This window comes from Eleutherodactylus coqui, chromosome 5 (assembly GCF_035609145.1).
Source record: "Eleutherodactylus coqui strain aEleCoq1 chromosome 5, aEleCoq1.hap1, whole genome shotgun sequence".
NCBI lineage: Eukaryota > Metazoa > Chordata > Amphibia > Anura > Eleutherodactylidae > Eleutherodactylus > Eleutherodactylus coqui.
Window position 1 is genome coordinate 179,734,348 of NC_089841.1, and position 288,358 is coordinate 180,022,705.

Here is a 288,358-nt window from a genome sequence, read left to right on the forward strand (position 1 = left end):
TTACTGCAACAAGATCGCAGGCTGCCATTCAGTTACGATGGCAGACTAGAGCCTTGTGAAGATTCCCAAGCCTACCATGGATGGCTTCCCATCAAGTCCTGCCTGTGGCAGGGCTTAATAGAATGCTTGTAAAAGCACAGTATACTGCAATATTGAAGTATATTGTACATGTAATCAGACAATCGGCAGTTCAAATCCCATATGGAGACTAAGAGAAAAGTTAAAATAAGCTAAAATGTACACCTTTGCACTCCGTTTTTTCTTGAATCAATGTGACTTTGGAAATGAAGACTTTATGTAATTGGTTTTCATTAAAATGTGTAATATTTAGTACTGCTTTTTCTAACTGTCTAAGCACCTAGTTCTAATCCAGTCTAGTCTACCCAGTTATTGTGTGTTGCTCCTTGGTTTTCTACTTTAGTCTGTGTTTCAAGTTTGTGGCTTGTCTAATTTTTCCTTCTTTGTTTCTATCTGCATTGGGTTGTTCCAGTACTTGCTTTTTAGCCCCCTAATGGGGTCCCCCTGTTCTTAGGGGTACTGTTTTAGTCAGAGTCATCCATATGAACAACTTAAAGCTGTTTAGGGACAAGGGGTTTGGTGTTGAGGGACCGTGTCAAGGAGAATATGAACAGATGTAAGGAGAGCCATTGTTAGGGTCAGCCCTTTTCTGGTTGTTATATTGGTCCCATACCATCTGTTCCAGTCTCCACTGACCGTTTCACTATATTCATAATCATCATCATCTGATTACCATCACCCTCTGCCCTTATCATGTAATGGTGAGTCTTTAGTTACATTTGTCTTTTCATTATCTTGATATGTTCTTCATATTGATATTTGTTGTTACACTACTCAGCTCCACTGTATGTCCTTGGGGCATCTGAATGCTGGGAGATATTGTTAGTACCCAGGAAAGGTGACTCCTAAAGGTGAGGCCGAATTCTGCCGTTTAGCATCCAGAAGGCTTCATTACACTTATGACATTCACAGGTGTTTCCCGAAGTTACTATTGTGTTGGCTGTCTTGTTGCAAGTTGAACTTTTGCCAAATCTGAGACCCGGGGGACTCTATAATTAGTTCTGTCCCCTTGATCCTGACTAGTCTCCATGATGCAACCACCACACATCATGGAAGGGCTGATATTGACCAGGTGATGAGCGATGCATGATTACTTCCAGACATAACACAATGCATTTAGACCAGTCAAGTTCAACCTTGATTTAATCAAATGAGGAAATCTCGTTTCTTACATTCAGGGTCATTTAGGTTCCTTTTGGGAAACACCAAATGGGTTTTTATGTGGCTCTTACTAAGAAGTTTTGTTTGGCCGTTCTACCACAAAGGCCTAATGGATGCTACTGAACTGGTTTGGTTATCTCCACAGCAGATGTCTGAGGTTTGTCTTCACCAGCCTGAATACAGCCCTTCTTCCCTGATTATCCAGATTGGTCATAGATCCAGCTCTAGAAAGAGTCCTACTGGTTCTACCATTCAAGAATAATGGAGATCACTATGTTCCTCAGACCATCAATTTTCAAGAAACTATTGTCCCCTTTCCCAGATGTGTCTCAGCAGAGTCCTGTCAGACTATTCCTCCATCTTCATGGCTTGGCTTTTTCTCCGACATATACTGTCAGTTGTAAGAACTTATAAAAACGTGGTGTGCGCTTTACCAAATTATCCCCAACAATTGAATTTAACAAGAATGGATTCCAATCAATGTCTAGAAACATTTGAGGGTGTTTTCACATGGTCACGGTGAATTTAAAACCAACATTTGAAGAAATGCATGCATTTTTTTGAGCAGTTTTCAATGTGATTCTAGTTTTTGCAGGGGAAATGGTAAAATTAATGTTTCACTTCTTACAACTGCAAGCACATGAAAAACAATGGCAAAAATATACGTGTTTTTTTATGTGGTTTTACCACAACCCCACTTTGTGAATGCAACTTTAAAGGACCTTTCACACCGGACGGATAGGCCGCATGACGCACCGCAAGACACGGTAAATTCCACACCAAAATCCACAGGCTACTTGTGGATTTTGATACGGAATTGAAAATGGCTCAAAACCCGCCTGCAATTCTGCATCAAAATCCACAGCTAGACCTGCAAATTTTGCGGTGGTGCCCAAGCTGCAGATTTTGCTGCGCCCAGTGCTCCCGTTCTATGCTTCATCAGGAATGACGCTCAAAATGACAGACACCTTGTCAGAACCCAACAGACCCAGGAAGTTTTAAAACTAGTTCCCTGCTATGTAACATCTCTCTATTGCTATAAAAATACAACACATGCATAAGATCACATTTACACTAGGGCTACAAGGCATCTTTTGGCCGTGCGACATTAAAGTTACAATGTCAAGTAGCTAAATCACATCTAATCTAGTGAATGTGGTCACATTGAAATCACATTTTTGACATGTCATGTTCTTGTTTACCTGTGCGCTGCAACATGCCTACATTCACTATCATTATTTGTCATTTAGTAGTGCGACATCTTAAAGAAACACAGCTATCACCCTTGAGCTCCATATACTAAGCTGTGGGGCTCAAGGGTGATGGAACAGGGAGTCCAGCTTTCACACTCACGGGGTGTCAGTGCATGCCAGTAGTTTGACTTTTTCAGAAGAGATGAGCGAGTATACTCGCTAAGGCACATTACTCGAGCGAGTAGTGCCTTAGCCGAGTATCTCCCCGCTCGTCTCTAAAGATTCGGGGGCCGGCGGGGGGCGGGGAGCGGCGGGGGAGAGCGGGGAGGAACGGAGGGGAGATCTCTCTCTCCCTCCCACTCACCCCTCTCTCCGCTGCAACTCACCTGTCACCCGCACCGGCTGCCGAATCTTTAGAGACGAGCGGGGAGATACTCGACTAAGGCACTACTCGCTCGAGTAATGTGCCTTAGCAAGTATACTCGCTCATCTCTATTTTTCAGTGTAAGCATCTTTCATTCATGTCTATGGGAGGTTGTGCATAGAAAGAGTCAAGTTGTTGGACACAGCGATGGGACAGGGTTCCTGGTGAGCATGAAAGATACCTGCTCGGACTCCCTGTTCCATCACCTTTGAGCCCCATAACTTATTTTATGGGGTTCAAAGGTGATGAAAGTGTCCCTTTAATGTTGGGTGACAAACATGTGGCCCTAGCCCAAGGTCCCCTTCATACATGTTTTTCTGTTTTACAATGCATTTAGCAGCCATGCTAGTGCCCATTGTGTGATGGATCCAACACAGCGTTGTGATTTTAACACTACTCACAACGCAGATCTGCACGGAGCCTAAAGACGACCAATGGAAACAAGATGCACTTTAACACTTTTAAACAAACTTGATTTTAGCTTGTCATTATAGGGTAAAAACATTTAGAACAAGGACAAAATGTGAAAGCAGGGAAGAAAGCTAAACATGTCAAACCGGATCAAACAGCAAAAAACCTTGAGCGCTAAATGCAATGTTACGTTACAGCTTCTTTTCTGATTGTTTTCAAATAGATAAGCGCCATCTAGTGGGTATGTGACAAATGTGTTATCGGCACTTTATTTCTGGTGGTCAGTGACAAGTATTTTTATTGGCTAATGCTATAGCAACCACATTCTTTGTCATTACTGTTGCTGACCTAGTTTTCATATGACAGTAACAAAGTAGAAAAAACACCCCAAAACAAATGTTACGTATTCAGTTATTTATTTTTAAACTACAGTTCCGTTTTTCATATCTGGTTTTCCATGGCTGCATTTCTACCTATGGGATTCAAGGGTGAATGACACCACATAGATGCCTGGTAGAGAATGTATAGGAGCTAGAGATGAGCGTCTTACTCATTTAGGGCGATTTCGCAATCGAGCACCGCTTTCTTCGAGTAACTGACTAGCCGGGCGAAAAGATTCGGGGGGCGAGGGCGGCGTGGTGGAGCGGGGGTAGCAATGGGGAACAGGGGGGAACTCTCGTGCCCCCCGAATCTTTTCGCCCGAGTAGTCAGTTACTCGAAAAAAGCGGTGCTCGATTGTGAAATCGCCCTAAACGAGTAGTTCGCTCATCTGTAATACGGGCTTATTTTGAAAAATGCTGAGTGCTTTAGACACCACGAAAACTGTCTGCTTACCTTAAAACGCTGTGGATTTCTCCATAGATTTTGTTGCAGATTTTCCACAGGTCTTCACCCTTCTATTTCAAGAGTTGAAAGCTTCAGCACATATATAATACTGCATAAATAGACACGCTGCAGAATTAGAATCCACAGCATTTGTTAAAATCGCTGCAGGTTCTGCACAGACATTTTCTGCTCTGTATGGAGATTTTTGAAATCTCCTCCACATGCCGTGTGTTGTAAATGCTGTGAAATTGCATCAGAAACATCCGCTGTGGATATTCCACAGATTGTGCACTGTGTGAAGGCACCTTAAGGCTGGACTCACATATCCGTAAGTGTTTTTTTACGTGAGCCCACCGGCGCCTTATAAGCGCGTGAACGGGCGCACAAATTGCCTGTTCAGACGGCCCGAGCTCAGCGAATATATGCCAAGGCCGCAATGCCTTACCTTCCCCTTGCCGTCTCTCTGCCTCTCTCCTCCCCTCCGGCTATTTGCAATGGGATGGGGGGAGCTAAGCTCCTGCCCCCTCCCTGCCCCTTGTCCTCAGCCAGCAATGGGAGGTGGCTTGGTAAAGCTTAGCTCCTCCCCCTCCCATCGCAAACAGCCAGAGGGGTGGAGAGAGGAGGAGAGAAGGGGAAGGGAGTTTAGCAGTCACGCTACTAAAGTCCCTCCCACCTTCCTTCTACGGCCACTGTCATTGGCTCCCATAGTAGCCCATGCATCGGCCAACGTATTCCAGGACTATCTTTCCTGTCCGGCGTAAAAGTGCCCGACGCTATATTTGCTGGCTGGGCACTTTTACGCTGCCAGAATACGCCTGTGTGATCTGATGGATTGGAATCCAATGCATCAGATGGTAGCGTATATCGCGCAGCTGTGAAAATGGCGGCCGATATACGCTCGTGTGAATAAGGCCTAAGGCTGCTTTCACGCAGCTGAGAAAATTGTGCAAAATTTGTGCGTTGCAAGATGCACAAATCTCGCAATGAATATGAACCCTATTCCTTTGAATAGAGGCATATGCATGAATCCAGGTATACGAAGCATATTTTCCGCTATAGACTTGTGTGCTCTGCATTTAGCGTATCCCTGCTCGGGCAGATGTGCATGTTTGAGCACCTCCCATAGAACTCTATGAAGTTCTTTGGTGTGCAAACAGGCACAAGATAGGGCAGGTCCTATTTTTTATGCGCTTGTGAAAACAACGGGCACAAAAAAAAAGTAAGAATGAACCCATGAAATCAATGGGTTCTATTCTGCACGTTATTCACGTGGGAAAAACGTGCGCAAAATTGCGCCGTCTCATGCTTATCTGTTTAAGCCCTAAAATGCATGTAAAATACCAAAGCATGTGTTTCAAGCGTACTTAATGGAGTTGGGGTTTTTTCTACCATTTTGAGCATGCCTTTTTAAAAAGCTATAATGATTCCCCTCTAGAGCACGCAGTGCTTTCATGTCACTGACCTCCAAAATGTTAGCAAAACACTAGAGATGAGCGAACATACTCGGTAAGGCCGATTTCGCAATCGAGCACCGCGATTTTAGAGTACTTCAGTACTCGGGTGAAAAGATTCAGGGGGCGCCGTGGGTGAGCGGGGGGTTGCAGAGGGGAGTGGGGGGGGAGAAGGAGAGAGAGAGAGCTCCCACCTGTTCCGCGCTGCTATGCCCCGCTCCACCACGCCACGCCCGCCCCCCGGCGCCCCCCGAACCTTTTCACCCGAGTAGTGAAGTACTCGAAAATCGCGGTGCTCCATTGCGAAATCGGCCTTACCGAGTACGTTCGCTCATCTCTACAAAACACCAAAAAGCAAAGCGCTGTGCATGTAGAAGTTTCAGTAACATTTGGATGCAGCATTTTTAAGCAAAAAACTGTAAAAGCTGCCCCCAAAAATGCATCAAAACATAGGGGCACATTTACTTAGACCAGCGTTTTTATATAAGTAAAGTGTGTGCTGACATTTCTGCACGTATGTATTGTGTACATTTTAGAGATGAGCGAACGTACTCAGTAAGGCCGATTTCGCAATCGAGCACCTCGATTTTCGAGTACTTCACTACTCGGGTGAAAAGTTTCGGGGGGCGCCGTGGGTGAGTGGGGGGTTGCAGAGGGGAGTGGGGAGGAGAGGGAGAGAGAGCTCCCACCTGTTCCGCGCTGCTACCCCCCACTCCACCACGCCACGCCCCGCCCCCCGGCGCCCCCCGAATCTTTTCACCCGAGTAGTGAAGTACTCGAAAATCGCGGTGCTCGATTGCGAAATCGGCCTTACCGAGTACGTTCGCTCATCTCTAGTACATTTGTCACACAGGGTGCTGGAAACCTAAGTCAGCTATTAGCTGGAATAGGTGTCTGCTATAAGTTTCGCCAGATTCTGATGGGACGCTTGTGGACACGCCTGTAATGCTAGGCCCTAACCATTTTTTTCTTAATTTTTATTTAAGAACAGAGGCAATACAACAAAGATCGGGAGAGGACACACCCTCAAACATGTCAATAGTCCCCAGATAGAGGAAAGAAATGAGCACATGTAGGCACAAAATAGAGCCATCATGCATATACAGAACCAGACAAAAGTTATAGAACACCTCTATTTTTCCAGTTATTTTTTACATTAACACAGTTTGAGTCCAGCAAATAATGTGAAATGGTGCAAGGGTTCAAAAGTAAATTAAAAACATAATGTTATGAAATTTTAACCTAAAACACAACTATAATCCAAGTTTGTGATTTTTTTTTTTAACCAAAGGCCTTTTTTAAGGGAACACATCAAGGACATCAGCTCTACAGCACAAAAAGCTAATTATGGTTTTAAATTGGACGCAAACTATTCCTACAGGTGTCTCAATGTTTGTAGATTACTTTCAAACGCTCTGATTCTGTGTAACCAGTGTTGTTACAGGCCGCATTACAACACTCAGGACAGGATTTGGACAGTTTTGCTCTTCAGGACAGAACACATTGCTATTATAATGGCAAGATAATAGCAAGACAAAAAGAAAAAAACTCCTCAGCGCTCACATCAATATAATGCATATGAGTGTAGATGAAAAAGGGTGGGACTTACTCTGTGGAGGCGCCTATAGCCCAGGCGCCTCCCAATCCAGGATTCGCTTATACCACGAAGATGTAAACCAGCGGCAGCAGAGGTATTATCACAACTTTTATTCTGTGCAATCAGGGTATACACAACGCGTTTCGGCCTGAAGGCCTTTTTCAAGTGTACAAACCACATAAAAACATGCAATTATATAAGGATTACCTGAGAGTTGATGTGTGCTGTGACGAATCCCGTTTGTGTAAGGGGGAGGGTCGGGGGAGTGAACGAGGGAGGGGAAAGCGCCAAATTTGGTGCGGTACTACTTCCGGGAAATCCCTGGTGACGTCAGCATCACGTGTGTATCCGCATCACTGCAGGCGCCCCGTTTGCTGGATTAGAGCGACCTCAAGGGGAGTGGCCACCTGCTAGTGACCACCCACCAGTCGATGTGTATAATGGCAAGATATTCTTTATGTACACACCATAAAAATGTCAGTTCTTTATGTAGGCACCATATGGTAGCATGTGAAGTGCCTCTGGGTGCTGCCATATAGGGTCTGAGTATATGTTCTTTGGTTTTGTTATATGTCTTTCGTTCATGTTCTTTTAACTTTTGTTAATTACACAATTTTAATTTTTTTAGGTGGCAAATTGTAAAGAAAATGATGAAGATATGCACATAGAGGGTTCTCTTATTGCCCGGGAGAAGGTTGGAGTTCAAGATTTTGTGCTGCTAGATTCCCACACCAGTGAGACTGCTTTCCTTGACAATCTTCGCAAACGGTTCCAGGAGAATCTTATCTATGTAATTTTTCTTATTCCTTAGTAAAAGTACTAGTATCATGCAGCAATATACTCCTGTGGGATTAGCATTAGTTAATGAATAAGGCATAGAAGATGGTGTAATAACAAAAGCATATAAGTGCATAGTTTCACAGTGTCTGTCATACTTGCACAGTCTCTTAAACCACAGAAAAGCAGAAACCTTGCACTGCCTCTCGCTGAGGCCTTGTTAGGTTGTGTTTAAGATGCCCAAACTTGCTGTGGCACTATGGGTCTAAGGGAGGCTACCCCCTACTACAACATGCACCATTCACTTGAGAATAATTCGCAGGGTTGCACCAGCCACTTGTATATGATGCCCTGCCATAAGTCTTTTCAAGCAAACAGCATTTACTCATCAAAGTAAGACAAGACAGGCACAGCAAGACAAGGCTCGGGTTCTTGAAAGGACAGAGGTCAAACACAAAGTTGTTATATCACATAGATGACACACATCTTATGTTCTCTTCTCTACATGGAAACCAGTCTTCTCTGAGACACCAGGTGCGTGTAGGTGCCTCAAGACAAACAATGAACATCCTAACCTCTGTCTAGTTCTTCCTCTGCTGGTCTGGTGGAAAGCTATACATCTGTCACAGTAGGTTAAATATTGTGTGATCAAAATTAAAGTGTAATTGAACCAAACATGGTAATAATACTATCCAGGATATACAGCAGCCATCCATGTGAAAATAAAAGTTCAAAGTGGCCGGTGACAACCATCTTTGATTCAGCCCAAGAAACTTCAATAGAAAAGGGGTCATGAGATGCATGCTTTAAGGGTAGAATTTCATCAGAAACTCATTGGTTCAGTCACTTTTTGAGTTATAATAAATTATGTCATGTTTGGTAGTAATAAAGTTGTTACGTTGAATTATGTGGTATGGAAAAATACTAATCAGATGTCTTTTTAGATACCAGAAGATGCTGTTAACAATCCAAGATAGAACTGAGATCATCCTCATGGTCGATAACAGAAGTTCACCTGAGGTGAACGAAGCTTTCAATCAAGAACACCCAGGAAGACAGACAGTTAGTGCACAAACTAATTCAGAAGTTCAGAGGAACTAGTTGCGTCCAGGAATAACTGAGAACTGGTCCTCCAAGCATCCTCTGGTGTCGAAAGCTGTGCTGTTTTCACGAAGAGTCCACATAAAAGCACCAGGAGACTGGCACTAGAGCATGGTGTCTGTCAACCAACTGTTGTAAGGATCCTCAAGACACACAAGTGGCACCTATACAAACTGCAGCAGCAAGAGAAGTTATGTGAGGATGACCCTGACAGGCGCTTGGAATTCTGTCAGTGGGTGCTACAAATGTGTGAACAAGATGCACAATTTGCAAGTTCTGTCTTGTTTAGTGATGATGCACTCAATTCTATCCTGGAACGTTAACAGCACATTCTGGTACCTGAAAACACTTGCAATTGGTGATTTCCATAACACAAAATTCAATATAACAACTATATTAATACTCAACATGACATCAGCCATAACGTGAAAATGGTTTTAGGTACTGAAAAAATGACCGCACTTTTCAATTACTGATGAAATTCTACCCTTAAATCATGTATCCTATGACTAGCTTTCCACTAAAATTTCTTGGGCCGAATCCAAGATGTCTGTCACCAGCCATTTTGAACTTTTTTTTTCACATGAATTCCTTTTGCATGTACTGAATAGTATTATTAACAACTATGCACACTTTTGCAATCAATGTTTTTATTGTCCAAATAAATCTAAAATGGGAAATGAAGCGACTTTGCACTGGGCATTAGTTACAAAATTTCCTATCATTTTGTTTTCACAGCTCCCATGCACACTTACCGTCTCCATGGTAACAAATGGCAAACAAATTCATTTGTAGTGTAATTTTGAAGTTTTATACTTTCCTCCATTTGTCCAGTACTTTAGCAGGTTACATTTCATCAATTAGTCAGAAGTGGAGGACAATAGGAGGGAATATGACTGCAGTTTGTTTGCTGTCTGTTAGGGACTATAGATGAGCAAGTATACTCGCTAAGGCAAACTACTCGAGCGAGTAGTGCCTTATTCGAGTACCTGCCCGCTCGTCTCTAAAGATTCGGGGGCCGGCGGGGGAGAGCGATGAGCTGTGGTGGTGAGCGGGGGGGAGAGAGTGAGAGAGAGATCTCCCCGCCGCCCCCTGCCGACACACAAATCTTTAGAGACGAGTGAGCAGGTACTCGGATAAGGCACTACTCGCTCGAGTAGTTTGCCTTAGCGAGTATGCTCACTCATCTCTATTAGGGACCTTTCACACAGGACGGAATATTCCGCAACAGTCCTCCCAAGGATTATTCTGCACCAAAATCCGCACTGTTAATGTGTCAAACTGAAAAAAGCTAAATCCTGCTGGCAATCCCGCATCAAAATCCGCAGTATGCAATGCAGATTTTGTTGTGGAGTTCAGGGTCAGCATGTTCCACAATGCGGGAGCGGAATATTCCGTCCTGTTTGAAAGGTCCCTGACCACTGCATAGGATCTACTAGGAAATTTCTAATCTACACCTTTTGCAAAACTTCTGCATTTTATATGCATTGAGAGATTTAAAGAAAAAATGGTTTGTGAGGGTGAACATAGCTCTCGATTTTCTCTAAATCCATAAATTGTTTCGTTTTTTTTTTCAGACCTATATCGGGACATTGCTGGTTTCTATGAATCCATATACAGATCTTGAACTGTATAATCAAAAGCAGATGAACTTGTACCAAGGTGTAAATTTCATTGAGCTGCCACCACACATGTAGGTCTGTGCTTAATACCATGCATACTTATAAGTTGTCTAGTACTAGTTTTATTTGCAGCATCACTTTCTTTTCTACTCCACAATTAAGCACAGGTCTTGCTAGGTTTACAGAAACCCAACTAAACTCAGTCAGTGAGGCACAAAGTTGCAAATTTACTAAGCCCAGCATTCCCTATGCTGGGCTTAGTAGATTTGCCCCTAACACATGGTGCGCTGAATACATGCAGAGGTGCACGCCTCCTCATGCAGTCAGCTCATCCCCGACACTTCCATGGGCCTTCACAGACAAGTGTAGTGGCCAGAAGTCTATGTTGCTGGCCCCTCTATAAGTTTCATACGTGTCCTGTCTTTTTCAGATGCGCCGTACAAAGTTGTCTAGTCATTTTGTTATGTGTATTGCACAGCTGCAGCAAATGAGAGGTTAATGTTTGCACAAGACTGGGAGATGCCTGCAATGTATCAATATTTGTCTAGTCACGTGATCTATGTTGTCTATAAAAATGAGTGATTTGGGTGTGGTAGTGAGTCTTCAGAGCCCATCACAGTGAGTTAGTGAGTTGGAGAGCCACATGGGGGTACCTTCAACCCTCACATGGTGAAGAATGGAAGAGAAGGAGAAGTTTCTGAGGATCTATATGTCAGTAACCGCGGAGGAGTGAGAGCCGGAAGAGAGAGAGTGGGAGCGGAGAGACAAGGTTGAGATCATCGTGTAGAGGTACTATAACCAAGAGTGTCTGTGGAGTGTCCCTACCCTTATCCTCCTCTGGAGATTTCCTTCATCCAGGAGCAGTGCCTGTCAGATAACTTGGCCTGCAAGACCGGTGTTATCCTGTGTTTTCCTCCTGGACCTTAAGTCTACTGTTTTGCCTGCATGGCCGTCTTCTATAATTGTGCATTGTACTGAGCTCATGTCAAGTAAGGTTTTGCCATGCCCTGATTGTTCCCTGGGTCTTGAGGTATGTTACATAAGTCTGCGGGTCATTTATTTACCGCTGAGGGTCATTCTAGTGCGTAATGGAACGGTGGCGTCACCCATGACAACTTTAAAGCCCGTTCGCATGGTTATTGGCCATCTCTCTCCTAGGGGTGTCTGGAAGAGACCCAGCGCTGCTCTAGGCCGAGGCTAAGTGTGTCCCTCCGGGAGGGAGCCTTGTTAGTGCCGCTATGACAAACGTCCACCTTACCCTCCCAGCTCTCCTGAGTCTGGGATCACCCTACAGGGCGCTGCACAAGTACGCCTATAACAATTTCTGGGCAGTGCTGAAGACTTTCTTACTGCTGTATAGAAAAAAGGAAATAAATAAGTTCCTGTTCACATTGTGTTAAGCCTACTGATAGAGCTGTACTCCAATGGAAGGCTATGATGTATACTACTGTATTGACATATCTTGCACATAAGACCTCATAGGAGAAAAAACAATTCCACTATATAACTGAAGGCTTATTTACACGCAACGATTATCGCTCAAAATTCGTCCAAACGACAGCTTTTGAGTGATAGCTGTGTAAATGTGCGCCCATTGTGCACTTACCATGCACTCTTCGTCCATTGCTGACTTCAGGTCAGCATGAAATCGTCGTCCCTGATAAGAGGCATGGCATGCTATATTCTCCGTGGGCAGCGCTGATAGCATTGTATGCATCCTGCTGTCCTGCGGCAGAACAATAAAGATATATTTAGAGAACAGACCACTCGCTGTTCTCTAAATACATGCAAATAAAGCTAGTTACTTACTAATGGGCTGATTAGCCCATTAGTTGCTAATGCAAAATGATCGCTCAAAGCTGAGCGATAATCTTTTTGTGTGTAAATGGATCCTAGATCCAGAGGTGGCGGATATTCTCGTTTACAGATTTTACCTTAAATTTACATCCAATCAATGGCAATATCCACACGAGAATTAGCATATTGTGGATCTTCTCTTGTGTGCATTTTTAAAAACCTTTTCTACATGTACTATACTGTAAATTGCTGGGGACTTATGGTGCACAATCCGAATCGCATATCTGTCATGCCTGAACATGAAGCCTCTTCATGGAGAAGACAAATGCATTAGGGCTTCTTCAGATGGCGTATGTGCAAATACACTCGCCTAAGCGCAACAGGTTTGTGCACGAACAAATCATTTTTGAGCGCATATCGACGCATAAGTACTTTTGTTTTGTGTGCTTGCATAGCATGTTCACATGCCCGCACAAAACACTACCACCCTGATTTAAAAGGCTACTTATCCTAATGAGGTCCACATGTGTTCTTTTCCCCCTCGGTTTTGTGCAGCATATTGCGCATTTGCGTTGGTATTGACTGCGTATTTGAGCACTTCCATAAATTTGTATGGGGCCCTTGGTGGACAAATACACAGACAGAATAGAGCAGGTCGTACTTTTTTGCATGTGTGGAGAATGTGCTCACAAAAAGCGTTCATGAAACGAACCCATTGAAATCAATGGGTTCTATTCTCTGTGCTATGCGCATAAATATTTTACACACGCGAAAATACGGTAATCTGAAGAAGCCCTTATACTATTCCATGCAGCAAATAAAAGCATAAGGATACATTTTGGCCTGCCCTATTTTCCTGCGTTTTGCGTAACGAAACTCCCATAGAAGTCTATGGTAGGTTCAAAAATACTCAAGGGAAAGAATGTGATCCAACCCTGTGCACTCAAAAATTACATTAGGAGTGGCCATATGCAATTTTATGTGCGTGTAATATGCAGTAAATAGAACCCATTGTTTTCAATGCTTTCATTCTCACGGTTCTTTTTTGTGCACGTATTTCATTCGCGCAAAAAAAACGCAACATGCCCTACTCGGGGCTTGCGCAAAAAACTGAACAAAACCGTGAGCACCGGTACCTCGTTAGGCTAATTACCCTTTTAAATCAGGGCCAAGGTTATTCTACCGTCCGTGTATACAAGCAGTGTCTGTGCAAATACGCTCAGTATTTGCGCAGGGAGGGGAGCAAAAAACACTACTTCACTGCACTTACGCTCGCTGGCAGCCACCTTATTATGCGCAGACACGAGCGCAACACTTTGATTTATAGTCCTCTCCAAAAGTCATTCATGTGCAAATACTGCAGGAAGCATATTTGCGCATACGCTCGTGAAGCTCCCATAAGTGCTTAAACAGGCATACATGTTTGCACACATTTTTGTGCTCATGAAACTCACTACCATAATTGATTTCAATGGGTTCATTCTCATGAGTGTTTCTCATGCGCAATTCCTGCACACAAGTAAAAATAGGAGCTGCGTTTTACGCAGAAAGCTTCCATAGAAGTCTATGGCAGGTTAAAAAAAATCCAGTGGAAGTGGGTGCAACTGTCATACAACACAGGGAAAATAAAACCCTAATTAAGATGTGTTACCGAAAATTCTGTGACTGCTTAATTCAACTGAATGGAGCTTGCAGAAATCCATGCATGTGCTACCGGACCAACCTATTCCTATTCTTCTGTGTCTTCCTTGAGATATGCGGTTGCAGATAACGCCTATAGGGTGATGTGCACGGAGCGCAACAATCACTTCATCCTCATATCTGGAGAAAGTGGATCTGGAAAAACAGAGACATCCAAGAAAATCCTTCAGTACTTGGCTCTGGCTTGTCCGACCACAGAGAAGCTTCACACCATCAGAGACCGACTGCTCCTTTCGAACCCTGTTCTGGAGGTAACTAGTACTTGTAGATGTTAGATAGCTCTTACTGATTAGATTGCTTCTCACAAATGCTTTGCTTGATTTTTGTCAGGCTTTTGGAAATGCCAAAACTCTCCGTAACGACAACTCAAGCAGATTTGGAAAATATATGGATGTGCAATTCGACTACAAGGTACATACAACATCTTTCTTCTTATCAAGTCTGTAGAATATCATAAGAGCAGTCTTTCAGAATACAAGTGAGACTATGAAATGCGATTAAAAAGGTGGTACCAAAATTACACATTATCCCTTATCCATAACAAGATAGGAGATAACTTGCTGATTAGTGGGGATCTCACCACTGAGACCTCCATGGATCTCCAGAATGGGACTCTCAATGTGACTGTAACGGTGTAGGTCACTTCTTCCCCAGTAGTGACATCACTGTGAAAGGAACGCTGTCTGAGCATGTGCAGTCAGCTCTCCATTCATTTCAATGGGGCTGACAGAAATACTCGAACGGGTATCTCGGCAGTCCCATTGACAGTGAATGGAGGACCAGTGTGCTTGTGCCACCAGCGCTCCATTCAGTCTCCTCCTCACTGTGGGTGGTGCAGTAACCTCACAGGGAGGAGGATGGGGGACATGGAACTCCCGCTCTTAAGATTGGTGGGGGTCTCAGCGGTGATCAGCAAATTATCCCTTATTGTGTGGATAGGGGATAACATGCAATTTTGGTCCAACCCCTTTAAGGCCTGTTTGGGGCATCTTCACATATATCATTTGTCCCTTTCACTTCTGTTTGTGGTTCTGCAGGGTGCCCCGGCCGGAGGACATATCCTTAGCTATTTAATAGAGAAGTCACGGGTGGTGCATCAGAATCCCGGGGAGAGGAACTTCCATATATTCTATCAATTATTGGAGGGCGGAGAAGATTATTTGATACGTTGGTTGGGCTTAGAGCGTAAACCTGAGCTTTATAGTTACCTCATGCAGGTAAAAACACAATCTGTAGACTTTTTTTTGGATGTTTTAGGATAAACATGAACAAGATATGACTGTTGTATTTTTCATAAGGGTGAATGTGCCAAAGTAAGTACCATCTGCGACAAGTCCAACTGGAAGCTTGTGCGTAGGGCTTTTACTATAATTGAGTTCACTGAAACGGACATTGAGGTAAGAAATATGTAAAATTATGTCTGTTACCATATAGTTTCAATTAATATATATGGTAAACTTGCAGATACTGCTTGGCAATTAGCTCTAAATCAATAGCGGCATGCATAGCAGCATCCAAGAGTAGTGTATACAAGCATGATGACTATTAGGTCTTTAGGTTGTGAACTTTATGACATTCACAACACTAACACAATGTAATGAAAATTTGTATATTTAACTCTCATTCAATTTCTTGTTCAATTATTCAGAATCTTTTTGGATTAATAGCCAGTGTCTTGCACTTGGGGAACATAAAGTATGAGGAAGACAGCCATGGCCATGCCATAATTAGTGATGGCACACAAATCCAGCGAGTATCAAAGGTATGTTCACTACAATAATCTTTGTGGTGAGCCATTTTTCCTTTTAAGGGGATTGGCCACCTTATATATGTATTTTTACATGATTTCTGGACAATTTTTAATGAGGCATTTCGAAGCCTTCAGAGCAGCGCTGATGCGCCTGTGAGGAGTCCTGCCCTTTGTCTTCTGCACTGTTGCACAAGCAGGACTCTCCCAACCATCCCTGATTTGGTAGGGACAGTCACAGGTATTTGGGCCTGTCCTGTCATCCCTAGAGGTTTGCCACATGTCCATGACCCCATCCACCTCCCACCGCTGGGCCCAAGTAATGTAACTCTGTACAGGTTCATCAGTGAAATTTTCTTCCCTCACACACTAGACCCAGATAACACAGCTCTACGTGCACTATAACCTGTCCCTGCTTTTTGCTCTCTGGCGCACACTATACTCAGAGCAGGAGATCTGAGAAGATGACTCAGGTTATGCTGCGTATAGAGCCGCACTGTCTGGCTCTAGTGTGTGAGGGAGGAAGATTTCCCTGCTGCACCTGTATGAAGTTAAGTTGTGGGGAGCTAGCAGTGGGACACTATTAAGTGGGGTTACACAAAGGGGGCACTATTAATTGGGGACAGTATAACTAAGTGGGGACATTATAATTAAGTAGGACCACAGATGGGGCACTATTAGTAAGTGAAGCCATAGAAGGGGCATTATTATTTCATGGAGCCACAGAGAGCACATTATTACTTTGTGGTGCCACACAGGACTATTACTATGGGGTCTACTGAGAGACTCATTGAGGCGGGATGGGAAGAATGTGCACAGATGAGTCGGGGCTGGAAGAAGTCATCATGGTGGTCTAGGCCCAGACAATGAAGAAAGATGAAAATCAATGTCACAAATTAGAGGAAAAGTCACATGTGATCATTGGAGGTAACTGCACTGCGATCACTATCACCGTGTAGAACTGGTATTATATGGTGATCACATAATTTAGATGTATACTAAGCCTATATTAGTTGTCTTACTTTAAAGAGATCACTGACTGGCACTATTACTGAGAGGAGACACAAAGAGTGTGGCTTAAAATAACAGGGGCCAGAATTTGGTCACAATACACAGCTGGATCTTCCACTTCACACCAAAAACCGCATGTCTAAATGCAAATTTTGATAATAAATTGTTGGCAGAATTAAGCAATTTTTATCAAAATCCACATGGATGCATGCAGACTTTAGTGCAAAATCTTCTGTGTGTTGCAGCAAAATTCCACCTGTCTGAAGGGTCCCTTGTTATTCCTCCTAGAAATGTATGAAACCGACCACTAAATATTATAAGTTACCCTCTGGTCCCAGACAAACAAAGATGGCCACACCGCTTGTCTGCTGCCATCTTGGTTTGTCTGGGACTGGAGGATCGCTTTAATATTACCCTACTCAGCAGGGTGTGTCTTGGAGTTGGGAAGGAATTTTTTTCGCTTAAATGAGGAAATTGGCTTCTGTTTTACTGACTTCCTCCAAATCAGCTTTTTTATTTTGGAGGGTGGGGGAGGTTAATAGGCTGAATTAGATGGACACGTGTCTTTTTTTTCAGCCTAACATACTATGTTAGATCTAATTGTAGATACTCTAATAGCAATGAGTCCACCCACCCTTGACCTATTGAGATCATTACATAATTATCATTTGTAATCACAATCTGACCAGTTCAAGTTAAGATACATTTTATTTACCTTCACATTTCAACTGTTTTGAAATTGTTCCAATTTAAATAATGCAAATTGAAATGTTATTTTCTCGTATGCATACTTCGAAATTTTTATTCGTTTTTTTTGTACTAAACTATTGTTAAAACAATAAAAAAACAAAAATAAAAAATAATAATATTTGTAAACTATTGGCTTTAGTACAAAAAATGTGACCGGGAATACAGGTCTGCTTTTTTTTTTATTGCAGCTGCTTGGCGTTCCTGTGTGCATTTTGCAAGAAGCTTTAACACACAAGAAGATTGAAGCTAGATCTGAGCAGGTATGTTTAAAAAAAACTTACAGGTTTGATGATTCTTTTATAGTTCATTTTTAAGATGCATATTTCTTGCCTCACTATCTGAATAATGGGTGACACTGTCTGACTCTGTACCCAAAAAAGGTAACTGTTAAAGGTGAAGCCGAGTTCTGCCATTCAGTGGCCAGCCAGCGTTTTTACACTATGGTACAATTAACCCTTTCCAATCCACTGTCTGACGTCTGAAGACATTATGATTTATGGCTGTACAGCTCCGATGTTGGAAGGCGTCCGTCGGGGTTCTCTTACTGTAAATTGCCAGCCTCTCTGCTGTCGGAGCCTATCCAAGGTGTCACCTCATGCAGTACTGGCTTTAGCCAGCAGATAGCGCTGTTGTATAACAGCAGAAAAAGAGTAAGCCCCCTAGGAAAACGAGGATACAAATTGGATTGGAATGGGTTAACAGTAATTATTAGAGATGAGCGAACCTACTCGGCCACGCCCCTTTTTCGCCCGAGCGCCGCGATTTTCGAGTACTTCCGTACTCGGGTGAGAAGATTCGGGGGGCGCCGTGGGTGAGTGGGGGGTTGCAGCGGGGAGTGGGGGGAGAGGGAGAGAGAGAGGGCTCCCCCCTGTTCCCCGCTGCTACTCCCTGCTCCGCCACGCCTCCCCCCGCCCCCTGGTGCCCCCCGAATCTTTTCACCCGAGTACGGAAGTACTCAAAAATCGCGGTGCTCGATCGAGTAATTACTCGAAACGAGTACGTTCGCTCATCTCTAGTAATTATCTCAGCTATTTATTGTTACTTGCAGGTACTCAGCCCATTGAATATAGAGTTGGCCTACTATGCTCGTGATGCCCTTGCCAAAGCAATGTACGGGAGATCCTTCAGCTGGCTTGTTAACAAAATAAATGAATCTCTATCTAATAAGGTAAACATTTAGCATGAATAGTTTTGTTTATACTTTCCATTTCATATTCCATGAATGGTCTTTGTTACTTTGCTATACTCTAGGGTGATGCAATAATTTACTTGTAGGGGGTAAAATAAAGAGCGAACTTATGAGACAGTGAATGTTAGGATGTATAGTTGGTCTACTGTCTGGAGCATGTCAGTGTATAAAGTATCTAGTGATATAGGGGTATAGTTTCAGCCATTGAGAATGGTAAAACACTCAGGTCCTGAGTGGTGAAGTATTTATTACCTTGGGACACAATGGTGCATACAGAATGTTCAGTCCCAAAGGCATTACTTGAAGCTGCTGGGCCCCAGTGCAAAGTCTGGAACTTGTCCCCCAACTATAAAGCTTCATTGATAGTATTGGTTAGCAATATGGGGAAGAGAGACTTTATGGGCCCTCTAGGGCCCCTGGGCCCAGGTGCAATCGCATCCTCTGCACCCCCTATAGTTACGCCAGTGTAATCAGTTCCATTAGTTATCCTGTTTCTGAAAAAAAGATGCAGCAAATGTTACAAAATAGAAGAAAACTTTACACATCTTTTCAGGTCTTTGTTTACAATGTCTTAGCAGTGACATGCTATATTGGCAACTGATGGCTATAGCCAATTGGTGGTCAGTGGTCATGTCTTATACTTACTGGCATCATGGCCCAGTAGTACAGCATGTGCCCGCTGTGGCCACTGCTTGGCTGCAATGGTCACTAGCAGGCAGCTTGTAAAGAAGACCGTTAGGGGCCACTGGAGCATCTGCTCTGGATCAGCAGAGGAATGAAGAGGCGAGTAGTGTTTGTTTGTTTTGTTAAGAAACTTTGAGGAGTCAACACAAATGGTGAGCAGCGATGCGGCCATTATCAGCATAACCATCCCACTGCTTTGCATGCTGAGAAGGTCGCTGCTAAGCATTAAGGCCGATGCTTTGTGGATAGAACAGGAAATGGGGGATGACAATACATCACTTGTTAGCCAGACCACCCTCACGTCTGTTTCTCAGCGCGTATTGGAGGAGGAGGAGGGGAAATAGACTGCTGCCCACACTGCAGAGGGTACGCAGGCTACTTCCTTCACATCTGTTCAGCATGTATGGACTCAAGAGGAGGAGAAGGAGGAGACTGAGAGTCATCCTCCTAGTGAGGACAGCGATGTGTTTCGTACTGGGACTCTGGCACACCTGGCTGACTTCATATTAGGCTGCCTTTCCCATGACCCTTGCGTTAGATGCATTCTGGCCAACATGGATTACTGGGTGTTCACCCTTCTCGACCCACGGTATAGGGAGAATCTTTCCACTCTCATTCCTGAAGAGGAAAGGAGTACGAGAGTGATGCAATACCACAAGGCCCTGGTGGAAAAGCTGATACTAAACTTCCCATCTGACAACGCTAGTGGTACAGGATGTAGTTCAGTGGGCCAACTAGCAGGGGAGACTAGGGGAACAGGCAGCATGTACAGCACAGGCAGGGGAACACTCTCCAAGGCCTTTGCCAGTTTTATGTCACCCCAGCCAGACTGTGTCACCACTCCCCAGACTAGGCTGAGTAGAAGGGAACAGTGTAAAAAGATAGTGAGGGAGTACATAGCCGACCGTACCAGTGTCATCCGTGATCCCTCTGCTCCATACAACTATTGGGTGTCAAAACTGGACACGTGGCACGAACTTGCGCTGTACAAGGTGCTGGCCTGCCCTGCCGCTAGCGTTTTATCAGAGGGTGTTTAGTGCTGCTGGGGGATTATCACAGATAAGTGTACCCGCCTGTCAACTGACAGCGCTGACAGGCTTACACTTATTAAGATGAACAAAGCCTGGATTTCCCCAGACTTCTCTTCTCCACCAGTGGAAGGGAGCTTAACATAAAGTATCTTTAAGCTGAAACTGGAGAACCATGCACCCTCTATCACCCCAAAAAAGGGTAGAAGTAGCTTGGTCTATCCTTCTCTGATCTTCCTCTTTCTCCTCCTAAACCAGCATGTTAGCATGCTGAACAGCCAATTCTTCAGAGGGCCAAAAGGCTCTGTAAAAACAATTTTTTTTTCGGAGGGCTGCCTCCAGGCTCTGTCAAAACAATTTCTAATGAGGGCCACCTCCAGGTTCTCGCCCCCAATTTTGAAGAGGTTCACCACTAGAATTCAGCAAACGAGCTGGTTCCAACTTCATACGCCCACAGAGTCCACAAATGTATCCCATCGCAGTGTCCATCTTTGGCCACTAATTTCTTTACAGTTTATGCTGTCTTTCCTTGGGACACTGGTTAACAAGCCCTTCGTGATTTTTAAAATTTTTTTTTTCTCTTTGCATGCTTCCTCAACCGGCAGAGGCGTCGTGTGCCCAGCCGCTCGGAGGGGGTGCCCAGGATGGACAGCCGCCCACCAGCTACTGCAGCCGGACAGGCAGAGTGGGGACTCGGGGACTCTGTCCCAAAGGGAGGCGGTAGAGGGGCGGCTGCGGTGCGTTGAATTGAGTGTGCTTGTTCCCACTCCTTTTCAGCACTTTGAGAAAATAAGTCAAAGATCGCCAGCTCTCGCTCAGTACTCCCGGACAAAGGCGGGTTGACCCGAACCCCCGGGATGAGAGGAGAGGGACGCTCCTCTTTTGTGTGCCGCTCCGCATAGGTATGTCGGACGTCAGGAGCCGGATGGACCAGCCTACGGTGTCGCTGAACTCCCATCGGCGAAGTAGGCAAAGGGGTGCGCCTTACCCCATCTAGGATGGGGACAGCTGGACGCTGTGCTGTGAAAAATTTCAGTATGCTAGTGCCTGCGTCCTGGGGGGGGGGGGGGGGATTGGACAGCAATGCCAGCATGTAACACAGGAGAAGAGGCAGTCACCCGCAGGTGGTGATTGGCCTTCATTGCACCTAGTGTGGTGCTTAGCTAAGATGTGCCAGCGCGTGTGCCTTGCTGATTATGGTCTGTCCCAACTAAATTGTTAGGGGGGTGACCATCAGGCTCTTACCCACAATTTGGCTTAATAATGCGACCTGGGAGCCTCGGATGTATCCATGCATGCTGCCCCTGCTGTTCCCTATCCATTTCTGTGGTGTTTCCATCACTTTCTGATGTTTTCAGGTGAATCACACACCCTTCCCTATGCAGAGCATGGGTCACCTTGAAAAATACTCGAGTCTCCCATTGACCTCAATGGGGTTCGTTACTCGAAACGAGCTTTCGAGCATTACGAAAAGCTCAGCTCAAGTAACGAGCACCCGAGCATTTTGGTGTCACTCATCTCTAATCCCTATGTATTTCCTCCTCCAAATATACAGTACAACCACAATTAACCAATCACAATGTCATCATATTTAACATCCGCTCTTTAAGTGACCTCTGCAGCCTGTAGTCCAGGAGAGGGAGGAACAGAGTTTCTGTAACATGAGTGATCTTTCCAAACATCCTGTCATGTTCTTGTACATATTAACAGCTCCGTCCTTTGTCATAAAATATTCAGCTTCTAAACACTGAGTATGTTTGTGTGACCTTCTGGAGCCATGAAACGGAATAAAATATTCATATCATTATCGCTTCCATTCGCACTGAACTCTACTCTATAGATGACACATATTCTGAGACATAAGAAATATACAAATTCATTAGTCATGGCCAGGATAGCTATTGCGATGATTTTTCTTTTTCCTTCAAGTTAGTTGCATATTTATTTTATAGATTTGTGGTATTTATTGCATGTACACAACACAAACTCTTATGTTGAACATGTTCTATCTTGATTATTATTAATTTTACCATGGAATTGGAATTAACAGGAGCCACCAAAGAAGACGGTAATTGGACTTTTGGACATTTATGGCTTTGAAGTCTTTGAAACAAACAGGTAAATTGCTCAACTCGCTTCAAAAATATTGTGACACTCATTTCTATGCATCCTCCAGTAGGAAGAAGACTGCCTCTCTAGTGCCACCTGTAGGTAGTGTAAGGTAGAGGTGAACTAGTTGGTATCCTTAACCCCTTAGTGACCACCCCATTGCCTTTTTACGTCCAGGTTTGCTGGGCTTTAATCCCCAGGGACATAAAAACATGCTTCCTCTGGGGATTAAAGCCAAGTGGGCTGTGGACATGACAGCTCCATGCTGTCAGTCCCTAGAGGTAGTGGACAACCTGCAGCTGTCATGGGGGGCCACGGGAAACCCCCCTGGTCACACAATTAGCACTATCCAATGGATAGCAACGATCGAATTAAAGTGTAAAAAAGGTTTTTTTTTAAAAGTTAAAGATTCAGCTGCTCTCATGGATTGGATCTATGAGGGGAGCTGAGTACTCACCCCTGTCCTCCATGATGTCCTGCAGCGATCTGGTCCTCCAGGACCTGACGCCGGTTTTCTGCGCATGCGTGCCAGACATCATTACGTCAGCTGCATGCACAGAAGGCCTGGGAAATTTGAAATCTCCTGACTCCCGGCGACTGAAGGTAGCCGAGAGGCTGGAGATGTCACCGAAGATCATGGTGACCGGTCCTCAGACACATGATCACCGCTATCCAATGGATAACGGTGATCATGGAAAAGGGAAAAAACGTTTAAAACAGTTAAAGTTTCAGCTAAAAATACTCACCCTCGTCCTCCGTGATGTCCCGCAGCGTCCTCCCTGAAGTCTGCACCTGCCACATCGGCCTCCGTAATTACCCCTGTCTTCAGACATACTACACAGTTTACATTATTATTTTTATCTAAAATTTGGGGAACGCTAAAAAGGGCGTGGGGGGGGGATAATTTTTAGGGAGTGAATTTTTTTTCTGCACAAGTGAGCAAGGGGGCCTGGATTGTATTCGGTTGTGCCCTGAAATCCAACAGGTGTTCCATCCATTATAGGCCTAGCCATGTGTCCTGTAAATAGATTAGGGTCACAATGGGTATGTTTCAGAACATGGAACAAACAGGGCTATCTATTTTGGGGTGCATGTCTTCATTCCTATGTTTTCTGTACAAAAAAACTGTGTTTAAAATGACACAATTGCCCAAAAAATGAAAATCGTAATCATTTCCTTCTGCTTTGCTTAGATTCATTCAAAAACTGTGGGGTAAATATACGCAGTACACCCCTACATGAATTTGTCAAGGGGTCTAGTTTTCAAAATCAGGTCATTTGTGGGGGTTCTCCATTGTTTTGGCCGCTTAAAGGGGTTGTCCCGCGCCGAAACGTTTTTGTTTTTTTTTTAAACCCCCCCCCCCCCCCGTTCGGCGCGAGACAACCCCGATGCAGGGGTTAAAAAAACAACCCGCACAGCGCTTACCTGAATCCCGGCGGTCCGGCGTCTTCATACTTACCTGCTGAAGATGGCCGCCGGGATCCTCTGTCTCCGTGGACCGCAGGGCTTCTGTGCGGTCCATTGCCGATTCCAGCCTCCTGATTGGCTGGAATCGGCACGTGATGGGGCGGAGCTACACGGAGCCGGCATTCTACACGAGCGGCCCCATAGAAGACTGCAGAAGACCCGGACTGCGCAAGCGCGGCTAATTTGGCCATCGGAGGGCGAAAATTAGTCGGCTCCATGGGAACGAGGACGCTAGCAACGGAGCAGGTAAGTATAAAACTTTTTATAACTTCTGTATGGCTCATAATTAATGCACAATGTACATTACAAAGTGCATTAATATGGCCATACAGAAGTGTATAGACCCACTTGCTGCCGCGGGACAACCCCTTTAAGGGCTCTACAAGTGGGCAATAGGGCCTAAATAACCTTCAAGCAAAATTTTTGTTCTGAAAGCCACCGGCTGCTCCTTTCATTTTGGGCCCCGTTGTGCATACAGATAGAAGATTAGGGCCACAATGGGTATGTTTCTGAACACAGGACAACACAGGTGTATCCATTTTGAAGTGTAAATTCTCATTTTAATGTGCACTATAGAAAAAAAACCTGTCTTTAAAATGACATATTTGCAAAAATATGAAATTTTATTTTTTTTCTCCTCTAAATTGCATTAACTTCTGAAAAAAACTGTGGTGTAAAAATACTCATGACAAGCCTCAGTGAATATATTAAGGGGCGTAGTTTTTAAATGGGGTCATTTTTTGGGAGTATCTATCTTTTTAACACCTATGAACCTTTGCAATCTTGGCTTGGTGTAGGAAAACAAAGTGTTCCCCAAAATGTTAATAATTAATGTTAAATTTGTACGTCTCCTAAATGGTTAAAAAAAAGTTTTTGAAATGTGCTTCCAGAAGTAAACAGATGGTAATATATATCTTAGCAAAAATTTGCACAATATGTTTGCACATATTTGAGATATTGCCATTAAAAATTTGAACAAAATGACAATTTTTTTTAATTTTCCCAATTCTGGCACTTTTAATAAATATACACATTCTATTGGACTATTTTTACCACCTAAATGAAGTACAATATGTGGCGAAAAACAATGTCAGAATCACTTGGTTATGCAAAACCTTAACAGAGTTATTCTATGTTAAAGTGACACATGTCAGATCTCTAAAATTGGCTTGGTCAGTAAGGCACAAGCAGGCTTGGTCACTAAGGGATTAAAATTATATATTTTTTGAAATTTAATATTATTGCTCCAGATTGTAATATTACATAAATGGTAGGTGAACTTATTTATCATACTGGAAAGTGTATAGTAATGAGTCTGTATTTTTAGATGCGTTATGTTATACTAGGTTTCCATGGCAGCTTTATAGCACCCATAAATCACAGAAAACGCATGACTCTGCTGCATCTTTAACTGCTTCGTATGGGAGAAAAAGTCATAGCCAACCTCATAATAATCCCAAAAGCTCCTATAAGGTCAACATGGGCGTTTTCCTATTGGGAACCACTGAAATTGCAATATTGCTACAATTTCATTGTGATTTACAGGCAATGGCCGTGGAGTTCTAGATTGTCCACTTTCAGGCTCCTTTTAGAAAGGGACCATTTTCGGTCCAATGTAACAAGTGCCAATCAACAAACATGTATTAGTTTAGCACTCATTCACGTTTAATCTCTAATCTCTGCTATGGGGATGAATGATCGCTAGTATATTCGCTTGTTCCCATAGACCAGCTGTCTCCTCATTCACAGCTGACCCGGGAGCATTTTTATGCTTGATGGAAATCAGTGATAAGCCGAAAAACTAGCACTCCCATGTTCATCGGCTGAATGTTGTAAGGGGCTAAGAGAAGTTGGGGAGCTCCATGATAAACTTTTGCACCCGGGCCCATAAGCCTTTAGCTACGCCCCTAACGTTGTCCCTTCAAACGTTTGTGCCCGATAATCAGGTCTAAAGTCTAATTTGTATGGACACTTCTACTGTTAATAATAGTATCATACAATATTTTAGGATTATTTCTATTAATAAACAACTATTCTTTTCTACTTACCGTATATACTCGAGTATAAGCTGAGTTTTTCAGCACAAAAAAATGTGCTGATAAAGCCCCCCTCGGCTTATACTCGAGTGAGGTAAAAAAAACAAAAACCCTGAATACTCAGCTCTCAGCCGCTGCCTGTGTCCCCGGCACGATGCTGTCCCCGGCGCAATGCTCTCCCGACAGTGCAGCAAGCTGCTTCAGTCTTCTCCCCGCTGTAATCTCTCTGCTCAGCTTCGAATTCCCCTACTGTCATCTCTGAGTAAATAAGCGCTGTGATTGGATCGAGCGCCAGCCAATCACAGCCCGTGCTCGATAAACCAATCACAGCCATTCAGTGATGTCATTCTGAATGGCTGTGATTGGTTTATTGAGCACCGGCTGTGATTGGCCGGTGCTTGATCCAATCACAGCACTTCCTCACACAGAGCTGACGGCGGGGATTTCAAAACCAAGCCAGGGAGAAAACTGAAGCAGCTTGCCGCACTGCTGGGGACACAGATGCCAGCTGAGAGGTGAGTATTGCTTTTTTTTTTACTCAGCATTTACTCGAGTATAGCTTGGCTTATAGTCGAGTCAATAAGTTTTACCAATTTTTTGTGGTAAAACTTATTGACTCGGCTTATACTCGGGTCAGGTAATACTCAAGTATATACGGTAAGTACAAATGTTTGAAACAAACATGCACAAAATATGTATAACTTTGTCCATTTCCTTGTAACACTTTTAATTTCCCCAGTTTTGAGCAGTTCTGCATTAATTACTGTAATGAAAAACTGCAGCAGCTCTTCATCGCTATAACTCTAAAGGCAGAACAAGAGGAATATGAAACAGAAGGAATTGAGGTAAGTACAAAATTTAGATATTTTTTTAGAATATTTCTTTTAGCAATAATCAATATTTGCTTATTTAGGTTTCCAAATTTGCATAATAGTCTTCTGGGAATGTATATAACTTCCTGTTTGTGTATTTTCAATCTGGATGCCTTCGTTGCATTTTAGGCCTCTGCCACACGGGTGACACGGCATCGCCGCGAGAAAATCGCAGCAATATCGCATCGTTGGTTCGTGCGATATCTCTGCGTCTTCTCGCAGCAATACTGTGATTTTGTAGGGCTGCAAAGTCGCACAACTTTGTAGCATCACATCCAAAGATTGTTTTCTTGGGGGGGTGGGGGGGCTTGAAAGATAATCCCCAAAATAATCTGTAGATGAAGAAAACGAAAAAAAAAAGTATACTTCACCTCTCCCGAGCTTTCGGGGGCACCGCCGCAGCCTCTCCCCGGGTCCTGGCACTATTTCTCTTCTTCATCTTCTGGCCGAGGATTGAAAAATCCCCGCCTCCTGAAAGCGCTGGTTGTGATTGGCTGACGTTTAGCCAATCACAGCCAGTGCTTAAAGGGGTTGTCCCGCGGCAGCAAGTGGGTCTATACACTTCTGTATGGCCATAATAATGCACTTTGTAATGTACATTGTGCATTAATTATGAGCCATACAGAAGTTATAAAAAGTTTTTCACTTACCTGCTCCGCTGCTGGCGTCCTTGTCTCCATGGTTGCCGTCTAATTTTCGCCGTCTAAAATGGCCTAATGGCCAAATTAGACGCGCTTGCGCAGTCCAGGTCTTCTCCTGTTCTCTATGGGGCTCCGTGTAGCTCCGCCCCGTCACGTGCCGATTCCAGCCAATCAGGAGGCTGGAATCAGCAATGGACCGCACAGAAGAGCTGCGGTCCACGGAGGTAGAGGATCCCGGCGGCCATCTTCACCGGTAAGTATAGAAGTCACCGGAGCGCGGGGATTCAGGTAAGCGCTGTGCTGTTCTTTTTTTCATACCCTGCATCAGGGTTGTCTCGCGCCGAACGGGGGGGGGGGGGGGGGTTGAAAAAACAAAAAAACCCGTTTCGGCGCGGGACAACCCCTTTAATGAATGGCTCTGATTGGCGTCGGACAGTACTTCTAAGGTGATGTATGTGTTTTTTTGTTTTTTTTTTTACTGCAGCTTGGGCTTAGATTTGGATTTGACAGTAGGATTTCCTACTGTCAAAGTTGCATTGCACCACACGAAAATCGTTTTTTTCATGCAATGCAACAGAGAGAAAGGTTGCATAGAGAAACATGGGCTACAAGACCTCATGAGTCGCGGGCATAGCACCGGATCCGCAGGCTTTTTGTGTCGGGTTGTTGCATGCTACAACACATCGCATGTGTGAAGGAACCCATAGGAAAGTATGTGTTTCACATACATGCAATTTGTAGCATTGTAGCAACGTGACTTTGTCGCCCATGTGAAGGAGGCCTTGATCACATAAATACATCATTTTTGGTCTGCTTATGCTCCTCTTCTAGATTGAGGGATCTGAGAAAAAAATAGGCCTCCTTCACATGGGCGACACAGCATTGCTGCGAGAAGATCACAGCGATATCGCATCGCTGCACCGTGCGATATCACTGTGTCCTTTCGCGGCAATACCGTGATTTTGTAGCGCTACAAAATCGCACGACTTTATAGCACCACATGCAAGGATTTTCGGGGGTGGGCAGCTTGAAATATAAGCCCTACCTCAAAATATACCCTAACTGCAGTAAAGAATTTGAAAAAAAGCATACATCACCTAGACGCGCTGTCCGTGGCTCTGCTGCAGCTTCTCCCCAGTCTGCAACACTGGTCTTCTTTATCTCTTCTGGCCGGGGATTGAAAATCCCCACCGCCTGGAAGTGCTAGCTGTGATTGGCTGATGCTTAGCCAATCACAGCCAGCACTTGATGAATGGCTGTGATTGGTTCATCGAGCACTGGCTGTGATTGGCTAAGCATCAGCCAATCACAGCCAGCACTTCCAGGAGGTGGGGATTTTCATTTCCCGGCCAGAAGATGATGAAGAAGAATAGTGCCGGGAACAAGATGCAGCCTGGCTGACAGTGCCGGAGAGGTGATGTATGTGTTTTTTCTTGCAACCAGGGCTCAGATTAGGTCTTTGAGAGTAGGATTTCCTACTGTCAAAGTTGCATCACATCGCACAAAAATCGCGTTTTCGTGCGATGCAACAGAGAGGAAGGCTCTATAGGAAAACATGGGCTACACAAGCTTGCGTGTGGCGGACATATCGCAGGACCCACAAGGTCTTTGTGTCGGGTTGTTGCATGCTACAAAACATTGCATGTGTGAAGTAACCCATAGGAAAGCATGGGCTTCACATACATGCGATTTGTAGCATTGTAGCAACTTTGTCACTCGTGTGAAGGAGGCCTAAAGGGATTTTGTTGCCAGTGTTATGCGTTTTCAAACTGACCCCATAGTGCTCATTGGCATATTACATATAAACTGCAAATATGTTTGTTAGTGCAAGCATGCATGATATTTTTTTCTGCAGCTAGACTTTAGTACAGACGGCTGCTAAAGAGCCACACAGCCCAAGTGCCGGATTTTACTGCTGCTTGCGCTGATGTCCGCACTAAGGGGCAGCGCCGAAACACCGGAGGGGCGTGCTGAAAGCTGGAACAAAGCATGACTCAAAACTTGGGCAGCACACCTCCGTGGCTCAAGCCGGGTCAAGTTGCATATGTCGTGGGAGATATTAAAAGTGAGTTTTTACAAAAGTAACATGGATGCTTGCTCTAACAAACATACACTACCGTTCAAAAGTTTGGGGTCACCCAAACAATTTTGTGTTTTCCATGAAAAGTCACACTTATTCACCACCATGCATTGTGAAATGAATAGAAAATAGAGTCAAGACATTGACAAGGTTAGAAATAATGATTTGTATTTGAAATAACATTGTTTTTACATCAAACTTTGCTTTCATCAAAGAATCCTCCTTTTGCAGCAATTACAGCATTGCACACCTTTGACATTCTAGCTGTTAATTTGTTGAGGTAAGCTTGTGAAATTGCACCCCACGCTTCTAGAAGCATCTCCCATAAGTTGGATTGGTTGGATGGGCACTTCTGGCGTACCATACGGTCAAGGTGCTCCCACAACAGCTCAATGGGGTTCAGATCTGGTGACTGCGCTGGCCACTCCATTACCGATAGAATACCAGCTGCCTGCTTCTGCTGTAAATAGTTCTTGCACAATTTGGAGGTGTGTTTAGGGTCATTGTCCTGTTGTAGGATGAAATTGGTTCCAATCAAGCGCTGTCCACTGGGTATGGCATGGCGTTGCAAAATGGAGTGATAGCCTTCCTTATTCAGAATCCCTTTTACCCTGTACAAATCTCCCACCTTACCAGCACCAAAGCAACCCCAGACCATCACATTACCTCCACCATGCTTAACAGATGGCGTCAGGCATTCTTCCAGCATCTTTTCATTTGTTCTGCGTCTCACAAACGTTCTTCTTTGTGATCCAAACACCTCAAACTTGGATTCATCCATCCACAACACTTTTTTCCAGTCTTCCTCTGTCCAATGTCTGTGTTCTTTTGCCCATCTTAATCTTTTTCTTTTATTGGCCAGTCTCAGATATGGCTTTTTCTTTGCCACTCTGCCCTGAAGCCCAAAATCCCGCAGCCGCCTCTTCACTGTAGATGTTGACACTGGTGTTTTGCGGGTACTATTTAATGAAGATGCCAGTTGGGTACCTGTGAGGCGTCTGTTTCTCAAACTAGAGACTCTAATGTGCTTATCTTCTTGCTTAGTTGTGCAACGCGGCCTCCCACTTCTTTTTCTACTCTGGTTAGAGCCTGTTTGTGCTGTCCTCTGAAGGGAGTAGTACACACCGTTGTAGGAAATCTTCAATTTCTTAGCAATTTCTCGCATGGAATAGCCTTCATTTCTAAGAACAAGAATAGACTGTCGAGTTTCAGATGAAAGTTCTCTTTTTCTGGCCATTTTGAGCGTTTAATTGACCCCACAAATGTGATGCTCCAGAAACTCCATCTGCTCACAGGAAGGTCAGTTTTGTAGCTTCTGTAACGAGCTAGACTGTTTTCAGATGTGTGAACATGATTGCACAAGGGTTTTCTAATCATCAATTAGCCTTCTGAGCCAATGAGCAAACACATTGTACCATTAGAACACTGGAGTGATAGTTGCTGGAAATGGGCCTCTATTCACCTTTGTAGATTTTGCACAAAAAACCAGGCATTTGCAGCTAGAATAGTCATTTACCACATTAGCAATGTATAGAGTGCATTTGTTTAAAGTTAGGACTAGTTTAAAGTTATCTTCATTGAAAAGTACAGTGCTTTTCCTTCAAAAATAAGGACATTTCAATGTGACCCCAAACTTTTGAACGGTAGTGTATGTGCAGTTTATATGTATTTTGCCAATGAGCGCTATGGGCCAGTTTAAAACTCATAATGCTGAGGACAGAATCCTTTAAAGACCAGCATAGAAATTTTTGTGGTATATATTTCTTTGTTTAACCCCTTGAGTGGCGGGTTTCCTACCACCCTGTCAGACCCACCAGGGCAGGTTTTTTAAAATGGTCTAATCATTGAATTTCAACTAATTTTGCAGTTGCATCTCAAGAGCCATAACTTTTTCATTTTTCCATTGACATGGCCATATAAGGGCTTGTTTTTTGCGGGACAAGTTGTGATTTTTTAAACAGGTGGGAGGGGAAAAAAAAATGGGGGAAAAAAGAAAAAAAGGGGCCATGTCATTAAGGGGTTAAATAATGCATTAACTTCCTTCTCTGGGTTATTACGACGCACACAGATACCACATGTGTGATTTTATTTTTGATTTTTTACCAAGTAAAGGGAGACAAGTGTTTTTATTATTTTTTTTTTATTATTTTTTTACTTTTGTTTTTTTTAAACTTTTTTTTTTTGTCCCTTTAGGGGACTTCCACGGGGACCCATTAGGACCCCCTGGTCACATTCCAGGGGTCCGATGGTGACAGCCCTTTACATGCTGCAGTGACAGCCCTTTACATGCTGCAGTCACATAGACTGCAGCATGTGAAGGGTTAACACAGCAGAGATCGGAGGTTTTCTCTCATCTCTGCTGTAAGAGCTGGTACCTAGCTGTCCTCTGACAGCCAAGCACTAGCTCTCCCTGCCACAGAGACCATCGGCTTGCTTCTGACAAGCCGATGGTCTCTATGGCAACCTATAAACAAAGCAGGAGACTTAGAAGCAGGAGATTGCCGGCATATTGGCAATATCTTCTGCTGGTTTTTCAAAGCCCTTGCTTTGTTCTCTGTGGGACTGTGCAGGCAGAGCACAATGCCACAGCTTGTGGCATTGTGCTCTGTAGCTCCCATAGTGATACATAGCCCAGAAATCTTCCGGGCTATATCGCTATGGGCAGTGGAGCTCGTCCCGGAAAATTTCCGGGTGTGCCACTCAAGGGGTTAATAGTAATATCGGACAAAGTAGAATAAAAGGAAAGGAACTTTATGTGTGAAGAATTACTGGGATTGTTTGTTTTCATTTCATGTGTACTTTCTATATTTAGTATTCCTTTAGCCCCTTAAGGACCAAGCACCGTAAATTTACAGCTCTTGGTTCTGGGCTTTAATCCCAGCCAATGGTAAAAATACGGCGTAGGATTAAAGCTCCTGTTTCTGAAATCTAACAGGAGCAGGCCGGGTCCTTGGCTGTTAGTCACAGTGTAGGACCTGGAGGAGAAGGCCAAAGCAGTTTTTACCGCTTCTGCCTTCTCTCTTGCAGGCTACAAAGCACTCAATGAGCACTATGCAGTGAATAGAGATAGCGGAAATGTCACTTCTGCTATTTGACCCAGTGATCATGTGACCACCGGGTGCTCCCTGCCACATCAGAGCTGCAGGGTCCTAGCAGACCCAGATCAGCTATATTAGTGACTATTGATGCTACAAGGGGATGTTTTCCCCTGTAACTGTAACTCCTATGGATACCTCAGCTACAGTGGAAAAGTGTAAAATAAAAAGATAATGTGACCAAGAGGTCTCATATGACATCATGGAGAACATAGATGTTAAAAAAAAATAATTACAAAAATAAGTTAAAAAAAATTACAGAATAAAATGTAAAAAAAAAATTATATATATATATATATAAACACAAACGACCCATCACCAACACAAACCTAAACTGTCACCATATGCGCACTTCAATGCAAGACTATACAAATTATATATAAAAACGTCTGAAACAAAATGTAGAACCCATTCCTGTCCTTTTTTGCGTAAAATAAACAACTAGAAATTTTAAAAAATCTTTTTCTTTTTTTTAGTTTTTTTACCCCCAATAAAATAAATAACCATCACTGCCACATGGGTAAAATCCCTAAAAGATGTCTGGAACTTAACTACCAAAACACCCTGGTCCTTAAGGGGTTAATTGATCAGACTCAGTGAGTAACAGCTAGGCTGGAGAGGGGGAGAAAAGGTCAGACCCTACCTGGAGCTACAGTATTTCCTCTGCTTTGATGACCTTTGATTAGATTATGTAGAATTATATTAAAAATTGCAAAACAAAATAAGAAGAGACTCTGAAAGGTAACCAGTTAAGTGATATTTGATGTGAACAGAAGCTAACGTGTTTCTTCCTAACAGTGGGAACCTATCCAGTATCTTGACAACAAAGTTATTTGTGACTTAATTGAAGAGAAGCACAAGGGAATCATCTCTATAATGGTAATATATAGAACATTGTAATCTCTTCATTCGTACTCTAATCCTATTGACCCTCCAGCCATTCCCACAATGCATCGTCTTGTAATCAAGCTCTTCAGCCCCAGTCACTATGATCCATTGCCTTGAAACTGGAATCAGACGTTCTTGTACGACTTCATTGAAATAAAGAGCAACATTGTCATCCACATTGTTACTAAACAACAGCCAAAATGTGCTTGAAGATGCTTTCCAAGCATCATGGCTGATGATATACTACCTCAAAAGTCCTTTGGGGCTACTTAACATAAAATTATAGCTTTTAGAATAAAAATGATGCTTGCTGATATTTTATAAAATACTGTTAGTTATAATATTTGTATATTCGGTATTAGAGATGAGCGAGTGTACTCGGTAAGGACAGATACTCGAGCGAGTATCGTCCTTACTGAGTACCTGCTTGCCTGCAAAGATTCGGGTGCCGGCGGGGAGCTGCGGGGGAGAGCTGGGGGGAGGAACGGGGGGAAGATCTCTCCCTCTCCTGCTCATTCCCACAACACAGCGCTCACCCTCGCCAGCACCCGAATCTTTGCGGGCGAGCAGGCAGGTACTCGGTAAGGATGAGTATCTGTCCTTACCGAGTATGCTCGCTCATCTCTATTCAGTATCTATCTCCTTTAAATATGTTTTCTTGCATTAGTTCAATTAGCTATGTAAAAATAAAGTTGACAAAAAGTAATCTAAACTCACATGCCACAAAACTGTTCCATATGATCTTATCATGTTTAAGGGGAAAAAACTGTATTCCCATATTAGCCAATATGTCTGCAACAGCTCCAACTTGTAAAAGATGTTGACGGATGTTGGGAGTTACATGTTCATAGCAAAGACATTGAGTACCGCTGCTGTAGGGGTTATATAACTACTTATAACAAGTATGGTCCTGTAGATACCAGTACGTTGCATAGTTGTGGTCTGTCAGATCATCATCGGAAGGTTTACAAGACAATGGTATATCAGTTGTAGTAGAATTGTTTAGATGTCACATATTAGACCTTATTCTTGTTGTATTACACACTTATAACATACATACTTATGACAAGGCACAGATATGGATGTGATTGGTTCGCACTGCAACAGCAAACAAACTTTCACTCCCTTATCAGTGTTTAGCTAAAAATGTTTGTGTATATCTTGTAGCAATTCAAGCCTGCTGACTTTCCCCCCTCCAACAGTAATTTAGGGACCATAAAACTTTCACTCCGCTATCAGTGCCTAGACAAAAAAAGTTTGTTTGCTGTTGCAGAATTCCTTTTAAGTGCGAACCAATCACATCCATATCTGTGCCTTGTCATAAGTATGTATGTTATAAGTGTGTATAAATATGCATGCCTCTTCAGATCCAATCCATAAGCCTGAAGAAGAACCCTGCGTTGGTTCGGAAGCTCGCTATTATTACATCATGTATTTTTGTTAGCCATTAAAAGGTATCATATCTACAAGATTACGTCGTTTCTCTTGCTGAGAACAATCACATATTAGACCCTAGAAACTATATACGTAGTTTATGCGCTTTGTGTTATGATTATGAATCAAAGACATACAATATTTGCAGCCATCATCTTTGAGTATGCCGCTTCTCCTTCTGTTGTAGGATGAAGAATGTTTGCGTCCTGGAGAAGCCACGGATCTCAGCTTTTTAGCAAAACTGGAAGAAAAGGTTGGAGATCACCCTCACTTCCTAACGTAAGCACAAGAGCCTTAGTCTAGAGAATTATATTTCTATGCAGTCTTTATAAAGTAGCAAGAACCTATAGTATAAGCACATAAACCAGGAGTGGCAACATATAAGACCAAAATGGACAGGGAGGGAAGGAGAATTACAACTAGGACAGATACTGCAGTGCAGTTATACAAATTGTTGGTTACTTACAGTTGGCTCTGACCTAGGCTTTGTTTCTCATTTACTTGTACATGGACAACTGGATTAGTAGAAGTAGCAAACATAGGCATTGCAATAGACAAGAAACGGCATGATACATAGCTTGAGTCTACTGTATGTTATAGTGAAGTGTCATGTCCAATCTATCGCAGTACAAATGTAGTTTCTTTTATTGACAGACACATTTGTTGAAGACAGAAATAACTTTTATTGCTGATAAGTTTTATTCTGATGTATACTTCACAGCCGCAAACTTGCGGGCCCTGGAGCCAGAAAGTCAATAGACTGGGTGGACTTCCAGCTTATCCACTATGCAGGGGAAGTCACATACTGTGCTGTAGGTAAGAGAGGAACTGTAATTGGAACAGTAAAAATCTCAGTAAGGTGTAGAAAATAATCATGATTTAAAATATTTAAAGGATATGAACACCTTTAAAGGGGTTATGCCAAAATCTAAGGTTTTTCCCTATCCACAGGAAAGAGGATAACTTTATGATTTGAGGTGGGGTGGGTGTGGGAGGGGTCTTACCTATGAAACCCCACCCATCCTGCGAATGGGTGTCCCATGTCCCCCTATTCTGTTACTGCAAACTTGCTGCCCCCACCTGCAGTGATGTCAGACTGACTGTAACAACAGTCGAGCATGCATGGCTGTCACTCTATTCATTTCAATGGGACTTACAGAAATGACCGATTACAGGGGCTTCAGCAGTCGCCTTTGTGGACTGTCGCTCCATTCAATCTCCTCCTCACTGTGGGGGGTGCAGGAGGACAGGGGTACATTAGACCTTGTTCATGGGATCAGTGGGGGTCTCAGCAATGAAATAAGGATAACTTTAGATTTTGGGATAACCCCTTTAATAGTGTTTTTTTTAATAGTTAATTTGCTTCCTGATTGCAAAATTAAGCAACTTTCTAAACAGTCTTCATTAAAAATTTCCCACTATTTTGCTTCTGCAGAATGTGCATAACTCCTTCACCTAGCTGGCTGTCCTGCTGCTTTTGACACTCCTGGTTGTGTTGGCTCATTCTAATCTACTCCTTTCTTGTCTCAGTATTAGAGCTGGTAGCAAGGAAGGGGAGCATCATGTACAAAGCTGATCAGAGTAAAGGGAGGGGAATAGTGTCCAGTTTTTGAGGGAAGGCTGATTCTTCAGGCTGTAGATAGAGAGAAAAGCACACATAAGGTGGTCTGGAGGGGAAGGGGAAGGGGAAGGGGAGAATTGCATAGGCTGAGTATGAATATAGCGAAAGGAAAAAATGACTATAGACTCTGCAGGATGAGGGAGGAGGAATAACACACTGCTCAGCATCAGTGTCTGTTATCACAAGGGAGACTAGGTCCTTCACGACTGTAGAAGGAGAAATCAGTATAGGAATGCTATATAAGAGCTCATAAAACAACATCCTGGACACACAAACACACAGCATGTATTAGTGGCAGGGACATATCCACTTGAGAAAATCTAAAACTTGTAGCAGGTTGCAAACTACATATCATATCACATACAAACTACTTATCACATACATATTGTTCCATCTGAGAAAGCTAGGACATGAAACACGTGTTGAGTCATAGTAGAATGTTGTCAGTGGACCCTGGGTAACTATGTTAACTTGATTTGACAATTAGCCTATGTATTTATGTGAGCGTGGTATACTAAATAGTTACATTTTGTATTGGAGTTCCCTATAGCGTGGTCTTATGACTTGGAATTGTTTTGGAATCCTTTTTGTAAGAAACCTTATGATTCAAAAATGTTTTTATCTTAATGTCGATACTTTACTATTACTCTGGATTGTACATGACTCCATTATCTTTGTAGAAATAGAGTTTAATTGTGGAGTTTCTACCTATCATTGTTTGATTATGGAAGGGCTTGGAAGATTTATTCAGAATGCGCCAAGCCCAACTTTGGATTATATATCCTAAAAGTTACATTGCACTACATATCAGAGGCTCTGAAAATGAATGAAAGAATGGACATTACAACCTGAAACTTAGTGCAGATTCTTTAAGTCAAAGTAAACATTTATGTAAAAATAATTTTTCAATGCCAACGCTAACCATAGCCTTTCACCCTTGGAGAATACTAATTCTAAGTGTACCATAGATCCGGGGCTGTTCACAAATCTTCCCTTCCTCTCCTCCCAAGTATTTGTTGTATAGTCAGTAAGAGAAATAGTAGTGGCAAAAAACGAAGTGGAGCTACCCAAGTAAGGATCCAGTGGTGAAGTGCCGAGGTGGTTTTTTCAAGTTAATTGTTCTATATACAGTAAAAAAGGAGGTGTGCATCAATCTTTGGGTGCTGCCAGGCCAATGACTGTACAATAGAGATGAGCGAGCATACTCGCTAAGGCAAACTACTTGAGCGAGTAGTGCCTTATGCGAGTACCTGCCCGCTCGTCTCTAAAGATTCGGATGTCGGCGGGGAGCGGCAGGGGAGAGCGGGAAGGAACGGGGGAGAGCGGGGAGGAACGGGGGGGAAGACCTCTCTCTCACTCTCCCCCCCCCCCGCTCCCCACTGCTGACTCCCGCAACTCACCGCTCTCCCCCGCCGGCACCCGAATCTTTAGAGACGAGCGGGCAGGTACTCGAGTAAGGCACTTCTCGCTCGAGTAGTTTGCCTTAGCGAGTATGCTCACTCATCTCTACTGTACAACCTATGTGGGTGATCATTAATGGTTGTGGAACAAGAAAGTTGCTAGTTTTTATTCCATAATGAATAACACTTTCTTTTTATATTCGAATAAGTGCACAATTTTCCAAAAAGGGTTGCGCCACGCTGCGAGCCACTTTTAGACTTTCTCGTTCGACTGCATAGTCAGTAGTAAGTGCAATTGTGGCAGCTAATTTCTGCCCTGGAATTTTTGTCTTCGGCAGTCAGACGGCAGGCTTCTTAGGCTTAATTCCCCAATATTTACTGTATTATCGCTGAACAGTTGTCACATAGAGTGACTCCATATGTATAAAGATCAAAGCTAAAAAAATGTAATGCCCCTCATTTACTTTTGTTTTCTCATTTTATTTGTTAAGGATTTTTGGAGAAAAATAATGACTTGCTTTACAGGAATCTGAAAGAGGTAAGCACCCTTATGCTGAGATTGTGTGTATTATTTAAGCATGAACATGACTGCCATAAAACATACAGCATGGAAAACATGAATATTTCTATTACAGCTTACAATATTCTTTATTAAAATTTTCAAGAAAAATATATACCAAAATGACCCCAACACCAAGACTTATTCAACAGAGAGGGCAGATAAGATCCCAATATATGAGGAGACCAAAGTGCAATTATACTGTAAAAGCACACTGTTGTAATATATTTATAATGTTTGACGTAAAAACACAACCAGGTCTAGTAGTCTTAAAGGGGTTGTCCATGATTATAAAAACATGGCCGCTTTCTTCTAAAAAAGGCATCACACCTGTCCATGGGTTGGGTTTGGTCTTGCAGCTCAGTTCCATTCCATTCAATAGAGCTGAGCTACAATACAAGACACAACCCATGGACAGGCATGGTGCTGTATTGGGAAGAAAACAGCCATGTTTTTGTAATCCTGGACAACCGCTGTAGTCCTATTTGTGTGGCAGGGAAAACCTAAGTGTTAGAGAACTGAAAAATCTCATAGAAATCAAACAGTAATAAAATATCGAGGCAGAGTCTAAGTATGAGGATAAAGAAGAAGTCGCTTAATGCTTTGTAGATATCATTATAGCCATCCTGTGACCATCAGGTGTTTCAGCGTATTAAGAATGGTGGTATGGGGGTGTCATCAAGAAATTATTTAATCTTGGTTATTTCATTGATTTTTAAAATTCACCCTAAAACAATGAAGGTTGTTCACAAAGGCTTAGTGTGACTAACATAGTAACCATCCACATATGCCAAGTGAGGCCTTTCTTGATGTATGGGGCCATGGACATCAGAGGTCATTCCGTTTTAAAAGACGGTGATATAAATACAATAATAAAGGCCATTACAATATTCAGAAATATACTAAGTAAATTACATGGAATAGTTGTATGTCATTGAGTCATGGGATGGAAAGGAGCAGTAGCATTAATCAGAGGTAGAGAAGAGCGAGTATACTCGCTAAGGCACATTACTCGAGCGAGTAGTGCCTTAGCCGAGTATCTCCCCGCTCGTCTCTAAAGATTCGGGGGCCGGCGGGGAGCCGCGGGGGAGAGCGGGGGAGGAACAGAGGGGAGATCTCTCTCTCCCTCTCTCCCCGCCGCTACTCACCTGTCACCCGCGCTGGTCCCCGAATTTTTAGAGACGAGCGGGGAGATACTCGGCTAAGGCACTACTCGCTCGAGTAATGTGCCTTAGCGAGTATACTCGCTCATCTCTAGTTATTATATATCAAATTCATGGAAACCAAAAATGTTTCCTTCAAGCAGAGTTGTACTGTTAGATCAATTACTGGCCTACAAATATGTTGTCCTCTGAATCATGCTCACACTATATTAAATGTATTACATCATTTACTGGAGAACTGATTTACTGAGCATTTGCCATATTTTGTTAGGCAATCGGAAGACTGTAAGGAAATCTATAATTTACATTATCTGCACCATATTTTTTCCTGTATATTAACGGCAATTCCTGTTGTCTAGGTGCTTACAAAATCTAAAAATTATATATTAGGGGATTGTTTTCACCCTTCAGAACTGGACAACAGAAAACGACCTGAGACTGTAAGTTTCCTTTTCTGCTGTGTGTATTAGCACCCTTTATGCACGTCATAATGATCATACAATGAATGGCAGGAATGAGTAGGCAAAGATAATGTTTCTTTCTAAATAGGTCCAAAGTTCTGGGCTAATTAATTTCATATGTTTTAAAGCTATGTTTAAGCTAAGCTCAGTTACAGAGCTCCATATCTCCTAAAAATAAAATAACTATTGAGTTCCCCGGATCTGTCTTCAGTAAGTCCCCCTGATGGATGCACACAGACAGAATTGTATATTTTAAGTGTTCTGACCGTAGTAAACGACAGCTTATTGCTAAGTATGAATCATCACTGGATGATTCTGGAGGTCCAACTGAGGAACTCACATCATTATGGACCCGTTTACCTAAATTGAGGAGGGCCTCAGATCGGGTTCCCAATGCTGTAAAATAACAAAGCAGCGGATACCCCCCCACTCGTCCCCTGCCACCGGTCCGGTCACACTGCTGACATCATCTTTACAGGCTATAAGCAGCCTGAGTCATCTACAAACAAGCTGCTGCAGCCAGTGATCGCTTAGTGCTGTTATTGGCTGCAGCAGCAAGTTTGAAGGATGTCACATGTAGCTTGTAAACAAACACAATGGACACTGGAGCCGACAGCGGGGATGAGCAGGAAGCTGGTAGAGGGAGTATCTACTGCTTTATGTTACAGCATGGGGAACCCAGTGAGAGGCACTTTATATAACTCGGAAAACCCCTTTAATCAGAGCTGTAGGGGCCAGGGCCATTTAAGGAGGTAAGTATGGCTAATATATTTCTATTTTATTACATTCTTTACATGTATAATTTTTTGGGTCACAGAAAACCCTTTTAAAACAATATTTTTAGAATTGCCTGTTAAGTATAATGTAAAGGTTAATTAAATTAAAAATATTAACCAAGCTAATGGTAGGTACCTAAATGAAAAAAGTAAAGAAAATCTGGAGTACCTACCCACCTCACCCTATTTACTGTACCTGACCTTTTAGGTGACCACTCAATTCAAGAATAGTTTGACAAGTCTAATAGAAATCCTGATGTCCAAGGAACCAGCATACATTAGATGCATCAAACCAAACAATGACAAGCTGCCAGGTAAGACCCAGAAGCCTGTACAGAACATACCTATGATCATAGGTCAACCAACCAAAGCCAAGGATGCCTAATAGTGCATAGGAAATAAAATGATTGATTTTCAATTTGCGGTCGTAATTTAACAGCACACATGAGATGTGGGGCCACCATAAGAGATGTCTGTGTCCCATATATATCTCCTATCCTATTTCGCCAAGAGAATATATGTACAGAAATGTCATTGTAAAATGTGGACAGCTCACCCATAAATCATACTCTCTGAACAGCCCTTATACATTGTTCTCTGCCTAATTATATAGAGTTCACTTATATTTGCTCATTATAGAAGAAAAGCTGTATTGGTGACTGTCCTATAAACATACTTTACCTATACAGGTAACTTGAATTCTATTGAAGGTGTTAAACCTGCTGCAGATCCACGACAAAATCCACGACAAAACCGCCAGCAAATCAGCTACGTGTGAACACACCTTTATGATGAGCCTGCCGTGTACAGTATATGTTACAAGATTAAAGAGAATGTGTCACAGGATAAAATCAGAGGGGCTGGCTGCATGTCTCTGCCGCCACAGCCCTGTAGACTCTATCCCTCATATTCTGCCATACTCCCCTCCCTTTGCCTGGGCCGGCTCTTCTTTGGCCGGCTCCTGGTGCTGTCAAAGTGTCAAGTAGGAGGTCCCCATTGCTTACACTCAATGCATGACATCGGACTGTCAATAAAGTGTGACATCACCCTCTAAGTGTGAGCAATGGGTAACACCCACTTGACACATTGATAGCGCCAGGAGACAGACTTGAGAAGAGCATGAAAAAAAGAGTCAGCATGGCCTCGGCTGCAGCCAGCCCCACTGATTTTATCCTGTAACAAGTCCTCTTTAAAAGGGCACATTTACTAATGCTTATGTAGAGCTCTACTGTATGCCAGTGTGTAATTGTAGTGCGGTTTGTGCTGTAGGGCGCAGCTAATAAAATAATCACCATACAATGCTACTGAATGGGAAAGCGGCAGCTATAGAGTGAGAATGCTAATAGGATTTCTTATACTTTTATTCAAAGATTTGTTAGCTGAATGTCGCACAATCATTTCTCTATCTGAAAACTTCGTGTTGATCTGTTCATACAGGAAAATTTGATGATATATTGGTCCGCCACCAGGTGAAATACCTCGGTTTAATGGAGCATCTAAGAGTCAGAAGAGCAGGATTTGCGTACCGTAGGAAATATGAGACATTCCTACAGAGGTAATTTGTTTGCTCATTGAAAAATGTTATTTATTTCTGTTTGTGTTTTTTTCTTAAGTGGGAAACAACAGTGTATGAACATTTCACAAAACCAAAATCTGCCTAAGGGCTTATTCACACGCATATATCAGCTGCCGTTTTTCATGGCCGAAATACGCTACCATCTGATGCATTGGATTCCAATGCATCAGATCACACAGGCATATTCCCGCGGCATAAAAACACCCAGCGCTTTTACACCGGGCAGGAAAGATAGTCCTGGAACTATCTTCCTGGCTGGGCTACGGCTGCTGTCATAGACTCCTATGGGAGCCAATGACAGCGCCGGAGAAGGGAGGTGGGAGGGAGTTTAGCACCGTGACTGCTAAACTCTCCCCCCCCCCTTCTCTCCTCCTCTCCGCCCCTTGCCACTGTTTGCAATGGGAGGGGTTGTGGTGGGGGTGGAGCTAAGCTCTGCCCCGCCCCTCCCATTGCAAACAACAGCAAGGGGCAGAGAGGGGGTGGGAGCTCAGCACACTAGCTCCTGTCCTGTCCCGCCTCCTCCCCTTGCAGAGAACCAGCGAGGGGGAGGAAAGAAGGAGAGAGTTTAGCTGTCTCCCCCGCCCGACGGCATATATGCCAAGCCCGTGCATCAGATGGTAGCGTATATTGGCTGCCGTGAAAACCCCGGCCGATATACACTCGTGTGAATAAGCCCCCATGCTGGGCTCACACCGGTGTATGATTTGAATGTTTTATGCAGGCGCTGTATGCCCATGTGATACACGGTAACTCACAGTTAATCAGTTACATTGATTTATGCAGTTCTGATCACATTAGCATGTCGGAATTGCATAATAAGTTACAATTGCTGCTCGTCTTGATCAACCGTATGATAAAATCGACCCGATTTTTGCATAAGCAAATCTGGTTAGTCCAAACCGATTTTTGATCAAAATCAAGGGAAAATCGAATTTCCCATAATACTTATTGAAGAGGTCAGCGGGCAACCAGTCAGCAGCAAATGTGTCCTTTATCTTGCATATGGGCAGCAGTTTCATTGGACGCCTGCATCACATGACTTAGCCATATATAACATAGGCACAGTGTAACCAGCAGCCATTTTACAGTTAAACATAGGACAGAGAAGCTGCATCAGGTTTATATGCCTACATAACATGTGGTCTGTTGTTAATAGGTACAGATATTCTATAGAGGATATATTGCTGCTGGCGTAAAAGAGAACTTAAAAGGGGTCTTATTGGAGGGAGCAGAGAAAGTTGCTGCATCATGTTTATATGCCTATATGAAACATGGTCTATACATTGAAGAGGGCTGTGGCTATAAAACAAGTCCAAATCATCACCCCTCCACCACCTTGGTATGAGGTGTTTGTGTATCAATGATATGCTGTGTTTAGCGCTCACCAAATATGGTGCTGAGCATTATGGCCAAACATCTCCACTTGGTCTCATCTGTCCAAAGTGCATTGTTCTAGAATCTTGTAGTGTGTTCAGATGCAACTTTGTAAACTTTAGTTGTGCTGCCATGTTTTTAGAAAGAAGAGATTTTCTCTTGGCAACCATTACAAACAAGCAACACTTGTCTAGTGTTTTTCTAGTTCTTCTGTCTTCGACTTGAACATTTAACATGTTTAACCAAGGCCTTTAGAATATGAGATGTAGCCATAGGGTTTTCTGCAATTTCTCAGAGCATTGCATTGTCTTATCTTAGTAACATCTTGAAATGTTTTTACTTGGTAATAATCTTTCTCACTGTAAAATGATGGACTCCAAATAGTTTGGAAATGGCCGTATAACCCTTTCCAGATTGATGGACAGCAGCAATTGCTTCTCTAAGATCATTGCTGATGTCTTTCCTTATTGGTATTGTGTTAATAGACTCCTGAATGCTCCAAACCAGCAAACAGCCTCAACCTTTGCTTTTATAGAGGTAGTCACACTTGCTAATGATCAGTTATCAAGGGCATTTGATTAGTAGCAGTGGGCGCTACTTACCTTCCTAATTTTTATGGAAGCAGTAAGGGTGTACTTTATTTTTTTTACACACTGCTTCTGCTTTTTGGCCTAGTTTTTGGTAAATAAATAATGACACAGTGTAATTTGTCACTTGACGCAGTTCATCAGAGGGTAAATTTACATAACTTTAAGACTTTCTAAGGACCATGTGTTCTTTTTATTATGCCCTAATAAATAAAACCATAGCATTTAAAGAGGGTGTATTTAGTTTTTCTCATGTGTGATTGTTCTCAGTGAGAGAAACCAAGTTAGCTTGTAGATATGATACCTTTTAATAGCTAACAAAAATGCATGATGTTACAGCAAGCTTTCGGGGATATCTCGCCCCCTTCATCAGGCTATTAAATGAGACCAGTTTGGATGGCACATAATTATAACATACAGATGCAGAGGGGAGGGAACACATTCCTCTTGATCCAAATAAATGTTCACACACACAAATTTGAGAGTGTTTTGGACCAAAAACCTAAAACAACAGACAAACTGAGCCGAGGCATAAATCGTAAATCAGTCCACTGAGCACAGGACAGTTTTATGATGTGTCTTATCTCTCCTTCAACATGCACCTGTAAGGAGATGCAGCACCACCTATTGGATGGCAACATTATTACAAGTCAAGTTCTGAATTGTTATGACGTTTTAAAGAAAGGGAAAAAAAAATATGTTTGGGAAGAGGACAACCGTCTTGACCTCCTTCAGACCTTTCATATTTTCCACTTATGCAAGAATCCCAGGCTGAGGTTCATTCCATTCTTGAGGGTATCAAACATGGCCATAAATTTGTACTCCCAAATTCTTCTGTGATGCTGCGAATTGAAATTGCCCTTTTCCTCATGACTGTAGCTGAATTAGTCTGTTGGGAACTACTGCAGATCTAATTTGATAAGTGGATTGTATTATGTGAAGCTTTCTCTAGGGCTTTTATCAACCTATACTACTGTTGCAGATCCAGGGAGACCTCTAAATCTTGTTTCTAAGCCACTATATAGGGTAATTTAGAAGAGGGAGCAGCGTGTGCACATACTGTGATCCTGGAAAAGTTGAAATGTGCATTCAATATCATAATAATTGCAAAAAATCTGAAGTATGGCATTTTTTTTTAGAGATATACAAAAAGATTTAGGTGTTTTAATTTTACGCATTCAGACAACAAAGCAAAAATTCCACTCTGTGCGTGAATGCCTCTTACCAGTGTGCTAAGGCTGTATCACAAAACACTTCATAGAATAAAATAACTCTAATTTTTATTTCTTATATAGATATAAATCATTGTGTCCACAAACATGGCCAAACTGGGCTGGTCCTGCACGAGAAGGAGTCGAGATATTGGTGAAGTATATTGGTTACCAACCGAATGAATACAAGCTCGGAAGGTAATTTTAATGCATATAGAACACAAAAGGAAGCAACTTTTCAACATACTCTTGATTTAATATATGATACTGTTTTGTGTACACAGCTTCTATGGTATGTATACCCACAATATGTGTCTTCATGGTTAACCCTTTCCAATCCAATTTGTATCCTGGTTTTCCTAGGGGGCTTACTCTTTTTCTGCCGTTATACAACAGCGCTATATGCTGGCTAAAGCCAGTACTGCATGAGGTGACACGTTGGATAGGCTTCGAGAGCAGAGAGGCTGGCAATATACAGTAAGAGAACCCTGACGGATGTCTTTCAACGTCAGAGCTGTACAGCCTTAAATCATAATGTCTTTAGACGTCAGACAGTGGATTGGAAAGGGTTAAAGCATACAGTATATACAAGTCCTGCGTAGTCTAATCCTGCAGTCATGTATTATGTCACTTCCTCTGTCCCCTCTTCTACTGTTTGCAGGTTGATTGATAAAGAGGGTAAAGGAAAATGTCCCTTTTCTATACACCATTCCTAAATACTGAAATGTTAATTTGGTCCTTGTGCTGTAATCTTTTCCAGGACAAAGTTATTCATCCGTTTTCCTCGCACTTTATTTTCCACTGTGGATGCCTTTGAAGTAAAAAAGAATCAGTTGGGTAATAATCATTATTACGAATCTGTCACACACATCAGTCTAATCAGCTACAGTATATCAAATTTACATATGAAATTAGTTTGTACTAAATGTACTTTTTTTCCCTTTAATCTTTAGTTTCTAAAATCCAAGCCAAATACAGAGCGTGTTTAGGAAAAAGAGCCTTTTTGAAAAAGAAGGAAGCAGGTACAGCGACCCATGGATTCTGCAGTAACATGTTCATTTTAAAGATGTCTATATTGGGCCGGCTGTCCACGCCTGGAGCGATATCCGCCGCGGGAGCTGCCGCAGGGGAGCATTGTGTCACCACGATTTTCCACTATGAATCTATCATTATGATTAGAGATGAGCGAGCACCAAAATGCTCGAGTGCTCGTTACTCGAGTCAAACTTTCAGTGATGCTCGAGAGTTCGTTTCGAGTAACGAACCCCATTGAAGTCAATGGGCGACTCGAGCATTTTTGTATATCGCCGATGCTCGCTAAGGTTTTCATTTGTGAAAACCTGGGACATTCAAGAAAGTGATGGGAACGACACAGAAACGGATAGGGCAGGCGAGGGGCTACATGTTGGGCTGCATCTCAAGTTCCCAGGTCCCACTATTAAGCCACAATAGTGGCAAGAGTGAGACCCCCCCCCCCCACACACACACTGTCAGCATAAAGATCGTTCTCCTCTGCCACAGCTGTAACAGCTGTGGCAGAGAAGAACGATGTTAGCCCATTGAATTCAATGGAGCCGGCAATGCAGCTGGCTCAATTGAAAGCAATGGGCTGCCGGCGATCGCAGGATGAATTGTTGGGAAGGGCTTAAATATATAAACCCTTCCCTGCAATTCATCCAGAAATGTGTAAAAATTAAAAAAAAATATACTCAACTTGTCCCAGCAGAACGATGTTAGCCCATTGAATTCAATGGAGCCGGCAATACAGCCGGCTCCATTGAAAGCAATGGCCTGCCGGCGAGCGCGGGATGAATTGTCGGGAAGGGCTTAAATATATAAGCCCTTCCCTGCAATTCATCCAGAAATGTGTAAAAAAAAATATATATATACTCACCTTGTCCCGGCAGAACGATGTTAGCCCATTGAATTCAATGGAGCCGGCAATACAGCCGGCTCCATTGAAAGCAATGGGCTGCCCGCGATCGCGGGATGAATTGTCGGGAAGGGGTTAAATATATAAGCCCTTCCCTGCAATTCATCCAGAAATGTGTAAAAATAAAAAATATATATATACTCACCTGGTCCCGGCAGACGGAGTTCAGCGCGGCCAGCGGCAGTCCTCCTGATCTGCTCTGAACAGCTGTGAGTAGTATTCAGCAGCCGGGGATTTAAAATCCCCGCCTGCTGAATGAGCTGCCTCCAATTGGTCACAGCCTGACCAATCAGAGGCAGATTCCAGTCACACACCCATTCATGAATTTATGAATGGGTGTGTGACTGCTGCCTCTGATTGGCTCAGCGGGACCAATCAGATGAGAGGCAGCAGTCACTCACCCATTCATAAATTCATGAATGGGTGTGTGAGTGGAATCTGCCTCTGATTGGTCAGGCTGTGACCAATTAGAGGCAGCTCATTCAGCAGGCGGGGATTTTAAATCCCCGGCTGCTGAATACTACTCACAGCTGTTCAGAGCAGTTCAGGAGGACTGCCGCTGGCCGCGCTGAACTCCGTCTGCTGGGACCAGGTGAGTATATATATATTTTTTATTTTTACACATTTCTGGATGAATTGCAGGGAAGGGCTTATATATTTAACCCCTTCCCGACAATTCATCCCGCGATCGCGGGCAGCCCATTGCTTTCAATGGAGCCGGCTGTATTGCCGGCTCCATTGAATTCAATGGGCTAACATCGTTCTGCCGGGACAAGGTGAGTATATATATTTTTTTTTTTACACATTTCTGGATGAATTGCAGGGAAGGGCTTATATATTTAAGCCCTTCCCGACAATTCATCCCGCGCTCGCCGGCAGGCCATTGCTTTCAATGGAGCCGGCTGTATTGCCGGCTCCATTGAATTCAATGGTCAGTGCTCATTTAATCGAGACGAGTACCGCGTGGTGCTCGTCACGAGTAACGAGCATCTCGAGCACCCTAATACTCGAACGAGCATCAAGCTCGGACGAGTATGCTCGCTCATCTCTAATTATGATAGGTTCATCACGGAAAATCGCGCCATGCCACGATTTTTATACATAAGTGTACATCGGCCTGCGCTTTCCTTAGTTATCCTATGGAAAGCGCTCATTGCGTTACCCTGTGCAGATTATCGGCATGGGTAACGCAGTGAAATATCGCCCATGGACAGGAGGCCTTACTGTGCTGGTAAGAGGCTCTCTAGTTTTGACATAAGGTCAAGGATATAAGTAGACTTCATTATTTGCAGTGAAGCAGGTAGTGTTACGACTACTTTATCATGCAGATGTGGTACTCCAAGCTAAAAGCCTTTGTCACATGTAAATTGCCTCTTTTAATGGTTGATTTACTTCTCGTGGTCATGACCATTGTAGAATAAGAACTATTTTCAATCCGAGGCTATCAATAATACAGCAGTTAGCAGAATTTTTTGATCTGTAGTTTTACAACAAAAGTATCCTTACTTTGGTGGTTTTTTACCTTTGTATAAAATACACAGTATTAGGACTTACTGATATACGGCGTCCCTTTCTGCAGGGGGGGGGGGACAGCTGGAAGAGCTGGGAGCAGTGCTCTGAGCTCCCGCCCCCTCTCTGCCTCCTCTCTGCCCCTCTACACTATTTGCAATGAGGGGAGGCGGGACGGGGACAGAGCCAATTCCCAGAACTTAGCCCTGCCCCCGCCCCGCCTCCTCTAATTGCAAATAGTGTAGAGGGGGGAGGGGGCAGAGAGGGGGCGGGAGCTCAGAGCACTGCTCCCGGCTCTTCCAGCCTCCTCCCCCTGCAGAGAGAGACGCCGTATATCGGCCGGCGTGAGCCCTTAGACTTATTTAATAGTGGTCCCAATTATAAAAACATAATGTTACTTTAGACTTTTTGCATGTGGTTCTCTTTTATTTCATAAGACTTCTGACCTATCAGAAATTGTGATTGGTAGGGATAGAATTTACTGAAATGACAACTAAACATACTGCCCTTTTGGCTTCCGTCAGTATTGATTGGCTTCCCCCAAAAAGCTGTGTACAAGAATTAAGAACTGAAGGGGCACAATAAACAGTAAAGTAGTTGATGCTAGTCTCGGGCAAAGGCAGCTGGAACCTCCTGTGCCTCAATGCAAAATTTGCAACATGGCCCCCATCTACCATAAGCCTTTTAAAATACTGGAGAGGCAAAGGGGCATTTGGGCCAACTCAAACATTTGGGACCCGTGTGCAGCAGCTGTATCTACCCCTTACAGCTACCTGCTGGTCTCAGGGCTTGGACTGTCACTGATCAAAACTTCTACGATCTCTCTATGAGCTATTAGGTTTTATGGCATGACACTGGCCCTTTAAATACACTAAATAAAAATTTGTATTGACAATTTCATGGTGTTCTTCGGCTATTGATTATAAGAAAAATAAATCTATGGATAAGTAATTTCACAATACGTAAGAGTTTTCATTCTTTATTGATTCTGGATATGTTTAAATATCATTATCTCACTCCCTCACCATGTGTTACTCATAGCTATTATGCTGGAATCATTGTGGAGAGGAATTATGGCCCGCAAAGCTGCCAAGAAGCGGGCATGGGCTGCACAAACCATAAGGAAGTAAGATTTGCATACATTAATTAATTTTATTTAACCCCTTAAGGAGCAGGCTGTTTTGTACCTAAGGGTTCCTTCACAAGAGCCATATCATATAAGACCTCTGGAGGACATTCACATGGTCTTTTTTTTATTTGATACTTTCCCACTGTAGCTGGGGCATCCATAGGAGCCTCAGTTACAGAAGAAAACATCCCCTGTAGTGACAATAGCTGATCTGGGTCTGCTAGGACCCTGTAGCTCTGCTATGCCAGGGGATCCCAGCAGTTACGTGACCGCTAGCTCTCATAAGTGGAAGAAACACTTCCACTGTACTCTTTAGTACATAGCGCTCATTGAGCGCTATGTACCTGGAAAAGGAGAAGGTAGAAGGGGTTAAAAACCCCTTCTCCCTCCTGCTCCAGGTTATCAGCTGTGACTAACAGCTGACAACCTGTCCTTCTTGTGATTGCAGAAGCAGAAGCTTTAATTGCACGCTGTATTTGTACTATCAGCTGGGATTAAAGCCCAGGACCAAGCGCCATAAATTTACTGTGCCTGGTCCCTAATGGATTGATTACATAAACTTGCTGGGGATAAATAGAAAAGACTAAAAAAAAAACTTTGCAGTGTTATCTAAAAGTTGAGAAGCAACAATGCAGTATATTTAAAGCTCTTTCACACTGCAAGATAAATTAGAAGGAGCATGCAACCAGCAGTGAATTAGCGTTCGCATAACATTGCTTGGCATTAGAGATGAGCGAGCACCCAAATGCTGGAATCCGCATTATTCGAGTCAAGCTTTTCGTAAAATTCGAGAGCTCTACTCGAGTAACGAACCCCATTGACTACAATGGGAGACTCAAGCATTTTTGTATGTGGGACGTCGGGTGTCAAGCTTTTTTTCTTTTTTCTCTCTCTCTCTCTCCTGCCAGACAAAAAATTTGCCAATGACGCTGATGCTCGTTCGAGTAACGAGCACCATCGAGTACGCTAATACTCAAACGAACATCAAGCTCAGCAGAGTATGTTCGCTCAACTCTACTTGGCATGCATTTACATTGAACAGTAATTGGGTAGTTTTGATTGTTCATTGGATTGTAACCATGCCGTTAGTCAACCGGTCTGCCACTGCTTTCTATTCAGCAAATCATTACGATGCTTGTTTATACCGAAGGATTTGCAGTAGACAAATGATATTTTTTAGGTCTGCGTGAAAGATGTAACCAGCAATAATCTAACGATTTATTGCTAATTGTTTGGTCACTGCACGCATTTACACCTAAGAGTTATCGTGCAAACCACTTGATCTAACAATGATTCGTAAGACAATCATACGATGTAAAAGGGCCCTTAGAGCAACTGTTTACTAAAAAATGAACAAAGCCGAGGCCAATTTACTGCTATTCTTTTTAGCATGATCTATTAATTCATCTGAAGTTTATGTTGCATAATCCACATTGTACACATTTATGTTGCATGTAATGAAGTCAGCAGTACATTTACAGTATCACACTAGGGCTCCTATTAGAAAGCCAAATGCTAACTTTGTGACTAAGTTACAAGCAAATTTTTGATTGAACCTCTTAAACACGCACTCTCTCAATTTTTAGATTCATTAGTGGTTTCATAAACCGAAATAAAAAGTCCAATGCTGATAACAAAAATTTTATTAGCATGATGCAATACAACTACCTCGCAAAGCTGAAGAATCATGTGCCTAAAAGTGTCGTTGACAAGACTTGGCTGCAGCCACCAATAGCTATGACAAAGGTAAGCAAAATCTGAGTCCTGTCTTTGAAACATCCCTACAAAGGGGGGGGGGGGGAGAGTAAGACTAACTATATTTACTATATAAAGAATGTAGTACATTTATATTCTTCATATTTCCATTAATATTTCCAACATCATTCTTACTGCAGGCATATAATAATGCCTACAGTAAGAATACACAGAACTTGCACACATATGTTAAAAAGAAAAAAAAATGTTTATCAAATGGAAAGAGGGGGGAATATCTAAAGAAGAATATAATGCGGACTGCAGAAACTGTAGGGCAAGTGTCAGAAAAGCTAAAGCTAATAATAAATTGAGACTTGCAAGAGAGGCCAAAAGCAAAAAAAAGGATTTTGGGGGGTATGTCAAAAGTAAAAGAAAAGTCAAAGATGCTATAGGATGTTTAAAAGGATGAAAATTATCAATTCGTTAAAAATGATGTAGAGAAGGTCCAACTTTTAAATTCCTATTTTGTACTGTTTACTCTCAGAAAGTAGATGTAATATCAGTTGATCTTCACTGTGCTGTTGAAGGAATAAAAGAATGCAGCCTAACTATAAACAGAGAGATGGTGAGGGAACACTTTACTAACTTACATTAATTCAAGTCTCAAGGTCATGATGAATTCCATCCTAAGATATTGAAGAAGATAGCAGAGGTAATTGCTGAACCACTCGCCTAATCTTTAAAAATTCTTGGAGAACAGAAGTCCCAGAAGATTGGAAAAGGGCAAATATTGTCCTTATCTTCAAAAAAGGGAAGAAGGTGGATCCAGGAAACTACAGGCCTGTGAGCCTGACTTCTATACCTGGAAAGATCTTTGAACAAATTATATTAAACGGCATATATGCAAATACTTGGATGAGAATGAAATAATTAACCAGAGCCAGGATGGGTTTGTAACAAACAAGTCATGCCAGACAAATCTAATTTCCTTCTATGACAGAATCATCGACTGGGTTGATCTGGGAAAGACGGTAGATATAGTATATCTTGACTTTAGTAAAGCATTTGTCAAAGTATCTCATACCATCCTTATTGAAAAAAATCACCAAATATAGCATTGACATGGCAACTGTTAGGTGGATTCACAACTGGCTGACTGATCGTACTCAAAGAGTGGTCATAATGGCTGCATGTCCAATTGGAAGAATGTGGAAAATGGGGTAGTGGACCCAGTGTTGTTCAACATTTTTATAAATGATCTGGAGGAGGGAAATGATGGGAAACTGATCAAATTTTCCAACGGCACAAAACTAGAAGGGATAGCTAACACTAGAAAAGAGAAAGAGGATTCAAAAAGCTCTAGAAAAGCTTGAACAGTGGGCGGCGAATAACAGAATGGTATTTAACAAGGAGAAATGCAAAGTCCTACATCTGGGCAAGAAAAATGAAAAAAGCACATACAGAATGGGAGGAATTGGGCTAAACAGCAGCACATGTGAAAAGACTATTGTATACTAATAGATCATAGACTAAACAGGAGTCAGCAATGTGATGCAGCAGCCAAAAAGGCAAACACAATTCTGGGATGTATTAGGAGAAGCATAGAGTCTAGATCATGACAGATAATTTTCCCTTTCTACTCTTCCTTAGTCAGACCTCATCGGGAATGCTATGTCCAGTTCTGGACACCTCATTTTAAAAAAGACATCAACAAACTAGAGCAAGTTCAGAGAAGAGCTACCAGGATGGTGAGCTGTCTGCAAATCATGTCCTATGAGGAATGGGTACACGATCTGGGAATGTTTAGCTTGCAATAAAGAAGACTGAGAGGAAACTTAATAGCTGTCTACAAATATCTGAAGGGCTGTCACGGTGCAGAGGGATCAGCCCTATTCTCACTTGCACAAGGAAAGCCTAGAAGCAATAGCATGAAACTGAAAGGGAGGAGACACAGATTAGACATTAGACAGAGCGGGTGATCAATGACTGGAACAGGTTGCTACGGGAGGTGGGAAGTTCTCCTTCAATGGAAGTCTTCAAACAGAGGCTGGACAGACATCTGTCTGGGATGATTTAGTGAACTAAGCAGGAGGTTGGACCTGGTGACCCTGGAGGTTCCTTCCATTTTATGATATCATTTAGATTGACTTCTCTAATGCCTTTTGGGTTTGAAGTTGATATGTAGAGTTTACTCTCCTTGTTTCAGACCTCAGAATTGCTGCATAAATTATGTATGAAAAACTTGGTGAGGAAATACTGTAGATCAATAACTCCTCAAAAAACTGAACAGGTATGTAACAGATCATGCATTATTCTGTGATTTACGATGGACTTTTAATATAGAGTGCCTTGTGAAAGTAGTCACATGCCCCCTTGATATTTTTCCCATTTTGTTGCATTACCATTTGGAATTAAAATGTATTTTAATTTAGATTGTATGCAATGGACCTGACAGAATGTCCAAACTGCTACTTTCCAAATTGGAAACATAAAAATAAGTTATGGGGGTCAAAATATGGTGACAGAAAGTAATATTATTTTTAAGATTTGGGGGGAAATTTACTAAGCCCAGCATTTTCTACGCCTAGATTAGTAAAAATTCCCCCAGGGCACACCTCTTTATGTATTAAGCCCATGCTTAGCACCCCTGTCTGCCTTCACAAAATCATACCTAATTTTTGCCAGTTTGTGTCATAAATTATGCATAAATTCTGTCGGTCCTCACAAGCCCCATCCACCTGCTGCAGAGGGAAGAAAAGTTTCAAAATTTTTAAACAAGTAGTGCTTCAGCAAAATTTTGTGACTTTTTTACACCAGAATTCTGGTGTAAACCATTAATACAGGTACAACAAAAAATATATAAATTCGGCAATAATACTGACCCATAGAGTGTTCACATGTCATTTTTACCATACCAAGTACACTGTAAAAACACCCCTCCACTCCCCTCCCCCCCAAAAAATGGTGTAATTGGGTTTTTTCCCATTTCACTGCACTACAATTTTTCAAAGCTGTTAAACATATTATATGGTTCTTTAAATGGTGCAATTGAAAAGTGCTACTTTTCGCACAAAACAACAAGCCCTTGTATGGCTATTTTGACTGAAAAATAAAAAAATTATGATTTTTTGAAAGCGGAGAGGAAAAGGCAAAAAAAAGGAAGCCTGGTTATTAAGGGGTTAAAGTTCTCTGCTTTTTTTGCCTTTATTGTTTGTGCCATAGTGAAATTATTTAACATCATCAAAGTGGTAGGCTGTTGTGTAAATTACAAACAAAATCACAGAGGTGAGAGAAAATATGTACGAAGACATAACTCACTGAAAAAGAAGCCAAGTATGCATCACCTGATACTGCAGGGCAGATTCAATCACCATATACCCCTAGTAGCATGCAGAAAGCCAGATTGAATATGAGAGAGCTAAATGTTCATGTGCCAACTAATGAGCAGACACTCAATTTAACCCAAATTAGGGGAGACTGCAGACAACATAGTTTGCACATATGAAGTGATACCAAGGATGTCATCCATAGATAGGTGTGCCACACCATACAGGAGTACAACCACTACTGGCAAAGCAGTGGATTGCCCTGTATCACCACCGTGCGCCACACTGGCATGACATCCTTTTTTCTGTGAGTCACATTGGTACAAACCTCCAAAATCCATTTTAACTCCAGGTTGTAACACAACTAAACAAGAAAAATACAAGAGGGTCAATACTTTCGCAAGGTTGTATTGTCACTCAGCTTTTATGCACACTCTTTTGAGCTGTATAATTTAGTTTTTAATGGTTATTTATGATAAAATGTAATTTAATCATTAATTTGAGTATTTATTGTGAAAACCTAAATTTATGGTATTCAATCACTGCATGAAGCATCAAAAAGTTCAACAAAAATAAACCTAAGCATTGTTAAGCGGTTTGTTCTAAACTAAAAATGTTTCAGCCCGGTGGCACTTTCCATTCCACTTGCTCGTAAGTTCTCCTTGTCCAGAGAGGAGACATACCCAGAGAGGAGACATACTCAGGCTTGAAGCATGCGTTGCAAAATGATTGTGATGCCGGATGTTTTCTCTGTTATGTGTGTACATGGAAGTTACTATTTTTTTTTTAAATTAAGGGCTCCCACACACTTGCGTTTGTGTTTTTTGTTAACGCGATTGTCAATGGGACTTTCTAATGTTAAAAACGCAACGCGCCAAAAACGCAAGTCCTAAAAGTTATGTTTTTATGTTTTATTGCCATTTTAATTAGATTTATTTTCTCTGTATGCAGATGCGGCAGAAAGTTGTGGCTAATGAGCTTTTCAAAGGGAAGAAGGAAGGCTATGAGCAAAGTATTAGTCAGCCATTTGAAGACTCTCGATTAAGTAAGTGAGAGTGGAGTACACATTGTAGATAATAGGGGAGATTTATCTTTTTTTATATTAAAAAAAGTCTCAAAATTTGGCGCAAGCAACACTTGTGCAAAAAATGTTTAACTTTTTGAGAGGTACACCACAAAAAAGAGTCGTAGCTAGAGATGAGCGAACGTACTCGGTAAGGCCGATTTCGCAATCGAGCACCGCGATTTTCGAGTACTTCACTACTCGGGTGAAAAGTACTCGGGGGCGCTGTGGGTGAGCGGGGGGTTGCAGAGGGGAGTGGGGGGGAGAGGGAGAGAGCGCTCCCACCTGTTCCGCGCTGCTACCCCCCGCTCCACCACGCCACGCCCCGCCCCCCGGCGACCCCCAACTCTTTTCACCCGAGTATTGAAGTACTCGAAAATCACGGTGCTCGATTGCGAAATCGGCCTTACTGAGTACGTTCGCTCATCTCTTGTCGTGGAATGTCAGAACGGGGCGTAGCCATCCAAGACCAACACATTTATGTATAATTTACTCGAGAAACAAGCTTAAACTACACCAGAGATACCAGCTGGTATAGATTTCTGTGTAGGTGCATGAAGCAGCTGAGATGTGCCTAATATAAGAAGATAAGGGAGATGGAACAATACGTCTTCAGCGCCACCTATTGGAAGTCAGCATTCGTGCAAATCCATGTTAGACTCTTTATACAAGCCTTGTAACAATGACGAGGCATGCACCTCTTTATGTATTAGGCACATCATGCACCGATGGGGATAATATTATGAAACTACGGTCTTAATAAATCTCCCCTTATGTGTTTATAGATGTATTTTATATATGGCAGGTTGTATTCAAGTTATACTGTATTACAAACCATAGAGGCATCTTAGGTAGCTGCTAGAGATGAGCGAGTATACTCGCTTAAGCTAACTACTCGAGCGAGTAGTGCCTTAGTCGAGTATCTGTCCGCTCGTCTCTAAAGATTCGGCTGCCAGCGCAGGTGACAGGTGAGTTGCGGCGTTGAGCAGGGGGGAGCGGGGGGAGAGAGGGATCTCCCCTCCGTTCCTCCCCGCTCTCCCCCGCCGCTCCCTGCCCGCCGCCGGCAGCCGAATCTTTAGTGACGAGCGGGCAGAAACTCGACTAAGGCACTACTTGCTCGAGTAGTTAGCCTTAGCGAGTATACTCTCTCATCTCTAGTAGCTGCTCTGCTGTATATGTTTAAGCGCTGCGGAATACGTTGGCGCTATACAAATAAAGATTATTATATGAACCAAGGTGCCCCAAATTAGGTTGCCCACATTACCAAATATAAGATTGGGAAAATCAGCCCAAATGCCACAAGTCTCTTTTATTCTGCAAGGAATGGGTAAAAGGGTCAACAAACTCCAGACTGTCCTGTTACCAGAATGGCATGGATCATTTCCAGGACAAGGCCTTACTATGCTCTTGTTATGGAGTCTATGTTCTTATATGTCGACCTCTGGATATATTGGAATGAGCAGCATTTGTGACCAGTAAAGGAATTCTACAAGAGGAAATTGCAATGAGAAGATGATTAATGAACAATACTAGAGAACCTGTGTCCAATGTTGTCCTAAAGTCAATGGTAATCCTCAATAATGTGATTGATAGTCCAGTAGTTGGAATGTTTAGAAGTGGGGACAAACGATAAAGCTCCGTGTTAAAGTAAAATAGAACCTGCTCTAATTCCTGGCGGAGGGGTTATCATTGTGCTCTTTCAAGAACTTATCATGCTACAGATTTGACAATGAGTAATCAATCATATGACACGATTATTGTACTCACTGTATACATATTAACCCCACCAAGAACATCGTGCTTCAAGTTGAATTTTGTACTTTTGTTTCCTGTCTTAGCTGAACAGGACATCAGTCCGAAAGTCCATCAGCTCATGTTATATGACAAGATGAAGGTAGGCAATTCAAGTATATTAACCATTACATTTTGATTAGAATATTTATGTAGTATTTTTTAATCAGTCCAACAATAAAATTCTGTAAGTGTTGTGTGCTGGAGCTCCATTCTATATCTAGTAACATGATATTAGGTTACTACCATGCTTCCCCGAAAATAACACCTACCCTGATAATAAGGCCACCCCACCTCCAGCAAGTGTTTGCTTTGATTGGTTCTCGAGCGCTGCAACTCAGCCAATCAGAGCCGGTGCTCAATAAACCAATCACAGTATTGCATTGAATGGCTGTGATTGGCTGAGCCGTGGTGCTTGAGAACCAATCAGAGCAATTGCTTGCTGGAGGCGGGGTTTTCAAACCCTGTTACCAGCAAGTGATGCTGTGTCGGCGCTGAAGACTGCACGGAAGCCTGCCAGAGTGCCGGAGACCAGTGGGAGGGACCCAGGTGGCGCCTGCAAGGTGAGTATAATACACCCCCCAAAAATAAGACCCTGTGCCTTTTGTAAGGCAAAAATTATTATAAGACAGGGTCTTATTTTCGGGGAAACACAGTAAATACTTAACATGATGCTTAAAATGTACAAATACATGTTAATGACTAGAGAAGTAAACTCCCATTCCCGTTTACTCCACTGTCATCTGGAATTGTATAATTAAGGCCGGTTCCAGGCGAGCATTTCTTCATCCGAAATACTGATGTGTATCCCGGCCCGACGGTTTATTGACCCTCATTTGGAGCATCGTAGGTGCTTATGATGGTCAGTATTTGAGTTAGTAAACCCCGCAGTTGGGTCGGGACACACATCTGTATTACAGATGCAGAATCTGTAGAATGCTCATCTGAAACTGGCCTAAAAGAGCATTTGAATTAAGATTTTAGAGACTTGTATGACTGTCTTGCCCCCATATCTTAGTATGGCATTGCAGTAATGAAGTACGACAGAAATGGATTTAAACCTCGACCTCGGAATCTTGTGTTGACACAAACAACGCTTTATATTATCGAGCAACTCAAGATTAAGCAGAAGATTGATTACACCAATCTGAAAGGTAAAGGAAAGAAGTGTTCAATCTCTCCATGTGATTACAAGAGGGAATACCTTATTTTATTAAACAGCAAAGGAAAACTCCATCTTCCCACTACAAATTTACAATACAATCAACTGTATGTAAACGTTGCACTAAAAAAACATTCAGAGCAGGAGCATTAAAAAAAAGTGCTAAATAAAGCAAACTGTGAGTGTGCGAGCTGAATGAGTGTGACTGTAGTCTAAGTGTACTGTCTTCTAAGTGTGCTGTTTAAGTGTGTGACCTGGGATTAGTTATTTTGGATTCAGCAACTTTGGAAGATTATTCCAATTGCCAGACTTGGAGTCGGAAAGGAATTTTTTTCCTTTACATGACGAACATTGGCTTCTACCTCATTGGAGTTTTTTTTGCCTTCCTTTGGATCAACATTGGGGGTTAAGAGGCTGAACTGGATAGATTGTCTTTTTTCAGCCTAACATGTTACTATAAGGGCGGCTTCAGACAAACATATATATCGGCTGGGTTTTCACGCCCGGCCGATATACGGTTTCCCTCTCAGCTCCGCCCCCTCTTCGCCCCTATTTGTAATGCAAGGGGCCGGGATGGGGGCGGGGCTAAGTTCCAGAACTTAGCCCCCCCATTGCAAATAGTGGTGAGGGGCGGAGAGTGGGCGGGAGTTCAGTGCACTGCTCCCGGCTCTTCAAGCCTCCTACCCCAGCAGAGAGGGACACCATATATTGGCCGGGCATGAAACCCAGCCGATATACGGTCATCTGAATAAGCCCTAGAGTATACATAGCCTTTAATTTACAGGATGATTAAATCTAATTTAAATACACATACTTTTCTGCAGTTTCTGTACATCAAATGTAAATGATCCTTTTCCAGCTATTTTCAGATGATACATCAACTTGTTAAATTAGAGCATATCTGCCATTCATACCAATAAAGAGCTAACCTAGTGGGTGCCCACTATATCATACCCTGAAATAGATTTTTAGAGGCTTTTGCATTGTATGAGTGCATACCAGCTTCATTCAGAAGGTGGGCAGAAAGGAAAGCCCTGTCCGTGTCCGAGTGTTCATGTTTGCTGTTTTTTTAATAAGGCAACGTGGACGTTTTTGGATGTTTTTGTAAATAGTAAAAGCAGTAACGTGCTGCTGCTCCATTCAGTAATGTCACAATGCTCTGCTGAATCCGTCATCCCAGAGGCCCCACTGACTTATAATTGGGTCAGTTGGGTTCCATTGTAGTTTTGCAGCAAAGCCTAAATAATGATTATATAGTTGTGAAAGAAAGATGGACTTCCCCCGCAGCGCAGCGCTGCAGAATGTATTGTATGTCCCTTACTTGTCGAAACAAAGTAGGCAGGAGATTATTAGCAAGTGCAAATCTTAAGATGCAATAAAAAACATAGAAAGTACATAATTATATCCCTGAAGAATAGCATGATTTGTAGATTTATGTGGAATAATGGAAATTGAAAAATATATAGAAGGGATTCTATTAACCACAATATTTATATTTGTAGAAATATCTGTCAGCCACTTGAGTGATGGATTCTTAGTCATCCATGTAGCTTCAGAAGAAAATAAGCAGAAGGTAGGAGACAATCCATCTTATCTTTCTTACTTTCAAAATTACTTATTTTTGTGTGGATTTTACACAATTGTATAAATTGTTCACAAAAGGATCTGCAACTCAGCAATATTTTCTTCTAAATTCGTTATGGAGAAACAACTGACCTATTCTTCAATGTCATTCATGCAGGGCGATGTTATATTACAATGTGACCATATCTTTGAGGCAGCCACCAAGCTCTGCATGCTGGCTTCTAAGCAAGATATTTTCAAGATCTGCAAACAAGGGTAAACTGTATACCTACTGTCTGTCCTAAGCGGAAGCTGCTGGGTTTAATTAGTTCTAAGACCTGTTGACTCTAATACAAGTCGTTAGTTGGAAATATACAGTTCCTTTACTAAGTAATACCCTGTTTCCCTGAAAAGAAGAGATACCCTGAAAATAAGACATAGCATGATTTTCCAGAATTTTTGAGGATGCAAAATGATTTTTCAGGCTTTTTGATGATGCTTGAAATATAAGCCCTACTCCAAAATTAATACTTTATACATGTAAAAAAGTTAAACCTTTTTGAAGAAAAATGAATATAAGACACTGTCTTATTTTCAGGGAAACACGGTAATAAAGCCTGCTGGCCCCCCGCTGCATTAATGATTCAGTTGCCTTAGTGCTATTTTTCCCGTTGTGCCCAAAAATCATCCATCTGAATAAATACATTGAAGTCGAATGCTTCAAATGGTCGCGATTTTCGGGCAATTCTTTTGACGCGATTAAATAGCTGCGTATGTACGCTTGTGTGAATAAGGCCTAACTTGTATTTTATTCATTTATCTCTCTGCACATTCTGAGCTGAACAGTCCAATGGGCGGAGCTATCAGTGATTTCAATATGGAAAATACAGCAGCCCTCCACGAGAGTAGCACTATCAGTGTGAGGTACATAAGGCCTGCACAGCTTGAAGGCAGGAACGGCTCCCAGGATCCAAAGAAAAGTTCATGTAGTAAAGAGAACAAGCAGCATAGCCACGACTTTGTAAAAGAGTCAATGCATCCGGATGGCTGCTGCTTTATTGCTTCCAAAGATATAAAAACATGTGCGACGTTTCAACCCCGCTGGGGTCTTTGTCATGCACATGGGTCCTATCAGTGATTGGCAGCTGTGTATGACTGTACATGCAGAGAAGGCTGCCAATCACTGATAGCTCCACCCATTGGACTGCACAGCTCAGAATGTGCAGAAATAATAAAATACAAGCTACACTGAATATTTACCCATAAAACTATATATCAATCTGAGTCAAGACTCCCTTTAAAAATGTTACTGACCTATTGTTTGATCAAAGATTAGCTAGGTAATTAAAGGGGTTTAGGTAAAAGGTTGAAGTTAGTCCTGGTTTGTCACATTGACCCCTTTCATAATTCACATCCTGTCTGTTGCCTTAGAATAAAAAATGGATACTAGAATAATGCATTATTTCTTTTAAATTCTTAGCATCAAATATCACTTTCAAAGCAAGAGTGGATTCATCGACTTCACAACAGCAGCAGATTCCCAGGTGTACAAGGCCAAGAATGGGCACCTCACTGTGGTAAGATACACTGCTCATTATCGGGTTTTACAAAACAATACTGGTTTACACAAACTTTAGAAAATGCCCCTGACCCTTATCTCTATCCTCATAAGAGTTTGGAATGTGATCTACCCTGTTTCCCTGAAAATAAGACATACCCTGAAGATAAGACATAGCATGATTTTCCAGAATTTTTGAGGATGCATAATGATTTTTCAGGCTTTTTGAGGATGCTTGAAATATAAGCCCTACTCCAAAATTAAGCCCTGCTAACAGTTAATTAAAAAAGTCAATTTAAATAGTGTCCAGGCAGCTATACATGTAAAAAAGTTAAACCTTTTTGAATAAAAATTAATATAAGACACTGTCTTATTTTTGGGGAAACACAGTATATCAGAGAGTTCAAGCAAAGCTCCTCAAAAATAGTCACAAACTTTTCTATGGATAAGTGGATCAAAATGAACCTAAATATTGTGATACAAGGCCGGATTTACGGCTCGTTCACATCCGCGTTAGGGCTTTCTCTCCGTCTGTCTCTTCTGTTTTTGGAACAGAAAAATGGAATTATGGCCCCTTGACTTAGAATAATGTGACAGTGTGGCCCTCAGACAAAAGAAACGTTGCTCCTCCCATTCTAGTCTAACGTAATCCTGGATCAACAAGTAAGCATTTGGGCACTGGTACCAACGCCCAGCTCACTCTACAGGTACCATAAGGCAGAGGCTCCTTCAGTTGTCCTGGCACGTTATACAGAATGACTATTACTGCATGTAATGCTATTCTTTCCCCCGCGGTAGTATCTGTAATAATGGATCCATTATGGTTTCGGTTTAGCAAGTGTGCTCAGAGCCAAATATACATAAAAGTAAGTTTTACAGCATATTGCTTTACTGCTATCTTACACTGATCCTGAATTACAGTCTGTACTATAACTTAGTGCTTCTTCACACAAACGAGATCACCTGAGTTTTGTGCAATGCACGCAAAACTTGTGTGTATATGAAATCCGCTCCTTTGAATAGTCACACTATCGAGAAAAAAAAAATCACAGCATGTTCTATATGTGGGCACTCGCTCGGAACTCATCGCCCATTGTTTCCAATGGGACCTTTGAAAGACATGGCATGGGACTGCAATGCGATTTTTCCCATTGAAGGCAGTGGGAAGCTGTCACTATCATTTCACGTGCAAAATGTGAATTTCAAGCAAAAACATGACCTCTTGTGGCAAAAATTGCACATTCGCAAAGTGCTATATCAGGCCAAAGTTTCTTGGCCCGATATCGCTCTTGCCGATTTCCTGGGCCACAGGTTTAGGATAGATTGGAGGGGTGTAAGAATGTTAGAAAAAAAGGCCACAGAGAATTTTGGAGTAGTCAAGGCATAATATGATAAGGGCATGGAAAAGGATTTTTGTAGACTTGAGGAAAAAGTAGATAAAATATTTTTGAGGTGCTAATATCTTGGTTGTGAAGCTCTGAAGACCGGGCAGAATCTTCTGTTACTCCAAGGCAGTGGACATGTGAGTCTGAGGAAGTTGTGAAGACATTCATGCTACCCTCCGGTCCTGGAGAAACAAAGATGGCTGCACCGCTTTCCTGACTACATGATAGACTAATGTTGCCTACTAAAGCACTGTGTACAAGACACTACACGCTAAATTCACATAAAAGTCTAATTGAGACTTCAAAAGGGGTTGTCACATTGCAGACAGCTCCTTTAATAGGAGAGCTGTTGTGGGGATCAGCTGATCACCACATTGTTGACTCTTGAGACCCCGGGCCACCAGATGATCATTTCCTCCTTGGCAGTGTCAACTACAGAAAAAGTGCAGCATCACATGCAGATCATTTAAGTGAATGGTCGTCCATGTAACACAGCTCCAATCTACTGCTGGTTAGTGGATATCCACAATGGCTCCAAAGGACCACCCTCACCGAAGTCCATGTGCCCTAATAGAGCATATGCAAAGGGGATAATCCCTTTAACATTACAAGAAACCAAGTAATTACCTATTCTGTATGACCATAGTATGTAAGGCTGAAAAAAGGCATGTCTATACAGTTCAGCCTATTAGCCCCCAATGTTGATCCAGAAGAAGGCAAAAAAAAATCCCAATGAGGTAGAAGCCAATTTTCCCCATTTAAGAGAAAAAAAATTCCTTCCTGGCTTCAATCTGACGATTGGAATAATCCTCGGATCACCGACCCTTCTGAAGTCATTAATAACATAATATTGTATCGCTCATCCAGGCCCCTCTGGAACTCTTTCATGATCATTTTTAAAACTTACCATTTCCTTAAGTAGCCTGGCATACTAAGCTGTTACTGACATTTGGTCTATTTCAGGCAACACCGAAATTAAAATCCTAACGAAGATCAGCCTAATCTGTGGATTAAACCTGACAGTACTGGGGCCGTGCATCCAGCAGCTAGATGAGAGACGTTACCTGTTACATTCCTCGCTGATGGGAGCCGTGCAGTTTGAAGGACAGACTTGTGAAAACCCTTTACTGCCCACGGCAACCAATCACAGTGCAGCTCACACTGTCCAAGAGCACCGGGAAATAAAGGCTGCGCCGTGGTTGGCTGCCATGTGCAACATAGAGCTTTCCTTGTAGACCGTTTTCATAAACCCTCCACCATGTGCTGTGTATTCCATGCAGTCAGTATTGAGCATCTTCTGGCTTCTTAGGCCTGTGTCACACAACTGTATTTGTGCGCAACGCGAAGAAAATAGAACTCATTGATTCATTCACGTGCGCTTATTTTGTGCGCGCAATTCGTTACGCAGCAAAATATGGAACCTGCTTTTTTTTTCTGTGCATTTGTGCTGGGAAAGAACATCTGGAACTCAAAACTCATTGGCTGTTTCAATGGCGGAGAGCATTGTTGCGTTTTTTTTGTGCACGCAAAAATAGCAGTAAGTCGCTGTTGCGCATGCTAATATGCAATAGCTTTCTAGCAAATACGCATACGCTCATGTGACACAGGCCTTTAAGTACAACTGTCAGTTTAAAATAAAAAAAAAAACCACTTTCCTGTTCCATTGGGTCACATCATTTCTGTTCGCTGGTCTAAGGTAAAATTTTCCACAGGGAACTTCTCAAGAATTGTCCTACAGTTCAGATGCTTTTAGGGAACATCAGTGGAAAAATAATCGGCAAACTTTTATGCTATCCAATACTATATCGGGGCATGGGATCTTTTTCAGAAGAAGCAGCAAAATGAACACAATGTGTAGAGATGAGCGAGCATACTCGCTAAGAGCAATTACTCGAGCGAGCATTGCCCTTAGCGAGTACCTGCCCGCTCGGGAGAAAAGATTCGGCTGCCGACACTGGTGATAGGTGAGGAGTGAGCGGCGCGCAAGATCTCCCCTCCATTCCCCCCGCTCTCCCCGCCAGCACCCAAATCTTTTCTTCCAAGCGGGCAGGTACTCGCTAAGGACAATGCTCGCTCGAGTAATTGCCCTTAGCCAGTATGCTCACTCATCTCTAACAATGTGTTATTACACAGGTCCTTGAATAAATAATTATGTAATTCAACATATCTTCAACACACAAGATAATATGTAAAGGAATTAGCAAGTAGTGGCAGATTATTATGGATGTCCTTCAGCGTCCCGATTCCACTAGACACAATGCAGTATTGGCATGCAGCTGAAATAACTGCTTTGTACTATGTCCTTTGTCAGGCAGGTTTATAAATGGCAACATGAACTTTACAGTGTTAGAAGGTGATACATATATGCAGGCAAAGACAGGTGCAAAATAGTAACCGAATCCTTGGAATTATTTTATTTTCTGCATTGATTACTATAAAAAACACAATTTCAACTAATAACACACAAACAGCTGTGCTCTTCATATCGGAGTATACATTGACAGTGCAAAGAGGAAAAAAAGTGAGAAGTTTCAGTTTAACAGCTTGTAGATTCCCTTTAGCAGCAATCACGCCCTCAGTTTTCTGTAGCTGAGAATATTTTTACAAAACTGAAGACCATTTTTGGACCTTTCCTCCCTGCAAATGTTTTTCAGTTTATCGATATTTCTGGAATGCCTTGAATGCACACAGTCCTCCTCAGGGCCTGCTACACCAGCACAACAAAGTTAAAGGGGTTGTCCCGCGCCGAAAGATAAAAAAATTTTTTTGCCCAGTACCTGTAAAGGAAAACCACTGCCATGTGTTATTAAAAAAAAAAAATTCCCTTACCTGAATCCCCGTTCAGCAACTTAAAAAAAAAAATCTTCTGTCCAAGATGGCTGCCGCTGGTCTTCTCCCACAGTGCACCACGGGTCTTCTCCCATGGTGCACTGTGGATGTTCTTCTGCTGTCTGTGCTCCACTGCCGATTCCAGCCACCTCATTGGCTGATCGGCACCATGTGACAGGGGCGGGGCTACGTGATGACGCTGAGAAGGGGGAGGAGCCAGGACGCAGCTCATGAGCCCGGACCATCCAGGAGAAGAATCCTCTGTGCGCAAGCGCGAATGTTCCTGTGACCAGAGAAGTTTGATCGTCGCCATGGAGACGGGGACGCCAGCACCAGAGGGGGTAAGTGTATAACTTCTGTATGGCTCATATTTAATGCACGATGTATATTACAAAGTGCATTAATATGGCCATACAGAAGTGTATAACCCCACTTGCTTTCGTGGGACAACCTCTTTAAGGTCTCAGAACTGACATGGCCACTCCTTAACTCAAATCTTTTCAACCATTCATTAGTTATTTTCTTGTGTTCCTTGGGTCGTTGTTTTGCTGCATTACTCCACGTCCTGCGACAATAGCAGCATCCTTTGTGCGGTCTTTCCATGAACACTGTTTTTGTTCAATGTTTTCCTAAGGGTATGTTCACACATCTGAAACATTTCCTGTTAGTTTTCCACAGCAGTAAATCTGCCGCAAATGGTGCGTATTTGGACTCGCATTTTGGTGCAGATTTCAACCTTTCAGTCAAAGGGGTGAAGTCACTGGTGAGAATCTGCAGCAGAAATTGACATGCTGTGGATTTAAAATTCACCGTGCAAGTCAATTTACACTGCTAATTTTTTTCTGCAGTGCCTGGACAGGATTTTTTAAAACCCCATCCATTGTGCTTGTAATGTAAATGACAACAAACCCACAACGTTTCCAAACCATAAGAATGTACCAGAATAGTGGATGCATAATAGAGGTTTTTGCAGCTTTTGGTCTTCTATTCGCCTTTTGCTGTTATCCTAAGGCTCTTTCAGTATTGCCTATTGTGCTCTTTACATGGCACCTATTCCTAGGGAGGGTAGTAGCAGTCTTGAATTTTCACCTTTTGTGAATTGGTCTAACCATGGATTGATGTACACCCAAATAGAAAGGAAAAAAAATGGAAAACACATATCCAAGCCTTTAGAATTATTATGGCCTTTTCTATCTGCCCCACAGCATGGTTCACAGTAACCAATACTTCTTAAGGACAGATTTGTAAGTAACCAGGCTTTGTGTGCCTTCATTTAAAGGGAACCCGTCACCACCTTAAAACTAAGTTATGATGCCGTTTCTGGAGCAGACGGGGAGTCAGGGGATGTACTCAACTACTCCCTGCTCTGTTGCACATGGTCTGAAAATGTGACTCTTCAGCCCACTGCGTAAGCTCTCCCAGAAGCCTGAAGAGAGGCAGGTTTTCAGACTGCATGTGATCTTCCTTGACAGATCACGCAAATACCGGGGAGCCGGCGAGTAAAAAACAAAAAAATACATCCTTTGGCTCCTAATCACTGTAGTTTATAGTTCCATTTAATGGGCAAAGTAACTGTGAAACTTACTTTTTCCGATTAACTCTTGGAGAATTGAAACAGGAGGTTCACTTACTTTTTCGCTCTGCACTGTAGTGATTTACTTTATATGCTCAATTAAAAAAAATAAATAAAAAAAAATAAAAAATAAAATTGTACTACCGTCAGTGTTATTAGTTTTTCTATAATTGTCACTTGAACCATCAATCTCAAACTAAATAGTAATCGATGCAAGAGTTCAGGGTTCACTTATTTTTTTGCTTGCAAAAATGTATGTATGTGTGTATATATATTTAATACTTGTTGTCTGGAGAATGTAAAGGTAAATATCATAGGTCACCAAGGTGGAACTACAGTGCCCAACAGGTGACTGGTCATACATAGTACCAGTATATAGCTTCATGGCATGTTACTCATAAGCAGAACGCAGTTGTATCTTAACAGTTTTAGGCAAGGCACGCACCCCGCTTATATACAACAGCTCCTGCCGACATGGAGGGAAAACAAAGCAGAAGCGGATGCTATAGGTACGAGGTAGACGATGCATATCCCACCATATGAATAGAACAAACAAAGATTCAAAAGCGGCCATATTTGTGTTTATTGGGGAGTAGGGACAATATAAATTATTTTATACATATAAGAAACTAATGCTACGTAAAACAAAGAAAAATATATAGAATATTAATCCTGACATAAAAACACTTGAAGGTGCATTGCTCGTCTGGGTGATGAGGATCATTTCCCGTTTGGAACGTGTAGAGCAGTAAGTGTCTATAAACGAAATAACATAACTGATATCCATTAACATTCACGCCGACCTAAAAAAAAGGACCCTTTTCTCACATTTGTATTAGCAAATAAGTATTTCCCACGAAAAAAATTACAGGACCCACTTTCTTAGACTCTGCCATTTCTCCTGGATTGACAACAGGGCGTTACTAGATGGAAGTGAGGGGAGGGTGGGGGGGGTCCATACACACAGTGTAACACTGAAGTCAGAGTAGCCAGTATGAGACTATAGGGACATATCCCCTTTGAAAAGGGGAATGGTAACGCACAGTTGTCAGTTTAGTTGTACATTTCCAGGAGGAGTAAGAGAGGAACGGCTTGAGTTCTTAGAAAACATGAGCCATAATTGTTTTATGAGGAATACAAATATCGAATTAAACGGACATTAGGAGAGGCGATAGAACCGCTCTAAGAAGAGCTCAGAAGTTATGATGCGGCAGTAGCTGAATGCAAACCAATACATACAAGTTACCTCCAAGATTTCTAATGGAATTAATTGCACTGAGCGGAAGTACAGAATGTGTTCCTGGCCTACATACAGTATACGGACAATGTGTACCACAGAATATGAAGCAATGCGTTAAGGCAATATATTTAGTCCATCTGGACACAACTTCACCTTCACTTCCCACATCATACGTCAGCACTTGGCTGGCAAGTTGACACTTCTACAACCAGCGGTTGCTTTAGGGCTGGGGAAATCCATACATACAGTAAAAAAAAAAAAAAAAAACCTCACTCAAGTTAGGTCCCTGTCCCTTCAAAGGATATAAATAAGTCACAGAAAGTTTAACACATGAGGCTGGACCCAAACCCATAGGCCTGTGTCATTTACAACCACCTCAACCATTAAAAATGGGCCTTTTCCCATGTGGATTCGGATGTGAACCGGAGCAGACAGGTTTGTATTGTGGACGGAGCAATCATAGTCAAGGTGGACAAGTCCTACTGGTGAAGATGAGCCCTGTCATCTGGTCGTTTGATGTGAATCCGTCTTACTCTTTCAATGCGATCCCGCTCATCATCATCATCAAGGTGATGAGAGCGTCCAGCAGCGCCTCCTGTGGCCTCCAGCAGAGCATTGTCTGGTCCCCGGCCATCCTGTGCTTCATATAGTAAAATGTTAAGAGTCTCTTCATAGATTCTTGCCTCTGGAAACTCAACCTAAATGACCAAAAACAATTAACATGGTCAGTGTACCACACTAAACATTGACAGACATTGCTGCACTGCACAAACTGGAAACCGCAATACTTAAGATTTCAGTGCAGTGACCAGTTTTTGAAATGCCAGATTTTAGAAAGTTGTAGCACTCTAACCGGTCAGTTCATTAGGGGAAAAAAAAAAACAATTATCCCCTCTAGTGGAAACCCCCTTCAAAGAAAAGCTATAAAGTGTTACAGGTTAGCACATCAGCCTACCTTAGTTTGCTTCTTTTCAGTAGCATACACAATGGATGTACAGCACACCTCTGCAATTTTTCGACCCTGGCCATAGAATGACCAACAGCAGATTTCATCACCAATCACATCTTTGATGAACAAAACCCTTCCGTTAAACCTTAAAGACAACTTGTCGAACAGCTCGATGTTCTTGAGCATGTTGTCATCAGAGTTACTGGAAAAAAAAAAAAAGTATCATTAGAAATCCTGCAAAACAGCTCGAGTTGTAATAAAACAAGGGCACAGAACGTTTCTGGCATGCTGGAAACGGCTTTTCAAAAATATACTGATTAAGGCCCCATGCCCACGGCCATGACTGGCTCAGCAGGCAGAATACCGCAGTGAAGTCCGTCATGGCACCCCCTCTCCAAAGACCCCATACTCGCCTCCCCTCCCAGATCCGCTGGTCAAGCCCCGCTTGACGCGGCCGGCGGTGTGTGTATTCATGCTATACTTCCGCTGTGCTACAGCAGAAGTATAGCGTGACGGCCGGCTTCCATTGACTATAATGGAAGCTGGACGTGTGTATTCCTTTGGCATTTAGAACATGCCGCTGTTTATTTCACGTTGCGGAAATCTGCAGCGCGAACATTGAGTTATTAGGTTCAATAGAACCGGCTGTTGGCATTAGCCCTTAAAGGACTCAGAACTTAGGGTAACTTCACACGGTTGAAGGGTTCCACGTGAAATCCCCTAGGATCTCCCAGTCGGAGACCTCATATTGCATCTTGTGCACTTTGCACATGATGCGATGCTGCCACCAGCGGGCCCCATCAAAAACAATGGGGGTGGGGGTTAAAATGCAAGAGCACGCACAAGATAGGACATGGATATGGACAGAAAATCCACAGCATTTCTGTCCTGTGTGGACGTAACCATAGAGAAACATGAAAGAGCACTAGTTATAAGAAGTTTAGAACCCCTTTAAGAACATGTATGTAGAGTACATGAAGGATCCTACCTGGTATAGGAATACTTGTTATTGCTTCTGTTGTAAAGTAACTTGACTGCAGGCTGCAAGAAGGAAAACAATCACATCTCAGAGATTACCAACATCCTCGGCAGCCAAATGCTTTGTATCATTCATAGGTTAGCAATGAAATACGTATCTATTTGGTTCACGTGCTGAAAAGGCCGTAAGCTACTCACTAATGTACGTTTTGTGACAGCGCTATTATGTGATGTAGTTTATAAATGATCACAAACGATGTAATAAGAAGCCGATTAAGGGCTCATGCCCACGGCCGTAACGGACTCCGCAAGAGGAATATCGCAGCGGAGTCCGCCATGGCGCCTCCAAAGACCACCATACTTACCACTCCGGATCCTCCGTACGCGTCCTGCATGGAGGGCTGGCGCGCATGCGCAGTACAGCACATGACACGCTGGCGGGGCCACGTATTCACGCATTACTTCTGCATTAGCCCTTAGGCAAGATGTTTTTCTTAGACAGGCAGATACATAGTATCAAACAGCATCCTTGTGTTTCTGACCTTATTAGACGTCGCTATCAACTTCTGCTCCTCTTTTGATGATGTAATGACTGGAACTTTGCAGAAAGGTTCATACACATCTTTATTCTGTTGAATAAGAGCACATTAGAGGATTATCCCCGTGTGGTCACATGACTTGTCTTACTTTAGGAATCAAGACTATGAAAATATGAAATAAATTCATGCCTACGGTACAGAAAAACACAAACATAAATAAAATCGTTTTCATGTTGCAGCTTCTTTTTGAACTTTTATCAAAGGTTTGTCCAGTCCATTAAGCTTACAGATAGAGGATCCCTATTTTAAAATCTACCTCAAAAAATTCAGATATAACTACAGTTAGGACTAGAGATGAGTGAGTAGTGCCTTAGTCTAGTACCTGCCCGCTCGTCTCTAAAGAATCGGCTGCCGGCGCGGGTGAGCGGTGAGTTGCGGGAGTGAGCAAGGGGGAGGAGGAGAGTAAGAGAGATTTCCCCTCCGTTCCTCCCCGCCAGCAGCCGAATCTGTAGAGACGAGTAGGCAGGTACTCGAATAAGGCACTACTCGCTCAAGTAGTTTGTCTTAGCGAGTATGCTTGCTCATCTCTAGTTAGGACCCTTTTCACCCCCACCATACTCCTCCGTATCATACGCACAGGGGTTTGGACAGCAACTCCAGTGGAAAGGCTTCAGCAAACAGCTCCTCATAGCTCAGCTTCCGGGACAGCGGCTAGTGTAATGTCGAGGAGGTGGGATATTGCAGTTGTCTGCAGCCACACCTGTATTAGCTCCTAAAGGGGTTGCCAACTATGGATATCCTATCCTCAATAGTCTGATGCCTGGGACCCTGCTGGTCGGCTGTTTGCCAGGCCGGCATTCTTGTGCACTGTGCTGATTTCTACAGGAAGCAGACAGCTCCTTTTCCACTACAGTGGCCAAGCTTGGTATTGCAGGCTAAGTTTACATTAATTTCAGTAGGAATTTAGCTCTGTTCTTACTGTAGTAACTTGGCTTGGTATTGCAAGTTTCTACTGAAATGAACGGGAATTTAGCCAGCAATATCAAGCTTGGCCACTGCAGTAGAAATAGAGCTGTCTGCTTCCTGCAGAATTCAGTTAGGCCATCAATGGTTTATAACCAGCCAATCTCTTTAAAGGGGTTATCCCACATTCCAGTGTTTTTAAAAGCCTAATATATTCGTAATATCATAAAATAGAATCCTTCATATGCAAATGAAATCACTGTGTGCCTTCCTTCTACATATTTACATTAGATATATGTACTTCTTATAAGTCGTCCATTAGACCTATTGGCCCTAAAAACGTAACTTTTATTATGGTTGGTTATCAATGTGAAGGGTAAGTTAAAAACATAGTTCCTACATCTATCATTTCATGGACCATTGCTGCAGGTCAATAGATGCCGTTAAAATAGTCCGCTAAGCCCCCCTGGCTTGTTTCAACGTACATTACGGCTTTATCAGAGGGCATGGGCTTTAGGGATATCCTGCCCCAAACAATCTCCACTCATATTACCTCTTGTGCCAGAACATGAACCCCAATCACCTCATCATAGGGTGCAAAGCCATCACTCTTCAGGAAATCCTACCTGGAGAGACGCCTGACATTCATCCGCCAGCCCCTGCACCAAATAATACTTTGCTTCTGCCAAGAGTTCTTCAATTTCTCTTCGTGTTTCTGGAAGTGGGACAGCCCCATCTCTCAGGTAGTTTAATATGGTCCCAAAGTGTTTCCCACACCGGTCTATAAGAATCCAACCTTAATAGAACAGAAAGGTGATTGAATAAAAGTACTGTAGATAACAATCCCACAGTGTGAAGGACTAGAAGCCACCATGGCCGTATGAAGGCAGGAAGCATATATTGCATTTCAGCCGCACTTCAGTAGCGGTGAGCGATTCCAGCGACCTCATTGGTTGTTGGGTACACACACCCCTTTGCAGATGTGCACGAGTACTACTTCATGAGACCCGCGGGGGGTTAGGGTTAGTTTCCAGCCCTCCTACGGCCCTGCTGCTGCTTATTTAACGGGCCGCCCACTCCTGCACATCTCCAAAGGGGGGGGGGTGTATCCAACAACCAATGAGGTCGCTGGAATCGCTCACCGCTACTGAAGTGCGGCTGAAATACAAAATATGCAGGCAGGCATCATGTGACTCAGGAATAGCAACAAACACCTCTTGTGGATACGATACATCTTAATGTCTAACATAAAGATGTCATATCTACAAGAGGTGCAGGAACTTTAGAGTCTCTTGGTGAAATAAAAAATGTACTTTTGTTTAACTAATGACCCGTTTACACGTAACGATTGTTGCGCAAAATTTGTTCAAACGAATGAAAATGCATGATCATTCCATCTAAACGTGAAATCATCGGCACCATTTGTTTAGCTCGTTTGTCACTCAGTTTCAGCCTACATGGAAATTATCACTGGTTCGCTGACTTCACATTATGCCTAAATGCTCCGCATGTAACAGAGCGTGGAGCATCGAGCGAGAAGTGAGCGATTCTCAGCGGTGATCTGCCTGTCTCATCATTCTACACGTGTGAACAGCAAGCGCTCGATTAACCAATGAGAGCCGGCGCTCAATTAACCAATCACAGCCATTTATTGAATGACTGTGATTGGTTAATTGAGCACCGGCTCTCATTGGCTGATGTGGTGCTTGATTAACCAAACAGGGCATTAAGCTTGCTGGAGCCCCGCTACCAGGAAGAAGTGCTCTGTTGGCGTGCTGAAGGACACGGCAGCCTGCATCAGTGACAGAAATCAGCACGAGGGACCCGAACGCTGGCTGCTAGGCGAGTATTTTTTTTAACATGTAGTGTAGCTAGGGCTTATTTTCAGGGAGGGCTTCTATTTTAAGCCCCTCCCCCCACCCCCTGAATATCAGGGTAGGGCTTTTTTATCAGGGAAACACAGTATGTTTCATAAGTGATTAGCATGAGATCCGCCTCTTACCCTCACTATCCGTCAGCACTTCCATCCTCCCGCTGAACATGGCCTTCAGCATGGTGTCCTGCTTGGTGAGGGTCTGCATGGTGGTGTAATACAAGGCACCCCCCACATTAAGCTTCACATACTTGGAGCTGGTGCTGGCACACTTGTAGGAGGTGGTGCGGGTCGTTGCTGCGGGCACCACAGAGCTCACCACACTCTCTCCCGACATTTCTTCCTGGAACAGAACCAAAGATGAGGTGTATACAGTGATAGTTCTATGGAGCCAGGCGATGGCCGCGGTCAGCAGACGTCTCCCTTACAGGTATAATAAGGCCCTACATGACAGCTACCAGCCTAGTAAGGGGGTTACACTGCCGCCAGGGGGCACCAACGCATGGGAAGACACAGCAGACGCCGGGCTCTGATAGGACGTACAGATGGCGATGTCATCAGACAGTCCTGCCGTGTTGTATTATGTACATTAACCCCTTGATGCCAAGTGGTGGGGGTACCGGTTCTACTGGAGAGACGCCCAGCTGCCTGTAGGACAAATCGCCCGACCCGTCCACTACGAAGCTTCACATCAAGAACAGAAAGATACCGGATGCGGTAAAATCCACATTGCTTTCAATGGGACTTATTGTTTTGGTTTGCTTCAGTGCCGTAAAAAAACGGAAACCAAGCAAAAAACAAAAAAAACCCTAACTTGTAGGTTTTTTTTCCCCATACAAATAAACGAAGTGCGAATCGATGGGTGGATTTCCTTTTTAACAACATTGTACTCTGCGGTGGACGGACACAGACTGAGGTATTCCATCCGAGTTCCGCCTAACGCAGCCGCGTACGAGCCGCTGGAAAACTACATTTCAATTTAAAAAAAAAACAAAAAAACACAAAAACTGATCCTAACGATCGCCTGATGCAAACGGAAAAGAAGTTTCAAAAGGAAAAATAAATAAATGGACGTGTTAACGGATAAAAGAATGCCGATGGGAGCCCTAGGGGTCCGTTCCCATCCTGTCCGCCTCCGCCTGGGGGTCCCGTCACGGTGGACATTTAACATCCCGGAACCGGAACCCATCTCGGTCATCATAAAAACCCCCGCTGAAGCGGAGACCAACAGATGTCTGTATTGGCAGGTTTATGTTCATGTTTTGTACCATTCTGTGCTGGAAAGAAAAACATGGCAGCCAGCGCTCCTCTTAGTCACAGAACAGCGTAAACCTACTAAAGCCGCTGTCTGCGATGTCCAAGATAGAACCCCTGGACGGGCTCTGTGTCCGGATCTTCACCACGACGGGACCCGCGGGCGGAATCAGTAACGAGATGTGAGCAGCCCCCACGGCGGAGAAGATCGCGCCAGACTTGTGTGTTGCGAGACGCACAAATGTCGCATGAAAATGAACCCCATCCTTTTGGAGAAAAAAATCTCGTCCGGTTCTCTCTGCGCAGTCCTCCATTGTTCTTACTGGGACAGTTAACCATCGCTCGGCCCGCTATACGCCCGCGAGGGCGAGGTGGGGTTTCCCATTAAATACAATGGGAAACACTTGCCGATCCTCCAACATGGCTGACAGCCGCGCCGGGGGATCGCTACTTCACAGAAGTGATGGGAGGCGGTTTTGACAGAAAACGTCTGGTCTCCGTGGCGACACCGCGTGTGCGATATTGTGCAGTTTCACGTCCCGCTACCGGCCCGTTCCCAGAGGATGGCCTAGACCGCACACAGTTGTGGCCACGCGGCATCATATGTACGCTCAGAAGCGGATGATCCCCACAACGCTCGTCACATTCGCTGGCGGCAAAGGCGTTAAAATGTTGTGAAATCCAAGAGGGAGGCCTGAGTGATACGGTCTTACAGCCGGCAGGGGATGCGCCAAACCCTTCAGTCATTAACAGACGGGCTGCCCGCTGAGGCTCGCCCGCTCCGCGCCGTATAACAGCGCCCCGCCATTAATCTGATGATTAAAAGCCTCAAACATTTTAGATACTTTAGCAAGTGTCGAGTAAGTCACAGAGGGGCGAAGACCACCAATACTGCAGCGCCCGCCGCAGGGGGCAGGACTGGCAGGCATTTTAGGTGGCACACTTGGATAAGTAAGCCCTCGCGCCAACCCTAAACACACTGTCTGGTCTCTAGCTGCTGCGCCCTTCTATTGTTCTCTGTTATCAGCCAGTGGAGGCTCCATAGAGGTTACCGACAGGAGAGGCACCCTCATACAGTCTGGCGGCGGCACCGGAGTGTGCGGGCGCTCACCTATCGTACACCGCCTGATAATCCGGCGCTCCTACCACCGTATACACCTACAGATGCGAGGAACCCCTCTACTCACCATCAACCCCGATAAACTTCCCTCAGGCCAAGAAACGGGCACCGCCCAACCCCAGCAGACACTTCCGCCCCGCTCTGACGCACTTCCGGTGCCTGAGCCCGCCCCCCGCACACACAGCCCCGCCGCCGCCATGTTCGCCGTGGAAATCATGTTTGCTCGTATGTTCTATAAGCAGAGTGTACAGCGCCACACAACACGAGCCACACCCAGTACCCGGCAGTAGTCGGGGACATGTAATAAGTCGCAGCCATGAGGCGGACTATAGGCTGCCCTCATCAATGATGGCGCTGGCATGTCTGCGCAGCTGCTTGCCAGTTGTCTACGTACTTCCGCCCTTAGTAAGTGCACCGGTAATAACACTCCGCCTGAAGAAGACTGGTTCCCGACTGCAGCCGGGAGCGGCTCTTGTTTGGGGAGCTGAGGAGCTGGTTTGCCCATAAAGGTCAGACCCCCCCCATCCTGGTACCAGTAACCCCTTACTGACCGAGTAGTGTCCTGTGTATGCTGGATACACTATGGATAGACTTATCAGTAGGCAGATTTACTCTGTGTGCCCCCTGTATATAGATACACCCTATATGAACAGTCTGTGTAGGGTGATATATACGGACCATATTCAACACACCATACTATTCCACGGGGCGACATATATTCAGATATTGCCACCCAGAAATAGCGGCCGGGGTAAAAGGGGCGTGCGGATGATCGCGGCATACGATGTTATGTCCATCATTCACCTGCGTATGGATAAACTGACAGCTGTCTGTCGCTGCTCCTATATGTGTACCGCGTATTATGTGGGCGCTGTACGCCCGTGTGATACACAGTAACTCGCAAGCAATCAATAACATTGCCTTACGTGATTTCACGCACATTACTGTGTCAGAATTGCGTAATGAGAGAGCGCAAAAAAATACGCATGTTCTATTTTGGTGCATATAAATGCGAGATAGAGCCCATTGTTCTCTATGGGTGCATATATACACACGCTCCCATAAACAGGTATTGCGTATAGTGGGCGGCGGGTATACATGTCATCACTAAGTGACGGCGCAGGAAATATAAACAACAACAAAAAAACGGTGTACTACACATGACCGCCTGCGTGAGCACACGGTCATGGGCAGTACTATTTCACCACCATACGGAGCAATAAAGCCGGCTCCACAGCTGTAAAAACCATGTAAAACGCTGCGGGACCCACGGTTTACACTTACCGCCATGTGAGCCCGGCCTTAGGGCTCCCTCATACAAGCAGAGGTTGGCTTATTGAGTAGTACAGGCGTAATATGCTGTACGCAGCAAGTATGCCCGTGACATGCGTATTCTACACATATGGGTGTATTACGCACCAAAATCAGACAAGCTGGGTACTTATTTTACCGACCTCGGAAGGATGGAAGGCTGAGTCAACCTTGAGACGGCTACCTGAAACATGTGGAGATTGACCCCGCAACCTTCAGGTCGTGAGCAAGAGCTTAGGACTGCATTTCTGCTGCCTTAGCACTCTGCACCACTGCGGTGCCAGCCACCAATGCCACCTGTATTGTATGCCAGCAGGCGGTGGCTCTGTAATGAGCCGCCAGCCACAGACACCCCGCATATTGGGGCATTGGCCGCTGATGCCTTCCTAATTATGTGCGGATGGTTCAAGGCTACTCACTATAGTCAGGGGCGTACACAGAACTCAGAGGCCCCATAGCATAACTCAGTTTCTCGTCCGTGTTATTGGGGGGCACGGCAAAGACCTCGGGGTACAGCTGCTGCACAAGAGGCGGACACTAGGCAAGAAAGTGTTCACTCCTCCTACAGACACCAAGCTAGTGTCCGAAGGAGGAAGATCTCCTGCCCTGCAGGGCTTGTGTTGTTTTATTTTAGTTTGTTGTTTTTTCTTGTTGAGGTCGGGGATACAGAGTTGGCAATAGATCGCCCTGTTTCCCCACGGAGGAGGGAGGACAGATAGTGTTAACCCCTAAGTCGACTCCCCTGCCTCCAGAAGAAAAGGTAGCACAGTCGAGCTTTAACTCAACTGTGCTAGCGACAGGGTTCCGTCCGTAGAATGCAGCGCTCTCCCCCACCAAGGGGAGGTGAGTTTAGGAGGGCACTTTGCTGGATTTCCGCCTGCTCCAGGTCTTTTTTGGTAAGGTGACTATTCCGAGACTCAGTAGGTCTCTTTCTGGACCTCACCTCCCTTCTTCCAGATGCCCGGGCAGGGGCCTATAGGGGAAGGAGGGAGTTTGTGTGTGACCATTACCTTCATCCCATCCCCCACCAATACTGCATATCTTGACCAACCTGGGGTCCCAGGTTCTCTTGGATCTCTGCCTGCTCTCTCTGCTGGCAGAGACATCTGATTAAGGGGATCTTGTTTTTCCCCTCATCGCTCCTCAGACATCTCTTCCTCACTTCACCAGGATGTGACTTAGAGCTGCACTCACATGGCCAGCTGTACGTTCTGCCAAGTCGTATTCCTAATTTAGGCCCTGGCTTTAGGTCTACAGAAGCCACACCTCTGCCGGCAGGCTTGGGAAGCCACGGACCAATCAGCTTCTCTCCTCTCTCCCCCTGCAATCTCTGTCCTTCACGCTCTCCCTCACTCTGCTCATTGGGAGCCTCCCCAGATTCCTGCCCTCTTCGCTCCTGGGTGGTGTCATTTTCCTCACCAGTCTGCTGGTGCAGATATCCTGGTAACTGGGCCCTCCACAAGGCAGATGTTATCGGGTCAAACGCTGGCCCAAGAAGAGAAGCTGCAAAGTCCAACATTTGTACAGGTGGAAGAGAAGAAGAAACTGTTCAGCTGCTGGGTGCTGTAGGGAAGCTGCACATGCAGGATATCGACATGTTGGTGAAGAAAATGGCCAAGCCCAGGAGAACAGGAAGCTGGGGCTGCACTCACGTGGCCAGCGCCACATTCTGCTGTTCCTAACTTAGGTTCTGGCCTCAAGTCTACAGAGGCCGCCCAAAGCGTTTCCCCAAAGTTTTTCGCTTTCATTCTGAAATTGTAAAAGGTCCTTGCCAGGGAGTGAACCATGCCAAACATTTCACCAAACCAAAGCGTTATATAACCTTTTCTGGACAAGTTAAACAATTGTTGTCTTCTCCATCTGTGGACCCCGGTTGGCAACGCACACTACCCTTTTCATAGCAGTTGCCTCATTCTTTCAGGAGTCGCTTGATAAGAAAATGGAATCGCTTGCCAAAGCCTTCTTTGAAACACCAAGCTTGACACTTCATCCCATTTTGCTTCTGCTTGTGTCAGTAGGGGGCTATGCTGTTGCATCGTGGTATTCTTTCCAGTAGCCCACCAGAAGAACAAGCTGACATCGCTTTACAAATTGCCCATGCGGGAAAGCACATTTGCGATGCCTCCTAGGATGTGGCCAGACTCCTGGCATACTCTTTGGCGGCATCAATAGCCACCCGAAGGACCCTGTGGCAGAAGTGTTGGTCTGCTGATGCGGCATCCACGAAGTTCCTCACCCACTTCCCTTTTGTTGGTTTCCGCTTGTTTGGCAGCAAGCTGGACCAGATTATCTTCAAGGCCATGGCAGGTAAAAGCTCACAGCTTTCTCAGAATTGATTGAACTTCCAGCTAACTGCAGAAAAGAGAACTAGTTTTTGTTCCTTTTGCTGCCCCAGCCCTCGTCCCTCAGACACCAAAAATACCTCTCGGGACCATAAGAAGAAGCCATGCACCTTTGTCTTCAAATGGTTAAGCTTGTCTCTGCCTAGTCCTCTCTTGCATGAAGGGCGGTCCCCACTCCAAGCCTCCAGGGTGGGGAGCTGTGTCTCTTTTCAGGGACAATTGACTCCCTCACATCTGAGTTACCTGGGTATGCCAGGTCATTTCCAGAGGCTTTGCAATCGAGTTTTCCTCTTTGCCTCAAGATCGCTTCTTCCGCTTCAGACTCCCTCCTTCCCCTTTAACTACCAAAATTCCGACATGAGCGGAAGCTCATGTTCCGGTTCTGTCAGTGGTTCACATACCAGGGGTGGGCAATTGGGTCGACAATTTTCTCAGCAGAGAAACAGGTGATCCAGGAGGATGGGCATTGCACCCCAAGGTATTCAACCTTTGCTCCAGATGGGGACAGCCAAACGTGGACTTGATGGCATCCAGATTCAATCACAAACTTCCTGGATTCATGTGCAGAGCTCAGGATCCACGGGCCTTAATGGTGGATGCATTGGTCATACCCTGAAGCTAGTTCACGTTCACATATGTCTTTTTGCTGTTTCACCTAATTTCCCGCCTACTCAAGAAGATCAAGCTGGAGGGTCTCCCAGTGATCCCGATTGCTCCGGATTGACTGCTACAGTCATGATCTCCAATCTGGCCGCCCTTCTCACAGACGTAACCTGGTACCTTCGTCTCAGAGATGATCAACTCTCACAGGTTCCCCTCTTCCCCCCGAGTTCGCCCACTCTTCATTTAATGGCATGGAATTTGAGACCGCAGTGCTAAGGCTTTGGGGATTTGTGGATCAATTCATACAGACCATGCTGAAAGCCAGGAAACCACCATCCTCAGGAATTTATCATCATATTTGGAAGGTTTTTTATTCTTTGGTGTGATCAGCGGTAGCTTCACCTCATGCGTTTCTTTCCCAAATTGTGTTTTTCTTCAGGAAGGCCTGGACATGGGCATGAGGCTTAGCTTGCTTAAGGGACAGGTATCTGCACTGACTATCCTATTCCAATGTACCTTGGCCTTAAAGTCTACAGTATGAACTCTTCTGCAGGCGATGGCACGTGGAGTGCCCCCCATACCGTCATCCTTTGGCTGCTTAGGATCTAAATTTGGTATTGGATGCATTACAATTTTATCCCTTTAAACCCATGCTTAGCATTTCCAGTCATCTCTTGTCCTAGAAGGTGGCTTTCTTGGGGGCCGTTACCTCCATTCAGAGGTTTTCTGAACTGGCGACGTTGTCCTCCAAGCCTCCATTCATCATCGTCCACTGGGACAAGGTGGTGTTACCTCCCATTCCCTCCTCTTTCTGGTGAAGATGGTCTCAGCGGTTCACATTAACGAGGAGATAGTTTTTCATTTTCTCACCTGAGGGAATGTTCCCTTCACAAACTTGATTTGGTTGTTGCTTTGTGCATATATTTGGTGGAAACATTCTTTTCCATTGCTGTGATGCTCTCTTCGTGATCCTAGAGCAGTGATGGCGAACCTTTTAGAGACCGAGTGCCCAATTTGCAACCCAACACCGACTTATTTATTGCAAAGTGCCAATACGGCAATGTAACCGGAAGGGCGGCTTCAGAGGAGTTTGAATGGCCTGATTTTAAAAAAATGGTTCATGCGCAACTATGCTCTGTAGTGGCAAGCATAGTTGCACATATGGCCATCTGCTTTACCCTTAGGGTTAGTTTTTAGGCGAATGTGGTTTCCCCCTTATGCTGCTGTAATAATCACGGCCGTATAACGGGACAAAAAAACCCACTGAAGCCAATGGATTTCAGTGGTTTTGTTTTAACTAGTTCTTTACTTGCCCTTTAATACTATGGCCGAGAAAAGATTAGCCCTGCTCTGTAGTAAATAGATTGTGCGGGGAAGATCGGAAACACCTATTTTCCCACAGTTTTTTTTTTTAAACTCCTGCGCTCTGGTGCAGAGTGTGAATGCCAGCAAAGGGGAAGAAATGCCCTCATTCAGGCGCAACTGCGCCCCGTGCTGGTGAGCGTAGTTGCGCATACGGCCATCTGTTTTCACCCTAAATGGCCTACTCTGGTCTTCAACTCAGTTGTGTAGGCAGAGATAAGGTAGGCTTAGGGCCCACACCCACTTGCGATTTTTTTTAATGTTGCGATATCACTATTTTTTTTTAACGTGATTGTCAATGGGACTTTCTAATGTTAAAAATGCATCGCACAAAAATTGCAAAGCGCAAACTTGCGATGCGTTCTTAACATTAGAAAGACCCATTGACTATCACAGCGATATCGCAGCGTTAAAAAAAAGCAAGTGGGTGTGAGCCGTCATTGAGGGGGGTGAACTTTGCAACAAAGACAGCGATAAAATTGACAGGTCGCGGATTAAATTCCGCACCACAAGGCAGTTTCGCACATGTTTTGTCCGGGTTATTTCAGCAGCTTGTGGACGAGATTTTCAAAATCTCGTCCACTTTGCCAATACTGCAAATGTTGCAGAATACCACTCTGTATGAACCCTACCTGTATGTTTACAGTTCGCTTATTAACGCCTTCCCGCTATATAACGTACATTTAGGTCATGCGGGGCGACCTCACTTCATACAGCGTGGGTGAAAGCTGTTTACTACAGCTGACACCCACGGGCAATAGCTGCAATCAGCAGCAACTTTTTCCGCAAAATTTCCGCAAACGATGTTTGGGGGTCCCGTACAGCAACCTCCCGTGTGAGATGGCTTGATAGGCTGCCTGTCAGATCGCAGTATGATGAAATGCTATGGCATTACATCATACTCCAGGAGCGATCAAAGCATCGCTAGTTGTGGTCCCCCAGGGGGGCTAAAAAAAAAGTACAAGTAAGATCAATAAAGTTTTATTAATTGTAAAAAAAAAATTAATCAGAAAAGTTTAAAATCGCCCCCCTTTTGCCTTATGTATAATAAAAAAAATCTAAATCATAAAACAAAAATTGATATTTGGTATCATCCGTAAAAGTCTGGTCTATCAAAGTAGCACAAGATTTACCCCGCATGGTGAACATTGTCTGAAAAAAAAAAAAAAAGAATGCCAGAAATGCACTTTTTCAGTGACCCTGTCTCTCAGAAAAAATGCAATAAGAAACGATCAAAAAGTCCTCTGTATTCCAGAATGATACCAAAATAAACTACAGGACATGTTGCAAAAAATGAGCCCTCACACAACTATGTTGATGGAAAAATTACAAAGCTATTGCGCGCAGAAGATGGCAGCAGAAAATAATTTTTAAAAATTAGATGACTTTGAAAAAAAATTAAAGTAGTACAGAAAAAATAAACTATAAGTTTGGTATTGTAGTAATTGTACTGATCCGTAGTATAAAGTTAACAGGTCATTTTTGTTGCAGTTTGTGCACCGTAGAATCAAGACGCACTGAAGAATGGTGGAATGTAGTTGTTTTTTTTTTCATTTTACTCCACTTAGAATTTTTTTTAAGTTTTTCAGTACATTATATGGTGCGTTAAATAGCACCATTGAAAAATACAACTCGTGCTGCAAAAAAACAAGCCCTCATACAGCGACGTCGATGGATAAATAAGGGGGGAGGAAAAAACAAAAATGGAATAAAAAGGGATTGTCATTAAGGGGTTAAATGTGACCTTTCAGACGCCTGCACACAGCTGGGTCAGATCCCGCAGCGGAATCCAACCCTGTGCCTGGCCAGTGACCTCCGCGTACCTATCTGGATTCTTCATAATCTGTATTGCGGATGTGTCAGCCAGCACGTATGCGCAGTACAGATTATGCCGCGTTGACACGGGTCCTCCGGCCATTCTGCAATCATGACTGTGAAATGGCCGCAGGACAAACTGCTTCCATTGACTTTAATGGAAGCCGTCCGTGCTGCATGTTGCGATTTCTCCTCTGCGAGCAGAAAATCGCAATCAATTTCTGCTCATGGAAGTGAAACCATGTATTTCCCTAGCATGCTATGAGCAGTATTTTCTGTGGAGTCCGGAGGTGGATGCCCACTGTGGACTCCGCAATGCAAATCCGCCGTGTGCGGATTTTCCATCCACGAGCGAAAAGTCGCAATTGATTTGCACTTGTGGACTTGGAAAAGTGATTTTTCCACAGCGTGTCTGCGCAGTATTTGCTGTGGAGTCCAGAGGCGGACGCCCGCTTCGGATTCCATAATGCAAATCCGCCCGTGTTCATGTGTGCAGCAGGCAGTTGGTGAGCTGAGAGGTGTTTAGTAGTGAAACCCTTCTGCGAGTTACTTTCTTCCACAAGCTTCTGTACATTTAAGTGTTTTTTTACAGGAACTTCTACTAATGATGCCCTTATCTTTGCAGTAAGTGCTGTTATCTTCCATTACTCAGGCAGCTAGCGTCTTCCTTTTAACCTCCGTCCAGGTTTTTCTTACTGCTGCACACAAGCTCTGCTCACAGGGCAATCACTTTGAGTGCAGGCTGCCGTCGGCTCCACATTTCAATTGCCCGCCTTCCTTCTGACAGGGCTGCTGTGCGGAGGGGAGGGGGCGAGGAGCTGCTAGATAACAGTGTGTGCCGGCAATCTCCTTCACCTCAGGCTGCCGTCAGCTCTGGATTTGAACTGCCCGCCTATACTTCTGACAGGGGAGGAAGCTCTCCTATTGAGCTGCAGTGCGGAGGAGCGGGTGATACGAGTGAACAGCACGCGTGCCGGAAGAAAGGGCTCGGCGTGCCCTCTCCGGCACGCGTGCCATAGGTTCGCCAACACTGTCCTAGAGGGTCCGAGGCATGGGCTGGCGGTCTCAAAGATCACCATATCCCTGTGGATCCGGTCTGCCATCATCAAGGCATATTGCGTTAAAGATAGGGCACCCCTTACCCCCCACCCCCCTTCCGGATTACAGCCCATACCATTCGGACACTGGGTAGCTCTTGTGCAGTTCGCCATGGGGCGTTGGCCTTACAGGTGTGCAAGGGCTCTTTATGGGCCTCTGCACACATTTTTCCAAATTTCACAAGGTACACACTTTTGCTTCAGCTGATGCCTCGCTTGGTCGCAATGTGCTGCAAGCAGTGGTAATCTGACCACATGTATACAGATATTTTCCCACCCTAGGGACTGCTCAGGAATGTTCCAAAATCTTTGCTGCGTTCCCCAATGACACCAACGAGAGAATAAGATTTTTGTACTTAAAGTAAATTCTTATCACGTTGATTGGAGGACACAGCGCCCACCCAAAGCAGATCCTTCAGGATCTCTGGTGGCTGTTTCCTATTTGTCGCATTCCCTCAGGATTTGCACATGGTTGTACAGTAGTTTGGTTTCATACGGTTTCATGTTTTTTTTTCCTTTTTTGCCTCCCCTACTTCTTACAAACTGATTAGCTTGGTGTCTGTAGGAGGAGCTAACATTTTCTTGCCTAGTGTCCGCCTCCAGGTGGCAGCAGCTATACCCCAAGGTCTTTGCTGTGTCCCCCAATGAACGTGACAAGAAAAAGATTTTACTACAAGTTCAAAAACCTTTATTAAACGATGAGCTTAAATACATTGGCTCAGCTCTAGTCTACTTTTAAATAATGCAGTCACCATAGATACCAGTGCTACACAGTGATAGTGATTACAGTGCAGTCACCTCCAGTGATAGTGATTATAGTGCAGTCACCTCCAGTGATCACAGTTGACGTTTCCTCTGATTGGTGACGTCTGCCCCGACCAGAACCTTTCCATCTTGCAGCTACCCCAATGAACATTTCAGTAATCACCCCACAGTACTAGTACCCCCGTTGTGGCCCCACAATATTAATAGTACCCCAACTCGTAATAGTGCTTTCAAATAATAATAGTGCCCCTTCATCTGTCTCAACTAGTAATAGTGCCCCCAATAGTATTAGTAATAATTAGTAGTATTACTTAAAAGTAATAATACAACCCCTAGGAACCACAAACAGTAATAGTGTCCACTATCAGTGGCCAAACCAATAGTAATAATGCCCCCAAACCAATAGTAATAATAAACCTCCGGCCAGGAAGTATATGCTTTAACTCACACAAGCTCTGCCTCCACCTCTAGTCCAGATGCCTCTGCAATATTTACAAAGGCCCCTTACTTCTTCCCTACGCGCTTTTGGTCTGGCTGCCACCAGAGTATTTGGAGAAGCCCCAGACTCCTCCACCCAGCATGTGCGTTCCTGCATGTACTACACGTAACGCAGAGTCCGGGAGGAGGAGTCGGGGGAATCTCAGAATTCTATAAGAACTATGCTATCTAAAAGATAGGGGAAAAGAGAAATTATTTCCAATTGCAGACCAGAATACAGAAGTGATTTTCTGGTTTCTTGCCTTTAGGCACTGGAATCACTGCTTGGATCAAGCAAATTATCCATACTGTATGTCAGTGGTTGCCTCTTCTATCTCTGTTATTATGAAAACTAAGTGTTGATATATACCAGGCTTCTTACGAATTTCTGTTATCTGTTCTAGAATGTGGATGGTCAGCATTCACCAGCAAACATAATGGTGTACACAAGATAAGTATTTTACTAGTACGGAGACAATAAGGTGAGTCGTGCTTTATTTACTTACTAGGATATGAGGGTTCAGTTCACTGTTAAGGCCCATTTACACGCAACGATTATCGCTCAAAATTTGTTAAAACGATTGCATATGAGTGATAACCGCTGCGTGTAAATGCTCCCATCGTTTACTCTTTGGCTGAACGATGATTTTAACGTGAGCTTAAAATCCATTGTTCAGCCGCAGAGTAGATAACACAGACCACACCCTGTGTTCTGCATGGGAGTAGCTGATTACATTGTATTCAGCTGACAGCCCATGCAAGAACAAAGGAGCTGATTACAGAGCTCAGACCACCTGCTGAGTACTGCAAGCAGTTCCTGGAGGCTCATTTGCATGCAAATGTAGCTGATAAAGTGCTAATGGTCATTAGTGCCCATTAGGACTTCATGCAAAATGATCGCTAAAATTGTCAATCTTTCAATCATTTAAAAGATTGTCCTTGCGTGTAAAGGGGCCTTTATGCTTTATAGGATTGCCTCAATAAGTCATTCCCATCTAAGTAAATGGGACTGAACTGTATAGGTGCCGCCACTATCTAAAGGATGATCACCTGGGGTTACCAAGAGTTGGACCCCACTCATCTGTTTGGTCCTAAGGATAGAGAACCAAACGTATAGTCCTGAATAATCACTTTAAGGAACTTTTTATGATCTTGTTACAAAATATCATTTTCATATTATTGTGGTTATATTTATTTCTATCTTATTGTAAATATTTGCTATTTCCAGCATAAAGGATGTTTGGGGCAACTCAGATTTCAAAGGCCCAATTTCTGGATAAGGCCAGGCAGGCACGTGAGGAAAGGAAAGGCCTCAAAGAAAGAGAGAAAGCTGCAATTAAAATCCAAGCGCTGGTCAGAAGATTCCTTTGTAGATGCCGCCTGCAGCATGAGATCAGGTAACTTAAGTTACGGTGACCTCCATGTCCACGGCTTGTGTTCTAAGGCCGACAGTAGACATTACCAGACCTTCTGACTGCTGAAAGAGTATTCCAGTAAAAGATTTAACAGTTTTATATAAGTAAAGGGTAATCCTAGAATAATGAAAAGTTCTGCAAACTTTTTGTCTAACGTGTTCTAACTTCTCATCATTTTCAAGATCACTGCTTGATATTAGTAAATGGAAATATTCACCCTTTATATTCCGACATGTAGCGGAAACAAGTCCTGATCATGAACTAACTAGCCATACAGCTGCCTTGGTTGGGCATGATCAGAGCGGTTAGTGTGAGTGAGACAGACCAAGCCCACCAGCTGGCATGCAACAGATGAACATTTACAAGGGTGTTGCTTAAGGCCTCATGTCCACGGGGAAAATCAGGCCCGCTACGGATTCTACATGTAGAATCCGTAGCGGGTCCCTCCTGACCCGCGGACATGAGGGCTGAAAATAAGAATTTAAAAGAATTTACCTATCCGTAGCGGACGGGGAAGGTCTGCTGTTCCTCACGGCCGGATCTTCTTTTTCGGCCGGCGGATGAATTCGTCACGCCGGCGGCACGTCGTCGACGTGCCGCGCGCATGCGCCGGGCACATCCGCCGAGCCGAAGCAAGAAAGATCCGGCCGTGAGGAAGAGAAGACCTTCCCGGTCCGCTCTGGATGGGTAAATACTTTTAAATTCCTATTTTAGGTCTCCCGCGGATCCGGACGGCTTCCATAGGCTTCAATAGAAGCCCGCGGGAGCCGTCCCCGCGGGAGACCCGCACGAAAATGGAGCATGGTCCAGATTTTTTCATGCTCCATTTTTAAAAAAATCCCTTTTATTGACCATCCGCGGGTATTTATCTACCCGCGGGTGGTCAATGCATCCCTATGGGATGCGGATCCGCATGCGGGTGATCCGCTGCGGATCTTAAATCATATTTTGCCCGTGGACATGAGGCCTTAATGTCATAACTACAAAAGGCCTCATGTCCACGGGCAAAATATGATTTAAAATCCGCAGCGGATCACCCGCACGCGGATCCGCATCCCATAGGGATGCATTGACCACCCCCGGGTAGATAAATACCCGCGGATGGTCAATAAAAGTGAATTTAAAAAAAATGGAGCATGAAAAAAAATGGACATGCTCCATTTTCATGCGGGTCTCCCGCAGGCTTCTATTGAAGCCTATGGAAAACGTCCGGTACGTGGGAGACCTAAAATAAGAATAACTTACCCGCAGCGGACCGGACAGGTCTTCTCTTCTTCACAGCACATCCGCCGGCCGGAGAAAGAAGATCCGGCCGTGAAGAAGAGAAGATCTGCCCGGTCCACTGCGGGTGAGTTAATTCTTATTTTAAGCGCTCATGTCCGTGGGCAGGAGGGACCCGCTGCGGATTCTCCATGGAGAATCCGTAGCGGGCCTGATTTTCCCCGTGGACATGAGGCCTAAGTGTTTTATATTTTTTTTTATCTCATACTGGACAACCCCTTTAAGTGAATGTCCAACCAATTTGCAAATATTTTTTTTTATCGAAATCCAGCTAAAATGTTATACTGATTACCATAATTTCTTATACATCTGTGATTGATATAGAGCTTCTAATCCCTTACCTAAACATAGATTTCAAGGCGTCATACCAAAATCTTAAATTATCCCTTATCCACAGGATAGGGAATAACTTTATGATTGGTAGAGTCCAACCACTGGAAACCATATCTATCCTGAGAATGGGGCCCTGATGGTCTATGCATGAATGGAGAGGAGAACGCACATGTGCCCCACCACTCCACTCATTTCAGTAACAGCACCAGAAATTGCTGAGTACAAGTGCCTGGCAATCTGCTGCACTATCATTGAAGTGAATGGAGCGGCAGCATGCATGCGCTTCCCAGTGGTGGGATCCCCACCTATCATAAAGTTATTTCCTATCCTGTGCATAGAGGATAACTTTAGATTTTCATATAACCCCTTTGAAACATAACATGCTGACTTCCTACTGCCACCACTAGAGGGAGCAGAGAAGCTAACGGTGTAGTGCTATACATTGAACTCAATTACAGTATGCTCCAATCCTTCCATTAGTGGCAACTGCAGGTAGCCGCATGTATGCAGGGGATTTGGAGCGCTGTATAAGAGAATGGATTTCCGACTGCTATGACAATATGTAAGAGAACTTCATGAGGATGATAAAGTGGAGATTCACTTTAACGTGAACAGTAGGTCCCCTATTTTAGTCTCTGCAGGTAGCACAGGGGTGTGCAGCTCTGGCAATAGGCTGCACAAATCATTTTGACTGATCTTTGTTTTTGCATGGATCATAAGCCCAAGGGTATGCTATGGCACTTGTAGGCATGAAGATTGTCTGTTCATGCTTAAATAACCCGCATGGAATAACCGCTGTCTAGTGCCTACGGGGGCCATAAGACAAGTTGAGACAGTAGATTAATGTTTAGTTGTGTACAGTGTGGTAAATCATGTGTTTTTGTTACTTTCTGATGGCAACAGGCGAGAAGTAGATGATTTTCTAGAAGGCACAGAGAATGGATCCATCAAGATCAACGCGCTTTCTATCTTCAAGTTGGCTCGCAAGCTACTATTAATATTCAGAATACAGGAAGACAAAGTTGTAAGTGTTATCACATGATCATTAAAAAACACACTAAATAGAGATTGTATTATGTCTTGCCACAATTCTATGGCTTCTAAAGGCCATTTGGCATCTTGGCTGATAGAGCTGAGCCTTATCCATGGTGAGAAGCGTTAGACGAAAAATGATTAGTCTCTATTTTGTTGAGTAACTTAATGGTCTTCTACACTTTTTATGTCTCAGTCAGATTAGTGCAAAATTTGCTTAAGACTTAAGTTTCCTTTCAATGCCATTATTACAGTTTATTATAACTTTGTTAATTGCGTAACGTATCTGTGGTTCGGGACTGAATTCTAACTGCATGTATATCATAAACATGAGGCAAGTGAGGACACGTCCTGTGTATTCGGGGTTTTATAGAGAGGGACCCAGAGCTAATCCCGCTCTATACAATGCTGGTGCTGGCTGTTTCTTACAGCTGACACCCGCAGGCAACAGCCGCGATCGTCGTAAACTGTTAACCCTTTGAATGCTGCTGTCAGTACTGGCAGAAGTATTTAAATCCCCCAATCAAAGTTCGAGGTCGAGAACGCCTCCCCTTCCCCTCCTCCCAATGTGAACGCAAGCTGCTGTTTGATTGCCATGGCAGGCTGGGGCCTTCTGAAGGCCTTTCAGATCGTGGTATAATGTACAATTGTATTACATTATATCGCATGAGCGATCAAATGATCGCAAGTCCCCTATGGGGACTTGAACTTTAATAAATCATTAGAAAAAATAAAAGGAAGTAAAGGTTAAAAAAAACACCTTTTACCATATCTATAATTTAAAAAAATCATTACATTAAAAAACAAAAACATATTTGATAATGCTGGTCCAATCTCTCAAAGTGATGCATTATTTGACTCGTACAGTGTACGCCATCAGAAAAAGAAAAAGACAACGCCAGAATTTCAATTGTTTTAGTCACCCTATTTTCAAGACAAAATAAAAGGCATATGTACTCCAAAATAGTACCCAAGAAACTACAGGACATCCTGCAAAAAACCAGCCCTCACACAACTATGTCGATGGAAAAATAAATAAGTAATGACGGTCAGAAATGGTGGCAGAAATGTTTTATTTTTTTTTCAAGATATTTTGTTTTTTTAAAAGTAGTACATAAAAAAAAAACTATAAATATTGTCATTGGGGGACACAGCAAGACCCTGGGTACAGCTGCTACCACTAGGAGGCGGACACTAAGCAAAAAAAAGAGTTAGTCCCTCCTACTAGCTGTACCCCTGCCCTACAGGCACTGAGCTAAATCAGTTTTAACTTAGTGTCCTTAGGTCTTTTCTGCCTTTATTTTAGTTATTTTTCCCCAAGTGTGGAGGGTGAACAGTACTGCATCCGACACACTGCTATCCCCTCCTCCAAGAAGACAAAGTTGACCAGAGTAGCTCTAACTTCTCTGTATCCCGTCAGCCATGGAGTCACTTGAAGCTCCTGAGTTCTGCTCCCTATTCCAGTCCTCTTTGCACACTACATGATAGCCATTGAAGCGGTGATCTTACTGGTACCCCGGGGGAGCTGAAGTTCAGAGGATGAATATGAGGTGAGTAAACTGGATTAGGTAAGTATGGCGCCATCGCCCCTCACCTTTCCACACTCTCCTTTTGGCTGTGTTTCTCATTTGTCTTCTAGTCAGGCAGTCCCCAGAAATGCCCTTCCTCAATAGGATCCCGCATCTGGTGTTACCCTCCGTTGTGTCCCTTTTTCCTCTGCCATCTCCAGCAGTCCCTGTCCTGTCCTTCCTAGCGATCAGACACTTTCCAGTCTTCCCTGAGTCCTTCAGAAGGCGTTCTCTTTCAGCCACTGGCAAACCTGTCGCTAACAGGGAGCAACCGGCTGACCACACACCACCATTTTTTTTCCCCATCCACTTCGGTACTGCTCAAGAACGTCCCACGATCTTGCTGTGTTCCCCAATGACACGGATGAGAAAACAGAATTTTTGTTGCTTGCCATAAAATCCCTTTCACGACACCCAGTTGGTTATTCCTGGCTAGCTCTGCTAGTTTTTCTCAGAGAGGGATCCTCAAGCTGGCCTGCTTCTTTCTGGACCGATTTATTTCTTGTTATGGTCTGTATTGATTGGCTAAAACTGTTAATTTATTCTTTCCTACTGCTTACGTACAAACGTAGTTCAGTGCCTGCAAGAGGGGTATGGCTGTGGACGGGACTAACACTCTGTGTCCGTCTCCTAGAGCTATACCCAAGGTCTGGCTGTGTCCCCCAATGAACATGACGAGAAATTTAAAACTTTTCAAACTTTACAGTATATGGTACATTAAATAGTAGCATTGAAAATTACACCTCATCTTGCAAAAAACAAGCCCTCAGACAGGATAAAAAAAAGAGTTATGGGTTTTTGAAAATGTGGAGAAAAAACTGAAAATGAAAAAAAGGGCTAGTCCTTGAGGGGTTAAACGACACCATTATTTATTCTGTATTATGCTTTGTGTTCCAAATGCATTAAAGTTCATTCTGCTTGCCAATATTTTTGTTTTTGTAGAGGTTTGAAAAACTTTGTCGCTGTATCCTTAACAGTATGGAGTGTGAGAATGAAGCCAAGGTACGCACTGATGTCTGCTGTTGTACAACGTTTAATTATCACATCTTATGACCGCCAAGTAGTTCTAGAACCCCATAAAAGTCACAGGCCACTTCTTATAAGAAAGCAGTACTGCAGTGCACTATGGTAAAACACACTGACTTTATTTACATTGAACACAATGACGGGAATTACGTATTTCGTGCCTAAGCAATTGGCATTTTACTACCATCAAATGTTTAAATCGGTAATGCACACGTAGCGCTTCCTCTGCCCTCTTTTTTTTCTTTCTTCTCTACGGAGCGTATTGAATTCTCTGGCATATCCCGAGAGATACGTTCTGCATTTCAAGTTGAAATTAACGACCTGTATAGAAGATAAGTATAGTTTAGAAATGAAAGCTTCCTTCACAAGGTAATGGTAAAGTATACCAACCTCCCACATCCAGAGACATCCAATTGCCTACATTAAAGGGGGGTAATCCGCATGCAGTTCACCTAAATGCATCGTGGTTTGACAGTTTATGACTTCTTCTAGTATTCTACAAATAAAGTTGTTGCATTTTTTTGATGGCCTCCACGGTTTTGGACTAATGTTCCTTGACCAGAAAGTGATTGAGCTTCATTCATCTCTGGATGTGGGGGGCTGGTATACTTTACCACTCACTTGGGAAGTAAGTTTTTTTTTAATTTTTAAACTAAACTTCTCTTCTGTGCATTTCATTACATGACACCATCCACCCATGTGCGCTGTTGTTGTTTTTTGTTTCTTGGACTTTTTTTTGCTTTTACCAAAACCCTGTGGGTCCTTGGTTTTGGACCTCAAGCCCTCTCCTGTTTTTGTGGCTATCTTCGGGTGGACCCAAAATTGCACTCCCTTCAGATTTTGTTCAAGGCCTCCTTGGATTGCGGATGTGGGGGGTTGTCCTATTTAGGTATCTCCACCACATTAGCTTAGTCCTGTACGTTTATTTATTCATCTCTGGCCTTTTGCCATATTGTCAGAGGTCTGTTTCATTCTAATATATTTAGGTTCTCTTTAAAGGTAAGTTGTCATGTACTTTAATGCTGCTTTCACCGACAGCAGTATAAAGTAGTGACAGACACAGTGATTTCACCGTTCTGTCACTTTGGGGTAATTTGCAGTGTTTATTAAGAACTTGCAGCTTGTTCCTGTAGGTCCCAGCAAGAGGGGGAGTCCAGTTGATTCAGGAGGGGCTACTAGCCTCACCCATCCACCTTGATTTGCAGGTTTCCAGCTATCATACTGCATATTTAAAAAAATTGCAAATCACGGTGGGACTGTTAGGTCCTCATGGATAAACTGGACCCCTCTCTTTCTGGGAGCTGCGGAAGGATACTGAAACAAGCTGTAAGTTCTTAAAAACCACTGCACATTACCCCAAAGTGACAGACCGCTGGAATCAGCATGCCTGTCACTGCTTCATGCTGCCCTCAGTGAGGATCTGACTGGTTCCCTTTATAAAGTCCTGTGTTTGCCAGTACTGTGCTTCAGTATTATATAGATTGTGTAGTATTTTTGAGGCTGTGTATTTAGGTATGTTATATTGGAGTATTTCTCTTGTAGGTCTGGTTTGTTTCTCTTGCGTTGTCTAAAGACCTCACTCTCTTGTGGATAAAACAAATTAAAGACATTCTTTGGCTGTGCTGCGAGTTTCTTAAGATGTTAAAAGTGAGTATTTGAAGTGAATGTGGTGTATCACATATGTTTTATGGTCATACTCAAACTTGAGATGCATGTTTGTCCTGTTCTCTGTTCAGCCCGATATCCTTCAGGATTCCAAGCTTATCACCCTCTACCTCACCATGCTGGTCAACTTCACAGACACCTCCACCTGGAAGATCTGCAGAGGGAAAGGTATGACTTGGGCTGGGCTCAGACGGCTGTGACTTGCTGCATGCCACCCACGTGATTCACGTGCGTGGCACGCAGTAAGTGCGCGATGAACATTGCCTGCTTGCTGTGGGCCATTCATCCCATGAACTATCTTGGCGTGTATACCCACGTAATACGCGGCAAGATAGATCATGCTGCGATTTATCTTGCACGCATATTTGTGAATGGCACAATGTAAGTCTATGGCCACGCGCTACAGCATATTATGCACACAAAATATATGCGGGTAATACGCAGTTGCAATACGATCGTGTGAGAGAGCCCTTACTAGTACTGATTGTTGTGATTTGATATGATGTGTAATAAAAGGTTTTTAAAACATCTGCTATTGTTGTTCACATACTGTTAAAGGCCCGTTTAGACGAAACAATTATCATCCAGAAAATTGATCAAATGAGCAAAACTGAAGGATAATCGTTCAGTCTTAACGCAGGCAAATGACTGAACGATGAATGGGAGTCATGAGGTTCTCGCTCGTTGTTCAGTTTCAGCCGGCATTAAAACCAGAGCACTTTGTGCGCTACTTGTGCAGTTTAAAGCCTGATTGTTCAGTGTTTCACATACGAATGTGAAGAACTGAATGACTAGTGCACAAGAGATGCATGATTCTTAGCAAGAATCGAGCAGTTTAAATAGGCTGCACGAATGCAGACGAGCTGGTGATGTCGTCACCAGCTGGTTCGCTCGGGCAAACAAGAATCGTCAGATTTTCACCCCGTGTAAAAGGAACATTGCAATCTCCCGACAGCACCTTGGGACCTCAATTAGATCTTAGATGCATCACATTTGTCTCCCTTCGAGCCAAAGCGTAACATTTCCCTCCGTCCGCTATCTTGTAAGGTCGCCTTCCTGGTAGCCATCGCTTCCATCCGCAACATTTTTGAATTCGCCTCATTATCATACAGATCTCCTTCTCTGACGCTCCATCAGGACAGCAGGACTTTCTCCCTATGGTAGTCTTGTCCTTCCACCTCAAAGAGAACTTCGTCCTGCTATCCTGTGCGGAGCCGTCACACCCTACGTTGTCACGTCATCACGTTGTCTGCGCACTGTGGCTTATCTTTCCTGTACTGAATCTTTCCGCCTTTCGGATTTGCTATTCTTCAGCCCATTGTTTGGGGAAACCAGCTGTTTCTCTGTTCTGAGATTGAAAAAAAAGTTTGGTACGGTGTTAGCCAGTAGAACAAAGTGTGATTGTTCTCAGTAAGAGAAACCAAGTAATCCTGTAAATATGATACCTTTTAATGGCTAACAAAAATACATGATGTTATAGTGAGCTTTCACAGCCTCTCAGAATCCTTCCTCATTACGCCTGAGGAAGAATTCTGAGAGGGCTGAAATCTTGCATTAACACCATGTATTTTTGTTGGCCATTAAAAGGTATCATATCCACAAGGTTACCTGATTTCTCTTACGGAGAACAATCGTATTCTGTTCTGAGATTCCTCTTCACTAGAGATGAGCGAGTATACTCGCCAAGGCACATTACTCGAGCGAGTAGTGTCTTAGCCGAATATCTCCCCGCTCGTCTCTAAAGATTCGGGGGCCGGCGGGGGTGACAGGTGAGTTGCGGCGGGGAGCGGGGGGGGAAAGAGGGAGAGAGAGATCTCCCCTCTGTTCCTCCCCGCTCCCCGCCCCCCGAATCTTTAGAGACAAGCGGGGAGATACTCGGCTAAGGCACTACTCGCTCGAGTAATGTGCCTTAGCATGTATACTCGCTCATCTCTACTCTTCACTTCTTCGTTTAGTTGTATGTTGTTTTTGAGTCATATATATTTAGTTAGCCTTTGGGCTTTTCCTCTCCTACTGCTTATGTATAATAGAGAGAGCGATATGGGAATTTCAATACATTGACACCTGAAATAGTTATCAACAAAACTGTGAACTTCTCCACATTCATTTTACAGCCTGACCTCATTGTTCCATTTTAGTTTCCTTGTCATTTGGTACATACAGCTCCCTTCTTGTTCTATGTTGCTTTTCTGTCCTAATCCTATTATTGCCATACAAAATAGAAGGAAATTAAAAGGGAGAGGAGAATAGTTAAGTTAGAACTACTTTCATTGGTCTATATATCTAACCAACTAGATTTCATGTAATATATTAGTACATCCAGAGCAGTTGAGGAATTAATGTTCAGTCATTTAATTTCATGTTACATTTTCTGTCACTTTGTTTCTTGTAGGAGAAAATCTGAGACCAGCGATGACTCATATTTGCGCAAATATCATGGGCCATCTTAATCAGAAGGGCTTTTACTCTGTATTACAGGTATGCTCTGGCTCTAGTCTTGCAATAACTGAAAGCTGCCTTAAGGTGCTTTTACACAGAACGATTCATTCAGATTCCCGCGATCCAGCAAAAAATGTGAACGATTATCGCTCAGTGTAGGTGCATGGACTAAGTGAATGACAAACGAGAAGTTGTTCACTTCTTTTTTTGTTGTTCAGTTTCTGCATGCCAAAAACTGAATGACCTATCGTTCCGTGTAAGCAGGCAGCATCACTTATGAACGACTGCCTATTTACTGTGAATGGAGGCAGGTGGGCTGGAATGATCCCCGGACCACCACTCTGCCTTCATTCAGTCAATGATGCTCGTTCCTATGTAAAAGCTGTCGGGTATGTGTTGCCCAACAGATGGTCCCATGTAAAGGTCCCATGTAAAGCCCTTAAAGGGCTCCTCCAGGGAAGCCTTTTTAGCATTTCCAAGGGGTACAGTTGCCGTACAGTGTATACTAGGGGAGATAGCTTGCTTACCAAACACTGTATTGATGAATTAGCCACACCAGTCCCTTGTCTTCCCATGTGACCTCTACTGTGACTAGTTGAATCCTCCTGTATATACCGGACTGGGAGTAACTTTTATTTATCTCATAGGAATGAATAGAGACAGTGATTCCTGCCTGCTGGAGGATTCGGTTCAGCACAGTGGAGGTCACCTTTGTAAAGCTCAAATTTGCAGCCACTGTTTATATAAAACCGTATGAGCCTGAGTGATGAGAGTTATGAAGAGGGCAGCAGATGGGCAAACAAATAGAATCTATTGTTCCAAATCACCGTTGGCTGTGTACAGAGCTTTCATGCTTTGAATGACTGATCAACCTTCCTTATGACCTTGTATATATTTTGTTGATGGCAACTCGTATAGCGTAGCAACAGAGAATTTTCTGCTATTGCCCTGCTATAGTCCATCTACCACCATAGCACCCTATTCATAGAAAGTGTCATTCCTGTAATAGATAAACTACCAGTTATTCTAGTGAAAGTGAGCATATCTGTCTCATGCTGCATGCAGTATGTGTGTAGTGGCCATGCCTCACTGCAGTGTTTGACGTTATATTGCCATTAAATGTTTATGCCGTTTAAGGTGACATTATGTGGAATGTCGTACTACCTGCGCCTGCCTGTGTATTAACATTAGTACATCACATTTTTGTAGTTTTTGGATTGACACTTCTTGCCATTTCAAGTAAAGGACATGTATCAATTGGTAGTGAACTTGAGGATCTTTTTTTACAGATCCTTCTTACCAACGGTCTGGCTCGATCACGTCCATCTCTGTCAAAAGCTACATTAACAGCATTATTTTCCCTGGCGTTGCGGTATGATGCTACGTATTTACCGATCTATGAGGGTATATGTGTTTGTGTCTTTTTTGGATTATACCTTGAAGTTCTGTTATCGGACCACACCGATACCAATCTGATGAGCTCGTTGTCATGTGCCAAATTGGTAGATATGGAAGCCTGTGATGAGAAGATTGCTAGCGGTATCTATGAACAACGCGAAGCACTTTTGTGTTATAGCAAAATGCTCTTCTCATGAGAACTCAAGAGAATTCCGTTTAATTGAAGAAATTAAACATTCTTCATTCAGAAAAAGAGAGGGAGTTATTATACAAAGGTTACTATTACAAAGGTTACAAAGATTATTACTCATAAGGCTAATTGACAGCTACAAAACAATCTCAAAGCTTTTAAGGCTCATCTAGACAAGGAAATAGCTGCAGTCGGTGTATTGTTATCTCATTATAATCTATTTCTGTTGACTGACTATGTCTTTATGTTAACATAGTTTAGTATTGCTATTTTTCCTGTTGACTTCTCTTATCTTTTAATCCTTAATTCCGAGACTCCATATCATAGGTTTTAGCTTGTATGTAATGTTCAATAGTCCAATCAAGATAGAAATACATACACTTATTGCATTCTGAAACGTAACAGTTTATGTGCCATGACAGTTCTATGATCCAGAAGCTCTACTTTGCTTTAAACGAGACTTGTTCTTGAATAAATCTGTGTAAATATAAAGTATAGTCTGCAGTTTGTCTGGACATGATATCACTTTACATGTATACATTGTGAATAAGAAATGTGCTTAGTGTGGACAGCTGACTTTTTTGTGTTCGTTGATCATTTTATTGGAAGAATAATCAATTTTTCTTTTCTAGTCCGGTGCTGGCTGCACAATTTTCTGACAATCTTCTCCGCTCCTTCCTCATCCACATAATGTCTGTTCCTGCTCTGATTTCACATCTAACCGTCCTGACACCAGATGTAAGTTGCTCAGACAATGCATTCATTGAAACCCTAAAGAAAGCTGTGTCCTCTGTGCTATTTGGGACTTGAAACCTAGTTTTGAGGTTACAGTTAGGTTTATTGATTTACAATATCTAAAGGTGCCATAAGCATATTAGTCCTTAGTCCTGCACATTCAATAGATGGCTGCCAGATGTATCATAGAGGGCTGCTATAACCTTTCGGCATTAAATTGTGAGCAGATGCCCTTAGGTTTGGCACGTCTTGTCTGCACAGATCTAATGTTATCTTGTTTTCTATTTCTCTTTTCTTATGTATCTTTCTATTTTCAGAGATTATCTGTGATTGAATCAAATGGACTCTTTCATAAATTCATTTTGTTCCTGAGTCGAGAAGAACAGTGCAGAGATGTATGTGTCTGTCTGGAAGGAAGCCACACCCTGTGTTTGCTAGGTATTGTGCTATTTGTAATGTCGGATTTTCACACACTATTAAGGTCCATTTACACACACAGATGATCGCTCAAAATTCATCAGAAATAGAGATGAGCGAGCACCCAAATGCTCGGGCCCACGTTATTCGAGTCGAGCTTTTCGTAAAATTCGAGAGCTCTACTCGAGTAACGAACCCCATTGACTACAATGAGAGACTCGAGCAATTTTGTATGTGGAACGCAGGGTCACGAGCTTTTTTTTTTTTGCTCCTTGGTCTCTCTCTCTCTCCCTCTCTCTCCCCAAAAATTTTCAATTGACGCGGCCTGCGTCGCGGCAGGGAGGGGCCAAAACAGGCACATCACAGCGAGGAGGGGCCAAAAGCTGGCGCGGGGTTGAACGTGATTTGATGCTCGTTCGAGTAACGAGCACCATCGAGTACGCTAATACTCGAACGAGCATCAAGCTCGCCAGAGTATGTTCGCTCAACTCTAGTCAGAAACTGACAGTTTTGAGTGATCATCCTGCTTTAGCTACTAATGGGCTAATCAGCCCTTTAGTACTTCATGTGCATGTATTTAGAGAACAGCGGGTGGTCTGTTCTCTAAATACATAGCTATTGTTCTCCAGCGGAACAGCAGCAGTTAAAGAATGTTATCGGCGCTACCCAAGGAGAACTCAGCGTGCAGTCCTTCTTATCAGGTACAAGGATTTCATGGTGGGGAGAAGCTCTGCTTGAGCCGGGAAGCCACCTCACCTCGGTCAAGAGGTAAGTATTTGAGTTTATTTTGTTTGTCTGCCGCCGTGCGGACGGTAATAGGTGTCACCAGGCTCGTTTTTGCCGCCCGCTGCGCTGCTTGATATGCCGCCTGCTGCGCGGCTTGTTATGCTGCCCGCTGCTGGTTATGCAGCGCACTACTCCGCCTGCTGCGGTTTGATGCTGCCCCCGCTGCTGGTTGGTGCCTCCTGCTGCACTGCTGGTTGGTGCCACCCCCGGCTTATTGTGACCGCCCGCGATTTATTTTGGCCGCCCGCGGCTAATGTGTTGCCGCTAGTTCTGCTGTGGACCCGGCATGTGCCTGCTGCCTAGGCCTGCGGCTCGTTTCGGGGGCTGCCAGCGGCTCGTGGGGGGGCTGCCTTGGCTGATCACCTTGAGGCGGCTCGCGGCCGCAGCAGCTCCAGCGCTGGACCTCTGTGCAGGAGGGGGCTTGGCGCCCTCGGCGGGGCATGCGGGCGGGTGCTGCGGCCTCGGAGGTTTCCCCCGCCGTGCGGGCAATGGCATGATTCCCGCCGAGCGGGCGCTTGAATTACCCGCCGAGTGGGCGCTTGACTTTCCCGCCACGTGGGCTTTTTGAATTTCCCGCCACCGCGTGGGCACTGTGTTTTATTGTCCCGCCGCCGCGCGGGCACTGTATGTTATTTTCCTGCCGCGCGGGCTGGTGATTTTCCCGCCACGCGGGCACTGTACTTTCCCATCGCTTGGGCAGCACGACCCGTGCTTCACCAGCTCCCTCCCTTTTCCTTGTAACCGCCGCGGACACATTGCGGCAACGGGTGTTTGCAGGGAGATGCAGTTCCTCTTGCTGCATGCACTGAATGTTGCTGCCATGCGACCATTGATGAACAGCGCTGGCTACGTGTCATGGGTGCGGTCGCAGTTAGAAGGCGCCCGCATTTTTTTATCGTTACGCGGCTACAGTCTCCGGTGGCGCAGCTGACCAGCGTGCGGATCACACTGGGTGCGCAGCTATAGTGTGCCCTGGACCGGCTTGAGCCTTGCCTGGTAGCTCCCCTATTGCCCTTCTGCAGTTCCCTGCAGCCAAGCGGACCGCAACGTCTGTGCCCAGGATGACTCGGGGATGACCAGAGCCACATGCCAAGTGCGCTCTCGCTACAGTATGAGATACCTCCAGCAAAGGATAGCTCGCCTTACTGACAACAGCGTTCAAACCGATTATCAGCATTTTCCAGGCATGCTGAGTCCTGTAGCACCTTCTATACCCAAGGGCCTGTTGGCTTCCTCCAACCTGCTGAGACCGGCTGTACCTTCCAGATGGAAAGAGTACTATTCATAGGAACTCGGCAAACACGTCGCGCCTCCTCTCTGCCTTGCAACCGGTGAGCCTTCGCGATTCAGCCCCGTAGGTTCGGACGGGGATAGCCTACAGCCATGATACCCTGCTTCCCCCTGATGGGTGCAGAACAGCCCATGTTTCCCCTATATTGTGAATGGGCAGATGCGGGACATAAGGTGATCTCTAATTCAGAGCAGTCTCTAATTTAACTACTCGAGCATTCACCACGGATCGCATAAGGAAGTTAACACGTGCAACGGAGTTAAGTTGGACGGATCCAGGAGCACGCTGTGACACTACCGCGCTCGGCCTGCATTATTGCTTGCAGGAAACCGTGTGCAATTCTATACTTGTACTGTTGGCAACTCCTCGGGATCTTCCCTTTACACCACTGAGGTTACCTCAATCGGACCAGCAAGATCTCTGTCCCGGTGTGTGTACTGTATTGCCAACGTCTTGTGTCTAGTAGTTTCATACGGTGGCACTGATATGTCGGTACAGGACCAACCCTAGTTAACCAATCCGTAAGTCCCTGGGGCACAAGCCCTTCTCGATCTACAGCTAACCAGGTCGCTAACAACATGGATGGGCCGTAGGGATACGCAGCATTAGAGCAACGCTGCGCTTCAGCGATGCGGCCTGGGACCAGAATTCAGTCCTGGGCTCCTTGGGTCTCCTACATTCGGTGGCCGTCAGCTGCAAAGATGACTCCTTCAGATACTTGAAAGGTAACCAGGAACAGGGAACCTTCCGTCGCAAGCTTCGTCGACCAGAAGCGGTTAGGTACCACAAGGGATCATTCCCTCGCAGAGGGACTGGGAAGGTGATATTGACAACCTGAAGTTATATGGAAACCGACGTACAATTATGTCAGATGTTGGAAGGCATGCAACTTCCCGAAGTCTCAACGCAGATGGCTCCGCAGTCTTGTTTTGGACCCTGACTTTGTACTGAAGGTCGTCATCAGGAGACGATTGTTATCGACCTGTCGAATATCTTCCCGCTGCGGTTGGTATGGGGATCCACTTCAGTGAAGTATCCGGTGGGCACCCTTCTCGGTAGTGCCTCGGCCAAGGAGCGCTCCGGTGGAAAGTGGGCGCGGTCTGACTACACAAGAGTACCTCTCTAAGGTAGCATTCTTCATCGCGCGGACACGCTGATCGTAGTCTCGGTGTGGACTTCTTGCACTGACTCTGCCTCACGTCAGTACACGGTGACAGGCCAGGCAGTTATATTTTCAGGCTGTGTTACAGCTCACAGTACTTGGACAACGGGTACCTGGTTGAAAGCTCCTTATCAGGAGTTTCTTCTCCAAAAGATGGTTGTGGCCGTCACTTAGGCTCTTTACGCTCCATTCGGAGCATGCTGGATAACCAGTCATCCATTAAGGTTAGTTGCAGTTAAGCAGCAGATTTGCTTTCTTACTCATGCGACTTCTTATATTTTCCCGCCCCCTTGGGTACTGCTCTAGAACGTCCCGAGGTCTTTGCTGTGTCCCCCAATGATAACAGACGAGAAAACTAGATTTTTTAAGAACTTACCGTAAAATCTCTTTCTCGTCTTGTTCATTGGGGGATACAGCACCCACCCAGTCTGGTATTAGGTCTGCAACATTTAATCCTGAGTGGGAGGATTCTCAGTGCTGTCGCACACGGGTCGGAATGAGTTACAGTTAGTGAGTATTGTTTGGTACTCAGTATTGTTGTTGTATCCTACTGGCTGCTCCTACTGCTTGCATGCAAACTAAGCTAGCACGATGCTTGCAGGGGGGGGATAGCTAGTGGGAGGAGTTAACACTTTTATGCTTAGTGTCACCTCCTAGTGGCAGAAGCTATACCCCAAGGTCTTTGCTGTGTCGAGAAAGAGATTTTACGGTTAGTTCTTACAAAATCTAGTTTTTATGTATTGGCCAAAAGACTTTTTACCCTAATGGAAGATATGACTAGGGGTTGACTCTGTTAGACAGACCCTTTTAAGAGGTTCTTCATAAACTCTGTTGTGAGTTTCCATTGTTTCCAAACTTCCCTTTTCACTTTCAGGTAACCTTATTCATCTGGGCCACCTGACAGAGAAAGTCTTAGAAGAAGAGACGGGGCACTTTGTGAGCGTCCTCACACAAATGTTGTCATACTGTCAAAAATATGTCTCTCAGAAGAAATCCAATCTTACACACTGGCACCCTGTACTAGGCTGGTTTTCCCAGACTGTTGATTATGGGTATGTTTCTTTTACCATATATTTAAATACGTTTTTCAGCATTTTCAATGTAAAGCTGTGCATTTCTTTTTCATTGGAGAGGAGGTCATTAAAGATGAGCGAGTATACTCGCTAAGGCACATTACTCGAGCGAGTAGTACCTTAGCCGAGTATCTCCCCGCTCGTCTCTAAAGATTCGGGGGCTGGCGCGGGTGATAGGTGAGTTGCGGCGGGGAGCAGGGAGGAGCCGGGGGGGAGAGAGAGATCTCCCCTCCGTTCCTCCCCGCCCCCCGCCGGCCCCCGAATCTTTAGAGACGAGCGGGGAGATGCTCGGCTAAGGAACTACTCACTCGAGTAATGAGCTTTAGCGAGTATACTAGCTCATCTCTAGAGGTCATTCATTCTCTCCATTGAAATTAGTCGGAGTCTTATTGACATATCATGTTGCAAAAGTAAGAAACTCATTTATATAATCTTCTACTCTCTCTAATGGCTTTACCTTTCCCATCACTCTCTAATCTCACTCTTCCATCTCTGCTCTATATCATCTTTTTATGTCTGTTCTATCAGCTTATAACCCAAATTCATTCTTTTCTCCTTTATTTTTCTCCAGTCTCAATGAATCAATGCCATTGCTTACCAAGCAGCTTCAACATTTGTGGGGTGTTCATATGATCCGCATCTTGTTTCGGGAAGTCCTCAGTAAGAAACTAGCAGAAAATCAAGATGTGTCTGTTGTGACCAACCCAAGCTCCTCTCCGCAGAACAATCTACCCATGAAAAGTGAGTTATTTTAAGCAGAACAGGTACATATATAGTGGATGTATAGAAGGGCTTCATATTATGGGATCTTAGACTTGCTTTATATGTTTAGATTTGGTTGCAATTTTCTCTTTACGTCTTTGGCCATTTCCAAGCACTGCCATTGTGTTTCTGCGGGTCTGTGAATTTACTCTTCCACTGAACTTTTATATTTGTTGGCAAATTCAAGCAATATGGCATTGAAACAACAACAAGCTAGTTGAGAAGCTAGTCATCTAGTGGTCTGCTGTACTTTTCACCATTCGTGTAGTTGCGTGGCCATGAGAAAAAAAAGAAAATAATCTTCCTATTTTTTGTTTTTATGATCAAACATTTTTTTTAATTACTTTTCACATTGCTTCCTTGCATGTATTCTTCCAGACCTGTTCAAACGGGCATTCCAGAAATCTGCCTCAGTTCGTCACATATTGAAACCAATTGGAGGTAAAAGAGTCGACTCTCAAGAGGTGCAAAAAGTGTGCAATATATGTGTGTTGTACCAAACCGTACTCACTACTCTCACTCAGATCCGGCTTCAGATTCTTACTGGTACGTACCGTCTTTGTTACTTTTTTATTGCATTGGTCCAGTATTACATAATAGTTTGTCTCAGAATCTGCTTATATGTTCAAATAATTAATAATCCCCAGTGAGACTTTGAAAGTTTTCACTGCCATCAGAATATGTGTTGCAATGTTATATGATATGTTAAGACTTTTTTGTTATCTTTTGCCTCTAAGGTCTAACTTACTTGGACGATCTTTTGCCCAAGTTGTGGGCTTTCATTTGTGAACTGGGACCTCAAGGAGGATTGAAACTTTTCCTGGAGTGCTTGAGCAATGACACCGAGGAATCCCGTAGACTTTTGGCCATGCTCGTCCTTTTTTGTGACTGTTCCAGACACCTAATTACGTGAGTGTCCACCGTTCAGTTAATCGGAAAATGCCCATTTTCCACACTCAATCAATTAACCCTTTGCAATCCAATTTTGGATTCAGGGTTTCCTAGGGGGCTTCCTCTTTCTGCCATTATACAATGGCGCCATCTGCAGGCTAGAGCCAGTACTGTGGTATGGGACATGCTGAAGAGACCCCCCCCCCCCCCCCCCGATGTCCAAGCGGCCAGTAATATACAGTAAGAATACCCTGCCGGACGTCTTCCGACATCGGAGCTGTACAGCCTTCAATCAGAATGTCTTTAGACGTCAGACAGTGGATTGGAAAGGGTTAAAGTACACAATACATTTTCGTTAGAATTGTATTGCTTTTAACAACTTCTAGCTGAAAATTTTCGAGAGGATGATACATTTTTAAACGCTGTATTTATACTTGAATGTTTTAGTGTTCCTAACTTTAGTGTTTCTGTTTGTCAGGATTCTGGATGACATTGAGGTGTATGAGGAGCAAATATCCTTCAAACTGGAAGAACTCGTCACTATCTCCGCATTTCTCAATTGCTTTGTGTTCAAGATGGTGTGGGATGGTCTTTTGGGTGAGGCAGCAGGAGTATTCTATCTGGTTATTGACTGCAATTTATCTTTTATAGCGCTGCCTCTTCTGCTTTCCTAATTACTAAGTTCATGTTTTGAACAGCTGGTGCGGCTAGTCATTACTCAATCTTTTTCATAGCAAAAAAATTTCCTCTTACCAAAAATTGATCCATCTTATATATTGCAGTTTACATGCTACCAGTTCAGCAGTGATTGTCATAGAGAATGGCCACTTTTGTCTATGGGCTGTGTCTGGTTTTGCAGCTTAACACCATTCTCCATTCCACTGCTTTGCTTTAGTCCTCATTCAGATAGCGGTATTCTGATCAGTATTTCTCATCAGTATTTGTAAGCCAAAATCAGGAGTGAGTCAAAAACACAGAAGGGTTTCAAATCTTTCAATCATCATTTTTGTCTCTCTTGTTCCAGGGCCTTAAGGTGCATTTACACTGCAAAGATAATCGCTCAAAAGATGGCTTTTGAGTGATCATTTTGCATGAAGTACTACTTGGTACTAATGCCTTCCCGGTTTGTGAGCCCTGGGAGCTGTAATCAGGGAACAGACCTCCCGCTGTTCCCTGATTACTTTTGTTTTGATCTGCTTGGGACGGGGGTAGGTGTGTGTGTGGGGGTGTTAACAGCTGAAAACAGCTTATACAGTGGTATCAGCTGTATTCAGATCTCCTCTGGCAGAGCACAGCGTGCGGTCCTGCTTATCAGATATTCTGCTGAACGACGGTTTTCAAACAGACCTAAAAACCGTCGTTCGGCAAAAAACTGTAAGAGGGGCACATTTAGACACAACGATTATCGCTCAAAAGATGGTTTTTGAGCAATAATCGTTGTGTCTAAATGGGCCTTTACTGTTATCATCAACTTTGGCTGTCTTTCTAGGTTTTCTTATTTTTCACCATTCCTCCTAACAATCAACTAGCTTCATGTCATTAAGCAGTTTTTAAAATGATACAGAAATGCGAATATTTATATTCCTTGCAGAGAATGCCAAAGGGGAAACCCTGGAGCTTTTCCATTCTGTACATGGTTGGCTTATGGTTCTGTATGAGAGAGATTGCCGGAGGAGATTTAGCCCAGAGGACCACTGGTTGCGGAAGTAAGTTAATGTGTAATAAATGGGATTTCATGTATATAAAGCTTAAACACTGCATAAATTAAATGTTCTACAACTTTATTTTATGTATTTGAGCCCCCCCCCCCATTTTCAAGATATTATTTGTTTTATATGAATAGGAACACTCCTCTTTACTTTCAGAGGCTGCAAACATGTACATAGCTCGTCCTGCGTCCAGCTGAGATGTGGATACCATTATGTACAGTCCAAACAATTGCATGTGACCCATATACATCATCAGCAAATACACAAATCTCTTTGATTGTTCACTACTATGTATCTGTCTAGAGTTCAGGCTCACAGAGTATTGCCCAGATGGATTACAATTGTATTCACTTCTCGGTTGGCAGCAGAACTAGCTAGGTACAGAATTGCTGCCTGACAGCAAACACAATGCTGCTGCAGAATTGAAACATGAAAGTTTGTTAGAAAGTTGTAGAATGTTTGTCTCATTTCTGTAGTGACTAAGCTTCAGTTACTTAAAAATGGAAAACTCTTAGAAAGCGGTCTAAAAAAATTAATTTTCAAGCATCTGATGTTTATTCAGCACTGTAACGCAATATACACATTATTTCCACTAACCTTTTGTAATGCTAAGGCCCTGAGCCTGATACTACAAGACCTAGGGTATAGCTGCTGCCACTGGGAGGCGGACACTAAACAAAAAAAGTGTTTGCATTTTCAATAATGTAGCCCCCTAATCATGATATTATACATCTTTGTATCTGAGTGTGATTGTATTAATTAGGAATTGGTTACAAAACATCTAAGATGATTGTTATTTGTCCACACAGAGATCTTAAACCTGCTGTGCTCTTCCAGGAATTGGACAAAGAGAGAAAACGAGCCCAACTCTTACTTCAGTACATCCCTCATGTCATCCCACACAAAAATGTATGTTGCTTTGCTTGCTTATACTCTTCATTGAATGTGACACATAGGTTTATACTATTAACCGTCTACTTAATAATAATTAACAGGACTATTAGCAATTTTTTCAAGATCAAACATAAAGTTTAATCTGTACATACATGTACAGTGGATGTCGGGTTCTATTGTATGGAGAGGGCTCAGCAGCTATGCCCGCTTCATATGTGGCAGGTGCCAGCTGTAAAAACACAGCTGACAACTGGCCACAGCTGTTGGGATCGGAAATAACTTAGATCCTAGGCATTAAACCAATTAGATGACACTGCCACTCATTTAAATGGCTCCTTCCTGTCCCTCCATCTTCTCGATTTCTTCTTATTGAGTCGGAATCTATTCTGAACAATATATTGTAATACTTAAGGATTGTAGTATATTGTACAAGTGATTGGACAATCGTTCAAATGGGACGTGGGCTGCATTCCCACGAACGTATATCCGCTCGGTTTTCACGCCGAGCCGATATACGTCATCCTCATGTGCAGGGAGGGGGAGGATGGAAGAGCCAGGAGCAGGAACTGAGCTCCCGCCACCCCTCTCTGCCTCCTCTCCGCCCCTCTGCACTATTTGCAATGGGGAGAGGCGGAACGGAGGCAGGGCTAATTCTCAGAACTGAGCCCCGCCCCGTCCCACCTCCTTTCATTGCAAATAGTGCAGAGGGGTGGAGAGGAGGCAGAGAGGGGGCGGGAGCCCAGTTCCTGCTCCTGGCTCTTCCATCCCCCCCCCCGCGCATGAGGACGACGTACATCGGCTCGGCATGAAAACCGAGCCGATATACGTTCGTGGGAATGCAGCCTTAGAAGCCTTATCAGGGAGCAACCAAAAAAAACTAAACTTTAGTAAAGCAAAATTTGATCAGCTCAGCATTACTCTTGGGAACATTAATTGGGACAACATCCTCATAAATAACAGTACAGATGACAAATGGGGGACGTTTAAAAACATCCTAATGACCTAATGTGAGCTTTTTCATACCCTTTAATAATAAAAGAACTACAAGTAGAAGGAAACCAAGGCAGCGAAGAAGCACTAAAAACATACAGGGAAAAAATCAAATCATGTAAAGAAAAGATCAAAATTGCTAAGGACTGATACCCAAAGAGAGCAAAAAGAACCATAGAAAGAAGAAACCATAGAAGATGATGGGGGGGAAGGCAAATCTAATAAATATTTTTTTTTCGAGTGTATTCACGAATGAAAATAAAATGCCACACGAGATGCAGGGGAATAAAATGAACCCCCAGCTAAATATTGCATGCCTAACACAGGAGGCAGTGCAGAACCAGTTAAAGAGGATCAAAATCAATAAATCGCTGAGCCCGAATGAAATGCACTCAAGGGTTCTAAGGGAACTAAGTGACGTGATAGCTAGACCGCTATTTCTTATATTTATGGACACTATTGAGACCAGGGTTGTACCACTGCATTGGCGCATTGCCAATGTGGTTCCAATATACAAAAAGGGGTCTGAAAGAGAGCCTGGTAACTACAGGCCGGTAAGTCTCACTTCAATAACTGGAAAAATATATTTCTGAGAGATGCCTCCATTTACCCCTCTTCTACACTCTCCCTCAAAACCTGAACACCGTATCCCCACACCCATACACCCTAATTCATTTCATATCTGTATATATATAAATACTGGCAGGTGACTGCTTCATACAGCTTTATGTATACAACCCTACTTATATAAAAGATAGACGGACCCCTGTACAGAACAAGCTCTGGTACCTTTTGTGTCACCCCTATTTCCTCATCAGTTGTGAGCCCTTGTGAACAGGATTCTTACCACTTTTTCAAATAGTTTATTAGTTTACTATTATATGTAATGTCTGAATTTGTCTTTACATGTTCCCTCGAATTTAAGGGCTATGGAATATGTTGGTGCTATATAAATAAATATGATGATATTAACCCATAAATGACCAGATATTTTTCGTTCTTGTTTTTTTCATCCCCACATTCGAAGAGTTCTACCTTTTTTTTTTTTTTTTTTATGGTTTGTTTTTTGCAGGATGTGTTGCATTTTTTCAATGTACCATTTCTAAGTGGAGTGAAATGGAAAAAACAACATGCAATTGTGCCTTTGTTGAGGGGGAAGGGGTTGTTTCGTTATTTATCTGGCACTTACATTATTTATAGTGCTGTAAAAAATGATATGTTAGCTGTATTCTGCAGGTCAGAACGATTACAGCGATACCAAACTTACGTATGTAGGTTTTTATGTTTCACCACTGTTGCTTTTGGTCAGAACATTAATAACTTTTCTAGTTTTCCATCGATAGAACTGTGTGAGGGCTTGATTTTGCTGGTTGTAATGTAGTTCTTATTGGTACCATTATTGGGCACACTTGATCATTTTTCACCCCATTTTTTTGAGTGACGGGGGTGACACTGTCTGTGATAAGTAATGCGATATTTCAGACTTTTACGGAGGTGGTGATACTAATTATGATTGCTTTTATTTTTTTTTTTTTGCATGAAAACTTCTAATACATGTTATTTTTTCTAATACATTTTTTTTATTGAACTTATTTTCACTTCCTTTTTTTGTAGTCCCCACAGAGGACTTAAATAGAGATGAGCGAACGTACTCGGTTCTGGTGTTTTTGGACTCGAGCACCGCTTTTTCCGAGTAACTGACTACTCGGCCAAAAAGATTCGGGGGGCACCGGGGCGGCGTGGTGGAGCGGGGGGTAGCAGTGGGGAACAGGAGGGAGCTCTCTCTCCCCCCACTCCCCTCTGCAACCCCCTGCGCGCCCCCCGAATCTTTTCATCCGAGTAGTCAGTTACTCGGAAAAAGCGGTGCTCGGGTCCAAAAACACCCGAACCGAGTACGCTCACTCATCTCTAGACTTAAACTTGCAATCATCTGATTGCTAATACAATATACTGCAATCTTTCTGTATTGCAGTATATTGTACTTTTACTGGTAGCCTGTTCAGCCCTGCCATAGATAGGGCTTAATACGTTGAAATTCATGGTAGGCCTGAGAACCTTCACAGGGGCCCCTCTAGCTAGCTCCCTAGATGCCAGAGTCAACATTGACCACAGCATTGTTGCGGTCAGCTGTCAGAAAAAAACTGATAGCTGCTGGGTATACATAGTGATCCACAGCATAGAGTTAACATGTCATTTTTACCACACTGCGAACGCCTTAAAAACAAAAACCTCCCCATATAAAACCATACCCTGCTAATGACCCGTGACAGACATGTACGCCAGAGGCCATTAAGAGCTTAAAGTAGTTTAACATAGAATAAAAACTAAATTTGGTATTGTTGTAATTGTACTGATCACAGAATAAATGTAATGTGATTTTTTACCACACTGCGAACGCCGTAAAAACAGAACCTCCCCAAAACTGTCAGTTTTTTCCATTTCACCCCACTTTTCAAAAGTTTTCCAATACGTTATAAGGTAAGTAAAAGCGAACACTGAAAAATGCAATTTGTCACGCAAAAAATGAGTCGTCATGTTGCTACTGTATGTCGGACGAAAAATGGCTGCAGAAGGACGGGGTTAAAGTGTGAAAATAAAGTGTTATTAAACGCATTGCAATGTCACCTTTATGTTCCGCAGAGAGTCCTGTTGTTCAGAAATATAGTTACCAAGGAAAAGGAGAAATTGGGTTTGGTGGAGACAAACACTGCCTCCCCTCATGTAACACACATCACTATAAGAAGATCACGCATGCTCGAGGTAATGGACATTCATAAATACACCCTTCATTAAACGGCGAAAGTAGTTATAAGGCTCTAATTTAACCTGCTACTATCACAGCACTGACTGTTCTTGTCCTAACAGACTGGGACCCTTTACACAAGGCCTTGAATAACTGTCTTCATGTTTTTCCTCTCCCTGTCTTTTTGCAGCCTTGATATTTTGCCCAGTAACACTTGAGTCAATAGACTAGATTACTGGCCTGTGATCACCATGATTACCCCCCTTAATGCTGGTCATGGTGCTAGCAAATGGCAGGAGATCCCTTTTTCACTTGCCTACTAGTCCCAGCATTGGCTTTATTGGATTTTTATGGACAAAGGCTTCACAGCCGGCGCTCGATCATTCACAGCCATTCAGTGAATGACGTTACTGAATGGCTGTGATTGGTTCATCGAGCATCGGCTGTGATTGGCTAGTGCTCAATCCAATCACAGCGCTTACTTGCTGACGGCAGAGAAATTTAAAGCCTCATTTAGCAGAGAGAGCTGACAGCAAGGAGAATTACAGAGCAGCTTGCCGTACTGCCGGGGAGACCATCGCCCGGGGGACACAGACGACGACTGCTATATGAGTATTACAGGTTTTTTTTTACCTAGTCTAGCTAGGCTTATACTCGAGGCACCTAATTTTCCCTTTTTTTTTTGTGGGAAATTGCATTGCATTGTCTTCACACAGGCTGCCACGGGCTTTTAGCTGAATACAATGTATTGTCCGACTCCCGTGGAAAACACAGCGTGTGGTCCCTGCTATTTCCAGCTGAACAATGGATTTTATGCTCACGTAAAAATCATCGTTCAGCCGAAGAGTGAAAGATGGAAGCATTTACACGCAACAATTATTGCTCAAAAGCCATCGTTTGAATGAATTTTGAGCAATAATTGTTGCGTGTAAATGGGGCTTTATTCATTGCAGACTGTTTATTCTCTTTTGTGTTCTCTTTCCAGGATGGTTATGACCAGCTGAGGCAGCTCTCACAAAACGCCATGAAAGGAGTCATTAGAGTCAAATTTGTTAATGACTTGGGAGTAGATGAGGCTGGAATAGACCAGGATGGTGTTTTTAAGGAATTCTTGGAGGAGATAATAAAGAAAGTATTTGATCCAGCTCTAAACCTTTTCAAGGTATTTGGAGAACCATGTCCAGTCTGTTTCCTTTACCTTAGTGCTTTCTATTTAACTTGCTTTCTTGATTTCCACAGACTACGAGTTATGGTGATCGATTATACCCATCTCCTACATCGTACATCCATGAGAACTACCTGCAGTTGTTTGAGTTTGTAGGGAAGATGCTTGGAAAGGCGGTGTATGAGGTAAAATATGGGCTTGAATCTCCACTTCATGTATTAAAAATCAGAATAAGAGATTTAAAGGATTTTCTCATCTATGTCATTGGGGGACATAGCAAGACTTTGGGTATAGCTGCTAACACTAGAATGTGTTAGTTCCTTGAACCAGCTGTACCCCTCCTGCAAGCACTGAGCTAAATCCGTTTTAGCTTGGTGTCCATAGGAGGCTGACCTTCTGCTCTACAAGTCTTCTCTTACATGTTTTATTTTTCCTCTTTTTCCATTATAGGTTGGGAATACAGGGCTGGCACCAGATCACTCTGTTTCCACACATAGGAGGGAGAACAGTGTGTCTCTAACCTCTCTGTTGCTTGCTCTACCTCCAGAAGAAAAGGAGGCATAGACGAGCCCTAATTCCTCTGTAGCCCTCCAGCTATAGGGTCTCTCCTCTAATATGGTGAGCTCCCGGCTGGAGTGCTCCCTTTCTCAAGGGGATGTGAGTCAGAGGGGAACACTGCTGGACTCTTACTATCCAGGCCAAGCTAAGTATCCCAGAAGTGCATAAACAATTGGCCAGGTCCTGCTCCACCCTGCAGCTCCAGGACCTTCCTTCTCTGCAGTTAACTGCCCTCACAGCAGCCTTTCACTAAGAAGAAATAGTCTTCTCTGCACTCAGTCCCAGATGTCCCTGTGCTGACCGCCTCCTTCAGCAGTGTCCTCAGGAGCTGCTAAAGCAGCCATTCATAAGATTCCTGATCTCCTGTCTCAGACTGGGCTAGGCTCTGTCCTTAGGGTGTTCTCCCCTCTATCCCAATGTCATAGTCCCCTGCACCAAAGGATTGGAAGCCATCATACAGGCACCAATCAGCTACTCACTGAGTGCCTCTGCATGATCTGTCAGCCCCTAATGTCCCCAGGGTATGATTTTGACATGATTCTGCAGTACCTAGAAGTGTAAGGCTGCCTCACCACCCGGCACAGGAGGAATAAATATATTACTGCTAAACCCTGTATTTGACATAGAGTGACGGCAAGTACCAGGCTGCCTCGTTACCCCTTTCTACAGAAGGATTACTAATATTGTTGTTATCTGTATCTGACATGATTAGGCAGTGAATGCAAGCGTCAAGCAGCCTTATTGCCTCCTCCATAGGAGGAAGAAGAGTGTTACTGCCAGACTGTGTGTCCGACATGCTTATGCGGTGATTGCAAGCATAGGTCGCCACGTTCTCCCTCCATAAGAGGAATAAATGTAGGACTGCTAGACCCTTCTGATGACGTAGTGATTGCAGGTATCCACCAGTCATACAATGGGTATCTGTATGACTGCTAGACTCTGTATAGGACATGATTGCTAGCATTACGTTACATCCATCATCCCTGTATAGTAATAGACACTGTATCCGACTTGGTCTACAGTACTACCTTCCATCGGACAAATATCTGCGTTACAGCTAGATTCTATATACCATGATCACAATTGGACAGGCATCAAGTTGTTTCACTGCTTTCTTCAGTTAAGCATACTTGTGTATCACTCTGCGGCTTGGTATTTTCACAAACCGTCCCATATGGCCAGTGTCTATTTAACATAGTTATATCATGGTCACAGATATCAGTCAGCCAATATCTTCATGATCACACAGTTATGACGAGCACCAGACGGCTCATTACCTCCTTCCACAGAACAGGTTCTACTTTTGCTACTTAAGTCTGACAGGGTTGCTCTATTGTCGCCACGACCCCCATACAGCATCAGTATCCGCTCCCTATCGGGGAGCAGGTCTGGTATTCGAGTATATGCTTGTCACTCTCCACCCCCTGCCCAGAGGTGGGGCAGTTGTGTGACTGCAGATTGCCCCGTACTGTCAGGTCATATATTTGACATTGATGGTATCGGCACTAGTATTAATCAGCCATATTCTATTCCCTCTATAGTCAGACTATCTGCACTAGGTTCTGGAAACTCGCTGTAGCGCAGTAGCCAAGGCTGCACAGCATGCTGGGAAAAACCCGATGTAAAGCCCAGGCTAACAGCTTCTTGCAGTATTTATCCTCGAGGAAGGCGCTGTCTGCGAGGCTTCAACTGGCTTGTCTGGGTAACAGTGAAAGCTTCTTAAGGCCTTCCAATCGGTATGTTTGCCCTGTGAGTGATTGCCCTTCCTTATTGCTGACTGCGCTAAGCAGTCCGCATCAGCATCAGTCAACTCCACGATTCCTCCTATAGGAAGAGTAAATCATATATTTCTGATATCCGTAACTAAATAACATACACATTTATGGAGCACTTCAGACAGGCAGATTACCTTGTCATCACTTCTAGTCATACATTTTACTATACTCTTTTAGATGAAGGCTGAGGGCTAATAACTAATCATCTCATGCTAGATGACCCTCTTCCCATAATTATCATTACTGCAGTTTCATCCCTTTTTTCTACTAAGTAGAGTTGTCAATGCTGGTTATGTGAGCAACAATGAGTGTCATCCATCCTCCTCTGGGTGGAGTAGCTAGGCTTTACAACGTATCATCTTGACTAGTAGGTGCGTTCCATCACATCTAGTTTCTCAGTACTTGGGTCAAGTTATCTGCCTTATTTTATTAGCCATGCTTGACATGTCATCACTGCACTATAAGAAATCTTCACTCTGATGGTCCTTTTCATTGGCAGTTTCATCCAGACTGGACAGATTTGCTAGATTCTCATCTTCCCATGAGATCCACCTTTAAAAAAAAAATTCACACTAAGGCACGGCTTGGGTAGATTCGTCTTCCCCCATGGAGGGGATCCTTCTCATAATTTCGCACTCCCCCTTTTGGGAATTATTTCAACTTGATCACGGACCATCTGGCCTTCCTGATTCCCTTAGCTTATCACTTTTCAATGGGCTGCCTTCCTCCCCAAGGAGAGACTGGTCCATCCTTTCTAATGCAGGGGTACAGATCCCTTCAGCATAACCCCTCTTGCTAATCGTCCTGCAACTTTAAGTCTTTCCTCTACAACTCATTCTTTACATCTCCCCGCTGCTCTTTCCTTGTTTGGATCAAGTGAATAATGCTACAGTAATGGTCTAACTCGGCAATCCAAGAAGAACCCACAATGCCAGGGTCACGTCAGAGTTGTCCAGCATCCTGTGGCAGATAGAGTTCCACATGGTGCCTCTCTTGGCCTGCTATATTCCAGGAGTGTAAAACTAGATGGCCAACATCTGCAATCGAGATCAGACCAGAGGGTGAGCTCTTCTCCTCTTGAGAAGTAGGAAGTCATTTTTAACATTGAATCAAGGCTTGCCTTGACCATTAGCAAAAGAAAATTGAAACTGTACTTTTGCTTCCTTCCTTTTCCTGCCTGTTCTTCAGCCTTCTTGAAGATTGAGTTTTGTCCCTTCTCTCAGTCCTCTCAGATGTCAGGTATCCTCTGCAAGACATGGCTCATACCATGGGAACCTTCTAGCCTACGGGTTTTATTAGAGCCTTAATCTGAGCTGCGATCTTCGTAAGGAGGCTGCTTGCACACATAATCCATACAGCCTCCTCCTACTCTAAGGTCGTCCCATCTTCTTCCATGCTCCGGTGCACTGCTCTCCTTTTGTCTGCACTCATCTGCTGTTTGGCTGGGCATACCCGCTGAAGGCAATAGCGTTTCTTTGTCAGTCGACAAGGGCTTTGACCACGCTGGTGATGAGGCCTCTTTGCATTTTCTCTTAATTCTACTTAAAGAGGTTGTCCCTAAGTGGTGTTAAGCACTTCTGTATGGCCATATTAATGCACTTTGTAATATACATCGTGCATTAAATATTGGCCATACAGAAGTTATACACTTATCCCCTCCCGGTGCTGGCATCCCCGTCTCCATGGCGATGACCAAACTTCTCCTCTGGTCGCACGAACAGTCGCGCTTGCGCACTGAAGATTCCTCTTCTGGATGGTCCGGGCTCACGAGCTGCGTCCTGGCTCCTCCCTCTTCTCCGCGTCATCACGTAGCTCCGCTCCTATCACATGGTGCTGATCAGCCAATGAGGTGGCTGTAATCGGCAGTGGAGCTCAGACTGGAGAAGAACATCCACGGTGCACCATGGGAGAAGACCAGCGGTGCACCTTGGGAAATGACGGCAGCCATCTTGGAAGAAGAATTTTATAACTTCATAAAACTGCTTCATGGTGAGTAGAAATGCTCTAAACAAACTATTTACATGGGTAGTTTGTGATGTTTGCTGAACATGGGGGACTGAGCTGTGAAAAAATTTTCATTTTGGCCGCGGGACAACCCCTTTAATGCATTCCTTCCTGGTCACATGGGTAAGCAGTTGCCAACATACTATACTTACCTTCTCTTTTACCTACCCTTTGGAAACTGCTTTGGAACATCCCAGGCTCTTGCTGAGTCCTTGAATGACACAGATGAGAAATCAGGATTTTTGTTACTTAACGTAAAATCCATTTCTCGTCCTGTTTATTGGGGAACACCACCTCTCCCCAACATTCAATTTTCTCGGGCCTGGGTTGTTTTTCCAGAAGGAATCCTCAGTCTTCTCTGAATCTTATGCAGTACCATTGGTTTTTTACTACAATCTGTATTATTTGATATCATGCGTTAATTCGTGTTTCTCCTACTGCTTATGTACAAATTGATTTAGCTCAGTGCCTGCAGGAGGGGTATCACTGTTGGGAGGAACTAACACTTTTTTGTCCGTAGTGGGTTTGCCTCATATGTTAGCAGCTATACCCAAGGTCTTGCTGTGTTCCCCAATAAACGAGACAAGAAATTGATTTTTTAAGTAACAAAAATCCTGTTTTCTGGGACTCCAATATTGATTACCTATCTTTGGGATTAGGTCATTAATATCTTATCGGTGGGGGTCCGCTGATCAGGACCGCTGCCAAACAGCTATTTGAAACTCTTCACTGCATACGATGTGCAGTGCCATACATTTCGTGTGACTGGTATAGCAGCTCAATCCTATTCACTTGAATGGGACTGAGCTGTTCTCAGGTCATGTGACAAATGAACATGACGTCACTCACCTGAACACCACAGTGTCTTCAAACAGCTGATCGGCGGTGCACCCCTACAGATCTGATATTGATGACCTAAGCTAAGGATAGATCATCGTATTGGAGTCCAGTAAAAGCCCTTTAAATGACATGTCTCTCTTTTTTTAGGGTATTGTGGTGGATGTTCCCTTTGCTTCGTTCTTCCTAAGTCAGTTATTAGGGCATCATCACAGCATCTTCTACAGCTCTGTGGATGAGCTTCCTTCTCTGGACCCCGAGTTCTACAAGAATCTTACATCCATAAAGGTTAGAGCTGTGGGAATACGTTTTAAGGATGCATATAGCAAACACACTTTCTGCCATTGAATCAAAGGTCTGATGACATCATCATTCACTTACTGATGACATCATCATTCACTTACTGATAACAATTCTTTATCTCCCCGCCCAATGCTGACATAATTATTCTCTGATAACAATTCTCTTTTGCCCTCATATCCCAAACTGAGAAGTAAGAAACTGGACACCCAGACCCACAAGCGTATAATCGCCCCAGTGTCTGGTACTGAAATATATATGCAGTTGTAAAATGGCACTATCTTGGCATGCATTCACGCGTAATACGCTCTAGGATAGAACATGCTGCGATCATTATTGCGCACGTATTTCATGTGTGAGAGGCAACATGGGAGCCTATGGCCAGCGTATTACACACGCAACACCCACACATATTATACTCTGTCACCACATGTTCGTATGAAGGAGCTCTTAGGCTGTGAGCTCCGGTGTAGACATTGACTGAGATGACAATCTTGTACAGCGCTGCAGGATATCTATGCTCTATATAAATGAGTAAAATAGGTAATACTGTTCCTTTCCATTCTACAGCGATATGATGGAGATACTAGTGATCTGGGCCTCACGCTTTCCTATGATGAAGACGTCATGGGTCAGGTACATGATTTTGAAATAGCTTCTATGCTTTTTCTCCCCTTTGGTGTGATTTTACAGTTCTATATTTTATACAGTGGCTACAGCTTTATTGTATGGAACTGTAAGGACTTTGTGTCCCGCCATAGTACCTCTGCACACAGCTCTGCCATATGCATGAGCCATAGAGCCGAATTTATTTAGCATTTTAATAATCCCTTTTAATCCTTACCAATACATTTCTATATTTTCTTAGCTGGTGTGTCATGAACTGATCCCTGGAGGGAAATCTATCTCTGTAACTAATGAGAACAAGTAAGTATGTGCCATTGTTGCGGGAAGAAGGAACACTACATGAAATACACATCCGTTGTTTAACTATTTTTATTTCACAGACCCCCTGAGACCCCTCAGAGGAGTTCTAGGGTCCTGTAGAACTAGTGTGAGATGCTGTGACAAATTTATGGTATAACTAAAACATTAATCAAATGTTGCTTTATGACAGTTATTTAGTTAAATCTGGTGTTATTCGTCTAAGCTGACCGTGGGATTGTTGATGGCACAGTATAGGCTCTGGTGTTTGATCCTCACCTCGTTTGTGTCATTTGGGGGACACAGAAAGACCCCGGGTATAGCTCTTGCCACTAGGAGGCTGACACTAAGCCCAAAAAGAGTTAGTGAAAAGCCAGCAAAAGATACATGTTTTGGGGTGAACCCCTTCATTAGTTATGCTGGGAGAAACATCACTCTTGGGGTAATGAAGGTATGGACCCAAGAGAGCTGGTGACAACCGTGAGCGGAGATAACTGGGGTTGTCACCAGTACTTTTGGGTCCATACCTCCATTACCACAACAGTGATGTTTCTCTCAGCATAACTGATGAAGGGGTTCACGCCGAAACTCCTATCTTTAACTAAATAAAAGAGAAGTTGGATATTTCATCATATTGCCTCACGACTTTTATTGCAGAGTTGTGCCAGGGCACAAGCTTTTGTTTCTCACACATTTAGTCTCCCTCCCCCCCCCTATTGGTGGGTCAGCTGGCTGGCAGCACCTTCACCTACTTTCTATAACCCTTGACAAGGCAGTTTGAGTCCTGATACAGCCTTTTACATTTCCTTGGGTTTGCTCCACCTCCTTCCATTCTTTCCATTTAAAGTGCACCTTAAATTTTAGCAATAACTTAAATGTATACTTAACAGTGACCGAGCATAATCAAAGAAACAAGAAGGTAATGATGGCAACCCTGCTGGTTATGTAGTAAGAGATTATTTAAAGCCCCATTTACACGCAAAGATGATCGCTCAAAAGATAGTGTGAGCGACAGTTTGGAACGATAATTTTGCATAGGATGCATTTCAATGGGCACAAATGCCTATTAGTAGCTTATTAGCTTTATTTGCATTTAAAAGAAGCTTCATTTGCTGTATGCAGATAACAGCGGGTAGTCTGTTATCTGCATACAGATCCATTGTTCTCCTGCGGGGCAGCAGCTTAAAACAATGTTATCAGCGCTCCCGAGGAGAATCACAGCATGCGGTCCCTGCTATCTGCTGGCCGGCCGAACAATGGTTTTTATGCTGAACTAAAAATCATTGTTCGGCAGAAAAGCTAACAATGGTAGCATTTACACGCAACGATTATCGCTCAGAAGACATCATTTGAACAGATTTTTAGCGATAATCGTTGTGTGTAAATGGGGCTTAAGTGTAGCATTTTACAGTGTCCTGTTTGCCTATAATTATCTAGTATTTTTTTAAATTATGTGCTGTTTTTAATCTACCTCTTTACCGGTATTAGTCTGTCTTTGCGTTGTACAGCCTGCCTGCCCTATGTTCTCTTGTACAGCCTGTCTCATTTACTGTTCTTCAGGATCAGTTACATCCACCTTATGGCTCACTTCCGCATGCACACACAAATTAAGAACCAGACAGCTGCTCTCATCAGTGGTTTCCGCTCTATCATCCGGCCTGAGTGGATACGTATGTTCTCGGCACCCGAGCTGCAGCGTCTTATATCAGGGGAAAATGCCGAGATTGACTTGGATGATCTTAAGTGAGTTAAATAATTAAATGTGTAATGAGATACTTTGATGTATGTGTTTTCTGCCAAATGTTACTCTTGGATCTCTTTTAGAGAGGTTTGCCTTCTATTCCAGCACAGACTTGATGCTCTCTACAGCAAATCTATAACCTGCTACTGTTTTATTGCTGTGTGATACCAGGATGAATCCATCAATATTCAAAACCAGTAATCATATCTATACAAATGTGTGTACGAATGCAGGCAGGCAAGCCAGTTTCATGTTGTATGTACACTAGAGATAACCCTGCAGCATCTTATTGCCAGCCGTAGACATTAAACAGTTGTTAGAAGATCCTGATGTCTAAATGCTCAGCCCAATGAGAGAAAGGAAACAAGAATTGAAAATACTAAACTTTTACCAATTTGATTACTTGTTTCCCTGAAGATAAACAGTGCCAGAGGTGACTGGTCATGCTTCTCTCTTCTCTATAGAAATAACGTGGCCGTTTGTTGTCCACTTGTATACTATTGACACGTTGGACCCCTACTGATCAGCTGTTCACCAGCCCCGTGTACTCATGCATTGAACTGATTCCTGCAGGAAGCAGACAGCTCTGTTCTCACTAACTGTGGCTTGGAATGGTATTACAGTCAAAGCTCTGATTAATTGTAGTTCTCATCCCTGGTCTGACCAGTGTAGTGGAAACGGAGCTGTCTGCTTCCTGCAGAATCGGCAAACAGCTTAATTGTTCTTGTTGTTGTTTGAGCTCAATAAACAACATATTTTTCCTTTTCTTTATATTTCTTTTCCCAGGAAGCACACTGTGTATTATGGGGGTTTCCACGGCAGTCATCGGGTTATTGTCTGGCTGTGGGATATTCTAGCGAATGATTTCAATTCAGATGAGAAAGCCATGTTTCTAAAGGTAATACCTTTTCTTGTCTTAATCCCTTCTCGGAAATGGACGTACTATTATGTCATAATTACTACAATAGAACCAAATGGTACGCCCATTGGATAGCATGGGCACAAGAGCATCGCCTGTGCCATCTACAGCAAGTATCGGCAGTAATGCATGTGAAAACTAAATATTCCTAAGCATTATATCAGTGATTAGAGGACCACAGCTTCTGGTCCCATAGGATGAAGAAGTCCCCAGGAAGGAATAAAAAAGATTCAGAAATAAAGTACGGTACCACTGCAATCAGGATGAATCCTAAACATGATAACACCATTTTTAAACCGCACGGCGTGGAAAAAAAGGAAAATAGAAAATTGCTACTTTTTCCATTCCTTAAAAATGAAATACAATTTAAACAATAAGGGTGGGTTCACACGAGCGTGTTTTGGTGCGGGCATACGCACGCACAAAAACACGCTTTTATTTGCAACAATGCATTCCCTATGGTGTGTGCACATGTCCGTGTTTTACAGGTGCGTGCCTGCAAAGATAGGACATGCGTGCACCACAGGGAATGCACATTGTTTTCAATGGAACCGCGGCCCTTACTTGAAAAGCCATTGACGGCTGCCAGGGCTCAGCGGCGACTTCTGCTGCTGTGCCCGGCTCTGTAGCGCTGCTGAGCTTTCACACTATTTTAAAAGGCTTTTCAGGGCCAGGTGACGTATCTTTCATACTGACTCGCTCCCTGATTTTGTGGTGCCCGCTGCTGAGGATCGCACAGGCGCATAAATTTTGACTCTTTTTACTGTGCCGTGTGCGCCCTCCTTACAAGTCTAGGGGAGAGCACATGCACAGCCCTGTGAAAACTGTCAGATTTTAAGTGCTTTGCGCGAGTGGGTGAGTATAAAAAACACATCACTGGCTCCCTGTCATCTGCCCTAACAGCACCTTAACTCAGTTTATGCTGCTGTGGGGACAATACAGGTTCCCTTTAAGGGGTTAATAATGTCTGGCACCATCTGAATATTTGGATATAATATTGTTTTCTTCTTTCTCTTGCAGTTCATTACTTCTTGCTCCCGGTCTCCTCTTTTAGGGTTTGCCTACCTCAAACCGCCATTCTCCATTCGCTGTGTGGAGGTATCCGATGATCAGGTGAGGTTCTAATTAATAGTAAACCACTTTGATTTGGATTTTGTAATACCATTAAGTACTGTGACAATATGTTTGTCCTCAGCACTGATGGGTAAGGGTACCTTCACACGGGATGACCATCGGGTGCATAAGTGCCTGATAGCTGTCCCATGGGCGCTTTATACAGAATCCATAGTCACTCAAGTAAATCAAGGCGGAGCCACCCCCCCCCCCCCCCCACACACACACACACACCACAGCGTAAAGTTACCTTAGCCTAAAATTTCATCTATTTTCACATGATTTTTGTTGTAGACCTGTAACAGATTTCACCCTTTCAATGTGAAGAGTGAAATCTGCTGTGGATCCGCAATGAGAGCTGCGTCAAAATCCGCACCTATGACATGAATTTTGACAGGCTTTCCGTCGTGGTTATGGTGCGGAATTTAGTGCAGAATGTACATTGTGGACATTCCGCAACATTTTCTGCTGTGTGGAAACATTCCCTCTCTGCTCTTTAATCTGCTCCTCACACAAAAGATTTCTCCCATCCGTCCACATACTCAGGAACTCACTACCCCACAAATCAAACCATCCCCTACGTTCAAAACCTTCAAAAGTAACCTGAAAACCAACCTCTTCAGAAAAGCCTGCAATGTACATATTAATAATCACACTACAATAGCAACAGCTTCTACCCTCACCTACTGCCTCCTTGTCCCCTCCCTTGCTGATTGTAAGCTCTTGTGGGCAGGGTCCTCTCTCCCACTGTACCAGCCTGTTTCTCATTTGGTTTATATTTATTGTAATTGTCTTTGTTATCTTATGTAATGTATTTAAATCCTTGTTTTCATATGCACAGCATCCTGATATGGTACTGTCAATAAATAATAACGTTAAAGCCATGTACTCTCCTTAAAGGGGTTGTACCAAGATTGCAAGGTAACCCATATCACTGCTGAGATCCCTGCTGATCTGCGGAATGGGACTTCCGTATCCTGTTCTGCCTGTCACTGCGGGGGTGGCTTCTTCCTCGCAGTGATGTCAGCATGAAGGGAGCATTGGCCAAGCATGTGTGGTTAGTGCTCCATTCATTTTAATGGCGCTGATGGAAATACCCAAGTAGGTGCTGCTCAGGTATCTCGGCAGCCTCATTGGCAGTAAATGGAATGCTCTATTCAGTCTTCTCCTCCCTGCCGGGGTGCAGTAACCCCGCAGTGAGGAGCATGGAAGACACAGGATCCTCAAGATCAGCAGGGGTCCTCCACTGATTAGCAAGTTATCCCTTATGTTATAAAAAGGGGATAGGATAACTTGCAATCTTGGCAGAACCCCTTTAACTTCAGCCAAGCACTTGTCTTCTAAAGATGCTTTTAATTGTCTTTTCAGGATACGGGGGACACCTTGGGTAGCGTTTTACGTGGCTTCTTTACCATTAGGAAAAAAGAGCCTGGAGGCCGCCTTCCCACTTCTTCTACCTGCTTTAACCTCCTAAAACTTCCCAACTACAGCAAGAAGGGGATTCTGCGGGAGAAACTCCGCTATGCTATCAGCATGAACACAGGCTTTGAACTCTCATAGCCCTTATTTGACTTTAACTGTGGAGTCCAAATTTTCCCCCACCTCTCCAATCTGTACATTATTGCAGGGCAATGTATGAAATGCTTGCATCGGGAATGAAGGATTACATATATACGAAGCACTGAAACATTTACTTTCCCATGTTCCACCCCACCCCTAGATTTTATCCTCAGGTTGCAAACGTGTTGACTTATTTCTGAAGGAAGCACAACGGACTCTTTCATTTGACGTTTTGACTTGTTTTTCTAGTGTGAATAACCAGATATGTTTTCATCTTTCAGAGACTCCTGTAAGGTTTATAACTAGAAACTTCTGCCCAGTGGTCTTAAGAAATGGAACTAGGCTTAGACTGCAGAAAATCCTGCAAGGTCTGTAGACATGGAGTGTTTTCTGCAGCTGAGTCCAGTCACTGCCTATTTGCACAGACCGGAGGATGATTTGGTGTATTCAGTAGGATCTTTAAAGCCATACATTAAAATCCAGGAAGGGGAAATGCCTCTGCACCCCTGCAACAGCCTGTGTGGGTGTGTATGAGTGTGTGTGTGTGTGTGTGTATGTATGTATATATATATATATATATATATATATATATAAAATCTCTATCTTATATAATCTCTATCTATCTATATATATATATATATCTATATGGATAGAGATTTTATATATATATATATATATATATATATATATATATATATGGATAGAGATTACATATATATACGGATCTATACATATATATATATATAGATATACATATATATATATAGATATATATATATATAGATATACACATATATATATGGATCTATACATATATATATATATATAGATATACACGCACCTACACTATAAGCTTGATGTACAATATGATTATATGTTCATGCCTATAGATTGCAGATGTATGTTCTCTCAGCCTTTCTTAAGGGGACACGCACAAGTATTTAGAACAGGAACAATTCACTGTCTTAAGAGTCCAAAACTAGAAGTACGACTGTGTTGCTTAGGAAATGTGTGACTTCACCTATAGGGAACCTATTACACAAAAAATTGTACCCGTTCACTGTTTCCATCATTCCATCTCCAGTGGATCCTTCTCCTGTTCCTCATTGTATGCATACCTTTGTCTGTAAAGAAATGTGTATGGAGATGTATGTATATAAAGAGGCATACCTGTATGCACACATACTAACAGCTTAGTGCCCCAGGTTCTTGACATTAGCTTTTGTGTACTAACCACCCCGAACCTTGTTCTTATGCCTAGAAATGGCCCAGACTATAAATACAAATATATATATACCTGTAAAATATGCAGTTGTGTGGATAATAACACTATTCATATTCCCGACAGCTTCCATTACATCCATATGTAAATGCCACTGATATGTATCAGGTCATCGCAGTACAAACTAGTTTTAGGATGTTTAGCATTTTTGTATATATCCAATATGATTTTGTTTTATTTTAATGATAATTTAAGCTACTGTAAAGCTGGAATGACATTGTCTTCTTACGATCCTTCATCACCTTGAGAATCTACTACTGTGTCCCTTGGTGAAGCTGGAATGAGGAAGATGGTTCAGAACATCGAGCTCTAGAAGTCCAGGATTCTATGCTGGGGCGCCCTCTTACTGTGTAAAAGGGAAGGTCCTGCTGCAAATACATGCTTCAGAGGATGCACAATAAATTATTGACTATTAACTATTTCCTTTTTTTGCATTTACCTTTTTTTTTCTCGTTTATTGATTGTATTTATTATTTAGTTTCCTTGTTTTTGAGTTTGGGCAAAATATGACGTCCGTATTCATGGAGCCATAGAATAGTAGAGTTGGAGGGGGCCTCCAGGGTTGTAAGATCCAACCCCCTGCTCAATGCAGGATCACTAAAAGCTCTTTTACACACAAAGATAATCTTTCAAATGACTGAAAGATTTAGCGATCTATTTGCATAAAGTGTTAATGCCCATTAACACTTTATTATCTTCATTTGCATGTAAAAGGATCTCCACCAGTTTTTGCAGAGCCCAGTGTGTGTTTAAACACACTCCCTGCTGTGCAAACAGCTGCCCACACATTCCATTGTTCTCCTCACAGCGGCTGGCAGAGTGCATTGTGCTCCTCATGGCTAGTGTAAACATGCTGTGGGGAGTACATCGTGCAGTCTATCGAAAGATGAGCGATATACACTCAAACGCAATGTATTTGCTCAGTCTTTCAGCGGCTGTATGATGGATTTTGAGTGATAAATCGTTGCGTGTTAAAGGGCCTTTAGTCATCCCAGACAGATGTCTGTCCAGCCTTTGCTTGAAGACTTCCATTGAAAGAGAACTCACCACTTCCAGTGGTAACCTGTTCCACTTACTGATCACCCTCACTGTACATTGTTACATGATCCCATGGGTTGCTTTTTCATCTTTCTTTTTCTTGCATTGAAGTTAAACGGGTTGTCCCGCGCCAAAACGGGTTTTTGTTTTTTTTCAAACCCCCCCCCCCCCCCGTTCGGCGCGAGACAACCCCGATGCAGGGGTTAAAAAAGAACACCGGACAGCACTTACCTTAATCCCCGCGCTCCGGTGACTTCTTACTTACCCGGTGAAGATGGCCGCCGGGATCTTCTACCTCCGTGGACCGCAGCTCTTCTGTGCGGTCCATTGCCGATTCCAGCCTCCTGATTGGCTGGAATCGGCACGTGACGGGGCGGAGCTACACCGAGCCCCATTGAGAAGAGAAGAAGACCCGGACTGCGCAAGCGCGTCTAATTTGGCCATTAGACGGCGAAAATTAGACGGCAACCATGGAGACGAGGACGCCAGCAACGGAGCAGGTAAGTGAATAACTTTTGATAACTTCTGTATGGCTCATAATTAATGCACAATGTACATTACAAAGTGCATTAATATGGCCATACAGAAGTGTATAGACCCACTTGCTGCCGCGGGACAACCCCTTTAATTTTGATTATATGGCATTGAATTGACTGAAGCAAAAACTATTGTCATCAGTTTTTTTTTATCTTTTAGAGGACCCAGTAGCTCCCTTGACGTGTCTCTTTTAGTATACTCTTGTATTTCCAATTATACAACAATGGTGAATCATTTTTTTCTGTTTTGCTTCCTGGAAATTGCTGAATAAATATACAACTGGGTGTTACCAGTTGGGGTGTCCTTTATATGGTCTGACAGGGTCCAATCACTGCTGGTGATATCAATGGTGTCGGAACACCTCCCCCCACAAAAAAGGAGAATAGCAGCGCCCAGTTGTCAATGTATTCATGAATATTTAGGAAGAAGAACAGTACAACAGCAGTCTAAGAAAAGAGTCTACAGAATCCTTAGTTCTTGGGAAATGCAAGTAATTACTAAAGCAGACATATCAGGAGTGGTGACAGATCCTTAAGGTCACTTCAGTTGTCATGCATAAAAATGCATCAAGTTACAAATTGTTGTGAACCGAGCCGAAGTCCACTGTTACACCATAAAAAAATACCATGAAATGTGCAGTGCGCCTTTTGAGGTTTTAGGTTCTCAAATATTGCAAAAAAAAATTACTTCTGTAGCCAATATCTAAAAAATGAATTCAAATGTGCAGCTATGGTGCCGCTATTGCGGTATTGGATCCCGTATAAGAAATGTGGAACATGCCATTATTTTATGCGAAATCTGAGGCATATTGGAGGTATGGTGTGGTCTCATAGATGAAGACTACGTCAAACAGCACACAACTATTATAAGAACTTGTCTGTAGAAATATATTGTCTGACCTTATCCCCCTTTCCCCTCCAATAACTCGAAGCCTTTAGAGCTGGGGACCAGTAGACACGTCCCCGTAGCGAAATATGCTGCTGATAACCTACCAAGATGATGCCCTTATGCACTATAAGTGTCCAGCTGGTTCACTAGACCAGGGGTCCCCCACTCCAGGCCTCAGCTCAGGGACCACCAACAGGTCAGGTTTTCAGGATCTCCTATAGTAAGAACACTTGTGGCAATGTCTAAGGCACCGACAATAATTACATCACCTGTGCAATACTGAGGAAATCCTGAAAACATGACCTGTTGGCGGTCCCTGAGGACTGGAGTTGGGGAACACTGCACTAGACGAAGGAGGAGGTGTCACTCGCTGCCATGATTCCTTTTGTGAAGCAACTGATTTAAGCCTCTTTCACCCAAGCATGGTTTTAGCGCAGAATAGGCTTGTGAAAAGATCGCGGCTATACTGCACGAAAAATAGCGTGAACGGGTGATTTCCAGCTATCAAGTCTTGAGCTTAATTAGCAGTAAAATTGCCCGTTCACACGATCAGGAGCTGCATGTTATCTATTTCTCAAAGGAGTCTATGGAGACTCCTGCGCAGCTCGCACCAAAGATTGGTCATGTCCTATCTTTTCACGCAGCACAGACCTAAGGGCTCTATCACACGAGAGTATATTGGACGCCATTTTCACAGCTGGCCGATATACACTACGATCTGATGCACTGGATTGCAATGCATCAGATCACATGGCCATATTCCTGCGGCGTGAAAGCGACCGTCCAGGTCAATATAACCCCGAGGGCTTTCACGCCGGCCCACAAAGATAATCCTGGAACTATCTTTTGGGCCGGAATACGTTGGGCACTGCATGGGGTCCTATGCTTGATAAAGACCGGAGAACGGTCGAAACGTTGCAGTGCTGTGGAACGCATTTTTTGAATTAAAGCACTTTTGATCTTATGATCCTCTTGTGAGTATATGCATAACTAACTCCCCGGATACAGCTGCTCTGTCATACAATATATGGACTGATATTTTTGGATCCTGCTGTCCGGATCTTCACACAGAGCGTGAACCTAGTGTGAAGTTCTGTTGCTCTCCCTGGGTGGAGTTATTTACTGTGGTGCCGCTGTATTTGTGAAGTGTTTGAAGCGGCCGGAGAAGGGAGGTGGGAGAAAGTTTAGCAGCGTGACTGCTAAACTCCCTCCTCCGGCTGATTGTAATGGGAGGGGGCAGGACAGGGTGGTGCTAAGCTCTGCCCTGTTCCCCCCTCTTATTGCTCGCTGCGGACAAGGGTCGGGGAAGGTACTGGAGTTTAGCTCCCCCCATCCCATTGCACATAGCCAGACAGGAGGAGAGAGGAGGTGAGCCGGCGAGGCCCAACAGCATTGCGGGCTCAGCGTTTATGCGCTAGGGCCAGTGCCATCTGTAACGTTTGTGCGCCTGTTCACAGGTTTTTATGGCGCCGGTGGACACAAGTAAAAACGCCTACGGACATGTGAAGGAGCCCTTAGATGCGAGCTTTGTAGCCACGCACGTCCTATTTTTGTTAGGTGCGAGTTTTTTGCGCGTCTTTCATCTAAACAGTTCTATAGGGAACCATTGGTTCTAATAGACGCGACCTTTTCACCCGACTATACTGCACTAAAATCACACTCATGTGAACGAGGCCTTATAGAGTAGGAAGTAAAATGATTGAACAAGGGAACTATAGGACTCCGTAATGAGTACTGCAGAAATGGCTGTAATGGAACGCTCAATACAAATTTAGAAATATCCATCATGAAAAAGTTACCACCCAGCACGTCCGGTCGGCTATTCTGCCACCTTTAACATGTAACATACCACTGCTGGGGGCTCAGACATACTACACTCAAGGTGGCCGTACACATACCATAGCTTGCCGGTCAAACTATTTCACCCAACTCCACCGTATGTATGTGTGCGGATGTCAATGGGGAGAGGAGGAACAAGTCGTCAGACCCCATCAACACTTCTTCCATATCAATAGGTGATCAGGAAGCTTCATGCAAATGATATTGTCAGCTGATCCCAGATTTGGACAAATTAGCTAATTTGTTTAAACAGCTTTAGGGTGCGTTCACACGAGCGCATAAACGGCGCGTTTTTGCGCCCAATCGTATAAACATGACCATCTAAGGCGTTGGTTTCCAATGTATTCGTTCACACGGGCGATTTTACGGCGCGTAAAAACGGCAACCCGAAAAAAGACGGAACATACGCGACCGAAATACGCGCCAACGCATATTCGATGGCCGAAAAGATAGTTTGCAAAGTAGGAACAAACGATAATACGCTTTCTAGCTCTGGTCATGATTGCCGAAAAAGCTCTTTCCGGCGATTAAACGCTGCGCACGTGCGAACGTAAATACGCCTACGTTCGTGTGACCGCGCCCTTACACATCCTCTTAATACCAGTCCTGTGAGGGTATAATACTTCAGCTTTGAGGTGAAGCATATGTTGTAATAACTTGGACCAAGTCGGTCTAAAGGTATCTGCACACAGCGGAAACCGGCATAGATTTTTCAATATTGTCTTGGCCCGTGTGTAGGTGGCCACAGCGAAGGTCAGCAGCTTTGAGTTATACAATAACTACTTTTTTTAAACATAAAACCGTACTCGATGGTGCTGGTTACTTGAACGAGCATCAAATCGTGTTCGACCCAGCCCCAGTTTTTGGCTCCTCCCCACTGTGACGTGCCTGCTTTGGCCCCTCCCCTCCACGACGTAGCGCGGGTCATTGGCAAATTTTTTTTGTCTGGCAGGAGAGAGCGAGAGAGGAAAAAAAAAAAACGCTCGGCGCCCGGCGTCCCACATACAAAAATGCTCGAGTCTCCCATTGTAATCAGTGGGGTTCATTACTCGAGTAGAGCTCTCGAATTTTACGAAAAGCTCGACTCGAATACCGCGGCCCCGAGCATTTAGGTGCTTGCTCATCTCTAGTTTTTAACATCCAAGCCACACATACTGGAAAAATCCACGCGGAACAACAAGCATGCCGTGGATTTTGCACCAAACAGGCTCATTATGTTGTGGATTCATCACACATTTTACTCTGAAAGCTTAGAGTAAAATGTGTGTCTAAATTCGTGACACAATTAACATGCAAGATGTGGGGACTTCGCCATGGACTGTCAGCAGTGATGATCTGCCACATCTGGACCCAGTCTAAGGCTGTGCGCAAGGTAGAACGCTGCATTGGGCATATACACCTCAATAGCTGCTGGGGAGTGCGATGCGAGGATTCCCATTGAAAACACCTGCCGATCCTCCGACACGACTAAAATCCGCGCGAGGGGATTGCAACTGCATCCGCAGGTACCTCACACGTTGGCGAGCGCAATATCGAGCTGCGTTTCATGGCCCGATATTGCTCTTGGCCATGTGCAGGAAGCCAAAGAAAACAGTTGTTAGATGGGGCAGTTTGGTTGCCGTTACCACCAATGGAGAAACATATGGTTTTTCCAGTCTGGTCTTTGCTGCGTCTGTTACCGCATCCAAATCGCCCCTTGTAAATACACCCTAAGGGCGCATTCAGACGACCGTATATCAGCCGGGTATTCACGCCCAGCCGATATATACGGCATCTCTCTGCAGTGGGAGGAGGCTGGAAGAGACGGGAGCAGTGCTCTGAGCTCCCGCCCCCTCTCTGCCTCCTTTCCACCCCCCTGCACTATTTTCAATGAGGAGAGGCGGGATGGGGCGGAGCTAATTCCCGGACCTCAGCCCCGCCCCATTCCGTCTCCTCTCATTGCAAATAGTGCAGAGGGGTGGAGAGAGGGTGGAGAGGAGGCAGAGAGGGGGCAGGAGCTCAGAGCATTGCTTCTGGCTCTTCCAGCCTCCTCCCCCTGCATAGAGAGACGCCGTATATCGGCTGGGCGTGAAAACCCAGCCGATATATGGTCGTGTGAATGCACCCTAAGGCCGGATTCACATGAGCGTGTTCACAAAGCTAAGTTACAAGCGCCAAAAAATTGCGCCTGATGGAACCGATGGATACCTATGAAAACATTCAGAAGGGAGAATTTTACGCATGTAAAAAAATTAAAAAATAATCGCACCTAAAATAATAGGACATGGGTGACTGATATCTCACAACTGAAATTCCCTGCTGTGTGAAAAGATAGGACCTGACCTGCCTTTGGTGTGTGCTGTGCTGGAGTTTCCATAGACCACTATGGGAGCTGGATAAAAAGGGAAGGGAGTTTACTTGCGTCCAACGCTTGGAAAAGAAGATAGCTGCCTGTATCTAAAACATTAGAAGTCATTAGAAGGATTTCTGCCGACCGAGGGAATTCCGAACAGCAGCGTTTTTTTTCCTGCAACACGCATCTACCGAATGTGTGAATACGCAATTTCACCGCTAATTAAGCTCAGGAGTTGATTACAGGAAATTTCATGCAGGTAGCTGAGATTTTTTGCGCAAGTAACTTTGGCCTAAGGGTGCATTCACACGAACGTATATCGGCTCGGTTCTCACGCCGAGCCGATATACGTCGTCCTCATCTGCAGGGGGGGGGGGAGGATGGAAGAGCTAGGAGCAAGAACTGAGCTTCTGCCCCCTCTCTGCCTTCTCTCCGCCCCTCTGCACTATTTGCAATGAAAGGAGGCGGGACAGGGGCGGGGCTACGGGCCAAGAATTAGCACTGCTCCTGGCTCTTCCAGGCTCCCCCCCCCCCCTACAGAGAGAGACGACGTATATCGGCTGGGCGTACAAACCGAGCCGATATACGGTCGTCTGAATCCAGCCTAAGGCTTTATTCCCGATTTTCACGGTCGGCCGATATAGGCTACTATCTGAGGCGTCTAACGTTTGTGCACCCGTTCACACGGCATGGGCCCTGGCACATATACTCCGAGGCTACCATGCCGTATCCCCCTCGCTCTTTGCAATGGGAAGGGGCAGAGCTAAGCACCACCCGTCCCACACTCCTTTCATTGCTTGCTGTGGACAGGGGCGGAGCCTAGCTCCCCTCCCATTGCAAAGAACCTCCTACCAGTGTCATTGGCTCCCATAGGAGCCCATGCAGCGGCCGACGTATTCTGGCCCAAAAGATAGTTCCAGGGCTATCTTTTGGGGCAAAAGTAAAAACGCTCGGTGCTATATTGGCCAGCTGGGCGCTTTTACGTCACGAGATCACAGAGTATATCGGCTGGCTGTGAAAACGGCGGGCTGATATATGCTCGTGGGAATGCAGCCTTAGGGTGAATTCACACGAACGTATATCGGCTCCACTTTCACGCCGAGCCAATATACGTCGTCTTCATCTGCAGGGGGGGGGGGGGGCTGGAAGAGCCAGGAGCAGGAACTGAGCTCCCGCCCCCTCTCTGCCTCCTCTTCGCCCCTCTGCACTATTTGCAATAGGGAGAGGCGGGGCTAATTCTCAGCCCTTAGCCCCGCCCCTGTCCCGCCTCCTCTCATTGCAAATAGTGCAGAGGGGCGAAGAGGAGGCAGAGAGGGGGCGGGAGCTCAGTTCCTGCTTCTGGCTCTTCCAGCCTCCCCCCCTGCAGAGAGAGACAACGTATATCGGCTCGGCGTGAATACCGAGCCGATATACATTCGTGTGAATGCACCCTTAGGGTGCGTTCACACGAGTGCATAAACGGCGCGTTTTTGCGACCAAACGTATATACGTGACCATCTGAGGCATTGGTTTCGAATGTATTCGTTCACACAGGCGATTTTACGGCGCGGAAAAACGGCAACCCGCGGAAAAATGGACATATGCGACCAAAATACGTGCCGGTGAATATTCGATGGCCGAAAAGACCGTTTGAAAAGTAGGAACAAACAAAAATATGCTTTCTAGCTCTGGTCGTGATCGGCGAAAAAGTTCTTTCCGGCGATTATACGCTGCGCTCGTGCGAACGTAAATATGCCTACGCTCGTGTAAACGCACCCTTAGGGTGCATTCACATGAACGTATATCGGCTCGGTTTTCACGCCGAGCCGATATGCGTTGTCCTCGTGTGTAGGGGGGGGGAGGATGGAAGAGCCAGAAGCAGGAACTGAGCTCCCGCCTCCTCTCTACCCCTCTGCACTACTTGCAATGAAAGAAGGGGGGTCGGGGTCAAGTTCTGAGAATTAGCCCCGCCTCTCCCCATTGCAAATAGTGCAGAGGGGTGGAGAGGAGGCAGAGAGGAGGCAGGAGCTCAGTTCCTGCTCCTGGCTCTTCCATCCCCCCTGCAGATGAGGACGACGTATATCGGCTCGGCGTGAAAACCGAGCCGATATACGGTCGTGTGAATGCACCCTAAATGAAGGTTTTTTTTGTTAAAGTGGAATTCAGATGACCATATGCGTTTTGCTCCCAAGAAACTCAGGCGCAACTCCCATCGGATGGCGTATGGCGACTCGTCCGCTTGTTGTGCGATATGCTCGGACCCTGCACATTGTATGTGATGTTCTTGTCTGTGAGAATTGGGCATGCAATGATTTTCACATGGGCCAATGGTTCGTTGGCTACGATGGGGCTGTGTGATGTCCGTGGGATACAAAGACAGCACACGGCCCAAAAATATGGCTGTCCGAAGGAGACCTAAATCAAATTTAAAAAAACAACAACAAAAACTGCATAAAAACTACAGTGTGTGAACCTGGCCAGACCCAAGTATTTATTCTCTACTTTCATGTCAAAATGTAGAAGGAAAGACTATTCAGTACTCTAATAACCTGCAGAGGGCATCCTCTTCTGGCCCGTGTAATAAGCCTATGAGAACATGAGATACTGGGATTGTGCGCTTTTCAAGTTCTAACAAATGTGTTACTTTCTGGATGTAATTTCCTCTTTAATTAGTAAACCAACACGGTCCAGCCTATGAATGGGATACTAACACCTCCATACAAGTTGTGATTGGCTTGTCAGTGATTAGCGGGCTCACATGGTCCTATTAGTTGGCCTGCAATGAGCAGCAGTTAGATGATCATGTGCCCGAAGAGTTTTGGGGGATAAGCCAACTCCTGTGTGATGACTCTGTAAGTGTTTCCTCTCCTCTGCTGTAGCTACAGGTGTAATTCCCTTCTCCCAGGGTCAGTAGTGCAGTTGGGAATGTCATTTCTGTGTTGGTTCTATTTAGGATCTACTCCTTCCTTTTGCTCAACCTGCATATGTGAAGCAGGCGTTAAACATAATGCGCACTGACAAAGTTAGACTCCTGAACAAACCCATTGAAATCAATGGGTTCTATTTTTCTGCATATTGAGCACATTTTTCCTGGGGGAAAATGTGTGCGCAAAGATGTCCATGTGAATTCGGCCTTCCGGATCTTTCACACAAAGGGATATATGGTGTTTTTATGTTTTTTTTTTATTTTTTTAAGCACACTCCCTATAAGCGACTGAATGGGTGTTTTTCTGTGATCATGGCCAGCGTCTTCTCATGACTGCAAGTGTTTTTAGCTAAAAAATACGCCGTACTCTGGAAAACCCTCGCCTACTAGTGTCTATACAGAGGCACCTGTGAGCTTTTCGCAGTGTTGAACACTGCAAATAACCCTCTTCCCTCCCTTCTTTTTTCCCTGCTCCCATAGGAGTCAATGGAACCCGCCAGCATATATTGGCCAAAAGATAGCTCCAGAGCTATCTTTTTGCCCGCCATATATACGCCGGACGTATTTCGGCCACTTAATATTCCATCTTTTACCGTGCTGACTTATTTACGTGCCGTATAATCACCCATGTGAACAAATACATTGGGAACCAATACTTCACATGGGTGGGATTTATATGCCCAGGCATAAAAATGCGCCATGTATATGCTTGTGTGAAAGTGCCCTTAGTTGTAGATGGCATTGTATATTTATGAATGCCTGAAGACTGAGGCTGGATTCCCATATGCACACTTTAATTCAATGTTTGTTTGTTTTTTAACTTTTTTTTTTTTTTTTTTTTTTATATAATTAAAAAAACCTCACTCTGAGGGTGCATTCAGACGACCGTATATTGGCTGGGTTTTCACGCCCAGCCGATATACGGCGTCTGTCTCTGCAGTGGGGGGAGGAGGCTGGAAGAGCCGTGAGCAGTTCTGTGAGCTCCCGCCTCCTCTCTGCCCCTCTGCACTATTTGCAATGAGAGGAGGCGGGGCTACATTCTGGGAATTAGCTCTGCCCCCGTCCTGCCTCTTCTCATTGAAAATAGTGCAGAGGGGCAGAGAGGGGGCGGGAGCTCAGAGCACTGCTCCCGGCTCTTCCAGCCTCCTCCCCCTGCAGAGAGAGACGACGTATATCGGCTGGTCGTGAAAACACGGCCGATATACGGTCGTCTGAATGCACCCTGAATGCAGGAGTGGATCCACAAGAGAGAGTTGATTTCCAACAGGATTTTCTTTTTCTACTGTTTAAAAACAATTGCAAAATAATGGCTACAGTTTTGGGGCTTATTTACACGTCTGTGTCCCTTTCTGCCGGGGAAGAAGGTGGGCTAGGAGTAGTGCACTGAGCTCCCGTCCCCTCTCTGCCCCTCGCCACTATTTACAATGGGAGGGATGGGACAGGGGCGGAGCTAAGTTACGTCCCACCCCCTCTCATTGTAAATATTGGCGGAAAGGCTCAGTGCACTACTCTTGATCCGGCCCACCTCCTCCCCCTGCAGAAAGGGACACTGTAGATCAGCCGGGCGTGAAAACCCGGCTGATACACAGACGTGTGAATAAGCCCTTAAACTAAGTTGGTAGTTTTTAAACTTTTTTTTTGTCCATGTGTTTTTTGGATACTTCTGATGTTGTAGGAAGAAAAATTCCAAATAAAAAACAGCATAACCAAAGTATGCTGCATTGTAATTACCAATGCAATGACCCCAGGAATGTCACAGACCTTCGGTGTATGTAGAGGTTTTCATATTTGGAAACAAAATAATAAGTGTAAAAAGCTATTGAAAAATGCAAGATGAAACTTCAAAAGCTGCGCTGTAGTGCGTTGTTTTGTTTTTTTTCCCCACTTTGTCCTTGCGCTAAATGTATTGTAAGAGTTTTCACGAGCATTAAAAACTCTACAAACATTGTAATCGTCCGTGTGTGCATTACTCTTCGGGCTTATTTAGATGACCGTATATCGGCTCGGTTTTCACGCCGAGCCGATATATGGTGTCCTTGTCTGCGGGGGGGGGGGGGGAGGAGGAGAGAGGATGGAAGAGCCAGGAGCAGGAACAGAGCTCCTGTCCCTTGCCACTATTTGCAATGGAGGGGCGGGATGAGGGCGGAGCTAAGTGGCGGTACTTAGCTCTGCCCCTGTCTCGCCCCCGTCCTATTGCAAATAGTGGCAAGGGGTGGAGAGGGGGCGGGAGCTCAGTTCCTGCTCCTGGCTCTTCCATCCTCCTCCCCCTGCAGACAAGGACACCGTATATCGGCTCAGCGTGAAAACCGAGCCGATATACGGTCGTCTGCAAAAGCCCTTCACCTGTAACTTTTATATGATTACAAAAAAAAAACCTTTTTTTCATTTCCTTCTTCATCCAGATTTCTGTAGCTAACAAAGTGGCTTATAAGGGTAGCGATAAGCACTATGGATGCCTCTCCATCCCCGTCCCGCTGGTTTAGGGTTTTAAGACGGTGAGTGACGGTAAATGGAATCTGTAAGTTCTGTTCATGAATGAATGAAAGTGATTATGACAATTGGAAAACCTGCATGTATTTAGGTGCAGGACAACTTGCCTGAAAATAGGGACGAAATTTGGTTTTAAGAGGGCAAGTTGTCGATTTGGAAATACACTAACTTTATTTATTTTTGTTAAAGCCATTATTTACTATCCTGTTATATAGTCTCAGAAAAAATGCAACAAATCTGAAATAAGAGCCCCTTTGATAATGGTAGTAATACCTGGTCAGGTATGTTCTGTGTCTTCTCTGTGAGGCAGGGGAATAACTATAGGGGATGCGGTTGCACCCGGGCCCAGAAGCCTTAGGGGGACCCATAAGGCCTCTCTTCTCCATATAGGGAGCCCAGTACTATGAATAAAGCATTATAGTTGGGGGCCCTGTTACATGTTTTGCATCGGGGCCCAGGAGCTTCAAGTTACGCCTCTGCTGTGAGGCTTTGGGTTCTTGCTAGAAGTTGGTGTGACATAAGATTCGGCTCAGGTCACTCTACTTCTGTGTACTTTGTTTGATATTTTGTATCAGTATTTGCAAACCAAGCCCCGGGTTGGAATCTACACAATGCATTGCAAAAACTTGCACCTCCTTCTGTCTTCTAGACCCACTGTTGGGTTTTGGTTTCCAGATGTGAAAGTAGTCTAAAGTATGTGCAAACTTTCCACAAGTAAATCCACACGACTGCAGATTTTCTATGTTGCAATAAGAACCTGTAATGAAAATTCACAGCTTTTTCGTGACCGGGCGTTGTGTGGATTTGAAAATGCACAGCAGATTTCTTGTGCTGAGTGAAAACCCATCCACTCACCTTGTACTGTGCCTTGTGGGATTTCGGTGCACATTCTGCAAAAAATCCACAATGTATGGAACACCCTAAAGGCTAACTTCACACGAATAAGTGTGATATCCGGCCGTGAAACGCAGCCCAATACTGCGCTCGCCAACATGAGATTTCAATGCGGATGCAAGGCTTTTTTGTATCAAAAATGTCTCCCATCACTTCAGGGAGGATCGCAGAGTGCCCCCTACTGTTTTCAATGGCGATACCTCACATTGCACCCAGCAATGCTGCCACCTGGCCCATTGAAAGCAATGGGTGATGCGAGGACGCATCCGTGGCTAGGACATGCCATGATAGAACTCGCCCGTGTGAAGCTGGCCTAAAGCTGCACTTCTGTAGTGCTGCAGAAAATCTGAGTAACAGCTTATTTACACGCCAGTATTTCTCATCAGTATTTTGAGAGCCAAAGACAGGAGCAGATCCAAAATCTGGAAGCAATGCAGATCTGTACGTTCCGCTCAGGGGCGTAACTATAGAGGATGCAGGGGATGCGGTTGCACCCGAGCCTTGGGGGGCCCATAAGGCCCCTCTTCTCCATATAGGAAGCCCAGTACTATGAATAAAGCATTATAGTTGGGGCCCCGTTACAGGTTTTGCATTGGGGCCCAGGAGCTTCAAGTTACGCCTCTGGTTCCGCTTCTGACTCTGGCTCATAAAATGTGGTTAATGCTGACCCTGTGAAGAAGCCCTAAGGTGGTTTCACACTGGCGAGAAAATTTGTGCGAATATATATATATATATATATATATATATATATATACATACATATATATTTTTTTTTTTTTTGTTTTGCGTGATGCGATTATTATTAAACCAATGATTTTCAATGCTGAATAGCTAAGCGCTGCCTGTAATTGGCTGAGCGCTCAGCCAATCAGCACAGCCCTTTGAGGACAGCAGTGCAGGCAGGGGAGCCAGCCGGAGGACATGGCGAAGAGGTGAGTAAAGAATTAAAAAAATTTTTTTCCACCAGCTAAGGATGATTTTCAGGGAAGGGCTTATATTTCAAGTCCTTCCCCAAAAATCATGCTGAGGGGGTTGCCTAAAAACACTGCTTTTAATGGTGCCGGCAGCAGCAGTGTATCATAAGGGGAGAGTAGGTGTAAAGCAAAGGCTTAATGTGATTACTGTTCCGTTTGACTTATATCCTCATCTTGTGGTGGGTCCTGCGACTCTGCCTGCAGTACTTGTACTATTTGCCTATACATAATGCTGGTGGTGCTCACTTGATGTATATTGATTATAGGACGGTATCTGGAGACAGTCATGCAAGAAAACTCCTCGCCTCATCTGCATGTGAAGAAACTCTGAAAAAGTCTCAAGAGGCCTTTTCTTCAGGAAAAACCAAGTCTTTTCTGTTCCGGGTGGAGCAGTTACAAGCGATGGTGACCATGCTGGAGAGACACGAGGCAGAGTTTGTTGAGGCGCTGGAGAAGGATATGCACAAGGTCATTTAGTGTTGCTAGTACCCCCCCCCCCCCCACAACCCCCATAAATTACTAGTGTATAGCTTAAGGGGGGCTGTCATCTTTAATATTCCTTTTCAGGACCTGTTGAACTAAGAGGTGGAACCCCGGTGAACCTTCTTTGGGTTCCCCTATTAAGCCAAGTGATGTAGGAAGACTCGGACAAAATTGAGCCTCTAGACTGATGGCGCACCCCCATATACTAGCTCAGTCCTCTACATGCAATCTAAAAGACATTGGGGCAGATTTACTAATCCTGGCTAACATTTAGACTGAACGTAGAACTGGCACATCTGTAGGCTGCCTATCTATCGCGGGGCATGAGCCACTATAATAACTTGGCACATCTTGCTAGACATATTAAACACTTTTTCTAACTTTACACCACCTTATCAGCTTGTGCCAATGTGTTGTGTTTTTTTTTTCTTTAGTCATGCCCTGCGGTGAAAGCAAATTGTGTATTCATGGTGTACAGAGGGACTTTTTTAGTTTTCAAAAAGTACGTTTCTATTTCAAAATCTGCTTGATGCCACCTTCCAGATGCTTGCCGTATGTCAAGTCTCACATGCTGTACACTATAAATAAGGGGTTCCTATTGTCACTTGCAGCCCAAGTTTGAAACCATCTTATCGGAGATCACTACAGTGAAAAATGAAGCTATTTATGCAATGAACAACCTAGAACAATGGATGATGCCGGAGTCTGTCCAGAAGAGTATGGTATGACTCATGCTTGGGGTCTGTCTTCTAGTGTCCTACATGACCCTGTATACTAAATCTTTCTATATGTATTCTCCTTTTTAAGACTTCATGTCTGGACAGCTGCTTTGTGCAGAAGGAACCAGTAGGTGTAGTCCTGATCATTGGTGGCTGGAGCTTACCAGTACAACTTTGTCTCATACCGATGGTTGGAGCAGTAGCTGCAGGTAAGTTCATTAGAAACCTTTTGCTGTGTGTCTGTCTCCATCCTTGTGGTTTATTTTGGATGTGTATTACTTGGTCCCCCAAATCAGGCAGCTGAGCGGAAAGCGGTTGGATCCCATTATAATCAATGGGGTTGGCCCAACGGTGTTCAGTTCTGTCCCCTTTCCTGCTACCTGAACGGAGCAGGAAAGCGGAATCCCCAGTGCAGGTGTGAAAGTGCCCTGACCACTGCATAGTAGGAGCGGTCATTGTCAGCCTTCAACCACAAACAGAATTTTGGAATTTGGACATGGGAACTCGAGAGCATGCTGATGAGTGATGCTTTGCTGCTGCAGCCGCTCTCCATCTTTTGAATGATCATAACTTCTCTCAGGCTGCCATTAGGTATGATGGTATCAGAACTGACATATTGGTATTACTAAGTTCCGCTTGTATTTCCTCGGCTAGGTAACTCTGTGGTACTGAAGCTGTCAGAAACCTGTTCTCACACAGCGGACCTGCTGCACACACTACTACCACTGCATCTGGATAATGTAAGTGCAGTGATGGTATGACTGTCTTACAGAGTATAGGTGGAAGGGCATATACCGTGGATGCAAGGAGGTGAGAATAGGATCAAGACAATACCTGAAAAAATAATTACAGGAAGGCATCATCGGAAAATAACCCACTTTTTGTATATCACAATGTTGTGTTACAGATCTTTTAAAGGAATTTTTCCTTTTTTTTTTTTTTTTTTGCCCTTCACATTATTAGTCACAATCTATAATTAAAAAAAAAATAAAATCCTGCATTTTTCATATGGAGTACAATGTCTATAAATATTTAGTCACTTCCTCCTTCTGTGGAGAACTTTGCAACAGTGACCTCAGTAACACAGGCAGGACTACACTGAAGGGTAAACTAGATGTCTAGATAAGCGCAAACAGTATGTCCAAAATAGCTATAGCTATATTTTTAGCTTTAACCCTTCCCAATCCACTGTCTGACGCCTAAAGACATTATGATTTAAGGCTGTACAGCTACAATGTTGGAAGACGTCCGTCGGGGTTCTCTTACTGTATATTGCCAACCTCTCTGCTGTGGGAGCCTATCCAAAGTGTCACCTCATGCAGTACTGGCTTTAGCCAGCATATAGCGCCGTTGTATAACAGCAGAAAAAGAGTAAGCCCCTTAGGAAAACCAGGATACAAATTGGATTGGAAATGGTTAAGTCAGCACTTACACACTTCAGGTACTTATGATGTTTTTCTGTTCTCTGCTCTTGTCATAAGGATATTATATTGGGGTGCAATTATTTTTTTCACTGTCATATGTTCTAGTCCAGGGGTGTCAAACTCATTTTCACCAAGGGCCACATCAGGCTTATGGTGATCTTTTAAAGGGCCGATTGTAAGGCCGCCTGCAGACCCGAGCCCCTGCAGGGACCAGCGCGGCACTCGCCGGCTCCGTGATGTGCAGGCTGCCAGCCGGCGCAAGCGCGGAGCCAGCGGCTGGGGAGTGACATTTCTGTGCGGGACTCTGCAAGACCCGCACAGAAATAGAGCATGCCCCGATTTGTTTTCCGCAAGAAATCTCGCACTGCCATCTGCGTAGGATTGCGTTTTCTAATGCAATCCTATGGCAGCTTCCATTAGTGGAAGTTCTGCGGGAAATCCCAACGCGGAATTTCCGCCCGTGTGCAGGGGGCCTAAGACAGTACAGTAAGGGCTCGCTCACACAAGCATATTTGCATACATAATAAGCAGTGAATAGAAGCCATTGATGTCAATTAGTTCATTCACATGATGTATATTTTCACACAGCCTGACCTATTTAGTCCCGTACGACGCACCCCAATAGGCCATTGAAGTGAATGGGCTGCACAAATACGTGGTGAATGCTCAGGAAACCTATGTATTCACTGCATATTTGCGCACCATTTCAATGGGACCATCTGTGTTCTTTTATGAGTACGCAAATATACAGGCATAAGCGATTTTTGATTGAGCAAATACGCAGCGGATTTGTGCGACCCCCCCCCCCCCCCCCCCCCCCCCTGCTCGGATGCACACTGACATCAGTGTGTGCGCCTGGCACGCTTCCTCCCCGAGTCCTCTCCTGTGGAACTGATGAGCGGGGGAGGAGGATCCTGGCTGCACACTGACGTCAGTATGTGCCGGGATCAGCGGTAACAGCGCGATTACCAGCAGGGATCTGTGGCACCCCAGCTGGTAATCGCCGCAGTGGTGAGCGGCGTCGGCACGCCACGGCCCACATAACATGAGGCAGCGGGCCGGATTCAGCCCGCGGGCCTTGTGTTTGACACGTGTTCTAGTCACTTGTAGTTCTTGTGCAATAATTTTTATATTTTTTTTTCCTTCAGAACTGTTACCAGCTAATTTCTGGAGAACACACAGAAATACTAGAGATTCTGGAACACAAATTTGACCATGTCTTCTATATAGGTATTTCTGTTTGCGTGTTAAATGTGATTCAGTAAATCGAGTGCAGATGTAATGGAGTTTAAAAGGGTCAGAAAAACATGGCTACTAGAGATGAGCGAGTATACTCTCTAAGGCTAACTACTCGAGCGAGTAGTGCCTTAGCCGAGTATCTGCCCGCTCATCTCTAAAGGTTCGGCCGCCAGTGGCGGGCGGGCGAGGAATGGAGGGGAGAATCCCTCTCTCCCTCCAGCAACTCACCTGTCACCCGTGCCGGCAGCTGAATCTTTAGACACGAGCGGGCAGATACTCGGCTAAGGTGTGTGACTGTGTGTGTGTCTGTGTGACTGTGTGTGACTACTCACTCGAGGTGTGTGTGTGATAGCTGCAACCCACAGACAAGGGTGGCACCCTTGACAATCCCTTTAAGATTTAAAGTGTTTAAAACTTTCTGTACCGCAGACTGTTTACTCTGTCAACTACTTTACAAAATGTTCTTGCTGTGTTAAGGGAACAATAGCTTTTCAATTGCATAGGAACTTGTTACAGAAGGTTATCACACATGGTAAATTTTGCTACATCAGTATATTAAAATGATACGTAATGAAAGTAGATAATTGCTTGAAAGAAAACAAACTGAAGGCTGAGCAGTGACCGGTTATCTTTAACTCAGGGCTTTTTTCTATTTTTTTTTTTTTTTTTTTTTTTTATCCCTTTGTTAAAGGGGATTGAATTCCATTTGCCATCCATAGGATGGATGATAAAAGTCTGATCGCTCTGTGCTTCAACCCCCTACTGCAGTTGGGAGTTGTGATGTCGCTCAATGGAACTGTCGGAGATGGCCAAGACTTTGTACGCAGCTGTTTGTTAGCCCCATTGAAATGAATGGAGTGGCATTGTGCATGTTCGACTGATGCTCTGTTCAGTCTCCACAACGCTGCCAGTGGGTGCAGTGAGCCCACGGTGAGGAGAAGAGGGTCACGGGACCCCAATTCTTGGGATCAGTAGTGGTCTAAGCAGTGGGACCCCCCCCCCCCCCCCCCAGACATTTATCACCTATTTTATGGATAGGTGATAAATCAATGCGTTAAACGGGTCTTCGGTCTATTGGTGTGTTCTCTGTGTTGCAGGTGACTATGTGACAGGTAGACAGGTGATGCAAGCAGCAGCCAAACATATGACACCTGTCTCTTTGGTCCTTGGAGGAAAAAACCCTTGCTATGTGGACAAGTCATGTGATCTTTCGGTGGCTGCTCACAGAATCGCATGGGCTCGGTTTATTAATGCAGGCCAAAATTCCTTGGCTCCAGAGTACGTTCTGTGCCACCTGGATATCCGAGATTCTCTGATCCATGAGTTGGAAATGTCCATCCACGAATTCTATGGGAAAAATCCACAAGATTCCCAGCACTATGGGCGCATGGCAAGTCTGGATCAATACAGAAGAGTCAAGAACTTTCTATCCTGTGGTCAGGTGGTCCTCGGAGGTCAGACTGTTGAGCGTGAGCGCTATATTGGTAAGGACTAGTTGTGATGTGGACACTTAAGTCCTTAAATTCTAAAGTCGAAACAATTTAGTTGCACGTATTGAACATCTATTCTGACTAGCCTGGGGCTACACTGTGACTGCTTAATGCCTTTTTGAAGGGGTATTACTGAGATATTTGAGACCTATTCACCAGATGTGCTATTAATGTTGGAAGTGAAAAGGCCTAGATGGAAAATATACAAATTTTATGGAGCAATTGCATATTGGTCAACAAGTAAACTGAAGTCTTTTTTTGGACTAGGGTATTGATGACTTATCCTTGGTATAGGTCGTTAATATCAGATTAGCGGGGGTCTGTAGCTTTCAGCTGATTCAAGAGGCCATGGCACTCAGGTGACTGCCCCAGTCTCATTTCAGGCCTGTGATGTCATGTTCATCAGTCAAGTGACCCGAGATCAGCTTAGTTCCATTCACGCTGCTATGAAATGTACAACGCTGTGCCTGGTATGTAGTAAGTGACAGCGATTATTACCCAAGTGCTGTGACCACTTCAGACAGCTGATCGCCGGGGCTGACCCCCACCAATCTGATATTGATGACCTATGCAGAGAGTTTAGTCCAGGAAAACTCCCTTAGTGAGCTACTTTTGGCATTGTACACAGTGTTTGTCAGGGCTTATTCGCATCGGCGTCTGAGTACAACACTGCGAGTCTCACAGCATTGTACTCAGCGCAGCCTCTACGCTCTGACGGCAGAGATCACGTTCGGGCTGAGAAAAGCATTGCGCATGCCTGGGATTATGATGTGTTTGCCTCCATTCACACTGTTGCACAGGGGAAATACACGGTGACAATACGCCCATGGGAATGAGCCCATAGTCAGAAGATCCTCGGTACTGTATCGTCACAACCCCCCTTTAAATTTGTTAATTTTTACACAATTGATAGTAAAATGATGTACAAAAGAATAAGTTAGAAGCTTGGTAACTTCTGAAGCCTTCTTGTAGCTTGTTCTCATTCCAAGGTATCTCCCCTATGTAGATAGTGGTTGGTTTGGGTTTGTTCACCACCTATTGTTCTCTAGCACCAACAGTTCTGATTGATGTAAAAGAATCGGATCCTATTATGAAACAAGAAATTCTTGGACCGGTCCTCCCCATCTTGACAGTAGAATCTTTGGAAGAGGCAATCCAATTCATCAACAAGGGAGATCGGCCTTTAGCTGTGTACGTCTACTCGAACAGCCCACAGGTAATCTGATGGTGGAGAATAAGATTCTCTAGTCTAGTTTTAAGAAATGTTATTTACAAAAAGACATGCAGAGTTTTATGCCAGTCTGTTGCACGATTTTGCTACGGATTTCACCAACTGCAATATCTGAAGTCCACAACAAAATCTGCATGTATCTTGGATTTTAAGGCTGGATTCTCGGCGGAAGTCTCGCGGTTCGGCCGCAGCTAAAAACCGTGAGATTTCAGCCGGGAGAACCGCTGCTGCAAAACCCGCGGGGGCTTTGAAGCGGCCTGGCCGCTCGCCCTTCCGCTGTGGCTGGCGCTCCCATAGAGGAGGGCGCGGCCGCAGCGGGGAAAAAAAAAACATGCGGTCGGCAAATCCGCGGTGGCTTCTGCCGGCTTAGCCGCAGCGGATTTGCCATCCCGTGTGGATGAGATTTCTGAGAAATCTCGTCCACATGGCTGGCTAATCCCGGGATTACCGTCCGCATGCAAATTTGCCGCGGTAAAATTCCACACAGAATTTCCACGGCAAATCCGCCCCGTGTGAAGCCAGCCTTAATCTGGCTTTACAGCAGATTTTGTAGGTTTGTGTACCAGCCTAAGGGCTCTTTCACACGAGTGTATATGCGCCTGCTGTTTTCACGGCTGATATTGGCTATGATCTGATGCACTGGATTCCAATGCATCAGATCACATGGCTGTATTCCCGTGACATAAAAGGGGCCCCCCCCTCACCCCCACAGTGAGGAAGAGACTGAACAAAGTGCTGATTGAGCAAGCACACCAGCGCTCCGCTCACCATCGTCCATAGGGCTGCAGAGATATCAGAGCGGGTATTTGTGTCCCCTAAATTGAGCACTGACTTCACATGCTTGGCCAGCACTCCCTTCATGCAGATGTCACCGAGGGGAGAAGCGACACCCCGACCTTCCCAGTGACAGGCAGAACGGGACACGGTAGTCCTATGGGAGGGTCTTGCGATGATCTCCAGTATATCAGCCCCTTATCCCCTGCCCTATAGCGCTGTTCATGATCTGTGAACTTCAATGGGTAACTAATTGTACTATCAGACACAGAATATGGACGATAGTGCGGTGTGGGGGATAAAATGCAGATGTGAAGATAGATTTTGTCCTTGCGAGGGGTAAGTATCTAAGTTTGCAGCTTCCCATGGCCTCCACACAATGCAGATCATGAGGCAAAGTCTGGCCCCTCCTGTTAGTCATTTTATATCACTACATCTCTAAGATTATAATGGGAGAGGGGGTTCTTTACACTTATATTTAACATATGTTTATCCAACTTCAGGTCATCTCCGAAGTTATGCACAACACCTCCAGCGGGAGCTTCTGTTCCAATGACAGTATGGTCCAAAGCCTGTACACCAGACTGCCCTGTGGTGGTATAGGTGAGTATACACAACTAAAATCGGGATATTAGAACCCCAAGCACATATTTGTAAATAAAATCTTGCAGCCTTGGTCCACTAACTTCTATTGCATAAGTAATGTGACAAGCGATGGCCATATAGTAGAAGGTATAATGCACTCCTAGAGGTTGGACATCCACCAATTGGCAAGGTATCCTCTGGATAGGGAATAACTTGTGTGAAACAACCCATTTAAGTGCTTTTTAGACACCCCATATATGTGTAATGGTGCGTAACACTGTTGCCCTACAGTAATTCCTAAGCACAAACTCTCCCCCCTCACCTTATTGTATCTACAGCGGGTCTTAAAGTTGCTTTATTTAGTACAGAACGTACAAATTCTATCCTTGATATGGCTCTGCTGTGTGCATTAGCCCTATGCAGAAGGCTGCACTATAGAGGTCTACGGCTGCTGTATTTTGACTCTGTACAACTCGGAGGTGGTACGGACCCATAACTAGGGCATACAGAAACTGTCTAGGTTTGTATACACCAGCCAATCTGAACAGGAAGCTCTGCAGTAGAAAGCATGGGGAAGAATAGAAGAGACAGGAGGTGGAATGAGACATCCGATACCCATCAGACAATGTAGGAAAGCTCTTCCTAGTGATCATAACTGAAAGGCTGACAATGCTAAGGAAAGCGGAGGGTAAGATCTGCTCAGAAGTACTGACTTGCATACTGCACACCCCATCTACTTGATACCCCAAAGAAAGTTTTGAGGAAATCTTGGCCTAGCAGTATTTGCACCTAGAACCACCTAGGAAGTGATGCTATAATTACAATTGTATGACAATGCCATATAACCACTGGTGAGGGGTTTTGTGCTATTTGATATACTGTAACTATGTATTGATGACATTCATTTTAGTTAGCATTGACTACCTCTCATTTGTCCTAGGTAACAGTGGTGTAGGACAATATGGTGGGAAGTTCAGCTTTGACGCTTTTTCTCACAGTCGTGCCTGTCTACTACGTAATACCGCCATTGAGTGTGTCACTTACCTGCGCTATCCTCCATATGCTGAGAAGCAACTTCGTCTCATGCAGTGGGCCACATCCATCTCCAGAACCAGCAACTGGTGCCGTATATTGTAAAGATGTTTTGTAACCCGCTGCATTCAATGTCCTATGCAGGCATGTGAATGTTATGGACTATGTTAACACTTTTCAATGTGGATGTATATAGGCCAGGATAATCCTATACAGACAATGGCTGTGCCAATGACCGTAATGACATCGCCTGTGGAATACGAAGGAAATCCTGAAAACCTGCTCAGTGGGAGGGGTTACTTGAAGACTGCAGTTAAACACTGCTATAGCCAATATGAATTGGTCTGCAGTGTGTCTTTTGGCACAAATTACTTTTAGTAGGTGCTAAAAATCCAGCACATGGAAAGATATAGACCCTATAGCTGTGTACCTGCTTTCATTTAATGCTTTTTTTTTTTTTTGTTTTGGAGGCTACTCTCTTATAGTGATGAAACCTACATATTTGGCATTTAAAAAAAAAGTTGGGTAGTAGTATCTTTATATCTATTCATATGTTGCTTATGTACAATCTTGTATCTATTTTAATTAAACTATTTATATGATCTTCATCAATATCTCTGTTCTTCAGGCCAATGCTGTACGTCTACAGAGGTCCTCCATGTATTAGCGTCCTAATTCAGCTCACTCTGGTCCTCCCTGCACACGGGCAGGCTTTCCCACAGAATTTCCGCCCGCTGCCATAGGTTTGCATGCATGCACGCAATCCTATGTACACAGCCGCGATTTGTCACGCGGAAAACAAATCGCGGCATGTTCTCTTTCTCTGCGGGGCTCGCAGGGGCCCACACAGAAATGTCAGTAGTGACTGGCAGGCTCCACTCTGTGCATGCGCCGGCTAGCCGGCGCATCACAGAGAAGAGAAGCCGGGAGCAGGTAAGCCGCAGGTCTCTGCAGGGGCATGGTTCCGCATCCTGCTGCGAGAATTCTCACAGTGGGATCTGACCCGGCCGTCTGCAGGCGGCCTTTCTAAAGCTTTTTGTTCCCTTCTCTCTACTAATTTTCCTTTACAGTCTTGAGTCCATAGACATTGGTAGTCTTGTTCTGTTTTCAATCCCTTTTATTCAGAAAAATGAAATGCCAGGCGCCCAGACAATGTCAGGAACTGTAGTTTCCAATTACTATAACTATTTAATATATATTACTTTTTTCTTGGAAATATTTCACAAATGTAACTGGTTGTCTGTTACCGGAGACTGCAGAGAGTCTGATATTCTTCCCAATTACCTGCAAAGGGATCTATTAAGGTAATAGATGACTTCTTGATATAACAAGACCACCTGCAAGCTGTCTGTAAAGTCTAAACTACCTATGCTTTATATAGAAAAATATTCTGTCTTTTGTGTGACTTGGTGTAACCATGAAGAGGGTATGGTGTCCACTCCAGGCTGCCTTCGCTGTACATGACGTGTAATCGGTAGAAATCCCATATCCTCATGGGTACATTCGCGTGTAGATGGTCTCAGACCTGCCTTCTGCCTTGGCTGCATATCTTGCCAGTGTGAAAAGGTAGTCGCTCAACCTGTAAAAGATGAGACTTTGTTCAGATGGGTTCAGAATCTCTAATGTTTCAAAGTGGCTTACTGAAGGGGTGCTAGAGTATTTAAACAGAGGCTGGCCTAGACGCGCACGGTCTTAACGCCATACACACTATAACCCCCTCCCACCTGTCGATCCGGAGGACGTCAAAAAACCCCATGAGGTAGAAGCCAATCTTTCTCGCAATTCCTTCCCAACTTGAATTCAACACCCCCATCCCCACCCCTAAATCTGTCAATAACTCTCCTGAAGTAATTGGTAACTATAGAATACACTGTTACACTCAAGGGCATCCAACCCCCCTCTTAAACTCTCTCCATCGTCTTCAGGCAGAGAGTTACATAGTCTCACTGCTCTTACAGTCCTGGGTATAAACAGGTTGTAGGAGAGATCTCTGTATTGTCCCCTGGCATTTAGGTTCCCTGTTCCCCCTGCAGCTTTAAAGCCCACAGTCTTTAGCGGCGGGTTTTGAAGCTGCTTCGCCACCTGCATCTCCTCTGCGGCCATCTCTCCCCATAGAGAGGAGAGTGGCCGCTGCGGAAATAAAAAGAATTGATATGCCGCCTCTCTTCCGCACGGCATGTCAGTTTCAGTGCGGCTTTGCAAAATCTCGTCCACTTTGCTGGCTAATTCTGGGATTAAGAGCAGCAGGCAGAATTGCCGTGTGGACATTCTGCATGGAAATTCTGTCCCGTGTGAACCCAGCCTTACTAAACCCCAGTTTTACCTCTATTGTTCACCCATTCCATTCACTACTAAAAATTGACCTCATGTCCTCCTCAAATAAATACTGGCCCCTAAAACTGTCCACAATATTCCATGTGTGGTCTGACCAGTGACTTGTAAAGAGGAACAATGTTCTCATCATGTGCCCCTAGACCTCTTTTGATGCACCCCACGATCCTATTTGCCTTGGAAGCAGCTGCCTGACACTGGTTGCTCCAGTTAAACTTGGTTAACTAAAATCCCCAAGTCCTTCTGTCAGTTTTGCCCAGTAGTTTCCCATTTTGTTGTGTAATGGTGACATGTATTTCCTCTGCCCATGTGCAGAACCTTACATTTATTAGTATTAGACCTCATTTGCCATTTTTCTGCCCAATCCCCCAACTTATCCAGATCTACTTGCAACCACATCCTATCCTCTCGTGTTAATTACTCTATAGTTTTGTATCATCTACAAATATTATTGTACTATGAAACCCTCTACCAAGTCATTAATAAAAATATTAACAAGAATAGGGCCCGAAGCTGACCCCTGTGGTACTCTGGGTCACAGTTACTAGTGGGATATACCCCTTCTGCTTTCCATTACTGAGCCAGTTACTCACTAATGTTCCAAACACATAGTACAGAAAAAAAATCATCTTATACAAGTAAAATAGATGTGATTCCCTTTTAAACCCCCCCACACACACACCTGTTAAGCTATACTTTTACATCAACTCGTGTTGCCACACTTCAATAACTACTCAGCTATTTAAACCAACAGCAGTAACTCCTGCAACAGATCCTCAGTTTGGAAAGGGTGCTTCTAAATATTAGTGCTTTTATTTCCTCGTAAAAAGGAATTTTTGAAGGTTCTTTACACTATAACTTCAACACCACAGGAGCCAATGACTGCTGTATGTTACAAGCGGGCACAAATCAAGTTACACCCTTTTTCTGCCATCATTATTGGCTGAAGCTCCACTCATAATACCCCTTAAATTCAGATCACAAAACAAATGAATACAAATTGAGTTTGCAATAAGGTTCTGCTTATCCTATTCATGTTCCAGCAGAGGGCGCTGTGACCACTGGTTGAAGTGAGCTGGGGTTTGATTGCAGAGGCTCCTGGTGTCAGTGACCTCATTGCTCCAGCAAGTCAAGAGCAAAATGGGACCTGGCGCAGTATAACTCACTGAGCAGCATTAAGAGGAAGGGGAGCAGGAGGTGGCACTGGATAAAACCCTCAAACAGTGTTCCCCAACTCCAGTCCTCATGGACAGGTCATGTTTTCAGGATTTCCTCAGTGTTGCACAGGTGATGTAATTATTGTTGGTGCCTCATACATTGCCACAGGTGTTCTTACTACAGGATATCCTGAAAACATGACCTGTTGGGGCTCCATGAGGAGTGGAGTTGAGAAACACTGGGCTAAACAAACTATCTTGGAATGTGTCTGTAGGGAGAAGCCTAATGGTGGAGGAGCCTGGGGCCATCTAACAGCTCTAGCAGGCGCTGAGTGGGGATATGTAAACAACTGTCAAAGAACAAACAAGCACCTAGAAGGATTTGTCATTTTTCTGCAAAATACGGCATGGTTAGATGAACGGTCTTGCCATCTGAGACCCTAAACCGTGGTTCCACTATTGGCCTATAAAAAGGTTCTCTGAGGCTCCTTTTCCACTGGTGTAGACCTTGGTGACCATTAGACATGCCTCTATGATGTAATCAAAGAGATTTTGCCCCGTTAAAGTTAGAGGGGGCTGTATTGACGAATCGCCCATTACCTGGGCCATTTTGACAAGACTGTTAATATAATATGACATGCTGTGCACAATAATTAAAGATAGCAGAAGGGAGAAATGTCCATTGACACTCCGTTTAGTGCTATACGATCAGAGCATGTGCAGTATGCAGAATGAAGCCAGTCTGGGTTTGGGCACTATAGTCTTGTGAGATTTGAGCAGTGGTGGACGCAGCTTGATGATGTATGCATCAGCAATACCAGAGGCCATGGAGGAAGGACGCACATGCATAATGAGTAAGTCAGCTGTTTGCTATCTGTTTTTAATTGTTCTGCTATATAAGTGTTGGGCTGGTGGGTGTTGTATATACTTGATAAAGATCTTGCTAGATCGAAACGTCGTATGGTGACTGGAGGAATAAAGGTTTTGTGATTGCATCGTTTCCTGCTGCCACGGCTATTTTTCTTCTGACTGGTTCCTTGGAGCTGAGCGATCCGGCTCCTTGCTGCGGCTGGCACATTGGACGGTCCCACCCAGAGGGTTGTATGGCGTTGTGCTGCCCTGGACTTTGCTATTGTGATTGACAAGACTGTTGGGTGGTCTTGGGACTAGTGGATGCATGACGGCGCACACACAAGGCGACCGGGCTCAAGACACCCGCAGTAGACCACCGGTAGAGAAGATCATCTGACAATCACGAACAGCTCCAACTTTTTCATTGAACGCTATCCAAAGATAGGTGGCACCATCATTACACCCCTGTGTCTCTCAGAACCATTTCCACGTGATTGGCTGAATGACATTTGGGTTCACCGCATCCATTACATGTACTACCCTCTACACCCACCCTCAATCCTGCCTATACTGTGGAGCGCCACACTGCCCCCTGCTGGTGTGATGGTCTAGGGGGCCATCGCATACAACAGTCGGTCACCCCTAGTAGTGATAAGAGGGACAATGGCAGCTCAGCGACATGTTCAGGATATCCTGCAGCCACATGTGTTCCTCTCATGGCGGCTTTTAACAGGCCTTTTACAGCAGGACAATGTTTGGTTGCAAACAGCAAGGGTGTCACAGGAGTCGCCACAGCATTGTCACACCTCTGTAGCCAGTCCGGTTGACAGATTTATTGCCAATAGCCTATGAGTTTGCACGAGCTAGAGGCTCAGTTACAGCAAATGTGGACTGATCTGCATCAGGATACCACACAGAACCTGTATGCCTCCATGCACGCTGTTATCACATCTTGTATTCAGGCTAGAGGTGGTACAACAGGGTACTAGAGCCTTCATGCTCAGCTGTATCACATCTTATATACAAGCTAGAGGCGGTACAAGTCTGAACAGGGTACTAAAGCCTCCATGCCTGCCCATACCACATCTTGTAGCCAAGCTTGAGCCAAAACAATAGGGTAGTAGAGCCTCTATGCCCGCCTGTATCACATGTTGTATCCACACTAGAGGCGGTACAACAGGGTAATAGATCACCGTGCCTACCGTATCATATCTTACATCTAAGTTAGACGCAGTACAACAGGGTACTAGATCCCCCATGCCTGACCATATCCTATCTTACATCTAAGCTAGAGGCGGTACAACAGGGTACTAGAGCCCCCCTTCGAGTGTTCAGTTCTCCACAATAAATTCTCCTTTTGCTCTGATACTGTAATCACCAACTTATATCAATGTTACAATCACACATGTAAAGTTTCAATCCATTCTGACAACTCCTTGTAGCGGGCTTGACTTTTTTTTGGACAATGAGTGTAATAGCGGCTGGGATAAGGAGCCTCAGTCTATCTAGCCGTCTAACCAATGAATGTGGGACTAGTGTGTTGTTTTTCACATTTTAACTGTTAGTTGTAGATTTCAGTTGCTATTTTATTGCTAATACCAAAGAGATGACTTTAAGAAGCACATCTGTACCTGTTCAAGTATTTCCCAACATTTGGATCTGCTTCGCCCGTTTGCAGCAGCTTGAATGTTCTACAAAATGTAAGAAATTGTTCAGTCATTTATTTACAGTCAAGATTTATCACATTAAGGCTTCTTTCCCACAAGCATATATCAGCCGCCGGTTTCACGTCCGGACGATATATGCCATCATCTGAGGCATAGAAGCTCATAAACGGGAGCACAAATCTAACGTTTGTGTGCTCGTTCACATGGCACGGGCTTCGGTGCAAATATGCCGAGGTCACCATGCCATCACCCCTCCCTCCCCCTCGCAGGCTCACCTCTGCTCTCTTCCCCACTTGCTCTTTGCAATGGGAGGGGGCGGGATGAGGGTGGAGCTAAGCACAGCCACGCCTCCTCCCATTGCTGTCTGCGGACAAGGGGCAGGGAGGTGGGGGGAGCCTAGCTCCGCCTTTTGTCCATAGCCAGCAATGGGAGGAGGGGGATGGCACTTAGCTCCACCCCCATCCCACTGTAAACAGCGAGCAGGGAGGAGAGCAGAGGGAGGGAGTTTAGCAGCCACGCTGCTAAACTCCCTCCCACCTCCGACTGCTGTCATGGGCTCCCATAGGAGTCCATGCAGCGGCCAATGTGTTCCAGGACTATCTTTTGGGCCCGATGTAAAAACGGCCGGCACTATATTGGCCTGGCCGGGCACTTTTACGTCACGGGTATATGGCCATGTGATTTGATGCATTGGAATCCAATGCATTAGATCATAACTTATATCGGCCGGCCGATATACGCTCGTGGGAAAGAAGCCTCAACTACAGCAAGTGGCTCGTTGTGGTGCTTGTCAAGTGACGTACAAACATTAGGTCGATTATAGAAGAAAGGGCTTACACTCTCTCTGCTCTCCGGCACACTGCTCGGGCCACATGTAGCGATGCACTGGCCTTCCCACCAGACTACAACAAAATACATATTAGTTTATTAGAGCAGCTCCATCTAAGAAAGTGATCAAAATGTCAAAGTGTACTGCCAATGGGTACATTTATACCGGCAGAATAAAGCTGGTCAGTGGAGGAAGCTGAACCGTGTATCGATCAATCCATTGCTCCAGCTCCTGGATAGACTCTTCATTAAATGATGTATTCGCTGTAGAGAGAGAAATCAAGACACTAATTAACAAACTAACATAGAAGAATGGATATTGGCGCCTGTACATGTAGCGGTCCAGCTGTAGTAACCGCATGAGCATTAGCGCATTTCAACTATACTTGGCAATTAGTGATTACCAGCACTATGTATGGGGACACCCTTGATATTCAGGTTAGACTAGTAGATTATCAGTGCTGCTTGTGTTGAATTAGATTGGATCTTCTCTCTACAGATCCATTTGTTGGTTCATCTCGAAGGATAGCCTTCAGTGGTCTTAGTATCAAAGCTAAAAGCAATCTTTCCATCTATTCAGGTTGTCAAACATATGTGAAGCAATCTTTCCATCTATTCAGGTTGTCAAACATATGTGAATAGGACCGCTAAACGCTGAAGCTTATGTGAAGAATAACAAATTTACCTTTATGGCTTTCTCTGGCCGAGGATAGGGGCGTTGCAATATTTGAGCCAATGTCTTGCAGCATACATTGTATCTGTAGGCGGGAAATTTTCTGTTAATCTCCGCTAACAAGCAACAGATGAAGTAGCTCAGAGATGGATGACTGCTTTCATCTACCAGATCCCCTTTACCAATAGGGCCTTTTTCACATGACTGTGTGCGTTTTTACGTTCGCCTGTAGGCGCCGTAAAATTGCACGAAATAGAAATAGTCGAGATCAAGTCCCGATCTTAATTGGCATATTTTCCGCAAATCACACTGGCGGCTTCTGCGTGATGGCAAAAAAAATACACAGCTGCGCGAAAATCCATCACTCGGCAAAAATCCTCGGAATGACTTCCAATGCTTAAATGGAGCCAGCTGTATTCTTTTCCCATCGTTGGACGCAGGTCAACTCCCTTCCTCTCCCTTTTTCTGCTTCCAGCATAGCTTGACAAAAGATAGGGCAAGACCTATGTGCTATTTTCCAAGCGCAATTTTTTTACGCGCCCAAAAATCATTCATCTGAATGCATACTTTGGAATCCAACGCTTCAGATGGTTGCGATTTTTTTGATGCGGCTAAAATAGCTGCCTATATACAGCCGTGTGAATTAGGTCTAAGGGCTATTTTAGACGACCGTATATAGGCTTGGTTTTCACTCCGAGCCGATATACGGTGTCCTTGTCTGCAGGAAGTGGGGGGATGGAAGAGCCAGGAGCAGGAACTGAGCTCCCGCCCCTTGCCACTATTTGCAATGGGAGGGGCGGGACGGGGGCAGAGCTAAGCTCCGGCACTTAGCTCCGCCCCCGTCTATTGCTAATAGTGGAGAGGGGGCGGGAGCTCAGTTCCTGCTCCTGGCTCTTCCATCCTCCTCTCCCTGAAGACAAGGACACCGTATATCGGCTCGGCGTGAAAACCGAGCCGATATACGGTCGTCTGAAATAGCCCTAAGTTTGACCTTTTCTACCATTTCAGTAAAAGGTATAGATTAAATATCGCCGCCATAAAATCTATTTCTTAGCGGTCTGGATTTTTTGAAAAAACTAGTGGAAGTGTTTTTGGCTTATCGATTTTCATCTACTGCAGAACAGACATGACGTCTTACCCGTCGCCTAATTAAAAGAGTATGCCGAGCGTGAGAAAAAGTGTTCTTTGTATGAAGTGTTAAATAACTTTTCTGTATCAGTTTCTCATGACTTACAAGACGTCTGCTTCCTGTTATTTAAAAGGAACCTTCCCTGCTAACTTCCAGTGGATAGAAATAAGTTCTAGCTGTGCGCCGGACACACGAGTGCTTGACGTGATACTGTAACCCGTCCGCTGCCTGTATGATCACATAGACTACAATGATTTTCAAAAGGTGATACATTTATTCAGTGATGTTTATATAATGAAAGTAAGAAGTACCTTCTCTAGTTCCCCCACACATTGGAGATTTGCATCTAGACAGAATTCTCTGGCCAACCTGACAAAAACAAATACAAATTTGCTGAGACGTTGGAGAGAAGTAGCAGAGTGCAATCGGTGAGCGCATGTAGGGATCCTCTAGACCACAAGATATTCCGATAGGTCCTTTTACACAGGCCAATAATCAGATGACCACTGCTCAGACTAATTATGTCCATCACTTAAATGACATAAGAAAGTGCTCATTGCATTAATATAGTTGGTTTGCGGTACATCCTATTGTGTAAACAGTAGAGATGAGTGAGCATACTCGCTGAGGCAAACTACTCGAGCGAGTAGTGCCTTATTCAAGTACCTGCCCGCTCGTTTTTAAAGATTCAGCTGCTGGCGGGGAGGAACGGAGGGGAGATCTCTCTCTCCCTCTCGCTCCCCCCTGCTTACTGCCGCAACTCACCTCTAACCCGCGCCGGCAGCCGAATCCCTAGAGACAAGCGGGCAGGTACTCGAATGAGGCACTACTAGTTTGCCTTAACGAGTATACTCGCTCATCTCTAGTAAACATTGTTGATTGGAGATTATTTGGGCAATAATCTGACCATGTAATGGGACTCTGATCCTCTGAATAACTTCTTATTCGCTGTACAGTACAGATTAAGGCCCTTTTACATGCAATGACTTCATCAACGCGACTCGATCTTGTATTCCAGCTCAGGTATAGAGTGGATGGAGAAGCTTACTGCCTCCTTGCATGGCAGATCCGATTCCAAGTCAACGGCTTGGGACCCGCAGATTAGTTTTCAATGCTTGCCGTTGGTTCTGGCTACGGGCTTCCTTATTCTCCAACTTTTGCCAGGAGGCCTCTAGCTACCCCTTTCCTCAACCCCTTAATGGCTAACTAATTCTTTGTTTTTTGTCATTGTCGTATTCCAGGGTCCATAATTTTTTTATTTTTCTGCTAATATGGCTATTTGAGGGCTTGTTTTTTGCGCGACAAGTTGTATTTTTAATGGCATCATTTTTGGCTTTATATGTTTTTCGTATAACTTTTTAAGATTTTTTTTTAATTTTGTTAGAAGGATTGGGGAAAATAAAAATTCTGTCATTTTTGTTTTTCATTTTTACGGTGTTAAGTGTACAAAATAAATAATGTGATAATATTGTTCTCTGGGTCAGCATGATTCCACCGATACTAAGTTTATAAAATTTCTTAGGGTTTTTCTATTTTTGTGCACAAAAAAAAAAAAAGATTTGCTTTCGTGTTGCCGCATTCCAAGAGCCATAACGTTTTCATTTTTCCATCGACGGAGCTCTATGATGGCTCTATTATCCATTTTTTGGGGAACATATAACGTTTTGTTTTGCTTTTTATTTCACCTTTTTCTAGAGGCAAGACTAACAAAATCTGAAATTCTGGAATGTTTTTTTATTTTTAACGTCACTCCCTGTGCAGTATAAATATGTTACATTAATTCTGCAGGCCGCTATGATTAAACCAATACCACATTTATATAGGGGTTTTTGGAACTTTTTCACACTTCTTTAATAAAAATGTATTTTTTTTTTATTGCTGTGCTGCATTCAAAACCCTCTAACATTTTTTTGTCAAAGGGGTTATGTGAGATTTCTTTTTTTGCGGGACGAGTTGTACTTTTTAACCCATTCCCGCTGCAGGGCGTAAGTTTACGTCCTGGGAGCGGGGTACTTCCCGCAACAGGGCGTAAACTTACGTCCTGGAGATAGCGCGGGATCACATATGATCCAGCGCTATCCCGCAGCGGGAGTCGGCTGTCAGTCACAGCCGGCGTCTCGCTGCAACAGCGGGGGGACATCGGAGATGCGCCCGCCACTGTTAACCCCTTCCCTGCCGCGATCTAAGTAGATCGCGGCAGGGAAAGAGTTCACAGAGGGAGCGCGGCTCCCTTGTGTCTCCGGCTGGAACTCGCGATGTCATCGCGAGAGCCCGGCCTGTCACCATGGCAACAGGACGCCAGACACTGGCGTCCTGTATTGCCTATGCCTGAGATCGCTGTATGAGCGATAAGGCATGGGAGAGCAGTAGCTCTGCCATGCCTTATGACAGCGATCATCAGGGCAGTGGTTAAAGTCCCTCAGAGGGACACAAACAGTGTAAAAAAAAAGAAAGATTTAAAAAATGAATTAAAAAAAATGTAAAAAAAAAGAGTAAAAAAACCATTTTTTATGCTTTTTCTCAGATTAGCATAAAAAAAGGTAAAAAAAAAATAAAACCCCACATATTTGGTATTGTCGCGTCCGTAACGATGCGTACAATAAGTTGCACATGCTTTTGACTGTGCACGGAAAAAAACGCTAAAAAAAAAGCTAAAAAACTGAGGCAAAATGCTCATTTTTAGCATTTTGCCTCACTAAAAACGCAATAAAAGTGATCAAAAAAGCCGTATGTACGCCAAAATGGTACCAATAAATTCTACAGCTCGTCTCGCAAAAAATAAGCCCTTATATAGCTCTGTACATCAAAAAATAAAAAAGTTACGGGACTTTGAATGCAGCTATTTAGAATAGAAAAAAGATTTCCAAAAAAAAGGGTTTTTATTGCAGAAAAGTGGGAAAACCTAAAAAAAATGTTAGAATTTTGGTATCGTTGTAACCGTACCGGTCTGCAGAAAAAATGGAAAGTCTCATTTATGCTGCATGATTAACGGTGTAAAAAAAAAATAAAAAAATCTATGGCAGAATTGATGCGTTTTCTCTCTCTGCTATCATTAAAAAAAAATAAAAAATTTTACAATATACTCTATGTACCCAAAATTGGCATCGATAAAAACTACAGTTCGCCACGCAAAAAGCAAGCCCTCATACGGCCGCGTCGACGGAAAAATAAAAAAGTTATGGCTTTTGATAAACGGAGAAGAAAATCCGCCAAAAATTGTTGCGTCCTTAAGCCCAAAATAGGCCATGTCATGAAGGGGTTAATGGTACCATTTGTTGATCCATGCGACATTTTGATCACTTTCTATTCTGTTTTTTGTAAAGCGAGAGGCAAAGTTAGCTATTTGTCTTTTTTTTTCATGACCTGTGAGGGTTAAGTAATGTAGTAACTTTTGTCCTATGGGTAAATACGAATGCAGTGATGCCCCGTGTGTGTGTGTGTTTTTTTTTTTTACATAGTAAAGGAGTAAAGGTGGGGTTTTGATGTATTTATTTTTATACTATTCTTTTTGAATACTTCATATTTATTTATTTGTCCCACTGGGGGACTTAAATATCACCATATTTTATCATTCTCCAAAAACATTACTATACTATAGCAACCCATCAAGACTCCGCAATCACATCGCGGGGGTCTGATGGGTGACCCCTCCCTCTGTGAGCCCCCTCCTTCTGTCAGCATTTTACATGCAGTGGCATGTGAAGGGTTAAAGACCGGGAATCGAAAGTTACTTCGGTCCCCGCTATCAGAGGAAGTCCTGGCTGTCATCTGACAGCTGAGCACCCGCTCCTCCGGACACGGGAAACTAAAGCCCCTTAATGTCTGCTGTCAAAAGACTTACAGGAAGTCGTTAAGGGGTTAAATAGGTTTTATATGATGGCTGATTTTGCAATCTCCTGAAGTATTTGCTTAGTTAGGAAAAATGAGGTTCCTACTGAATGGTAAAATCTTTGCGAGGCCATTTAGATCTACCTTGACGTGCTGTCTTCTCTGGGTTTTAATGTTCTGGCTATGTTTTGTTCTTTTGGAATATGTGTAAAACTGTGTAAAATAAAGAATTTGAAAAACAAAAAGTTGTAGACCTTAAGTATTCCCAAAATTTTCGTTGACTGCCTTTCCTTAGGACAAATCATCAGTGTGTGATCCGTGAGGAGACCCCAGTCCCTTCAATGTAGTTCCAGACACAGCAGCAGCAGTGTTTAAGTCAAGGAGGAGGAAGAAGAAGAAATTGAGCAGCACGAAACTCTCTTGAAAGTTTGTTACAATGTATTTTTCAAAATACAATAATTAAAGAGACCCCGTCGCCATGTTTTTGCAGCCCTCACTGAGAGCACCATAAGTTAGTGCCCGTCACACTGATTACAGCGATATGTCTCCTGTGTGTATCTGTGCAGGAGTTTGAGAAACTTACATTTTATTAGTAGCAGCCAGACACAGAACTAGTCCTGAATATTCATGAGCTGCAGCTAGCCACACCCACCTTACCCTCCAGCCAATGAGTGGCACCTCTCTCTTTATGCACAGTAATAAGCAGAGAGCTGTTAATCATTGGCTGGAGGGCGGTGTGGGTGGAGCTAGCCTGCAGTTCATGAATATCCAGGACTATTTTAAGTAGTTCTCTATACATGTGCTGCTGATGATAAAAGGCAAGTTTCTCCAAAACTACTGCACAGATCCACACAGCTGACATATCACTTTAATCAGTGGGACCATTACTACCTTGTGCTGCCCTCATTAAAGGGTGCAAAAACAGGGTGACGGTCTCTTTTAGTCTTATGTATACATAATCACAAAATCCTTTAAAGGGAAACGGGTCAACTTCCTATTAGGGAAGGTGATGGGGAGTCGGGTGACGTATTTTTTATGTCCCTAAAAGCCGTGCGCGACACAAAATGTAACTTTTTTCGGGTTTGCCATGCACGCGCTCTCCCATAGAGCTGTAAAGGAAAGAGGTCACCATCAATCTGAAAAGAGACAGATTTTTCTGCCACATGTGGGTGACAGCGCGGGATCAGGAGAGTGAATGAGCATTAAACATACATCAGCCAGCTCCCAGTCTCCTCCCTAACAGCAGCAGAGCTTAGTTTATGGTGAAGTTGGCAGGTGACAGGTTCCCTTTAAAAACAACCCTAACGTTTCATAATAAGCTGCCATGTGCGTGTACATGAGGAATAACACTATTTCTGGACATTACATCACCTGTACTGTATCCCATTTTTCCCCTCTGCATTCTATATCTCTGATTCTCAATTCTTTCTGTATTGGTGGGAGGAGCCTGACTGCTTTGCTGTGTTCTATACACTGTGCAGAGAACTGAAGATTCTGCTCCCTGTCTGTCTGTAACAAATACAGAGACATAACATCATCATATAGGGCACTGTAAAGCAGTACTGAGCAGTGGAGATGTGAATAAAAAATAATAAACTCACTATTGGCTCTGACAGCATGGCAATGAGAGTCTCTACTTCTGTCCCTCCTTCCCCTTCCCTCTGCTCTCATAGATTTCTATGATCAGGATGACTCATCCCCTCCTACACTTCCTGTTTTTTGTTTTGCCATCTGCATTAACAGAGATAACATCACTTGACAGCAGGCAGTGAACAGCAAGTTAACAAGAAGGGAGCCCCCTAGTGGCCAGCACTTTATAATGATTTTTCAGCACAACATTACGTCTCAACCACAAGTCTTTTACTGACTGTGTATGTACAAGCAAAACTTACCCTATGGCAGAGGTCAGCTCGTCGGTAGTCCCCAATGCTTCAAACACGAGGTTATCTTTCGGTCTCCGCTCTCCCGTGTATGTACTTGAGAAGCCTACAGAATTAGAGTACACTTATTATGACACGGTTCAGCAACAAAACACATCTAATATCCCACTGAAATGTTATAAAAATAACGGACCTTTATCGCCTGTTTTTGTGTAGATCTTTGGGATCTTTTCTGGTTTATTTTCTGCCGGAGGGCTAAAAGAAAACACATCAGAAGACTGGAATTACTATTGTACCATTACTCTATAGCAGGGTTTGCCAACCCCAGTCCTCAGGGACCCCCGACAGCTCATGTTTTCTGGATTTCCTCAGTATTTCCTCAGTATTGCACAGGTGATGTCATTATTATCATTGCCTCAGGTGTTCTTACTATAGGATATCCTGAAAACATGTCCCTGTGAACTGTAGTTGGCAAACCCTGCCATATAGATTATGTAGGGAGAACATATAATGCTACAATCTGTGGCGCAATCATTTGTATAACTTGGAGTACACGACTTCCCTAAGGATACATCCGCACGTTTTCTACAGGGAATTGTCATTGGAAATTCCACAGCGTTTCAAGAAATCTCATCGCCGTGCTTCACAAACAATCTGCAGCGTAAAGTGACCTACGGTACGGATTGTGAATCTGCATGACACGTCAATTCATGCCTGGGTTATCAGCATGGATCGGACCCTTTGCACGCAACTAATGTGTTTTGCGCATCAATTCTTTATACATTTCTGTTTGCTGCCCATAAATGGAAACATTCTTGATGACACTCAGACGCTAAGAACCTAACCTGAAAAAGTGACACTCAATGGATCTGAATATACTGGATGTCAAATTTATTTCTTTGACAGGTCCGATAAAAAAATGTTGATCCAGGGATTATTCTGACTGCCATTATGGAGTCGGGAAGGGCGTTTTCCCCCCAAAATGAGGTGGATTGGCTTCTGTCTCATTGGGGTTTCTTTGTCTTCCTCTGGATCAACATTGGGGGGTGGAAACAGGCTGAACTGGATGGACATTCAGCCTAAAATACTAAAAAGTGCCTATCAAGACATGGTTACAAGTATTCCTCCATTGTATTACTTATGGTGAAGTGAACAAATGATTCATAATAGCTAGAGATGAGGGAGTATACTCGCTAAGGCACATTACTCGAGCGAGTAGTGCCTTAGCCGAGTATCGCCCCGCTCGTCTCTAAAGATTCAGGGGCCGGGGAGCGGTGGGGAGATCTCTCTCTCCCTCTCTCCCCCCCGCTCCCCGCCGCAACTCACCTGTCACCCGCGGCGGCCCCCGAATCTTTAGAGACGAGAGGGGAAATACTTGGCTAAGGCACTACTCGCTCGAGTAATGTGCCTTAGCGAGTATACTCGCTCATCTCTAATAATAGCATGTCTTGACAGCGCTGAAGAACTGCTACACAAAGTATAGAAGAAAATTGCATCCTGTAACTGTTCACCGTGCAAATAAGCATCAGCTCCATACAAGCAGACCATTCCTTTGTGGTTATGTGCACATCTAATCAGATTGTAACATAAAACTGAATAATACAAATAAGACTGAAAACTTTCTGTCCATTTTTGATTTGTTTAAAACACTTTTGCAATGTGGTTTGTATTTACCCACAAATCCATAATGACCCTTTGTGGGTTATAGTAAAGGAGACGGGGGGGATCTGTGGCTTGTTGATTGTAAGTAAATGGAGACTTTGCAGTCCGTGTGCCTTGAAATATGTATTTTTCTGTTTGTATGGATAATATACATGTAGTTCTAGGTGAATCGCTTCCCTGAATTATGACCTCAGGATAGACAAGCTCCCACACAGGGCTATGGGAATCCTGCCTGAGCCAAGTGAATGAGTAAGCATGTAGGCAGCCTGTAATTTGGGCCAATACATTCTGTTCCCCAAATAGCTAGTTGCTCAGAATGTTCCGCATCATTAGAAGATATTAAAAACGTAAGCAGGAAAGGTTCTCCCGGAGGAGCGCTGCTACAAGGAGTAAGAGATTCTGCAAGGCATCAAGAGGAGCACGCAGGAAGGGATTTCCTCCCAACACATATCAATGACCACATATTAGTAATACAGAAGGACGAGTTTGGGTATTTCGTTTGCTACGCAGATACTGGCATTTTCCTTATCCAGTTGTGAACAACAAAATATGGTAATTTTTTCCCTTTACTTACAGATGCAGATGTTTTTGCAGAAGTGACAACGTGAAGAGCCGTCATATCGGTTGTCACTTCTTAGTCACCGTCGTAAAGAAGTATTCCCATCTAAGACATTTATGCCCTATTCATAGGATAGGCCAATAAGTGTATGATAGATGGCTGCACCTACCCCTAAAACCAGGGGCTCCCATCTCACCTCATGCAAGTTCAGAGAGGTGACCAAAAGTCAAGCAAGTTGTGCTACATTGTATCCGTAACTTCCATAGAAGTGAATGAAAGTTATGTAAACAAGATAGTAAAGCAAATCACACCGCTTCAATGTCTCACAAGTTATGGAAACAGGAAAACTCGCTGTGCTACCCTATTGACATCATTATCATTCACTTCTATGGGAGTTATGAAACTAGCACAGAGTGTATCCATAAAAGCTGGCCACCTTTAGGAGGCTCGATGCGGCGGCCAGAGAAGAAGTGAGGAGGGACAGGGACCTAGATGGGAACACTCCTTTCAAGGGTTAACCTACTCCTCGCTGGAGGAAGCAGACAGCTTTATATATTGTGTAATGTCCTGGTTGGTATCTCAGGCTGAGCCCCATCTACTTCAATAGGACTCAGGGTGCAGTACCAACCCAGGCCACTAGGCAATGTACAGAGCTGTCTGCTTCCTGCAGCAAACAGCTAGATGTGGGTCCCCGCTTTAAATATCAAGGATAAATTTTGGCCATTGCTTTAACTTTTGGTTTGCTTACACGGCCTACGATATAGGGAACTAATCTTTTAAGCGGTGCTCAATCCCAGGCAATGCACTAGAATTTCCGTAACGCAAAAAAAATAACACCCAACACATACATATTTATAATATTAAGAAAGCAGATAGATAGTCCGGATATCAGTCTGCATGAGTGCAGGGGGGGATACTCAGATAGGGCATACCTGAGGGTGGAAGTATGGGCAGGACTGGGGGCCATTACTGAAGGGTCATAGAATGACGAGTTAGTGCTGGAATTTGTAAATCTTGCCATCACCGTCATCAAGGCCACTTTACATTCTGCCTTCCACCGAGGTGACATTTCTCTGAGGGAGGGGAGGAGGCTCTTGAGGAACAGCAGATCGCCATCCTCATTGTCCCACTGCTGTCTCTGCTCTATCTGCCACAGCTGGTCCTTCTGTTCTTCCCGGTAGGAGACCTGTTGCTTCTGCATGTTGGATAGCATGGTGAGGACATTATCGGCAAAGTCGGCCACTTCTCTTCTGCTCTTCCTGACTGCTTTACCTCCTCGTCTCGATCCCTGAACAGTCTGGTAGTGGAGCGTCTCCATCTCCAGAGGTAGTTCCGTGAAGGATGGGTGGGATGGACCTGGGGGAGGAACGTCGCTCTCCTCAGCAGCAGTGGTGGCCGATTCTTCAGGCTCTGGTTCGTATGGAGGAGACTCCGAGTCAGACTCCCTCACATTGGTGGAAGACCTGAGGGGATAAATGAATTACATTTATAGTCACTGATCCACTGAGGCATTTAGAGCAAGTGAAGCAAGAATACCACATACTGCCTTTGCTCCGCGGCCTTCCTCAGGAATGCAAGGCTTTCCATATAAGCATAGGTCTTCCTTTTAGGGACCATAGAACTGCTGGGGAGCTTCCTCTCCTCCGCCAGCTCCCGCATGAAACGGTCCCGGAGGGATCGCCATCTTGTCTGTATTTGCTTTTCTGTTAAAGACAAAGATTTGGAGTTTGGAACTGAGGGCCCTTTTACAGGAGCCCACCGGTTGGGAGCAGATGTCCGATAGGTCATCCCAGCGATGATCATCGCTCAGTGAACACAGGCGGAGCAGGCTGGGGGTTCGTTCCAGCCCACCTCCATTTACAGTAAACAGGCAGTCACTCATAGATAAACAACTGCCTGTTCACACCAGCTGATCTATCGTTCAGTTTTCTGCATGCAGAAACTGGATGACGAATGAGAAGTGAACGAATTCTCGTTCATTGTGCAGTCGATGCATGCATTGATACTGAGTGATAATCGTTCAGGGTCCCACTGGATGAGGGAATCTGATCGATTTATGGGCCCGTGAAAAAGGGCCCTAAAACTAAAGTGGTCCGTAGAACATTTTACAATGATACATCAGACATACTTTTTTATGTTTAATATATAATAAAAACGTTGACGTTTACTGATCCCCCCCACCGGTGACCCTTATTACAGAAAGTTAACAAAGTGCTATAACCTCTAGACCACACATCATGCGGCCTGCGGCTGCTGTAGCATGTGATGTCCCCAAGGACAAAATGTCTCTATGAACGCCATGTGAATTAATTAGTTGAGTATATTGGAAAGCTTATTATTATTTTACTATTTTGGGCCCATTTAAACATTCCCCCCCCCCCCCCCCCAGGTCCTGAACCCCCACCAGCTCCCTTGTACATACCATAGAGGCCCTTCTCCTTCCGAGAGAATTCGTCCCACTCTGGGACCAGCGCCTGGAAGATGGATTCCCATATGCCACGGGTGACAACACGGTCGGAGTGTCCCGGGTCGGCCTGATCCCAAAGGGCAGGGCTCTGTTTCACCATTTCAATCAGGACATGAACATTGATGGGGATCTTATCGCCGCCCCTCCGGCGCTCCTTTTTGCGGACCTAAACATCCCTGAAAACGTGTTAGCATGTCTATCCCATATTAGTAACAAAACGTGGGCCAACATTTAGAGGACATTACCCGGGGGCAGTCCCAGCTCGGGTCCTGGCTGTGGTCCTGGAAATCAGAAAGAAAGGTACAAGTAGTAAAAACAAAGTGCGTCCGTCTAAATGGCGATACGTGACTAGTACGGACTGCATTACCCAGCTGCGCTCGTGCTTGCGGTCCCTGCTGCGGCTGCGGTCCCTGCTGGTCTTCATGATTTCTTCTCTCATCAGTCTCTTCATATTCTGCTTATTTCTTCCCAGTTTCTTCGAATTACACCCCTCTGACTGTCTCCCAGCGACCCCACACCCTCCCCTCACCTTGCACTTCCTTTTCCTGTTTCCTGGACAAAAACAGAGCAAAAACAGATGATGAAGGATTGTCATCTGTTTTCCATCCGCTGCCGACGCGACTGACAAACATCTCCAGCGCTCTGCTTACAGGATGGACGTGTGCAGATAACCACGGCGCCCGCTGACAGGAAGCCGCCGCGTCCGCTCGTTTATTCAGGCTTTTTAGCTACAAGAAACTGAGCACGCACAAAACACGAACATTTAGCGCAAGACTGCGGAGCCGCACAGCAACAACGCGAGAGCGCACGGAATCTGCCCTTTACAAAATCCAGTAAGGGGCTCATGTCCACGACCGTGTTTTCACAGCCGCTCTCACACTGGTGCTTTTTACCGCAGCATTTTGAACGCCACGTTAATCGTGGTAGAACGCTCTCATTTAAATCAATTGGGCCTTGCAGACATGCGCTTGATCACAGCGCTGGATGGCGCTTTCCAACGCCGCGATTTTTGAGCGCAGTCTGTTTTATATTTGTCCGTTTAGCGCACCTTATCGCCCATCACAATGATAGGGTGCGCTAAAACACTGTCAGCCGCAGGGAGCGGCGTTGAAAGCGAAAATAAAACCGCGTTCGTGTGTAAGTGTGGCCCTAAGTGTGCGTTGCATGGCTGCGTTATACGCGGTGAAGGGAGTCGAGGAAAGTCAATGAACTTACGTGGATACATGTGCGTGCAGATCCCCATGAGAAATCAATGGCGGGATGCTCTATTTCTCGGCGTATTACGCAGCGCGAGCCCTATACATTTGTATAGGCTCCGTATGAAACGCTGCCCATACGCAACCTCGCTATGAAGCCGAACTGTGTGCGTGTGTTACGTGAGTATGCGCAGTGCCCTCGTAGCCGTACGCGGTCCCCAACGAGACTGTTTACACATCTGTAGAACACTACCGGGAGACCCGCAGTGTTTTACGCATAACCCTGTGGACAGAAGCCCATAGAGGGAATCCAAATAAGCTGGATACGGCGAATATAACAAACCGCCTGGTACGCACCTTTCATGTTCAATGGTCCACTACTGGCCTTTGTTTTCGCGGCTCCAGAAACGATATGTTGCCATGTAACCGCTTCCGCAGGTCGCAGCGGAGATGTGTTAACTTCATTTTGAAACAACGGTCCAGAATAGCGTGGCGCCCACACGGTCATGGAGATACACTGTGGTCACCTCCGAGGGCGGGTCAATCTGCTAGATGTCAGCGGAGTATATCTATATATTACACCAGGACCCCTGGCATATACAGGATTCAATGCGAGCAGAAAACCCCCATATGGTGCTAGTTGCACATTTTTATAAAGTGTCTTTTTCTGAGGCCCTCAAAATAAGGTTCCTGGAACCATAATGCAGCGCAATTCATGTAGATTAGGTACTAAACAAATCTATAGGGGTTTCTTCATTCTATATAGATCAGACTGCCACAAATTAGACATTAAAAGGGGTTGCCCCGGCCTGCTGTCAGTGTGCCCAGTGCTAGAAGCAGATAACGTGGTCCATAGGGTTGTGGCCCAAGTTGGTACTGCAAGCAGAGCTTTCACTAAATTCAATTTGAGTTGTGCCTGTAGTAACATGCCCGGCCACTGCAATGCTGACAGCGCTATCTGCTTCCATCTTTGTCCACACTGACTGCGAGCCAGGCATTCATCTGATGAGTAGGGATGGTGAGCGGCGGACTACCGTCAATCAACTATTGATGACCTGAGGATAGGTCATCAATGGGAAAAATCCCAGACAACCCCTTTAATGGTATGCTTATTATTGGAAAATGTATTTAAAGGGGTCGTCCAAATCTAGGATTTCTTATTTAACAGCTTACAAAGGTTTATACAATCAAAAGATATAATCCTCACCTGACCGATCTCCTGCTGCTCACATATCTATTTACCTGCTCACATACCTCTCTATTTACCGAGCTCCAGTGATGACATGTCACGTGACTACTGCAGCCAATCACCGGCTGTAGCAGTCACATGTTGACCAATCTCCTCCTGCTCCCATACTGGTCTCTATTTACCGAGCTCTAATGATGACACGTGACTACTGCAGCCAATCACTGGCTGTAGTGGTGATATGTTGACCAATCTCCTGCTGCTCCCATACCAGTCTCTATTTACCGAGCTCTAATGATGACACGTGACTACTGCAGCCAATCACTGGCTGTAGCAGTCACATGTTGACCAATCTCCTGCTGCTCCCATACCGGTCTCTATTTACCGAGCTCCAGTGATGACATGTGACTACTGCAGCCAATCACTGGCTGTGACGGTGACTTGTTGACTACGCAGGACAATGAATGGCTGCGGTGGTCGTTTCAATGTGTCTTTGCTGAAGTTTGGTAAACAGAGACCGGAAAAACGTCTTTAATATCTCAGGAGTTGGTAAAACTTGTAAGGGTGGAGGGAGCCAGTCCAAGTCTCAGAGTGTCGGCCACCTGACTGCTAGCAGGATAACGGCTTCTATACGATGGCAGGAATACGGCTACATTGTAGAAAGATGGAGACATTCAGACATCAGTGAGCTCCAGAATCGGGTACGGACACCAAGTTTATGTCTGTGCCGCAGCAGATTCCGGCTGTGAGCTCACCCGGCGACCCCGCTCACGGCGCTTACTGTACTGCAGATGACCATGGAGGCTCGCAGGCGGCCATGTGCAGTATAGGTGTTCTTGGGGTTTATTTGTATCTCCTGCGCGGTCGCTCAGTGATGACGCGGGTGTCCACAGCCGTATACAATGTGAATTGCGTATGGGCCGCAGGTCGCTCGCCTCCGCTGACATCAATGGAGGCCGTCCGCACGGATTCCGCTGTACAATGCTGTGATTTTCTTCCACTCACAGAATACGCAATTTATACCTGAAAATGGGAAGGAAAATACGTGCCTTACAATGCCCGCGTTTTACTGTGTGGACGCCGAACACGGAATCGGTAGTTCAAATCCGGTCGTGAGAGACCGGTCTTATCCGACACTCTACAGGCCCGCCCCCGGCTGGGGATCAATGGCCGAATACGAGACACTCTGCACACAAAGGTATAACGTACGTAGAACCTCCTATTAAAACTGATGGCCAGATATACTTATAGGCGCGTTGCTCTCAGCCAATCAGAGCCGGCGCTGTGTTAGGCACTAGTAGATTACTTTTATTAGTTCTTTACCAACTTCTGGAGGATGTTTCCTGTGTCCCCAGTAGGGGGTGCTCGCAGCCTGCACCATAGGGAGAGCTATCATCATGGTAAATGTATGGGGGAGCAGGTCACGTGCGTGCATACATCCTAGTGGACGGACAATGGACGGGTACCTGTGGACATGTGATACGTGGGCAGTACCAGAGCGGCTGTGTGGCTGACACCACACTAGTTACATGCACTGGCGTTTCTCACCTCCCCGCGGAGCTCTCACTACTGCACAGCCGCCCGCCCAGGGTCACACCTCGCACGGCCCTCCGGAGTAACAAGCGAGCGACAGCCATCACTACACGCCCCGCCCACAACTCGTCCCACGCTCCACGATGAACTGGATTGGCCGGGAACCTCGTGCTATGTCAGACAAGCGCAGCTCATTGGAGAACAGCCGCATTCCATCCTAGAAGAGATTGGCGGCGCTGCCCGCACGTGCTTAGGGATTGGAAGGGAGGGAGTGGGCGTGGCCTCGTTGTATTGGCTAGGAAAGCGGAAGCTGACTAGCTAACGCTCATTGGCTGGCTACGAGTGGGCGGTGCGGCTGCTGATTGGTGTGTTGGAGCTCACCTTGTAGCTGCAGCTGGATGGAAGAGTGCGGTGCCGGCTGATGTGCAGGTAACTATCTGGTATGTGTGCACGGAGTTGTGCTGCTGCGGGTTATAAGTCCGATGCTGTAATTGGGAGCGGGGATCGGGTTCAAGGTAGTTGCTGCTGATTTTGGTGCAGATCTGCAGCAGATTTCATCCATCCAATTAAATTCAGATTGAATGGGTGAAATCTGCAGCAAGTCTGCTCGTGTGATCGCACCCCAAAGCCCATTCAGGCTGGGTTCACACGGGCTGGAAACTTCATGTGGACTTGCTGCACGGAAATTCCGCCTGCGAATCTAAGCCTGAGACTAAGCAGCATAGTGGATGAGATTTGCAAAAATCCTGTCCATGCGCTGTGGACAGTCCATAGGGGCCGAGTCATGCTGAAACTGACCTGCTGTGCAGAATTCAGATCAGCAACATGTCTATTGTATCGCTGTTTTGCTGCTGGCTCTCTCCTCTCTCTGGGGAGAGATGGCCGGAGCGGAATAAGCCGCTTTCTAACCCCGTGCAAAAACCCATGGGACTTCAGCTGCAGAAATCTTGCAGAATGTCCGTGCGGTCCTGCTGCTGATATTCCACAGGATTTCCGCCATGTGTGAACCCAGGCTAACGGGGGCGACTCGGCCATCTATTCTCTGGAAGGCCTCATGCCCATTGCTTTGGCAGACTCCGCCAGCAGAACCTAATAGCTGTGGAACAACGCCGCAGATTTCCGCCGTGTGAAACGCGGCAGAAATCTGTCCGTGGGCATTAGCCCGAAAGAGTGACTGCATAAGATATTCAGTGTAAACACGGGCCGACCTGCTGATGAGCGATCCGGCACTCCTTGTTTAATGTCAGCCTGCCAAAACCAATATTTGCTTGTTGATCAGCAGTCACCTGCTGTGAAGTCCCCCGCTGTGAAGTCCCCTGGCCCCTATGTACCTGGCTGGTGTGTCAGCAGACTAGTGATGTCCCCCAGGCCCGTATGTACCTGGCTGGTGTGTCAGCAGACTAGGGAAGTCCCCCAGGCCCGTATGTACCTGGCTGGTGTGTCAGCAGACTAGGGAAGTCCCCCAGGCCCGTATGTACCTGGCTGGTGTGTCAGCAGACTAGGGAAGTCCCCCAGGCCCGTATGTACCTGGCTGGTGTGTCAGCAGACTAGGGAAGTCCCCCCGGCCCGTATGTACCTGGCTGGTGTGTCAGCAGACTAGTGACGTCCCCCGGCCCGTATGTACCTGGCTGGTGTGTCAGCAGACTAGTGACGTCCCATAGGCCCGTATGTACCTGGCTGGTGTGTCAGCAGACTAGTGATGTCCCCCAGGCCCGTATGTACCTGGCTGGTGTGTCAGCAGACTAGGGAAGTCCCCCCGGCCCGTATGTACCTGGCTGGTGTGTCAGCAGACTAGTGACGTCCCCCGGCCCGTATGTACCTGGCTGGTGTGTCAGCAGACTGGTGACGTCCCCCAGGCCCGTATGTACCTGGCTGGTGTGTCAGCAGACTAGGGAAGTCCCCCCGGCCCGTATGTACCTGGCTGGTGTGTCAGCAGACTAGTGACGTCCCCCGGCCCGTATGTACCTGGCTGGTGTGTCAGCAGACTAGTGACGTCCCATAGGCCCGTATGTACCTGGCTGGCGTGTCAGCAGACTAGTGAAGTCATTGCTCTGTGTAAAAGGAGGCCGACCGCTGTGTAATCTGAACACTTCTTGCTCCATGTAGCCGTACCTTAAAGTGACCCTCCAGCTGCTGCACAGAGTTCAGTTGGCTGCTGTCCTTTTCTAGCGTAATTTTCTAGCTGTGTGATTGGCCAATGCTGATCATGTGAGCAGCGCTGACCAGTCATAGTACCTACAGTGCGCTGGCAGTTCTAACACTGCCTATACACTATAGGCGCTCTGCATCCTGGCAATGTGAGGAACAGAACTGGTGGAACAAAGTGCCGGGAGGAGAAGATAAAGTAGAGGTAAGATACCCCCCCTCTGGTCCTGCCTGGGACCGAATTGTGTCCTGAAACCAGAGGGTTGCGTTTAATGTGCAGTCAGTGTAATTCTATGGTTGGTTTCACAGCATTGTGTTATTTTGTTTCCTTTTAATACTTCATTTTTCACTTTCAACAAGGAACAGAAAAGCTAAAGTAAGGCTGGTCTCACATCGGGGCTTATTTACTATTCAAAATATGACAGTTTTCTGGAGCAAATTATGCCAGAAAATTGTCTTGCATGCTTTGCACCACATTTACTATGTGTTTTTAGACCATTTCAGACACCTTTTACAACTTGTTTTAGAAGGGGAGTGGCCTAAACTTGCCAAAAATTGTGCAGAGTTGTGCCAAAATTTTGATGCCTTTTTTGGAGTAAACCAAGCTAAGGCCGCCTGCAGACGGCCGGGTCGGATTCGGCTGCGATAATAGGTTGAAAAATCTTGTTGCCATTTGCAAAATCTTGCATGCAATAGTGACTGTTTTGGTGACGTCTGGAGCCTCTCAATGAGCCTTGGGCGCCCAGGACTCTGCGCCAATTCACTACTTGTTCTTCCACGACCCACTTTTGGTAGGTGCTAACCACTGCATGCTGGGGACACCCAACAACACCTGATATTTTGGAGATGCTCCAACCCGGTCATCTAGCCATCACAATTTGGTCCTCGTCAGCCACTCAAATCCTTATGTTTGCCCATTTTTTTCCGGCTTCCAACACATCGACTTCAAGAAGATTCCAGTGAGCACCAGAAGTACAAGTGTAGACGCTCTCAACAGTAATTGGGTTGGCAAAAATGTAACACCTTCTGCAAATCTTTATGATTACAGGAATGTCAACTATGGCCGGTAGAGAACTGTTCGTGTCCGCTCCGGGGAAAGTCATATTACACGGAGAGCATGCTGTGGTACACGGGAAGGTATTGTGCATATTTCAGCTAAACCATGTAAATGGCAGAAGGTCTGTATAGCAGCAAACTGTTTGCTTCTTTCTGGAACTCCACCTTGATTCGGGCAGCCCAACACCCTACTGCTCTGCGGAATCCCAGGCTTAAAGCAGTTCTGTCATTAGAAAACAAAAATGCTATACTCTCCTATTCCTCCCCCGTCAGTCTGCTTACCGCATCTTCTCCTGGCTCCTGCAGTTTCCCCTGATCACCTCAACTCTAGGTTCTTCTTCCGGTGATGAAGTGTCCATTCTCTGCAGTCTCCTTCCTGCAGGGCAATGTACGCTAAATCACTAGTGACGTAGCCTTCATAGCCTAGCAGGGAGTGCTGAGCTATTGCAGAGACTGCATGTGTGCTATGTCTCTGCAATAGATCCTGGTCAACTATCCTGAGGCTAGGTCATCAATAGTGCAGTGCTGGGAAACCCATTTCACTCTTTCCTTTCCACAGTTTAGAAGGAACACTGTACACAGGTGTTTATCATTTGCACATAGGAGTACCTACTGTCTTCCATAGCAATACCCATATATCCTGTTTCTATGCTTTGTTTAGGTAGCGTTGGCAGCAGGTTTAAACTTGAGGACATTCCTTAGACTGAAGCCAAACAAAAATAACAGCACTGTGTTAATTAACCTACCAAATATTGGAACCAAGCTGAACTGGAATATCTCTGACCTTCAGGCCCTGGTACCATCTTTCCAAGGTGAGAGGAAATACATTTCACTCCATTCTAGGACAGAGTAGTTAACGGGAAGTATGTGGTTGGAGAGTTTGTATAGTGGAGATGACCACAAATCTCTTTTCGTAGTTCCCATTTGTTTTTGTATTTTTTTTTTTAAACCTCCTCTGGATTCCCCACTTTTGGACCCCCTCTAATATGACTCTTGTGGGATCATTTCCTTCAGTTTATGAGGGCACAATGTATCAGTACATGATGGAGACCTGGTTGGGTAATCTTCCACCTCACAATGCTACGGCTAAAATGTGGCCTCCTAAAGGCATCTCTCTTGTGTGGTATTCAGGGTTGCCTGCATAGACTAACATTTTGGGGTAGAACTCTACAGCACATACATAGACTGCTTTAGCAAAGTTTATTGTAACTTGTCTGTGTTTTGCAGGCTGTAAGCCCCTCCTCTTACGCTGCTTTCACACGGTGCAGGAAATAATTGTGGTATGCTCTACCTTTAGGCGTTCCCTCAGTTCACCTTGCCCATTGTTTTCAACAGGGCTGGGAAAAACGTGGCATGGCGTGTGAGGTACACGTGATGCGATGTGAGGTTTCCCATTGGAAACTATGGTAAATCCTTGCCGATCACCACTTCCCTGAAGTGAAGCGAGGCATTTTGGACACAAAAATGCCTCTCATCCGCGGGGAAATAACCCATTCCCTAGCACGATATTGGCCCGAGTTTCCTGACTCAATGTCACGCTTGCCTATGTGAAATTAGCCTCAGGGTGGTTTTCTTGGGCAGCACTGCATTATGGGGACTTCTGATCGCTTCTTCAGGACCAGTAATCTTTTGGATCGCTTCCAGTAACAGTGACCATATGACAAACTCCGGTAGCGCAGTGTGTGTTTTTTTTTTTTTTTTTTACTTGTCATGTCTGCGCTACTATAATTGCAACACTTGCATGGTCATATACTGTTGCCTCCAGCCGCAGCATCCCGCTCAATCTTCTCTAGGGACAGCTCTGGCTCCGAGGGCAAAATATCTGGTTCTAACTCTTAATTTGGTTAGTGTCGCCTCCTAGTGGCAAGAGCTATACCCAAGGTCTTGGCTATGTTCCCCAATGAACATCCAAGAAAATGTATTTAAAATTGGCATCGCATGTTACTTGAGCGAAGTTTGCTAAATTTTAGCTATCATTGTTTAAATAAAGTTTACCAGATCTCCATAATTAGTTCAGGGCCTCTCAAGCTTGAAGGTTTTTCATGAAGCACCTGAAATAAGGGTGCTTTCACACTTGTGAGAAAATCATGCGTTCTTGAGACTGAGTGAAAACGCAGAATTATGAAACCAATGATTTTCATTAGTTTTATTCCTGTTTGCGATATTTTCACTCATGCGATGTGGAGTGAAAAAAAAAATCGCTGCATATTCTATCTTTTTGTGTTTTTTTTTTTGTTTGTTTTTTTTTTATTCCCCATGGTTTCCCTATAAAGCCTCCTTTTTATTGCATCGCCAAGCGTTTTTAACATTAGAAATTCCGATTGTTTTTCTTGCGGGTAATTAGTGCAAAAAAATTGCAAGTGTCGCCAATGTTTTTGCAAGAAAATCTTCTTGTGGCAATATCGTGATCGTGTGAAGGAGCCCTAACAGTGAGGTGGGGGGAAAAAAACACCTTGTGAGTATTGGGGGTTACACAACCTGAGCATAAAAAACAATCTATTTTGGAAATATGGCCATTAAAGGGGTGCGTGCGAAAATTTATAAGCGACACGAGTTGTTGTTCTTGTGTTTCTCACTTGTATCTAGATTCTCTGCATTCTGAAGCTGTCGGCCCTAGTTCAGAACAGTTGGATATTCTGAAGACGTTGGCAGGGGTTTCCAATGGAAGCCAAGATACTGAAAGCCTTGCTGTTCTAGCATTCCTCTATCTCTACCTCTCGATCTGTGGACAGTAAGTATGCAAACTGCTACAAGCTCTACTACTGATATGGACTCTGCCCACTAGATCTAGGTAACAAGTGCGCCAGAAGGCTATGTTGGGTAGTGGAAGTGGGCGCTTTTTTTCCTTGGCAACAAGCTGTAAACAAGCGGGCCGAGGAAACCATATCTGGGGAACGGGGGATTTTGGAAATAAGTATCTTATTGGTGTGTATTGTTTAGAGATTTAGAACATGTTGAAATGGGATTCTCAAGATGGGAACACCCCTTTTAAGGGCTGTGTAAAAAATGGACATCACTCTGTTTTCTATTGTCTAAAACGTAAGTGCATCTTATAACCTGAAAAATATGGTATATGAACTAAATTGATGAAGCTGATAATTTTAGAGTTTTTTTTTTTCTTTTTGCATAGTTTGTAGCTGAAGGCCACATTGCCCTCTAATATGTTTTTGGTTTGACTAGAGAATTGCCAAGTTTGGAAATAGTGGTTTGGTCCCGACTGCCCACAGGAGCCGGTTTAGGATCCAGTGCTGCATATTCCGTCTGTCTTGCTGCTGCCCTATTAACGGCCTCTGGAAAGCTTGCCTATCCAGAGCAGGAGAATATTGACACTACAAGGTATGTAGGAATACTTGGTAACATGTAATGATATTCTTCTAGCAATTGGTGTCTTCAATCAACACTGTGGTTGTTGTGGCAGGTGGACGCAGACTGAGTTGACTCTCATTAATCGTTGGGCATTTGGCGGTGAGAAGGTCATCCATGGGAACCCATCTGGAGTGGACAATGCTGTAGCAACGTGGGGTATGTAACTACTGTACTTCTTGTGGATGAGAAAAAGACAAATGAGAAGGACAGCCCTTTGGATTACGGGTGTGTTAAAAAGACAAAACAAAACAAAAAGATTATTAAAGCAAGGGAGGACTCGCCTGATGTTAGCAGCTTAGCCCGGAGTCCAGGCCAGCTGCAGCACCTGATGCCCCTGTAGGCAAATGGGTAAAGCAATACATCTACACATTAGGGAAAGCGTCCAGGAGTAACCAGGTATTGTGGGAGATATTCCGGATAATACGAATAAAAGTATAAAAATCCTGCACTCATAAAGTGGTCTGATGTAGTAAATATAAACCCCTTACCTCAGAAGAGGCTCCCACTCTCTGCCACTAAAGATATTGGGGCAGTACCTTCTCAGTTTGATCCTATTAAAGTGATAGGAGTTGAAATGACTAGCTCTCCCCAGTAAAGTGATCAACATCGCAGCCAAAGTGAGCCGACTCACCAGCTGATAACACATACCAAAAATAAAAACGGAGACCTTTTGTTCCTAGGTATTATAGTAATGAAATGGGTTAATTAAAATTCATATTTGCTATTGTTGTACACAGGAGTCCAAAAAATGTTTTATTTTTTATTTTTGGTGACTGGATCTGTATTTTAAAAATCCTAAAGTCGTGCACTTTTCACACTGACCACTACGCCTAATAGTAGTTTGACAATTTCCCTTCTTATCACACACAGGATTACAATAAAAGGTAAAGGCCCATTTAGACACAACGATTATTGCTCAAAATTTGCTCAAAAGCTGTCTTTTGAGCGATAATTGTTGTGTCTAAATATGCCCATCTTTTAGTTTTCTGCCAAATAACGGTTTTCAGTTCGGTTGCAAAACCGTCTTTCAGCAGAACAGCTAATAAGACGGCCCGCATGCTGTGTTCTGCCCGGGGACTGCTGAGAACAGCAGATTGCGTTTTCTCAGCTGTCAACCCCGTCGGTAGAACTAAAGGAATTCAGAGAACAGCGGACGGTCCTTTCAATAAATACAGCTCCAGGTGGCTCACAGGCTACTAATTGGTACTAATAGGCATTAGTACCAATTAGCAGATTATACAAAATGATCGCTCAAAAGCCATCTTTTGAGTGATAATCTGTGTCTAAACGGGCCTAATGCCTCTGTATAGATAACACACGATCCACCATTCACAACAGTGTATCTCCTCCCCCTCCCTGTACAATAACCTCTACGCATGTCTAGAGCAGTCACCTATAGAGGTCAATTGTGTAAATGCCCCATTAGGCTGCTGTAAAGCATATCTCTGCAGCCAAGGCATGATGGTGGCTGCCATAGTCATGTACAGACAATAGAATTAAAAAATCTGCAATCAAGAAATTAAAACAAATTAGAAAATTGGGCAATGTTTTTCAGTGTGTGGTTTGAATTGGTAAAACATACAGGTGACACGTTCCCTTTCAGTACATGGATATCTTGTAGGTGACTCCCCTAAACAATATCAACGTCTGAGACTGATTGATTGTGAACATCTAATGCAGTGTTAGAAAAAAGCTAAAACAAAAAAGGGGGTTTGGTACCGTGTTAGCCAGTAGAGCAAAGTGTGATTGTTCCCAGCAAGAGAAACCAAGTAATCTTGTAGATGTGATAGCTTTTAATGGCTAACAAAAATACATGATGTTAATGCGAGCTTTCAGGTCTTCTATCGATTCTTCATAAGGCTGGAATGAAACTGGTTTGAAGGGGCACATATATAGTATACAAATGCAGAGAGGACACCCCTCTTGATCGAAATACACATGTTCACACAATAAAACACCAGCTCAGTTTGTCTGGTGTTAAGTGCAAAACCGTCTCAAATTTCTGTATGTGAGCATTTGCATTTAGATCGAGAGGGGTGTCGTCGCCCCCCCCCGTTTCCTCTCTGCATTTGTATATTATATATGTGCCCAATCCAAACAAGTTCCATACGAGCCTGATGAAGGGTCGATAGAAGAACCTAAAGCTTGCTGTAATTTTTGTACATGTCTACAAGATTACTTGGTTTCTCTTATTGAGAACAATCGCACAGAAAAAAGCTAGTGATACGCGCTGGATGAAGACAAATCTGAGTAATCTTGTTTTAACTTCCAGGAGGCGCTTTACGGTATCAGGCTGGTCAGATCACTCCAATTGAAAGGTACACTTTAACTTCTTGATATTATACCTTTTACAGTATCTTCATCATAATTGAGCATTGGTTCTCTTGTTGGCTTTATTGGTCTACTACATTCAGGATCAAACTGCTGTACAGTATATCAGGGGTAAAAATCCTTTATATAGCAGATATAACTGAGTAGAAAAAAGAGGTTCCCAGCAGCACAGCATATATCCTCACATAGAGCCAGGCAAAACAGTGTGCAAAAGCCAGTCAGGAAGCCTAAACCAGAGAGGCTCCAAGGGTGCAGTCAGGAATAAGGAAATAGTGACTGGCAGCATTCAGCAATGTAGAAAAATACAAGATTTATTTCCCCATTACAAAAATTACGGCAACGTTTCGGTCGTAATAGACCTTCCTCAAGCCAATGGCTTGAGGAAGGTCTATTACGACCGAAACGTTGCCGTAATTTTTGTAATGGGGAAATAAATCTTGTATTTTTCTACATTGCTGAATGCTGCCAGTCACTATTTCCTTATATAGCAGATATAGTCACAGAGGGTCCTCTTTAGATTTGGACGAGACCGATTATAAGCAATGATCGAGATCAGAGCTCGTTTAACTGGCCTTCACACAGGCCAATTCAGATTGTACACTAGATTATTCTCCTAATGGACACTAATGTCCATTAACACTTTATCAGCTTCATTTGTTCTCGCACGGGCTGTCAGCAGAATACAATGTAATCTCCAACTTCCATGCAGAACACAGTGTGCGGTCCCTGTTATCTCTCTCTGGCTGAACGATAGATTTTAAGCTCACCTTAAAATCCTCATTCATCCGAAGAGTGAAAGATTGAAGCGTTTACACACAACGATTATCGCTCATATGCCATAATTTGAATGAATTTTGAGCAATAATCATCGCGTGTAGATGGGCCCTTACATATTCATCATTGTCAGCAGCACACTCCCCATTTATGTGTGAGATATGCTGTCAACAATGATTATTTTTGGCTGTATAAGATTCATTCTGTCGATTGATTGAATGAGTGTTTGCTTGTTTCTTGGCTGATTGCTGCCTCTGTCGGCACCAAGAGAACATTATGTGTACTTGCACTGAATGAAGATGAGCCAATGCAAACACTGCGCATTGTCGCGCTGGGCGACCAGTGAGGGAAGGGAGAGGCAGGCGCAATAGAACTTTTGACTTGGCAGCCCCTCTCCCATGACCCCATAAACTCAGATCATGGTGCTCTAGACCAGGGGTCCCCAACTCCAGTCCTCAGGGACCACCAACAGGTCATGGTTTCAGGATATCCTATAGTAAGAACACCTGTGGCATTGTCTGAGGCACTGACCATAATTACATCACCTGTGCAACACTGAGGAAATCCAGAAAACATGACCTGTTGGCGGTCCCTAAGGACTGGAGTTGAGGAACACTGTTCTAGACAGTCGGACATTATTACCATATTGTTTGTTGTTGGTGTCATTAGCTGTTCTTGATTAGAATCTATATAATATATCTGCACCTCCCTTGAGTTTTGTCTTTACAACTATTTAATGAGCTGTTAAAATGATCTGAGGTATCAAGTTGTGGCCCGTTTCTAGGGTACCAGTGTTACAAATATTACTCACCAACACGCGTGTCCCACGCAGCACGAAGGCTCTTGTCGCAGGAGTGAAGGACAAGCTTTTGAAGGTGTGTTCTTACTTTGCATTTGTCACTAAAGTTTGGATTTTGAATAACCGCATAATTTTAGTCTGAAAGTCAACCACTCTTGGTTATCTAGGAAGCGCCTACCCTACTCTGTTAGGGTTTTCAACATTAAAGGGGTTGTCCCGCGAAAGCAAGTGGGGTTAAGCACTTCTGTATGGCCATATTAATGCACTTTGTAATATACATCGTGCATTAAATATGAGCCATACAGAAGTTATATACTTACCCCCCCCCCCGGGGTTGGCGTCCTCGTCTCCATGGCGCCGACCGAAGGCTTCTTCTCCCTCGATTAGACGCGCTTGCGCAGTCTGCTCTTCTCTCCCATTGAATAGGGCCGCTCCGGCGTGCTCGCGCCGGAGAGCTAGTCTGCGCATGCGCAGAAGACCTGTGTGGCGCGAGCACGCCGGAGCGGCCCCATTCAACGGGACAGAGAGGCAGACTGCGCAAGCGCGTCTAATCGAGGGAGAAGAAGGCTTCGGTCGGAGCCATGGAGACGGGGACGCCAACACCGGGGGGGGGGGGGGGGGGGGTAAGTATATAACTTCTGTATGGCCAATATTTAATGCACGATGTATATTACAAAGTGCATTTATATGGCCATGCAGAAGTGTTTAACCCCACTTGCTTTCGCGGGACAACCCCTTTAACTAAATATAATCGATCGCTGCCTAAAGGTGCTTTTAGTAAATGTGAATTATTTTAATAACAATGCCTGCTCTAAAAGGGCATTGTGCCACATGTATAATAATCATAAATGTGAAGGAGATGTCCAACTTTAAATCTTGTTATTTGTATAGCGCCAACCTATAAGTAATTTATTAAAAACACCCCCTCCCCCTTCCACCAAGCTGGGTGCTCATTTTACCGACCTTAGTACGATGGAATATTGAGTCATCCTTGAGCCAGCTACCTGAACCAAGTGGTGATTGAACCCGCAACCTTAAAGTCTTGAGTGCATGCTTAGGACTGCATTTCTGCTGCCTTAACACTCTGCGCCACACGAGGCTCCTTTTATTGTTCTACTAGCCCCCTCCACATGCTTGCCACAGCAGTATTTTTTTTTTCCTCTCTTCTATACTTACCCCTCCTTTTTGTGCACCTGTTATTCTGTACACCAGCATGTTACTAGACCTCTAATGTCTCCACTGCATCCTGGTCCACAGTGATGGCCCAAATAGTTAATATGGACTAGGAGCAGATATTCCTAGCCCTGTATACAGGACGTCACTAGTAATGTTCCTTTTGGGGCGGGCTGCTGGCAGGACAGCGGTTACATGAGTATTTAAACACGTCAGCGACCAAGTCCTAGTCTTGTGCCCCTCTCCTCTGGCTTCATGTTAAACCACATTATTAAAAAGTGGTATGCACTGTATTGTTCCCTGTAAGCAGTCCTTCCATTTAGGGAAAGGTTGACTGTAGTGTGTGTTGTATAGTATTACTGGCAGGACGTCCAGAAGAATGACTGCACACTGTGACCCCATAGCATCAGTCCTGAGCGCCTCCTGAAATCTGTTCAAGCAGACTTGTGAATAATATGAGCAGCCCTTTCCATAGGGTTTACATCTATATGAATTGTACTTATTTATTAAAAAACAAATGTACAAGTAAATTCCTGACCTATTAGCCGTCTTCCTTTACACTGCAGCTGGAGACTGCTGTGTTTAACCCTTGTGTGGTACTATGGGGTATATTTTACCCCAGCCTTGTTCATACCAGTTCTGCACTTTGAAATTGGTTCCACAGAAGGGTTGAAGGAGTTGGCTCATCTGGAGAGCTTTAATACAAGACACTGATCATAGCCGTGTCTTCGTGAAAATTCACCCCATTTAATGAGCAATCCCCTATGTTAACTAGATTTGTACCATCTGAGCAGTATCAGAACTATCTTTTTCTGACAGTATCCAAATATCCTGGAGCCTCTACTTGCTTCTATAAATGCGATATCTGAGGAGTGCCAGCGAGTCCTGCAAGTTGGAGTTGACGGACTTTCTAAAGACCATTATTCTGTATTGGAGGTAAGATATTGGTGGAGAATAACAGGAAAATGGAAACCTCTCTGGTGTTGGGACAATCAAATCAGTAGCATCGTATTTAGTAATATGAGCAACACTTATCTTTAAATACAGGAACTTATTGACATTAATCAACATCATTTAAATGTGTTTGGCGTCGGCCACCCATCGCTGGACAGACTCTGCCAGGTGACTGCATCCCACGGTCTTCATAGTAAACTGACGGGCGCTGGAGGTGGTGGCTGTGCCGTTACTTTACTCCGACCTGGTGAGTATGATGTCTTCTTGCCCTTTTCCATTACATTGCCGAAATTATAGCTTATTCTCTATGGATTTTGGCAAGCCACTGAAAACACAACTCTAGTAATACTTTAGAAAGCTACAAAACTTTCTATTTTTAAAGTGATGGTGTATTGTAAGTTACCTGTACTATGATGGAGGGGTGCAAGGCCACATTTTAAAGGGGTTCTGACACAAATAATGTTTTTATGCTTTAGCAGCCATTGTTCCCTGGTCTGCCTAATGGACCCAGGGAACCCAGGGTTTAATGGCTGCTAAAGCATAAAAAGATAACACTTACCTGTTCTTCTGTTGTTGTTGACATCGGGGGGGGGTCATCTCCCAGCAGGCGCTGTTCCTCCTCTTCTGTCTGCACGAGCCGCGCCACTCCGGGATCGCGCGCATGCGCAGTGGAGAGGTGCCCTCTGACAGGAGTCAGGACGGGCTGCGTCTCCACTGCACATGCGCAGCACTCCGGAGTTCAGCAGGACGGACGGGCCGCCCACAGCAAGCACTGTGCGGTCCGTCCGTTCACCTCGGAAGTGCCTGACGGACGGACCAGAGCAGGAAGCGGTCTTTTTCACCGCTCCTGCTCTGCTTTAAAGGCACAGAAGAAGATGCCGGCTGGAGGGGACATGCCTGGCGATCGGGCCAGGCAAGGTGAGTACAAATTTTTTTTTTTTATGTCAGAACCCCTTTAATACCCTGTTCTCTAGGAAAAAGAAAGCGCCCTTTTAGAGCTCTTCATCCTCAAAAAGAAAATGTATTCTCATTTGGTAACTGCCCCACATCCACGCACCCAAACAGGAAAAAACTAAACTTGTCTATAGCTCCTGTATTGGGGACTGGTGACCATTATCTCTTCCAGTGTGAAGTTCTATTGTTTGTTGGATCGGATCAGCCCACAGATGCCAGGGTGATCACTTGCAGAATAAGGGAGTCACAAGGGTCTCCTTGACATGTAATGACAAAATCAAGTATGTTCCATTGAAAGTTTGGAAACTGCATTTGTAATGCATTAATATCTCAAACTCTACTGTATCTTCTTTAGTATGTAAGGAAAGCAAATTCTTATCAGTTTCCCTGTGGTCAGTCCCATTCAACAGTAGGATGTTGATCTAGTTGAAGTACAACTTTGGTAACTCATCCAGCAAAATCAAATCTACCTAATTTGTATTACAGGGACAGCAATGTGCACAACAACACCCTATGCAGTTTTGTTACTGTCCTCTAATGTATTCCTCGCAATTTACTGTACTTTGGACGCAAGATAGCTTCACCCATATTCTTAAGAACAGTAGCTAAAGCGATTGTCCCCAAAAACTTATATCATCAAGATGGGTGACAAATGAGTGATCACTGGAGGTGAATAGCACAGCGACGTGCATGCATGACCACCGCTCTAGTCACTGGCTGTGACGATGGCTGAACAGCGCGTGGTTATGTCAATGGGTTTCAGAGATGTGAATGGGTGCTCTGGTCACATGTGCACCACTGCTCTATTTGGGAGACTCTTGGGTGTGCCGATCTTTCAATCCAAGGGGCTCCAGGTGGTCGGCCCCCAAGCGATCAATCATTTCATTATCTATTCTGTGAAAAGGTGATGAGTATTTATGGTGGAAAATTCCCCTTAATGTTGCATGACGGATGTGCGAGCGGTATTGTTGGTGTTGGTGTCGGTGCTCAGTCCAGGAGGTTACTATGAAGCCATAAATATGTGCTGTCCAGTGGACAGGATGTGACCGCTCCCGCTGGCTCTGCTTGAAGGTTACCCAATAGGTTCCAAAAATAACTTTCCACTTGGATTGTATACATCAATCTGTTCCGTTTCTCTTGCTTTATAACATTTCTCCCCCCCCCCCCCCCCCCCCCATAGAAGGCACCACATTTCCAAGTTGACAGGTTCCCTTAGGCCACGGTCACACAGGGCGGATTCCCGACAGAAATGACGTGGTTTGGCCGCAGCAAAAAACCGCGACATTTGCGCCGGGAGAACCGCCGCGGCAAAAGCCGCGGCAGCTTTGAAGCGGCCTGGCCGCTCGCTCTTCCGCTGCCACCGGCGCTTCCATAGAGGAGAGCGCGGCCGCAGCGGAAAAAAAATAGACATGCTGCGGTTGGCAAATCCGCGCCGTAGCAGCGGCTTCTGCCGGCTTAGCTGCAGCGGATTTGCAGTCCCGTGGGGTTGAGATTTCTGAGAAATCTCGTCCACATGGCTGGCTAATCCCGAGATTAGCGGCCGCATGCGGATTTGCCGCACGGAATTTCCATGGCAAATCCACCCTGTGTGAACCCAGCCTTAAGGGTACATTAATTCATAGTGGAAAATGATGTGGGTTTTCTGCAGCTGAAAACCACCCAACTCTGCATCAAACCCATGATAAAATGTCAGTCTGCACCAGCGGCATGGATTTATATGCAGTTTTTGAGGCAGATCTGCACCAGATTTCACCCTTTCAATTTAAAGGGTGAAATCTGTGTCAGAATGTCTGCACCACTTTCCTCTGTGTGATCATACCATTAAATGGGTATTCCAGGCTTTTGATATTGAGGACTTATTCTCAAAAGGTAAAACGAAAAAAAGAGGTTTGGTACGGTGTTAGCCAGTAGAGCAAAGTGTGATTGTTCTCAGCAAGTGAAACCAAGTAATCTTGTAGATATGATACCTTTTACTGGCTAACAAAAATACATGATGTTATAGCAAGCTTTTGGGTCTTCTATCGATCCTTCTGTTTCTCTCACTGAGAACAATCACATTTGACTTATTCTCAGGATGGGTCATCAAGTTGACTGCCAGGGGTCCACCACTGGGGATCCTTGCTGTCAGCGCGTCGGTAGTTAGAGCCAGAAGTGTAATAGAAAAGTTATGTTTCCATTGAAATCAATGGCAGTGATACCTTCTGTTACACTTGAGGCTCTAGTTATAATGAGGAGCAGGAAGTGTATTGGAAGGCATTGCTCCTTATTGATTTCAAAGGGAACAAAGCGTTTTACACTTCCAGCCGTGACCACCAATGATGATATCCGGCTCCACCACAATGACATTGGACTAGAGGATCAGCTGATCAACTGGGATCCCAAGCAGCATACTTCCTGTGGATTTGACTGTTGATGACCTATCCTGAGGGTAATAGTAAAAGCCTGGAATGCCCCCTTAAAGGAGATGTCCCGCGCCGAAACGGGTTTTTTTTTTTTTAAACCCCCCCCCCCCGTTCGGCGCGAGACAACCCCGATGCAGGGGTTAAAAAAACCACCCGCACAGCGCTTACCTGAATCCCGGCGGTCCGGCGTCTTCATACTCACCTGCTGAAGATGGCCGCCGGGATCCTCTGTCTTCATGGACCGCAGGGCTTCTGTGCGGTCCATTGCCGATTCCAGCCTCCTGATTGGCTGGAATCGGCACGTGACGGGGCGGAGCTACACGGAGCCCCATAGAGAAGAGGAGAAGACCCGGACTGCGCAAGCGCGGCTAATTTGGCCATCGGAGGGCGAAAATTAGTCGGCACCATGGAGACGAGGACGCTAGCAACGGAGCAGGTAAGTATAAAACTTTTTATAACTTCTGTATGGCTCATAATTAATGCACAATGTACATTACAAAGTGCATTATTATGGCCATACAGAAGTGTATAGACCCACTTGCTGCCTCGGGACATCTCCTTTAAAGGAGATGTCCCGCGCCGAAACGGGTTTTTTTTTTTTTAAACCCCCCCCCCGTTCGGCGCGAGACAACCCCGATGCAGGGGTTAAAAAACCCACCCGCACAGCGCTTACCTGAATCCCGGCGGTCCGGTGTCTTCATACTCACCTGCTGAAGATGGCCGCCGGGATCCTCTGTCTTCGTGGACCGCAGCTCTTCTGTGCGGTCCACTGCCGATTCCAGCCTCCTGATTGGCTGGAATCGGCACGTGACGGGGCGGAGCTACACGGAGCCGCTCTCTGGCACGAGCGGCTCCATAGAAGACTACAGAAGACCCGGACTGCGCAAGCGCGGCTAATTTGGCCATCGGAGGCCGAAAATTAGTCGGCACCATGGAGACGAGGACGCTAGCAACGGAGCAGGTAAGTATAAAACTTTTTATAACTTCTGTATGGCTCATAATTAATGCACAATGTATATTACAAAGTGCATTATTATGGCCATACAGAAGTGTATAACCCCACTTGCTGCCTCGGGACATCTCCTTTAAGTACTTGCAAAAAGTGTGTTCACTTCCATTGCCTTCTGCTAGGTGGCAGTATCTCCCAGAAAAAAGAAAATAAAACTGAACTGAATTCGCATTAATTTTCACAACCACCATCTAGCATTATGCATTTTACTGCACTTTTTTTCCTACTCTCTTAGCTTGTAAAATCAATAGTAAAAAAAAAGGAATCTGAACCCTTTTTATAAATGAAATTGGCCATGCTAATACAAGTGGATAATGCTTCTCTACACTAAAATGATTGTCTCTTCTAGACATTGAAGCTGCTGTTGTAGATACAGTCAAACACCAACTCTCAGAGTGTGGATATCAGTGCTGGGAGACTAGTATTGGGGCTCCTGGGGTCTCTTTACATTCTTCATCATCCTTGCCAGAAGACGCCATAACCTCCTTGAACGGAGCTTAAAGAACAAGAACGCACGAGCAACGCAAACCTGACAAGATGATGACCAATTACATAATTTAATCATCGGGAAAACTGACTGCGTGATGCTAATAACTCTGTAATGACAATAACCGCTTTAGCCTTCATATGCTACCAGTGGTGAAGATAATCACATTGTACAAGTCAGATGCAGTCATTAACAAATCAGGATCTTTGTGAATGAGAAGATCCCTCCAACTGCTGACTTGATCCAGAACCGGACATCTGCGGAGCTGTTACTCACTTTGGGTGCTGTGTATCTATTTTGGCTGAAATTGCCTGATTTATATATTAAATAAAATCTAATTTATTTAATTATGGGTGCCAAGTAACGTCCTATTGTCTGCAGCATATGAATTGTACTTTACTGTAAAATAACACTATTGCTCTTATCTAAAAAAAAAACCAAAAAAAAACTTTGTATTAAATACAAAAGTGAGATTTGTAGTTTTCTAAAAGATGATAAATCTTCATTTTGTTGCTTGTTGACTATTTCCAGTGACAAATAGCAGAACGGTGAAGCCATACATCTACTACATAGTGTTAGTGAATGTAGTAAATCAAATTTCTTGCAAAACAAAAATATTCCTTTTACCAGCATCCTGGTTTTGAGCGCCTCATTGCATTTTCAGTTTCTGATGTAGGTGGGGCCTCCAGTTTCTGCAATATGCTGGAAATTACATATCAAAAGCCGGCCCAAGTCTTCCTCAGCTCTGTCTAAAGGCCCTTTTATACGCAACGATTATCCTTTGAACCGCAGAACGAATTAATGAGTCTTTTGTATAAAATGCTGGACATTTACATGTACAGATAATAAACTGAAAACCTCTTCATTTCCCTCATTAGCTAAAGTAAATTCTGTATATGTTCGCTCAGGCATGCGTGTGTTTATACAAGGAAAACTCTAGCTGGCAGGGTTTTAAATAGTGTGAAGATAAGGCGTTGTCTTCTGCTGTAATGAGTAAACAAGTAGTCCTTGTGTTTAGCATGGCAAACAATCACCTCTCCCTTCAAGTCTTTCAGTCTTTCAAAGACTGAACAAATGCCATTTGAACGAAATGCAAACTACCTAATGACTATTTTGATGAAGGCTGACACTTAGCAATAAGTGAACAAATGGTACACAACGGCCGGGCATTTGAACGAATTTCGAGCAATACTGTTGTATATAAAAGGGCCTTCACTCACCCTTTGAACCCAACATCATGAATGGCTTTACAATGGGGAAGTGACTTTGCTGAGATCTGACATGTGATGATGTGCTTTTCTTAATTACAGTAAAGGGGAAAGACTGGTACAATCGTGCGGCTGCAACTTTTAGGAAGGCTTAAAGAAGGTATTTCAGTAATGTCGGTGAATTTAAAATATAACTATATAGCAGATGGAAGCTCATTGCAACACAGTCTGAAGACACCTCTAATACCTTGAGCCCTCATTGTAATGTCTAGCGTTGTATTGTACGTTTATACCAGTATTTCCCAACTCCAGTCCTCAGGGACCACCAACAGGTCATGTTTTCAGGATTTCCTCAGTATTGCACAGGTGATGTAATTATTGTCAGTGCCTGAGACATTACGGCTGCCTGTCCACGGGTGTTTTTGCATTGCATTCCCCGCGGCGATAATATGGCCGCGGGGAACGCAGTGCACGCTTTCCGTTGCTATGGAAAGCGCAGCCCCCCTGTCCACGAGCGGAGAATCATAGCGATTTACCACTCGCGGCTGGCAAATCGCAGCATGCTGTGATTCTCCGGGGCGAGTCTGTCTGTCAGATAGGCTCACGGCGGAGATCCGTCAGCTGGCTTGTGCTGCCTGGCGGCAGCTCCCGCCGGGGGATATCACAACGCCCGTAGACAGGCAGCCTACCACAGGTCTTCTTACTATAGGATATCCTGAAAACATGACCTGTTGGGGGGCGCTAAGGACTGGAGTTTGGGAAACACTGGTTTAGGGGATGAGAGTCAGATTTTGTTATATGTCATTTCCCTGTACAAGTATAACAATCTTCATTCAGCTCCAGCATCTAATAACCATTTACTAGCACAGACATTTGGAGAGATAAAATGGCCATAATTCTGTTCCACAAAGGTAGCATACATGAATTTTTTTTTAAAAAAAAGTGCCTAGAAAAAAAAGGAATTAAGTCAAAGAGGTCTAATGGACGATCAAATAACTATGTATAAATACATGAGGGGACAATACAAGGATCTCTCCCAGGATCTGTTTATACCCAGGACTGCGTTGGTAATGAGGGCATCTGCTACATCTAGAAGAAAGCAGGTTTCATCACCAACAAAGAAGGGGTTCTTTACTGTAAGAGCAGTGAGACTGTGGAACTTTCTGCCTGAGGACGTAGTGATGGGAAAATCCATACAGGAGTTTAAGAGGGGACTAGATGTCTTTCCCGAGCGGATGGATATTACAGGATGTAGACATTAGGTGACTAGCGGGTTGTTGTTCCAGGTCTTGCATTCAGGTAGGAACTATTAAAGGTTGATCCAGGGATTATTCTGACTGCCATTATGTAGTCAGAAAGAAATTTTTCCCCCAAATGGGCTAATTGGCTTCTGCCTCTTGTTTTTTTTTTTGCCTTCCTCTGGATCAACAAGGGGGTTGAATAAGGCTGAACTGGATGGACATTCTCTAACATACTATGTTACTACTTTGTTAGTAAACACACTATAATAGTCCCTAGATGCTTTAGGGCTGTTTCACATGAGTGAGAAAATCGATCAGAGTACCTATATACCTGGATGTTACAGATCCTGCTCCTCACTCCCGTGATTAAGCTACAGAGTTAGTGTCCAATTTAGACCCTGCAGATCAATTCTAAAAGAGTTGGATAGCTGCACAAAGGCAGGGAACATTTTCCTAACACGTACTTCTGGAATGTCTCTCTTCTAAAATACAATCCTCCTTTTGATGTAAAGAGACGTATAGAAAAGCAGTTCTTCTGTCGGTGCTGTGAAAGGGGCCTGAGGCAGAGCCGTATTACTGAATTACATAAGATCCGACCATCTCTTCGGGGTGAACTTTCAGATTATTTGAGTCTCCTTTCTACTTTATCATTATCAGATAGTTAAATAAGCAATGTCCTAATCCACGAGGATGTGAGTCTAAGAAAGGGACTGTTTTCATGCACTGCGCATTGGGATGTTTAATGGCTTAGCGAGACCTAAATAGTGATGACCTATCCTTAAGTCATGAATATGGAATCTGTGGGGGTCCGACTCCTGCCCGTCGGTGTTTTGAAGAGGCTGCGGCATTCAGGTGAGCACGGCAGCTTTTTCACCTGTGATGTCACTGCTGCAAGAACAGGCGCAACCTCTATGCAATGTACAGAACTATAGTATATCTGCTATAGAAGAGTCAGGCCTTTTCCCTCAATCCTCAATTTGGATTGTAAGTGGAGTCCCCGTGTGGCTTTATTATCATTATTGGTTGAAAATATGATGACCTCTAATCTTATAATTATATCTCATGTATTAATGACAACGAGAGCCTCTTGCAAAAAACTTGTTTGTTTTTTTTTGTTTTTTTTTTCTAAGATCCATAATAATTGTGTGATGGAACATCTTCTTGCTTCTAGATTAGACCCGGTGGAAGAATATAAACTTGGGTGGGTGAAATATAAATATAAAATTCTCAAATCACTCATGTTTCGTTCCTGTTAGGCACCGTCTTCATGTTCATTTCACTTTCACATCAATCTCATGATACATAACCACTAGCTAAATCCTGTGTTATTACCATTTCTGCCTGCTGGGTGGGCAGTGTATATATAATTAACTTGTACCTCAACCTAAATAAGCTAAAAACCATAAGTATACAGTCATGGAGAATGACCTGTCCTCACCTTCATTAGGACTGTGTGACAGCAGCCTCTAAGCAGCAGTACTGTGGTAGGACTGTCTGGCCCCCTGAGAACAGCATGTATGGTACAGGTAGTTCTAGTAGTGACCCTCTTCAGAGACTATACAGGTTAGAAATTATTAGAAGCTAGAGGGTCACCGTGAAATCCCATGACCTAACTGAAGGGAATAACTAAACAAGGTAAGACTAGCTGATTTATTTATATATATATATATATATATATATATATATATATATATATATAATATATTGGGGGGCTGGTTACATAATGAATGGGGGAAAAAATCAGGGGACTGCTTCAAGTCCTGTATAACAACTTTAAAGGGGTTGTCTCGCGGCAGCAGGTGGGGTCATACACTTCTGTATGGCCATATGAATGCACTTTGTAATATACATCGTGCATTAAATATGAGCCATACAGAAGTTATTCACTTACCTGCTCCGTTGCTAGCGTCCCCGTCGCCATGGATCCGTCTAATTCTGATGTCTTCTTGCTTTTTTAGACGCGCTTGCGCTGTGCGGTCTTCTTCCTGGTGAATGGGGCCGCTCGTGCCGGAGAGCTGGTCCTCATAGCTCCGCCCCGTCACGTGTGCCCCGTCACGTGTGCGTGGCTGCTAAACTCCCTCTGTCTGTTCCCCCCTCCCCCCCACCCGTGCAGGCTCACCTGTCTTCCTCCCCTCTCGTTCTGTGCAATGGGAGGGGGCGGAACGGTGCGGAGCTAAGCGCCGGTCCACCCCGCCTCCCATTGATGCTATGGACAAGGAGCGGGGCTAAGTGCCCACCCTCTCCCCACCCCTTGTCCATAGCCATCAATGGGAGGAGGCGGGGCAGACCGGCGCTTAGCTCTGCCCCTGCCCCCTCCCATTGCATGGAACAAGGAAGAGAGCTGAGCCTGCGATTGGGAGGGAGGGGAAGTGGGCCATAGCCTGGTGAGCTCGGCACATTTGCATCGGCCTCACCAGGCCATATGAACGGGCGCACAAACGTTTGATTTGTGCACCCGTTCATCAAATCTTTCACTAAGAACGTAGCGTATATATGCTCTCATGTGAAAGAAGCCTTACCATTAGACATGTTTAATGACAAGTATTTCTTTCATTTATTGCTAATTACAATCCATAATTATATATGGATTGAAATGTGGGAGGTTTGAACAGCGCCCCCTATATATATGCACTTAAACATTGTTCTAGTGTATATCATGGAGGCTATAATTATTTTATCTATGACTGTAGCATACATCAATTTTAAGATTTTATCTACCAGGGCCTAAATAACAATTGTGTGGTCCTCAACAACGTCTATGAACAAATGACTATTCTTTGGTAACAACAAAAATCACAGCAGATTTCAATATATGGACATTTTCCTAGAAAGTAAACTAATAATTGATAGGTGTGCTGGTGGTTCGGTGTCTTCATTGTTCACTGCCGATATAAATAAAGTAGCGGACACAAAGCGCGTAGCTGAAGTCTCTACAGTTCTATATTAAAGACTTGTAGGCATTGTGTGTGTGTCTTCGTTGCACTTGATACTCTCCTTTCGAAACAATGTTTCTTGGGCTCAACTTCTGCTCTTTGCCCTCTGGCAAGGTGGGTTTTCCAAGGCAGCCGGTGGTGGGAGTTCATGTGACTGTTCATAAATATTGTGTTGAGGTTGTTTAGATTCTTGCTGTGTCTTAAATGCTCATTGCCAATCTTATACATGACTGCTCTTCTGTCATCACATGAGGTTTCAAAGAATGGACTGACTGCACAAGTCCTGTGAGCAGACCTAGCTGTGGGCCTGATGTTAGTGCTGCCGCGATTAGGAGTAGCTGGTAGATATGGTACAACAATCTCCTCTCTATCTTTGCATGGTGTTGCCCTGCAGTGTCCACCTCTCCCCCCCTGTGCTCTGCTATCATGACTCCCACTGTCTTTCCATGTTGGGTCCAGCGCCTTATAATCTTACACTTCCTCTTCAGAGGAACAAAAATGGTTGGACATCAGTGCATTCAATGTCTTGGTCTTTCTCCCCTGGTTGCTTGGACTGCCTAGTTGACATCTATGGCACTGAATGGTCAAACAGCTTCTCTGACTGTTCCATGTGGACTGCTTTGGAGAGTGCACAGGATTTAGCATGGGGTTAAGTAAAGTGGGATGCTCATGTCAGACTAGTGCAGACTGACTGATGTTTGCCTGCGACTGGGAGGAAGAGGAGGTGATCATACTTGAGGCAGGTTGTGTCATCCATTCTACAACATGTTTTGCATGCTATGAATGTAACACATGGGGAGAACCACGTTTAAGGAATGGCAGTGGGCAGGCTTTGCCTCCTGCACAACACGGAGCTATTGCTTCAGTGGAAACTGCTTGAAGTGCCAACTTGGCCCGGTATTTTACCCTCTCCAGCGATACGTCCCATAAGGACGGCTTCACGTCGGCGTTGGAACCTCTGATCGGAAGTTCAGCCACAACTCTGGTTCAAAATACCAGAAGAAAAACAACAAGGTCTGTTCGGTTTTGACCTGAGACAGAGCTGTTTGGCAACAGGGATTCCCCTTTCCTGCTCCCTGCCTCTATACAAGATGGAAGACACATTTGCTGACATTAATAAGGCACCTTGGCTGCACGTTGACCTCTGCAGCAGGCATAATGGAAAAATTCGATTTTCACCAAAAATCGGTTCAGACTAACCTGATTCAATCTTGCAACAATTAGGACGATTTCATCACCAAGGTGATCAAAATGAGCAACACTAATTATTAGGTAAGGTGTCAGGTTCAGAGATTCCAGCACTTGCCGACACCTCATGCGTAACACACCAACTTGCTGGGATAGTTTCAGGGTTGATTTTCAAGGGCTATTTGTAATAATTTCTTTTACTGATGATGTCAAATAAAAGCTGCACTGTGATTGGTAGCTATGAGCTTTCATAAGACTGGTGCTAAGATTGGAGTTGGGCTACTTTTCCTTGGACCACCCTGTAGGAAAAGAGATGGAACTGGTTTCTTCCAGACAGATTCTATGAAAACAAAATCTAATGAAATTGAGGACAACGGTGCCGTTCTGGCCCATAGATTTGTAAGCACCATATTAAAGAGGTATTCCGAGATACATCTTTTCATTAAAATAAGATCCCCCATGTGTAGAAATAACAAACCAGCTCATAATCCCCTGTATGTGCTCATCTTCCACTGGAGGGTCTGGGTCTCTGCTGAGACATGTTGTTTACAGGCTGCAGCAGCATGTGTATGGGATGCCAGGAGCTGCTGCAGCCAATGACGGAGCTCAATACTCAATTGCTGAGCTCTGTTATTGGCTGCAGCAGCCTGTGGCATCCTGTACACTGTTACGTTACTATGTCTAACCACAATGCTTGTTTATGTCTGTTAGTAGAAGTGCTTTGTACTTTATTCTCCTCTTGTTTTCTGGTGGTGATTGATATCCAGATCTTAACTGCTTTTCACATGAGCCAGTCGGGTCAGCAGCAGTGTGCCAGGCCAAAGAGTGTGCCACATGAGCAGACTTGAGCATCACATGATTGGCTTCTATCCACATATTACTCCATACCAGCCAGGTGTACCCTGCTGCTACTCAGATAACTTTGGCTGATTGCATTAAGTAATGTGATTTGGCAATGTGTGTCCAATGCCATTAAGAAAATGTTTAAATGCATTTAATTTCCTTAAAAAAAATATATATTTCCTCATGTAATGGAAAGTCTACACAGTCCAAAGGGGTGACAGTTGCTAATAGCATTAATATAAGGAATTATACATTATTTGCAAATACATCTTAATTAGTTCAATATTCCCAATATAGAGGAATAAAGATTTAAAAAAATTATACATTAAAAAAAACAACTTATTATCACAAGTATTTATACAATGTATAGTTATATCCAAATTGTGATATATGACATGTGGGAAAGATATAAAATGTATATGCCCACTTAGTTCTTCTTTGAACAGCCCGAGTGTGACTGAGACGTTGCAAATACTTTCCCGAAATCATACGTTAAGTTAAATGCTATTATGTTTGAGTATGATTATCATTTTTTGCTCTGATTGATCTAGTAATGCTCTGTGGGCACCAATGCAGACTTTCCCCTTGCACAGATGGCAGACTTTCTTTTGCTATGGCCGTCAGCACTTGTTAATTTCCGCTCTGATGAATTGATTCTAAAGAGGCAGTGACATTATGTGAGATAAGATAGACAGCAGCAGGGCCAAGGCTGGGGGAAAAATGTCAGAGGAACCAGATAAATGGGGAGAGAAATGACAGAGAAAGACAACATGACAATTAGAAGGAAGGAAAGTGAATGGAATGGAACTAAAGCAGAAAGGTACAATCCCACACAACCTAAAACAACAGCCTCTTGTTTACAGTGTAACAGTCTAATTCCGTCTTCCGCATTAATTCATTGCTGCATTTCTCATGAGATTCGGGGAGATGTTAGGAACGTGTTATCTTTAAAATGAATTCTAATGGGATACAGTGTGGCTTATTTGTCTGCTTGCCTGCTATAGATCCCTGTGCTGTGTAAGCAATGTGGGAGAGCTAGAGAAGAAAGCAAAGTCTTAGAACAGAAAATACTTTCTACTAGAATGGGTTTGGTAATTAGAGTAAGAGTAGCCTCGAATCTTGTAGGACTGAGTGCACCTCCAAGGGGTCCCATTTGGGTGTTTTATGATTTGCCTACCTTTTATCCTCCACTAGGCTCTTTGCTTATATGCCACGCACTCCTTTCTCTTGTGTCCACATGTTCATCATCATGATTGAAATGTGTTTTCCATTTTTGCAAGTGAAATCTGCTTCCCATGAGCTATTTTCAGAATGTGGGACTACTTTTGTATAAGCCGGATTGAGAAAATTCATGATGAACAAGTGCTGACTGGTCACACGTCACTTTTTTTTTAATCATGTAAAGTTTTAAAAACAGAAAAGTAAGCGCAGTAAGTACCAACAATGTATGGTGTGATCATCTTGGATTCAGAGCAGGGGCTTAAGTACACGGCTGCCCTATACTTCGTTGGCAAAAAATTAGCTCCATAATACGGTATCCTTTGGAAAATAGCACAATTGATTTTCATATGCAAGCCAGCTAAGAAAAAACTTCATCTGATTCAAAGTGATGTTGTAGGCATAAGGAAGTACAGCATGGCCCCATAGACTTCTGTATGGCCCTGTTAGTGCCAAGCTTTAAGTTGTAAAGGGTCTTAATACCGCCATGGGTATGAACCTCCTTTCCATGCCCTACTTGACTGACTAAACTACATGCATGAGGTGCCCATGGCAAGAAAACTCTGCTTAAAATAAGGTCAATGTAGTAAAATAATAATACCTAATGCTACAAAGAAGTTCATGATGTAAGTATTGCACCAGAACCAAGCTCATGAAATAAGTATGGCACCTGAACCAACCTTGTGAGATAAATATGGCACTAGAATAAATTGTATGACCCAAATATGGCAAAAGATTCAAACTCATGACATAAATACGGCACCAGAACCAACATAACATAAATACAGCACCAGAACAAAGATCAAAAGAAGCATAAATTGCAAAGTCAGGTTAGCCCCTGTTATATGAGTTGTATCATGTGAAAAAAACATCTCACAGTATGACTAAAATAATGTTAAGTAATTGCTGGAGTTGTTTCACAAACAAGAATGGTATCACCCATCATCACACTGTATAGCATACAGTGAGTGCAGAAATGATCAGATGCAAAAGCACCAGTGACTGATTGGAGTCGTTCTTTTCTCCATCTGGCCTAGACCACCAGGACAATGTCTCTTGGCCGCAACTCCTTGTTGCAGAGGTTGCCACTCAGATGTTTTTGGCGCTCCATTTTTTCACACCCTTAGGCCTCCTTCACGCGGGCGACAAAGTCACGAAGTTTTGTAGCATTGCTACAATGCTACAAATCGCATGTATGTGAAGCCCGAGGTTTCCTATGGGTTCCTTCACACATGAGATGTTTTGTAGCATGCTACAAAATGACACACAAACCTCGCAGGTCCAGTGATATGCCCGTGACACGCAAGGTTTTATAGCCCATGTTTCCCTATTGAGCATTCCTCTCTGTTGCATCGCATGGCACGAAAACACGGTTTTCATGCGATGCGATGCAACTTTGACAGTAGCAAATCCTACTGTCAAAGCTATAATCTAAGCCTTAACTGCTGGAAAAAAAAACAAAAAAAACACACATACATCACCTTAGATGAGCTGTCAGCCTGGCCGCAGCTTCTCCTCAGGTCCCGGCACTGATCTTCTTCTCTTTTGGCCGGGGATTCGAAAATCCCCGCCTCCTGGAAGCGCTGGCTGTGATTGGCTGACAGCCAATCACAGCAAGTGCTCGAATGGCAGTGATTGAACCAATCACAGCCACTCTTCAAGCACTGGCTGTGATTGGCTAAGTGTCAGCCAATCACAGCCAGCGCTTCCAGCAGCTGGGAATTTTTCAATCCCTGGCCAGAAGATGAAAAAGATCAGTGCCGGGACCTGGGGAGAAGCTGCGGCGGCGCCCTGGACAGCGCAGAAGAGGTGATGTATACTTTTTTCTCCTTTAGTTACAGCTTATTTTCAGGGAAGGTCTTATATTTCAAGCCCCCCCCGAAAATCCTTGCACGTGATGCTACAAAGTCCCGCGATTATTTAGCGTCACATGCTACTTTGTAGCGCTACAAAATCGCAGTATTGCTGCGAGAAAATTGCAGTGATATCGCACGGTGCAGGGATGCGATAGCGCTGCGATTTTCTCACAGCGATGCGGTATCGCCCGTGTGAAGGAGGCCTCAAGCCCTATATTAAAATAAACTCTTAATAATGCTACACACTGTGTCCACTAAGAATAATAGTAGTGGGAGGAGAAGTTCTGTCCGTGGCAGTGAAGCAGCAGCAAGGACAACACAGACAATAAGGAACCTGTTGGAGAAGAGGCTAAAGAAATGCGAGGAAGACTGCTTTTTCAGGTAACCTGGGGCTAGAGTAAGCAGGGAGGAGCTATTAGTGCCAGCAAAGCATCTGGTGGGTGGGGGAGCCTGGTTATAAAAAGGGTTCTGGTGAGGCACACTCAGGGATAATGAGGCACCTGGTGGGTAGAGCTGCTCCTTTCCCATGATGAAAGGAGCAGCTCGTCACAGGCCTATTCCAACCTGTCACCTGCACTGTAAGTGACATAGTGCAGGCTGGCGTGATGACATCACTGCATCACACTCACCTGTGCTGAGCTCCCTATAGACCTAAAGTGGCCTGTGACCTACAAGACAAATGTCTCCACCATAGTATTTAACTGTATCCAGCCTGGCCCTGTCAGACAAAATGTACTAGGTCATCACTTTGGCAAGATGACACCCCTGATCATGGATGCAATCTCCGCAGCCATCTTTGAAAATGTACTGAAATCTCTTTCCAGAAGAGTGGTGTCCCATTATCTCATATATTATTTACTATGCATTTGTTGGAAAATAAATTTAAAAAATCAACCATACATCAAATTCTATATTAAGCATTTATGTTCCGCATCATTGTTCATTGTATTTAAGCATTAAATTCCCAATAATGTACACTTCATTCCTCAGGAGACTGCAGGAAGTAAAATACGGCAATAGTTTTAAATGGCTGCAAAGAGAATTCAATAAACGATTGCAGTGTGAAGGACAGGACTACAAGAATTCATCAAAGCAAAAGCCTCTATCACACAAGGTCAATGGCAGAAAACATACACTTCCCAAAGTGTAACAGTTGTAAATGGATGTCATTGTTCTACAGTGCAGCCGATATGGGAAGAGATTTATCTTTATGTCTATCATTTTTTAGTGCCATTAAAATTAGATCACTTGTCAATGCTCCGGTGGGAGTCTTGGTTTTTGTAGTATAGAACTATGGGCAATTTTGCCCATTAGCCTTTCTGAAGCTTCCAAAGGTCTAGTTGACTTTCATGGATACGGTAAAGTTCTGTCATAGTGTAGCTGCATTATTTTTCAAAGTAAAACATGCTACCCTGTTTCCCTGAAAATAAGACGCGTCTTATATTAATTTTTGCTCCCAAATATGCGCTATGTCTTATTTTCAGGGGGTGTCTTATTTCGCCGCAGCAAATCCGTCTGTGGCCGCTAATCCCTCAATTGGCCAGCTTTGTGGACGAAATTTCTCAGAAATCTTGTCCACATGGGACAGCAAATCTGTCACAGCAAAGCTGGGAGAAGCCGGTGTTGTGGTGCGGATTCACCGGCCACAGAAACGGAAAAGTGTGCAGCCAGGTCGCTTCAAAACAAGCGGCTGAGTGCCATGGGTTTTGAAGCAGAGCTTTCCCGGCAGAAATCTCGCTGTTTATCGCTGTGGCCAAACTGCGAGATTTCCGCTGGAAATACGCTCTGTGAGAACCCAGCCTGAAGAATCACACAGGTTGCCTGACTCACACACAGAGCCATAAAAAATAAGGGCTGTAAAGTAACGTACCTGTCTGCAGACAGAAGTTCCTGTACCACTTGTAAGCAGGGATGGTATTGCAGCTTCCGGCCACCAGGGGAAGCTCATCACAGTGGACATGTACAGCAGGAACAGAACGTACAGTATGGAATTTTCCAGCCAGCAAGGGGAGCTCACAACAGCACACTCGTACAGCACAGCAGGGACAGGATAACAGCAGACTGTCTGCAGATCTACCTATACATCTGGAGGTAGGAGACAACGGGGATGGCAGCAGGGGACAGGCCTCTTGACTTGCCTGCACACTTTACTATGCCTTACTATCGGGGGGTGCCTTATATTTGGGACTTCTGCAAATTTTAGAGGGTGTCTTATTTTCAGGGGGTGCCTTATTTTCGGGAAAACACGGTAGTAGTCTCCTAGTCGGAATGTTTCTGGATAGTGTAGCTGTAAATGCACCAGTTGTAACCGATTTTTCCAGAGCTGCCCCAGAATACGCTACTCCAGACAACCAGATTGATTCCCCATAGTTTTAAGCGTGCCCTAAAAACACATTATTTAGGAAGGCCTACCAAACTCCCTAATCTAACTTCTCCATTTACACTGTAGCTACATTCCCCCTTGAAAACCTAACCCCCTTCTTCCCATTGTATCCTCCACAACTCATGCACCCTAATGCACTTCTTACCTGTATATACACAGATACATCTGCTGACCCACTCATACACTTTTATGTACATATGTATAGTAACCTTTTCTTTTTTGGGGGATGGACCACGGTACAGAACAAGATCTTGTACAACTTCTGTCACTCATATTTCCTTATCGTTTCCCTCTCCCTTATTACATCAACTGCCTAATGGTTTAACCCCTTGAGTGGCACGCCCGGAAATTTTCCGGAACGAGCTCCACTGCCCATAGCGATATAGCTCGGAAGATTTCCGGGCTATGTATCACTATGGGAGCTACAGAGCACAATGCCACAAGCTGTGACAGTGTGCTCTGCCTGCACAGACCCAGAGAGAACAAAGCAAGGGCTTTGAACAGCAGAAGCAAAAGCTATTGCCGATATGCCGGCAATCTCCTGCTTTGTTTACAGGTTGCAATAGAGACCATCGGCTTGTCAGAAGCAAGCCGACGGTCTCTGTGGCAGGGAGAGCTTGGTGCTTGGCTGTGAGAGGACAGCTAGGTACCTGCTCTTGCAGCAGAGATCAGAGAAAACCTCCGATCTCTGCTGTGTTAACCCTTTACATGCGGCAGTCTATGTGACTGCAGCATGTAAAGGGCTGTCACCATCGGACCCCTGGAATGTGATCAGGGGGTCCTAATGGGTCCCTGTAGAAGTCCCCTAAAGGGACAAAAAAAAAAAAGGTAAAAAAAAAAATTAAAACACTTGTCTCCCTTTACTTTGTAAAGAATCAAAAATACAATCACACATGTGGTATCCATGCTTCGTAATGACCCAGAGAAGGAAGTTAATACATTATTTAACCCCTTAATGACATGGCCCCTTTTTTTTATTTTTTCCCCATTTCTTTTTTTCCTCCCCCGTTTAAAAAAATCACAACTTGTCCCACAAAAAACAAGCCCTTATATGGCCATGTCAATGGAAAAATGAAAAAGTTATGGCTCTTGAGACGCAACTGCAAAATGAGTTGAAATTCAATGATTAGACCATTTTAAAAAACCTGCCCTGGTGGGCACGACAGGGTGGTAGGAAACCCGCCACTCAAGGGGTTAATACTGTATGTTATGTCTTATTTTGTGTGTGTTCCCCTTGACTTCTAAAGTGCTACAGAATATGTTGGCACTATGTAAAGATTATTATTCATGTATGTCTCAACTTTTTGAATACATTGACGTTTCCTGAAGGAAGCTGCAAGTGAAATGTGCATCGGGGTGGAGCAGGTAGAAAGTAATGTGGAGATACAAATGCTGACAACATGTGCTTGGTTAGTTGTATACTATTGTAGATGTTAATGTAATATGTTAACATATAGAAATAATGGATTGATTTTTGTACCTGTTTTTCCATATATCAGCTGTTCTATTTTGTAAGGTTTTATGAATTTGTTAGGATTCAACAAAGATGTGTATTTTGTTGGAATACATTCAATGGTTCAGGTAGCCGGCTCAAGGTTGACTCAGCCTTCCATCCTTCCGAGGTCCCTAAAATGATATGATATTGGTAAGGATGGAAAATAAAAGACTGTTGTTGGTCACAGCAGTCAAGTTACAACATTCATTTTTGGAAGAACGGTAAAAAGAAGAACTAGATGCAAGCTTCTGATTGGACAACACCATCATTGACCGTTTTAACATGGCAACATACTAGAAGATAATATAACGGCCTATTACTATTCTACTCATTTGATTGAATCAAACGAATAATTGGCCACGGGCTTCACTTGATGTGCTACATATATATTTGTCTAGATGAAGGCTTCATAACCTCAGATATCATAAAGTGACATAATGCCTAGTTCGAAAGCCACAAAAATACCAAATGAGACTAAAAAATGAGTAATAGTGTTTCTATGAAGTATTACCAGTCTCCACACGGTCATTGTTTCGTAGCTCCATGCAATTAAGAAGTTGTAATGCAGACAATGATGTCTGCCGGCGGAATCAATCTCTTTTCTCCCGACCTAGAGTTTTTGCTCAAGCTGTTGAGTTATTTTATACTCAACACCGCATCTCGGCAATCAGTGGGGAAGGGGTTAATTTGGGTAGACAGGCTCACTCTTTAATGGAGTAATTACTAATAATTAATCCAGAATAGGCCGTCGATTTGAATGACAACAAACAGGCCTTACTGTGTGAAACAAAAGCAAGAGCTCAGCTTTTGTTCCCGACTGAAAAGATGCCCATGGACTGTTTTCACAGTAACAGGGGCTTTGTGCTCACAAATTCCTAAATTATCTCAGCAGTGTCACGTCAGAACTCACACCGGCAGAAGAAAGATCTCTGGGATTTGAATTTCAGGAGGAAAGGCGTATCATAGAATCATGTTTCAGCTCAAACAAAGAAAAGTCTTCTTTTGGAAGCTTGTACATCCCAAGAGCATGCAGGCCCATCTAAAAACCAAACAAAGGATGGGCTATGTATCAAGGAGTCTGCTAAAGCACATTGTAACTCATCAATTATTTAATATTCTGTCCTTTGCAGCCACATACAAGGTCATTCATCAAAGTGTCCCAGCTCGAAGGAAAAAATGGTACAAATGTATCAGAAGAAAAGACAGCCTCTAGCACAAAAAAATGGGTCTCTTGCAAATTAGTTCTTGTTTTTAATAGACAGCACAAGAAATAAACTATGTATATTAAACCTGTTATTCTAGGGCATTGGGTATCACGACATTCTGTGCTGCTCTCGAAAAATTTGAGCTGTCTTCTAAGAGCTGGCAATGGCGTTTCTTGTTTAAAATATTCTTGCTGTACAAGCCAGGTGTTATTCATTTTAATAACCTTCTGGCAGCTTTGGATTGATCAAGTGAGCCATGTATCAAACGGATAACATGAAACAGAATACTGTACTGGTTTGTCCAGCCTGACTGTCATTTCCCTAAAGAACGGCACTCAAGTGTTATCTGGAAGAACACCGTACAGAATGAGAAAACAGGAACTACGACTTGAGTTCAATAAAAATACTGCAAACAATGCCAAATACAGTCAGAAACCTTAAGTAGTTCTAGTGTTTGGGCTTGCAGTCCACGGTTTTCTAAATAATATGATATTCGGTGGTGTGCATAGAGGCATACCTTAATGCTCCTCGCCCCAATGTAATAATATGTAACGATGGTGTGGGATTTATAGTTGTACCCTTGTAGTACCTCTACCACCTAAAGAGGGACTACAAGGTCCCTCTATAGGTGGTAGAGGGACCTTGTAGTCCTCCAAGGCCTGGGAATGACCACAAAACCACTGGATCTCGAAAAACAACCCCCCTGGTGCAATAAAGCCAAATGACTTTCCATTACACCGAATGATTACTTACTGTTCAGATTCTAGTTAGATTGCGTGAATCGTTCAATGTAAATGCTTACACAATCTGAACCATTATTTGTTTGTCATTTGGATCATGCAGGTATAAAAATGAAAGAATGATCGGCCTCTTTAATCAAGCAGTCATTCATTTCTGAACTATGGCCTGTTTACTGTGAATGGAGGAGGGCTGTCCGGCACGACCTTCAGCCGGCTTTGCCTCCACTCATTGAGTGATGAACGCTCCTATGTAAAAGCACTGGAGTGATTAACACTGGGATGGCTGTTGGGTGCTTTTGTTTTTGTACCTGACAATCGTCCCGTGTACAAGGGCCCTAATTTGAATATTATTTGTGCATTTAAGCCTTTACTTAGGTTGGCTTGACATACTTCGGAAATGTGCGGGTTTCATTAACTTTCCACTAATGTCCATAGTTTCCATATGGAAAGATTTGCAGACAACTAGTTTAGATCTTTAGGAGTTCTGCAAACTTTGATTGTCAAATTAGCAAATCACTGTGTCTAAAGGTAATCCATCGATGGTCTTGAAATTAAAAACTGTGTTGCCTTGCACAACTGTCCAGTACGTGCACCATTCTGAATATTCTCCATACCGCTTTATTATGTGATTTTAACTTCAGCGCATTATCACATAATTGCTACGTGTAGGGATATCTGTATTCTTCAAAATCACAAGTAACAGTTGGATCACTGAATTGTATACATTGTCGAAGCTTGTAAAGTCACCTACTTGGATGCTGGGGAGCAGTTAATATTGTTCTTCTACTTTTTCTGATCTCTCCCACAGCATTACATTCTGTCCCCGGGAAAAAGAATTTAATAATCAGATACAAAGACCAGACTTGATTCCTGTCTGTGATTTGCAACTGACTAACTGTCATTGCCAAGAGCCTGGTTTTCAATCAGATTTCAGGATGACTTTTTCTGGCCCTTTGAAAATCAAGGTAAAATATGTAATACATTACAGTACGAACCTCGTCTATTGATTTCTACTGCAACCTTTGCTGTAATAGTGGACGTTCTTGCTTACTTTTTGACACCTTTTGGATACTAGTTACTTATTACCCAGAACTTTGATGCTACTTTTGGTGATCGTGGCTTGTGATGTGTAATAATAAAGGTGTATATAAACAGGAGGTGCTTCCTTCTTGTACTTGTCAACAACACCATAAGCACCTTGGACAGGAAGACTTGGTACTTGCTTCGTTACGTATCTCTTTGAACCTGTGATTCTTTGGTTAATTTCTGATATTCTTGGTTTGCTATCACTGCATTTATGGAGAGGGGAGAACCGCACAGATACTCATTAGGAGATGCAATAACATTCTGATAGTTTGTTGGTCGACCTCTGGCCCCCGACACACTAAGACCCATTCGACTTTTCAACTGCTCAGCAGCGCTCTTGGCCACCAGTTGCAAAGGGAATGGCCAGATTGGACTACGCTGCAGTTTTTTGCACTGTGGGTGGCCACGTCCATTATTGTCCCATGAGGAACACTGAAAGGGAGCAGCAATGCTAAGCTAGTGCTGTGGCCTCTTCATTTGAAGGATTGGTTTAGGTCGTGGTAGTCAGATCCCCCGGAATTAGTGATGGCATATCCTGGAAACCCCTTTAACTGACATTTTATCCATACTATATATACCATTTTCATTTCTTGCTATTAATGCCAAATAAGAATGTATATTTCCAAATATAAATAGTAAAATACTGGATATGCAGAACAGTAATATTAGGTCATGTACACTCCATGCATTTTCACAGCTGCAAAAGGAATATCACTTATTAATATATGCCGTTTTTATTACCTATGTTTTTTTAATGCTGTGGATTTCTCTATTGAAGACAGACAGCATATATGCGGTCTACTCATTCAGATTCATGTAACACTCGTACCCTGGTCTTTTTTACTGCACAGAAACAGAGATAAAATGCAGCCGAGCGCCAAGCGTGGAATAGGTCTTAGATTTTGCACTTGACTAACCTCACAAAGCAGTGCACATAATCCTTTATATACCACTATTCTGAATGTTAGCAATCCATTAGGGGTTAACTAGATAGACATAATAGCCAACTTGAATGTTATATAGGAGGGTCAGCCACTTTTTCACAGCTGGTCTAAAATGCTTAGAAACTAAGGATTCACTCCTGTGTTTACTGAACCAGTCTTTACTGTTATAATGCTGGAGCCTACCAAGACTAAAAGAAAAAAGTGCGGCAGATAATATATAGCTACTACGTATCAATGTTAAAAGTCCCATGTCTTACCACTGCTTTACTGCATTATGCACCAGGCTTCCAGCTGTATTTTATTTCTAGCAAACCAAAATAGAGGAAGGAACTAGCTATTTCCTCTTTCATTGATGTCTCCATTGAACGGCCTCCCAGCATTCCTTAATTTTCATCTTGTTGAGAAAATGTATCATAAAAATAGCCTATGGACTATAAAGGAGGGAGGAGGCATTGGTCTATCGGACGGATCTCTAATTCATGGGCAGACATGTGGGCACTGATATGTATCATGTGTCACATTTTGCAGGCAGTGTCAGCTAAGCATGTCTATGTACAGTGCGTAGAGTAGGACGTTTTTTTCTTTTTTACTGTAATTGTCAAGAAGAGTTAAGAGAGGTGGAGAGCAGCTCCATGAAAATTAATAAGGCTGATTAAGGTAGCTGTGAGACAGCGGCTCCCATTTTCAGACAATATATGCTGAATCACATATAGTTGACCTTGCAAGAGAATGCCAGGGCATGGTTTTTAAGGTAAAAAAGTCAAGATTGCAGTTTTGGCAGTGCAATTGTTTATGCCATTTTTGGAAGCTCTAACCACAAGTATGCAGTTTTTTCCCCCCGCATTCCCCAATGTATACTAAACTGCTGCTCTTTGTGTGTAATTAAAATGGTCACTAACTTTTCAAACAACTTGTGCTTATGTGATAGCCAACATGATAACTAGCAAAACCACAAATTATTTACCTAAAATGACATTTTTGTGATGAAAAAAAATCACTCTACAGTGCTGGCCACTAGAGGTCACCCTTCATCCAAACTTGCTGTTAAGTGTATGATAGGAAAGCAGCAGATCTGTAGGAGGGGAATGAGTCAGTCTGCTCATTGAATTGTATGGAGAGCAGAGTGGAGGGGGAGTATGATCCAACAGAGGAATGATGGGTGATGCCTGAGGCTGCAGTGACTCCCAGAAGTACCTTGGCTGCTGAGCCACCCCACCTGAGACTGTGGTAGCACCAGAACCCATGACCATACCCGCCCAAATGGAAGAAAGAATTTAAACCCTCCAATGATCTGCCAGGCTAAATGCAGGAGTTCTGTCATAGAGGAGTCCATTTGGTAAATTCATGTAAAATATATATTGTATTCTAATTCTATAGAATATAAGTATTAGGAATGTCTAAACAAGCGTTCTTACCAGGGACTGGCAAGCTTCAATGGGGAGGCATGTAAGAGATGTGCCACAAATTGCACCAAAATTGTAACATTTGCCAAAATTTGCTACAATGGATCTAAGCATGCTCACTGGATTCTAACTGATTGGTTGATGCTTTGACATAAAAAGGGGTTATTTTTGCTGCGTAGTGAGCTGAGGAGCTGCACGGGGACTGGAAGGAACGCTTAGCTGTTGCCTGAACTGCCCAGAGGGGAGAGAGAGAAGGATCACAATGGCCCTGAGCTGGAGAGAGATGATTAGTCCCAGCAAGGAGACAGAGAGCGCAGAGTAGCATTCTTGACCCCGGACAACAGAAGAGAGCAGTCGGATAGAAGGTGCGACACCCACATAGCAAACTGTAAGTGAAGCCAGTCTATGAAAGGGAGACTCTAATAAGGATAGCTAATAATTAGTAAGCAGGCCTGCCATACCAAGTACAAATTATATCAGGAACGAGACTGAACTTTGAGAGGTATTTGATGCTGCTTGAGCTCCCAAGAGTATTCACACATTTGAAGGAGTGCAGAGAACTCCATAAGGGACTGAGATACTTTGGCTAAGGACAAAGTAACAGAAACCAGCATTAGAGGTGAAGGCGTGTTCACCCCAAAGGGAAACAGCATATTGTATTTCATCATTTCTATTTTTCTTAGATTACATTGTTCATAACCACATACTATTGCTACTGCTCTGAGATATAGCCCTGTGTTAGAGAAACCATAGGTTAGTGTCTAGAGAGTCAGAGACAGGAAAAAAAACAACTAATTGTTTCCCTATTACTGTTCCATTGGTTTCTCTTATTGCTGCGCTTAGCAATAAATATTGTATACTTTTGTTACTTCATCTGCTGCATCGTATCCTAAGCCTTGCACCACCATACCTCGATCCATGACAATGCTGTTAAATTGGGTCCCCTTTTGTTTTCTCCAATCTACACTACGAAGATAAACATTTCAGATTGGAAATTTCACGGTTAAAGTTGAAGTATACAGATCTGCTACCTCCTACTTGTAATTAGAGATGAGCGAGTGTACTCGTTAAGGGAAATTACTCGAGCGAGTATCACCATTTTCGAGTACATACCTGCTTGCCCGAAAAGATTCGGGGGCTGGTGGGGGGCGGGGGTTTAACGGGGGGGGGGGAGATATCTCCCCCCCCCTGCGCTCCCCCATGCTCTCTCCCGCAACTCATTGCTCACCCCCGCCTGCCCCCGAATCTTTTCAGACAAACAGCCATGTACTCAAAAATGGCAATACTCGCTTGAGTAATTTGCCTTAACGAGTATGCTCGCTCATCTCTACTTGTAATATATATTTATATTTCACAATGGGCTTTCCAAACTTTGTGATCGATTCTGACGGCGGAGCTCTAAGATGAGGTAAGGGAAAGATACATTTTAAGTAGAAGTCTCACTAGTAATTATGTATCGCTGATCTTTTTTTGCAATAAGTCCTCTATTAAATACCCGGTCAGCAGAACGAACATATTAAAATAGATACACTGGAATATTCATCAGCCCTGCTGGTCTTTATAAAAATATTTAGGTTGTGATAATATTACAAAACATCTTATTAAACGTGGCTCGCCTCTCAGCAGCTCTTATACACAGCGGTAGAGAAATTTGTATTTTAAAGGTTCCTGCGGTAGGAAGATGGATCATTTGTGAAGAGTGTTGGCAATGGTCCCTGTTTCTCTATGTGATTAATAAGAGCAGATAATTTCTGGGCTTAAAAAATTGCTCCTAATTACATATTAGGTCTTAAACACCCCAGCAAACTTCTGCTGATGGTAATTTGGCACAGGCCTCTTTCATTTTGAGGGCATCATCTAATTTTAGTTAAATATAATGCAATCAATGGCAGATGTCTGATATGAAATATGAATATGCTGATGTGCAGTTCTTGAAGAAAGGAAATGTGTTTTTAATCTCGTTAGCATCTTGAAGTCTCATTAAACATTTTCAAAGGTGTGTCTGGCACTTTGGCCGCAAGGATCCATATTACATACATAGTTGCGCTTTCAGATTTCGCTCGCTGTACAATAGAAATAGTCAGTGTTAGCGAATGGACCGCACATGGAAAGTGGTCTTTTGACCTCTGTAAAAAAAATGATGATCATTTATTTATAGATCTCCAATATATTCCACTGCACGCCGAAAAATATACAGTATCTGCAGTCTTTCTGGAGAGCACTTCCTGAAACAATATCAGCGAAAGGCAGCTGTGAATAAATCTATTTTTATGCAGTCTGTAGGGTTTTGCAGAAATACGAAAGAAAGTTTATTGAAATTCTTAGCACACAGGGTAATAGGATTGTGCTGTGAGCATATTACACATAATGTATTTAATTCACAAGGTGATAGTGGCTTTCCGCTGGCTGGCTGGGAAATATCAGGCCTTATTTGATCTTCATCTGTCGGCAACACATTATGTAATTATCCCATGTATGTTTAAAATGTGATAATAGACCAACACATTGTGTGAAAGTAGAATGGTCTTCACTATCTTATTAATAGCAATTATGTGGAATTGGGAAAACAGAATGTTAGGCGTTGCTCAGTTGTTGATCCAGTGCATGCTCCTTGGAGTAAAGTGATATAAAGTATACTAGTGTATACTAGACCAGAGATATATCTTCTCATTGAAGACCTGTTAGTTTTGCTTGATTCCAGTTGGCCGCTTCCTTACATCTCAGGGGTATCTGCTCGGGAGAGAGCAATATGCTCAACTCATGATGCCCTGTATAATGGGAAAGTGATGTTGTAGGGGTTCATTCACACAGTGTTTTTGTGTATACTGTGGGTTTCTGTTTCCAAAAACGGGATTGAGAGGGAACCCCAAACACAGCCGTAGATTTTTACTTGGCTGCTAAAGAGCAATATGGTCTCCATTTGACAAGGTCTCTGCTTGTTTCTGTTATTTTTGGAGGGTAGAGTAACATAGTCAACCATTGCTATTCTATCAGCTACAAAGCTGGAAAAAAACAAACTTGCTAAAATGGAAACTAAAGCTTGGGTGCAATTCACATTGGACAGCACATAGACACAGGGCCGTATTTGCCACAGGGCACTTGAGGACCAGTACCTAGGGTGTCTGTCTACAGGGGGCAGTCCCAAACACAGCCTGGAAAGCTTTCCAGATCCTTGCTTCCCGCAGAACTGGAGGGGTGGGGTGGGGGTTGGGGGTTGACTCATGGCGCACTGCTTTGCAGGCTGAACTCCTGCCACTGTCACTGCTAGGAGCTTTGTTACCTGTTGGCAGGATACAAGTTGGCCAGCTGAGGTACCCAGGAAAGTACTGGACTGGCTCCCATCTGACTGGTGGTTGCAGTGTATTAATGGTAATGGGGAGGTAAGGGGGGGAGGTGATGTGACAGTGCTCAGGGCTTCGTGACCTCCCAGTAGTATGCTGAAGCCCCCACCGCTCTTCTACGAAGCACTGAAAGCTTAGGGAAGAAGGGGTCAGTGTTCTGGTGGCACCAGTTGCTCTTCACTCCAATGAGCTGTATCTACTTTCCAATAGCTGCTGTTCCTCCACCGAACCTGAATGCCCCATCTGTGTTGTAGGTATGTACACCCTTTGTAAAATAAGAAAAATCAAGCACCTAGAAGGAGGTGTTGCTTTGCTGCAAAAGTCAGAATGCAGTTATATCTCAGGCAGATGTGCAAATGATGAGAGTTGTGGTGTGATTAGATGAACGGTCTTGATCACCGAGGCCCTAAAAGTGGTTCCACCCTTGGCCTGTAAAAAGGCTCTCAGAGCCTACTTGTATGTAGTGGACCTTTGTTTCCACTTGTGTAGAGCTTGTTGACCACCAATCATGTCTCTATGACACAATCGAAAAGATTTTGCCTAGTTAACAGAGTCTGACGAAGAAGGGGCACATTACTGGAATGCAAGAAGCTGGATGGTTGTATCAGTGTATTGCCTGCCACCTGGACTGGACTGTAAGGAGATATTTGGACCAGTAGATTCATGAGGGCACACACTAGGGCACTGGGCTAAGGATGCTCTCGATGAACCACTAGTAGAGAGGATCGTCTGCTCATCTGACTAGCAGCATGAACTGTTTTATTATCCTCTATCCAGAGACAGGTGGCATCATTGTTGCAGGCCCCTGTGTCTATTGGAACTTGTATGCCTCCATGCCGCCTGAATCACATCTTGCATCCAATCTAGAGGTGGCCCAACAGGGTACTAGAGCCATCATGCCCACCGGTATCACATCTTGTATCCAATCTAGAGGTGGCCCAACAGGGTACTAAGCCATCATGCCCACCTGTATCACATCTTGTATCCAAGCTAGAGGTGGCCCAACAGGGTACTAGAACCATCATGCCCACCTGTATCACATCTTGTATCCAAGCTAGAGGAGGCCCAACAGGGTACTAGAACCCCCATGCCTGCCTGTATAACATCTTACATCCAATCTAGAGGTGGTACAACAGGGTACTAGAGTTTCCATGCCTGCTCGTACCCTATTGTACCACCTCTAGCTTGGATGCAAGATGTCATACAAGTGGGCATGGAGGCTCTAGTACTCTGTTGTAGAGCCTCTAGCTTAGATGCAAGATGTGATATGAGTGGGCATGGAGGCTCTAGTACCCAGTTGTGCTGCCCCTAGCATTGGATGCAAAATGTGATACAGGAAGGCATGGAGGCTCTAGTACCATGTTGTGCCACCTCTAACTTGGATGTGATACGGACTGGCATGGAGGCTCTAGTACCCTGTTGTATCGCATATAGCATGGATATAAGATGTGATACGGACAGGTATAGAGGCACTAGTACCCTGTTGTACTGTCTCTAGCTTGAATACAAAATGTGATGTGGGTGGGCATGGAGGCTCTAATGCGCTGACATCTTGTATCCAAGCTAGAGGTGGTACAACAGGGTACTAGCTCCTCTATGCCTGCCCATATCACATTTTGTATCCAAGCTAGAGGTGGTACAGCAGGGTACTAGATTATTATCACCTAATGTCCCCTTGTAGTGCATTAGGTGATAATAACGACTTTTTTCAAAATATCTGGTTTCTTGTATAATTCTATATTACTTATGTCCGTATGTATGATATCTAAATACTCTACTGATAAAAGTTTACTTCTTGGACACCATTTGCTTCCCATAAAGCTATGGTTAGCGGTCTCCTAGTGTCTATAGTAGCAGCAGTAATTAGCTATTGAAAATGTTTGGCAGGATGTGAAGCACATCTTAATTAATAGCCCAGCTGTTGAAGGGTTAATAGCATGAACAAAGCCAGCAATGACTGTACCTGTGGTTGTGTCTCTGCTTGGGCCAGCCACACACTATCTATCAAGGGCATGACAGCCGAGATTCATTTCAAGACCAAGAAAATGCCAGCTAATCCTTTCTGCGAGACATTGATAGACTAGCGACTTGGGAAGGATTGTACAGCAGTAATGAAATTAGGCCTGAAACTGCTAGTGGATTGCAGATAATTACCCTTGTCTGTCACCAAGAATAACAATCTTCCAAAGCCATTGACGCCATCATAGTCTCTCCCATCTTTTGAGACACTAATGCTGCAGATGCATGGTCAGAATGGTCTCACCCCTGCAATTTAGACTCAGGGACCTAGTAGCACTCTGCTGATCTTCATGCTTGGATGTAACCGGAGTTGGCATCACATTTACTGGTGTGCCTTTCTTGCATTGACATGACTTCCATTGCCCCCAGGCAGCCAGATACTAAAATGACTGTAGCCCCCTGTCTACACCAGTGGCATCTCAGCATGTGCTGCTTTAACATATTACAATCATATCACTTGTGTTAGATCATCCACAGCCTGCTGGACTGTGACAAAATATTCCAGGAGCAAAAGTAATAGGAGAAGAAATGTAAACAAAAAAAGTCTCTGGCAATCAGTCACGTAGTCCAAATTTAAGCATCTCCTTTAAATCCACAATTTCAAAGCAGGTAATATTATATTTTATCATTACTTATTGCCCTAGAGTGGCCAATGAAACACTGTATATATACAGACCTGCCATGACATTGAAACCACCTGCAAGGACAAAACTATACAAACAGGGTGTAGCGACAAACTACAAGCACGAACATTAAATGTATAAATATTGAATTGTATCACTGCCATATCTACTTTGTATAAATATATAAGCTACTAAGTGCATATGTTGATCAAACTGTGAGAGCCCATCTGCCCCGGCAAGACAACCTCTTCAGATGGGACTCTACTCTTACGAATATACCTCTCCTCAGCCGTAGACCTACCAAAAGGAACTAGATTGGATCCAGCCCACTCTGCTCTAACTAATATCAACCTTGGGCAAATGGGAAGGAGTGTATGTCCAAAACAGAGGAAGCTACACCTGTAAGGGTGGTTTCAGAAGAGTGTTAGAGGTGTGAACAATGTTTGAAGAGCCAGATGATTAGACGTTTGCGTGCATGTCAGCGCTTATTATTGTACTTTCCGTGTGCTCAGGACCAGCTTACATGTGCATGTGACACTCCCTTTCCAGGGTATTGACTGTTAAACCCTAATAAGGGCCAGATGTCTTCTTTTCCTGCCTTTGTCTGCAGTGTTTCACGCTTCCACTTGTGTATTTGCACACCTGCCAGAGACTTCTATGGTAGTTTCGCTGCGCAAAATGCAGGAAAACAGAGCAGGACCTATTGTTTGACGCATGCAAAATCTGTGTGCGCAAAACACGCTTATGAGAACGAACCCACCTGCTAATATTGTGTATGTCTTATTTGTGCCACCAAAACAGCTCTGATCCATCATGGCACGGACTCTACAATACCTCTGAGACCGGTCTCACATGACTGCGGATTCCACGTTCGATGTCCGTGCAGACGATACGTGGGAATACAAAGGCACAGAGTTTGGCTGGTTCACTCAGATATGCGGGTAGGAATAGCAGATTCTGCGAGTAGAAGAAAAATCGCAACATGCTCTATTTTAGCGCTGTTTCCTCACGTACAAACTCCATTGTTCTCTATGGATGAAAGCGATCCGCAGTACATATACAATTAACATTGTGTATGGGTACGGATTTGCTCGCAACCCGGTATCTCATGCACAGATGCGCTGTCTTCCTGGATTCATTTTTAGCAACTTAGCTGTGTTGTGTATAAGTGCTGCACATATTGCATATGTACAGCGTTTTGTACGCACCCATAGAGAATAATAGGGCTGTATCGCGCCTGATACGTGGTAAAATAGAACATACTCACATTTTTTACTCACATATTATATACAATGAAAAAATGCTTGTGTGAAAGCAAAAATCACAGAAAGTGATATGTTAACCAATGTACTAATACCAGAGGGCATGTAAAAAGCACCACATTGGTATGTATATGGCCGCTTTCTGGGATTTTTTTTCTGTATATTCCTCTTTTTCAGTGATTTTCAAATTGATATTACTATAGGGACTCACAAGAGAACGAGCACCCTTGACGCGGGGTGTGAGCTACTGTATTTTGGCCAAAATATTAACAAATTCCTTGTATTTATTAGTAACATGCAGTGTGGCTTTGAACACTGTGGGAACCCAGGATGCCAGCGCCTGTGTGGTTCACCTACGGGGTGCAGGACAGCCTGCTGGATTGAAATAGGGCATCCTTAATAGGTTGTAAGCCTGCAGAGTGCACTACACATACCATGTGGCCTGACACCCTGCATATGCCTTTTTTGAGCAAGAATAGTATTAAGCAGCCGTCTCCCTCAATATAAGGAAGCTGTGTGAGTGACCTTCATCAGTACACATGTGCAATTTGCTCCTCCTTTCAGCAGTTTGGCTGTCGGAATGTTGAGGGATGTGGTGCTTCTATCTGCCCTCTTGTATTAGTACATTGGTAAGTATATGACCACTTTCAGCGATTTTTTTTTTCTGCATATTCCCCTTTTTCAGTGATTTTTAACAGCAAAAATCAATGTATTTGAATTACCGCAATGTACCACATATTATACATTGTGCATGTAATGCGCAATTCAAATACACTCGTGTGAGCCTGGCCTTAGGCTGCCATGACCCTATTGCTGATTCACCTTCGGTAGGTATTAATTACTTCCTACAAGAAACACCCCACAAGGCCTTCCGGTTTGGAGATGCTCTCTCCCAGTCTTCTAGCAATCACAGTTTGGCTCTTGTTAAAGTCCCTCCAATTTGTATGGTTGCAGATTCTTCCCTCTTCCAGCACATTAACATAAAGAAAGAACAGTTCACTTGCTGGCTGATATAATCCCATATTTATCTATTTGTTAAGAAAAGTCACATGTTGTAATGGAGTTGCTTTTTTCATACGGGGCAGTTCAGTGCTGTTTTCTTTTGAATATTCTTTTTTAGCTAAAACCAGGAGTGCATCCTAAAGGGAAATAAAGAATACAGGAAAGACTTCTCATTTTAGGATATGCTCTACATTTTTACATAAAAAATGCAATTAATGATAGTATGTTAACCTAGCCTAACTAAAGCCATAACCCTCATCAGATCAAGTCAAGTAAGGTCCTGTTCACATCACGTTTTTAGTCTCCATTTAACCCTTTCCAACCCAATTTGTATTCTGGTTTTCCTAGGGGGCTTACTCTTTCTCTGCCGTTATACAACAGCGCTATATGCTGGCTAAAGCCAGTACTGCATGAGGTGACACGTTGGATAGGCTCCGACAGCAGAGAGGCTGGCAATATACAGATAGAGAACCCCGATGGACGTCTTCCAACATCAGAGCTGTACAGCCTTAAATCATAATGTCTTCAGAGGTCAGACAGTGGATTGGAAAGGGTTAACATATATGATAGGAAAAACTATCAATGTATATGTTAAATGGAGGCTATGATAGTGGCATTCACCACCCATAGGTTATAATGGCATCTATTTTCCCGATACTTCATTAGCTTTTCAATAGATTTTTATGATGTTTCCCGTAAATAGATGACATTATAGCCTGTGGGCAATGGATACCACTGTAAGGCCTCATCTCCATGGGCGGATTTGATTTGCAGAATTCGCACAGGTCACTCGCGCAGAAGATCCGCAATTCAAAGCGCCCATAGGGAAGCACTGGCATCCGCAACTGAATTTAAGCATGCAGATTTGATTTGCGGACCGTTTGGTGCGAACAACAAATCGCAGCATGCTCCATTTCAGTGTGGACAGGCTCAATAGAAGTCAATGGGAGCGGATGCACTGTGGATTTAACCCTTTCCAATCCACTGTCTGACGTCTGAAGACATTATGATTTAAGGCTGTACAGCTCCGATGTTAGAAGACGTCCGTCGGGGTTCTCTTACTGTATATTGCCAGCCTCTCTGCTGTTGGAGCCTATCCAACGTGTCACCTCATGCAGTACTGGCTTTAGCCAGCGGATAGCACTGCTGTATAACAGCAGAAAAAGAGTAAGCCCCCTAGGGAAACCAGGATACAAATTGGACTGGAATGGGTTAAAGGTTAGAACCAATAAGGGAGAACATCCGCGTGGAAAAACCATTACATCCGCGATCTCCCGCAAATGGTTTCCGCTGGTCTACCTATGTGGATAGCCGCATGCGGAATCCAATCCGCCCCTGGACATGAGGCCTTAGGCGTCCTGTAGTCACCTATAGTAATGATGCTGTAATGGCATCTATTTAATGGATACATTCGGAAAACCTATTGAAAGGCTTATGACATATCAATTTATTGTATGCGGTACAGCACCATGTACAGTACAGTGCGATGACATCCATTACTGATAGGCAATCATGATAAAAGCGGATGATTTTTACTGGATGCCATGAGAATTAGTAGTATAGTATACTACTGTATTTAATACCTTTCCTTGAGGTATATTAATGTATACAGACCAGACGAAAAATACAACCTTGTGGACACCCAGCATACACTGTATACAGAAACAAGAAAGCAATGTGAAGCCCCTAATGCAGCATACATCTTTACTAGAGATGAGCGAGCGTACTCGCTAAGGCAAATTACTCGAGCGAGTATTGCCATTTTCGAGTACATGCCTGCTCGTCCCAAAAGATTCGGGGGGCGGCGGGGGAAAGTGGGGAGGAACGGAGGGGAGATCTCTCCCTCTCTCCCCCATGCTCACTCCCGCAACTCACCGCTCTTCCCACGCCGGCCCCCAAATCTTTTTGGACGAGCGGGCATGTACTCGAAAATGGCAATACTCGCTCGAGTAATTTGCCTTAGCGAGTACGCTCGCTTATCTCTAATCTTTACCCAGATATAGATTTTTTTTTTTGCATCTTTTTAAATGTTCACATGTAATGGATTTAGTGAGGATTTTCCGTTTGGTTATGCAGATGACGCATATGCAACGTATTACAGCAGCAGCAAAGTAAATAAGAGTTCAACACAATCTCATCCAAACTCTATGGAAAAAAAAAATCTGTGATGAAATTGTCCTGCGGTGCAGATTTTGAGCATGTCAATTCTTTCTGCAGATTTTCACTGCACGTTTCACCCTTTGCAATGCATAAGGCGAACTCTGCGGCAAATCTGAAACAAAACTGCCATGTAAAACGTAGGTTTTGCAGTGGATTTACTGTGAAATTGTCAGATAAATCCGCAATGGATTTTTTCTGGTGTGCGTGGAAGTAGCATCAAGGGTTTGAAGAGTACATTTAAACATCTCCAGGTTCAGAGTATATCAATTTAGATTGATAAGGATAAAACAGAGTGAAGTCTTAAGGTGCTCTTACACGAAGCGATTTATTATTCGCCTGAGCGAACGACCGAATGATTCGTTTGCTTGCAAAATGGTGACTGTTTACTCATGTAGATAATCGTTCAAATTTCTCATCATTTCGCTCATTTGGCAGTGTTTAGACTGAGACATTATTTGCTCAGGTGGGCATGGATATGTGACAGAGGTCCACTGGGAAATTCACCAGCTCACTGGCGGGCCAGTCCGAGACGGGTTACAATTAGAGATTAGCGAGTATACTGGCTAAGGCACATTACTCTAGCGAGTAGTGCCTTAGCCGAGTATCTCCCCACTCTTCTCTAAAGATTCGGCTGCCTGCGGGGGAGAGCGGGGAGGAACAGAGGGGAGAACTTCCAAAAGTGGCATGAAATCTGGGACGTTAGATGTAATGTTTGCAGAAGTCACTTATTTCTTTGTCTGACAGTGTTCTCCCTTGGAATATTCCAGCAGTAATCAGCCGGCGACGTATGTGTCCACTTTTCTTCATACGATTTTTATCCATTTTTGTCCTACAATATCAGAAATGAAAAAGTTGCTATGAGCAACAAAGACAGTTTTACTGTTAGACGGTGTTGATAAATGAGGCTTCTGGATTTAATGGTCAATATACTGTGACAAAATGGTACAATATTGAATATCCTACTTTTTATGGTGTCTATAACTGCATTATCTTGCCCGACAGACACTTCTGGTTGCCGTATTTGGACCCCTGAATACAGGTAAGAACACGGATAAAAATACTCATGTAACACAGTGTTATTAGTGGGAAAGGAGGTGAATGAAAAGGCGGCACAGATTAACAAATGGATTGAAAAGAAAATAGGAAACAGACATACGCAGACTTTATTTAAACAGAATTTAATGTCTACATGTAACTAAATAATAATAATAATCTTTATTTGTATAGCGCCAACTTATTCTGCAGCACTAAAGAAGTTGTCCAATTGTAAACTATTGATAACTTATGGGTAGGACAGGCCATCAATAGTAGATTGGTGAGGGGCTGCCGCCTGGACCCCTGACTGCGGTGAGGAACAGAGTCATCTGTATCCTGCAGAAATCAGCACACTGGCCGTGCGACCCGCTAATTGGTGGTAGACCCCCTACTGACCTACTATTGATGCTCTACCCCGAAGATAGGCCATCAGTGGTTTATTACTAGGAGACCCCTTTAAGGCTATAGCATTCTATTTGGAAAATACAAAACACTTTCAGCACTGCACTTCTGGGAGTTGAAAGATATTTTTCGTTACAGCTGTATACATCAGTGATTCCTTTTGGCCATGGTCACTGTTGTAATGCCTTAACCCAGTCCACTCATGCATGATTCAGATCTAATAGGGTGGAGAAGTAAATGATACTTTGTCAGCATACGTAACTTTCAGAAACATATTTGTGCAGAATCCGCACAAGATGCTATAGTTTCATTAGCTGGCCTTAATAATATACTAGTAGCTGCATTATGGTCAATTGTGGAATTAGTTCTGCAGCTTGATGACAACCACCAGATGGCAGTATACAGTCACTGTTCACAGTCAAACCAATAGTAACTAGATGCTTTTCAAGATGATGGAGATGTGCACATTACATTTCTTGTACCTATATATATCACATATGTAGCACTAGCTGTTTCTAATGTGTAATGATAGCATACTACTATTTTATTACACATCATTTTACTCCATATGCACGTAATTTATGTCCCATAAAATTGTTTCTAAGCAAAAAAACCCCAAAAACTAAACCCGCAAACTTTACAAATCCCTTAGCCTGGATTCACACAGCCGTATGCATGCTACATATGGGTAGCACCTCGCAGCGGTCTGCACATAGACACCCATTCATGTGCTGTTCCATCTTCACGGACTCGGCACATTGCATCCGATTTACAGACTAGAATTGGACATGCGGCAATTGGTCAGTGTGAAAAATGTATTGTCTAAATAGCCTCAGAAGCTATGGGTTGTGTGGTGTCTGCAGAATACACGGACAGCACATGGCCAAATATACAGCCGTGTGAATGGGCCCTTAAGCCTTTTTGTGAGGAGAGTGTCCCTTTTAAGGACAGTTTCTGTTCACATTTGCGTTACTACTTTTCTGCCAGGTTTGCATTGCCTTTTCATGGTCAGATTAGAGTAGCACGATCTTCCATTCAGATGAGAAAGCAAAATCAGGAACCTGCTGGACCCATTAAAAGTCAAGATGGTAAAAAATATCATGATGGATCTACGAAAAAGATCATAATTAATTCAACTTGTCCATTAGGTCTCTTTCACAAGGGCGACAACAATATCGTCGCTACAAAATCGCAGTGTTGTCCCCGCAATTTTGTCGTGAGATGTTTAAGCCCTACCCCAAAACAAAGCCACAGATGCACTCTAAAAAAAAGAAAAAGGAATACTTACCTAGCAAGCTCGGTCTAGGTCCTTCGGGGGGCGCCGTGGGTGAGCGGGGGGTTGCAGAGGGGAGTGGGGGGGAGAGGGAGAGAGAGAGAGCTCCCACCTGTTCCGCGCTGCTACCCCTCGCTCTTCAATCTTTTCACCCGAGTAGTGAAGTACTCGAAAATCGCGGTGCTCGATTGCGAAATCGGCCTTACCGAGTACGTTCGCTCATCTCTAGTCGACACCCTAAATGCCAAGTTGGGTTATGCTCATCCAAGGCTGCTCATTGAAATTCTGTGTCTTCTCTATTTGCCCCAGTTAACATGTGGGGGAACATAAGCCAGATGGGGACAAGCAGGCAGGTATTGTATCCCAATAGACAAATGGAGCACTATAATGCTTAATGTGTATGACACTTGGTGGATGTCAACTTGTTACAATTGCAAACTTCACAAGTGCGAAGCCCTGCCCTCCAATCTTTGTGAACTTTTTAGTCGCTCTGCAGGGGTCATATATAAGGGGAAGAACTGCGTCACAGCTACAGAACAGCAGCAGTGGTGTGTACTGCTCCGCAGCACACAGGAGAGGCTCAGCAGTGAGAGACCTGCAGAGACGTGGCAGCGGCTATTAACTGTTGGAGCATCGCTGTCCCCATACCGGTGGAGCAACCAAGGGAGCTGCCAGCCCTGATGACCAGGGGGCACAACAGCAGTGTTTGCTTAGAGCTATTGATGTTGCTCAGCGCACAAGGTACAATGGACTGTGGAGGACTGCCCATATCCTGAGAGGGACTACTTCTGCATAAGGATGGATACCATGATTTCAGAAAACGCAACTGGGCCTTTGGACTTGTGATAAGGGGATCTGCATGCAGTTGAGGCATACCTGCCGCCTAGAATAAGTGTGGCCCCCAGGTACTGGTGGGCACACTATAGACTTTATGATGGTTCTCAGGCCTGCAATAGGAGGAATAAGGGAAAAGGATTAAGATGTATCAAACTAGGTTATGTTTGTTATACCTATTGGAATTATTGTAAGATGTGTGAAATAATGCGGTGTACCTGAGGGATATGCAGAAATACTACCAGGGATGACACACATACACAGCACAAACCAACTACCTCCGTAGGAATGGACCACAGCTTTCCCAGGGTGACTTTACATGGGCTGATAGTTTCCAGAGTAATTTTTCAAAAGAGGGCATGGCAAGTGAGCAAAAATTGCTCACTTGTCGGAGTGACTTGGTTTTTAGCTCACCTAAAAGCCAAGCAACTATTGGCCCTTGTAAACAGGCAGTTGTTCATCTATATGTGACTGCCCGTTTACTCTGAATAGAGGTGGGGAGCCAGAAGAGATCTCCGGAACGCTCCACCTCCATTCAGTGAGCGATTACCGAGGAGCTTTCACAGAGGAGCAATAATCGTCAGGATGGCTGTTGGGCACTAATGTGTCTGAGAGTCGCCTCGTGTTAAGCCACCCCTAATCAGCTCTCCCACCGGGCTGTCCAAACTCATTGTCTAAAAACAAATCCCTCCCCTAGATGGGGTTGTCTGAATGGAATGGAACTTTCTCTGTGTGATTGTAACATTGATATAAGCAAGTGATTACAATATCAGAGCGGAAGGAGAATTTATTGCGGAAAACTGACCCCTTGAAGGGAGGTTCTAGTACCTTGTTGTACCGCCTCTAGCTTGGATACAAGATGTGATACAGGTGAGCATGGAGGCTCCAGTACCCTGTTGTTCCACCTCTAGCTTGGATACAAGATGTGAAACGGGTGGGCATGGAGGCTCTAATACTCTGTTGTACCGCCTCTAGCTTGGATACGAGATGTGATTTGGGGGGCATAGAGGCTCTAGTACCCTGTTGTACCGCCTCTAGCTTGGATATAAGATGTAATACGGGCGGGCATGGCGGCTCTAGTACCCTGTTAGTCGCCTTAAGCTTATATACAAGATGTGATACGGGTGAACATGGAGGCTCCAGTACCCTATTGTACCACCTCCAGCTTGGACACAAAATGGGATACAGGTGGACATGGAGGCTCCAGTACCCTGTTGAACCACCTCCAGCTTGGATACAAAATGGGATACGGGGGGACATGGAGGCTCCAGTACCCTGTTGAACCATCTCCTGCTTGCATACAAGATGGGATACGGTGGGCATGGAGACATACAGGTTCTGTATATATCCTGCAGCAGATGGATTCAAATTTGCTGTAACTGAGCCTCTAGATCGTACAACTCAAAGTTGGCCTTTCAGATGGTCCCATACATGTTGTATTGGCGATAAAGCCACCGCGGGCCAATATTTAGTGATATATAATTTATGCCAGTAATTGGTGTAAATTATACCAGAAATATACACCTGGTCAGACAGTGCACAGAGGTGCCAGGTATGTGCTGAATACATGAAGAGGCGTGCGCCATGGGAAGTCATACTAAGTATGGAAATGCTGGACTTTGGCCTCCCTCACACACCCCGCTTTTCACAGCATATAGCAGTGCACTTTCATGGCAGCATTAAATGCTGTCAGAGGCTCCATTGTTTTCAATGGGGCCTCTCAGACAGCTGCAATCAGCCGCTCAAACGTGGCGCTTTTTAGCGCCACAATTTTCAAGCAGAGTCTGTCCTATTTTTGAGCACTTAGTGCTCCTCATCAATGATGAAGAATGCTAAATGCCGGAACCAAAAGTAAAACGCGCATGTGAGGGAGGCCTTAGTACATTTCCCCCTTTGTGTTTACTGTTTATCTGCCACATATATGAATTCATATATACTGTATATTCATATACATACATACATAAAAAATCTCTTCATGTGCTTTTGAAACTCTACTGCATGACACATAACATCGGACCGGCTGTCATGGATATGACGTAATCTCGGTGGGGTTTTTAGGTTGTTGGCGGTATATAATGCAAGTGAAATGTGAATAAAAAAAGCTGCATCCATGAAAGACTTTTTTTTTAACCTTTTACCACTTTGACCTTTCATTGTCTTTATTTAAAATGTCAGGGAGCCAGTGGCTCTGGCTGCGAAAGCAACATTAACCATTGACTGCCTGCATCATTACTCGCTGCACCCCTGACAGTAAAGATAACTTTCTGAATGAAGTCCAATAAACAATGCAAGTAATGAACAAACATGCTGATAGTACTTGGGGGATAAAGAATACTGACAACTCCTCTACATCGCAGTAAAGCCAATGATATACTATATATTATAAGATATTAATGCATCTATTTACAAATACCGAGAGATGGTCATATACAGAAATATAAACTATGTCGGGTTGTTGACATAACAAACTTACAAAGTAAACATTAGTTTTCTGCATAGAGCTCTCTCCATACAGACGTCTATGTTTCCACTGTGATCTTTCTGTAAGATGCAAGAAATGATGTTACTTTCTGTATGTGTGGTTGGGAAAAGGAAAAAGAAAGGCTTTGCTTTGTGATTTATACCATTGTGAAGTGAAGGAGGCAGCGGGGGTGAGTGAGTGCAAAAGCCGACTACAGTCATGTTTTATACAGCAGAGCCTGACACTGGTAATATACTACAGGCCCAGGAACAATATTTCACACCCCCTAGCCCCTCTGCCAAGCAGAATGAAGATTGGTTGTGTTTGGAGGGGACTGAACACTAAGTCCATTCTCCTTATAGACTGTCCTTAACAGTGAGCTCAAAGGAAAGCAGTCCAGGCTAAGATACATATATAGAATGCCATACTATGACCGAATTATATGGCATTAATATATCCTATATCCTTATGGTGAAGGAATCAGTATAAATACGAAGGCTGCAAGAAATTACAGACACATCCTGCATCAGCTCCTCAAATCTACAATATATGTACTATGCAGGGTTTAACTACTGTGTTGCAAAATTTAGTGTGGTGATATATGACGCTTCGTATCAATTGATTTATGCAATTTTGTTACATGCTATATAGTTGTGGATGTAGCTGTAGCCGGACCGGCATATTAATTCAGAAAAATGATTGCAGAAGCAACTTTTCAGCAGCAGTTATCTAATGTGTATGGCTTTCTTAAAGAAATATGCTGGAATGATTCTATTTATATAGGAGCAAAACATTTAACACTTATGGTAAAAGTATGTAAAAAAAATTGTTTTTAACTTTTCATGCACTGTAAAAAGTGTTTTTGTAAAGAACCTAGTGTACAGTACTGGCATAATCACTCACTTAATGACCAGGTATTACCAAAGTCTTGAAAGATCAAGCATGCAAGTAGGGCCATTTTAACCCAAAAACAATAGAATAAAAATATGCCCCACAAGATATATTTCTGAGATAGCATATCTTTAAAAGAAATTTTACACTTTTATAACATGGCAGGCACATACAGAGGCTCTGCTCTAATATACCTCTAAATAATACAATCATCACATAATAGATTAATACCATCTCTACACAGTGATAGTGATTAAAGTGGTATTGTTGTATCTTGACACCACTGGAAGCTAGGGGTTTGACAGCAGGTACGTCCCTGTCACACCCCCAGCTTCTGATTGGCTCAAGCCTTGAAGGTCCTAGCAGCGTGGGATTTAGGTAATGCTAGGATGGAGGGTTACGCTTATGGGTGGTTTCAGTATTAACCCTAACACTGAAACCAACCCTCACCCTAACCCTCCATGCCAGCCACACCGTCACCCAGCGCTGTCCCTGCAGTTTGCTTGCAGTGTCCCGCTGCTCTCCATCTTCTTCGTCCCCCTACCTCTCTCTCTCTCCCTTCCTGACTCACTGTCAGCCAGCACTGTGCTGGTGGCGCCATATGTCCCCCACTCCTTCAGTGTCCGCTGCCGCTGGCCAGTGCAGGGAGTCCATCGGGGAAGCCGCTCCCCGACGCTGCCCCCTGAATGCCGCCGCTGGTCAGTGCAGCGAGGCCGCCGTGGAAGCCTCTCTGCCGCTGTCGCTCCCTGAGTGTCCTCCGCTGCTGCAGAGTGCAGGGAGTCTACCGGGGAAGCTGCTCTGCCGCCGCCAGCTCTCTTAGTGTCCGGCGCCGCTGCAGAGTGCAATTAGGCCACCAGGGAAACCGCCAAGCCGCCACGCTCCGTCACTGTCCCTCACCACTACAGAGTACAGGGAGTCCACTGGGGAAGCTGCTCTGCTGTCTCTGCTCCCTAAGTGACCGCTGCTGCTGCAGAGTGCAGGGAGGCCACCGGGGAAACCGCTAAGCCGCCGCTCCGTCACTGTCCCCCGCTGCTGGCCAATGCAAGCAGGCCACCGGGGAAGTCGCTCTGCCACCGATGGTCCCTCACTGTCCAGGTTCACAGCCCACTGCAGGGAGTCCGGCCCAGGAAAGCCGCTGGAGCACTGGGTAATGCGCTGTTAGTGAGTGGCAGGACATGAGAGGGGGGAGTGGCTGGCCTGTCAAACAGGCTGTATATTGTCACCATCCACACTTCCGGTGGTGACAAGATACAATAATACGGATCAAAGTGCAATTACCGCCAGAGCTAAGCTGTCTCTCCCCACCCAACGTCATTGTGGCCTTGGCATATATGCCCCGGGCCTGGGCTGTCTGAACGGGCCCACAAATGTTAGATTTGTGCCCCCGTTCACACGTACTTAAGACACCAGTGGGCGCACGTTAAAACACCTACGGCGGTGTGAAAGAGCCCTGACGCTGACCCTAATAGCAGACACCATTGTTCATGAGTATCCAAAAAATATCTCTAAACGTTATCTGAAACCCTGTCCCTCGCAAACAATGAGAAAGCATTAAGACTTGATACAAGAAAATCAAACTGAATAGAACTGAATTGGGAAGCAAGACATGACCGATACAAGGAGGAAAAAGCAACAACAAACAACAAGGCTACAAAACAAGAACTGGATTAGAAATAACCACAGGAATGAAACAGCTGACAAAAAATACAAAAGCTAAACTACGAGCAGTATGCTATAAATTAAATGCACATAGCTTATGCTATAACCAGCAACACATTTCAGACACAAGAAATTTTTTATGGGAAGCCTGAGCTTTTACATTTTGAGTCTGATATCTTTGTTATATGAGCAATTTATTTTATGAAACTGATATACAGAAACACTGATAGTGGGGAAACACTTTAGGCCCTTGGTGACATTTGCCGTAAATGTACAGTGGTAGAAGCTACGGTGTTTCCCCCAAAATAAGGCACTGTCTTATATTACTTTTTGCCTCAGAAGAGGCACTGGGTCTTATTTTTGGGAATGTCTTATTTTACTTACCTACTAGGCTTGGTCCAGGCCCCTCTCATGGCTCTTCAGAGCTCCGGCGCAGTTCTTGCAGTCCTAGGCCACCTACAGAAGATCACTTCCTGTTTACAAGATTCAGAAAACCTGCATCCACTAAGCGATGGTTGTGATTGGTTCGTGGAGAGCTGCTCAGACAATCAATGCAACGTTCGATGAACCAATGCAATGGCTGTGATTGGTTCTTTGAGCACTGCATTGATTGGCTGAGCAGTGCTCGTACAACCAATTCCAGCCATCACGTTGTGGAGGTGGGATTTATGAATTGGCTGAGATGAGGCTTAGCTAATTCATAAATCCCGCCTCCACAACGCGATGGCTGTGGTTGGTCCTTCGAGTGCCGTAGTGCTCGATGAACCAATCACAAACATTCCTTCCTGGAGGCAGGATTTATGCATCCCATAATCAGAAAGTAATCTTGTATGAGCGGTTGAGGACTGTAGGAACCACACCAGGGCTCTGGAGAGCAGTGGGAGGAACCTGGACCAAGCCTGCCAGGTAAGGTATTCCTTTTTTAATGTAATGTAATTAGGGCTTATTTTGGGGTAGGGCTTATATTTCAAGCCTCACCAAAAATCTTGAAAAAAATCAGGCTAGGGCTTATTTCGGTCTAGGTCTTATTTTCAGCGAAACACAGTAGTAATTAGCACCATCCCTTTAAGTGCTGTAATCACGTGGCACATTGAGAAAACTCAGATCCTGGCCTTCTAACCCTTGTAATGTTGCGATCAACAGTGATCATGGTATCATAAAGATGGTCCAGTCTGTTCTAGTGTAGAACATCAGCCCATGCAATAGTGATAGCTGTGGCTGATGGGTTTAAGGGATAACCCTGGGCCTAGCAGTGTTCTCCTATGTGTGATCTCCCGCTAGGGCATGCCTGACACAGGCAGTAATGCATTAGAATATGTAGTTCAGTGGATTACAATAACTTTTGAAAATAAAACTTCACTTGTGGGGGAAAAATTAAATAGAGGTTAATTGAATGATTAAGTTAAAAGATAATAAGAATAATAAATATGAGTTTTTTTTAATGCTATTAAGTAAAAGTCATAAAGCATGAAAAATACAATTATTATAAATCTCTTTAATTATTAAAGTAAATTAAAAATATATTTTAAGCGCAGACTCACATAATTTAATTGCGTATCACGCGCATGATGTCCACGCGCATAACACGCGGTGTATGGATTCAGTAAAAGTACATTGATTTTCATCCATTCACATATGTACATTACGTATCATATACGCGTATTATGTGCAATAGAGCCCTGTTCTCTATAGGTGCGTAATAAACGCTGTACATACACAATTGCTAAGTGACAGAACAAGAAATAAAAAAAAAAAGAATCCAGGTAGGCTGCGCATGATAATGTGCGGGGGATATGCTGCCAAGCACAGCCCAAAACCCTGCGATACGCAACAACACACCCGCTCACACAGCGGATTCACGCAGCATTTTATGCATACGCTCGTGTGAGCTTGCCCTAGCGAGTAGTGCCTTATGCGAGTACCTGCCCGCTCGTCTCTAAAGACAGGTGAGTTGCGGCGGTGAGCATGGGGGAGCGGATGGGAGAGAGGGAGAGAGAGATCTCCCCTCTATTCCTCCCCGCTCTCCCCCGCCACTCCCCGCCCCCTGCCGGCACCCGAATGTTTAGAGGCGAGTGGGCAGGTAATCGAATAAGGCACTACTCGATCAAGTAGTTTGCCTTATCGAGTATGCTCGCTCATCTCTAGTAATAAAGCATTAAAAATCATTAACAAACGGTGAAGCTGAATTTTTTTTACCCATTCTGCAGAAAAAAATTATATTAATTAACTGTTACGTACCAAAAAATATATATACAGTGGTACCTTGGCTTACGAGTGCCTTGCGAGGTGTGAGCACGGCCAAGGATTGAGCGCTTATCGTGAGCCGTTCATTTTACACAAGCATGAAAATCTGTTGACTCGTTCTCCAATCACGTTTGCTGTAAACTCCAATCCTTCAGTCGTTCTCATTCATTGGTACGGCAAACGATCTTGTTAAAAACAAATATGATTGTGTCATCGCTTGCTCAGGCAAACGATTTTTTGCAACGTGTAAACTCCCCTTAGGTCTACCCATGCTTAGCAATGCACAATGCACATCAGGTAGTAAGAGAAGACTGTGCAGCCATCTTTTTCCTGGCCGGAGGGTCACTTTAAGGCAGTGTTTCTCAACTCCAGTCCTCAGGGACCCCAACAGGTCATGTTTTCAAGATTTCCTCAGTATTGCACAGGTGATGTTATTATCATCAGTGCCTGAGACATTGCCACAGGTGTTCGTTCATTGGATATCCTGAAAACATGACCCGTTGGGGGGTCCTGAGGACAAGAGTTGAGAAACACTGCTTTAAGGGGTTAATCTTTTGACGACGCAAGTGTACATTTACTTTATCTATAGTAGATGGCCACTCCGGCAAAAATAAATTTTTCAATGCATGCCCCCCCTCAACCGATTGCCTGTCACATTCTGGAGGTCTCCTCTGTGTATTCCAGTCACTTCCATGAAGTACAGCCCCCTTATCAAATACCATCTTGATGGTGAGACTATATTTGCCTGTGGGGGGATAGTTTAATTATCATTACCCTCTAAAGAAGCTACAGACCATACAGTCAGGAGGATGAGCTGTAATCTCCTCTATGATAACTGTGTGACAGTAGCTGTGTTATTATCAGTAACTGTGACAGGAGTGCCTATGTCCGCTGCAGGCAGTTTCTTCATGGCGAATGAGCGAATGAATAAAATAAATTCACCGGAGTGGCCCCTTAAGAAGAGACAAACGCTCATTGACTGCTTGGACGGATTGTATTCTTATCTTGGCCAAGTGATGCCTGACGGTAGTCAGAAAGCTTCACACAAAGCTTCGTCTCTACTCTACCATGAAAGCAAAGGGTGGAGAATTTACAAAGCAAAATAGCATATATGGAAGTACCAGAAGTACCAAACTGTAGCAGCCAGCTTCCACATAATAAGCAGCGCCGAGCCAAAATGAATCCTTTTGACATGTATAAGCTATTTTACTGAATCTTTTGCGCTAACGGATGAATTAATGATGCCGCACAATACCAGTCTAAAAGGCAGATCTGCTTTACACAATTTTCTCATCTGTCAGTAGTGGCACAGTGATGGCACACTGAGAGCCCGTGTCAGCACAGTCATTGATCACATGCTTAGCCTGCCTGCCATAAAGTTTGCTCGGTGAGTTTCAGGCCAACCACCCTCCCACTTTCCACCCACTAAACTGTACAACTTCTGCTGCCAGCTGCTGAGGGATGATCATCCTTTCACAGAGAACAAAAAAAAACAACAAACAATAAAAAATAGGGAACGTACTGCTTCTGCTGGATTGATGCACACACAATAACATGATTTCATGCATTTTTAGCAAACATTATTTTGGTAGGGTTTTTTCATATAGACATTTTTACATGTTTTTTCAGGTTCTTTTTTTCATAGAGAAGTCAATGGAAAGACTCCAGAGCAAAAACAAATGCTAGAACTATAACATGCTGTCTTATGAAAAAAAAAGAAAAAAAAATACACAGAAAGTGAGGAAAAACAACACACTGCGGGGTTTATCATTTGGGAAGTTTTGACATCAGTTTTCTCCCCTTTTCCAGTATAAATATGTGACAAATGTCACACAATGTTGATACATTTGTTGCATCTTTAAAAGGCCACTCCAGCAAAAATACATTTTTCCATCTCTGCCCCCTCGCCTGATTGCTCGTCACACTCTGGAGGTCTCCTCTGTGTCACTTCCATGAAGTGCAGACCCCCTATTTGCTGATTTTCAACCACCATCTTGAACCTGATATTTTTTACTTTCAGTTTATCCCATGATGCATCAGCTCAACAATAGCTGAGGGTATAGCATTCTGCTTGCTAGGTGGACAGTTTAATTGTCATTATCTTCTATAGTCACCTAAGTAAAATAATAAATAAATCTTGTTATTTGTATAGCGCCAACTTATTATGCAGCGCGTTCATTTATTACCCCCCACCAAGCTGGGTGCTCATTTTACCAACCTTGGAAGGATGAGTCAAGCTTGAACAAGCTACCTGAACCATTTGGGGTTTGAACTTACAACCTTTAGGTCGTGAGTAAGAGCTTACACTCTGCGCCACACAAAGCTACAGCCCAGAAGTATATAGTCAGGAGCATGAGCTGTGATCTCCTCTATTATAGCTGTGTGATCATCATCAGTAACTGTGACAGGAGTGCCTATATCCCTCTGCAGGGAGTTTCTGTTGTAAAATCCATGTAACAGCATTATACAGACTGGGAAATTGACTAGAAAATAAATCCATAACCCCAAGCAGATCTGAGCAGGAAAAACAGGCTGGGAGTTTCAGACAGAAACTGATATATGCTGGCAGATAGCTGCATAATGACTAAAAAATAAAAAAAATCACCGGAGTGGCCCTTTAAATGTGTCTAGAGATGCGGAGTGACTTTGTATGCCACCCAGCTACTGGAGTGAGATTGCAACAAATTTGGAAGTTGCATGTCATAAAAGTTTCTAAGGGTGGCTTCACAAACAGCATTTTTTTTTGTAAAACGCACTTGCAGTTTTTGATGCACTTTTTTAAGGCACGGCTGGAAGTGGAATAAAAAGAGAATGAAAACTTTAAATGAAGAAATTATACTTTTCCTTCCTGCTGGATTCACTTCTGAGTTCGGCTCGAAGAACTGCATCAGAAACTGCAAGAGTGTTTTTGAAAAATGCCTTGTGTGAAGGTCCCTCTAAGGTACCTCCACATGTGGTGAAATCGCTGCAGGCATTCCTCAGCAGAAAACCTGCAGCAAATATGCTGGAAATCCGCACCTAAGGCCTCTTTCACACGGGTGACAGCGATATCGCATCTTTGTTCCCGTGATTTTGTAGTGAAAGCAATGCGTTTTCTTGTGGAATATTGTATATTGCTGCCCGCAATAAAAACGTGTGATTTTATCGCAAGACGGTTAAGCCCTACACCAAAACTGAGCACTAGCTGCTTTCCATAAAGAAAAAAAAAGGGAATACTTAGCTAGCAGGCTCAGTCCAGGTCCTCCTGCTGCTCTCCGGAGCTCCACTGGGTGTCCTCCAGTCCTTGTTCAGACTTGGCTTAGCTGCAGCATTGATTGGCCAATTCATAAATCCCGCCTCCACAATGTGCTGTCTGTTGATTGGTTTTTCGGCCGCTGCTCAGCCAATCAATGCAGTGCTTAGAGAAACAATAACAGCAATTGCATTGGTTCATCAAGCGCTGCATTGATTGGCTGAGCAGGAACCCATTTGAAAGCATGGGCTTCACATACATGCATTTTCTCACGCTATCGCATCATGGCAAACTGGCACGATTTTGTCGCCCATGTAGAAGCAGCCTTAATGCTGTGGATTTGGCTGTGGTTTTTGTAGAGGATTTGCCTCAGATTTTAAACTTTGTAGTTCCAGGTTTGAAATATGAAGCATAAATAATATGCTGTGGATTTAGAATTCAATTCGTTTTTCAAAAGCTCCGCAGATTCACTGCAGAAATTCTATGTTCCATGTGCGGAAGATTTTAGAAATCTCCTCCACATGGCTTGTACTGTACATGCTGTGGAATTTCTGCAGCATTTACGTTGTATTTGAAGCCACTCTAAAACCTGATGAAGCAGCAAGCCACAACCACTTTCTAGACACTCTTGAAGAATGGAGTGAGAGGCGTAACATCTGTCTTTTTTGGCGCAAATCTACACTAAATCTGTCTACATTGATTTGTGCCAAAAAAAGGTACAGCTTACTCCACTGAAAAAAAATCAGTAACAAATGTGCCCCATTGATTTGACTGTATTTGTTATTTGCCTATTGTATTCAGCTTATATCTGGCCACAATGTTTGAGGAAAAACTGTGGGTAGACACTTTAAGAACACGGCCACAAAAACATGGCATTTTTTCAGAAAGCACTACTTGTGAATCCATGCTAAAGTTATAAAGGCCTGTATGAAGAGTCAGACATTGATTTGCAGGAATGCTGCCATCCAATAGGTGGCGCTGCAGAGGTATTGTTCCATCTTCCTTATTTGCATATATTTCCCAGAGGAGCATGCATGGCCTTATAAGTCTTCTTTCTCACCTTCTGACCAAAGTGATACCAAGTAATGACTGATTGCAATACCAACATGATATAGCACATGACCGAAAATGGTATGAGCCTAATTTTCACATTTTTATCTATCCAATTAAAGGGAACATATCACCTATACTTTACTAATTAGAACCAGATAGTGAAACATATTCCATAGTTCTAATATGTTTGAATTTGCTGATTGTAGATTTCTACTTTCTATACATGACTATGGCGGCTGCTATCCTGCCAGAGCTACAGCTAACAGCATTTAGAGATACACATTACAGCGAAACTCATAGGTCATTCACACAATGGATGGGACCGGACCCACTGACCTCTATGGGAGTGTATTGTGGGTATGTCACCTATGCAGATGGAGGAGGTGAGCTGTGATCATCACCTATGCTCAGTGGTGGAATCCTATGCCATCTATATCTAGATGTTACCTTTCATTATAATCATTCCTGTGACAGTAATGAGGTGGCTGCTGAAAGGTTTTCTCTACAAAACAGGAAGTGCCAGACTAGGCTTAGTGGTCAGCATTAAAACTGCAAGATTTTAGGATTTTTTAAAGTATAGTTCAGGACATCAAAAATTAGGAAAAAAAATGCCAACATTTCTTAACATAAAAACTTTTTATACAATGTAACCTTGACACAAGTCCCAAGGCTACAACGATGTCTTAAACAACTCTGCATCAATGCTCCTGCTAACTAGCATGAGTAGGACAGATCCCTGGCTAGGTCTCTGGGAAGTTTATAACCATTTCTGTCTGGTGCAATCTATGTAGCATACAATGAGCACTATATAGTGAATCGAGAAAGCTGCAATGCTATTGGACTTGGCAATCACGTGATCTTAGGGTTTTACTGGGCTTAGGCCGTCTGGATACAGGCGAGCTTCTCACGCGAGATTTGTGCATTGTGAGATGTACAAATCTCGCACGAATATGAACCCCCTTCTTTTGAATGGAGTCATACACATGAGCGTTTATTTCCCCCTGCATCGCATTGCATCGCGATGCAGGAAAAAAAAAGAAAATCGCAGCATGTCCTATCTTTGGGCGTGGCCATGCATCGCATTACCCATCGTCTGGCGGCAGCTTCACTACGCGTGCTAAGTGCACGCAAGGTTTTCCATTAAAAACAACCGCTACTTCCCCGAAGTGATGCGAGTTGGTTTTGATATAAAAACGTCTCGCATCTGTGGGGAAATCGCATGTTGGCGAGCAGAATTTTGGGCTGCGATTCACGACCCAATATCGCACTCGCCCGTGTAAAGTAGCCTTAGGGCTTATTTACACGAGCGTATATCGGCCGGCCGTGAAAACACCGGCCGATATACACTCATGTAAATAAGCCCTAAGGCTACTTTACACGGGCGAGTGCGATATTGGGTGGTGAATCGCGGCCCAAAGTTTTGCACCCTAAAGGCTTATTCCCTCGAGCGTATATCGGCCAGCGTTTTCACGGCCGGCCAATATACGCTTCCATCAAAGCAGTTCCCTCCCCCTCACCAGCTCTGTACCTCTCTCCTCCAATTCCGGCATTTACAATGGGAGGGGGCAGGACAGGGGCGGAGATAAGCTCCCTTCCCCATCCCGCCAACTCCCATTGCAAACCGCTCGGAGGGGAGGAGAGAGGCACAGAGCCGGTGAGGACGAGGGAAGGGGGGAACAGCTTAGATGGAAGCGTATATCGTCCAGCCGTGAAAATGCTGGTCGATATACGCTCAAGGGGATAAGCCTTAAGGTTGCTTTTACATAGGACGATCTGTCAGGTAACAGATGCCCATCAGGTCATCCCAGCGATAATCATTCCTGTGGTTTTTCACATTAGTGAATAGACACGGAGCAGCCTGGGATCGTTTTGGCCCCCCCATCTCCATTTACAATAAGCAAACAGTCGTTCATAAACTCCCGCTGTAGTGGAGAACGGCGAGCTCGAATGAAAATAAATAAGTACTAAACTGTAAGTGTCCCTTAGGCCGGCCCCACATGCGCACAATCTTGTTGCATTTTACGCGCGCATAATACACGGTAAATGGAGTCAGTGAAAGTACACTGATTTTCATTGATCCGTTCACACTTGCAAATGTTCATTGCGTATAATATGCACGTAAAAACGAACGCAGCATGTTACCTACATACAGCCCTATTGTTCTCTACGGGTTTGTACATTGCGTACGTGCACCATTTATAGGCAACATCGCTAAATGACAGAGCTGGAGATTAAAAAAACAACAAACGGAAACAAAGACAAACTGCGCATGTGAAAAAGTGTGCGTGAGATATGCTGTTATGCGCAGTGAAAAATCGCCGTCATATGCAGCTGTCTAACACAGCGGCAAAACGCAGCGTTATACATGCAGCGTTTTACTACACCCTCGTGTGTTTTATATGAACTTTTTTTGACCCAACTTGATTTGTAACAATGTAGCAAAAAACTAACAAAAAAACTCCTCTTTACTAAGATACTACCTGAGTCACAAGGTGATATCTTAGAACTCAAGCATATAAAAAAACCGCATGCCCTGAACCTGCCCGTCAACGCATGGCGTCACTATGGACTTACTTGTATTGTGTAGGCAGGTCTTTATAATTAAAGCCCGTAATGGGGATGAAGTAGTATTTTGCTACACAGGATTGCTTGTGGTTGCCTTATGCAAATATTTTGATTATCACTATTTTTTATTATTTTTATGCGACTGCTGTTTGTGTGCGGATACTTGTCTGTTGGTTGGAAACATGAAATATACAGCATATCTGCGTTTTGCACTTTCGAACATTATGATGTAAACATATTTACATAATAATACCGTAGCTGCACGATAAATGATCTAGATTGCAATCCTCATGATAATGTATACAAGAAAACTGCTTACCCAGAAACGTACTTAATTTATTTACCTCCAAGGTCTCTTCACCAGTCTGCTCTGCCTCCAATCCTGACATACTTGATCTGCCCCTTGCCTTCTTTGCTATCGCCAGGGGCACTGCTATACTCATAAAAATTACTGCCTTAGGTAAAAGGATGTCTCATGTACTTCCTCATGCAATTATTATTTAATGAATGTTCTGGTGACTGCTGTTTGGTTTAGGGGAAACTATTATGTTGTACTCAGTACTCCTGCTTACATAGCAATGCTTCATGGACCGCACATTGACTCTACAGTACTTTGCTTGGCCTGTGATCGATGTATTTACACAAAAATGATGGAAGTTTGAAGAGACCTGTCACCACAGCAAAATACACAAAATAGCAAAAATGGTAATAGAAGAATTAAACAGCAACACAGTTTGTGCCTGTAGGAAACATGGTATGTAACACCAGCCTCGGCATGCAAAACATAGTAGTAGCATACACAGCAACTAAGTCAAATCTTGATTTATCTAAGGTTGTTCTATGAGGTCTCCCAGTGATGCAGTTTTGGATGGGGGTTTACAGAAAGGATGGGATTGTTGGGTATCAACTGCTTCTAAATGCATGTAAAAGTACTTGCTATACATATATGTATATGGTATATACCTATGGTGGCATGTAAAGTTACTGGTGCTCAGCTGTTGGGCCTAGCTATAGATTTTGCACTAGAGCTCAGTAGCCATATAGTCTAAATGCTATGAATAAAAACAGGTCTTGTAGGGTGTTTATTGATATTGACACCCATATCAGCCCATTAAACTGCATTCATATCTGCCAACTTTCAAAGAATGAAAAGGGGATCAATTGTGCTGCAGTCTTCATGTTACACTGCTCAAAGTAATAGTGCCACTCTGTGCCCCATAAAGTCCGCAGCTTCCCCTTCCACCAAAACTCTGGCTGGCAGAGGGCGAACTTCCTTACGCTGCTGCAGGACACAGCTCCATGCATAGCATAGCCTGACTTCTCCCCTCTGTTTCTGCTCTCGGTGCCAGTTATCTGCCCTTGTGTAAGTCCCTGATTGTATTCCAATGTATATGCATCCTGAGGATACTGGTATAGTTGAAATTATGACACACGGCATGCCTCTCAGAACGGTGAAACATGCAAAAAAAATCAGGACAGCCTTGCTGGAATCAGGATTTTAGGAGCCATACTGTATTTAAAACTACCATAAGAAGTATATATGTGATGACAGCCCTGCTCTTATGCAAACTTTCTGGAAAAATATAAAGTTACCTAATGCCCAGTCTGGTGCATAGTCACGGTAAAATCAAAATGCTCTGTGATATACAATAGAAGGTATAACTTTATATAAAAATAATGTTGGCTATCTAACCAAATCTGAGAGCAATTAAAAAGCCATGGATTCCATGGTAGGAGGCAGAGGAAATGTCAAAGACCAAACGATGAGAGCTTAGGTGACAGCTGGCAATCGCACAAATGTCTGGTAACTGGGCATACCTGTCCCCCACAGATACAGAAATCCAACCATTTGGCTACTTTCAATTTGAATCACCAATTCAATGTTAATTCTTTTCAAAAAGTTGTTGATTATTTCTTGGTTAAGAAGTTATGTTACATTTCTTTTCTAAATTGTTTTTAATTAATCATATTTAAATATAGAACTTATATTTCAGACATAAGCAGCCAGTCTTTGTTACCAAATATATTACTTGATGCTTTATGACACTCAAAGAAATTCATTAAAACTGGTACAAGAGGAAAATAAAAGCTTCTCCTAGCTACCAATCAGATTACTTACTGCATGTTCAAATTAGCTTTTGAAAAGCGAGATAGAATCGTGTTGGTTGCTATGGACAAATCTTCAACTTCTCTAGAGAAACTTGAAGGATGATAATATTAGCCAGACTACTCTACAATACCCTAATCATGGAGCATTAGGAACACTATATAAGTTAAAGGGGTTGTCTCGCGACAGCAATCGGGGTTATGCACTTCTGTATGGCCATATTAATGCACTTTGTAATATACATCGTGCATTAAATATTGGCCATACAGAAGTTATACACTTACCCCGTCCGGCGCTGGCGTCCCGTCTCCATGGCGACGATGAAGCCTCTTCTCTGGTAGCACGAACAGTCGGGCTTGCGCACTGAAGGATTCCTCTTCTGTCTCCCTCCGGGCTCACGAGCTGCGTCCTGGCTCCTCCCTCTTCTCCGCGTCATCGTAGCTCCGCCTCCGTCACATGGTGCAGATCAGCCAATGAAGTGGCTGTAATCGGCAGTGGAACGCAAGACTGGAGAAGAAAATCCACTGTGCACCATGGGAGAAGACCCGCGGTGCACCGTGGGAGAAGACCAGCGGCGCCATCTTTGAAAGAAGAAAAGAAGAATCTTCAAAGCTGCAGAACGGGGGTGCAGGTAAGCGAATTTTTTTTTAAAAATAACAAATGGATTCTTTTTAACTGTGCACAATGTGGGGGTCTGTTGAAAAAAAATTTTTTTGATTTCGGCGCGGGACAACCCCTTTAAGTTGGGCATACCAGGGATGCATGCAAGCGGATGTTGCACAGTTAAAATAGCCCACTTTCATCTGCAAGGACTACCCTTGTTTGGAGGAACTCTGCTCCCTTGCAGACTGAGCTCTTCTTTTCATGACTGAGCAGAGTGCTCCTGAATCACTCTGCCTGATCATAGAGAGAACTGTGCAGCCACATAGTTACAGCTGCATAGAGCTTTCTATAGCTTATCTGTGTGATCAGTGTTGTGAGAAAAACAGAAAACTGAACCATCAGTGTCCAGCTTCTTCTTACAGCAAGGGCAACACTGGAATCTGGAGAGGTGAGTAGCCCACTGGATAGCAGGTATAAAAAATAACCCCTGCACTGCCATTCACCAGGAATCCTAAATTTAAAATATTTGACTGCCCTAGACCAAAGATCCTTACATTAGTCCCATCACTGCCTAGACCATCAGGGATGTAAACAATGACTATCGCTGTGCTTGCCCAGATGCTATTTACTACTATTTGCATGGCTTTGTAAATCTGGCTGGTTTACAGCTAATTATTAGGATGCTGTATTTAAATATTTATTTCATACAATTCTGTATTGCCATACAATGCCGAGGTTCCTAACTGCCTCTTTCACTAGATACAAAGACTTAAAGGGAACACTGCCAACTAAGCCACCAAGCACTGCCACGGTTATACAGGATACAGCAAGTGTTCCCATTCCTGACATAAAACTGCTAGTAGGGCAAGAAGGGGACAAGCAGTTACTCTGCAGATCATTGCTAGCTGTATGGATGGACAGGAATATTGCTTCTTTCTTGGGAAACTGCAAGACCGTGAGTGACACAGTGTTCACCTCTCAGTAAGTGAGCAGCTGCTGCCTGTCTATGTCATCAGCATGTGTTCACGTTCGGCGCAGTGGTGTTATGAATTTAATTTACCCCCACTCTTGAGAAAAGTCTTCGTCACGCACGTAAGTTGAGGGTTGTACAACCGTTGGACAAACGATTGTCTGGTGAACGATCACAATGCAAAATATTTTTGTTCATACTGGGCTGAGATGGTGAAAGATCAGGCGGCAATTTTAACCCTTTCCAATCCAATTTGTATCCTGGTTTTCCTAGGGGGCTTAGGCCGCCTGCAGACGAGCGGGTCGGATCCGGTGGCGAGAATTCTCGCCGCGGGACCCGACCCGAGCGCCTGCAGAGACGAGCGCGTACTCACCCGCGCCCGGCGGCCCCGGCTCTTTCATGTGCCGGCTGCCGGGCAGCCGGCGATGCGCAGACCGGAGCTGGCGGCCGGGTGAGTGACGTTTCTGTGCGTGGCTCTGCGAGCCCCACACAGAAATAGGACATGCCGCGGTTTGTTTGCCACGCGAGATTTCACGCGGCCAAACCGCGGCCGTCTGCATAGGAGTGCGTATTGTAATGCACTCCTATACAGGCTTTTAGTGGCGGAAATCCCGCCGCGGGATTTCTGCCCGTGTGCAGGCGGCCTTACTCTTTTCCTGCCATTATACAACAGTGCTATCTGGTGGCTAAAGCCAGTACTGCATGAGGTGACACGTTGGATAGGCTCCGACAACAGAGAGGTTGGCAATATACAGTAAGAGAACCCCGACGGATGTCTTCCAACATCGGAGCTGTACAGCCTTAAATCATAATGTCTTCAGAGGTCAGACAATGGATTGGAAAGGGTTAAACATGGTCAACTTCTTTCTAGGTGATGACTGTCTGTTATCAGCCAGCAAAAACTATTGCACATTGTTAAATTTCCCCTGACAAATGATCGTCTTGATTGAAATTGTCCATTTTGATCTTTCGACTCCAATGTTTATGAACACCCTTTAAGTTCTTAAAGTTTTGAGATCTTGATCATGTTTTTGTTTTAATTTTAATGTACCCTATTTTTTATGCTTGTATTGTGAAAGTTTTTTGAAAAACCCTAAGGCGTGTTTAACTTTATATAACTTAATATAAAAGTTGCTCAACTCACAAGATAAAAAACAAAACCTACAACAACATTCCGTTCCCACTGACTCAAAACCAAAATGTGAAGACCTAGATTGTAGAAACAGGAGTTTGGGGTTTTTCTAGAACAACATTCAACTGCAAGCAGAAAAACGATAAACTGGCAGGTCTCAGAATGATAAGACCCGTGAAAAAGCTGTTCACCCATAAACTTTAATTTAAGGCTTCTATACCTCAACTAGTGATTAAAACCTAATTGAGCTTGTAAGAATCTTTTGCTCCTGAGGATAAAGCAATAACAGGGTGGAATGTATCAGGAGGATTCATGCATGATTGTTAGATTATGCCTAATTGCCGTTTCCATTTCTGAGGTTGTCACGGTAACCTGTCACATTTTGTGTTTTAACCCTGTTGATACTATAAAAAATGTGCAGTAGCTTTTTGCAGACCAAGAGCAACATTGTCTCATAATAATAGAATATTCTTCGAAGAGTCACGGACAATATACACCTATATATAGTACAGTGCATACACACATAGGCAAGGACATAATAAAATACCAAGCCAGCTTTTAAGCTTTCTGTAACCTTGAAGTACTTGCTTCGCTTCTAGAAGAGAAGGATAGCAGTATATCTAGGGGAGTACTGTGAGAGATGGGCGACAAGATATAAAGAGGTGCTAGATCGTATTGTCCATTGTAAGCTGCAACTATAATTTTGAATTGTATCTTATGCTTAAAAGGTTGTCAGTGCTGAAAAAGGAGTAATGCCGTAAGTCGGAGGAAAAGTTGGAATCAGCTTGTGAGGAGCCGATTTGATCAGCGAATAAGCACAGAAAAGGGTGTTATAAATAGTGTAAATGGAATATCATTATACTTTATTATGAAGATTAGATGAATATGTGCATAGCTGAGTATGCCAAAAAGTCATATGTTAAAGGAGTTGTCCCTTCAGAACAACTCCATTCTGTATGCCCTGTTATGTACATAAATAGGTTCAAACAAATGTGGTTTTGCTGCTGGCTTCTGCACAGCCAATGGCAGGGGGCACCACTGTGCAGGGAAAACCTTTAAGGGCTGCTGTTCTACATTCTCAGGATTAATAGGGGAAGTTGGACCAACTTTGTCACGAAGGACTAACATATTTAAAGTGATATGCTATCATTTTCTTTGATGGAAATATTCATTTTAATGCAGCGCTGGACATGGAGTATGCCTATTTGCTTCAAATACATAATCTTTCTTGTTTTATTTGTATCTTAATAGGTTACCAATACCAAATATGCTATACTGACAAAAGTATAGGGACACCCTCTAATCCTGTGCTGTCAGGTAAACGGGATGTGCAAATCGGACATGTGAGTATTAGATATAAAAGAGAGTATCACTGAAGTATATCCCAGTACAGAAACCAGCAGAATGTCATGAGTGTACGATTTCTAACTTGGTATGGTGGTAGGATGTCACCTGAGGAAGCGGTGCTTTGTCCACTGTTGGCAATGTTATTCGGAAATGGAAAACATATGGTGTGTGTGCAGTGTAGTCATGTTCAGGGAAACTTCGTAAACTGATGGAACGTGGACAATGAAGCCTTGTAGGATCTGAGAAGGCATCACACACATCATCTTCCAAAGCACTCAGTCAGGAGGACTCACGGGCCACAGGAAAATCCACTAGCAGCAGAACCATCCATAGGGAACTGAATGCAAAGAGTTACCATGGACAAGCTTCGACACAAAAGCCCAACATCACAGCAGTGAATGCACAGAGGCGCCTGCGCTGGTGCTTGGAGTGTCGTTCTTGGACTGTTAATGAGTGGATGCAAGTGTTGTGGATGGCTTAAACACAGTACACCATCTTTTGATTGGATGGCTGCACTTGGGTGTTGTGGTTGCCTGTTGAATAGTTTCTTCATGACTGCATCATCCCAATAGTGAAATTTGGAGGAGGTTCTGTTTTGGTGTGAGGGTGGACTCGGGCCATTGGTTATAGTGAAGTCCACCCTGAAGACCAATGGGTTCAGAGACATTCTGGACAATGTGGCATTACTTACCCTGTAGCAATATTCTGGCACAGGTCCATGTCTCTACCAACATGACGGAGCACCATGTCATACAGCACACAGTGTTGAGACTTGGTTTGAGGACGTCTGCAAACTTCATTGGCCAGCCCAAAGTCCAGATCTCAATTCGATCGAGCATCTTTGGGGGCGGCAGATGTAATAGGCAGGCAGATGTCAATCAGTGGCTGGAGGGCCGAGTGGTCGAGGCTAGCCTGCAATTCATGAATATAAAGACTACTTCTTGTAGTCCTTTATGTGTAGCTGTTACCGATAAAATGTAAGTTTTTGACAAACTGCTTCACAGATACATAAGACAGTTAAAGCGCTGCAATCAGTGGGCCTGTCACTGCCTTATGCAGCCCTCTGAGAGGTGCTGACAGATTCTCTTTAAAATAATATGACGTTTCTGAAAGTGCTGTGTTCCTGCACTGTGTGCAAAACATAAAAGTAACACAAGCTTTTTCTAAGATGCAATCAGACATGTCATAAAATTCAGATTGGTATGGATTCATGGGCTTAACTACAGCTGTAACAGGTAGCAGCCACTATTGAGCCCAGAGGCTAAAGGGAGCCACCAATGGGCAGAAATGGTACCACTTCGGAGAAGCAGCCATACAACCATAAAGTAAGACAATAAATTTATTTGTGTCTGCAGCCACAACTAGGAAATGCCCTACATAAACATTTATATTGCTACTACTGAATGCAGTGGTAAGTGTATACAGCAAATTGAATACAGTACGTGAAGAAGGTAACAGAATTTTAGTGCCCTAGACCATTGCTAATAACACCATTTACTAAATCTTTACCATCCTAAACCCCTAGAAATATTAGGTGTCAAACTCTCACCCACAATAGACTTCCCAAAATACTAACCTATAACCACTCTAGAGCACCACAGATGCTACTATTAAACTCTTTACCACCATAGATCATCAGAAATATTAAGTATTGAACCCTAAACCATTGTATACCTGTAACAAGTGGGTAGTATTATGGTGAGGCAGTGTGGAGGCTGCACTTTAAAAAAAAAAACAAGCAAACAAACAAACAGAGCCCCCCCCAGAACTTTACTGAGTTAATATTAATTTTACATTCCATAGCATGGCATACATTAGGTCAATAATTCATAATGTTTCCACACCTGAGATGACAGACGTCATAGACATCAACTTTCACAATTATCACAGCTCTAAGACTGTACTAATTATGCTTACCATCCTTGATGACTCAATGCACCCTTTCATATAGCATAGTAGCAATAAAATAAATACAATTTTATATTACATCACAACTCAGAAAACTAGATAAATAACTTTAGTTAACTCAGTCCAGGCTCAACTTCAGTACTCTGCCACTATAAACATGGAGCATTTATGCTTCCTGTACTTCTTAGCAGGCCTGCTAATTATCAAGTCTCTCACATTGTATACACTGATCGGTTTTGTTTAAGGTCGACCTACTTATGATCCGATTCTCTTGAACTTCAGTGTCCTGAACCTTTACTGTGTTCCACAGTTGTACACTCTTGTTGGACCCTGGTGTCCATCAGTCTTTAGTCTTTTCTGTAGACTTTAGCTTCTCCGAGGTGCCATCTGTCTCTGGCATTCACAGAATAGTCTCTGCTCTCAATATCTCTCTCACAGCTTACTGAAGTACTATCACACAATTTTTTTTGCCACCATGCTTGCTGCTCCTCACAGCATCACACTCGATTGCAGACATGGCCTGCTAGACTTGCTGTGCAATCCGCTGGCCCACTCCATCGGCATAGGATGCTGCCACGTCCCTTTTCAGTCCTTAGTTGCTGCTCCCACCACAATCATAAAGGGGGAGGAACTTCCTTCCGGTAGCATTCTCCACTTCTCCTTAACCTTTTCCTCCCCTGCATTAGCAGGGAAGAGGGACCCTGTTCTGGTGCTTGTATGCACCTTCCTGCTTTTCCCCACACTGGCCGTGTCACTCGGCCGCTGTAGGATATTCCACACAGCGCTACAGGCACTGGCAATCTCAGTGCACCTGTCTGCTCCTTGTCCATGCCAGGTACAGGTCAGCGGGTGGCGCTAACCTGTGACCCTTGGGCAACTGTAACAGTGGCTGTAAGCTGCTTGTCTGAGTAAGGGGGGAGGACACTGCACATCACCCCTTTACAGGCCACTGGGAAAATTATCAGGAATCCTATCACTAACCCCTAAACTGCACCCTGTGTCAGTATCTTTGATATACCACCTGTTGGTAAAAAGGGGAACAGTCTGCTGTCTCTTCCATGTGCACCACTTCATTTTAGAAATCTCTTTTTCAAAAGTTTCTTGAATATAAATCCTTTTTTGGAGAACAAGACTATAGTGTCTTTCTGTTTTCTAGCTCTCCTATGTGTGTTCTTCAATGTGTACACGATCTGATACTGTATATGACTCTGCTACCCATCCTATGCTGAATGCTCAAATAAAAGTAAATTATACTGCTCTTATCTCTACTACACTTTAATTTGTCCTCCAGAAAGTGAGGGGCTTATTCTTAATTTTGCCACGGGCTCTATGAATTCTAGTCTCTGCTATGTATGGGGGGGTCCTAGAAAATATGCAGCTTTGTTATACTTCGCCCTAGCAATAATAGTATCGGTAGTGATTCCTATTTGTACAGTTCAGGCATGAATGCAGTACACTGCTGGCATGAATTGTTCCACAACACATGTTTAGCTAGATTAAACTTCAAGGTTGAGAAGTATATTTCCCAGAGTATAAAACCTTCCAGATGACTCCAGCCTTCTGTTTTATTTATTTTTACCCTGTCAGACACCAGCGTTGTAGTCCTAACCGAGTGCGCTGGATACAGAAGTTATAGAACGGCAAGCCCATTATAGGTACCTGTGTTCCTGATCACTATGATTAGAAATGGGATTATATTAAGGGAAGTAAACAGAAAGAAGTGCTCAGCTTCTCACAGACAGGTTCCTGTTGTTGTTCACTATGTGCCTGGGGGAGATTTATCAGCAGCCGCTCGGTCCCTAAGCTTTGCCTCCGTAGGACTGCAATAAGTGGCCTTGGGATTTCAAATTCCAGGAAATAAACAGGTTAGCTGTAGGCTTCCACTGGGATTCAGGAACAAATCACAGACAATTTACATAAGTATGGCAAGACCTTCAGGCTCTGAAAGGAAGCAGACTATTTTATTGTGTAATAAACAACATGACAGCGGCTGATTACTGTGTGCGCATTATTACGTTCAATATCTGACTTTTAGCTGCTAATTCTAGGATAGGGCCATTTCTCTCTTTTTCTATTGTTGAGTATATTGTAGGTTGACAGTGATGTGGACTTAGTATTCTGTACGGTAATTCTAATTCAGTTAGGAATATGGTAATATTGGAACAGGTTACTGTGGGGTTAATTTTGTTGCTAGGAATTAGTGAATAATAAACATTTGTTGATAAAATATGCTGGAGTGCTTATTCAGTGAAAGGCTTCACATCCTCTTCCGATTTCTAAATATGTAACCAAAAATATTTTTAAAAAACCCCCGGCTGCATGTTGAGTCCGTAAGACGGTATCTAAATGGACTGTCGCATTTTATCGAGTAGCTATAAGAATCAAAAGGAAAATACCATTAGTAGCACTAGCATATGAATGGCTAACCATGTGTTACATAGATGGGTTGGTCCACAGAAGGCTCATAGAGAGGGTCATTCACATGTGACGTTGATATACTTCAATAGAGTGTACGGAAAAAAGTTGTCCTTGTAAGGTCCACAAGGTCGGGGGAGGCAGCCTCAGGGATAGTTGAGGGTGAGAATAAAGTAGGAGAGAATCAAGTGCAATAAAGTGAGAACAGAGAAAATAAAGCACAACTCAACAAGAACAATATAAACTGGCTGACTGGCCTGTTTTTGCCCCTTAGGAACACCTCTTAATGCAGGTATTGCTAAGCCACTTGAGAACAGTCAGTGCAAACAATATCCATGTCAAGCAAATGTTATTCTTCTCCAGTGGGAGAGGCACAATATTTGTTACACGGGTTGCATGGTGCGGTGATCTTTAGGGTGATGTTTCAATACTATTTTCTCTTGTCCGCTACACCCGGCTATTTGATGCTACCGATGGCCTCCGCTGACTGCAGCCCTGGTCACTGGTTGGACGAATTTGGTCTTCCAACTGTTGCAAAACCATACTTCGTCAAAGTGTCCCCACCCATTCTCCTTCAACACTTGTCTGGAGGAACATGCTCGTAGCAAGGGTATATACCTAACGATGGCAGCAGCACCCGCTGACTGCATCATACTCTTGTCACAGCTATCACATGGGCTTGTCTACTGCACACTCTTGTCAACAACCATATCTGGACAGGAATTACCCCTGTGTATAGATTAGATATAGATCCACATAGGCAACACATTGTGCTCATGTCTTTCTGTTCTCATGGTGGTTGAGGCCAAGTATTGTCAGGTTCCCTATTAGAGATGAGCGAGTATACTCACTAAGGGACATTACTCGAACGAGTAGTGCCTTAGCCGAGTATCTCCCCGCTCGTCTCTAAAGATTCGGGGGCCGGTGGTGGGCGGGGAGCGCCGGGTGAGAGCGGGGAGGAACGGAGGGGGAAGATCTCTCTCTCCCTCTCTCCCCCCGCTCCCCGCCGCAACTCACCTGTCACCCGCGCCGGCCCCTGAATCTTTAGAGATGAGCGGGGAGATACTCGGCTAAGGCACTACTCGCTCGAGTAATGTGCCTTAGCAAGTATACTCGCTCATCTCTATTCTCTATTAATCATGGCCTATAGGACCGCTACTCTAGCTGTCCATCTAACTAAGCATCTGAGAGCCATTGCAATTCGCAGTACCACAGAACAAAGCCCCTAACATAGCATTGCAACTGGAGGAATACACCGGTTAAAAACAAACATTCTCTTCCAAGCATAAAGTATACACAAAAGAAAGTATGGAAAAACGTGGCCACAAAATGTAATCACACTCATTAAGGGTACGCTCACACCCTTGCTGTGGAATTTCCCATTGGTGCGGATTTTGACTCAGATTTCAGCCTGCACCTGACGCGCCTCTCTCCAGTGAATCCTGAGTTTTGCTAGCACACAACGCGCAGCACACACCGTCACCCGTAAACTGCTATTGAACACCACTAACACCAGTCAGATGAGGCGGAAGTGAGCTCTTTACCTGTTGATAGGCAGCTCACTTCTGCATCATCTGACCAGCAGCACTCAGTTGTAGTTGCCGGGTGAGGGTGCGCTGTACTCTTGGTGATGGCAGCACTCCGTATTTGAAGGCGAGAGGAGCGTTATATGCAGCCTAAAATCAGCTGCAGATCCTCAGCTGAATCTAAGTGAAAATCTGCACCGATGGTGAGCATTGCTATCACTTTAGTCCATACTAGCCACAGCGCCATACATTGTATAGTGGCTATGCCTGGTATTACAGCTCAGTCCCATTCACTTCAATAGTGCTAAGCTACTCACAAATGTATGTGACTATCCTAGTGGTGGATATCCTACCACTTTCAAACGTTTCTATTATTTTTTTACACTAGTGTTTGATAACATAATGACGTTGCGTAAATGGAGTGTGATATTGGGACCGGCTCTCACCTAATATTTTGACTAAGGCCCTGATCAACATTGGTTAAAGCCATTATTTGAGTACTGTCCCACATTGTAATGAGAGTACTGTATTTACGACTGTGAAAGCTTTAGTATATGTAAAAAAAACCCTTCCTGACTTTAATCATTAAACATCTATATGGTTTTGGCAATTTCCCGTTGTGTGGTTTAATGATGCTTCTTAATAAGAAGATCTAAATGCAACTTCAATTCTGGAATCACACGTTATGATATAATAGGATCATCATTTCACTAGATTGTGAGATCCCTGGCAGGGAGGATCTGTCTTGCATTCCGCTGTAATTCGGAATGCTTACAATGAAGCTATTGAAGTCATATTCTTTTTTTTTTTAATTCTAGAACCATTTCTAAATATCTATTATTAAGTGTATTTACTTGAAATGTAAGAATATAACCGCTGGACACAGGGGGCATAGAAAATAAAAGCAGATTGAAAGCCAGATGGAAGATTTAATGGAAAGTTAAATAGAAGGCAAGGGATCTGAAACGGCTTCTTAATGGAACTGCTCCTCACTCCATTTATTCCTCGTCTGCTAAACGTAGTGTCCAAGTCAGCAGAGGGATAGCTGAGCTAACAAGGTAATGATTAACCCTGTAGCATTGAAGAGCGCTCTGGATTTGTTCTGAAAGCAAAACCTGCTCCGTTGTAATTGGGTGTGTATATTAATGTCACAACATGATACAGACAGACAGATAGATTGCTCTGCTCTCAGGACTCCATAGAGCTGAGCAAAATCATTTCTCCAAATTTTGGAACAGTTCTTCAATTTTCAATGGTGCTGAACAATGGTTAGGTTGGAAATAGTAAGAAAGAACGCAAACGAAACACTTTTGATAGTGAAAAAAAAAACCCTCAAGAAATGTGGATCACAGTCATGTAGGTCGTTAGTGAATGACACTTTCAGTTCAGTTTCTTCAAGATTATAGTGGAGGATCCAGTTAATCAACAGACAGGATCAGTCTTATTAGGGCTCAACAAAATAACATAAAAATTTGTAAAATTGTCAGTAGCTTTAAATCAGTTTTCGAGACCTTTGAAAAAAAAATGTGTCTGTAGATAGGAAATGACATTAAAAATAAAATAGCCATTACTGAGCCTCGCACGTTCTCTCCGGTCCAGTACCACTGACTCACCCCCTCTGCTCCTCGCTGAAATAGAAGTGATGATGTCACATTCATCCCTCACATGACCACTGCAGACAGTTATTGGCCTCAGCAGTCATGGGCCAGCCATGTAGATGCGGACCTCTCCCCTTCCAGGCCGCTGTACTGCTGTAAGGACTGGCGGTTCGCGGGTCCGTCGTGCCCGCACCGCTGGTCCTGTCACATGTGCGGCTGCTATGCGGCGCAGTGGGGGTCCCGGTCCTCGTCACCTCCCCTGGCCGCCGAGCTCCGCCTCGCCCCCGGGTTGCTAGGGACGCGGTGGGTGTTGCCCCGCGTCGTGTCCTCGGTATCATAGCAACCAGGCATGTGTCTCCTCTCCTGCCTCCTGCAGGGCTGGGGGCAGGTTCCCCAGTGCTGCTGCGTGCACTCAGCTGCTGTCAGGCTCCCCGCCCCAATCAGCTGCTGGGGCGGGAGCTCTGACAGCATTTAAACCTACTGGTGTCTGCAGACCAGTGCCAGTGTTAGTTTGGTTCTCCTGCTACACCAGCATACTTTCTGTTTTTGACTCCTGATATTGACTCTCTGCTTTTGACCTGACGTTGCCTTTGCCTGACCCTCTTGTACCGCGTACCCTCTCGTTGCTGACCTGGATTGTCTGTCTCTCCTTGCTGTTGTTTGTTCCAGTGTCTGTCCGTTTGTTAGTCCCAGTGTCCCCCTTCCTTAGTGAGTGTAGGGACCGTCGCCCAGTTGTCGCCCTGGAGCTTAGCCCAGGGGGGCAAATAGGTAGGGACAGGGGTTGCAGGTATTTTCAGGGTCTTCCAGTTTCCCGCACCCCGAGTCCTGACAGTAACACTGGCCGAAAGGAAGTCGGATCCCTACATCCGACCAGCAACCTTGAACCCCGCTATGGAGGCTGTGGCGGCCTTAGCCAACCAGGTCCAGGTTCTGACGGACCTGGTCCAGGACCTGACTGCTCGCCTGCAGCATCAGGAGCAGCGAGGGGCTTCTAATATAGTGCAGCTCCCCCCCACTCCTGGTACGGTTTCTGAACCCCGAGCAACACCTCCTGACTTCATTTCCGGGGAGAGAAGTCAGCTTTTTGTGTTCAGAGAAGGCTGCAAGCTTTATTTTAACCTCCGACCCCACACTTCTGGCACAGAATACCAGAAAGTGGGTTTCGTGATAACTCGCCTGAGGGGAGAACCCCAAAATTGGGCCTTCTCCTTACCAGCTGACTCCCCCACCTGACAGTCACTAGATGCCTTTTTTGCTGCCTTGGGCCAGCTGTATGACGAACCTGACCGTGCTGCTTTCGCAGTCTCTAAACTCCTGGCCTTGCGACAGGGGCGGAAGGTGGCTGAGGACTATTGTTCACAATTTCCCCAACACTGCACGGAGTCTGGGTGGAATGACGAGGCCTTAAAGGATCTGTTTTTGGCCGGTCTGTCGGAGGGCCTTAAGGACCTCTTGGTGGCACACCCGGAGCCTAGGACTTTGGAGCAAGCCATGTCCCTGGCCATCCGGGCTGACCGACGCTTGAGGGCCAGACGCTCAACTCGGACCAGGCCTGTCCGTACATCTACATCTTCGGTGGTTCCGATCTTAACCCCTCCCTCCGCAGAACCCATGGAGCTGGGAACCCCGAAGCAACGTTGGGAATATCGTCTCAGGATGAACCTCTGTCTCTACTGTGGGGAGCTGGGTCATCACATTGTGACCTGCGAGAAAAGGCCGCCGCAGGAAAACTTCCACTCCTAGGCAGTTGTCGGGAGGACTGTCTAGGAGCTAAGGTACTCCCTGTAAGGTCTAAAATGTTGTTGCCCTGCACCTTAGAATTCTGGTCTTTCTACCGTGCTGGGCAAGCGTTTCTTGATTCTGGAGCTGCTGCTAATTTTGTTAATTTCGATTTTGTTGCTAAACTGTCTGAGTATTTTTTCCGTTTAGACCCCCCTATTCTGGTCTCTGGTGTCGGCTCTACTCCCTTGCAGGCTGGTCTTGTAAATCTGGTTACCCCGGAGTTGCAGTTCACTATTGGGGCCTTACATACGGAGTCCTGTACATTTTTGGTTATGAAGAACCTGTCTGATGTTGTGCCGGGGCTACCCTGGCTAAGGGAACACAACCCTGTAATTAACTGGGACACGTTGGAACTGGTCAAGTGGGGTTCTCGCTGTGACAGCCACGTGCGCCCAGTGGGGGTGGATGTCTCCACCTGCGAGGGAGTTGAACTACCTGACTACTTCTCCGAGTTTTCGGACGTCTTTTCTAAACAGCTATCAGAAGCCTTGCCTCCCCATAGAGAATGGGATTGTAAGATAGAGTTGATTCCGGGGGCCAAACTTCCTAAAGGTCGCATCTATAATGTTACTGTTCCGGAGAGGGAGTCTATGAAGGATTATATCCAGGATAGTTTGGCCCGGGGGCACATCCGGCCCTCCGAGTCTCCAGTAGGGGCTGGTTTCTTCTTTGTGGAGAAAAAGGACGGGGGTCTCAAACCCTGTATTGATTACAGGGAGCTAAACAAAATCACTGTCAGGAACCAGTATGCCCTTCCCCTCATCCCTGACCTCCTCAACCAGGTCACCAGTGCCCAATGGTTCTCTAAACTCGACCTAAGGGGAGCTTACAACCTCATTCGTATTCAGGAGGGGGATGAGTGGAAGATGGCGTTCAATACGCCCCTCAGTCACTTTGAGTACCTGGTCATGCCTTTTGGGTTGTGTAACGCCCCTGCTATTTTTCAAGGTTTCGTGAACTCAGTTTTTCAGGACATCATGGGGGTGTTCGTCGTAGTGTATCTAGATGATATTATGATTTTTTCCTCCGACTGGGAGACACACCAGGTACATGTTCAAACGGTCTCGACTCAGGGCTAACCAGCTGTTTGCTAAGCTTGAAAAATGTGTGTTTGGGGTGCAGAAGATAACCTTTTTAAGGTATATCATTACTCCATGGGATATCCAGATGGATCCGGGGAAGGTGAAAGCCATCACAGAGTGGGCCCAACCAGTCACTCTAAAGGCCCTCCAGCGCTTCTTGGGCTTCGCTAATTATTATCGGAAGTTCATTAAGAACTTCTCTGTGGTGGCTAAACCCTTAACGGATCTCACCAGGAAAGGGGCGGATGTGAGTACCTGGTCTCCAGATGCGCTGGCGGCCTTCGCTACCCTGAAGGCTGCCTTTTCCTCCGCACCCGTTCTGGTCCAACCAGACCTGTCTTGCCCGTTTGTGGTGGAGGTGGATGCCTCTGGGTTTGGAGTAGGGGCGGTACTTTCTTAGGGGCCGTCTACATTTACAAATCTTAGACCGTGCGCTTACTTTTCTAGAAAATTGTTCCCTATTGAACAAAATTATGATATAGGCAATCATGAGTTACTTGCTATAAAATTGGCGTTCGAGGAGTGGAGGCATTTTTTGGAGGGAGCACGCCATCAGATCATGGTACTCACAGACCATAAGAACCTTATATATTTAGATTCTGCTAAAAGGTTGAATGCTCGACAAGCTCGTTGGGCTCTTTTCTTTTCTTGTTTTAATTTTCTGGTTACCTACCGACCCGGTTCAAAGAATGTTAAGGCGGATGCCCTATCTAAGAGTTTTGGTATTCCGGAACCTCCTGAGTCGGAGCCTGAGACTATCCTTTTCCCTGGGGTGGTTCTCGCAGCTGTCTCCTCTGACCTCTCGCCGCTAATTCAGGCGGCGCAACAATCAGCCCCTGAAGCACTTCCAGAAGGCAAACTGTTTGTTCCTTTACCATTAAGGTTAAAGGTGTTAGAAGAGATGCATGCCTCGGTCCTTGCTGGTCACCCCGTTATCCGGGGAACTCCGGAATTACTTTCCAGAACTTATTGGTGGCCTCATATGAGTAGGGATGCTCGGGCTTTTGTCACTGCTTGTCCGGTGTGCGCCAGGGGGAAGAGTGTCAGGAGACGTCCTGCGGGGCCTCTTCTTCCCTTGCCCATTCCGTCCAGGCCCTGGGCACATCTGTCCATGGACTTCATCACAGATTTGCCGCCGTCACAGGGGAATATGGTAATTTGGGTCATTGTAGATCGGTTCTCCAAAATGGCACATTTTGTTCCTCTGAGCAAGTTACCAAATGTCAAACTGCTATCTGACATGTTTATTAAGGAGGTGGTGCGGTTGCATGGGGTTCCTGAGGACATGGTCTCAGATAGAGGTGTACAGTTTGTCGCTCGCTTCTGGTGAGCTTTCTGCAGGAAATTGAATATTGTCCTTTTCGTCTGCTTTTCATCCCGAGTCAAATGGGCAAACTGAGAGGATGAATCAAGAAATAATCCAATACCTGCGATTGTTCGTTTCTGACAATCAACATCCATAGGTTAACTTTCTACCTCTCGCCGAGTTTGCCATTAACAACCATGTAAATTTGTCTTCTCATGTGTCGCCGTTCTTTTGTAATTATGGTTTCCCGAGTCCTGACAACTGCACATTGTCCTCACAGCTCGCTGTTGGACATGCGTAGTATAGTTTAAAAAAAAATCTCCTGCTTTCCCACGGATCCGCGGCACGTCCACATTGTCAGCTGCAGGTGTGCCGCAAATTCGACGGCCTCCATTGCCTTCAATGAAAGCCGTCCGTGCGGGAACAGCACAAAAATGGAGCATACTGCAACTTGTTTCCCAGACCAAAAGGTCCGCAAAACAAATCTGCATGCTTTAATCCATTTGCGGACGCCATGCTTCTCTATGGGAGGCTTGATTTGTGGATCTCCTGCGCACGTGACCTGTGCGGATTCCGCAAATCAAATTTGCCTGTGAACATTGAGCCTTAGGCACGGTGATTGGCTGCATAAGTTATATGAGCGATTAATGTGACATCATTGCTTCCTGTTTTAGCAGAGACAAGAACAAAGCATATTAAGCGCATAACAATTGACAACTATTGCAGCATACCCTATTTTGGTCCATATTACGGACCAAAATAGCCCATGCAAAGTCTATGGGAGTAATAAAAATACACTGTACCCCAAATACACAGGGTATTTTTAAGACTCCCTTTACAATCGGAAAACCCCTTTGAAATAAAAACTCAAATCACACACAAGACTGCACCATGTTATTAAAGTGAACCAAGTTGTATCAGCCATCTTGTATATTAAGTTCTCTTCTGTGTGTAACATTATATATATATATATAATTTTTTAAAGAACTGAAGAATAGGTACCGAGGGAACATCCCACCTACCCTCAGTAATTGAAAGTGCCAAACAACAAAAGCCCTAAAGAGACAACCCACACAAGCTAAGGGGTGGTTATGCTTCCTGCTTCCAAGCTAGCCACCCTATTCCTCCATTTGGGCTACTCATTCCCCTAGGTGTTATATCCTAATATCACTACTCTCCCCAGACTGGTCAGGACATTCTTCTGACACAGAGTATGGAATGAGGGCACTGACTATTTGGCACAGGGTATAGATGCAATAGACTATGTTAGAGGAAGTACTTAAATGATCCCTACAAGAGACATATATTGTAGCAATGTCTGCGTTGGGGTAGGGTATATAGTCCATATAGAGTCCGTCCAGCTGATTTTTATTGCAGCAACAGAAGATCAGTGGAAAACAGCCACTTTCAGCACAAATGTTGTGCAATAAACAGAAATAAAAACCTGCCCAGCTGGGCACTAACTAGACAGTACTTTGCTCACCTAGCAATAACATGTTGTATTTGTCAACAAACAATCAGAAGTTCTCAGTGGACTTGTGTTCACTCTCAGACTCTGACACAGACTGCCTGGTGTCACGTCCAACCTGGACACCCAGGCTCTGGAACCTGAAATCTGTACGTGCGCTAAGCACCAACAAGAAAGTAAACTAGAAAACTGCGAATGGGACTCAAGGACAGACATAAACCATGACTAACAAATGCTCAAAACACTCACCTAGCATACCTGCACGCATAACCAGATGGAATAGATACGGAACAAGGCATTGGTTCTTATTTTGGCGAAGGCACTTAAGCCCACGACCTCATGACAAGGGTACTCGTTGTCTCATGAGGCCCTACTCTCACAAGATAACTTACCCCATGAGTCCTGGCTGCAAGCGGGGCGATCGTCCCATTAGGGACGGCCCCATGCTAGAACCTAAGGAGCTGCCTCGCCCTTGATGGTAAACGATCCAAGCAGACAGGCCATAGTTCTTAGCACACCCCAGGGAATGCATCCCACACAGAACAGAACTGTACATACATCATGTCCAGCCATCTGCATAGACCACAGAACATGTCAAAGCTCACACCATACCAAGAAACATACATGGGAAATGAGGAAACCAGCACCGTCTAGCCAGACAGGCTGGTATATATATATATATATATATATATATATATATATATAAACACAGCAGATCAGTGGGGATTGGCTGGCTGGAGAAATCCACACCTAGCCAGCTAAAACATCTCACACCTGTGATGGTGTGCTCCTGGAAACTCATAGTGCTACAGGTCCCAGGAGCACAACCTAACACCTGGACTTGTAGACTTTTATGTCCCAGTAACCAGCCCAGTGGAGACAGCTGCGCTAACTGGAGAACCAGGAAAGTCCCTACTGGACTAAGAGAGGGAGTGATGGATCCCACTACCAACCTACCCATCACCCCAATAAAAATCCAGCTTGTAAAACACTTAAATAATAGCTTAGCAATCCATCGCTCCCGGATTTTACACTTCGCCCAGTTCAGGCATGTTAGTGAAGTATACACTCCCTCCAGTACTTCTCCTGCCACGCGTCTACATTATGTGTTAACAAATAATTCAGCGAGGAAGGATTTCTGTCACAAAAGAATATTGATAATTGTGGTTAACTGTATATAAATACAACCAGCCAATTATGAGAACTAAAGCTAGAGAGTTGGTAAATTATACATTCAGATTTGGTCACTAAATATCAGGGGAATATTTGTGCACTCAAATGCAAACAGAACTATATGCCCTTTTAAATGAAACGTTTTCTCCCAGGAGTTACGATGGCAGCAGCTGGAACAAATGGTACATGTTCTATGTTACATTCTATGCATTCTAGGGACATTCGATTGTAAATTAAAAGTCTTAGCTTTCTGGGCAAGAATTGTTGGTTATTACTATGTTCTTCAAGTAGTCCGTACTGATACCACATCTATACTTTACTGATATTCAAAAAGAAGGAACAGATTTGGGGATTTATTTACAAACAAACCACAAAAGGCAGGTCACAATCCGCACATCACTAAGGCCGCCTGCACACGAGCGGAAATCCCGCCGCGGGATTTCCCGCGGGATTTCCGCCGCTGAGAGTTTGCATAGGAGTGCATTAAAATACGCACTCCTATGCAGACGGACGCGGTTTGGCCGCGCGAAATCTCGCGCGGCAAACAAACCGCGGCATGTTCTAATTTTCTGCGGGGCACGCACTCACCCGGCCGCCGGCACCGGTCTGCGCATGCGCCGGCTGCGCGGCAGCCGGCACATGAAAGAACCGGGGCCGCCAGGTGCGGGTGAGTACGCGCTCGTCCCTGCAGGCGCTCGGGTCGGATCGCGCGGCGAAAATTCTCGCAGCCGGATCCGACCCGCTCGTCTTCAGGCGGCCTAAAAAGATGAAGGTTTAAACTTTTTTATGACATACCAGTAAGTTCCATTTTCTTCCACATCGCAGGATTGGATATTTCGTTAGCAGTTTTAGCGTCCCTGAGGTGCGTGGGGTGGTATGCATTCAACATTGGCACCATGCGTCGCACGACTTATCTGCTTGGGACGAGGCGACTGTTTTTGGAATCCACGCCACAATTCACGTTGCACTTGAACAATGGAGGCACACTTAGCAAACTCAGGCTTCTTTCCCACGAGCATATATTGGCCATCGTTTTCACAGCTGGCTGATATACGCTAGGTTGGGAGAGATAAAACTGGTGAACGGGCGCACAAATCAAAGGTTTGTGCACCCGTGGATACAGTATGGGTCCAGGCGCATATACGCCGAGACTACCATGCCGTTGCCCCTTTTCCTTCCCTCCCCCATCACAGGCTCACCCTTGTTTTCCTTCTGCTCCTTCTTTGCAATGGGAGGGGGCCACACTGCTAAATTCCCTCCCACCTCCGGCCGCTGCCATGGGCTCCCATAGGAGTCCATTCAGCGGCCGACGTATTCAGGCCCAAAAGATAGTTCCAGGACTATGTCTCAGGAATACGGCCATGTAATCTGATGCATTGGAATCCAATGCATCAGATCACAGCGTATATCAGCTGGCTGTGAAAATGGCTGGCCTATATACGCTTGTGGGAAAAAACCCTAAAGCACATTTTCCTGGAAACAACAAGAAACAGCGCTGTGATGCGGCTGAAAATGGAACTTACTGGTATGTCATAAAAAACTTCCTCTTTTCAGTGATGTGCGGATTGTGTACATGTCTTTTGTAGTTTGTTTGTAATTAAATCCCCAAATCTGCTTCTTGTTTTTGAATAACCCTGTATTATACACATGAATTTTTGAGAAATTCCAATTGCCATCCATTTTTTTGCAATACGTGGTTCATCCAAACAAATATAGATGGTAAAAGCAAACAAAAAATTGATAAAATATTGAATGTTTGCAAATATCAGTGATTTGGGTTGTGTCAAAAACGTTATGGCATTCTTACACAATGATACATGCTTCATCAAAAGGTCTCTATTGGCGGAGTGATTTTGCAGCACCCCTTTTCAGTTCCGTTTGCTATTCTTCATATGTATGCAGTATGTGGAAGCAAGACGTTTGCAAACATTTTCCCCAAATAATGCATTGAGGGTATGACTCGTGTGAGAGCGAATGACAGTGGTGACGGTAATAACTAGAGGTAGAAGACTCATTCTAATGCCCTGCCTTGGGCACCTCTGCTGCATGTGCTTCCAAATGAAGGGGACATCTGGGGCTCATTCACATGGCCTTATTTATGCAGCATATTACGTGTGTATGTTTTTACACTTATAAGGGCTCCTTCAGAAGGAAAAATTGCTTGTAAAATTCCATTGATGTCTCATTAATTTCTGTAATTTTCGTATTGTTTGTGCCTCGAAAGCGCTGTGGAATAAGTTGACATCATATAAGACCTCTTAGGGACATTCACACTGTATATATCATTTTATATTTCACACCATTCCATTGGAGCCCCAGTTACAGGGGAAAACCTCTCCTTAGTGTGCCAATAGTCACTGTCAGAGCTGGCCTTGGGTCTGCTAAGACCTTGCAGCTCTTACATGGTGAGGGTCACCAGTGATCACGTTATCGCCACGTTCCATGCAGGAAACGGCAGTGCCGCATCCTGAATTCCCTACATAGCGCTCACTTAGCGCTATGCAGCCTATAATAGAGAAAGCAGAAGTATTTAAAAAACGATTTTGTCTTCTCCTTCTGGTCTTCAGCTGTGTCTGACATCCGAGGACCTGACTTGCTCCTGCTTCATTCCAGGAGCTTTAATTGTGCACCATATATTTACTATCGACTGGAATTAAAGCCCAGGGCCAAGCACCGTATATTTGTGGCGCTTGGTCCTTAAAGGGGCTTTGTCATTAAAAAAAAAAATTCTATACTCACCTATTCCTGCACTCCTTACCGCATCTTCTCCTTACCGATCTTAACCAGTCGCCTGTGTCAGCTCACCGCATGCTGGCTGGCTTGTTATAAAACGTGCATTCTTCACATTATTCTTCCTGCACGTCCCTGTGAAGAAGTGCTCACACATGAGCAGTCCCTGCAATAGCTCGGCACTCCCTGCTAGGCTGTGTTCTAGTGATGTAGCACACATTGCCCGCAGGAAGGAGACTGCCTGTGAATGCACGTAACCTCACAGGAAGCGGAAGAATCGGCCAGTTGGAGGTGAGGTGACCCCACGGACTGCAGGAGACAGGAGAAGATAGGGGAGGTGAAGATCTGGTAAGTCGACTGACGGGGGAGGAATAGGTAAGTATAGATTTTTTTTTTAATGGCAGAACCCCTTTAATGGGTTAAAACCAGGAAATGAACACAATTATTATCCTTCTAGTTGGCTAGTTGTTGCTCAAAGCAACTAATGAGATTCTAGCTAATATTTTTCTAGTGTTTCTAGTCTACGTTAGCAAGTGGAAGAATTTTTGCGGCGGACTGATCACGATGGGTTGTTTTCAAGCATTGTTTAGTAGTTGTTCACCGTTTGCCAGCATTGGTGCAGTTGCCTCTTTGAAAGTACTATCTAAGGAAAACTTACCTGCAGTTCGTAATCAGATCACATTTCTACATGAGTTATGTTATTGTATCACATCAATGCAAAGCAGACCGCAATAGCCTCTTCAAACATAGCAGATTGTCTACCAGTTCATAAAAATGCGTGATATCTAGTATCTAAGCTCAGATAGAAACACAAGGATGAGACGTATAGAGGAACAGTAGCATGCATATCACTGGCAGGAATTACCTATTCATGTGAGAGCTGGTGGGTGGGAGTGAGTGACAGTACTCTCTGACAAGCTCGTAGCTTTGACTTCACATCAATGTGATGGCTGTTCAACACCTCATACCAGTGCTTGCAAATAAAAACAGATTTACACATTTACACTTCACTTGCCAGCCACCCCATTAGATGATGAACCTTGTCATCTTGATTCTCCTGTGATAAACCTGCTAGCTTCTTACTTGTCAAAAGACAGACAGGTTATCAAGATATTAAATCTAAAAGCAAGTGGCAAAGGAATAGTCATTAATGAGTGAACCTGTCACTTGCAGAGGGGCAACCCTATTAAGAGCATGCAAGAAAGTAATCAGCTTAGCAATTGGACACTCCTTAATTTCCATGGATAAAAAGGCCGTAATAATCTTTGTGCCTAACCGGTTATTTTCTGCCTGTATTGTACTTGTCATTTATTATAAGCTTGCTTAAGTGAGCAGGACTCAAGTGCTTGTGCATGGCTGCACTCATATCTAGGGGAAGCAAGGCAGTTATATTAAAACTGTCACAGTGAGAAGTTTATCACATGAATTCGGCTTCACAATATTGTTAAACAACATTTTGGGCTGAAATCTTAAAAATAAGCTAAGCACAGGCAAAATCATTCTTATCACCTACCCAGCCTCACTTCCCACCTCTTACTTTCGTGATTGATCTTCAGGTGTTATGGTATACTACCCATGATACGCCAGCCCAGGTGCCCTAGAACTCACCCAAGGGACAAAAGGTTTCAATAATGACTTATGAAAAACCTATGAACCCTCCATGTAGCTGGTAAATCAAGTTCATAAGCAAGCAGATTTACTACCCGCGTGATAACAAAGGGACCAACATAACGTGGTGCCAGTTTCAAAGACGGAACCTTGAATTTGAGATTCCTAGAAGACAAATATACCTTCTGTCCCATCCTGTAAGGTTCAGATACTGACAGACTCCTCCCACTACTGACTGCATACGAGCCCCCGTTGCTTCCAGGTTCTTCCGTACTCCTTTCCATACCCCCTGCAACGCATCTGTGGCGACATCAGCTGCAGGACACGCAGACGGAGTAAAAAATAGCTGTAAGGAAGCAAGGATGCTGACCATATACGCACAGGAATGGAGTCACCCCAGTGGAAGAACAAGTACAGTTGTTTAGTGCAAACTCTGCCAACGGCAGGAATTCTGCCCACTGATGAGCCCTTTCGCTAGCAAACAACCGTAAATATTGCACTAAATCCTGGTTCTTCTGCTCAGTCTGACTATTAGTTTGTGGGTGGAATGCTGACGAGAAGGAAAGCGACGTTCCCAGGTTTCTACAGAAGGCTCGCCAGAATTGCGTAACAAGCTGAACACCGCAATCAGATACAATGTTCTCAGGAACCCCATGCAGAGGAATGATTTCTTTTGCAAAAATCTTAGAAAATTCTATCGCAGAAGGTAGCTTCTTTAACGCCAGGAAATGTGCCATTTTTGAGAAACAGTCTACAACAACTAGGATAGTAGTGAACTTCTGAGACTCAGGTAGATCGGTGATAAAATCTACCGATAAATGCGACCCCGGATGAAGAGGCACTGGTAATGGTCTCAGAGGCCCCTCCGGATGCCAGCGACGACTTTTACAGTGTGCACAGACAGAGTATCCTTTAACAAAGTCGCGGATCTCCTGAGACATGCCTGGCCACCAGTAGTGTCTAGTACAAAGATCCAGAGTCCCCTGAGCCCCCGGATGGCCTGCGAGAACAGATGAATGAGACTCTTCAATGACTCTAAGACGCAAGGTCTCTGGCACAAACCATCTGCCCCCCGGCACCCCCGCGGCGCGTCCTGCTAACAATTTTGTAGATGAGGAACAAGATCAGATTCTACAGCTGCCACCACCACCCCAGGTGCCAGGATATTCTCTGGAGCCACTATCTCCCTTTCTGGCGAACCAAAACTCCGTGAGAGAGCGTCAGCCTTCACGTTCTTCTCCCTTGGAATATATGTAATGACGAGGTTAAACCAGGTGAAAAACAACGCCCACCTGGCCTGACGAGCTGTGATTCTCTTAGCATTGACGAGATATACCAAGTCTTTATGATCAGTAAACATAGTAATGGGATGGCTTGCCCCCTCAAGATGGTGACGCCACTCTTCTAAAGACCACTTAATCGCCAATAACTCACGATTACCCACGTCATAGTTACGTTCCGCCGAACTGAACTTCCGCAAGAAGAACGCACATGGACTATTCCCAGATCTCCCGCTGACTTCCTGAGACAATACAGCACCTGCCCCCACCTCAGACGCAGTGACATCAATGAAGAACGGTTGCCCTTTTGAGACGACTAAAAGCCTCTAGGGCCTCAGGCGACCATCTTACCAAGTCGGCACGCTTCTTGGTAAGATCGGTCAGGGGTTGAGCAATAACAGAATAATTCTTACTGAATTTATGGTAAAAATTTGCGAAACCTGAAAACCACTGGAGAGCTTTCAGGTTATCTGGTCTGACCCATTGGGAGATTGCTGCCACTTTATCAGACTCCATTTGAATCTCCGTGGGAAAGACACTTATTTAGTACCAAAAATGCATTTCTCCAACTTGAAATAAAGTTGGTATTCACGCAAATGGGTCAGAACCAGCCTCAGGTGCTGCACATGTAAATCCCAGTCTGGGGAGTACACCAGAATGTCATCAAGATATATGACCAAAAATAGCAAGTCGTGGAAGACTGCATTCATAAATCCCTGGAACACCGCGGGGGCATTACAGAGTTCGAAGGGCATGACTAGACATTCAAAATGTCTGAACGAGGTGTTGAACGCAGTCTTCTACTCATTTCCCTTTCGGATGCAAATTAAATTGTAAGCCCCCCTTAAGTCCAATTTGGAAAACCAGTGGGCGCCTACCACCTGATTCAATAAATCAGGAATCAGGGGCAAGGAAAAATGGTTCTTCACTTTAATTTTATTCAAAGCCCGATAATCCACACAAGGCCTCAATGTCCCATCCTTCTTCTCTACAAAGAAGAGACCTGCCCAGGCAGGGGACCTGGAAGGCCTGATATGTTGTTGGCCAAAGACTCTGAAATATAGGACTTAAGGGCTTTGTACTCACGCCCAGACAAATTGAAAATGGCTCCCCTAGGGATGGGATTATTGGGGATCAAATCAATACCACAGTCCTACTCCCTATGGGGAGGCAAAGTCTCAGACAGCTTCTTGGAAAATACGTCATGAAAATACTCAGGAATAAGAATGGTATCTACTGAACACAAGGATATAGTAGCTAAGTGACTATGACAGGACAACCCCCAATGTGCCAATTCCTGAGTGGACCGATCAAATCGGGGATTTTGCATTGCCAACCAGGGCATACCAAGCACTAAATGTTACCATGCAGGGCAGCGCAGGGTCCCGCGGTCAGCGCGCGCCACCCCGGCGTCGGCTCCGGCGTCCTGGAGCCCTGACATCGGGGCTCTACCGGCGACGTGGAATGGCTGGTGTGCGGCGGCGTGGGCGTGTCCGCCCGTAGGGCGCCGCCCGCACTCCTCCATCTCTCTTGTGGAGGCTCCTCCCACTCTCCACCCCGGGGCGGAGTCTTTCGTTTAAAAGTATGGCAGTGACCTGAGCTCACTGCCAGTTATTGTTTCTGTTAGCCACTAGTCAGTTCTGCCTATCTCAGTCAGTCAGTACTAGTTGCCAGCCAGTCTCTTTCTAGTGTGCCTTTTACTCAGTCTGTTCTGGTTTTGTCTGCTACTAGCTAGTCTGTCTGCAGCTACCCTCAGCTAGCCCTAGCTTTCCAGTCAGTTTCCTTCAGCGTGCCTGTAGCTTTGTTTCCACCTGCCTCTCTGTCGGCACTCTGTCCCCCCATCAGTTAGTTTCTTTTGTCAGTCGCCAGGTCCCTAGCCAGCGCAGGAACCGCCGTCCAGTTGTCCGCCTGGGATTAGCCAGAGCCGAGGCAAGTAGGCAGGGACAGTGGGGTGCGGGAAGTTCAGGGCACCCCACCTGGCGCTCGGGGGTCAGAGTGCCGTAACATAATAACTGGCCCTTTAAACTGTTTTTTTTTCCATGGCGGCGATCAGCGGCCTCGCAAACCAGCTGCAAGACCTGGTGCCGGTGATCCGGGATTTATCAGCTCGCATGGTGGCCCAGGAGCAGTGGGCGTTGTCGCAGGGGCGGGACGCCTCAACCAGTCCCGAACCCAAGTGCCCTCTTCCCGAGGTGTTCTCTGGGGAGAGGAACAAGTTTTTTGTTTTTCAACAGGCGTGTCACCTGTTTTTTCGGATGCCTCCCCGATCTTCCGGCTCAGAGGCCCAGAGGGTCGGGCTTATAATGTCCCTGCTGCGGGGCTTTTTCCATTCCCGTGGGTTCCCCCTCCCTGCAGTCGGTGTACTCCTTTTTTCAGGAACTCGGGGGTATCTTCGATGAACCGGACCGAGTGGGGTTGGCGGTTTCGCGGCTGCTGGCGCTGCATCAGGGGTCGCTTTGTGTGGAGGATTATTGCTCCAATTTCAGACGCCATGCGGGTGATACTGCATGGAACGATAGCGCCCTGAAAGACGTTTTCCTGCAAGGCCTCTCGGACACGGTTAAAGAACTGTTGATCTCCCATCCCGTTCCCGGGTCCTTAAAGGAGGCTATGGAGCTAGCGGTGAAGGCAGATAGGAGGCTCAGGGCTGGGAAGCAAGATAGACCCGCCAGTAGAGTCAGGGAGGTCGTTTGTCCTGTTCCCTCCTCTTCCGTACCAGTCTCTGTTCCCGAGCCTATGGAACTGGCCCCGCTGGACCCCAAGGAGCGACGCCGGATTCGTTTATTGCATCATCTCTGCCTCCACTGCGGGAAAGCTGGACATCGGGTGATAACCTGCCCCCTGAGGCCTCAGCGCCCACAGTCTGAATCGGCAGAAAGACTCCAAGTCCTAGGCGATTGCAGGGAGGATCGCCTAGGACTACAGGTACGTCCTAGGCTTCTGGTACCCTGCCAGGTTAGATTCCGGAACTTCTCCTGCCCAGGGCAGGCGTTTATTGATTCCGGAGCAGCCGCTAACCTGATAAGCATGCGTCTCGTTGAGCCCCTGATGGCTGAATTTCTGGCGCTGAAGACGCCAATTCATTTTGCTAGCATTGATGCTACCCCTCTTGCTTCAGGCTTCGTACGATGGAGGACTCCAGTGTTACAGTTCACGGTGGGGGGTCGCCACTCGGAAGATCTATCATTCCTGGTGATGGAGAAAATGTCGCTAGACATGGTACTAGGGATGCCGTGGCTGGTGTTGCACAACCCCCAATTCGATTGGGCCACTGGGGAGCTGACCCAGTGGTGACCGTCCTGCCATAGCCATCTCGCTCCCCTTCCTCTCTGCTCAGTTGATACCGCGCTCAGTCCCCGTGGTCTGACTTCCCTTCCCACCCCGTCTGCCTGTCCTGCTGCTGATGTCGCCACCGATGTGCTGCAGGGGGGATGGAAGGAAGTGCAAAAGAGTCTAGAACTGGTGGGGTCTCATATGCAGTTGCGTAGTGGGAAGAGTCTGTCTGTATCTGAGCCGTACAGGGTGGGACAGAAGGTGTACTGGTCCTCTGGAAATCGCAAAAGGAGGGTTCGCAGGGTGTTCCATAAGTCGTTATCGAAACCTTTTGTCCCTTCGGTGATGCCCACCTCCGGTCCCCCGCCGCCCACTCTGGTCCGTGATGAAGTTGAATACGAGGTCCAGGAGATCCTGGATGCTCGCCTGTCTCGAGGAACCCTACAATATTTGGTGGCCTGGAAGGGTTTTGGACCAGAGGATCATTCCTGGGTGTCCGCACGTGATGTTCCTGCTCCCGGGTTGGTACGGCGTTTTCACCGCCGTTTTCCGGATAAGCCTGGTCGAGTTTCTGGGGGGGTAATGTTACCATGCAGGGCAGCGCAGGGTCCCGCGGTCAGCGCACGCCACCCCGGCGTCGGCTCCGGCGTCCTGGAGCCCTGACGTCGGGGCTCTACTGGCGACGTGGAATGGCTGGTGTGCGGCGGCGTGGGCGTGTCCGCCCGTAGGGCGCCGCCCGCACTCCTCCATCTCTCTTGTGCAGTAGTGGGGGAGCTGGCTCCTCCCACTCTCTGCCCCGGGGCGGAGTCTTTCGTTTATAAGGCTGGCAGTGACCTGAGCTCACTGCCAGTTATTGGTTCTGTTAGCCACTAGTCAGTTCTGCCTGTGTCAGTCAGTCAGTACTAGTTGCCAGCCAGTCTCTTTCTAGTGTGCCTTTTACTCAGTCTGTTCTGGTTCTGTCTGCTACTAGCTAGTCTGTCTGCAGCTATCTTCAGCTAGCCCTAGTTTGCCAGTCAGCTTCCTTCAGCCTGCCTGTAGCTTTGTTTGTTCTGTTGGTCTTTTCCATCTGCCTCTCTGTCGGCACTCTGTCCCCCCATCAGTTAGTTTCTTTTGTCATTCGCCAGGTCCCTAGCCAGCACAGGGACCGCCGTCCAGTTGTTCGCCTGGGATTAGCCAGGGCCGAGGCAAGTAGGCAGGGACAGTGGGGTGCGGGAAGTTCAGGGCACCCCACCTGGCGCTCGGGGGTCAGAGTGCCGTAACACTAAATCAACGGACATCCTTTCCATTACCAAGAATGACAGATTCTCAGAATGGAGAACACCCACAGTGAACTGTAACATGGGAGTCCTCCATTGTACAACCCCTGCTGACAGAGGGGTAGAATCAATACTAGTGAAGCGTATAGGAATCTTTAACGCCGAGAATTCAGTCATCAGAGGTCTGACAAAACTTAAACTAATCAAATTGGCGGCAGCACCAGAATCAGTAAAAGCTTGACCGGACCAAGTGAAATTCCGGAAGCCAATCTGACAAGGCACCAACAACTGGTTCAGACTGATGTTGTAGATGTTTCTCAGGACAGGTCACTACACGATGTCTGGCTTTCCCACAATAGAGGCAGAGATGATGAGTCATCCGGAACCGTCGCCGTTTCTTGGGACTTAGCTGGTCCACTTCCATAGGCTCGGCACCAGAAGTTGGCATGGGAGAAGTGGGAGCGGGTCTGCTGGATTCCCTATCCTTATGGGCCTGACGCTCCTCTTTTCTAGATTTCAGCCTCCTGTCAGCTTTGACCGCCAATTCCATCACATCATTAGGTGTCACGGGAGCGGGATGAGAAATAAATAGATCCTTGTCAGAAAGACCCAACAAAAACACATCTTTAAGGGCGCTATCGTTCCAAGAGGTGTCACCTGCATACTGTCTAAATTTAGAGCAATAGTCCTCTACCCACTGCTGCCCCTGATGTAGAGACATGAGCTGAGATACCACCAACCCCGCACGGTCCGGCTCATCAAAAATACCTCCAAGTTCCTAAAAAAACAAATCAACTGACTGCAGGCAAGCCGGATGAGCTGAATGAGCCGGATGAGCGGGGCCGCATCCGAAAATACAATGTACATGACTGCTGAAAAAACAAAAAACTTGCTCCTTTCCCCTGAAAAAAACCTCAGGAAGAGGATACTTGGGCTCGAGAATAGAAGGGGCAGTAGAAACATGCACTAACTCCCGCTGCTCCTCGGCCACCATACGACCGGACAGGTCTTGGATCACGACCACTAAATCCTGCAACTGACTTGCGAGGGTACTCATGGCCTCCATTGGAGAGCAATTTTAAGGGCCAGTTATTATATTATGGTATACTACCCATGATACGCCAGCCCGGGTGCCCTAGAACTCACCCACAACCCCTGTCCCTGCCTGCTTGCCTCCACTCCTAGCTAACCCCAGGTGGGCAACTGGGCGGCAGTCCCTACTCTAACTAGGGACCGAAAAAGGGACGCTGGTGTACCTAGATGGAAAGAGTGGAATACCGACAGAAAAGGCAGATGTAAATAACCAACACGAACAATACTAAGCAGAACTGAGGCAGATGGAAAAACCTGGTGGATAATAGCAAGGTATAGCAGACAAGATGACATAGGCAGGAGACCAACAGAGGCAGACTAGCTAGCACACTGAGGGAAACCAATAACTGGCAGTGATTGCAAGTCTCTGCCCGACCTTTAAACAAAAGCCTCTGCCCAGGGTCGGAGAGGGGAAGACAGCCAACTCCCAACAGAAAATGATAAAAGGGAGCTCGTGCACGGCAGCTGCACTCACAGGTGCACGCGCGCCAGCACCACCATGCCGGCCAGGCACCCGTGCCCCCGGAAGCCGAACAACAAGCCGGGGGGACGCACCCCGACAGCGGGACCCCGCAATCCGCCGCATGGTAACAGCAGGCAGTGGAAACCTAATTAGTTACTGCACTTTGAGAAAACTTGTGTTTATATTATAGTCAATGTAATAAGTGCAATCACTTTGTGTATGCAAAATTGCACTTTCCTGCTGAAAAGTCCTTCCAACGTGCTTGCCACTAGTTTTGCTGACCTGTTTTCAAGTGAAGTCTGTCTCTAGTAATAGAGATACAGAAAAAAAATACAAGAAGTGGTAGAGCGTACTGTCTCTTTCTGCCCATAGAAGTCTATGGAGGTGAGGAGGAGGAAGTTTCTGCAGAGGAAGAGAGACTCACACAGATGTGGTAGCAGCGAGATTTACTGTGTTAATGTAATGGTTTAATTTAGGTGATACTCAAGGGGCATCATAGCGTTATCAATCATGCATGCATGCCTAATTATTTTTTGATGCATCGGAGAAGAGAACAATGAGAAGCACTTAAGTGATGTTTCCACACTTTTCACTTTTATTGTTGTAATGCAAGAGGATTTATAGTATAGCAACCCCACAAGGTTGAACAAGTCAACAATTCAAAATCCATAGCATGTGATACTTCTATCTTAGTAAAACATTACAAAGGTTATTATGACAAAGCTCAGCATCTGGGACCCTGTTAGTAAAATTTAACTACAGTCTTTTACTCACATATTTCTTGCTATGCATATGGCACAAATATTATGCACATGGCACTTCTGCATAAAATATCATTCAATACGTTTACAATATAATTCAATAGTTTCACAATTGTGTTACAGGTACTAAAATGACATCTACACTGCACTACTGTTGTACACTGCCTTATAATAGGTGATGCTGCAGAGGTATTATTCCATCTTCCTTATTTGCATATATTTCCCAGAGGAGCTTGCATGGCCTTATAAGTCTCCTCACTTACCTCCTAGTTGCTCTCCTTAAGGAGAAACAATACTCTTCCCAACCCATGTCATAGGTTCTCACTAGCCAAGCCAGAATCCTACTGCACATTAATGAGGGGCAAAAACCCTGAAACAGCTGCTTGTGTATGGTTTTCTAGCTTTTGGTTTTCAATTCCCAGTCATTATTATAAAGACTTGTATAAAGAGTTTGACATTGATTTGCAGGAATGCTGCCTTCCAATAGATGGCGCTGCAGAGGTATTGTTTCATCTTCCTAATCTACACTGTCCACCATGATGCTGTTATTTCTCTGTGTGCTACAGTGTCCCCAAAACGCGTTAAATATTGGCTGTCTTTTTAACTTTTAATAAAAAAGAACCGGGTAAAACTACCTATCTGAATACCATTTTATAAGAGTTGTGCTTCCATGTCCACAAATTTTTATGATTCCTCTCAATCTAATAACCATGCTCTGTTACAAACGGTTCGGTCTTAATGGTCTGGCAGCACTTTATTTTACTTTTTTCTTATAAGGAAAGCTAATTTGCGCATAATACGCATTTATCACACGTTCGTGTGAAGGAGCCCTTAAAGGGGTTGTCCCGCGAAAGCAAGTGGGGTTCAGCACTTCTGTATAGCCATACATATATACATCGTGCATTAAATATGAGCCATACAGAAGTTATTCACTTACCTGTTCCGTTGCTAGCGTCCCCGTCTCCATGGTGCCGTCTAATTTCAGCGTCTAATCGCCCGATTAGATGCGCTTGCGCAGTCCGGTCTTCTCCCTGGTGAATGGGGCTGCTCGTGCCGGAGAGCTGGTCCTCGTAGCTCCGCCCCGTCACGTGTGCCGATTCCAGCCAATCAGGAATGGCAATCAGCTGGAATCGGCAATGGACCGCACAGAGCCCACGGTGCACCATGGGAGAAGACCCGCGGTGCATCGTGGGTGAAGATCCCGGCGGCCATCTTGCTAAGGTAAGGAAGAAGTCGCCGCAGCGCGGGGATTCGGGTAAGTACTAAACGTTTTTTTTTTTTTACACATGCATTGGGTTTGTCTCGCGCCGAACGGGGGGCCTATTGAAAAAAAAAAAACCCGTTTCGGCACGGGACAACCCCTTTAAGTGTCCTGACTTTTTGTAGCAATAAACAGAGGTAAGTGAAAGGACCCTTTAGAGCTGCAGTATGACCATCACCTTACATTACAACCCCTCACATCTAGGATGCAGGGATGGGACATAGACTAGTGTTTCTGCCAGTACTTCCCACCACCCTGATGTCTTCCTCCACAGAGGAGGGATTTTACACTTCCACTTACACTCAAAAAACAAAAAGATCATCCGCTACCCATACAAAGCTGCATGCTGTTTCTTCTGCGGGGCAGTTGTTCTGATGGAGTGGAGAGCTGGCAAGCAGCCCCCCTGCCCCTGAAGGAGAGAGGCCAGTTTTGCTAATGAGTCTGTCAGAGGACAGGGAAAGAGGGTTGCGAGTTAAAAATAAATATATAAAGTTAAATTACTGTTGGCTGGTGCGTCCCCCCCCAGCAAAGAATCACCCTAGGCACTGGACCTTCAGTGCCTAGTGGCTAATACAGCCCTGTTTGTATCCCTCATGATCTATGGTAGTAAAGTTGTTAGTGTCAGCATTCCTGGTGATCTGGGACAGTAAAAGCAACAATGTCCATATATCTGCTAGTCTAGAGCAGTAAAAGGGGTTAACGTCATGATCCCTGGTGGTCTAGGGCAGTAAGGGGGTTAATTTCAGTATCTCTGGTGGTCTAGGGCAGTCACATGGTTAATTTTAAAATTCCTGGTGTAGGGCAATGGAAGGGTTAAGTGTGCATATATGGGATTCAGTAAGTTACTCACTTCTCCAGGCTAAAGTATTTTCAGACTCACGTATTTTGGCCATATACTGTGAGCAGAGTTGCTAGAAAAATCTATAATGCTTGGACAGATCAGTGGCAAAAGAAGACCCGGCTGTCAAAGCTGGCATGGATATCACACAGTTGAAAGAAGCAGTACAAAACCGAAAAAACATGGAGGGAGCTCGCCTTTAGGGTCGCCGAGGATCCCAAACGACTAAACGGCTAGCAACAACCAGGCTAAAGCATTGCCCTGGCTTTAACAGGGTCTGAACATTGATGGTTTAGCTTCCTGTACTGAGTGAAGCTGTAACTGTACAGTGAATCACAGAACATGGTGTGAAATCTTTCTAAAATCACAGAAAGGCCATATTTACAAATACAAGAAGAACTTCATAAAGAGTTCAAGGCGTTGACTTGACCTCCAAATTCCTCAAATCTCAATGTAATCAAGCATCTGAGAGATGTGCTGAAAAAACAAGTCCTATACATGAAGGCCCCAATTCACAACTTAAAGGATCTGTTGCTAACATAATGGTGCCATATACCACAAGGTCACCTTCAGAGATCTTGTGAAGTCCCATGCCTTGACAGGACAGAGCTGTTTTGGCAGCACGAGGGAAACCTACATTATACAATATTAAGTAGGTCAGTTTAACATTATCTCTAGTGTATTTATATTACTATTGGAATCTCTTTGATGTCTCATGTCTCCCTTTCCCAGACATCTTGTAGAGAGCTTTGGTCAGATAAGGTCTATCAGATACTACAACTCTATAAATCATTGCAAATTATATGCAGGTTGCTGGAAAGACAAAATCATAGGAAAGGGCACATATGAGACTACAGGCTTTGCTCTTTGCAGCAGAATGTCATAGGCAGTGTGTAAACTCCATGTTACTACATGGGGAGGGAGATGGGATGGAGGGGTAATATCCTTAGGCTGGGCTCACACGGGTTGATTCCAATTGCGGAATCTGCGATTGGAATCCGTGTAGAGGATCCGCAGCAAAATACAGTCATTCAAAGGCACGTACTTTCGCTTTTTCGCTCACACTCACTTGCAGACTACGCGTGGACGGCCTCCATTGAAATCATTGGAGGCCATCCGATCCGCAACCCATACGTAATTAACATTGCGTATGAACTCTGCAGCCTCCAAGGAGTGGGCTCACAGCTGAGGAGATGGAGGCATAGATAAGGCTGATTATGTCACAGTGGGTCTTCCATCTCCTCCTCTGAAGGTAGCTCGGGAGCTGTCCAAGTTACCGCAGGGGGAGGTCACAGGGAAAGGGTAACTAGCAGTTACCTTAAATCTTCTTGTCACTCATGACGCCACCATCCCGTCCTCTGCAGTGAAACTTGTGGTAGGAAATAACTTAGTCCACACACTGGGGTAACTTTCAGGACAAACTGGGAACGGTCGGTCATGTCCGTTTACTGTAACTCGATAACAAGATCCATGGTTCAACAGTAGATTTGGCACAGATACAATAAGGGAAGGTGGTGTGACAGGGAGGATACTCGGGAAACACACCAAGCAACGATCCCTTCCTTACTCAGTGCATAGTGGTAGCACTGGCACATCTAGGTAGATTAATCGCAGGCCAAGCAATAGGGAATCGCTCAGCTTCCTCCATTCTTCACACACACACACACACACACACACTGATTGGTGTCTGTGCGGTTCACTCACTGACTTGTCAGAAGAGCAAGCAGCAGACTGACTTTCTCTAACTCCTCTTGCTGACTCCATCCAACCACTTGCATCCACCTTGCAAACACATATATATCACAAGGTCACATGACATACAACATGATGCATTTCTCAGATATAACCCAGGCATTACCCATACAGTACTGCAGAGGTGCAATACATCAAATGCATAAAACATAAAAGACACTATCAATACCATTGCATGAGACAAACATATCACATCATGGAGGGGCCCCGTTAACTCTGGGGCCACTACAGCTGCAGGTACCCGCATCATTGATAAGCGACGGCGTGGGAAATACAAACATTTAAAAAAACCAAAACTGTACTGCACATCACTCATGGCGAGCCGCTGTGGTCATCTGCAATACAGATTATTCACAGGCAAGGTCGCCAGCCGGGTTTACAGGCTGAATCCACTGTGGGCCTCCCACATATGGATTCCGGTCCGCCTGTGTGAGCCTGGCCGTACGTATCTACAGGAAACAGGATGCAGCCTGGAGGAAATTCAGTAACATCAGCAGAATACACAAAGTGATGTAGATTTGTAGTTGTCATTCAGTGCGGGCCTCCTTGGCAAATTCAGAATCTTTAGTGTACAAGATGATCGCTCAAAATTCGCTCAAAGGGTAGTTTGAGTGATCACTTTGCATAAACTTCCCATAAGTCCCTAATAAGCTACTTAAGAGCTTATTAGTGTGTAAATGAAGGCTCTCGCTGTATGCAGAAGACAATGGGAGTTCTGTCATCTGCATACAGCTATTTTGGTATCCAGCTGAGAGCTCCGAGTGGGATACCAGCTGAATCAATACTATCAGCGGTATCCTGCTGATAACTGCAGCGCTGATAAGAGTCATCACTGACTTTTGGCTTGCTCACACTCAAATTCAGCTTGCTCACACTCATCATTGCTAAAGTCAACGATGAACAAATAGTTCATGATGGCTGCCTATTTAGACAAAGCGATTATCACTCAAAAGATGGCTTTTGAGAGAATTTTGAGCAATAATCGTTGTGTCTAAATGGGTCATTATTGTACTGCAGGTGCCCAGTTTCCAATTTGTGTTGTAATGAGCTCTGTTATGGTTCCTATAGTTATGTTTTTGGATGGTATAAGGGTGTTGTATGCAACTTACTATTGGCTGCAGAGGTCAGGTGGAAGATCTGGGGGACTTGAGATAATAGAAACCTGCAAATTGGAGAGCAATTCCAGTGGTGCTGAGCCTTAAGAGAGACTGTATTTCCGGAAAAGCGAGATGCCAAAGGAGTGAGGAGTCGGCTCAGGGAGCTATGTGAGACGTGTTAGTGTTTGAGAAGTGCAGCTCCATAAAGCACCAGAAGTGACAAAGCTGAGAGTACAAAGCTGCAGGGACTACAGCTAGAGAGACAGCTACAAAGGACTCACATCATCCTGGAGCTCTGTGAATTTGGGTACCCCCAACACGTTATGGTACCAAACACTGGAGATATGTAAGTGAGGTGTGCCCTCAAGAAAAGGCCTGATGTGTGCATGCTAAAGCTGACATCAGAGGAAAACGCATTAATCTGCCAGTTGCAGACAAGTTATTGGACAACACTTGCGTTACTTTTAGGCTGTGTGCGGGTGACCGCCATTGCTGGGTTGAAACGTTGAAGGATGGCTTCACACGGGTGAGAAAAATCACTGGAGATTTGGGCGTTGTGAGACACACAAATCTAGCACAAATATGAACCCCATTCTTTTGATATACATGAGCCATGTTTTCCTGCATGGCACGGTGATGTAACACAGGAAACAAATTGCGGCATCTTCTATCGTGTGCATGCTCTCATATGGCAGCTCCCATTGTTTTTAATGAGGCCGTTGGCAGCATCGCACCACGTTCTGGGTGCAAGCGATGCGATGCAAGGTCTCCCATTGAAAATAATGGGAGAAACTCCGCGATCCTCCGCTGCAGCTTTCAGCCATGCCAGGGGATCACTACATCCCCAAAGTGATGCAAAACTGTTTTGACACAAAAATGTTTCGCATCCACAGGAAATTACTAGAGATGAGCGAGCGTACTCGGCCACGCCCCTTTTTCGCCCGAGTACCGCGATTTTCGAGTACTTCCGTACTCGGGCAAAAAGATTCGGGGGGCGCCGTGGGTGAGTGGGGGGTTGCAGCGGGGAGTGGGGGGGAGAGGGAGAGAGAGAGGGCTCCCCCCTGTTCCCCGCTGCTACCCCCCGCGCCGCCACGCCTCCCCCGCCCCCTGGCGCCCCCCGAATCTTTTCACCCGAGTACTGAAGTACTCGAAAATCGCGGTGCTCGATCGAGTAATTACTCAAAACGAGTACGTTCGCTCATCTCTAAAAATTTCATGACAGGGAGCGTGATATGGGACCGTGATTCACGTCTCAATAGTGTGCTCGCTCATGTGAAGTTTGCCCTGTGCTCTCATTGCATTTCAAAACATGGAATCCACACTCAAATTCGCAACAAACAGTTGACATGTTGTGGATTTAAAATGTCAATTCCGCTATGGATTGCAGCGCCACCTATTGGATGGCAAATTCCAGGATAAGATCTCATCGCCACTCAATTAGCGAGGGAAAGACTGAACTATCTGTGGCAAAACATTTTTGTGGTCACGGACACAGCATAGAGTAGATGAGAGTTATTATACTGAAGGGCAACTTCAAGTCACAGAGTCACAGAAGAATTTGGGAATACAAATTTATGTTTGATACCCTCAAGAACAGAATGAACCTCAGTCCGGGATTCTTGCATAAGTGGAAAACATGAAAAATCTGAAGGAGGTCAAGAGGAATGTCCTCTTTGCAATCATAATTTTTTTTCTTTCTTTAAGGCCGCCCACCCACTGGCGTTTGCGATTTTCGTGCGTGAAAAACGCAGCGTTTTCGGCGCGTTTTCCGCGCGTTTTCCGCGGCGTTTTCGCGGCATTTTCGCAGCTTTTTGCGTTAATTTACATTGACATTCATGGGTGCATTAAGAGAAAAATAAGGACACATATGCAACTGACAGTTCCTATGTTAAAAATTTCAACGGACTGAAAAAAAAAAACGCCAGTGGACAGGAGTACATTCAAAACTAATTGCTCTTGAGAAAAAACGCAAAACGCAAAGGAAAAAAAATCGCCAGTGGGTGGGCGCCCTTAAACTTCATAAAAATTTTGAACTTGACTTGTAACAATGTTGCCATCCGATAGGTGGCGCTGCATCTCCTTCCATGTGCAGGTTGAAGGAGAGATAAGACACATCATAAAACTGTCCTGTGCTCAGTGGACTGATTTATGATTTATGTCTCAGCTCAGTTTGTCTGTTTTAAGTTTTGAGTGCAAAACAGTCTCAAACTTCTGTGTGTGAACATTTATTTAGACCAAGAGGAATGTGTTTCCCTCCTCTCTGCATCTGTAGTTTATAATTATATGCCATCCAAACTAGTCTCATTCATTAGCCTGACGAAGGGGGCAGATGTCCCTGAAAGCTCGCTGCAACATCATGTATTTTTGTTAGCCATTGAAAACTATCATATCTACAAGATGACTTGGTTTCTCTCACTGAGAACAATCACTCAGTCTGTGGAAAAAATGCAATAAATTTTACAAGTCGTTCTGCAGAATGCATTTCTTGGTTAAACACACAACAAAGTCCGCACAAATGTTAAAAACACATCGCACAAAAATTACAAAGCTCCAAGTTGCGATGCGTTTTTAACTTTAGAAAGCCCCATTGACAATCGCGTAAAAAAATGCAGCGATATCGCAGCGCTAAAAAAAAATGCAAGTGGGTGTGAGCCCTAACTGCTATGTAAGGACGCTTTCACAAGACCAAGGAAATTGCGTGCGATTTGTGCGTTGCGAGACACACAAATCCTGCACGGATATGAGCCCCTTTTTTTTGAATGGGCTCATACAAATCGTTATGTACATCGGCAAAAAATCGCAGCATGTCCTATCTTTGAACATTCCCTCGGAACGCCTTGCCCATTGTTTTCAATCGAGAATTTTAGACTCAAAAGTGCCTCGCATTCTGCGGGTACATCACACATTCCCGAGCGCGTTCCTGAAATTAGTGTAAGGCTGGTTTAAGATGAGCGCATTGTAACACGTCCGTAATAAAGACCCATATTACAGTTCTGTTACTGATGAGATTACAACCGCGTGTCATCAAGATTTCATCAATATTAGTTTGTTAAAAAATACAACAATTGGTCATGCTGAGTTAACCTTCTGTCTCGAGCAGGCAGGTACTCACTAAGGGCAATGCTCGCTCGAGCAATTGCCCTTAGCGAGTATACTCGCTCATCTCTAGTCCTAAGGCCTTCTTCTCACAACCGTACACGTTTATACGTTCGCCTGTATGTGCTGTATAATCGCATGAATGATGGTTTGCCGTAATTGGGTCCTGAATTTAAGTCACGTATTTCATGCCATTCACACAGGGACTGTGTATAGGCAAAAAAATACGCTGAAGCATTGAGGGCCAACTGTCTTCTTCTCCCAGCATTGTACGTGGGGGTAACTCCCTCCCTTTTTCCAGCTTCCATAAAGTCTATGGGAGCTTGCTGTGTATTTCGGCAAAAGATAGGGCAAGAGCTATATTTTCACAGTGCGTATAAAACTGGCGACCTAAAACAGTCGTGTTTGTGCTATTTTATCCAGCACAATTTTTTATGCAGCCAAAAATCGTTCTTCTGATTGAAGACATTGAAATCCAATGCTTCAAATGGTCGCAAAATTTCGTCGATTTTTTTTCTTCCCACCGTGGCTAAATGCCTGCGTCTTAATAAGCCCTAATAAACATTAGTAGTTCGTTCTATCCCTACAGAATTCCATCCTGTGCTCCCTTTGTGAGAAGTAGGTGCATCAGTGGATTCATCCTGTCTTTGGCCGGGAACAATTACAAACTGTGCTTGGCAGGAGCTTTCAGCAGAACCCCAATGCAAACTTCTATATATTAGCAAATGACATCATCTTGGCACATGAATATTTGCACCTAAAATGAAATATAGATGCATTTTTGCAGATGAAAGCAGAAAGTAGAATTTCTTAATTTTTCATTCCCCATCTGATTTCAGATAATGCAAGCACGACAAGACAAGAAATTTATGACAAAAAATATCACCAAGTCTTGCTGATATATATGTAAGAAGGTTAAGCTGAGTACCCTTATCTGTAGGCAATGGACTGCTCATATGTCCTATTCATAGTTACTTCTTTCTTTAAGGCTGCCTTTCGACCAGAGTACTTCTAGCCCATATTTGGTCTGTGTTTTACGGACAGAAATATGAAGCGAATGTGAATTTATGTATCTGTAGTGGCCCAGTACATCTATTCCTGCCCCCCCATACTGTCATACATACTGTCACAGCTGCAGCAAGTGAGGAGTTAAGTGTCTGCAAAAGTGTGAGGGATGCTTGCAATGTATCAATTTGTCTTGTCACATGGTATGAGTGACAATATAAATAGGAGTGTGTGAGAGTGGGAAAGGGTCTTAGTCCATTCTTCTGGGTTCCTGAGTCTTCGGAGTGCCAGCCACATGGGGGTACCTTCAACTCCCAAGTGGTAAAGAATGGAGGAGGAAGAGCGGTTCCAGTTTACCTGTGTGACAACAACCGTGGCTGAGTGAGTCCCTTGAGAAAGGGTGAGCCTCTTGAGAGAGCGTGAGCAAGAGAAGGTGCATCCAACCAGGCCTTGTGCAGAGGTACTTTGTGATTATTTTTCTTACGCGGCAGCGCTGAAGCCTTGGATCATCGCGTAGAGGTACACCCATTAGTTTTTGTCTGCGGCTCCATTATTTTCTGCGGAGGGTCATATCGGTGGGTAACGGAACGGTGGAGTCATCCGTGACATCTGCTATCCCTGTTCTCCAGTTTATTGGGCATCCCTATCCGGAAGAGGTCCAGTGTTGCTCTGGCCGAGGCTGCATGCGTCCTTCTGGGAGGGAGCGTGGTAAGATCCTCAATGTGTGCCTTGTGTCTGGGGCACCCTACGGGACGCTGCATATCTATTTGCAAAGATCTACGACAAAATCCACGGCAAATCAGCAATGCGTGAACACACTCTTAGGCTAGCTTCACGTGGGCGGATTTTTATTGTGGAATCCGCGATTGGCATCTGCACAGAGGATCCGCAGCAAAATGCATGCATTGAAAGACATGTAAATTTGATTTTTCGCTAATACGAATTGCATACTTTGCAAGCGGAGGAAAAAATCACGGCATGCTCTAGTTTGCGCAGACTCCGTGCGTACAGTCGTTTGACTTGCAGCCCATACGTAATTAACAATGCATATTGGCTGTGGGTACTTGTGTTATCGCTTAGCAACACTGCAGGAATTACAAGCATTCGAAAAAAAAGTTCTGCGCATGATCGATGACGAGCCACCGCAGTCATCTGCAATACAGCCAAAGAAGGTCTGCAGGATCGCCGGCAGGGCCCACAGCCAGCCGTGTGAAGCCGGCTTTAGGGTGGTTTCACACATAGCATTTTTCAGAAAAATACAATGTCTTTAGTGGCTTTTCAAGGTAGTTTTTACATGTTTTTGTTTTGGCAAAAGCAGCACATTTAGATTTTATGGCCCATTTACTCATAACATTTGTCGCACAAAATTCGTTTAAACAAACCGAAATGGGCGATAATTGTTGCATCTAAATGCGACGCCATCGTGCACTATTTGTTTGCTTTTCGTTCCTCGCGCAGTTTCAGTCTGCATAAAAATCATCGCCCGTACGCCCAATTCTCGCTGCATCTAAATTCTCCCCGCTCAGTGTTTCACGTAGGAATGTGAAGCGCTGAACGCAAAGTTAGTGATTCTGAGTGATGATCATTCTGTACGAGCGCGAACAACTAGCGCCGATGTCACTCACTCATGTGCTTGTTTAGTCGACAGTCGTCCAGTGTATATGGGGCACTAGTTGTAGGTTAATAGAAATCATTTTTAACTTGTCTTGCATTTATTTGGTCAATGATTTTGTTTTCAGTAGCAGCAGATTTTACTTTTGTTTTTTTTCAAGTTTTTCTACAGGTTATGAAAAAATCCAGAAGAAACATGACAAAAGGTGTGACTAAAAACACTACTCAAAAACACGCCTGTACAAAATGCATGTACATGTTAAAAATGCTGCCCTTTTTTTACGTACTTTTTTCTATATGTTAAAGGGGTTGTGTTGTGCTCAGAGTCCGTGGGTGCCTCAGTGGTTGGACCCCAACTGATCATAAGGCTATCCCATACCTTGTGAATAGAGTTGCCACCCGACCAGTAATCAAGTGCTGTAACTCATTGTGAAGCTCTGGTCAAGATGCCCCTGCAGCTCTCATAAAATCCTCACTGCTCCTCCTGGCGTCTGTATTGCTACACATACAGTATGCAGCGCAGACACCGGGGAGGAGTCAGGATCTTCTCTGAGCTGCAGCAGCATCCTGTCCCAACTGGAGCTTCAGAGGGAGTTACAGTGCTTGATGACAGGGTTGCTACTCATCGGAGGGGGGTGCACCAAGAGGGTGTGCTAGTATTACTAGGGCCACTAAAGGAGTCACTATTATTACTAGGGCCACTAAAGGGGGCAATATTACTATTAGGGACACTGAGAGGGGTTATTATTACTTTGGTGACACTATTAGTACTGGAGCCATTGGAATAAAGGAGGTAAAAGCAAGATGTCCCTAACCACACACTCCATACCATGTCCCTTTTGTTTTTACCTTGATCAGTATATTTTGGTAACAAAGATGGCAACTGTACCTGTGTATACAGAATAACTTTGTAACTTGGCATAACCCCTTTAAAGAAGCCTAAGTAGGCTGCACCTTTGCTAGAAGACAGCTCAGATGTTTGTTTTTTGAACCGTATACATATTTTGTGGTGTTCTGTGTGTTTGTGTGTGTTGCCAAGCTTATCGATCAATGAAGAAGCAGTTTTCGACTCCACAAATACAGGTGAAACACTTTACTTGAGCCAAGCAAGAGTCAATAATTGGAAAGGTGGACGATCGTTGCTTGTATTTAAGGAAGAAGCCAGAAGAAGAATTCTTAGAGGACTATGTTGTCCAAAAAGTTAAACTTCTGGATAAACTGATGGTCTGGGGTATGTGAGGGGTCTAGATCATCTGCACAAGAAATAATGAATTAGTTCCAGTACTGTAATGTGATTGAGAATTGCCTATATAATTAACACAGTGAGTGATTTCCGGATCAGAACTGCCTTTATAAGCAAGTCCCTTGCCACATAGCAAAAATATGATGCATGTGTTTAATGAATCTGAATTCAAGGTGCTTCTTTGACTGGGCAATAGCCTGGACAGGAACCCAATAAACAACATTTGATGCTGCTTTAAAAACCAAATTAAAGCAGAAGAGCCTGTAACCAACAAAGTTAAACTTTTTGAGAGACTATTGAAAGTCTGGTTCCACAAGCCCAAAATAAAGGACATGATCATTAAGTCACAGGAGAACATCTATATATATATAAAGACGAAAGCTCTCACTGACTCACTCACTAACTGACTCACTGACTGACTCGCCACTAATTCTCCAACTTCCCGATGTCGTAGAAACATGACATTTGGCACAAGCATAGATTATGTCCAAAATAGGAAAAGTAAAGGGATCCCAACTCGATTATTCAATTCTAGCTCAAAAGAACTAGCGGTCAAATTTTACGTATGGAATCTAATTCTCTCACTTCCTGATGTCGTAGAAACTTGAAATTTGGCACGAGCATAGATTATGTCATAAATAGGAAAAGTTAATGGGTCCCAACTCAATTATTCAATTCTAGCGCAAAAGAACTAGCGTCCAAATTTTACGTACGGAATCTAATTCTCTCACTTCCCGATGTCATAGAAATTTAAAATTGGGCACGCGCATTACTTATTATGTCATAAATAGGAAAAGTTAATGGGTCCCACCTCGATTGTTCAATTCTAAGCGCAAAAGAATCAGCGTCCAAATTTTACGCACGTAATTTAATTCTCTCACTTCCTGATGTCATAGAAACTTAAAATTTGGCATGAGCATTGATTATGTCATATACAGGAAAAGTTAATAGGTCCCAACTTGATTATTCAATTCTAAGTGCAAAAAAATTAGCGTCCACATTTTATTTACGGAATCTAATTCTCTCACTTCCTGATGTCATTTTATATAAAGGAAACTTCGCATGGTTACCTCCCCATGGTCTTTCCTGGGTAACGCAAAGAACCATGCAAAATGGTGAACTTATTTTTTTCCTCAGTATCTCTGAAGTAACCACGACTTCATAAGATTTTCCGTGTGAACACCAGATAAACACCAGTACCAAATTAACTCGGGCGAAGCCGGGTATATCAGCTAGTAAAGTATAAAAATATGTTGTTTGTTATTATTTATACACAGTATTTTGTTAATTAAACAGTTTATTTTTTACTTCTGAATACGTTTTAAGAAAAGTTTAAAATTGTGAGTGTCTATGCTGTCTAAGAGAAACAGAAAGGTAAAACTCCATTAGATTGGATCACAGAGCAGTGGAAAACATCACCTGGTCAGAGGAGTCTACAATTCTGTTGCACCATGCTGATGAGATGGTCAGGATTTGGTGCAAACACCATGAATTGATGAAACGTCTGTAAGGACTGTGGACATGCATCCACTGTGTCAACCTACCAGGTAGTCGATGCCCAGCCCAGCAAGGCTGACAGCTGACGCTGTGGCATACGGAGGTAAGATATCAAATGGCTGAAACCCAGTCCGGGGATGAGAACTAGGGAAGGTACCTTGTCCTGAGCTAGTATGAAGGAGAAGAAAGACGCGTGGTGCTGGTGGTTCACAGTGTGGTGCGCACGCTCGGTAGTCCTGGCAGCGCCATGCGCGCGCGCATCTGGGAGTGTAGCTGCCGTGCACGAACTCCCTTTTGATGTGCTATGGGGAGTTGGCCGTCTCCCTCTCTCTGCCTCTGGGCGGAGGCTTCTGTTCAAAAGTCTGGCAGTGACTGCAATCACTGCCAGTTATTGGTTTCCCTCAGGTTGCTAGCTAGTCTGCATCTGTAGGTCTCCTGCCTCTGTCAGCGTGTCTGCTATTTTGTTACCATCTGCCAGGTTGTTCCATCTGCCTCGGTACTATCAGTATTGTTTCGTGTTGTTTTTTTCATCTGCCTGTCCTGTCAGTAGTCTACCCATTTCATCTAGGTACGCCAGCGCTCCTTCTGAATCCCTAGATAGCATACGGACCGCCTTCCAGTTGCCCGCCTGGGGTTAGCCAGGAGTGGAGGCAAGCTGGCAGGGACATGGGGTGCGGGTAAGAACCAGGGCAACCCAGGCTGGCGTATCCAGGGTAGATTACTGTAACACTACCTATAAGCTGGGCTAACGTCCTGATAAGGACGACCCCACGGTCTTCTTCTAGGCGCTAGCTGACCCTGGCAGAACAGAACACTTATACCACCAAAGACAGAACAGGACCGAAATGAGAAAAGAAACAGAGGGAGAAACAGGCTTACAAGGATAACACTGAGGAACAGGTGAAGACAACAGACTGAAGTATGCAAGGATGGAAGAACAACAAAGTGCAGGACACTGGATGCTAATAGAATAACTACAGAAACAGAGGCCAAGAAGGAAGCCAGAGAGCAGAACTCACAACAACACTGAAGCACTGAAAGGAAGTCCCAGCTCAGCTATATAGGGCAGTAATTAGAAAAGGTCCTTAAAGCTGAGCTGAAAGCCGTAGATCAATTAACCATAGAAGTGTCGGAAGAAGGTAAGTATAAGCTCAAGTTACAAGGAGAGCAGGACGATGCCCGCGTCTGCCAGAACCAGAAAGAGAAGTTAGTCTGAAGAGTGGAGCTAACAACGTCCTGTCAGGTGTTCCGAACATGTCAGTACATCCATCTAATTTGTGGCAAATGCAAGAAGCTGTCCTATCCGCATGGGACAATATTCCTGCTGAACAATTTCAGAGCCTAGTAGAATCTGTGCCATGACAAATTGCTGTAGGTCTGAATGGCTTAAGGAGGTCCAAAGCGCTACTCAATGGATTTCTCTTATAAACTGGCTATGTATACTGGTAACTAATCCAGTGCTCTTATGAGCAGGCAGCAAGGTATTTTTTAACATTGCTAATCTTCAAAACAAGGGAGAGAAATGAAGGCTAATTGTCTGATGACTTTATGAACCAAAATCTGTTCACCGGAGACAAAGAATCTGACCTAACCCAAGACTGCTGCTGCGTCTCTAATTAACATTAGGAAAACATCCATTGTCTCCTGTAATGTTCTGCAGTACAAGAACAGACTGGGCAGCAGGCATACCATATGGTCCCTTCAAAAAGCAGTGATATTGAGCCAGATTTGTAGACAACCTGTTATGTAAACCATGGACAAAAAAATTACAACTTCATTTGAAACTCTTTCCAAGCAACAACAATGTTATATGCAAACATATGCCAGTTTGTTGAAAGAAATGTAGTTTAGCATACCTCCTCAGAAAGTCTTAGAACATTTTAGAATACCAAATCCCTAATATTTTATTACAAGAAGCACTCCCTGTATAGTAGTCTCATTTTCCATAATTGGTTTTTCATTCACTGTAAATTGCAATCAGGAGTCTGCTGACAGATTAGCAGAGTTCTGACCTGGAGCAATATAGATAATAAGATTATATTAAAGAGTTCCTCACCTTTGGAGATGTTTTTTAATTCCACTGGATGAATTTTATTAATTAATACATATTTACAATCAGTTTTAATTAAAAATTGTGGATAATTTGTCTTCTGCAGCTTGCAACTTTTACACAACAATATATACAAGATGCTTGATTCTGTTCTGTCCCCATTCCATCAGATGTACTCTCTGACTGCTCTGTCTTCAGTCCTTATCACTGCTCTATCAGTGGTGCCCCAAGCCTTTATACTGTCTGAGGTGAAATGGGGCCCCTCCTCAAAAAAACAATCATTTTTAGTGACCCCAGTAGTAATAATGACCCCCATTAGTGGCTCCAACAATAATAGTGACCTTCATAATGGCCCTAGTAGTAATGGTGACCCCCGTTAGTAGCCCCAGTAGTAATAGTGATCCGAGCCAGGCAACAACCCAACAAGCATTTAACTTACTTGCTCTGTAGTTCCGGTCTTGTTATCACTGCTGCTGGGATCAGCATGTGACTTCTGACCTCTCCACCCGGCATCTGCGTGTAGGAACACAGACGCTGGGGGAGAGGTCAGGAGTCATACTCTTATTACAGCAGCAACCCCCAGACCGCAACTAAAGAGCAAGTTTCTTATAAGATTGCTGTCTGGCTGGCTCACAGGTGGTGATTATTTTTTTTACCGGCCATTAATATGGCTGGGAAAAAATACATACTGGCCAGACAGCAACCCACCATCCCTCTGAGGTTCTGCAGACTGCCACCTGAGGCAGCAGTCTCAGATTGCCTCATAGTAGGGGTGCCCCTGTGCTCTCCTAAACACTAATCTAAACTGACCTAAGCTCACATCTTTGCAACCCAATAAAATAAATAAGAGTTCAGGAGAGCAAAGACAAGCTGCTGGAGACGGAGCTGTCTGATGGAATGAGCGATGAATGGGATCAAGTGGTTTGTAGTTTAGTGTCAGCATGCAAGCTGCAGAAGACAAAAGATCCAAAAGTCTTAATGACAAATAAAAGCAAATATTTTATTTATCCCATACAATTATAAATGTATCAAAGTAGTCCACAGCCTTCAAGATAACTGTCCGGTCTCTTGAGTTGAGAGTCATTTTCTGCCCCCATAGGCTCCCTGTGAGTTTTGTGTATGGACATCTAAACAGGCCATTCCTGTGAAAACATGTTTTTCCATCCCTGCCCCCCTCATCATATTGTCTGTCACACTCTGTAGGTCTCATCTGTGTATTGTAGCCATTTCCATGCAGTGCAGCCTCCTGTCTGATGCTTATCAAGTAACATCTTAAAGGTGAAACTGTTACTTTCATTTTCACATCAATTTCATGGTGCATCAGCAGAGCATTAGCAGAAGCCATACCATTTCTGCCAGCAAAGTGGGCAGTTTAATTATCATTAACTTCTATATTCACCTAAATAAGCTACAGATTATACGTATACAGTCAGCAGGATGAGCCGTGATCTCCTATATTATAGCTGTGTGATCATCATCAGTAACTGTGGCAGTAATGTCTGTGTCTCCCTCTTAGCAGTTTCTGTGGTAAGGTCTGTGTTACAGCACCATGCAGACTGAGAAACTTACTAGTTTCAGACAACATAACCCCAAGTAAATCTCAACTGGTCAAATTTGAGATCACATGACCATCTGAAAAGCACGACTCCAGGAATTTCATATAGAAAGGAATAAGAAACTAAAGTAATACTAGCCGATTTATATATACCGGGGGATAGCAACATCATGAATGAAACATTTTTTCACCAGAGTGGCCCTTCAAAAGGTTTATCCCAAGATGTAAATTTATCCCATATCCACTGTCTAGACAAAAAGTGCCTAATTGGTGGGGGTTTGACCACTGGGACCCCCACTGATCACAAGAACGAGGGTCCCATG

General features: G+C 44.3%; 6 protein-coding genes across 9 annotated transcripts; 4 read left to right on the forward strand and 2 right to left on the reverse strand.

Annotated features, from left to right (window-relative positions):
* The first annotated feature begins 7,798 nt into the window (after nt 1-7,798).
* MYO1H (myosin IH) lies at nt 7,799-65,074 on the forward strand. Its single transcript, XM_066601968.1, has 31 exons — nt 7,799-7,930; nt 10,596-10,711; nt 14,191-14,389; nt 14,469-14,549; nt 15,176-15,355; nt 15,437-15,535; nt 15,787-15,900; nt 17,835-17,906; nt 18,695-18,814; nt 22,598-22,665; nt 26,899-27,004; nt 33,646-33,726; nt 35,357-35,448; nt 35,891-35,985; nt 38,682-38,728; nt 40,272-40,352; nt 41,358-41,463; nt 42,587-42,704; nt 45,982-46,095; nt 46,658-46,734; nt 46,851-46,919; nt 50,381-50,465; nt 52,055-52,214; nt 54,370-54,453; nt 56,441-56,534; nt 58,391-58,446; nt 59,362-59,497; nt 61,008-61,078; nt 61,247-61,344; nt 62,549-62,645; nt 64,975-65,074. Exons 1-31 carry the CDS (start codon nt 7,799-7,801, stop codon nt 64,996-64,998), a joined length of 3,072 nt encoding a protein of 1,023 aa, XP_066458065.1. The 3' UTR covers nt 64,999-65,074.
* Nucleotides 65,075-68,972: 3,898 nt separating this feature from the next.
* On the reverse strand, nt 68,973-77,414 carry KCTD10 (potassium channel tetramerization domain containing 10). The gene is made up of 7 exons (XM_066603863.1): nt 77,397-77,414; nt 75,085-75,298; nt 73,709-73,878; nt 72,123-72,209; nt 71,591-71,643; nt 70,609-70,804; nt 68,973-70,351 (listed from the first exon to the last, which is right to left on the reverse strand). Exons 1-7 carry the CDS (start codon nt 77,397-77,399, stop codon nt 70,133-70,135), a joined length of 942 nt encoding a protein of 313 aa, XP_066459960.1. The 5' UTR covers nt 77,400-77,414; the 3' UTR covers nt 68,973-70,132.
* Nucleotides 77,415-77,732: 318 nt separating this feature from the next.
* Nucleotides 77,733-126,372, forward strand: UBE3B (ubiquitin protein ligase E3B). The gene is made up of 28 exons (XM_066603864.1): nt 77,733-77,838; nt 87,506-87,583; nt 88,330-88,498; nt 91,034-91,154; nt 93,673-93,732; nt 95,299-95,403; nt 95,493-95,589; nt 97,814-97,899; nt 99,150-99,232; nt 100,081-100,186; nt 100,501-100,621; nt 104,714-104,891; nt 105,484-105,653; nt 106,053-106,220; nt 106,412-106,583; nt 107,044-107,162; nt 108,157-108,271; nt 109,084-109,183; nt 112,799-112,918; nt 113,887-114,063; nt 114,141-114,251; nt 119,391-119,528; nt 120,111-120,176; nt 120,409-120,467; nt 122,025-122,207; nt 122,992-123,103; nt 124,145-124,237; nt 125,606-126,372. Exons 3-28 carry the CDS (start codon nt 88,338-88,340, stop codon nt 125,795-125,797), a joined length of 3,213 nt encoding a protein of 1,070 aa, XP_066459961.1. The 5' UTR covers nt 77,733-77,838; nt 87,506-87,583; nt 88,330-88,337; the 3' UTR covers nt 125,798-126,372.
* A 19,592-nt stretch (nt 126,373-145,964) lies between these two features.
* On the forward strand, nt 145,965-150,070 carry LOC136627014 (aldehyde dehydrogenase family 3 member B2-like). Its single transcript, XM_066601970.1, has 4 exons — nt 145,965-146,325; nt 147,381-147,547; nt 148,840-148,939; nt 149,862-150,070. Exons 1-4 carry the CDS (start codon nt 145,965-145,967, stop codon nt 150,056-150,058), a joined length of 825 nt encoding a protein of 274 aa, XP_066458067.1. The 3' UTR covers nt 150,059-150,070.
* A 969-nt stretch (nt 150,071-151,039) lies between these two features.
* Nucleotides 151,040-173,044, reverse strand: MMAB (metabolism of cobalamin associated B). Of its 3 annotated transcripts, none has more exons than XM_066603867.1 (14): nt 172,917-173,044; nt 169,354-169,538; nt 169,232-169,267; nt 168,942-169,152; nt 168,063-168,222; nt 167,452-167,982; nt 164,492-164,553; nt 164,311-164,404; nt 158,902-158,959; nt 157,474-157,546; nt 156,955-157,052; nt 156,798-156,862; nt 155,925-155,984; nt 151,040-151,532 (listed from the first exon to the last, which is right to left on the reverse strand). In XM_066603867.1, exons 2-14 carry the CDS (start codon nt 169,435-169,437, stop codon nt 151,445-151,447), a joined length of 1,620 nt encoding a protein of 539 aa, XP_066459964.1. In that variant the 5' UTR covers nt 169,438-169,538; nt 172,917-173,044; the 3' UTR covers nt 151,040-151,444. The 3 variants fall into 3 exon arrangements, with proteins under 3 accessions (XP_066459964.1, XP_066459963.1, XP_066459962.1); XM_066603866.1 differs by lacking the exon at nt 172,917-173,044 and adding an exon at nt 172,692-172,899; XM_066603865.1 differs by lacking the exon at nt 172,917-173,044 and adding an exon at nt 170,540-172,484.
* A 196-nt stretch (nt 173,045-173,240) lies between these two features.
* Nucleotides 173,241-190,698, forward strand: MVK (mevalonate kinase). 2 transcript variants are annotated; one of them, XM_066603868.1, is made up of 11 exons: nt 173,241-173,330; nt 176,095-176,183; nt 176,764-176,914; nt 178,689-178,833; nt 179,283-179,438; nt 179,521-179,624; nt 181,741-181,786; nt 183,358-183,448; nt 185,365-185,481; nt 185,593-185,746; nt 190,214-190,698. In XM_066603868.1, the coding sequence occupies exons 2-11, from the start codon at nt 176,097-176,099 to the stop codon at nt 190,363-190,365; spliced, it is 1,203 nt and encodes a 400-aa protein (XP_066459965.1). In that variant the 5' UTR covers nt 173,241-173,330; nt 176,095-176,096; the 3' UTR covers nt 190,366-190,698. The 2 variants fall into 2 exon arrangements, with proteins under 2 accessions (XP_066459965.1, XP_066459967.1); XM_066603870.1 differs by having other exon boundaries at nt 173,317-173,341.
* Nucleotides 190,699-288,358: the final 97,660 nt, after the last annotated feature.

Bases quoted from the DNA above. Each gene is read 5' to 3' on its own strand.
- MYO1H (XM_066601968.1), top strand. From the start codon at position 7,799: ATGCACATAGAGGGTTCTCTTATTGCCCGGGAGAAGGTTGGAGTTCAA. The intron at 35,986-38,681 runs GTAAGAGAGGAA...TTATTTGTTAAG, and splicing joins AGTCACATACTGTGCTGTAG to GATTTTTGGAGAAAAATAAT. The intron at 41,464-42,586 runs GTAAGACCCAGA...CTGTTCATACAG, and splicing joins AAACAATGACAAGCTGCCAG to GAAAATTTGATGATATATTG.
- LOC136627014 (XM_066601970.1), top strand. From the start codon at position 145,965: ATGCAAGCAGCAGCCAAACATATGACACCTGTCTCTTTGGTCCTTGGA. The intron at 146,326-147,380 runs GTAAGGACTAGT...ATTGTTCTCTAG, and splicing joins TGAGCGTGAGCGCTATATTG to CACCAACAGTTCTGATTGAT. The intron at 147,548-148,839 runs GTAATCTGATGG...ATCCAACTTCAG, and splicing joins TCTACTCGAACAGCCCACAG to GTCATCTCCGAAGTTATGCA.
- MMAB (XM_066603865.1), bottom strand. From the start codon at position 170,690: ATGACCGTGTGGGCGCCACGCTATTCTGGACCGTTGTTTCAAAATGAA. The intron at 167,983-168,062 runs GTATGTGGTATT...TTATCCCCTCAG, and splicing joins AAGGCCGCGGAGCAAAGGCA to GTCTTCCACCAATGTGAGGG. The intron at 158,960-164,310 runs GTAAGTTTTGCT...TGTTTTTGTCAG, and splicing joins GAGCTGACCTCTGCCATAGG to GTTGGCCAGAGAATTCTGTC.
- UBE3B (XM_066603864.1), top strand. From the start codon at position 88,338: ATGTTTGGGGCAACTCAGATTTCAAAGGCCCAATTTCTGGATAAGGCC. The intron at 93,733-95,298 runs GTACGCACTGAT...TTTCTCTTGTAG, and splicing joins AGTGTGAGAATGAAGCCAAG to GTCTGGTTTGTTTCTCTTGC. The intron at 100,187-100,500 runs GTAAGTTGCTCA...TTCTATTTTCAG, and splicing joins TAACCGTCCTGACACCAGAT to AGATTATCTGTGATTGAATC.
- KCTD10 (XM_066603863.1), bottom strand. The intron at 73,879-75,084 runs GTAAGAGGCGGA...TGTTCTATTAAG, and splicing joins AGTGCTGACGGATAGTGAGG to GTTGGATTCTTATAGACCGG. The intron at 71,644-72,122 runs GTCAGAAACACA...TCCTTCTTGCAG, and splicing joins TGATAGCGACGTCTAATAAG to CCTGCAGTCAAGTTACTTTA.
- MVK (XM_066603868.1), top strand. From the start codon at position 176,097: ATGTCAACTATGGCCGGTAGAGAACTGTTCGTGTCCGCTCCGGGGAAA. The intron at 176,915-178,688 runs GTGAGAGGAAAT...ACTTGTATCTAG, and splicing joins CCTGGTACCATCTTTCCAAG to ATTCTCTGCATTCTGAAGCT. The intron at 179,625-181,740 runs GTATGTAACTAC...TTTAACTTCCAG, and splicing joins CAATGCTGTAGCAACGTGGG to GAGGCGCTTTACGGTATCAG.